Below are 288,358 nucleotides of genomic sequence, written 5' to 3'. Positions count from 1 at the left end.
TGAGAAGTGCTATGTTACATGTGTGATGAAACATCAAGTTAGGAAAGTTCTCTTTCCTCTAGAAGCCTGGATTTTTATTACCAGTCTGCAAAATTAACATAAACAGCTAATATTATTGTTGATACAATTTAAGCTGTACATAAGACTGGATTCAGTGATTCAAAGCATTACAATAGTTCCTTATACATTACAAAAGGAGAAAAGATTATGCATTAAATCTTTTCACATGATTCCAAGATAATCTTGGAATATCCTCACATATTCTTTTACACACACACACCACATAATTGCAGGTGCCATTGGGTGATTTTTCTGGAACATGTGTTTACACTCTGGTCCAATGAATTTTTTAAAAATATCTTTAAGACTGTATCTGAAAAAATAAAGAAATATACATTTATGAATTTTATACTATGCCCCAGATGCTATACTAGATGCTTTATTTCATTGAAATAATCCTGTGAAGTTGCTATTATATTCCTATTTAACAGACAAGGAATTTATTTATGGGTAAGGAAATCTTTATTCGTAACCTCTCAAGGATGGAAAATAGCTGGACTGGATGATGTCTAGAGCACAACTGTGCTCAATCCTGAAATGCAGCAGCACTCGAAGGTCTCTGGAGCAGATGAAATACATCAAAATACTGCCCCCACCCCACCGCCCCGCCCCAGGAATAACCTCATGTCACAGCATCCACAGTGATTCTCACAAAGTCTTTTAAATTAATTGAGATGGAACTAGGAGATTTGAAGCATGGTGGGTGAGGTTTCTGGTGGAGAATAGGTAAGTTTGTTATCTCTGAGACCACACTGCCCATTGAGGGCCATAGGAAAATGCTGGAGTGACCCCAGCTCCCCTCACCATTCCCACAGTCTCATCCTTTATCCCACCTAACCCTGCCCAGTCACCAGCTCATCAGCCTACTGTCATTTCATCACAGCACTTATCATTGTTTAGCATTACAGTTTGTCTACAAGTTCCACTGGAATACAATGTTATTGGAAAGAGACATTGCATATCTTGTTCTTCTCTGATGCCATCATACCGAGAACAGTATCTAGAATATAGAAAGTGCTTAATATTACATGTTGAGTGAATGAATATACATGGAGCATTTAGATCCTCTAAAATCTGCATACCCTTCCCAGACCTAACAACATTCCTGGGAGTTCTATCGTTAAAGGCATTGCTTCCAGCAAAGTTATTAACACTCAGGGGGATCTGATTATAAAGTAAATGTGCTATTCGGGCAAAGTTAACACTCGCCAAGGGGTACCACTGATACTTTAACAGGTACTACTTTGTCCAGATGAGCAGGTTTTTATCTAATCAAAAACAAAGCCCCGAGGGATGAGGACAAATTAGTTAGGTAAGACTGTGTGGCCCAGAGCAGTGACTGCAAAGGTGAAGGTCGTGAGGAGCTAGTTTCCTGGGCCCTGAATGTAATGTGAGGATGTAGGAAGAACTAAATGGCTGAATTTGATGGCTTTAAAGTTTTGCCTGGACTTAACTATGTCTGAGGGCTATTCTTCCTTCTTTCCCTTTCCTCTTTGTTTCTCAGCTCCTTTTCCTGGTCATCTCTACCATCCAAAAAAGGAGGGTCTCTCTGTGTTTTAGTTTCTTTTTCCAGAAGAAAAAAAGATAATACATTATTTGTATAATGCCATCTGAGATCTAAAACTTTTTTCTAATCTTCACCCATAATCTTCTGGCATTGAATTTGTAGAGTATCTCTTCCTATTTCCAGAGACCCTCGAATTCTGTAACAATAGGCCAGGGGAAGAATTTTAAAAAAAAGTTCAGCTTTATTTGCTTCAGTGCAGGGCATGGGGTGAGAAAGAGTTTATTGGAAGGATTTTAACCAGTGTTTATAAGCCAAATTTAGTCAAACCACTTTGTTTGGACACTTCACCTCAGTTTTCTCCGGTTAAAATATTCCAGAGCTTTAAACCTGTTCCTATGGGGCCTATTTCACAAACCTTTAATTAGCTTTGTGGTTCTTTCATAAAGTCATCTCAATTCTTTTTTTTCTCCCTAATAATATGAAAACTTTCATAACAGTAGATTTCTTTTCAGTTTCTGAATTCTAAACATGCAAATGTGTCCTTGCAGAAGAAAAGTATGTATCTTTACATAACTTACGATTTTGACCTGTAACTATTATGCCAATCAGCTTATGTCAGAATGTGTACCCTAGACCAAGATTGTTTAAAATTCAGTAAAAATAAGAAAAGTGAAGTGAGAGCACAAAGAAAGGTTTAAAGTGGATTGTAGGAATAACCATCTGTGGTTAATTAGGGATAAAGAATCTGAACCTTTAAACATAAACAACCCAATGGTTATCAAAAGCCTAGACTTGTACATTTGTATTAATCCTGTGTTAAAACTCAGTTTTTAAAAAATTATCTTTGGCCCTGGCCAGTGTGGCTCAGTGATTAGAGTGCTGGCCTATGCACCAAAGGGTCACTGGTTTGATTCCTAGTCAAGGGCACATACCTGGGTTGCAGGTTCCATCCCTGCCCTGGTCAGGGTGCATTGATGTGTCTCTCTCGCATCAATGTTTCTCTCTCTCTCTCCCTCCCCTTTCTTCCCTCCCTTCCACTCTCTCTAAAAATCGATGAATCAATGGAAAAAATATCTTCAGGTGAGGATTAACAAAAACAAATAAATAATTAAAAAATTATCTTTGAAGGTGGATTTCGTGTGTAGGGAAAAAAATGTATTCAGAACTTTTAAAATTAAACTTACAAATTCTAAACATTTCTGTATAAAGTAAAATTTTTGTTAAATTCCATTTACAAATGATATTCTAAGTTTAGTAAATATTTTCAATCATATTCAAGGGCCATCAATTAATGTTTTCTCTCATTTACAGTTAAATAAACTCCTTTGAACATCTTAAACTCTATAAATTTAAAATATTCGTTTTATTTTAATGCTATAATTGTCTCATTTAACAAACAAAACCCTCCTGGTACCAAATAGACCATAAATCTGATAAAAGAAACTTCTAAGTACAATGAAGTTTAAGATCTCTTAACTATTCTAATATGTATATCAACTCAATAAAATTTCAAATTAAATCATAAGTCTAAGTCCATTACATATTACATGTTTTAAATTGTAACTAAAAAAACTAATCTGTTAACTCTAATAGGCCAAATTCCAGACATTGAAAATACCCAAACTACTAGGTGTAGACAGATTTCCTAATACAAGATATATTAACACCATGAAAACTTTCTGAATCTTGGAATTGAAAGACGCTTAGCCTCTAACAAAGTAATTATGTCATCCTTCACAGTGTGGGGGATCGCCTCTCCGTGTGATTTTTACATTGTCTTTCAGCTTGCTGAAGCTTCTTAAGGACCAGATGGTGCAGGCTGAGACAACACTGGATCCTCGTTTGTGACACTGAAGGGCATTCGGGATTCTGAGCCCTATTTATAACCTCTATCAGAGTTCATCCTTGAAAACAAAAGGTGATCGCAATGCCAAAGACTTTAGAGGTGAGTCATTTTATTATCTAATTTTAAAATCGTATTAGGATCTGTACCACCTACTCTTGAAACTTCCTTTTATGACTGGACTTTGTATTGCTTTGGTTTTTGAGATATTTAATGTCTTTTTAAGCAAACTCTTGCATCCTTTTCATAATACTTTTAATGTTTTAGAACCACCGAACTCTTATAGATATTAAAATAATAATCCATTAATGTCTATCTGTGTCTCATGGATTTGTCTGGTTATTTTATCATCAAAGTGACACCTTACAAACCTCTTTCTAAAATATATCCCAAGGAAATATTTATAGATGTGCAAAAGAATTCAACCACAGGGATTTCATCACAGTATTAGTTTTAGTTGAAAGTGACCTAAATGTCAAACAAAGTCTTTTTTGTTATTTAAAAATTCCTTAAAGGCAGGGCCAAAGTTTGTTCATTTTGTGTCTCTCTTTTGAACTAGAAACTACCTTATAGCTGTGCACATTGAAGGTATTTAATGAATGCTTGTTAACGAAAGAGAGAACTAAATAGTCTCTTAAACACACTCCTGTGCAGTAATTGTACCACTGGGAGTGGGGTTTGGGAGGACTTTATATTCCAAAACATCTCCATGAGGCATTCTTTAAAATGAATAATTGATGTGTTCTAGGTGTATGTCAAGAGCTATACAAACTCACAACTTTACTCCTCTTTTTTTTTTTTTTGGTACGTGCCCCTAGCGGGCACCGAACCCGGGACTCTCTGGCTGGTCCGATGCTTCAACCGCTGAGCCAAACCAGCCAGGGCTTTACTCATCTTTTTATAACGATGTGACATAGCCCCTAAGACCCTCTTATAGAAAAGTCTAGATCTACCAGCCTTCTGTAAGATGCAGTTTTAAAAAGAGAAAAAGGAAAAGAAACTTTCTGATATTTTTGTCACATTTGTCCTTCAATGGGAGCAGAGGATGAGGGAAAGAGTGGGAACCGGCCAAGAGATGCCTCTGCTCCCTTACAAATCAATCACATCAAAATCTTTTCATTTTTCCAAAGATTGTGCAATACATATAGATTTCTTTTGTACAAAAAGTAAAATAGGCTTTAAATTATACTTAATACTGTAATCTGCTCTTAACTTTTTTTTACCAATCATCTAAAAGCACTTATTGGTCAGCGGTAGTGGCGTAGACACTATCGCTGTGGCTTTGGAGCGGGGCTCTGCTGGACGGCGTGCTGACATTCACTGTCATTGACGGCTTCACCTAAAGCACACTGAGTGCACGTGGCAACTTACAGAACAAAGGGGGAGTCCAGAAAGTATCCCAAATATTCAAAAGCAGGCTGGTCTGGCTCCTGGGAGCTCTGGTCCCTTAGTTGAAATAGAAATGCTCACACATTTGCAAATTTAGCATCTTTTTCAAGTCTTCAAGTAAATAGGAAGTTCTGCTTTCCAAGGTGAGGCAGACAGGTAACCAGATAACATGATGTGTATTATACAAGGGGTGTAGATAATGTTATTGTCAGCCTTGAATAAAAGGGTAAGATTTACTGCGAATAAAAGGCAGAAAATGTCAGCAGGCTGGAAGAGGAAGAGAGACAAGTGGGAGGAGTCAAGGACTTGACTACTTTCTACAGTGGGTGGCATTGCTGGGAGTCATTACATCCTGGGTGGTAGTCCTGGAAGGCTTGCTGGAGGACGTGGGGTGTCAGCAGCTGCTATCACAGAAATTGGTACAATAACAAATTATGTGTCCCCTCCCCCCAAAATGTGATAGTTGGTAAGTAAATGAGAAAACAGGAAATATGTTTCTGGGGTCTCACTGGGAACCTCAACATTGCTGAATTAACAGCACCTTGGTCAATTATCTTAGAATGTGGTTCTGTGATGGTCTCCTCCTGAGCCAGCTCCCATTCCAGTCTCGTGGTTTACATGTTACACTCCCATCCCCCTCCGAGGAGGTCCTACCTTCATATACCGTCTGTGTCTCTCCCTCATTTACCCATGTGAAACGTAAGAATAGCAGTAGACAAGGCAGATGACAGCCATGCTCTAACCCTGGCTCGCTGGGCTCTCTGAGCTGACTGCGTCATCATTAACAGGAAGGTAATGCACACGTCCTAACAGTGCTGTCCGAGTGAAATGAGATCCTGTCTGGGAAAGCACCAAGCCTACTGCTCAACTTAACGTGTGATTGAAAGATAAACCAGTATATTTTTCAAAACATATGGCCAATAGCAAATGAGTTTTGTTGTGGTTTGATAATTTTCATTCTTTAGTCTTGCAAAAGGTCTCCCTTCAGCTCGTTTTCCATCCTGGACAAGAGAATTTTAGTCATAATAACCATATGTAACTTAACATAGTGTTAAAAATAATGCACTATACTATTGACCCTGAAAATACAGAGATTTTAGATTTATAGTCCTCCTATGTGGCTTTAGCATGTAGGGGCTTCCGACATAAGAAATGTCCAAACCTGTAGAGAATTCTTGTGTTTATTTGAGCCAAACTAATTACATATTCCGGGAGGAAGATCTCAGATGCTCCAGAGAATAACAGTTTGCAGCTTCTTTTATGCATTCGAAAGTAAGGAGGGGATTTAGGAAGACTGGAGAAAGCAAGGCGGGAATTGGATTACAGGACAGCTAACAAGATTATGTGCTCTCTTAAGGGTTAACAACCCCTTTGAAGGGAATACTAGCATTTCAAAGGTGTGTTAACCTAGATGCACAAGAACAAGGGACAGGGCTTGCCTCAACCTCTCACTGAAGAACTTCTAGACCTGGGGAGTGATTCCTTACCCCATGACCTGCCTTGGTGTTAGGAATTTATGATAGATCAGCCTGGGCGGTTACTTTTCATAGAACCCCTACTCCCCGCCCCCCTCCCCCGCCCTGGGCTTTGGGTTTTAAATAAGATAAAGACAGTTTTCTTTCTAAACCAAGCATTTCCCCCTTTCACTCTTATCAATTGTCCACAATTTACGGCTGACTCGGGTCTCCCCCCTGCATGGACAAGGCCTTTCTTGGCTACTCTGGACACACAGACCCTTCCCTTGAGTCTACCATTGGCACTTACCAGCTGTGAGACTCTGACAGGGACTTGGCCGTGAAAACACTATTCATCATGCAGTCCCGTTTATTGAACACTTTGTAGTCATCGAATTCGTACAACAACCCTGCAAGGTAGCTATAATTACCCTGATGTCACAAACGAAGGCAGTAGGCTGAAGGAGATTAGGCAGCAATGGTAGGGCTTGGATTCAATGCCTGAAGTTTCCACTACCCCTACCTGTCTTCCAAATATGCCTGTTATTTATTCATTTGGGTTTTTTAATTTGTGGGTTAATTGACTTGTGTGTCCCCTTCCGTAAACTATTTATGGCCACACCTCTGAATGAAGGACTTGTGTTACAATGCTGTTTACTTGTATCTGTTTCCCCTTCACTTCTAAGTTATAGTTGGTCCCCTGTTAACAAAGTTAATGTTCTCCAGTTCTTTGATGCTGTCATTGTGTCCTTTCAGGACAAAGCTAGGAATGCCAGATACTCTCTGCATGTACTTATTAAACTAACTGAATTAATAAGAAAAAGGGTGACCATAATGAGAACCCTCAAATCACTACTGTCCCTCAAAAGGTGAATCCAAGAGCCTAAGTCAATATGCATTAATTGACTCAACAAGTCTAGCTCAGTGTCACCAATTTTCCAAACGAAGGACTTGAGTTATGTTTTTCACGGTGAGGCCAGTGCCGGGCTAACTCAGATCGTGCTTCTGAAATGTTTTTTAAAAAATAAATTTGAAAGTCGATATTTAGTTATAGCCAAACACATTTAAAAGGTGGCAACAACAACCAATGTTTTTTGTCACCCAGTTTTTAAAAATAGCTCACCTATGTGTTCCTTGTTTGGACACCCAGATATTACTAAATATATTCTCTTATTGAAACGCTAACTGCCAAGATTCAGCCCACAGGCATATTTTTATAGGCAAGTTACATATCCCTGAAAAATCATCGTAGAAATACACAATAACGCCCACGTCCCTGAGGCCAAAATCCACAAGCAACCTCCACAGACCTGTGTGCCATGGGAGGCAGCGTTTTTCCCAACTGAAAAGGACTCATAAAAATCTCAAAGGAAATGAAAACATCTTTTTAAAAACATGAAGCATCAAACCGTCAGTCTCATCAGAAGGGAAAACACAGGCTAAAAATATATCCCGTGTTCTCTCCAATTCTGTTTATTGTACTCATAAATTAAAATGTCCTGTATAATTTATTCATGCATAGACCATAAATATTTATTCCTATTTATTCAAAAGCAACAGGGCTAGAGTTTCCTGACAGTACGATGGCTTTGTCATTTGTGCTCATGTGATTCAGTCCCTCCAGACTTGGTTATTATCAACAAAAATCATGCCTGTGAATTACAGTTGGGGCTCGGAGAAATTGCATCATTCATCAAACATGAAACATTTAATGAGTGTTTAGAACATGCAAGACATTGTGCCAGGCATGGTGGCGTATAAAAAATAAAAGATATAATTATTCTGTTAAAAATGAGCTACATTGAATCCAGGTATTGGTACGAACAGATAACTGATTTCTATAGACCTTTAAAAAATTTTTTTTAAATCTGAGTTGAAAACAATTTTTTAGTCAATATTTTGAGATGATAGGTCTTTGAAATTATGAGTTTCTCTCTATCGCTTCTACCACCTCATGCACTGTTTAGAAGAGCAGTCACCAGAACGCATTCCAGTTTGAACTGAGTGAAGCAAAGTAAACAGGATTTCTCAGAGCCTTGAATAGGTAATGCTTTCCCAAACATATTCAACAATAGGGTTTGTGGGTTTTTGTTTTTTTTTTATAGCACATTTACTAACATCTAATGACACCTATGTTTATGTCTGGGTTTGTCTTCTCAGGAGTCTAGAAGTTCAAAAAGAAGTAAGTGTGTGTGTGTATGTGTGTGTGTGTGTGTTCTACTTATCTAAAACAATTAAAATAAGTATCTTTTGAATCATCAGAATGATTACCTTATATCTGAGTAATGTCATATGATTTCAGGCTCCTACTTTGCATTTCCATTTATGATTGTGTTAATAATAAGCCAAATTTCATTGTGCTAAACTGCACAAAGATTTCCCAGTAATTTAAATAAAGGAAAATTGTAGGACAATTGAATCATCATGTTAAGTTCAGTGAACTCAAGAGAAACTGCTCTAGTTGACAACTATGTTGTTTCTCTTTACATTCCAACTTACGACAGTTTAACATTAGCATAGTTGAAATTGTAAAACTTTACAAAATTTTATTTTTGTTTACATCCTCGCCCGTGGATATTTTTCTATTTATTTTCAGACAAAATGGGAGGGAGGGAGGGAGGGAGAGAGGGGGGAGGGGAGGAGAGAGAGAGAGAGAGAGGAACATCTATGAGAAACATCTATGTAAGAGAGACACATCGATTGGTTGCCTCCCACACAACCCCAACCAGGGCCAGGGAGCAAATTGCAACCAAGGTATGTGCCCTTAACCAGAATTGAACCTCAGACTCTTTAGTCTGTGGGCTGATGCTCTTAACTGCTTACCCAAACTGGCCAGGGCCAAAATTTTCTAAAGTTTATATATTGCAGGGCATTACTAAAATTATTGACAACCTAATAAATGATAACAAAACATTAAAAACAAAAACTAACTCTAGTGTTAGTCCATCAAAGGATTCGTCATGTGGGAAAGCAAAGTAATCATGTAGACAAGTAGAATAAAATCCACAGGTATCTTTCCACTATTTAATTCAACACTGAAAATTTAATTTTACCAAACCATCAACCATCACGTTAATGTATGGCCTTATATTTTTTGGTTTAATCTGGCTTTGATTTGTACATTGTTTTGGTTTTATTGTCATAGGAGAGTCACAATAATCAGGAGTTTTACCCCACTCTTATATTTGTATATATCTTAAAATAATGTTATAGTAAAAGTAATTTAAATCAACACTTGGGGCTTCTGGGATTCTCCCTCCCCCTGCACTCAATTTTGAAAAAACACAGATATAGTGCAAAGACCCTTAAAATGAAAATAAAATAGACTTGGGTTCAGACTCAACATTTTCATCTTCCTAAACCTCAATTTTCTCATCTGTGAAACTGAAATAACACTCCACGTTTTCCACAGAGCTGTTGGTTGAAGGGAGCTGCTTAGTGTGTGACACACAATAGTTCAATAAATAGTAGTTGATTTATCAGTAATAATCTGTCAAAATTTGTCATGATGCTGTTTATAGTCCAAATTTAAAAGTCATATTTTCTACTAAACTATTTAAGATATTTGAATTGGGCAGCAAAGGTAATCAACCCCATAACAAAAGAATAATTTATTAAGTATGCATATTATAATTCTGTTTATAAAATAATAATAATCTATTTATATAAGTTTATACTTATAGATCACCAAATATACATTTTGACCAAATGGCCAAGCGTTAAAATCAATATTTGGAGAGGCCAAAGCTTATCATTATAGAATCGATTTCTGGAATGCATAAATAAATCTCCACCCTGGGTAGTTTAGTTCAGTGGTTAGAGTGCCGGCCCACAAACTGAAGGGTAGCAGGTTTGATTTCAGTCAAGGGCATGTACTGGGTTGGAGGTTTGAAACCCCAGTCCCAGTTGGGGTTGTGCAGGAGGCAACCAATCGATGTGTCTCTCTCACATTGATGTCTCTTTCTCTCTCTCCGCCCCCCCGCCCCCTTTCACTCTCTGGAAAAAAAATCAATGGAAAATATTCTTGAGTGAGGACTAACAAAAAATAAATAAATCTAAAGTGTTACTTTAAAATTTTTTTATGATTACAATTTTATTGTTAAAAATTAGACACATTTTAAAAATTTTATATTATAGTTCAGGAACAATAACTTCTTAGCCCAGTCAGTTAATAGATTGTTCTAGAGCCTACATCTGTGCTGTCAGAGAGATTCTCCCTGTCAAGTGACACATATAATAACATCACTCACTTTTATGTGTGTGCAAAGCAGAAAGTGTTTTTTACAACATGTTTTCTAGAAGAAATTTTGTACCTAGGATTCATAGCTTGGGTTAAGTCTGAAAAATCTTTTATTTTTACATAATTGGGAAGCTATAGCAATCATTTTATTAAGCTTTTTGTTTTTATTTTTTGAACCTTTGGACTCAAAACCATAAGAAATTATCTTATTAAAGCATCTTGCAAAGTCTGTTGTTTTGAAATTTGAATAGTGAGTACAAGGTATGTTTTGAGTACTTTATCCTTCCCTAAGACTATCTTCTTTCCTTCATACACTTCATCATAAATGTTATGGTACCTATTTTATTTTTATTTTTTTATTAATTAATTAATTTTTGTTACAGATGTTTCTCCTTTTTCCCCCACTGATTCCACCCTCCCTTTCCCTTCCTGCCCTGTCCCCAGGTTTGTTGTCCATGTCCACTGTTCATGCATACATGCATATAAGTTCTGTGGTTAATCTCTCCCCCAACACCCCCTCTTCTGGGGATTGTCAGTCTGTACCCCACTTCCACGTCTCTGGGACTACCCCATTCCTCAGACTGTTATGTTCATTATATTCCACAAATAAGTGAGATCATATGATACTTGTCTTTCTCTGCTTGGCTTATTTTGCTTAGGATAATACTTTCCAGGTCCCTCCATGTCGTCTCAAAGGATAAGAGATCTTTCTTTCTTACAGCTGCATAGTACTCCATTGTGTATATGTACCACTGCTTTTTTATCCATTCGTCTACTGATGGACACTTGGGCTGTTTCCAGATCTTAGCTATTGTAAATAGTGCTGCTATGAAGATGGGGGTACATATATTCTTCCTGATCGGTGTTTCAGGCTTCTTAGTGTATATTCCTAGAAGCAAGATCACTGGGTCAAATGGAAGTACAATTTTTAATTTTTTGAGGTAACACCATAGTGTTTTCCATAGTGGCTGCACCAGTCTGCATTCCCACCAGCAGTGTATTAGAGTCCCATTTTCTCCACAGCCTCGCCAACATTTGTTGCTTGATGATTTGTTGATGGCGGCCATTCTGACAGGGGTGAAGTGATACCTCATTGTTCTTTTAATTTGCATCTCTCTGATGATTAGTGATGATGAGCATTTCTTCATATGTCTCTTGGCCATTTGTATGTCCTGTTTGGAGAGGTGTCTATTGAGTTCCTCTGCCCATTTTTAATTGTGTTCTTTGTCTTCCTTTTGTTGAGTTGTATGAGCACTCTATATATATTGAAAATTAACCCCTTATCTGATATATCATTGGCAATGATGCTCTCCCATACAGTGGGTAGCCTTTCTGTTTTGATGATTGTATCTTTCACTGTGCAGAAGCTTTTGAGTTTGATGTAGTCCCAAGTATTCATTTTCTCCATTGTTTCTGTTGTCTTAGGTGATGTATCAGTGAAAATTCTGCTCCGTATGATGTCTGAAATTTTGTTGCCTGCAGTTTCTTCTAGGACTTTTATGGATTCATGAGTCACATTTAGGTCTTTTATCCATTTTGAGTTTATTCTTGTGTAAGGTGTAAGTTGATGGTCTAGATTCATTTTTCTGCATGTAGCTGTGCAATTTTCCCAACACCATTTATTAAAGAGGCTGTCCTTACTCCACTGTATGCTCTTGCCACCTTTGTCAAATATTAATTGAGCATATTGCCTTGAGTCCATTTCTGGGTTCTCTGTTCTGTTCCACTGGTCTATATGCCTGTTCTTGTGCTAGTACCAGGCTGTTTTGATTACAGTGGCTTTGTAGTATAACCTGAAATCTGGTAATGTGGTCCCTCCAACTTTGTTCTTCTTTTTCAAGATTGCTGTGGCTATTCTAGGTCTTTTTTGGTTCCATATGAACTTTTGAAGTACTTGTTCTAATTCTGTGAAGTATGCCATTGGAATTTTGATGGGGATTGCATTGAATCTATAGATTGCTTTGGGTAGTATAGACATTTTAATGATGTTAGTTCTTCCAATCCATGAACAGGGTATATGCTTCCACTTTTTTATATCTTCCTCTATTTCTTTTTTCAATGACCTGTAGTTTTCTGCGAATAGGTCCTTTATTTCTTTGGTTAAGTTTATTCCTAGGTATCTTAATTTTTTTGCCACAATGGTAAATGGGATTGTTTTCTTAGTTTCTCTTTCTGTGAGTTCATCCTTGGTGTATAAGAATGCCATCGATTTCTTGACATTAATTTTGTATCCTGCTACTTTTCCAAATTCATTTATTAAGTCTAGTAGATTTTTTGATGGAGTCTTTGGGGTTTTCTACGTATAGTATCATGTCATCTGCAAATAATGACAGTTTCACTTCCTCCTTTCGAATTTGGATCCCTTTTATTTTTTCTTCCTGTCTGATTGCTATGGTTAAGACTTCCAGTACTATGTTAAATAAGAGTGGTGAAAGTGGGCTTCCTTGCCTTGTTCCTGTTCTTAAGGCAAATGCTTTTAGTTTTTGCCCATTGAGTATGATGTTGGCTGTAGGTCTTTCATATATGGCCTTTATTATGTCTAGATATGATCCCTCTATTCCCACCTGGCTGAACGTTTTTATCAGAAATGGATGCTGGATTTTGTCAAAGGCTTTTTCGGCATCTATTGATATGATTATGTGGTTTTTATTCTTCATTTTATTTATGTGGTGTATCACGTTTATTGATTTGTGAATATTATACCAGCCTTGCATCCCTGGGATGAATCCCACTTGGTCATGGTGGATAATTTTTTTGGTGTATTGCTGGATCCAATTTGCTAGTATTTTGTTCAGGATTTTTTTTTTTTTTTAAATCCTCACCTGAGGACATTTTTCCATTTTTTGTACAGATAGACTGGGAGGGAGAGAGAGGAAGAGAAAGAGAGAGGGAAAGATCGATGTGAAAGGGACACATCGAATGGCTGCCACCCGCACAACCAACCAGGGCCGGGGACAAACTGCAACTGAGGTACATGCCCTTAGCGGGAACCGAACCCGGGTCTCTCCGGACCGCAGGCGGACGCTCTAACCGCTGAGCCAAACCGGCCAGGGCATTGTTCAGGATTTTGACATCTATGTTCATCAGGGATATTGGCCTGTAGTTTTCTTTCTTTGTAGTGTCTTATTCTAGTTTTGGAATTAGAATTATGCTGGCTTCATAAAACGAGTTTGGAAGTCTCCCTTCTTCTTGAATTTTTTGAAATAGTTTGAGGAGAATGGGTGTTAGTTCTTCTTTGAATGTTTCGTAAAACCCCCTGTGAAGCCATCCTGGCCTGGGCTTTTGTTTGCTGGGAGAGTCTTGATTATATCTTCAATTTCTTCTGTTGTTATTGGTCTGTTCAAGTTTTCTATTTCTTCCCGGTCCAGTTTTGGGAGACTATGTGTTTCTAGACATTTGTCTATTTTGCTTAGATTGTCAAATTGGTCGCTATATAATTGTTCATAGTAGTTGTTAATAATCTTTTGTATTTCTGTGTTGTCAGTTGTTACTTCTCCTCTTTCATTTCTGATTTTGTGTATTTGGGTTCTCTCTCTTTGTTTCTTGGTGAGTCTAGCTAAGGGTCCATCAATCTTGTTTATCTTTTCGAAAAACCAGCTCTTTGTTTCATTGATCCTTTGAATTGTTTTTTTGGACTCTATGTCATTTATTTCTTTACTATTTCCTTCCTTCTACTTGCTCTGGGGTTTTCTTTTTGTTTGCTCTCTAGTTCTTTAAGTTGTGAGGTTAGATAGTCTATTAGAGATTTTTCTTCTTTTTTGAGGTAGGCCTGTAGTGCTATGAACTTCCCTCTCAGAACTGTTTTTGGTGCATTCCATAGATTTTGTGCTATTGTGTCTTCATTTTCATTGGTTTCCAGGAAGTTTTTAATTTCTTCCTTGATTTCCTTGGTTACCCATTCATTGTTTAATAACATGCTATTTAGCTTCCATGTGTTCAAATGTCTTTGCATGTTCTTGTTGCAATTGATTTCTAGTTTCATGCCATTGTGATCTGAGAAGATGCTTGATATGATTTCAGTCTTTTTGAACTGGTAGAGACTTAGTTTGTGCCCTAACATGTGGTCTGTCTTTGAGAATGTCCCATGTGCACTTGAGAAGAATGTGTATTCTGTAGTTTTGTGGTGTAATTCTCTGTAGATATCTATTAAATCCATTTGGTCTAGTGCTTCATTTAGAGTCTCTGTTTCCTTGCTAATTTTTTGTCTTGAGAATCTATCCAGTGATATCAGTGGGGTGTTGAAGTTCCCTGCTATGATTGTATTGCTATCAATTTCTCCTTTGAAGTCCTCCAGAAGATTTTTAATATATTTTGGTGCTCCTATATTGGGTTCATATATGTTTATCAAGGTTATATCTTCCTGTTGGATAGATTTTTTCAATATTATGTAGTGGCCTTCTTTGTCTCTAGTTATGGCCTTAATTTTGAAATCTATTTGATCAGATATGAGTATTACTACCTCAGCTTTTTTTTGCTTGGAAGATTTTTTTCCATCCCTTCACTTTCAACCTATATGAGGTTTTTGTTGTGAGGTGGGTCTCTTGTAAACAACATATAGATGAGTCATGCTTTCTTATCCAATCAGCTACTCTGTGTCTTTTTATGGGAGCATTTAATCCATTTACATTTAAGGTGATTATTGATATGTACTTATTTATTGCCATTTTTGTTTAGTGTGGTTATATTTTTCTTCCTATTTCTCCTGCTAATTACAGCGGTCCTTTTAACATTTTTTGCAGTGCTGGTTTGGTGCTAATGTATTCCCTTAGCCCTTTTTTTTGTCTGAGAAGCTCTTTATTTGACCTTCTATTTTGAATGATAGCCTTGCTGGGTAGAGTAGTCTTAGATTCAGGTTCTTGTTTTTCATGACCTTGATTACTTCATGCCATTCCCTTCTGGCCTGTAGTGTTTCTTGTGAGAAGTCAGCTGAGAGCCTTATGGGGTTTCTTTTGTAGGTAACCTGTTGCTTCTCTCTTGCTGCTTTTATGATTCTCTCTTTGTCTTGAATTTTTGGCACTTTGATTACTATGTGTCTTGGTGTGGGCCTGTTTGGGTTCTTCCTACTTGGGGCTCTCTGTGCTTCTTGAACTTGAATGCCTTTTTCCTTCACCAAATTAGGGAAGTTTTCTGTCACTAGTTCTTCAAATATATTCTCTAACCCTTGCTCATTTTCTTCTTCTTCGGGGTCTCCTATGGTGCAAATGTTATTATGTTTCCAGTTGTCCCACAGTTCTCTTAAGCTGTTTTTCTGTTTTTTAATTACTTATTTAGGTTTTCTGATTGGTTGACTTTTTCTACCCTATCTTCTAATTCACTGATCCGGTCCTCAGCTTCCTCTACTCTGCTATTTAGACTTTCCAATGTGTTTTTTTTATTTCTGATAATGTCATTCTTGGTGGTTTTTAATTTCCAACTGGTTGATTTTCAACATTTCTATGTCTTTACTCATGGTGCTCATGTCCTTATACATGCTGTTGAGCTTCCTCAACACCATGGCTCTGAATTCTAGTTCTGTTAACTTGCTTAACTGCACCTCATTTATCTCATCTTTGGTAGAGGTCTCTTGTTTTTTTATTTGGCTTGTGTTTCTGTTTTCACCATTTTGGCTATCACAGTGGGCTTTGGAGCCTGCCAAATTTTCCCTGTGGGTGTTGGTGTTCTGCTGTTTGTGGCTCCCTCTCCTGGGTTTCGATGAGGCAGGGAGGACCCACTTCAAAACCACTGTCAAGTGTTAACTTTCCTGGATAGAGTTGCTAGCCCAGGGTATGGTAGTTATCCTCTAGGATTTTGCCTGGAGGCTATTAGTAGTGGTCACCTGAAGAACATTGGTTTCTAAGTTGACTGAAAAACTCCCTCAGGTGCTCAGTGTAAGAGGATTTCCTGAGGGTGGGGCAGATGCTGGTTGTTAATGGGCCTCAATTAGCATTTCAATGACCACCAAGTAGGGTTGAATCTCCGAGGGAGGGGCCGCTGCCTAGCCCCAGGGCCCTGGGATGGAGTAAAATGACCAAAGTCCTGCATGGCTGCACTCAGCAAAAGCTCTGAGCACCCTCCAAATCCCGAGTGTCCCCACACAGTTCCAATCCAGTATGCCTTCCTTCTGCTGGAGCCCAAGGTGAGTGGCTGCTGCCAATTTAGCCTCTGTCTGGACTTTGTGTCGTGGAGCCGCCTGGGACTTTAACCCGAGGGCGCTGCTCCCAGCTAAGGGCGGCCAAGTCTGAGAGTTTGCAGAAGCTCCCAGTCGAGGCCGCAGCAGGTCCCAGCCAGGGCCACAGGTCCCAGTGGAGGCCGCTGGTCTCAGCCGAGGCCACAGCAGGTCCCAGCTGAGTCCCCTGGTCCCAGCCCAGGCCGCTGCAGACCGTGGGCTCCCGGCCCCCTCTCGCATCCTCGCAAGCCTACCAGGATTGAGTCAGTGACCCTGGTTATGTGGTCCTCCAGGCTGCCTTTTGGTTGCCCCTTCCTGATGATTTGTCTTTATTTTCGTTGTAAATCCAGTTTGGTCCTGGGAGATGGTCTGTGTAGCTTCCTTTCACTCCGCTGCCATTTTTTTCTCCGCTAAGTGCCTATGGTACCTATTTTAAAAGCTCTTACCCTTGTGGAATTGAGAGATGGTAACAATGAATTGTTTTAATTCATCCTTACAAGGTATAAAGAAACCCCAAATGAAAAGAAATCCCATTTCTTAAAAATTGGCCTATGTAGAATTAAAGAGCTAAAAATTAAATAGTCTTCTAAAAGGTTATTTTTGTTTAATATTGTGAATCCTAGTTCACAAAACGACTCTATTAAGATTAACATTATAGTGAGATGTTAACATCTGTCTCTATCTTTGTCTTATGTTGTTACTTTTATGTTTTTGAACATTTTTTCATAAAACATCTTATTCTTCTTAAAGTTACCTAGCTAATGTTTCCCTTTATCTGCAATTAAAGAAATCTAAAATTTCAGAGAAACAAAAATATTTTCATAACTCATTTAGCTACAAAATCTGATCTAACATGAGGTTTACTGGAAATATTCACACATTTCGCTATATAGTAATGTGTTCATTGTTTTTGTTTCTCAGCCCCACTCCCACACCTGGGAGGAGTTGACAAATATGGTGCATGTAATACATTACCTTCCTACAATCTGAATATTTCTGAATTCCAAATGACATATAAAACAAGGGATTATGGACCTATATTTATAGTAATTATCAATCTTTATTTAAAAGTTCTAAACCATTGAGAGGCATTTTTGGTACATAAAATTAGCGAGTCTGTAAATTAGTTATTGAAGCATTTTTCTCTCACAATCGTTAAAATGCATTTATGTTTCAACTGACAAAATTTGAACAAAGCACACAAGTGAACTTTGTTATAAGTACTTTCTAGAATGCTTATAAGCATTATAATAGTTATATTATGTATAATATAAGTAATATATAAATATATAATATATAAATATTATAATCACTTATATTTGAAAATGAAGGTTCAGATAGTAATCTCAGTAATGTCCTTTGTCTGTATTACTGATACTACATTCTGGAGGAGGCATTCAGCTATTTTGCCCTTCTAATGCCAAGGTTAAGTCTGAAACTGAAGGCCAAGGTTAAGTCTGAAACTGAAGCCAAATAGCAAATTTTGGCTGAACACTGAGGTGTAAATTAGAGTTGTCATATCTTATTTCACTTATTTATTTTTCAACTTGCTACGATTGTATCATAATTATATATCTAGGTGTATTTTCTAATTTTTCTCAAAGAGCATTATTACATATATATTTTGAAGTAGTTTGGATCTGTAAAAATTAACACAGAATGAGCATTTGTAACAGTAGTAATTACTTTTCCAAAAGCACACATTTATAGAAAAGCAAGATTTTTTTTTTTTTTTTAACCAAGGAAAAAGATAAGACTGTGTCAGGGAGAGGGATAGTATCCATGTGGGAGGGGATAGGAATCCATTGCTAAGTAGCTTCCTACCTGTAGAGACCACAGGCATTGCTACCATACGTCTATATTCAAATTTCAGTTTCACTTTTTTCTAGCCAGTGATCTTGGGAAAGTTATTTCCCAGACAGTTGATGTCTTCGTTTATAAAAGCGAGGCAATTACAACTACCTCTGAGGTTTATTGATAATATTAAACAAGTACATTTATGTAAATGCATAACAGAAAGCCTTTCACCTAGTAGATAGTCAAAAAATGCACCGCCCCTTGCTTCGGGGAAAATTTTTTGAAGAGGGAAAATGTAGGATGCGATTAAACCCCTGCCTTTACTAAAGCGAAATAAGCGAACAACCGGTGCGGCTTCTGCCGCGTGCGCGTTGCTCTGCCCGTCCACGTCCTGAATTCTCTGTGCACCCAAACCTCTGAGAGCCTTCGATGGAAATGTGACAGAGGACAGTGATCATCTCGTTAGTTCCTCCGTCACCTGGAAATGCGCCACACTGCAAGGCTCGCTTTCACCATCCCGCTTGCACTGTCCCGCTCTGTGCCAAACTAAGGTGGCTGTTGCATTCCTTCAGCTCTTTTCCTTAGCGCTGTGAGAATTCAACCAGAGCAGCTACCTACCAACTCTCTGCAACCAGGAAAATCCCCCAGCCCACTCGGATCTCAGGAATATGGGGCAGTGGGGAGTGCTTTGCCAGGGGGTGGGCTGGAACTCATCCCATTCCGCATAAATGTCAGTAGCTTCTCTTTCAAGTTCAGCCCCTGGCCTACAGTTTGAGAGAACTGGGCATGTTTCTATTATTATTATTATTATCATCATCATCATCATCAACAGCCATGCTATTGTTACTTACACTATACAGCAATGTTCTTTCTTTTCTTGAAATAGGGCAAATGAAGTGTGAGGAACAATCACTAAAAGTAAAAATATACACTTCATTTTTCTAGGATAATGCTTAGAAAATGTGTCAGTTATCTAAGACAAAGTGATTAAGTGATTTCAGTATCATTTTTAGAAATGTACCAAAACTCTCACTTTGGGTTGTTTATTTCAGGATTTTTATGGCAAGAGTTGTCATATCTTATTTTATTTATTTATTTATCATTTTGCTACAATTGTATCCTCTTTTGGAATTTTTACATTTTTCATGGAATGTTAAAGACATTTCATAACTGCCAGGAGACAATGAGAACACTTTAAAGAGCTGGAAACCTACTGTATCTCATGCACAATGCCAGCAAAAACAACCCACCACAAGCCAACGGAGGGAGACCAGGGAAACACAGGGTCTGCAATGAGTCCTTCAACAATAGAGCAGGGAAGAGTAAAGAGGAGGGTCTAGATTATCCACTCCTCGGTGCTCCCTTAGAGGCCCCCGGAGCCCTCCAACTCCAGTGGATCATTATTCAGTAGATCATTCATTCAGCACACACAGAACAGGTGACCTGGGCTTTCTTCACTGGGCTGCCGTTCTCCGTGAAGGTCCTGGGATCTCTAAAGAGAAAGGGACTTCTCGTCCAGATAAGACTCCTCATCGATGCATGATCTCGCCTCTTCCAATCTTCACTGTGGCCGTGTTCTCCATCCATCATCCTTCCACGAAGTTTCAATCACCCTTACTGGCTTGCCTTCTTTTCAACCTACAAACATGGTCTATTTTCTCCATCCTCGTCTTAATGTCCCATCTGTTTTTCTTTTTTTATTACCAAGCTGTCACTTTGAAATCCAGCTCTGCTCCTTCCACTCTCCTAAAATGGGTCTCCTGAAGGTCTCCAGTAGCCTTCCTACACACAACTCCATTGTCCTTTTCTCTGTTCCTATGCTCTTCGATATCGCTAGCATCTGATACTGTGGAGCCTCTACTGCCTGCTGAAATTCTCTTCCTTGAAGTCCTAGGGCTCTCCTCATCTGACCTCTGACCTCTGACCTCTGACCTCACTACCCTTCACAGACTTTTTTTTCCTCTTCTTCCCATGAAATGAGGTGTCACCAAGAGTCTTTCTAGATCCTCTTTTTACCTCACTCTCTCTGTGTGCTCCTTTTTGGAGAGCTTATCTCAACTCTTTCAACTTTTTTGCAAGTGATTCCAAAATCTATGTTTACAATTCTGACTTCTCTCCTAATTCGGCACCTGAATTTCAAATTGCCTGCTACATGCCTCCACATTCCAAAATTATTTAAAATGTAAAATCCAAGCAAAAGGAGTCACCTCGTCTCTAAAACTGTCTCCTCTGGATTACTGCATTTCCAGCCTCCTAAAGCTTTCAGGAGCACATTCAGCTTTTTCCTTTTTCTCATACCCTGCCTGAACTTAATCAGTGAAGACAGACCAGACTTTAGAAACAGACTGACTTGGGTTGAATTAGTGTTCTGCTGCTTTCTAGAACTGTGACCTCAGGTGCATTGCTTCACTCCCTGAGTTTCTTCATCTGAATTAATCAAGTACCCATATTTACCCAGCCTAGATACCATGCCAGTTAAATGAGATAATGTTTACAAAGCACCTTGTACACGCCTGACGTATTATAGACAGGCAAATAATTTTTCTGCATTTTACTTTCTTTAGTTTTGTTTCCAGATAGTCTCTACTGCCTTAGCATTTTCTCTCTCCATGTTGCAGATGTTGTTACCACCTTCATTTCATGGCTCATTGTCACTTGTCTAGATCATTGTAATTTTTGGAAAAAACAATTTCTTAACTGCACCATCCCCCAGCCTCCTGTCCATCCTACTACTAGAACTCTCTCTGTGCAGCCCTGGGATGTCACATGACATACAGAATAGATTATGAGCTTCCCATCTTGGTATTCAAGTGATTCTAAAACCTGGTCTTTTTTAATTGTTTAAAACCACTACTATCCATGTAGCCCCTGAGCCCAGTACTTTAGCCAGACTGCACTCTTAAAGAGATAGTCTTTACTTCCCCACCTTCTTTTGCTCACTCAATGCTCTTGGGCAGCTAGTGGTGCCCTAGGACTTGGTTAAGCCATATGGCCATTGGGCCTATTAGCTGTGGTTTAGCGAAATGGTACTGAGAGGAAACTACATGGAGGTACTGAACACAGAAATTATGTGCCAGGAACATGTCAAAGTATTTGGGAAGTATTAACTTAGTCTTTATACCAACCCTTTGGGTTTGGTACTATTATAATCCTAATTCAAAAGTTTAAGAAACTGAGACACACATACAAAAGTTACGTTGTATGCCCAAGATCACAATAAGGAACTAATAAATAGCAAAGTCAACTTCAAATGCAGGTGGCCTAAATATTTACGAGTCTGTGTTCTCCCTAAAGATTTGCTGGGGCAGTGCCAAGGTAAGCAGTTCTAAGGTCACCAGTCCAAGTCAAGCTAGACACCAATAGGCAGGACCAAGATATGAAGCCAAATGGGTCAGGAATGAGATGCATTGATGTGTGAGGAGTTTCAAGGTCCACATTGCAAGATGAGCAGACAGGAATTACATGAACAAAGTTCAGGGGCTCATGACCACTTCTAATGCAATGCCCATGACTTCTGTTCTGATCAAGTTAGGAGCGGTTCAGGGATCCAACACAGGCAAGTCTACCCTGTTAACAGTCATTTTTGTATCCCCATCCCCCATGATAGATGAGCCTCCATAGAGGAGGAATAACGTGTTGCTCACCTCTGTAGCCTCCATATCTAACACAGCACCTTTATTTAGTTCACAAGTATGTATCAAGTGCCCATATGTGATAGGGAGTGCAGGGTTTAGGGGCATTTTACAATCTCTTCCCTGGAGTTACTTTAGTGCTTCTCTGATTTGATCTGTAAGTTGTATTTCTACAAGACATCTGATTGCCAAGAGTTTCCTCCACAGTCTGCAGAAGCTATACAAATCTGCTGAAAACCACAGGGCTATCTGGAAATGAATTAGGGCCACGACTCAAAGAAATGACTCTAGAGAGTTTTAATTAGAACTGCAAATGCATCACAGAGATTCCTTGCCATCTGATGAATCAAACCCAAGCCCAGTGAAATTGCTACCCTTGGCTCAATTACAAATGTTGTGCCTTATCCTTCTTTGTATTCTCCGTGGTATCTTGCATAGACTCTAAATATAGTAGGTTTGCTGGGTACACTGGATGATAAGAAATGTTAGTGAAAATTTCATATCTGAACACTTTCTCTTTTTTGTTTTTGAAATTTAAAGTTGTTTTCCTCAGGGGGAATGTTGGCTGTTACAACACAGAAGAGTATGGGTTAAATGTCACAAGTCTCCTACTCTAGAATTAACAAGTAGAAGAAAAATTTTGAGATAAATGTCTCTATTTTTAAAATTCACACAAAGTAAAATTCACTCTGTTCATTATTGACCGTCAACCTGGACACTGAATGTTTTGCTTTCACTTGGGATAAAAAAAGAGGTTTTTATTGCTGTTTTTCCTAAATCATGTAATTATAGGGATTTTGAAATTACTGGATCTACTCTCTGACCTTCAGGCAGAACTGTGTTTAAAAACTTTCCTGAGCAGCTAAGAGTTTGTCTGGTTGTAGAGCAGATTGCACAACTACCACCAGTGAACCATTGTACGGGGCAGTGTTGAACAGCTTGAGTCTGATGTCGAATCTAAGATTCTCTATGATACTTCTTTCTCTTCCTCTCTTCAGTCGAGCTTGAGAATGACTGTGTAATTACTTCATGAGGTCATTTCCCTTTCTCAAAAAGAGACATTAAACTTTAAGGAAACGAATTACTGAATTTATACCCCTGCATGTGGGGCCTTCCTGGTTGTCGAAGATGCTTATTTAAATATGGAGAAAAATTAATTAGATATGTGGTGGAACAGAACTTGGAATACAAATATTTGAGACTGAGTTCGGATTCTAACTCTTAACTAGCTATATGGTTTTAAAGGAATATCATATCATCTTTATGAGATTAAATATCTTTATGTGTAAAATGGGATTATGATAACCCAACAGAGGGATATTTCACACACTGTGAAATACTGTGCATAAAGCATGACTGTTGGTGTCCCAGGTATAAATCCCCGAATCGTTTTCCATTTCTACTTTAGCCTTATGTGAAGATTATTGTTTTTCTTATATTAAAAAGGTCTAAAACCGTGTTTCTTCTGGGTTAGGAGCATGTCCATTTCGCCATAATTCAATATTACTCAATTATTACAGAAAAATAGGAAATGGTACCTTATCTGTGAGGCTGTGAGCTCTTCAGGGCCGGGATTCTGCCTGATTCATCTTCACAGCCTCCACTGCCTACATAATGCACAGCCAAGTTATTTAGCAACTGTTCATGGGATTCAAAAACTGCCTGACTGAATTATTTATATTTTAAATGTTAGCTGGCTACTGAAAGGGAGACTTGATGTACCATTAATTACTATTAACTCCTTCTCATCTTCAAGTGTATAGAAAGATGTTTTTCTTCCTGCCACCCACATAAACCAGCATAATTTAGCAACAAGTCAGATCCAAACTGAGTAATCTACCATATCCTAAATTCCGCAAACTGGTCTTTGCCCTAAAATGGTATATTTATTCTAAAAAAAGGAAAAAAAAATTGGTGATTTCATAAATCACTAAGGTTAATTATTAGACAAAAAAAAAAAGCAAGTATGATATTTAAAAAGAGACATGACTGAAAGAAGCAGAGAACATTTAAATGGCAGATATTTTACTCCAGGGACTTGGCTCAAGCATTTGAAAATCTTGGGGCCAATTATGTGAACTCTGGAGACTGTGGGGAGGGTAGCTTCAGCTATGTGGGTGCTGGAAAAGAATATGTCTTTTCTTTACACAAGCTTCTAGAACCAGTTCTCATGAATGCCTCAAATATTTGGTGTGGTGTTTTATAAAACCATGTCAGGAGGTTTCTCTCCTTACTTTAAGAGAAACTATTGTCCTCTTGAGCCCCTTTTCAAAAAAGATTTGTTTCATGTTAGTGTACATTGTTGGATATTTATAGCAACTTTATAAATTATTTTAAGTGTGATTTCTATCTTTTCCATTTAACATGCCAATTCACCAAAGGGGGTGTAAATGAGAACATTTTCATTTTTCCTGTTCTTTTTTTGTTGGCCTCCCATGGTCTGAAGGAAGAAATGCAAAAAAATTTTCTCTCCAATAGATCCTTGGAATTGGGCACCTTGCAAATGTGGCCTAGATGGGCTCATGGTCAAAGAACACGGGACAATATGAGAGCCCACCAACTAGACAATGTTTTTAGGGTGGCACAGCCTGTTCATGGCAATTGGGCTACACAAAACCATCCACACTCAACTGCAGAAATTTCTGGTCATAGGGACTCTTTCCTATTTATAATGAATGCAACCCTATCATTCCTCACAGTACAGTAAGTACTCCAGGCCCTTGATAGCAAAGCCTCTTTCTATCCCAGATGCAGAGAATATTGACACAGTTAAAGTATGTGATTTAAATGACAGGTATTGTGCAGAGGAAAGATACACTCCAAGGGACACTCTACAACAAGGGGAACCCTGTAATTGAAGCCTGTTCCCCAGGAATCTTCATCCTCTTTTGAAAGTTCTAGATGCTGTTGTTATACTTACTGCAAACCAGGGATGAAGTCAGTTAAACCATGTGACTGGAAATTAATTTGGAATCTATACCTCACTTTTTAAAGGATATCATATTAAATTTAACGCCTACTCTAGTAGGAGGAACAATATTAAAAAGCCTTCTGTCAAACTATTTGTTGTAACCATTTTATGATTTGCTCTGGGAATTATTGTCTCAGTATGGATTGAATGGAACTGAAGTGACATCAATAATTTTAAAAAATTGATTATGGTAGTAATTGTAAAAAAAAAAACAAAACAACTTTCAGTTTCTGCATCACTTACATGAATAACAGATTACTGTGCTTGTTGAAAAATGGTCATGAGGTTAAGGATGACAAGGGCAGAGGCATGATTTGGGTTTGGATGCAGTTTTCCCCCTAATAGATGGGGGATGTCTTTCCTATGCATTCATAAGAAGGGAAAAACTGAAGCAAAAAACTATAGGGGTGACCTCTAGGTAGATAAGAGAGAAAAGCTCTGTCTCCATTCTGTCTAAATGGTAAGAAATCTGCATGTCTGGGAAAGTGAGTCCTACTGGCCGGGGTTAACAAAAGCCTTTTTCCAGGTGGATACAGACAGGGAGCTAGGAAGGATGGACCCACACTTCAGAGTAGAGTATAGGATGAAAGTCTCTTAACTTCTTTGTTAGCTATATTCTCTAATTTTTTTCTCTTTGAGTTAGCTTTCTTTATAATTGTTCAGCCTTTTCGTAAAAGCTTGTTTGACAGTTACAGCTATGTTAGGCCTTAAAAATTATAAAAAAGAAAAAATAGGTGAGAGTTTTGGAGATAATGTCACAAAGCTCAAACACCAAAGGGATGGCAAGAAGCAATAATCAGCAAGACACTCCTAAGAAGGAAGAACTGCATGACCCACTGCCCTCATCCTCTGCACTGACCCTCAGAAGGTGCTGACTTTTACTACATTAAGAAAAGTGATTTTACCTTGCAGGTAGGATTGGAGCACCTGGATTAGCTGTGAATGAGATGTTTCTGTCAGCCAGTGAAGTTGCATAGACACAATGCAAGATCTGAGGACCAGCTTGGGGCATCCATGAGACTTTGTATTTGAGTAAATTTTAACTTAAGGCTAAATGAAGACATTTGGAAACAAATGGTAGAAAAATCTACCATAACACCAGAAAGTTAGTTGCCAGTGGGCAAGTATTTGCTGGTAAGGAAAAAACCATGTAATAGGGCAAAGAGAGATCTCAGGAAAATGCTGTAAACTGACCAGCACAAAGATCATGAGGTTAGAGGAGTTGGCCCTTTACAGCAAGGTATCCAAGAATGCTATGAATAGAGAAAGGTAGCTGATACATAGTAGGCAGCCTCTAAGATGTCTCCCAGTGACCCCCAACTTCCTAGTATTCCTACATTTGTATAGTGCCCTCTTGCATTGTACCAAGGTTGGGCTATGTGACCAATAGCACATGACAGAAAGTAATGGTATGTCTCTTCTGAGATTAGTTTATAAAAACGTTTCAAATTCCATCTTGGGAGATTATCTATCTACCCATCTACCTACTTCTCTCTTTATCTTCCTATCTATCTCATGGATCACTTTTTCTGGGGGAAATCATGTCATGAGCAGCCAATAGAAAGATCCATGTGGTAAGGAACTAAAGCTACTTGCCAAAAGTCACATGAATGAGCTTGAAAGCACATCTCTTAGCCCCAGTCAAGTCTTCAGAGACTGTGGCCCTTACCGATATTTTGACTGCAACCTCATGCAAGACTCTGAGCCAGAACCATCCAGCTAAGTCAGTCCATATAGCTCAGCAACTATGTGAGATAATAATGTTTGCTGTTTTAAGCTGTTACATTTTGGATGATTTGTTACACAGTGTTAAATAATGAAGGCATGGCAGGATAGAGCCAAGAAGCCCAGGAGGAATGTTAAATAGAGAAGAGAAACTCAGATCTTACCAACAACCTGGCTAATTCTCTGAACATCTGATAATGGGGCTTTTGGTTAGACTCTATAAGATGGGGATAAGATGGTGGATTAGCTTGTCCTCATCAAATTTTCTAACCAAGTGGGGGAAGAAAATGACTATTCTAGACAAAAGAAACTCAACTGTAGAGGACCAAGTGGAGTCAGGGTCCAAGATGAGAGATGCTTTGGGGAAGTACCTAGAAACACAAAGGAAGAATGAGTTAGTGGAGAGTTTCCCACAGAACTTCCACTTCAAAGGGGAGAGGAGAAAGACCATTTACGACAAGAAGGGGCTAAACTTGTTTTTTACCAGCAGAGTCAAAGATCATTTAGGAAGGAGGGACCTGAGAGCCAGGTATTTATGGTGACCCTCTCCAAACAATGTTGCTGCCTCCTGGGAAACAGAAGAGCATAGACATCACAAACAGCCTCATGCCAGAGTGGAGCACACCCAGGGAAGGGGACTTTAAAATCCCAACTCTAAGAATTCATTCTCTTATTCTGAAAATTTTATCTATTTCAACATTTCTCTATGTCAAATTTCCATATGGGTGAGATGAACAAAACAGCAAATTGGGTTACATATCTTGCTCTGGGAAGCCCACTCACCTAAAGAGATGATGCCATAAAAATACTGAAAATAATAGTTAACTTTAGAAGAAGTTCCCTGACCAACTCAATCCTGTAGAAGTATGTGCAATGCCCTGGAAAACTAACACAATTCTGATAAAATAGGAACTGGTTGAGGGCAGGTCAGCTAGTGATTGGGTCCTGAGAGGTCTAGTGGATCCTGAGGAAATAGGAGTGGTGGTCAAGATAGTAAGACTGTCTCTAAGATCTCAATGAATAGATCTAGTTTAGGAAAGTCTCCCATAGCGGAGTGTGAGGAGCAGAGTCTTTCTGAACCTTCCTTCTTGAGGATAGTGATAAAATAGTGAAAAGTAAATTAGAGGGAAGGGGAGAAAGATGTTAAAGATTAAACTATAGAGCAGATTATTCTGCCAGTTCTATCTCCAACCAAAAGCAATCCCAGCAGCTTCTGGTTGGAGATGGAATTGAGAAGTTGAGAAATGAGTCACAAAATAATCTGTAGGCTATTCCAAGAGGGAAAGCAATAATAGAAAAGTGTGGGGACAAGTGTCCTTCCAGCACCAACATGTGATTTCTAGATTTATTTTTATTAGGAAAATGGTATTATGTTATAAGTTTCTCATCAATTTTTCTTTTTTGCTAGCCAATAATTTACTTAGGCAAAGTAATTAGTTGATTGTATTATTATATTATAGAACACTATGAATGACACAATGTTAAGTGGAAAATAAAAAGTAGGTTACATTTTACACAGCAAAGGAAACCATCAACAAAATGAAAAGACATTCCACTAAATGGGAGAACATATTCGCCAATACATTTGTTAAGGAATTAATATCCAAAATGTATGAAAAACTTATAAAGCCCAACATAAAAAAACCATAAACAATCCAATTAAAAAATCGACAAGGGGCCTGGCCAGTGTGGCTCAGTGGGTGAGCATCGACCCATGCACCAAGAGGTCGCCAGTTCCATTACCGGTCAGGGCACATGGCCAGGTCCCCAGTGGGGGGCATGCAGGAGGCGGCCAATTGATGTTCTCTCTCATCGAGGTTACTATCTCTCTCTCCCTCTCTGTCTAAAATCAATAAAGGAAAAAAAAATTAAAACAAAAAATAGACAAGGGACCTGAATAGACACTCCTCCAAATAGGACGTACAGATAGCCAATAGACATATGAAAAGATGCTCAACATCACTCATCCTCAGGGAAATGCAAATTAAAACCGCAATGAGGTATCACCTCATACCTGTCAGAATGGCTATCATCAAACAACAAATGTTGACCCAGGAGGTAGAGAAAGAGGAACCCTTGTGCACTGTTGGTGGGAATGAAGATTGGTACAGCCACTGTGGAAAGCAGTATGGAGATATCTAAAGAAATAAAAAATGGAACTGCCTTATGGCCCAGCGATTCCACCTCTGGGAATTTCCCCAGAGAAACCTGAAAACAGTGATTCGAAAGAATATATGCACCCCTATGTTCATTGCAGTGTTATTTATAATAGCCAAGATTTGGGAGCAGCCCAAGTGTCCATCAGAAGATGAGTGAATAAAAAAACTGTGGTGCATTTACACAACAGAATACTACTGAGCTATAAAAAAGAAAAACTGTTACCGTTTGTGATAGCCTGGATGGACCTGGAGAACATTATGCTCAGTGAAATGAGCCGGTAAGAGACAGACAAGTACCATATGATTTCACTCATGTGTGGAGTCTAACGAACAAAGTAAACTAATAAGGAAAATAGAGACTGATGCATAGGTAGAGAGCAGGCTGACAGCTCGGAGGTAGAGGGATTGAGCAAAAAAAAAAAAAGAGAGAAAGAACTCATGAACACTGACAACGGTGTGGTGATTGGGGGGGAGGGGACTGGGGGAGGTGGAGGTGTGTATAGGGGAATGAATGGTGATGGAAAAAAATTAAATAAAGAGAAAAAAAGTAGGTAAACAGTATGTGCAATATAATTCTACTTCCATTTTGAAAAAGCATATATGCTATATGAAAAGATAATATCATTAGTAATTAAGGAAATAAATGCAAACTGAAATCACAAATGACAGACCACTCTACATCTATTAGAATATCTAATTTTTTTTTTTTTTGATGTAACAATACCAGGTAGAGCAATTAGAACTCTCATTCATTGCTGGTGGGCATGCAACAGAAAAACAGTTTGGCAATTTTACTTTATAAAGTATTTTCAACTGTATAAAGTTAATTTCTTATCCTTTATTTTGTATAATCTATAAAGTATAATGTTTTACTTTATGAAGTTAAACACACCATATAATCTAGTAATCTTACTTGTAGGTATTTATCCAGAGAAATGAAAAATATATGTTCATTTAAAAAAAAACTTGTCGTATATGTTTATAATGACTTTATTTATAATTGCTAAAACCCAGATGTTCTTCAGTTGGTGAATGAATAAACTAGTATATACAGTGAATTATTACTCAGCAATAAAAAGGAACAAACAACTAATACGTGGAATAACACAAAGGAAACTCAGTGCATAAGAGCAAGAAGGCTGATACTATATGACTTTGTTTCTAAGGCATTCTGGAAAAGACAGAATGACAGGACAGAAATGGTCAATGATTGTCAGGGACTGGAGTGGAAGGAGAGGTTGACATTAAGAGGACATAGGAAACGTACTATATCTTGATTGCTTGGAGTACACTTTACTAGTGGTCCGTAATTTATTTTTAAAACTTTTCTTTTTTCATATAATAATGATTACATATTTTGTGTTTACCAAGCAGTAGAAAAAAAAAAATTAATCCTTTTTTTTCAGTGTTCAGTTCTATAAGTTTTGACAAATGTATATGGTTGTATGACCACTACCTGGATCTAGCTTACTAAATACCATTCTCTACCAAACAGAACTAGAGATCCTTTATGGGAAGAGTTGATTCCAAAACTCAGTCAGAAAAAATACAAAATGGGTCTAGACTATCTCACTGCACCAGAAAGTCAGGATTTACTCAAGGAATAAAAGAGTGATGGGACTATATCAAAATGACGTAGCAGATAGCTTCAGAGGGTTTCCCACTAACCAAATCTTGGATAATTTAAACATCAATAATAATAGCAAGGGATTATAACCCACTGAGTAAAATAAAAATCCAGTAGCCCGTACTAACATACATGCATGCATGCATGCATACATACATACATACATACACACAGGAAAGCTCTACCTTACAGTAGAAAGCCAACTAATTCAATAGGAAATATGTATTTTCTATTTGATAATAGGAAATACACAATGAAGTATTTAGGAGGAAAGGGACATGATGTCTCCAATTTATACTTACATGTTTCAGAAAAAAAATCTATGCTAAATATGCTGCACAGACAGAATGATAAAGCAAATAGAGCAATATGTAAAAAATTGGTGAATCTGGTAAAGCGTATGTGGGAGATCCGTGTGCTTTTGCAAATTTTGCAACTTTAAAATTATGTCAAAATAAGAAGTTATAAAATACAATGTTTGGGATGTGCTGGAGTTGGTTTGTACCAGTCATCTGCTCCCAGTGAGCAAGCAGAGATAAAATGAGAGTTTTTAGAACTGTTTAGGGGAAATTGCCAGAGTATTTACAAGAACGCTGGATGCCTCTCAAATCTGGCGGAATCTTTATTCAGCACAAGTGGTATCATACGTAGCTGTTCATCCCTATGGAAACCTGGGGAGGCCCATATTCAGCTAGGAACATGTTGGGTTATTGCTTTATTTATATATCCTTCTCCATGACTTTCCATGTCCTTTGCTATGAAAAGAAAAGAAAAAAACTTAAAGGGTATTTATTGGCTCAGCATATTCACTCTCTAAAACTTAAATTCCTTATTGCATTGTATTTTGCCTGGTCTCGGGTATGTAGGACAGAAATGAGACCAGAGGAAGTGTGGAAATGTTAATCAGCTGAGAAAAAGCTGTATGGGTGTCAAAGTTGGAAATCTCTGCAAAATATCCCCCTACCCACCACTCCAACCCCTGGGCTGACAGCAGGAAGGGACAGTGAGAACTTTATGGACTTTTCTCATCCCTAACTACCATCACCTGCTCCTTCATACTCTTAAAGCTTTGTACCACCTTAAGCAATAGGAAAGATCAGTAACTAAAATAAATTAAAATAATTTTGCATTAAAAATTTGACATTTGCCTGGTGTAATGGAAATAACACAGAATTTGGTGTCGAATACTTGGACTCGTTTCCCGAGCCACCCCATCTCTCTATGAATCCATTTCTGCATTTACAGAAGCACAGAGCCTCATGTTTCTGAAGGTAGGCTAAGAGTTTTTCTACCAAACAAAACAGACAAAAAAATGTAAAGGAATAGATTGATAAATTAGACTATATTGAAATTAAGAACTGTTCATCAGAAGCACCCTAAAGTAGGTGAAAAAGCAAGCCTTAGGGCAGGAAAAAAATCTCTGTAATGTAAATAAATGGCAAAGGACTCACATCCAAAATATCTATTTAAAAACTCCTACCAATTGATGAGAAAAAGACAGATAATCCAATAGAAACATGGACAAGGAATTTCAACAGACGCTTCCAAAAAAAGATATCCAAACGGCCAGTTAACACTTGAAAAGGTGGTAATCAAGAAAATGCAATTTCACTTAGGATAAATTCCCAGAAGTGGAATTGTTGGGTCGTAGGGCTGTTCCACTTCCAGTTTTCTTGAGATAACTCCATACTGTTTTAAGTTCAATAAAAAGGAAAAAAGAAAATGCCAATTAAAGGGAGAGAGTAGTCCACACCCACCAGAAAGGAAAAATTAAAGACTAGCAAGAGCCATATGCCAGTGAGTGGCCAGAGCAAGAACTCTCACATGCTGTTGATGGGGGTGCAACCTGGTATAACTGAATGAGAACAATTTGGTATTATCTAGTCAGTGCACGTCTGTGACTCAGCAATTCCACTTCCAGGTGCATCTACCCTAACTTGTACACACGAGCACTCCAGGACACACGTGGAAGAGAGTTCACAAAAGCATTATTTTCATTAACAAAAACCTGGAAATAATCCAAATTTCCATCAATAATAAACGGGTAGATAAAATCTGGGATATTCATTCAATGCGAATACTCCATTGCAATGAAAATTAAGGAACTGTAGCTGGAAACAATATTGATAAGTCTCGAAAATACTATTTTGAGTGAAAGAATCCAGGCACAAAAGAATATACAGAGTACAATTATATTTATTTATTTTTCTTTTTAATCCTCACCCGAGGACACTTGCATTCGTCTTCAGATAGAGCGAGAGGGAGAGAGGGAGGAAGAAAGAGAGAGAATCATTGATGTGAGAGAGACACATCAACTGGCTGCCACCCACATGACTCCAATCAATGCTGGGGACAAACTGCAGCAGAGGGACACGCCCTTAGTGAGAACCAAACCCGGGTCTCTCTGGACCGCGGGCTGACGCTCTAATTGCTGAGCCAAATTGGCCAGGGGGAGTACAATTCTAATTAAATTAATTTAAACCAACAAACAAAAATTACAGTGTTTAGTGGTGCATATATTCATGGCAAAACTGTAAAGAAATACATGGAAGGTCATTTAAGTGGTTGCCCATGGAGTAGAGGTTGGGGTGATGGTTGAGGAGGGCTTTTGGGATCTGACAATGGTTCTTGACTTGGAGGAGGTTACACAGGTAACTACCTTAATTTCATGAGCTTTATATGTTTTGCATACTTTATTACATATGTGTTACATACAGAGTTTTATTATAAAGTATAAATAATAGTTTATAATAAATTTTAAGAACTTAATTCTATCAGTCCTATCTACATCAAATGTTTGTTATGAGTCAAATAAGAATTGTTAGGGCATTTAAAAACTATAATGTACTATATGTTTATACTATTGCTACCTCTATTAGTAACAATAGGCAAAAGAAGCAAAGAGCTGTTCTTAACAATGACAATTCTAGAGTAGTATATCCTCAACTGAGAAATCACATTTCTAAAGGCATAATGGCTACCAGCCGAAGCTCTGTTAAAATAAATTCATCCTGTCTAGACCAACTCAGCATCAAAAGTAAAAACAGATGACTTAGCTATTTCCTTTTCTTTTTAAATATAATGCTCATTGATATGAGTTTGGGGTTAAATATGTGAGGATTAAGTCAGAAAATTCAAGGTAAGAATTAAAAACCAAAAAGGAAAATTCTTATTGAAGACCTAGAAGTATAATCTAAATTAATGTTTCTTCTGGCTTCTTGTGCATAGCTGATGTTTATTTTAAAGAGTTGCTATTTATTATTAACAACATATCTAAGTTTAATAATAATAAATAGTAACTATAAATGCTGAATTTCAGAGAATGTTTTATTTAATATAATTCACTCTGTAAGCTTAGTAAGGATCTTTTCTTTCATTCTATGTACACTTACATGTCTAAAATCTGTTACCTATTACTATTAATAAGTTATTAAAAAGTTACTTCCATACTGCCCTTATCTCTTCAGCAATTTAGTGATATGCATAAATACAGGAGTTTTTAAAGAAAGAAATCAGGTGTATGTCTTCTTGGAGTTTTATACTACAACCCTAGGACGAATCCTCAATCTTCCCCTTTCTCCTCCTGATTGTACTTTTGTCACGTCTTTTAAAAATCTCTAGATTCTGTCTATTCTTCTTTCTCATTGGAAATGGTTTTAGTCCAGAATCACCAATCCCTCCTAACAATCTCTTCTTCTAATCTCTCTCCACTTAGTTGTTTACATGAAACACTTTCCAAAACACAGGACTTGATCAGGTCAGTCCTTCTTCTTGAAATGTTAATGGCATACTCTGGCTTCTAGCTCCTGCCACCAGCCCCCACCCCCATGTCCCTGTGGACCCCAGAGTACCTTATGCTACAAATACACTGAACCTTTGGGCATGCTCCCAACTCAGCCTCCCCATGTCTGTGAGGCTTCCCCTTTCTTTCCACTGGCACACAGTAGGCATACTCAATAAGTGTTCATTGAGAGTGAAACTGTGAGACCTTTATGGAGATGTATTTGCCCCCCCCCCCCCCCCCGCCCTCCACACACACACACACTTGATTACTTTCTGCTTTGGGCAACTTGTTCATATCTTGATTATTGTTTTGTAGCTCTTCATTCTTCAACAGCAGCAGCCCTATTTTATTGATCTTTGTATCTGAATGGTATCCACCACATAGTCAGTGCTCAATAACATGGAACTCTAGTATTTTTCTAATCTTTATGAACCATAAAAACAACTGTAGCAAGTGAATGGGGAAGCTCCTTTGAAGGACCGGGCAATGGCTGCTGCTGCTGCTGCTGCTGCTGCAGGAAAATTAACCCTTTCATTTCAGCCTTCCAACTGTGTAGATATTCAGTAAATAAACATTAGACGTTTTCTCTGTACCAGATACTGTGCGAGGTACTGGGACACAATGAATCATAATCCCATTTTTTCTATACCTGGTGAAATAATAGAGCTATGAGGACTGGGCCTGAGAAAAGTATTTTCCCATTTGCCTCACTCATAAGAGGTGCCTGGAATAGCCCATGTAGAAAGGATCTACTTTTCTTTCCTCTCCCTTTAAAAAAAAATTTTTTTTTATTATCTTAGCCTTTAAAATAGCCCCTTTCATCATAAATTGCTCATAAAAAGCACTTCTCAGCTTCTCTGTCACTTGACCTGAGCTTTTCAAAGTATCCCCTGAAGAATCTGATTTGAAAAAAGAAATCTTTAGTTGTGATGAGGTGAAATTGATCCTCAGTCACATGTTCTCGGTACTCAGACAGCAGTATTAACCACCATCCTATTAAGTGGCGCCAATTATGTTGGAGAGTCCATCATGTGACCATGGTACTAGCTAGCCCCATTTGAATGAAATCCTCCAGATTTACAGGCCTTGTAGAAAGTAAATAATCACAGTCATCAAGAAAACCTTATTCTTCGCAATTAGTCCTAAGGGTGGATTATATAAGATCTGATACAAAGGTATTTTTTCTGTTTAAAAATAATAATATTCTTTTCCTTTTTAATGTAAGCAATTTCATCTATGTTTAGCCCTCACAAAAAGACTTTAAGTAAAGGTTTCATGCTAATTATTAAAATATACCAATTAAATTCTCATCTCCCAGACCAGGTTGAAAATGAAAGTCAAACATTCTGGTTAATTATATTCCTATACATATCACTCGTACACGATCAGCTTTCTAAGACAGGGTTGATAAAAACAGAATAAATATGTTGATATAGTTTAGGCTACTTTCAGGTATTTTAATGAACAATGAGTTAAAAGAAGTGGTGGTGTAGAGGAAAGAGCACTGTAGAGAATAGATTGGATGGTTTCTAGTGAGGGGCTTTTGGGTACCAAAGGAAAACATGAGAACATCCAGAACTTATAGAAAAGGTTATTAGTTAGGTTGCTTTTAGCAGCAAGTAGCATAACATTTCAGTGAAAATGAGCTTACCCGGAAGTCAGGCAGGCTATGAGCATGTAGAGTTGAGCTCCACTTTTCAGTCATCTCTTGCCTTTGTCTTTCTCTGCATATCGGTTTCATCTCCAACCTAGTAGAAAGAAGACTAACAATTCCAGGGGCCAACTCCAGACATTACACAACAATACCCAGAGAAGATAGCACTGTCTCTTCCTGTGTGTCACTGTAGGATGGCTCAACGTTTCCCCAAAGCCCCCAGGTGAACTTCCCCATTATGGTGTATTGGTTGGAATTATGTCACAAACAAACATTAGGAGTAAATTAGTATCTGGCCAGGGAAGGAGAACACCATGATTGTCTCAGATCAATCAGAATTTAGCCCCTGGAGCTAGAGGTAGGGAAAATAGCCTTGAAGTACCTAGCCCCATAGAGGAGGATAGATACCTAAATAAAAGGGAAGTTGTGGGAGGACAGAAAAAAACAAGGAAATTGGGTACTGATTGTGCAAATAGTGTCGCTACAAGGGTTGAAGGACACACGATTCTATGAAGTGGAAGAGAAAGGGGGAAGATTCGGGGGGAAAGCTCCAAATCAAAACTCGTAGGCTGAAGCTCAAGTCTGGTTCTTTTGTTTGTTTTGTTGTTTTTAAATTATGTTTTTATTTATTTTTTAGAGAGAGAGGGAGGGAGAAAGAGATAGAAACATCAACATGAGAGAAAAACATCAATCAGCTGCCTCCTGCACACCCCCTACTGGGGATTGAGCTGGCAACCCAGGCATGTGCCCTGACCAGGAACTGAACCAAGACCTCTCAGTCCATGAGATGATGCTCAGTCCACTGAGCCACACTGGCTGGGCTCAAGTCTGTTTTTAAAATCTTCTCTAATTAGTATTCATTTTCATGGTATATCAGTCACAGAAATACCTGTCAATAGAGATTTTCTATTTACCGAGTCCTTGTTAATAGAAAGAGTCCATTAATAGAATCATCGAATGTACTGACTAGGGCATCTTACTTCCTTTTCCCCACTAAAACTAAAGGAAAACAATTTTTGTGATCATTGTTTCACAGACAAAATACATATGTCCTGTAGTTGAATGAAAAGTTAATTTGATATATGCATGGGTATCTAATGTTTTGTAATTTGATACTAAGAAGAGATTATAGGTTGTTTAATATTTAGATGCATAGTCATAGTTGCATTTTTTAGTATTCTGATATCATGGTTTCTATTTATTTATTTATTTACTCAAATAATATGTATTATCTACATATTTTATGCCAGGCACTAGGCAAAACTCTAAGAATACAAAGTTTGGCAAAAAACTGAAAGAGTTTTCATGAACAAATAGATGTTTCACTCATTAGGCTTAGAATATTTAAGCTGTTGAGGGATGTCTGTATTTTAAAAATTACCCAAATGAAAACAAATCTTGTAAAACTAACAAAGAAAGAAAAAGAAAAAATGAATAAGCCAAATTTTCTTCAGAGGGAGAAATGGTCTGGCACATAACTAATATTGCATTAAGAATTTTTTTTTAAAGCTTCTTGTGGAGGCAAGTTTGCATTTCGGAGGAAGCTGTTGGGAAATGTAAGGTTCACTCAGTCCCTGTTGCCTTATCTCCATAGATGGTAAACATTACATGTGCCCAAACGGATGATATCATCTACCATTACACCTTTGCAAATAGTGTTCTCATTATCAAATGTGTGTAGAAAAATCGAAGGAGGGAAACCCACAGAATCTAGCAAATATATGTCTGTCCAGCTAATAAAGCATACATTTAAAAAATTATATTTGTTTCAGGAAGTTTGACTGTCAAAACCTTGGAGGCAGGGAGTGTTTATTTATAATTACATAATTTATGCAACTCCCTAGTGTTCACAATATTTTATATTCAACCTTTGCTTGAATAGTTATACTGAGAAAAATAAAGAGAATTTATTTTTCATTGTCCATTTTTAAAACTTATGTATGAAATTTTCTCCATGCTTATTTGGGGGGAAATGCAAAGTAAGGCCCTAAAGGTACAAAAACACAACTTTGAAACTACTGTCCATTAGAAATGCATTCAAACAGCAATTTCTATTTATTCAACAAAAATCTCAGAGTTGCCTGGCATTAAAGCAGGAAAACTTATGTAAACTCAGAGGAAATATAAGTGCAGCCTTTATATCTGATTCAGTTCAATCCAATTTGTTTAAATAAATACATTGCGAAAGCCCAGATGAAAGTTAATGAGGGCATGACTAAAGACACTAGCAATGAAAATAGAAAGACAGTTGAGCAACATTGCTTCATAGGATAAAATACAAACATCTTCGCATGACATGAAAGTTTCTTCACGATCATGCTTCTGGTGGCCTCTTCTGCTTTATCTTTTGCCAAACGACCTCATGTTCCAGCCATTGAACACTGCCTGGGATTTCCCCACCTCCTTCACGTCTTGCTGCCTTTCCCCTCAACATTTCCTTTTGAATATATTTTTAACGTTTTAAAGACTTTTACAGTGAGCGCCCATATGTCCAATACCTGAATTTTATTATTAATGTTTTATTTTACTTATTTAATCATGTATCTACCCATCGCTCTATCCATCAAAGTAAATTCAAGCCACCAGTAATCTTTCCCCTAAGTACTTCATATGTATACTCCTTAACTGGAGATCAATACTTGTTTATTTGGCCTTTTATATCCCTGCTGTGGCACATAGAGTAAAATATGTAAATCTTAAGTGGATTTTGCCAAATGCTGTGTAATATAAATACCGATTGAGATATAGCACTTTACCATCGTTCCAGAAGTTTCCTTTGTGCCCTTTCCCAGCCAATCTCAACTCTGGCCTTTCAGAAGCAACCACCGCTCAAATTTGTTCTCCACCAGAGATGAGAGTTGTCTTTCCTGCCACTGAACTTTATGTAAATAGAATTACACAGTGTATACTCATCTCTCCCAGCATACTGTTTTGTAGTGTAGCTGAGTGTATCAATAGTTTATTTCTTTTTAATTGCTGAGTAGTACTTTTTTTTTGTATGGCTAGATCATAGTTTGATTATCCATTCTCCTGTCGACAGACACCTGGGCTAATTCCAGTGTTTGGCTATTATATATAAAGCTGCTATAGTCATTCTTACAGAAGTCTTTCTTTGATATATGTTTTATTTCTGTTGGGTAAATATTAGTGGAATTGCTGGGTCACAGGGTAGGTATATATTTTATAAGTAATAGCCAAACCTCTTTTCAAAGAAGTTGTGCTGTGTTATACTTTTCTGCTTGTTCCACATTCCAATCAACACTTGATGTTGTCAATTTTTAATTTTAACCCTCTGGTGGGGGTGTAGTGGCATCTTGTTGTAGTTTAATTTGCATTTACCTGGTCACTAATGGTGTTGGGCTTTTTCCGATGTGCTTATTGTGTATCTGTATTATTTTTATCAAAATCTTTGTCTTTTTACTACTGGGTTATAGGAGTGCTTTATATATCCTGGTTACCGGTCTTCTGTCAGATATATGTTTTTAAATGTTTTCTCTAGTCTGTGGCTTACCTATGTATTTTCTTAATAGTATCTTTTGAATATCAGAAGTTCTTAATTTTATAAAATCTAGTTTCTCAAATTTTTCTTTTATGGCTATTGCTTTCCATATCCGGTCTAAAATTTGCATATTCCCAAGTCACAAGATACTCTTCTACTTTTTCCCCTGAAAGCGTTATGGTTTTAGCTTTTATATTTAGATCTATAATCTAGCTAGATTTACTTTTTGTGTACAGTGTGAGGCTGAGATTTATTTTTCATATTGATATAGTTATTTCAGAACGATTTATTGAAAAGAATTTCTTTTTCCCATAGGATTGCTTTAGTGCTTTGTCAATAATCAAATTGTCCTTTAAGTGTGAACCATTATCTGAGGGCTCTCAGTTCTATTTTATTGATCTTTGTTAATGTTTATGCCAATGTCATAATTTATTGATTATTGTAACCTTATAACAAATCTTGAAACCATGTAGTATACATGCTCCAGTTTCCTCTGCATTCCAGATCCTTAGAATCAGCTTGTTGATTTCTACCAAAAAAAAAAAAAGTTCTTAGTTTAGGGCATTGATCGATAGATGAATTTGCATCATGTCATTAAAAAATTTTGTTTTTCTCTATGGTGTTTTGTATGTTAGACCCTTCCTTGCCTGAAATGTGCTTTTTCTTTTCTTTCTTTCTTCTTCTTCTTTTTTTTTTTTTAAGTGAAATGTGCTTTTCCTAAAATCACTAGAAGGCGACTCCTATTCATTTTTCAGGCCTCAGTGCAAATAGCACTTCTTTTGTCCTGCCAGTCAGCCCTCTCAGCTGGTAGAATTAATTGTTATTTCTTTTTCTGAGTCCACCACAAGGTATACATACTTCAGTAGAACTTATCATATTGTATTACAGTTGTTTTTGGTTACATATATATATTCATTTTTCAATATTTTATTCAGTGTTAGTCCCCATCACCTGGTATGGTAACTGGCACATAGTAAACCATCCTTGAATGTGTACCCATTAAACCCTTTATTGTGTGTCCACTATATACCAGAGGTTACTTCTTAGCTGGGGGACACAGTAAAAACTGTGTATACAGATAAGTGAATAAAATAATTGCAGATAATGCCAAGTGACATAAAGACAATAAAACCGCGAGAAGGGATAGAGGGGACTGGAGAGTGTGTGCAACTACCTCTCCTCGGGTGGTCAGAGAAGAACTCTGAGAAAGTGACATCTGAACCGAGACATAAATGACAGAAATGGAGCATCCATAAGGACTTCTTGGGAGGAGAGCATATGAGGCAGAAAAAAACAGGAAGTGCAAAAGCCCTGAGGTGATATCAGGCTTAGCCCAAGGAAGGGACAATTATCGAGCAGTTAAGTGTGTCTAGCAGAGGTGTCTGGGAAAGCTTCACAGAGCTGAGACTTGAGAAAATGAGTAGGTGTTATCTTCTCAGGGAAATCAGAGGGCACATATTCTAGGCAGAGGGAATTATATATGTCAAGGAGAAATAGACAGGCAAAGAGGAGAGTGGAAGGAGATGAGGTTACAGAGGTAGGAAGAAGGCAAATAATGTAGGTCTGTGGACCATACAAAGGAGTTTGGACTTACTGTGATTGCAAAGAAAGTTATTAAAGTCAGAAGTCAGTAAAGTATATGCTTTGTAAAGACCACTGTGGGTCCTAAGTGGCGAAAGACAGAGTAGATGGGGCAAGAGCGAAGGCCCTGAGGACAGTCGGGACTGTTGTGGTGGACTTGGGGGAGATAAAAGAGATTTGGACCAGCATTCCTCAGTGGACCTGATGAGAAGTGGTCCCCTCCGGGCTCTCCTGGAGGTGTCACAGACAGGTCTTGTCTATGATTGAATATGAGTCATGAGGAGAACAGGATAAGACTAAGTGCCACTTTTTCTGGTCTGGGTGTGTCGTGGAGCCATTTAGTGAGACGATGAGAAGCACATTTGGACAAGGAGTGGGAAGGGGGGGAGAGGCCAGGAAGCAGGAGTTCCATTGTGGAAATATTAAGTTTGAGATGCTGTTAATTATCTGAGAAGAGCTGTCCAGTCGGTCACTGGACATATGAGTCTGGAAATCAGAGGAAAGGTCAGAACTGGATGTACTCGGGCGTCATAAGCATATGGCAGGTATCCAAGACCATGGGCCTGGATCAGATCACTAGAGAGAAAAAAAGAGTCCTGAGGAACAAAGGACATTGGGAAAGAGGGACTGTTGTGACAGTATCAGGAGAACGCGGTGTCAGGAAAGCTTAGAGAAGGAAATGTTTCAACAAAGAATAAATAAGCAAAAAGGAGGACATCTGTATTACTTTCAACAATAAAAAAGAAAGAAAGAAAGAGAAAGTAAGCAAACAAATCAAATGATAGGTAAAAAGCTGACCCGTAGGAATTTTTCAAAATGAAAGTATTTGGTAACTTGAATAAATTCCATTTCAGAGGAGTAGTATTCACAAAACGCTGATGGTAGTGTATTGAGGGGTGATTACATGAGCAAAAAGGAGACAGGTAACATGGACAACTTCAAAATCTTGTCCTGAAGGTGATAAAAATATCTATAGTAGCTAAAGAGAACTTGAAGTCAAAGGATTTATTTTAATTATTTAGTTTTTATCATGTGTGACATTAATGCATGTTTGTATGAAGAAGGAAACAACCTAGGAATGAGGGAGAAAGTGAAAGAAAAAGGAGATTATTTGGGAACCAAAATCTTTGCTAAGTTCTCTCACACACACAAAAGCAGATACATATGTGAGGTGATGGATGTGCCAATTGACTGGATGGTAGGAATTCTTTCACATGTATACATACATATATCAAATTCTCTACAATGTACACTTTAAACATCCTACAATTTCATTTGTCAATTATACCTCAGTAAAACTGAAAACATTTTGTGAATTCAATAACTATTCCTTATCTTTCAAAGAAAAAGCTTTTTATAAAAAATAAGGCAGAAATTGAAAGACACTTAATTTACATAAGAAAATGGAAGGGAGACACCCATCAGATATGTATCCCCTAAACAAAATAATACAGATAATAATACAGGAGTGAAAAAATGATAAGAGACTCCTTAAGACTTGAAGATTGATTGAATGTTAGAAATGGAGTGAAAAGCACTTAAAATATTCCAGCATTATAGCCTGGCCAGTGTGGCTTAGTGGTTAAGCGTTGACCCATGCACCAAGACGTTGTCGGTTTGATTCACAGTCAGGGCACATGCCCAGGTTGTGGGCCCAGTCCCCAGTGGGGGACATGCAGGAGGCAGCCAATCGATGTTCTCTCTCACCAATGTTTCTATCTCTCTCCCTCTCCCTTCCTCTCTCTCTAAAAATAAATACATAAAAAATAAAATAAATAAATAAAATTAAATTCCCCTTAAAAAAATATTTCAGCATTGTAGATGAATGTGTATGTGTGGGGGGTGTTGGGGAGATGCTGCTGACAACACCATTAATCAGTCCATTCATTCATTCACTCACTCATTCAAGAGGGAGCATGAACAGGACAGACACCATCCCTGTCCTCAAGGAGCTTTCGGTTGAGTTTACAGTAATAGTTCATGAGGACTCCACTTTTTATGAGACATCATAAGTAAATGTATGACTAATGTTGTTCTGTGGTCATGAATAAGAACAAGGGTTATTTGTAGTTCTTGAGATGTGTTTTCCAGTTAAGATAGCTTGAGGTACTCTTCTTTAATGATAAGAATTGCTTTTTATGATGACTGCATCATTACATTTGAAGTTGGTCACAAATCTTTGTCCTTTTATGGTTGGTTATAGGGTGGTGTCAGTCTATTCTTTGAAAAGTTTTCTTCTGACCTGCTACCATTAATCTTACACATTCTCTCTTTAGATATGCTGATGTATATCTACATCAAGTTACTACAGTATTCTAGTTTGAGATACAGTACAGCTTAATTAATGATTAAGAGTGTGGACTCTGTAGTTAAATTGCCCAGATTTGAAGAACAACTTCACCATATATGAATCAAGTGGTCTTGGGAACATTACTTAGTCTTTCTAAGCCTCAATTTTCTCATCTGTGAAATGGAAATAATACACAGAACAAGATAACCACACACAAATGAGTACCTGGATAAGTGGTAAAATATGAATAAACTCTGTGGATTATCCAAATATCAGTTTCTTGGTTTTGATATTATATTATCATTGTGTAAGACGCTAACATTGGGGGAGGCTGGAAGAAATGTACATGGAACTTCTCTATACATTTCTTTGCAACTTTCCATGAATGTATAGATATTTCTAAATAAAAAGTTAGATAAATATGAATAGTAATAGTGCTTACTTCATAGGGTTTTTGGAGGATTAAATTATTTCATATGCATATGTGAAGGGCTTAGAATAGTGCATTATATAAATGTTAGCCATCATTTGAAGCTGATTTTCATTATATCTGCTTTGATTCATTTTTATATTTTAATTCCCTGGGGACAGCCATGTTTCTCTTATTTAATAGTTCTTGGGAGAACTATCTCTGATATGAATATTACATAGTAATATGTATGTATATATACTATATTTACATTTATAATTTAGTATAATGTTGAGCACTGTTAAAGAGAAAACCACAGACCCAAAATAAGAGTCATTTGTGCTAAAGCCCATAACAACGAACGTGGATTTGAAACCTAATTGCAGTTTCAAAGTTCTCCAGGAATATAATCTTAATCAGTCAGTCTGGAATATTCTGGTCAGTACCCAAGAGATTATCTGTTATGGTGGCCCTCTCTATCCACTCCCCAACCTGCACCCCCCTACACACACACTAACAACAAAGGAAGCTGAATTCATCTGCCTGATAAGACCCCCACCTAAGGGAAGGTAACCCTGCCTGAAACAATCTTTTTTTTTTGTTAGTAACTTTCTTGTTCCTCCCAGTTTCTGACTATAAACCCTTACGTATTGTATAGCTTCTCAGAGAACCTTTCTACTTGCTAAATGGGATGCTGCCCAATTCATGAACTGCTCAATAAAGCTAATTAGATCTTCAGATTTACTCAGATTAATTTTGGTTCTTTAACAGCTCTCAATAGGCTTCCTACAAATGTTCACTTAACATTCTTCTAATGTTAACATCTTATGTAATCATGGTACATTTGTCAAAACTAGTCACTAAACTACAGACTTTATTTGCTTTTACCAGTTTTGTTTTGTTTCTTCTCCCACTAATGTCTTTTCTCTGTTCCAGGATCCAGTCCAGGGTACCACATGACATTTCGTTGTCATGGCTTCTTGATCTCTTTCTGTGTGCTTCAGTCTTTCCTTGATTTCCTTTTTGTCCTTATCCGAGGACATTTTTCCATTTTTTGTTCAGATAGAGTGGGAGGGAAAGAGAGGAAGAGAGACAGAGAGAAACATCGACATGAAAGGGACACATCGAGTGGCTGCCTCCTCCACCACCCAACCAGGGCCGGGGACAAACTGCAACCGAGGTACGTGCCCTTAGCAGGAACTGAACCCAGGTCCCTCTGGATCGCAGGCCAACGCTCTAACCGCTGAGCCAAATCGGCCAGGGCTTTCCTTGATTTCTATGATCTTGATAATTTCGAATAGTACTTGTCAAGTATTTTGTAGAATGTTTCTCAACTTAGGTTTGATATTTTTCTCATGATTCGACTAGGATTGTGGATTTGGGGAAGAATTCCACAGAGGTGAAGTGCTATTGTCACATCAGAGCATACATGATACTCTCGTGACTTATCACTGAGGATATTAACCTTAATTGCTTGGTTATGGTAGGTTTCTGCACTGTAAACTCATGACTTTTTCTTTCCATTCTCCCTTTCTTTTCCATACTTTGAAAGCAAGTCACTAAGTCTAGCCCATACCCCTAGGACAGGGAATTATGCCCCACCTCCTGGAGCAAGAGTATCTAAATATATTATTTGCAATTTCTTGCCAAAAAAGATTTGTCCCTTGTCCACAATTTACTTAGTCATTCACTCATTTATTTACATCAATGTGGACTTGTGGATATTTTTTTGCTGTGAATTATAAACCTATATTATTATAATTTATTTTGTTGTTCAAATTGTTTTAGTCATTGTATGCCTCAGTCTTTGAGAGTTCCTTTCAGTTAACCCCTATGCCTTTTTGACATACTCCCATCCTTTTTTGGTTTTTAACTTTTTCTCTGGAATCATAATAAACGACAAGGTACACCAAAAAATGTGTTATGTACGAATTGAATACATTAGCATCCTCTAGAACCTTAATTTGTGTTGGCAGGTAACTTTAATTATGGCATTCTGCAATAAATGCTCCCTGATACCACTCTCTTCATTTGAAATTTTGTTAAAACATAGAGCTCCTTGAAAATGTTCACATATTGTTCCACTACAAAAATAGAACTTGAAAACAACTGATAGAACATTGAGTATTCCCTATGATTTTCACTCTCTGCTTCTCATTTAAGTGAGAAACCTATTAAAAGAATCCTTTTATGATTTTATTTTTCTATGACAAAAAAAAAAAATAGCACAGTAAATAGGTCTGCTTGGTTGAGAGGTGTGGCTTAGAACAAGGAAGGCCCTCATGATCTTGCTGTCTTGTTGCTCTACAAACTCTAGAATAGCATTGCCAAGTGTTCTAAGAATGCCTTTCTGAATATTTATCCAAGGGGTTCTCACAGAGGCTGTTCTGAGCCATCAAGGCGTATTCATGAACATGACTAGACTGGCAGTCAGATGATTTTCTGGAGAGAAATACAAATGCAGTGAAGAGCTCTGTATCATCTATAAGTAGTTAGAAAGAAGCCAGGAAGACGAGTTAGAAGACAAACAAATTGTTTTATTTAGAAACCTACAAAGTTTAGTGGATTTGTAATTTTAATATACTTTAAAAATATAACAGTATAAAGTGCCTGCTTTGTACTACGCATTAGAACACTTTCATCTTTAATTCTTAAAAACTTAGAGGGTCAATCTTTACCCAAGGTCATGTTTTGGAATTTTTTTTTTGCAAGTGACAGAAAATCTAAAACTGCAGTAGCATATAAAGAAATTTATTCCTCTCGCGTAAAAGTCTGTGAGGTGAGCTGTTATAGTACTTCAAGGTATGCATGGCCTTCACCTCCTGGTCCAAAAGGAAGCACATGTGTTCCAAATGGGAAGAAGGAAGAAGAGGTCAAAGAAGGCATACATGCTGCTCTTTTTTTATTCTTATTATTGATTTTAGAGAGAGAGGAAGGGAAAGGGAGAGAGAGATAGAAACATCGATGAGAGAGAACATCCATTGGCCGCCTCCTGCATGCCCCCAACTGGGGATCGGGCCCACAACCTGGGCATGTGTCCTAAATGGGAATCGAACCAGTGGCCTCTTGGTGCGTGGGTCAATGCTCAATCACTGAGCTACACTGGCCAGGCCATGCTGCTCTTTAGGAAGGTTCCAAGAAGCTTCCTCATGACACTTCTGTTTATATCCTATGTAATGTAATACTTCTTTTTCTCAGTGGCTTTGTACCCAGTTAAGTTTTCTATCACTATGTAAAGGGAAGGCAGAAATTAGGGATGAATGGAAGTCTCTGTTGCAGTCATAAGGATAAAGATGGTTTAACTCAGATATGTCTTACCCTCATGTTCTTTCTAAACCAGAACTTCTCGTGGAGAAAGGTACAGAAAATGTGTTGAATTGGTCCCACTTTTTGCATTACCAGGTTAACTGGAAGAAAGGAATGTGCATATGACAGGATAGAAAGAAGCTGAAGAATCATAAACTGGGCTTTCTAGCTCCCTTTACATGGGTAAAAAATAATCTTCATAAGTATTCTGGTCCTCCTGAAAAGGAAGGACAATACTTTGAGGACCACCTCTTCATAATCCTAGACCAGCTTATGTCCAACATAGCAGCCATTAGCTGGCTACCTGTGGCTACTAAGCACCTGAAACATGACTAATTAGATTCGAGATGTACCATACATTTAAAACACGTCCTGAATTTCAAAGGCTTAGTACAAACAATAAATGAAATCTATCTCAATAATTTTTATATTGATTACATGTTGATATAACAAAATATACTATTAAATTAATTTCACATATTTGTTTTTACTTTTTAAATGTAGCTACTAGATTTAAAATTGCATATGTGACTTGCATGGTGGATTATGTTATATTTCTATTGGAAGCCAATTTGTCTAGAAGACAAAAGATTGTCCTATAGCTGCCCTATCCTGAAAACAGTTTTTCAAAATGCTCATAAGATCTGTCATCTCCGAGGACTTTTACAAGAAGGATTTGGTAAATGTAGCTCAAATTAATGACCCCAGGTTCTTTGTGGGTCTCTCTCCCAGCTTCTCTGAAGTGTGAATGATATTGACTATTCCCTGGGTAACTTGGATGGTTTGACTCCAGTGCTCGGATTGTACTGAGCCTCACGAGCCCACACTTCTGAGGCATGTGACCAGTGTTCTTACTGGAAGGATGAGGTGATTTACTGAGATTACTTTTTGAAAGCACCTCTCTGGTTTATTCACATCCACAAGGGGAAATACTTCTGGGATGGACTCAGTAATAACAGCTAGTCAGCATAGCCTACTTGAAGAACCTCATGATTTCTCAAAGATTACTGAAATTGAGTCCTCAGGCATATTTGCAAGTTCCATAGTAACTTAGTAAGTCTTTGGCTGGTTCAGAGTATTGAATTCATTAAAGCAGTTAGGTGCTCTCTTGTTAGCCTCTTATCTATCTTTATCTTCAGCCTCAGGTTCCCTTTAGCAGTGATTGATCTACGCTTTCCTTTTGAAAATTCAGTGATCTCTATGTAGAAAAAGGAGGGAGGATTTAAGCAGTTCTGATTTTTTTTTTTTGGTCCATTAATATTTTATTACACACTGTTAGCAGCTAGTATATCTATCTCTTCTTTGTTCTTCTCTTCTGAATATATATATATATATATATATATATATACACACACACACACACATATATGCATGAATATACACATTTATATAAGTACATATATCTTACTCTGAATACTACATATATGTAGATGGATAGATAGAGAACCAATCTTGATATCCTTAGCATTTTCATCAAATTTCATTTCATTCCAGATTTCAAATACTCTATTTGTCTGTGCTACCATTTAAATTATCTTTTAACTTCACATTCAGTACCTGTGTTGTTTGCTTGAAGTATTTACAAATTACACTAACATAAATTAAAACAATACATGAACCATAGCTTTTAAAATAAATCTTTGAAGAAGGATTTTAAAATGCTTTCTTGTTTAACCAATACTGTCCTTGATGGAAAAAAATAAAAAAGTGTATTAATAAGGAAGGTGAGTAAAAGGAAATGGTGCAAGTAAGGAAAAGCAGTTGCCAAAGAAGTTTTTTTTTTTTTTTTTAATTTTCTTTAATTTTTTTAAATTAATTTATTTCTGTTACAGATTTTCTCCCTTTCCCCCCATTGACACCCTCCTCTCGAAAAGTAGTTATTTTTAGGTAACTTAAGATATTTGAGACCACTATTGTTTATTTTTCCCTTCTTCTGGGAACATTATTCTGGAAACTTGTCTGGTTCACACTTGAACCTGGTGGTTCTGATGGGAATAGCCAACCATAGAACCCAAACCAATGACCACATGATGCAAGTTAGGTCCAGAGCTTTTCTCATTGGAATTAAGGGAAGAGTCAGGTCTTCTTTGAAGAAGGCGCAGGTGAAAGGGGTATGCCTTCCCATGTGATAGGTTCGACAGCATATCACCGACTTGCAAGGAGGAACAGGTGCATAGAATGGACAGAGAGCTCTTAGAGTGTTTGTGCACCTGATTTCATTAAAATCCAAAGCACAGATACATTCCACCATTAATGGCAATTCAGTATGTAAACCAATATATTCCCCTGTGCCTAAATGAATGAGTTGTGTTTCTGTCACTTGAGAAACGCAAGTGTCCTGGCTAATACATTATCTGTTTGGTATCTAGCCTGTGAATTGGCCACCAATGATCCTTAACTCTGGTAGTAAGTTACACAAGGTGTAGTATCTTCACAGATTAAATAAAAATACAATCAATAACATGTAGTGGAGGTGATGGTGTGTGACTACTATAATAGGTCATAGAAAGTCTATCTTGGTCTCTTGGATTGCTTGCAGAGGAAGAAGCCAGCTCCCATGTTGTATGGACACTCAAGTCATCTCAAGATGAGGCCTGTATGGAGAGGAACTTAGCCCACTTGCCAACAGCCAGTGCCAACTTGTTACCATGTGAGTGAACCACCTTGGAAGCAGATCCTCCAGCCCCAGAAAAGCCTCCAGATGACTGCAACCCCATAAGACACCTGATTTAAAAGCATCTGCTAAGCTATCCCCAAATCCTGGGCTCATAGAAACTATAAGAGATAATAAATGTTTGTTGTTGTTTCAAGCCCTTGATTTGGGAATAATTTGTTACCCTAAGGAAGTATGTTATTTACATAACAACAGATAATTCATACAACCTTGAAGGAACATTGAAACGGAGGAAAGGGTGAGTGAGAAACCTAGTACAATAATATGGTGCTTTCCCAGAGAGATGGTCAGTGACTAAATTGGCAGCAATTGATACTCAGTATTCTTATCTCCTACCTGTCTTACATGCTTACCTGAGTTATATAGATTATCACTAACCATCACAGAAGCTAATATCTCAATATAGAAGCAAGACAACAAATCAATTCATTTGAATTTCATTTGATGACAAAGAATAATCTGTTAGTTTAAATTAGATTCTATATTGAAGCTTACTTAAACATACTAAATCTCAGACACTATTATTCATAGAAAAATAAATATTAACTTGTTGTAGACATTTAAACACATTTTTTTCTAGTAGTTAATATATTAAAAGTAAGACTTTCAGATAAGTGAATGATGGAGGGCTTCTGACATTATCATCAAAAGAGAACTCTATTCAATTTTCTAATTGACTTTTCTATTTGAATATTGGAGATTAAGCTTGATGTAGAGTAATACACAAGTACAATGCATATTTTTATCTTTTAGTGTGGTATTTTTAAGCTTGTTAAATAACATTAAATTTTACTACCTTTATTCTCCTAGTTTTTATAATTATTACATACTTTTTCTAATGGAATCTAGTTCAACTCCTCACTCAAATGATGACTCAGCAAATCACTGCAGGTGGTTCTTCCTTTGGTCTCTGTGAGGCAGAGGGCTGGCAATCAGCAGGTGCATGCTTGTCTGTGGCCCCAGCATTACCTGGTATGATTTCATGTACCTTCTCTGCACTTGATTTCCCTCACCTACCAAATAAATGCCTTGAACATGTACAATTCTAAAATACTATAAAATTGGGGAAAATTAATGGATATTGAGTCTTCAATTATTCATCTTGTAAACTCTGAAGTCAGAAAAATCACCTGCATTTGTATGTGTAAGGTAATAGACTTATAGTCACATTCGTGCTCTTGATACCTACAATATTGTTTTGTGTGATGATTTCACTGTGGGAAAGATTTGGAAAATGGATCATTATCCATAGGCAAAAATCAATGTTTTAAAATGCTGTTAATAAAATACATAGAAGTCAGGAATGAGTCATAATTATAAAAATGATAATATCTTATACTTGAAAAACTCTATATTTTGTTTGTTTGTTTGTTAATCCTCACTTGAGGATATTCGTCCATTGATTTTTAATGGAGTGGAAGGGAAGGAGGGAGGGAGGGAGAGAGAGAGAAAGAGAGAGAGAGAGAGAGAAAGAAAGAGAGAGAGAGAGAAAGAGAGAGAGAGAGAGAAAGAGAGAGAGAAACATTGATGTGAAAGAGACATATCTATTGGTTGCCTCCTGAATGACCCCAACCGGGCCAGGGATTGAACCTGCAACCCAGGTACATGCCCTTGACCAGAAATCAAACCCACGACCCTTTGGTCCATGGGCCAACACTCTAACTGCTGAACCAAACCAGTCAGGGCTGAAAACTCTGTTTTAAAGAAATTATTATCTAAATTACAACTGAGCTACATGTTAGATAATATGTGTGAATAATACAATGAAGTAATGTCTTTTCCTTATGTTCTTCTCAATTCTTTGATTATACAATGAAACATTTCTGGAATGCTAAATTTTTACAATGTAATAGTTCGATATCTATAGTATCATGGATATGTTTCTATAGTACATACTGCATATAACTCTCAGTTAGTCAACATTTTATTTATGAATATGCTGAAAAATCTTTATCTAAACCAGCAATGAAAGATGAAATCATGACCAGTAGAGCTTTACTATTCAGTACTTGATGTGGACAAGAACTAATACTTATCTAGTTATAAGTTGCCAGTGCATTGCATTATATGCTGTTATTTCATTAGATCACAACACTCATCAAAGAACTACCATTATCCCCATTGTCAAAACAAAGAAAGGCAAAAAAAAAAAAAAAAAAAAAGTAATCAATTTATGCATTTTGACATAGCAAGAGAGAGGAGGAAGTGGGAATGTAACATACATATCTAAAAATAGCTTTCAAACTTTTTGTTAAGCTATGGAATCTTTTCTTAAGGCAAAAGCTTCTGTACATGCGAAAAACATAAAACAGATAAATCCCTGGGTGCTCTGTTTGAGCAGCTGGTTTTGCTGTTTCCCTTCTCTTCTTGCCTGTGCCCCCCACTGCCCTGTTACATCCTCAGTTTGAAAACTACTGGGTTATGCTATTATGCCTTGTCATGCTATTTTTTTTTTTAAATCAACAATACTCATTTAGTGCACCAAACTATTCTCTACTAACAAGAGCATTTCACAAACCAGAGCAATACACTTATGTAAGATAATATTTGTAGAACTTTAGATATAATTATACAAGGCAGGTAAGATGATGATGATGTTAGGATTTACTTTGTATTAAAACTGTGCGTTCAGTTTCAAAGTTAAATAATAACATGTACAGGCCTTTTAAGACACCTAGCCAGTTTTATTGGTCTCCCCTGAAAAGCACCAGAGTAGTTCTTTGTGAGAAGTTCCTTATAGGTATGTGAACCTGTGTTTTTGCCATGTAACCCTGCTAATTCAACCGAGATTGGCGTGGCCTAAAAACTACGGCCTACGATGATGCCTGGCACAGGGGAGTGCTCCTTCTTCTCTCTTACAGAGTTCGAGTATGAAACACCCAGGGAGGGCCCGCATTGGGTAAATGCAGAAGTAGGGAGAAGGAAGACAGGAAACAGAAGCCATGAGTAAGCGAAGCCATGAGGCAGAGAGAAAGTGAGCAGTCAGTAGCAATAGTTGGAAAAATAAGCAGGTGGAGAGAAACAGAAACAGAAGAGCTGAGTCACGTGCATGGCAAGAAGCCAAAGGTTCCTATGAAGTCACCAAAGGGTAGCTTATACGACTAGGCTAGAGCTATTACTCAGTTGTTGCTGAGCAGATGTAATGAAAATTCAGTTTTCCACGAGCCTGCCGATGAGAGCTCTATCCATCTTTTCTAATTTCCCATATCATCTTTTTTAATCAACCTATGTTCATTGAGCCAAATGATCATTTCTCTGTTCTTTGCACCCTGAAAGAATCCAATTGACGCAATACTGACAACTTGCACAGGTCCTAGAACTTAAGAAGAGCACCTTAGACCATGGCTATTGTTGTTTTAAAAGACATCCTAGGAGCAAAAGCAAACACTGCAGACTCACACTCACATCTAAGAGTCACAGCTTGTTTGGAAGCTTTTTTCCTCTCCCGCTTCAAAGGGTTTTTTAGTTCTTGAGTTTAGTTTAGGAGAGGGCCCAAATTGGATAAGTTTAGGTGTGGAAATAAAACACATGTTCTAACAGTTTGGGAGAGATGGATGAATCTCTCGGGATATGAGGTTTCACAAAGTATTTCAAATTATTTTTCAAATATTGTAGGCTTGGCCAAAACAAAATGATTTTTTAAAAGAATCTCTCTTTTTAGCATTCAGATGGTCTTAAGGGAATTGTAATGTACATATTTCTAACCATCTTATATAACCCAGTATAATTTAATAGGAATTGATTGATATTTAAAAATTCAAAAAGTTTTGAACTAAATGGTATTTCTGGACAGTGAAACTGTCTCCTCAGAAAATAGTTGAATTGGCTGTTTTCTTAAAAGGGTTTCAGAGCTTGGCTTCAAACTTGACCAAATATTGTTCCTCTCTATATAACAAAAAAATAAGCAATCTCTAAAACGTCTCCTTTCCAGTTATGAACAATAAGAATAATTTGAATTCCAGAAAATTAATGGGCAACACAGAAGAAACCAACAATATTCTTAATCTAGGTATTAAAAAAGGCTCTGGGATTAAATTGTATCATTTTTAGTATCTATAGAGTGGATACAGAATGGTGCCCGCCTGAGTTGTCGTGAGGGTTATATGAAGAAATACAGTACAGCCCTTGGCGTAGTACCTGGTAGATTTTTAGGGTCCAAAAAATGTTCACTATAAAAATAGTCTTTAGTATTTCTCCCATAGCAATGAATCTAAGCATTTTTCTTCAAAAAGATGTTTTTAGAAAAGTCAAGTAAAAATAAAATTAAAAACAAAAACAAAAAAAACACCCATTTTTATTTAGTCATGCACATTTTATCAACACAGCCTGAAGTGTCACTGGTAACACTCTCTTGAAAAATCTGTTTTTCTCCAATTGGCTGGTTGGCCATTCTCACTATTAGTGAGTCATTTGATCTTATTCATTTCTAGCTGAAATCAGTTGGCTGTGGAGCAGGCATGCCAGAGACTAAAAAGGGTTGTAATTCTGCATTCTTTCAGTCTAATAAGTATGTCAATTGTCCAAAAGAATGGCCATGATTTCACGGTTACATAGTCAAGAATTCCTAGAATAAGATTTCTCTTTTTCCAACCCTGGCATGACTCTGACCCTGAACAGAGTACACTTGGGTCACTCTGGAGATATGGCCACTGCCCAGTATCCCTTGGACAGATGAAACAGAGACTGAAAAGTTCTAAATGACTGGCCTGTTAGTCAAGGGATGGCATTCGTCTTTATCAGAGCCTGGTGACATGGCTGGAGGACAATAATAAGAGCTAGAATTTATTGAACACCTACCAAGTGTGACATGTTTTATAAATATTATTCTAATTCTTACACAAACCTATGAAAGCCACCCTATGTTTCCCATTTTACAGATAAGCAAACTGGAACTCTCAAAAGTGCACAGATTTAAAATCACTTAGCTGTACCATCTTTACAGTTTTTATGTAGCGTGGAAACTGTTCTAAAATATAAAGTTTATTTTTAAACAAAAGAATTTTTTTTTTTTTTTGTGAATGGAAACCCTCAGAAGAAAATTAATTTAAAAAATAAAATTTTAAAACATGGAATCTAGGGGGAAAAAATCATGGGATCTGAGAATAAACCCAGTTCTGACTTTTTATTTATTTATTTTATTAAATTTACTGTGGTAACATTGGTTAATAACATTATATACATTTTAGGTGTACAACTTTATAATATGACATCTCTATTCTCTATTGTGCACTCACTACCCAAAACCTAGTTTCCTTTCATCACCATATATTTGACTCCCTTTGCCTTCTTCCTCCTCCCTCACCCCCTTCCCTTCTAGTAACCACCATTGTGTTGTCTGTATCTATGAATATGGATTTTTTGTTTTGTTTGTTCATTTGTTTTATATCCCACATATGAGTGAAATCATATGGTTCTTGTTCTTTTTCGTTTGACTTATTTCACTTAACATAGTACTCTCAAGATCCATCCATGTTGTCACAAATGGCAGTGGTTCATCTTTTTTATGGCTGTGTAGTATTCCATTGCACATATGTACCACTTTTTTTAATTAAAAAAGTTTTAATTTATTTTTAGAGAGAGAGAAAGGAGGAGATAGAGATATATAGAGAGACATCAATTTGTTATTTCACTTTTTAATGCATTCATTGTTGATTCTTTTATGTGCCCTGGACAGGGACCAAACCTGCAACCTTGGCATATAGGATTGATGCTCTTACCAACTGAGCTACCCTGCCAGGGCTATACCACATCTTCTTTATTCAATCATCTGTCAAAGTACACTTCAGTTGTGTCCATATCTTCCCTATTGTGAATAATGTTGCAATGAACACAAGGATGTGTGTGTGTGTGTGTGCGCATACCTTTACAGATGTTTTCAAATGTATCTTTAAAATAGACATTTACCCTTTATATTTTAAGAAAGCTTCATTATCCACTGTCCATCTCCACTTCCTTCCTCCCTTAACCTCCATTTCCAGCTAGAAAATGTAATCCTACCAGGATAGGGAATTTTCCACCACTTCAAGAAGAGAATTTGTATCTCTTGGGGTGACCTACCCAGTTACAACCAGCTCATTGGCTCCTGCCCAGCTCTTTGAAGCTAATCACACTCAGGTGGTGAAAGGGAGTTTCCCAGTACCTCTCAAATTACTCTCCTGTGTCTGTAACCGCCCCCACCTCTGCTGGGCCTGTCTCCGGGGCCATCTTGCGCAGCACAGGCCGTGCAGCAGTGCCCTAGCCACTTCTGCTGTGCTGCGTACCTGAGTCATCACCACACGTCATTCTCTCTTTCCAGGTTCCACACAACTTAGAATGGGCCCCACAAAAATGCACTGATGTTGTTCTAACTTTAGGAATGCCACAGACTGTCTTCATCAAACACAAAGAAGCAATTATTTAATTCAATAAATACTTATTGCATGCCAGACACTGAGCAAGACTAGGTTGGAACAAAGACAGGGAGTGAAGACATTCAGAGGATGAGACATCGAAACATGGACAACACATAGGCAGGTAGGTCTAAGAAAGTCAATGCTATAGAACACTGAACCTTTTAGACTATAACCTACATGAGGGCTGGAGTTTTGTTACGTTTTATTTTTACACTGATGTACCCTGAGTGCTTGAAAGAGTGACTGTATATAGTAGACATTTGATTAATATTCGTTGAATGAATGAATGAATGAATGAATGAGATACGACTCTTGTCCTGAAGAAGCTTACACTCTAGTACACAAGAAATAAAAGCTATGCAACAATAAGTGCTCCTATAGGAATAAGCAGTGGGAGCGAAGGCTCCAAATCTAGTCTTGAGGTGGTTTTAAACAGCTGAGGAATGCAGGATTTGATGTCCCCAGTTTGCTATAGGCTCCAGGAAGGTTGGGAGGATGATAAAACAGATACTTCTACCTCCTACCCAAATGGTTCTGCTCAAAAGACAAAATGTATTGAACTAAGTCAAACTTTTTGTCTAAGTCAGTTTCCTGCTAGAGTGGCTACAATTTTAATTTTTCTTTGTGGCTGGACATATTTTTAATATGTCTGTTTCCATTGTATTTGTCAGTAAAGTCCAAATATAAATCTCTGTAAATAATTTTATTATTTATTTATTTATTTATTTATATTTGTAGTAAATCCTCATATGAGGATATTTTTCCATTGATTTTTAGAGGGAGTGGATGGGAGGGAGAGGGAGAGAGAGAGAAACATTGATTTAAGAGAGACACATTGATTGATTGCCTATAGTACGAACCTGACCAGGGCCAGGGATCGAACCTGCAACCCAGGTATGTGCCCTTGACCGGGAATCAAAACCATAACCCTTCGGTCTGAGTTCTAACAGCTGAGCCAAACCAGCCAGGGCCATAAATAATTGTAATATAATCTTTTTTATCATTGGTGTAGGCATTTTCCTTTCTGATCCAATATTCACATGAAGAGAGAAGAGGGAAGACAGTATTCAGGAATGTCAAAACCAAAGTGGGGGTCTGTGGATTACTCAGTTACACAGGGGATCTCGTATCTGAAAATGGTTCTAAATACTTAAAGGAAGCTTTCCCATCAAAGAACAAACTGGAAATGAAAAGCAGTTGCCTAAACACGTGAATGAGAAAGTTAAGGATCAGGCTCCGTGGCTAGTTCTGCTTCTGTTTTTCACTGACATAAAATACTTTGTGTTCTATCTTAAAAATCCCTTGACTTGGGCATTAAAAAAAATATTTTTCCAGGAAAGAAAATTATCTCCTAAATGAAAGCAAATAATGCTGTTGAATTTCACATTATAGGTACCTTGTTCCCAAGTAAACACAGGAAAGGATTTTTTAGTAGAAATTTTCAACTACAAGAGTACCTCTGACTCTAACCATATTGTTGGTTCCCACAGACTCCTGCAAGAGCAATGCACAGATGGTATATTATATTGAGATTCTTAAAGGGCTCTCCATATGTTGATAATACTAGTTTAGGTACGTGAGTAACATAGCTTAATTTGCAAATAATAGACAAGAACATTTAGTGATAAAATAGAATGTCATTTGGACTATTATTGTTTTCATCATAGAAAACGCAGTGTGGTGTGTAAAGTTTTGGGTAAATATGTTTATCTTTGTTAATGGTATGGCTGCGTTGCAACAAAGACTTGCTGAATATAAATGGAGGCTGATGGTGGTCGTACGTTATGTATAATATTGAAGAGCTATGCCACAAAAGCCTGACTTTCCTGGGTAACAAAACATTTAATATAAAAACTACATATATAATTTCTCAAGTCAACTCAAGAAGTTAAAACTGATGGATCAAATACTGACATAGAGATATCTAATATAACTCAGCCTCATTTATTCTTCCAGTAGAAAGGCAAAATATTTATTTCTTTATTTTGTTAATGCTTTAGACTAGAATCATTCTCTAAAAAGGGTTGGTGCTGTTTCATATATCCATACAATTTTCTTACTGTGCATGCAACATTTATTTCTCTCATTCTTTCAGTTCAAGTAGCAATGTTTCTAATGAAAAAATTCCATACTAAACGTCTAACAAAATGATTTTGTGTTTCTCATTTCACACACTGATGTAATCATGCAGAAAAGGAAAAGAAATCATTCTCTTTTGGGGTGAAAGCATTCATATTTGCTAAGTGATTTGAAAGTAAAATGAGAATTTACATCAACATTTTACATTTTTTATGGACTTATTTTTATTGATATTCTTTTTAGAAAAGAGTTATTAATAAAAGAAAAATGCACATACCAAAAATACGTGTGACAAAGTATATGCATAGATCATTTGTGCTAGAGAAATGAAGAAATCTTGCAAAGTGAATATGAGGAAGAACTTAGTGATAAAAAGGTTCTGGGAGAGTATTATTAAAGACAAAAAAATCCAAAAGTGTTTTTGCTTTATGGGAGCATAGGGCCACAACTTATAAATGCTATCCAGAAGATATAAAGAAGAAGGGTAGCCCTGGCCAATTTGGCTCAGTGGTTAGAGAGTTGGCCCATGAACCAGAAAGACCTGGGTTCGGTTCCTGCTAAGGGCGCGTGCCTCGGTTGCAGTTTGTCCCCGCCCCTGTTGGGGTCCTGTGGGTGGCAGCCAGTCGATGTGTCTCTCTCACATGGATGTTCCTCTCTCTCTCTTCCTCCTGCTCTATCTGAAGATAAATGCAAAAATGTCCTTGGGTGAGGATTTAAAAAAAAAAGAAGAAGAAGAAGAAGAAGGGGACATGACAAATTACTCAGAGAGGAAAAACAATACAACAGAAAATGCATTAGTAAATTCCTGGTTTTAGAATGTCATCTATATCTTTATATGGCCCCTGTGGATGGCTGTCAAGTCAGAGCTGGACTAGAAATGTGGCTAAGGGATCTAAGATAAACTTTGTTTTACATTCTTACTCCACCCCTGAAATTCTTTTCTACTACATTTAAAACATTGGTTGGCAATTAGTTCAGCCGTTTTTTATGTATTTAGAGGCTCTAGGCTCTAGTGAAATCTTATAAAACTGTTCACAACGTATTCCACAGCGGAGAAAAATGCAAACGGACAAATATACCACGCCTTAACTCCCGCCTTTGGCTTTGCACCCTTCTGGCTAGAACTTTATACAAAAACAGTGAAACTCAAGTTCAGTGTTACTGCTGCTGAGAACAGAGGTAATACTTGACTACCTTAGAGAATAACCGATGGCAGATATACTTTATAGTATTTTGTTGGAAGGCATAGGACTTATATTCAGTTAATCTTGGCATATATCAACATATATTTATTGAGCTTCTACTGTGTGCCAGGTACTAAGCTACTCTCTGTTGAGGATGCAAAGATGAACAGAACACAGTTGTATCTTCATGAGCCTTACAATCATGTAGGGGATTTGAAACATTACAAATAACTATAATAAAGATAAATCTGCTAAGAAGCTTTGCCTGACATATTCATAGCCACCTTCAAAGAAAAATAGCTTAAGATAGTTTCTTTATGCAGACATTATGCATCCCAATGCTTTGAAGATTGAATCTGAGACCAACACCTAAACCCAGAAGTGGTCTGAGGCATACGCTCTTCTAGAGATGGGCGTTCAAAACCAGGGAGCCCTTCAGAGGCTCCCTTGATTGAGTTGACCTTCCGGAAGTTTGAATGTGAGACATGCAGAGAGAGTCTGTTTGTTGCTAACATGGCTGGAGTTGAAGAAGCAGAGATGGAAGGCCACAAAGTCGCTGTGGTAGCAGAAAAGTAGAATAAGGAGAAAACGGGTATGTCACTTGGGTTGAAAGAATGGGCATGGGCAGCTAAGCAGATGGCTAGAACTCTGGAGCCTGCAGGGTCCCGAGCACGGCTATGTCCTGGATTCAGGTTCTGTTCTCCAATAACTTGACTGTTGTGACTGTTCTTCTTTTCACTCCCCTGTGGAGCTTCCCAGTCCATTCCTATTAGTTAAGGGCTAACCCGGGTGTGCCTGTGCCTTTTACACTGAGATCTCTCCTAACACTACAACATAGTAGGAGAGGGCAAGGGTTAAATGCTTAGCAGCACGATCCTTCTTATCTTGAAGTTTCAACACCAGACACTTAGAAGACCCCACAGATGTTTGAATGAATACTGAATAAGGGAAATGGGTAAAGTATAATGAGAGTTAAGAAGGGTGGAAAGTATTACTAGCTGAGAGAATCAGAGGTAAGCTTTTATGAAGACACATCTGCGCAGGGCCTTGAAGTCAGAGGGTGCTTAGTTAGGAGTGAAGGAAGGGAATTCTCTCCCAGATATATGCTGTAAACATGGGACTTGTAAACTGTTTTTAAAGTATTATGTTGTTAAGGTTATGATGAAAATACACTGGAGAGAACATTATGAAAATAGTAGTTAAAGGGTTGCACCTTTGAAGATGTTCACTTCCCCATAAACCCAAGGAATAGGTCCTACACCTGGGTCTATCCCCCTCGCCCATCACAACCTGTCCTAGCAAATGCTCGAGGATGAGGGAAGATTCAGACATGGAAGCAAGAATTCCAGGCAGTGGACAAAGTCATAATAGTGGGACAAATAGGGAAGCAAATAAGTTTAGCTTTAAGTAAAGCATCTGAAGTGGAATATTAGTGAGACAAGAGGTTGGAAATGTAGATTCAGGTTTGAAATGTATCCTGTAGGTGTTTGTGCTCTAGGCATTTATGAATTCTAAACGAGAGAAATGCCAGCATAGTGCTTCAAGAGGGGTAATCTGAAAACAGTGTATGAAGTGGGTTTGAAGAGGGAAAAATCAAGTGGGGACCCAGTGCACAAGCCCAGGTGAGAGGTCATGTGGATTACTGTTACTGTCAACCTCCATGTGCTTTCCAGGGTTACTGTCTAGTGTTTGTGTTAGTGCCATGCCTTTATACACATCTTCATTGTTTGTTTATGTATTATAGCTCCTTATGAAAAGTTAGTAACACAGAAATACTACACATCTTTTATTTATAGCAATGAGATTTCATACAAGATGCAAAATTCCCTAACAGCTTGTTTCTTCAACAGCACATACGGAAAAATAATAGTCACTCCACACATTGTTTACTATTTTGGGTAGTGATGTCACTGAAACCTAACTAGTCCCAAATTCTTTTACAAAGGAATGCTTTTTTTTTCAGATGCTCTGAAAATTCTTAGATTTGAAAGAAAACCAAAATCAACCTACCTGTGGATGTTGAGTTTCCTATGTTAATGTCTCAGTGCATAACATTGCACCTTTTGGAATTTTCTAAATTCACATTTTACCCTGAGAACTCACAGGCATTGTAGCATCCTGTCTCTAACCACCTGAAACCAAACTCATGATGAATGGTTTCCAAGTGTTCCACTCTAGAAATATTTGAAAGAGATGGCCCAACTATTGATCATACCATCAAAACTTGTTTTCTACTTTTTCTTGATTTGGCAAGATTTCTGATTTTCCTTAGAAAGAGAACCTGTTCAGTGATTCTCAGTCTTTCCTCTGGAAGACACAAACAATTGAAGGTGATCACATTCATCATAGCCTCCCATGGGAACTAGCTGCAACTCCCACTCCAGAAAGCATGTGAGAATCCATGTCAGGCTGAGAAGCATGTGTTAGGGATAACTCTGAACATGAATTAAAAAATTTAAAGCCAACTTAAGTATGAAATACTTTAGTATTAGTCACAAATGTGTATCCTCACAGTTAAACGCATCACAGCACCTTGCTTGATTGAGAACTGCGAGACTGATGATGCCATCACCATCAAGCCTGACTCGCTGTCAGTGAAACACACACGACATCCCCCACACCCACTTACACACGTGCACATTCCCAGTCTCGACTACACATAGACTCTTCCATTTCTTCATTCTTACCTGTTTCCAAACTCTATCAACAATGACATAAAAGTGCATAAAATTTGTTCTTTGATTTTATTTTTTAAATTTATTGATTTTTAGAGAGAGAAAGGGAGAATGAGAGAGAAATATATATATTTGTTCCACTTATTTCTGCATTCATTGGTTGATTCTTGTATGTACGCTGACCAGAGATCGAATCTGCACCTTGATGTATCAAAATAATGCTCTAACCAACTGAGCTACCCTGCCAGGGCCATGCTCTTTGATTTTATGTGCAAGTACACTGAATTACAAAAAATTTTTGATTTAGAAAATTAGATTGGTTGTTGAGAACTTACTGTGTTTTGTTTATGTTCCTAAAGCTGATTTCAGGGTACTAGGTATTCTAACCCAGCGATTTTCAACCTTTTTCATCTCTCTTTCATGGCACCCATAAACTCATTACTAAAGTTCTGTGGCACACCAAAAAAAATTTTTTTTCCAGTCTGACAAGAAAATAGGTATACTTTTGATTCATTCACACCAGAGAGCTATTGTTGTGTTGGCTGTTGTCATTTTTTACATTTGACAGTCTAAGGGAAAAAGAGTCAGGTATATATTGCATGTTTTAAAAATTCTTGCAGCACACCAGTTGAAAATCACTGTTCTAAACCATAAAGAAAAAACAAGAAATATACAAAATATGTTCATGGGAGGTTAATTGTCTTCTCTCACATAAAATCACAAGAACTTGCACTCTGATCACATTTTTAGCTATTAACAGAACTCATTTGGGTAGTCCTACCATTAATTTTTGAAAGGCAGTACAAGCTGCATACCATTCTGAGGCCAGGGGAGACAACTGAGTGAGGAAAATAGCGTGTTTCAGGATCATTTTCTGGAAATGCATATTGATATTTTAACATATTTTTTTGATGGGCCACACTCTAATTTATTCAATTTATTATATGTCAAAGTGCATTTTAGGATTTCTTTATTTTTTCATTCAACAAATGTTTTTTGAGTATCTACTATGTATTCTACTGAAAGGAATTCAATAGTGACTAGAACAGAAATCCTAGCTCTTGTATAGTTTAGTTTCTAGTTGAGAAAGACAGATCGTGAGCAAATAAATAAGGGAACCGTATTGTGTGACAGATGGTGCTGAGTTCTCTGCAGATAGGAATGCAGATACAGGGAAACAAGAGTTCTGGAGTAAAAGTTACAGTTCAAATAAGGTGATCAGGAACCTCACTGAGAAGGTGGCATTTCAGCACAGACCTGAAGGAAGGGAGGGAGAGAATCATGTAGTCATCTGAAGGAAAGAGCCTTCCAAGCAGGGGAACAAGTTCAGAAACCCTGAGGTGTCTGCTGGTCTGTCTGAGGAGCAAGAAGAGGCCAGTGTGGCAACCCAAGAGCGGGGAGGGGCAGGGGGAGAACGTGATTTGGAAGCTGAGGGGTCCCTGTGAGTCCTTGTGGGGGTTTGCCTTAGAACAATGTGAGGACAAACCCCTCACAAGGACACACAGGGAAGCTATGGGAAGTTCTGGACAAAGGTGTGACAAGATTTCATTGTGATTGACTTGAATATCAGTACATGAAATACAATATGAATTTAAGGTCACTTAAATGATGACACCTAGAGAGACAAGGTGTTTTGTGGAGCTGGGCTAAGTGTCGCAGGAGTTTTATAGTTTGGGTATTTTTCCTGAAAAATGGTAAGAAAGCAAGGAGGGAGGGAGCAAGAGAGGGACAAAGAAAGGAAGGAAGAAAAATAAAAGAAATCAAGTATCATTGAGACAGTTAAGAGTAGTAACTTTCACTATGACATTACCCACGTTCCTGACAAACCTGGTAAATTAAAACAACCTGGAGAACATATTGTGTGTTTATAGTCACAATAAATACATGGTAATTCTTTGATTTTGCTCAGAGCTTTCCTTCAAGTCAGGACAAACTCTGCTATTCTGTCAGTTAAACTGTCTGCAAAATGCATAACATTTATATTTAAAAATGTTTCATTGGCATCCTGGAAAGTTCAATTAATTAATGTCTGTAAAGTACTTTGAGATCATTAAAAACACAAAACTGACCTAAAAACAAGGGTTTCCAGTTATTTCAAGGGTGTACATTATTTGGGGCATTTGTTCTACCTTTATGCGTTATCAGTAACAATTTCTCCAGATCACCATTATCAATTGATTTTGTGTTACAGAGACTCAGAGAGCTGGTCCTGAGAAATAAAATGATAAATTTGAAAAGCGAGTTATTGCAATGGCCTCTATTAAACTTGGCCTTGTTTTATTAGCCAAAATAAAAAAATGTTTTTTCAAATTTTTTTTGAACAGTAGTTCTCAAAGTATGGTCCGGGAACCCTTGGGAATTTCAAGACATTTTTACTTCACTTGATCTTAGCCAAAAGGCTGAGGAGCTATCAAGTCATTTTTAGAAGGTCTCTGAGGTCAAAACTGTCTTTACAGTAATACCAAGATGTTATATTCTTGTTTCACTTTCATTTATCTTATGAGTATACAGTGGCATTTTCTAGAGGCTATGTGTGATACCTAAACAGACAGAAAGCAGAGTCAGATATGAGACTCTTTTTTTAAGCCAGACATGAAAGATTTGCAAACATGTTACAACAATGCTGTTCTCCTCACTACTTTTTAGACTATAACTATTTTCATTAAGATATTGTTTGGGTTAACATGTAATGAGTTTATTTTTGTTATTTTAAATGAATTAAATAAGGAACTCAACACATATTAAGTGTATGAAAGAATCCTGAAATCAGAAAGTCTGAGAACCACTACTTTGGAATGTGAGCTCCAAGAGGCCAGAAATTTATGTGTTTTGTACATCAGTGCACCAACTATCCCCAAGCCTGCCTAGCATCTAGTAAGTGTGTAATAAATACTTGTTGAGTGAATGAATGAATTGTTATTAAGATGTTAGATAAACTAACATGGGCTTCTTAAGGGCCTAAGGCAAATGCTAATACTTGTGTTTGTTGAGGTTTGTGCATACATTAGGATAGAATTATTTTATGCAGGCATTAGAATTATTCATGAAGGGTATTCAGAATGAAGTGAAATAATAATTTATATTTCCATTTACAACTTCTCTACACATTCTTAGACCCCTGATATAAGAATTATGACTCTATCATAGAAAACAAAGACGTTCCTTTGAGTTTTCAGCATGTGAATGACTGGTCCTCTATTCTTTTTCGTACATTCACAAACTCCTGCATCTTGGCTTTCACTGGACATTTGACAAGGCAAACAATTTTCCACAGAGACTAGAAGAATTTAGCAAAAAAAGTGACTTGCTTCTTTCAACTGAGAACATATGGATGCTAAATTACATGCCTGGTCCCAAAGGGACCTAATGCCTCTATACTCTAGAATGTTAAACTGATGTGCACAAGTAAAGCTCTATTTGAAATAGATGCACCTTACACCATATTTAATAACTGTGATTAAGGAGAAGAGACAAAAATTAGGAAAACCAGGCTTATGATCAATAGATTGTCCAATGAGTACCTCCTTAGGGAATTAGAAGGAAGGAATTTTTAAAAATACTTCTGATTTCTAATATTTCTAAAAAGAAAACAAGCATTCCGTGAGGCACTATTGCACTGGGTAGATAGAAACAAAAGCAAGAGACTTTAATTAACTTGCAAAATCCTTCCTTATTAGTCCTGTTATCTTCTTTAAAGCAACACATCCACACATTTTTATTAAATGACTACTGTGTGCCTAGGACTCTCTGGATATTGAGGATTCAGGGTTCCCTGGCTCATGACATTTATATTTCAGGGAGGAAACAGACAAGCAAACACATAAACAATCAAGATAATTTTGGGCATGATAAGCACTATGAAACAAGCCTATGAGGAGTGATTTGTTGGAGAGTGGAAGTTAGAGATAGGCTGGGGAGTGCTGACTGGTGTTGGGGACTCTGTCACAGAAGGGGTGGTATTAATCTGACACCTGTAAGGCAAGAAGAGGCTCACTGGCAGGAGCACGCTCCATTGAGAAACTGCTAGTTCAAGGCTCTGAGGAAGGAATGAGCTTGGTATGTAAAGGGGGAAAAAAAAGGTGGCTAGTGTAGCTGGAGCCCAGTGAGGAAAGGGGTCATAGGTGAGGGGTTCAGAAGTAGGCAAAAATTGCAGTAGGAAATGACTTGAATGAATTTGAATTTTCTTCTGAGAGCAATGAAAGGCCTTTGGTGAGCTTGATCTTGTCAATTTGCATATTGAGAAGAATCAGTCTGGCTGCCCCATGAGAAATGGGTTGAAGGGAAGCCAGTACAGAAGCAAGGGATCCATTAAGAGGTAACTGTGCCCCTGGGAGAGGGACAATGAATGGTGGCTTGGAATGCAGTGTAGCAGTGCAGAAGAGAAGTGGACAGATATAGATTGATTTGTTGTTTAAAATAGTGTATGAAACTTGTTTGGCTCATTGGCGGAGTTTAACAAATGCTCCAGTTTTAAATACAAAGCTTGGAGAGACTCAAAGATTTGTGCTAACTCACACAACTAGTCAATTCAGCACGCGTACCATTCCCACTGCCACTGGGTACTGTAATACCATTCACAAAAACCCTTGCCTGAGGTCTTTCCCCTTCCAATCTTTTCTGCATTTGTTACCATTCTAATCGTCCTCAAGCATTGCTTTCATCATGTTTACCTTGCCGATAAGCACCTTATATGTACTCATGTAGTTATTGAGTAACTGCAATGGACTAGGCTTGTATGGGTGGGTGGGGTTCACACACTTAAGATATGGCTCTTGCCTCTAGGATTTTAGAATTTACTTGGGGAGATGTAAATAATCCATATGAAATAGTAGAGAGACAGATGAACACGATGGCATAACCAACAAAGCTTTCATAAAGGAGATCGAACTTGTTCTAGATCTTGAAAGAGAATTTTAACAAAGAGAGAGGCAGAAAAATGCTGGGTGAAAAAGGAGCAAAGACACAGTGTCCTAGTCTTGTGCCACAGAGAGGGTAACTGCTTGAGGAGAGGAGAGTGGGAGACAATCCCGGAGCAGGGTAGTGCCAGACAATGGATGCTCTCAAAAGCTGGGCACCAAGAATTTGGCCTTGATTCAGTTGGATATGAAGAGTTGTTAAATATTTGTAAGCAAGAATCACACTTAGTGAAGGCTTAGCTGAAACCAGGGATCATACCACACTTGAATTTCTAAGGTATTTATCCTCATCTTTAAGTACCTGTTAGTACTTAGCCGGTAACTCTTTGCACTTTTAAATATATAATCTGTATGCATAGAGCCTCTGTGGAGTAGGTACGGAGGAAATGTTTGATGATGATGCAAGTCGCATGTAGGAAAGATTAACTTGGCAACAGCGTGTGGCCTGAATTGAAAAGAAGAAAGCCAAGAGGTAGGAGAGTCTTGAGGAAGCTCTTCCAGAAGTGTAGGTGTGAAGAAGAGAATGTGGAAGAGGCAGATATGAGAAAGTGCTCAGGAACTATAATTAAAGGGGGCTGTAATCAATTTGAATGCAGAGTGGCTTAAAAATTAATTTATGTTTTCACCCTGGCTGGTTTGGCTCAGTAGTAGAGCGTCAGCCCAAGGACCAAAGAGTCGCAGGTTCGATTACAGTCAAGGGTACACACGTCGGTATCAGTTTGGTGCCTGGCACTGGTCAGGGTCATGTGTCTCTCTCACATTGATGTTTCTCTCTCTTTCTCTCCCTCCCTCCCACTCTGTCTGGAGATAAATGGAAAAATATCCTTGGGTGAGGATTAAAAAAATAAATAAATTGAAGTTTCGAATATAAAGTCTCAAAAGACTGAAATGCCCCTCAGGCAAGATGAAAAACTTGGGAGAGGGTATTAGTTTGGGAGGATTAGGAAGGGGGATTTGATTTTAGACAAGCATTTGAGAAGATAACAGGATATTCATTTAGAAATGATCTAGGAAATTGGCTAGATGAGAATGAAGTGACTATGTAGAGACTGGGCTGAAGCTTTGTTATGATTTCATTCACTTCAACAAATACTTATAGAGGCCCTACTCTGCGCTAAGAGCTATGAGATATAGAGTTAAAATCAGCATGGACTTTGAGAAATTAGCAGTCTACTAGGGAAAACAGATATGCAAGAAGAGAATACAAAGTGTAATGAAACAAGAGTACAGAGAAGATATGTGCTGGGTAAGTGAAATTAAGTAGCACCTATTTAGCAGTAAGAATTTCCCACCTGAGACTGTTGACAAAGAGTCCATGAAATTATCCAGAGGTGGCTCCTCTTGCTTAGCTCTCCCTGGCTGTGTCTTGCCACTTTGGCCACCACTGTCTGAACTCAGGATGGCACCTGTTGGGGGGAAACTCCGAAAGTCTAAATTCAGGATTGATTCTAAAGAACTGACATGTAGCCTTATTCAAGTACATAAAAGCTTTAATAGAAGAAACTTATGTGCATGGGCAAAGCAGCAGCTTGCTCCCAGTGGTGGTTGGCCCAGAAAAATCCACACCCCTATTGAGACAGGGTCTCTTTTTTTATAGGGATTAATAGTAAAAGCACATGGTGGGTAGTCATGTAGACCACCAGAAAGAACAATGCATTTCTGAGTTAACAGATAACATCACGCAGTTGTCCGCACTCTATACATTCATTAACCTCCTTCCTGGGGCCTGACATTTATCTTTGGGCAGCATTCCGGCTTTCTGGATAGTCAGCCAAACCTGAGGCTACAGAGAGTTAAACAGTCACAGAAAGTTAAACAGAGAGTCCAACATTTCCCAGATGCCTTTACTGCTGGAGCCACATGAAATCTCTGAAGTGAGTTCCCCTATAGAACCCAAAGGCAATGATCTCTAAACCAGGCATAAACCAGGCTGACCACCAAGTAGGTGGCCCATCAGGAAAACTGTGTCCTATAAAGGCCCTTCTTATTGAATAGTAAATGACAAATGCATTCAGATCCTCTCTCTGGGGAAGCTTTAAATGTAAGCCATAGAGAGCAGTCACTAGAAGCAGAGGTAGCAGAAGCTGAGACCAATATGAAAAAGAAGCAGACAGATGCTGATTCGGGACAATGGCAAAATTACTCTAGTATGGGCAATACCTATTGTTAATGAGGGGATGTGCAAGGCACACCAGCCTGTTGCTGGATCTGTTGTTGACTCTTGGAATGAGCAGTAGTTCTGGCTGATTGATAGGGCATTCTGAAGTTTCTTTATTTCCTTAAAAGAAACACTCAGAATTTGCAGTGCTGTGAACATGTCCTGACATTTGATATGTTGTAAGAGCCCAAATAACACAAGGGTATTCCTGTTGTTTGCTTTGATTATATCTGCAAAATAGGGCATTTTATGAAGGAAAGGGTATGATCTTCATAAAGCAAGATCAAAAGAATGTGGGCTTGTGCACCTGTGTATGTAGCTGCCTTCTCAGAAGAATGTAACAGTAGAGAGTAGAAGGACAGTTACATCTTAGAGCAAGCCTAGAATCCCCAGGTTCATACTTTTTGTGACCCCTCTCTCTCTTTTCCCATCATGATCACACTATAGGATTGTGTGCTTGTCCTTGGGGAGAACAAAGAAAGAGAAGACTGTTCAATGCAGCCACCAGGCTGGAGGGAAGAGAAACCCCCTAAAAGAAGAAAGTGTAGCTTCCGAGAGAGGAATTTAAGTATCTAGATAAAAGTTTTCCAATGTACAGACTGCTAACCACCAGTTTAAGATCACCCGATTTGATAAAAATGAAGATTTCTGGTTCACCTTAGACCAACTGAATGGGATATTTGGGCGAGGGGCCTAGGAATGTGCATTTCTGTAAGTAAGTCAAGTGCTTCATGAAGTGCTTACCTTTGAGATCCACTGCTCTAAGCCCTGGCTAAAGAAAGTGTTAGGGAGGCGGCTGGCTTCTGAGGAAGCCAGGACTGACCGGTGGAAAGGCTTGACATAGCATATGTGAACAGTGAAAGGAAGGAGAGATAAAGCGTGTGGGGTGAAGCTGGAGTAATATGGTGCCTAGAACAGATAGTGGAGTTCAGATTTGCTTTGGGAATCATGAGCCTAGATGATAACTGAGACCATATAAGTGGATTATGTTTCTGCTAACGCCAGAATCTTCATAATCAGCATAAAAGAGCAATAAAAAGCTTTCCCCTCTCTGTATTTGTCCTTTTAAGATTTCTGGAGCACCAACTACAGGGAGAACATTGTATTAACAGCTATCAGAGAAGACAAGAGCTCATCATGTACTTGAAGTTGGACAAAATCAGCGATTCATATTTAAGTGACTACAAAGCAACATACAAATAAGTGCAAATTCATTCACTTTACAAAAACTCATTGTGTTCGTTATGTGCAGACTCTTTTCTAGAGTCTGGTTTGTGGTTTATCAGGTGACCTGGGTGACTTTAAAAGCAGATTTTGTAAGAAGGTGAGAACAGAGATTACAGAGAGTTTAAGGCATTTAGTCGAAGTACAGATTTAGAGTCACAGATTTTAGAAGGACACATGACTTCATTCAACATTCCTTAAATGAGTATTGAGTTGCTGACAGTATTGTAGGCACTGGAAATACAGCAGTATGAAAAAGATGAAAGAAAGAAAGAAAGAAAGAAAGAAAGAAAGAAAGAAAGAAAGAAAGAGAGAGAGAGAGAGAGAGAGAAAGAAAGAAAGAGAGAGAGAGAGAAAGAAAGAGAGAGAGAAAGAAAAAGAAAGAAAGAAAGAAGAGAAAGAAGAAAGAGAGAAAAAGAAAGAAAGAAAAGAGAGAAAGAAAGAAAGAAAGAGAGAAAGAAAGAAAGAAAGAAAGAAAGAAAGAAAGAAAGAAAGAGAGAGAGAGAGAGAGAGAGAGAAAGAGCGAGCCTGCCCTCATGGAGCTTATTTCTGGTGGGAGAAACAAGAAAACAAAATAAGTTATATCGTATATTAATTAGAAGGTGATAACTGCTTCGGAGAAAAAGCAGGAAGAGAGAGAGAGAGAGAGATTTGGGGGGATGAGGGAGAGATCGAATATCATAGATGATCTTTTGGGAAGAACTCCTTAGACCACTTTTGAACAGAGATTTGTAAGCAGGTGTCCGGAGGAAGCTTTGGGGATTTATAGTGGACGTGCGTCCCACTTCCTCCCTTCCGCCTCTGCCACCTGGTACCAATTGCCGATTACAGCCCACGGGAGTGGAAAGAATGGGTGACACTTGGTATAAGGCCTAGATTAACAGTCCTAATAGTTGGGATTTAAAATAATTGTTTTATGATGTGGACCATTTACCTTTCTAGGTAGTTTACCGACGCAGATTCTGGGTATGTAGCAGGTTTAAGCGTCCCATTGTTCAACGTGTTAACTCCCTGAACGTTAACTGATTAATCTCAATCTTCTGATTAATGTTTGAATGATTCTCCTCAGGTCCAAACTATCAAGAGCATTTCTACTTAAAAATAATTTGCCTTCTGATTGTGCCGGCAGGGGCAATAGGTACAGCTGAGGTCCCGTTTAGAGTGACCTGTGATGGCTTCACAACAAGCAAGGAAACAACAAAACATCACAGCCCTCCCCCTAAGGTGGGCGACGAGCGCTTCCAGGCGCTCGGGCCTGGGGCTCGGTTCTCGGGAGTTGAGGCCGGTTCGGCCCAGCGGGATCAGCAGCCCGGGCGGGGGCGTCAGCCGCTCTGCTCCCACGTCCGGCGACTGCCTGCTCATTTACAGGCAACCGCCGGTAGTACGGAGTGTGAACAAGTGGAGGCAGATCCCGAGGGACGGCGGGATTTTCGCAGCTTCCCGGGAAGACCCGATAGGGGTGCGGCGGCTCGCTCGGCGCGCCTCGCTGCTGTGCGTGGGGCCGACCGCACGCCGGCCGGTAGAATCTGCGGCTGCGGGTTGGGCTCTGCGGCGAGAGCCGGGGGCGGGCCGCCGTTGCGTCCAGCAGAGACCCCCGCCCCGCCCCCCGCCGCCCGGCCCCCGCCTTCCCCCGCCCCGCTCACTCTTCCCTCTTCCCACACCGCCCTCAGCCGCTCCCTCCCGCACGCCCTCGGAGAGGAATCGAGCGCCGAGCGAGTCGCTAGCTCTGCCCTCTGCGGCCGCCCGCCCGAACCCATCGGTGCGCTCGGAGCTCGATTTCCCTAGGCGGCGGCCGCGGCGGCAGAGGCGCGGCGGCGCGGTGGCGGCGGCGGCGGCTGCTCGGCCAGTACTCCCGGCCCCCGCCATTTCAGACCGGGAGCGAGCGCGGTGCAGGCACTGAAGGCGGCGGCAGGGGCCAGAGGCTCGGCGGCTCCCAGGTGCGGGAGCGAGGTACCGAGCGGACCTCCCCTCCTGGGCCCCTGCGCTGGACCCGACCCTCCTGGCCGCGCCGGGCGGGGCCGGCGGCGAGTGAATGAATTAGGGGTCCCGGAGGGCGGGGAGGGGGCGCGGGCGCGGGCGCGGAGCCCGGGCGGGCGGGCGGGCGGGAGGTCGCTTTGGGGGGTCTGCAGCGGGGACGCGGGGCGCGGGGAGTGAGGACTAGGCGGTGCGGGGCTGAGGAGGGTGAGGCTAGAGGCGGTCGCCGCTGTGCTGCTTCCTGGACGGGGAACCCCTTCCTTCCTCCTCCCCGAGAGCCGCGGCTTGAGGCGGCCGGGCAGAAACTCGCGGCCGGCGGGCTGCCCCTCGGGCGGTCGGGTGCGGTGGAGGTTACTCCCGTAGCGCTCCCGTCTCCCCTCCCCCTCGTCGTCCTTCCTTCTCTCTGCCCGGCTCCCGCACCTCTTCCTCCCTTCCCAGCGCTCGGCTTGCCTCGGTGGCTGCCTTCTCTGCTGCATCTAGCATCTCTAGGACGGAGGAATAAACTTCTCCCTCGAGCGCAGACCGGGCGGGTAGTGGTCCTTATCAGGGTGTAAGGGGATGGATATATAAGTTGGGGAGGGGGTCGCGTTTTGGAAGAGCATAGGAAAGTGCTTAGAGACCACTGTTTGAGGTTATTGTGTTTGGGAAAAAATGCATCTGCAGCCGAGTTCCTGACTGCTTCCCCTCCCCCATGCACGGGCTGTGACATTGCTGTGGCCACAAAGGAGGAGGTAGAGATGGTGGTGGAAGAACAGGTGGCCAACACCCTACAATGTAAAGCCTGTGACATAGTGAAAAGGAAAAAGTTAATCCCAGAAGGTCTGTTTTGCTTTGCCAAGTTAAAACACAACGCAGAAAATCCGCAGAGCAGAAGCAGGGCTTTTCCCTTGCTAGTTGAGTGTAGACAGTAATAGGGAAAATCATCCTTGAAGTTTAATTTGCTAGTACTTGGCCTTTTCCTCATCTCTTCTATATTACCTCCATCCTTACAGATTTTACCCTCATCCCAAGAGTTATTACAGTACTCATAAACAGCACTCACAAAAAAATTTTAAACCGACTTACAGGAGGAGTTAATTGTAGCAATGTTCCAACCAACAGCTTGAAATACTCTTAGGCAGGTGCATGCTATAGCTGAAATCCTAAACTAACCTTAAATCTTGATACTCATCAAAACAAGGGGTCCAAAACAGAGAGGTAATTTCTAATTTTTACACCATATATATGTTACATTTGTAATGGAAAAAGTCATTTAAAAAAATTGTAAAGGGAAAAAGTCTGTTCATAGTAATTATCTCAGAATCAACCGTATGCGAGATCCAAAATGCTGGTCCAAAATGCTGACTCGAACATAGACATCAAATATGGTTGATACCAATACTGCTTGCTTTGAGACTGTAGCCATCCACAGGCATACTTGGTTTTAAGAGATAGATGAGATGATAATTCCGTTTTATGACAAAAATGATATTTTTTCCCCTTAACAAGATGTTGGGTTCTGGTCCCATTTCCACCCCTTGCTAGCTTTTGTAGCTTTGGGTGAGGGGTCTCCTTCTGGCATGTGATCTTCAGTAAGCATCCTTGGGAACCCGGTTCTCTCTAGTGGACTTAACGATTACTTGATTTTATAATCCAGTTAAGGTTTTTGTTTTGTTTTTTTCCCCCAGAAACAACCACTCATAAACAAGTAGACCAAAAGGTGTGTTTCTCTCAGAGTTTACACATGTATATAAAACTAAGCTCTAATCCAGTATCTGTCCACAGGATCTTCTAGGCTAGCAAACTTTTTGGTTGTAAGGATCCCTTTATACTCTTCAAAGTTATCGAAGATCCTAACGTAGGGTCCATCAATATTTACCACCACAGAAATAAAAACTGAGAATTTTAAACATTTACTAATTCATTTACACTGGAAACAAGAAGCCCATTATTTGGTAACATAAATAGCATTTTTAGGAAAAATAACTTTTTCAAAACAAATTAGTGAGAAGGATGGCATTGTCTAACTTTTTCTCAAATCTTAATTATATGACAGTAGACATCTGGATGCTTATATCTGCTTCTGCATTCAGTCTGTTGTGATCACACATCTGGAAAACTCTACTGTACACTTGTGAAAGAACAAGAGTAGAAAGGGTGATCAACATTGTAGAATTTTTTTGGAAAACAGCTTTTAACCTCTTGGACCCTCTTCCCCCTAAAGCTTTAGGAATCCTAACAGGTTCCTGGACCACATTTTGAGAGCTACTGTTCTAGGTATCTAAATTGTTTTTTGGGGTTTGGTGGACAAGGATGCATTTGGTATGATTCTCCTCATCTGTCCCATTTGCTATAGCCTGTATTTGGAATAAAAAGTGGGGGCAAACAGAATAAGGTATGTGTTTATAGTGGCTCCCAAGGTGGTGGCCCTGGACAACAACAAGTAAGGCTATATGGCATGGAGTAGGCTAGGGAGCTGTAATATTACTCTCTGATAACAGCAGTTGTCTAGCCTGTCTACCCTTTGTGAGAGGGCTCAGGAATAGGGTAAGGGGGTGGTTAGTATGTTATCATTTGGAAAACCATATTTATCTTTTATTTTTTTGTGCCTATTTGGATAATTCTTGATCTTCAGTAAATAGGATGCTACCTGTATGTAGTGTTTATATCTATCTGCACATTCATTAATTTGATTAATTTGGAACTACTTATAATAAATTGTGTGTTTACTGCCATTCTTTCTGCAGTTCCTTATTTGTAATAATGTGTAGTTGTTGAGTGAAAGGAGATAAAATTAAATGAATTCATTTTATTTTAAAAAGTTTGAAACAACTGACTGAAAAACATTTTCTCTCTTGTACTCTTAACCTTACAAGTTGTCAATATTGCTACTGTTGGGAGATGATGTATGAGATGCAAGAGTAAAAGTCACGTGTATTACTGAGAACTAGTCACTTACATCTTCTTAAATTTTTCTCATTAAAAGAAGTGATTAATTTTAAATATATAATTATATTTTTCTTGTGTGCAAAGTACTATTTTTCAGCATTAATATAGGATTATTTATTGTGATTGATGATTAAATCAACTATACTGAATATTTCGATGCTCTCAAAGTTCTCTTACCTTTTATACCATTATTTTCCCCAGCAGATATTTTCCAGATTAAAATGTTCATCAGATATTGTCCTTGTCTGTTTTGGTGTCTCAATTTTTATTTTCTCACTTCACAGTGAGCTTTATTTGACAGTCCTTCCAATCCCCCCCTCCCAAACACACCCCGTCTGATTCTTGCTAACTATTCGGGAGAACTAACTATGAAGATGCTTTTTAAAAGTTTTCTCTAGCATTTGGCTCCAACAAAGACACTCAGTGCATATCCACTTGTAACTTTTAGGGGCCATAACCATCCAGGAGAGAGAGCCCATCAACAGTTTTGTGTGGGTATATCCATAGGGTATAGAGCACTTGTACTGAGTAAAGTCATGGCTTGTTCCTTTGAGAGCCATTAACTGCTACAAAACAACAGACTTGCTGTTTAGATAGAACAACCTGAATATAAGAAAAGAATTTAGTAGTCTGAATGCATTTCTGAATGGGGGAGTTTGTAAATATAATGTGATTCATTACAATACACATCTGTAGTCAACTGGAGTTTTATCATTGAATTTTGTGAGGTATTTTGAAATAATTTTGCATATCAAGGTGAATTTGCATTAAAAGGTATTGATAGAGTGTTTAGCTTCTATTAATCTCGTGTGTGACACGTTCTAACTTAGTCACATTTTCGTTATTTTCATTGTAAGGCCTGCTGAAAATGACTGAATATAAACTTGTGGTAGTCGGAGCTGGTGGCGTAGGCAAGAGTGCCTTGACGATACAGCTAATTCAGAATCACTTTGTGGATGAATATGATCCTACAATAGAGGTAAATCTTGTTTTAATATTATGCCTATTGATTTGTACAGGCCCATCTTTTGGGTACAAAAAAAGTTTTATCATTTTTTTGTGACTACTCATTACAAGACAGTTATACTGAAAATAATTTTACTAAGTTATCAGAAATGTACTTAGGCTTTAAAGGCTTTACTCTGAAGTTATACATAATCATAGATATGGAGAGTCCTTCTCTCGGGAGAAGCCCAAGATTCATGGCATTCCTTCTGTGTCAGTGTATGTGCATTTTGATTGGAAGTGTATTTCAGAGTTTAGTGAGAGAGTGAAATGTGAATTTGCATCTTATCTGTACCTAATAGTAATTTTTAAAAACTGTGGCTATTATTTTTTATCTTAGAGTTGAATTATACTGGTGAAATGTAATCATTTGATGATTGATTAAAAAACTTAGTTGTAGTTCCCTGTTTTCTCTTCATATTGAAGTGGAGAACCTACAGCTATCTAATGTATTTTTTTTTTAAATATGTTTTTATTGATATTTTAGAGAGAGAGGAAGGCAGAGATAGAAACATAGAAGTGAGAGGGAAACATCATAGGCTGCCTCCTGCACGCCCCCTACTGGGGATGGAGCCCACAACCGGGGCATGCACCCTGATTGGGGATCTAACCAGGAACTCTCAGTCCATGGAACTAATGCTCAGTCCTCTGAGCCACACTGGCTGGCTCACCTGATATATTTTTATAAGCACATTCTTTGCGTGCACGCGTGTGTGTGTGTGTGTGTCAGATGATATATGAAGGTACTGCTACCAATCCTTACCTTTGTTTTGCAGCCCTTTTAAAATTTACTCAAGGAAATGTTAGAATTGTTTTTATTGCAAATTGATTAATAAATAATTTTCAGAGTAAAAGTCAACAGCAAAATGATAGAATAAAGACCTGAAAGAGACCTTGAGAGGTCAGGTAGTATCCAGCAGATAAGGATTAATTTAATCCCATAGACCTGCAGGAGGGATGCACAACTGTCCTTGTTAATTCATTTCTAGAATTCTCGTATTTTATGCATCATCTGAATTTTCATGTTAAGTTCAACATCAGTGGCGACGGAAATAAGTGTATCACCTCATCTTTGAAATAGACTTAGGGTGTTAGATTATTTCTTAGACTTCTTTATCCCTGGTTAAGCAGTCCTAGCCCTCTAGCTTTTATTCTAGGTCTGACATACCAGTTATTTAAATCAGCTCTGAAAAATTTCCCCGAACTTTCTCTGAGTCCCAAGCTGTGTAATATCTTGAAACACTTTGACTGCACTGAGGTAGATTCTGAGGCCTTTGGTGCCCTTAGGAAGATGTTCATGCAATTTAGAACTGAGGATTGATTAGATAAGTTTTATAAGGAAATGTCAAATATTTTTAGTATTGCAGGAAAAAATAAAGAAATAACGCTTATTTGCAAATGATTTAAACAGAGAAGCAACTTTTACTTGGCTTCCAAGTTTAAGAATTTGCAGTAAAGGGGAAGAGTCTAATTAAAGTGGACCACCCATATGATGGTCTCTATATTTTCTCTTGACAAGTCAGTTCTGTGCTGCATGATGATTTTGGTTTCTTTTCTTTTTGTCTTCCAGGAGGATTAAGTAGTTAACTCATATTTAAAGCCAAGGCTACTTGGCGTACTTCACCATTTTAATCAGAAGTAAAAGGAAGTTTTAAATAGAATTCAGGTTAAGCATAAAAGTGTTTCTGGGATTTTGAAAGATGGTTTTAGCAGAAGTACCCGCCATCTTCTTTAAAAATCTGAGGAATTCCATTATACTGTCTCCTACCAGAGGTCATGAGTGCTATACTATGTATGATCATGTGATAAAATAGGTTAAGAAACCTTTTGGTCACAATTGTTATAGTGCAATATAAATATTAGAGAATTAAAGCTAAAAGTCAATCCTTTATTTTGGGGGAAGGTAGAAAAAGTTTATAACCTCAAACCCATAATCTGATTATTATTTCTGTCAAACCAGAAGACTTGACTCCGGGTACATTGATTACCTGTGAACTTTGAAACTGATGTTCCCTCACCTGTGTAGCCACCTGGGAAAAGGTATCATACAGAGATTGTCTCTGAGGCAACTGACACATTAGATTCTTGGTGTGTAGTTCAACTACAAGAGAAATTATTAGTTTATTTTAATAAATAAGCAAAAATACTGACTTGATGTTTTTGTAAAAAGTTAAAAAGGAGGATGGGGATATCACTGCTGCTGTTAGGTTTTGATTGGTGAATAACGTAGATCAGAGAAAATGAGAGAGGACATAGACTTTGCACATTTGGAATTCTCATCAGTTTACCTGCATTAAAACAAATGGAAAGAAATTGAAAAAAAATTAAAAATCATGTAATACCATATTTTCTGGTGGTTTAGAATTTGCAAAGATTTGTGTACTATGAGATAGGTAAGGAAGGTGGTCATTGTTTCTTTCATTTTATAGATAAAAATGGTCTCTGAGAGGTGGTAACTTGCCTAAGGATACTTGGCTAGTAAGTGGTGGCATTTTAAGTTTTCTGAGACGAAGTTAAATGGAATTTCTACTGAATCCTTGTATAACTTTTTAAAAGTGAAAAATTACCTTCAAGCAAATAAATATTTAATATTGGAGGCTGATTCAGATTTATCTTACATAGTATCTAATGGCATTGATGTGATACAGAATTAGATAGGAATGGCACAATTTTGGAGCATGTTTATATTTGAGGCTGTGCACATGATAGTCACCTTTACTTCTATTCTCAAAGATTTTACCTTTATTTTTTATGAAGTTCATCAAAGAGTTCAGAGATAATGAAATACTCCATTAGTGGTGCAAGATTGTTAAAAACTCAATCTCCTAAATGTAATACCAGGCTAGAAATAAGATATGTTTTTATAGTTTAGAGATCTCTTGCTATTATGAAAACATGTTTTGTGAGATGTGTTTAGCAAGGGAAAATTTGATGGAAAAAGAAAAATCTTGTCTTAAAAAAATGCATGTTGTTACAGACATGGAAATCAGAATGATCAGTTGATCAGTTAGCAAATATATATTGTATGTATCTACTGGATATAATATACCAATAAAAATAGATAGAGAAAATAGTACTTTTTTCCAGGCTCTAATTCATTGACATCTGCATACTTCTGTTAATGTGACACTTAGAATTTACTCCAGTCTTTATGCCCTTCTTTGATGAAAAAGTTTTCCTACTCAGTATGGAAGAATAAGTTAATCATTGGATTGATTTGTTCTGTCTTTAATGCTCTGAGCTATTATCACCGAGATAATAACAGTTTATCAGTTTCTCTATTTTTTATTTTTTCATGTTAATTTATTAATTTTCCATGAAATTTATATTACTTGCTAAATAAGGTATTTGGATTATAGAGAGAAAATTTGTAATATTTAACAGTATTGAAGACTGGTGTTAAAAAAGCATTGTGTAAACTTGCAAGTTGTTATTTTTCTGGTTTTCTGTATATGTATCAGTAGTCATCAATGAGGAGTGGGTGGGTGACTTTGCCTTTAGGGAACATTTGGTAATATCTGGAGATATTTTTGTTGTCACATCTTGAGGAGGGTACTTCTGGCACCTGTGGTGGGTAGTGCAACGGACAGCCCCACAACAAATAATTGCCTGGCCCAAATGTCAGTAGTGCTGAGGTTGAGACCTTAATTTGTGTTACACATAGCTTTAAACAGCCTTAAATTTTTAAACTCAAGTCCCTGAATAAGGTTTATGTTAGATTTTCTAACATAGAATAGATTTAAACTTTACCTTTTCTAAACCAGTTATATATGATATATGTTAGCTTACTCTAGCATTCTATCAAAATGTTCTGTTTTTAAAATAAGGTGTCACAGCAGTTTTGTTAAGGAAGTTTTCTTTAAGGCTGTGACCAGCTCTTCCCCCCTTGCAAATGAGTGCCCTCTACTGGTCAACTTATTTGCTTTTATAATAAGTAACAATGAAATACCTGCTAAATTTGGATATTTTTCCTATTTTAATTGTGGAGGGTATAACCATTTTATAAATGTATAAATTTTATTTTAAAATGTGAGGGGGTATCTTTGACTAAGAAAGGAAATGTAGCCTATTAAGAAAATAGGGGACAGTGGCTCTGAATTTCTTTACATGCACACCATAGGTTCAAAGCCGAGTGATATGTAATGGGGTGTTAGGAGGGGCCTATTCAAAAGTGGCAAATTGTGAAAATTCACATTTTATAGATTTTTATAGGATTATAGAATAGTTGTGATCACCTGAATTTTAGAATAAAATAACATAAAGTTCAGGTACTGTATTTAGGTCAATTTAAGAATAAGTATTTACTTAATAATAACTATTTATTTAGACCTGAATGTTAAAAATTATTGGACATGTTTTATTCTAATTTGAGTTTTTATATATACAAAGCTTTAAAAACATACAATGAAAGTTGGTAATGGAAATAAGTGAAAATGAAAAAGTCTTTATGGTTTGGCATCTCTTAACATTCTGTTTTAACAATGCAACTAATTACTTAATTCCATAACTATTACTCAATGCCCACTTTGTACCACACAGTCTAGAGGCTGGAGACACAATGATGAGCAAAAGGGACCAAATCACTGCTTTCATGGGACTTACTAGTCTTAGATGTACTTTGAAGAGCAGTGTTTCTAGACAATGATTCCAGTTATATATAACTTAATTTAGAGGCTTTATGCTTTAGGAGGGCAATAGATTTTTTGCATCTCTTAACTATATTATCATAGTTTCTAGGTTTATGGAACAGTTATATTATTATGATCTTAAATTAGTAGAAATGGGTAGTAAAAATGAAGTATTTGAGAGGATTAAGTGAGGACATAATGCTTACCTTAAGTAATTTTTCAGCTTTTTATTTTTAAAACTTTCAAACCTATGGAAAAATAGTAAAAAATAGTACAATGAATACCTGTTACTCTTAAACTAGACACACTTGCTTTATATACGTACGTATGGCTGCTTTCACACTACAATGTGAGTTGAGTAGTTTCACCAGAGACCAATTACCATCTGGCCCTTTGCAGAAAAGGTTTTCCAACCCTGTTCTAACACCAAGAGTACTTCCCTGTGTAACCACATTGCAGTGGCGACATGTAGGAGATTCAACATTGATTCCAAAAACTATCTCATATATAGTCCATAATCAAACTTTGTCAGTTCCCAGAATGTTCTTTTTTTTTTTAGCTATTTTCTTTTTTCCTGATTCAGGATAAAAAAAATCAGTTGTCATGTGTCAAAGTCTCCTTTAATCTAGAACAGTTTCTCAGCTTTCGTTAGTCATTCATGACAGTGGTACTTTTGGAAGAATTCACATCACTTCTTTTATCTGATTATTTCCTCATGATCATTTCAGTTTAAACAGTTTGGTCTGGAATACTACATAAGTGATGGTATGTCCTCCTCTGTCCATAGGCACAGGTTTGTTCCATTATCGATGATGTTAAATTGATTATTAGGTTATAGTAATCTCTGTTTTCTTTGTGTAAAGCTATCTTTGCTTCCTTTGTAATTAATACAGACTCTGGGGAGATATTTTGAGAATATAAATATCCTGTTCTCCAACATATTTGCACCCAGTGGGATGTAGCACCCACTGATAATTCTCACCAGAATAAATTACTGTCATAGTGACTGCAAAATGATAGTTAATGTTCTAATTCTTATTACCTCTACATTTATTGGTTGACACCTACAATAAATAATGGCTTTCCATTTTCTCATCATTCTCCTTTTTAATTTGTTTGGTTTGCCATATTTGTATTAGTATGGGCTCATGCATTATTTTATTTATTTATTTATTTATTTATTTATTTATTTATTTATTTATTTATTTATTTTGTTAATCCTTACCCAAGGAGGGAAAAAAAGAGAGAGAGAAACATTGATGTGAGAAAGACACATCGATTGGTTGCCTCCTTCACACACTTGGACTGGGCGGAGTAATCAAACCTGCAATCCAGGTATGTGCCCTTGATCAAGAATTGAACCTATGGCCCTTCGGAGCAGGGCTGACACTGTAACGAATGAGCCACAACAACAGCCAGGGCTACTCATAAATTATTTTTTTACTCAGTGTGTTCAAGTCTAATACTGTATTGATATTGATTCTCAGACTTGTTTTTGATCCAGCCAGTGGAATCTGTTTCAAGCTGTTCTCTGTATCCTTTTGACATGTCTCCACCACATTTTGAGCTCTTCCTTCCGTCACAATGTGTTCCAGGTTCGCCTTGTTCTTTCCATGGCCAGCTCTGGATTCAGCCTTTTATCCAAAGAGCCCTAATACCGTTTAGTGGGGAATAATACTTAAAAATACCTGGGTGTTTGATATGTTTATTGAGATTGGGGTGCCACTGCTTTTAGACATTTTTCAATAGACAGAGCTAAGAAATATATTGTATTTAAAAATCATGAGTTTGTTCTTCCTCGCTTCCTTCCATACCTTTGTTCTACCTTGTATAAATTTTAATGTTAAACTTTAGGCATGTTGAAATAAAAATGGTAATGTCTGTCTTAAATCCTGGTTCTTGCAATATTATGTAAATAACACAGATTGCATGAATTTACGTTAGGTTAGCTTCTTTATTTGTGTAATTGATATTAAATATTTTTCTCCATTGAAAAAAGTAGGGATCCTTTCATTTTCAATATATTCTTAAACCATTTAGGAAAAGATTGAGCTATTTGTCTACATAAAAATTAAGACATCTTTAACAAAAATAAAAGACAAATGGAAGTCTAGGAAAACTATTCGCATCATATGTGAATCAGGAAGCTCCCTGTTATATAACTTTTAGAAAAAAGCAAACATTGAAAAGGAAAAGGAGAGGGTAAGTATATAAATAGCCAATCTATCCACCAAAAATAAATAAAACAAATGATATAACATAAAAAGATACTTCATTAATATAGAAATGCAAGTTCAAACAACATATTTTACTTTCATATTGGTTAAGATTAAAATGATAATAGTGCTGGGAAGGGTATGGAGAAATGTGTACTACTCTTTATGCTATAAGTGGGAGTATATTGTTTCACAACTTTCTGGAGGTCAGTTTGGCAATATGTATTAAAACGGAAGCTGCGTGTCTTTTGACCACTTCTGGGTCAATTTTACTTCTAGGAATTTATCCCAACTTATCAGTTGGATAAGTGCTTGAGATGAACCCACAGGAATGTTTATTGTGGTGGTGTTTATGAATTTTAAAATTGGAAATAATCTTTATGTCTACCAATAGGAAATGGGTGAAGTAATTTATGGTATATCTATATAAATTATATTATATAGTTGTCGAAAGGACTAGGTAGATCTATATGTACTGACATTGAAAAATGTCCATTAAGCTGTGTCATGGCACATTGTATAGAATATGATTCCATTTATCTAAAAACAGTGCGAATATGAATATAAAATATAGGACATATGTCAAACTTTCATTCTCTGTAGTATTTTGTTTTTTAAAAATGAGCACTTATTGTTTGAAAGGTAAAAGTAAATACTCTTTTTTTTTTTTAATCTTTACCCAAGGACATTTTTGCATTTATCTTCAGATAGAGCAGGAGGGAAAGAGGGAGGAAGGGAGAGAGAGAAACATTGATGTGAGAGAAACCTATCGACTGGTTGCCACCACACGACCCCAACAGGGGCTGGGGACAAACTGCAAATGAGGTACGTGCCCTTAGTGGGAACTGAACCTGGGACTCTTTGGTCTGTGGGCCGGATGCGCCAACTGCTGAGCCAAACCGGCCAGGCTAAATACTCTTTTTTTTTGCATTTATCTTCAGATAGAGTAGGAGGGAGAGAAGAAGGAAGAGAGAGAGAGAGAGAAACATCAGTGTGAGAGAGAGACAGTGAGTGGCCACCACCTACACGACCCCAACTCTAAATACTAATTTTTAAGGGAGAAAAGTTCCTTAGGTATTAGATATTATTAGATTATTTTATATTTACTTTCTTCCTCCCTTTTAAAGCCTCAACAAATTGGATAACGGAGATGTATCTTGGATAAAAAAATTAGTATCGGGCCAATTAGAGAATAACAGATATATAATACAGAACATGAAAAATATATTGGCATCTGTATTTATTAGGATTGGGTCTGTGATTGATTAGGCCTCACATTCTAACCTTGGCACCAGTGACACTTTATGGGAAAAGACCACGTGACTTCAACAGGTGACAGATGTATGCTTATAATATCTATATTTTAAAATCTATTGTGCAAATTTTTCTTGAGTTTAGATTTTTGAACCAGTTTTATCTCTTGGCAGTGATACAAATTTTATTCTCTCTAGTCTTAAGCTAAGATTCAATATTTTCATTATTTCAAGTATTTGTCATTGTAAAGATGTCTTTTTTTCCTTTATCTTTTTAATGAATGTCTTAATAAAAAATTCTGTCATGAGGACAAGCTTTTTTAATACCCTTGCACCCTAGTCAAAACAGAAACCTTCATAACCCTCATAGTTTTAGCTTTCCTTCCCTGGAGCTTGTCCTGCTCCATCATATTTATTTTGAAATACAGTGACTGGTTTTGCAAAAAGCAGTCCAAATGTAGACTACAGTGATTTTATAAGGTTAGGACAGTTGCTTGTACAATTAGTTCCTAGTAGCCAGTGGCCTGCCCCCTACCTTTTCGGCATATAAAAGCATGTGCAATGTAATATATAAAATAATAGTTACATTTTTATAATATTTTCATTTTATAAGGGGATTTTCATGGTATTTAATTCTAATCTGTATACAGAGTCCTGTATTTTATTTACCCAGTTTTATAGCTAAAGGAACAATGGCTTCAGGAAGATGAGAGGTTAAGTAGTTTGCCCATGCTCACACACCACAAGTGGAGTTCTGTGGCTGCCCATAGATTGAGGATTGAGGAGCGTATTTCTAGCCTAGACTTCTGTCCTGAGCAGCAGTCCTGCATATCAAGCTGCCTACTGGTCATAGCCACCAGAGCTACCCACAAACTAGAAATTCAACATGCCCCAAATTGAATTCATCTTTTTCTCTACCGTTACTTACCCTTTTGTTTTCACCCTTAACCAGTTAGCTCTATCACTTAAAAAAAAAAAAAAAATGGTGATATAATTCACATAGCATAAAATACATCCTTTTAAAGTATACAGTTCAGTGGTTTTAGTATTATTCACAAAGTAATGCAATCTTCACCACTATCTAATTCCATAACATTTTCATCACTCCATAACATTTCATCCGTAACATTTCTTTCAAAAAGAAGCCTTATAAACCCCAATCCTCCTGCCATCCCTTGGCAACCACTAATCTACTTTCTGTCTCTGTGGATTTGCCTATTCTGAATATTTCATATAATTGGAATGATACAATATGTGGTCTTTTTGTCTGGCTTCTTTTTACATAGAATAATGTTTTCATGGTTCACTCATGCTGTCACATTCTCAATACTTTATTCCATTTATGGCTGAATAATATTCTGTTGTGTGGATATACCATATTTTGTTTATCCATTCATCAGCTTACGGATATTTGAATTGTTTCCTCCTTTGGTCTATTTTGAATAATGCTGCTGCAAACATTTGTGTACAGGTTTTTTAGTGAATGTATATTTTCAGTTTTCTTGAGTATGCCTAGAAGTGGAATTGCTGGGTCATATGGTAGCTTTATTTTTAAATCTTTGAGGACATGTCAGACTGTTTTCTACAGAGGCTGTACCATTTACATTTTTACCAGCAATGTATGAAGGTAGTTCCACCAATTTTACCCATTAAATATTTCTCAAAACTATTTAATGTTCCCCACTTGTACTGCTTGTTGCTGCCTTAGCTCAGATTCTATAATTTCTTTTTCTTTTCTGTTGTTAATCTTCACCTGAGGATATTTTTCCATTGATTTTTAGATAGAGTGGAAGAGAGGGAGGGAGAGACACATAGATTGGTTGCCTCCCACATAACCCTGACTGGGGCTTGGGATCGAATCTGCAACCCTAGTAATGCCCTTGACCGGGAATCAAACCCAAGACCCTTTGGTCCATGGGCGGATATTCTGACTGCTGAGCCAAACCAGCCAGGGCCTATTACTTCTTGTAATAGTCCCCTAACTCATCTCTCAGCCTCCAATCTGGCCCCTTTCTATAATTTGCCATAATACTAATGCTAACAATGAACCTGGTGAATCTGATCATCCCTTCCTACTTAAAAACCTTTCATTGATTTGGTATAAAATGAAGTTCAAAACTCCTTAATACGGCATTCGAGACCCTCCATTAGTTGGCCTCTGCTTGATTGTCCAGTTTCACTTCTACTTAACCTATAATCCTTCCAAGCTATAACTGTATTGAACTTCTTGTAGCATGTATTCAACATACTGTTTCATGTTTTTGTGCATTCTCTTTGCTCCTTCCTGCCTGGAGTGGCCCTCCTCTCCCCTTTCTTAATTCATACAATCAAAGTTGATCTCTCCTTCCTGTGTGACACCATTGTACTTTGTCCTACACACGGTGTTGTAGTATTTCTTGTATTTTAATTATTTGTTTACATTCATATCTCTTCCACTAGACCTAGCTTCTTGAAGTCAGAAACTTTGTAATGCCTAGCACAGTATATGACACTTAGCAGACTTTTAGTAAGTGTTCTATGTTTAGCAAGGGAAAGTGGAGTATGTAGGTGGGGATGAACTAATAAACCTGTGTTTATATGTTTCAAATCCCTTGCTTCTTCCCTATTGGAATTCTAACCAGGCTATTGTATATGTTTCTGTCTGAGCAATCAGCTGTCTATGACAACCTTTGGTGGCTTATAATCAGTAGTGTGGAACATATTCTATATTCCATGATGGCTTCAAATCTTTTAGAAGTTACAAAATACTTGAGCATTAAGAGAGTCAAGGTTTCTCATTTTTTCCTATAAGTGTTATTTAAGAGTACATGAAAGTATTCTAATACTTAACACAAACCTTTTCTAAATTCAAGAATAAATTCTCAAATAATACATTAGCTGACATTTTCAGCAGTCCTGTTCATATTTACAAAAGCATCAGATGGAATCAGCAGCATGAAGACAGAGATTAAATCAGGTAATGCTTGTAATATGTTTATCACAGAATCTGACGTACCAGTAAAGGGCTTGGTAAATGTTGGCTATTATAATTACCGTTAATAATAATAGGGTTACCTTTAGTAAAAGGTATGTCTTTCGATTTTTTTGTTTAGTATGTCTTCCCATGTCAGGGTTACTGCCTGAGTTGGAAAACTAAGTTAAGCATGCTAAAAGATAACATACGGAGTAACTGGTTATTAATTATAATAGAAAAATGACAAAACTATGTCCTGGTCAGTGAATTTAATCTTATTTTGATTCATTTAGTCTTAACTTTCAAATTTCTCTAATGGTACTACAGATAAGTTTCTATACATAAAAAAATACTTAAAGGCATGTTAATAAACTGGAAAATACTTTTTAAAAAAATTGTCCAAGTCAGTGCAAAAAAGATGAAAATTCTAAGTGGGAAAAGGACATAGGTGATGGGAATAAATATTAAAATAAAACTATATAGTATTACTCATCCTCAAAGAAATGAATATTAAAATAATAAGAATTTTTAGCCTAACAAACTGACAGGAGTTTAAAGAAAAATAGAAATAAAATCCATTGTTAGGGAGTGGTGATAAAATGGGTACACTCTTAATGCTGTATGAAAAATATAATGAAAATGTATGCACCAACCAGCTTTTTCATATCTTAGTATTCTGCCACCTTTGGTTTAGATACTTTTTCAAGATGTAAAACTTAATACAATCGAAGGGGCCCCTGATTCTCTGCATTCTTATTGTCTTCCCTCTCATAAGTGTTTTTCAATCTCTGTATGTATTGTTTGGTTTATATTTTTACATTAAAGTTTTCATATTATATAAAACTTGGTTGACTACATTTACTAAATACTCTTACTACTATATTACTAAACATTTATTACTTAATTGTTTTAATATAATTTAAACTCTATTCAACTTATACTTATTTTGATAAGATAGTTTTATAGTGTCTGTATAGTTTCATTTATTTCTTGGACAGCACTGATTACCTGCTGTGTTCAAGACTTACACACAGGGTGTATAATGGTGAGCAAACCAGTTGTGAGCTCAACTGTCATGGAGTTTAAAGCCTGATAGGAGATATAGACTTAAACAATTATACATATAAGTACACAGTACAGATTATAATACATACCATGAAGGAAACATACAGGTTCTGAGTAAGGAGAGTGATAAATCCTTTGGATTTTACTTTTAAGAATGAAAGGATATTATTCAAGGACTGTAAGCAAGCAAGTGACATTTAAAGCGAGTGGCATTTAAAATTAATTAATTGCTATGTGAAGAATATATCATTGAAGAGTAACAACAGGGATCCTTGCTAGGAAGCAGTTGTGGGAGATTACATTAGTCAAAATGGTATTATGGACTAGGGTGACTGAGTGCAGTTGGGTGCTTGGATTTGCAGTATATTTTGAACATAGATCAATGGTGTAAGATTGTAGGTCAGTATTAAATACTTATGTAATTTTTCTTTGTAAGGCATTGTAGGATGCCTGCCATGTTCAGTGTATTTCTATTATAACTATCATTTAAAAGGAAATAAACCAGATTTCCTTAGCATCATTTACCAAAAATGGCATCACGGTGTCAAAGGCTATGGACATTTGAGTGGTTCTTGATAATACTGGAATTGCTTTCCAAAAGGTTTGTGCTATTTATTGTATCACTAGAAATATTTGAGTTCTGTCTATGATTAACTTCTGCCAGTATATTTCATTTAGAAAAGTTTTTTTTTACTACTTAAGTAAAACAATAGTACTTTAGCTGAGAGTGAAGGAAAATAAATGGAATAACTTTCTTGCATTTAGTATTTTATTACATAGAATTAAAGTGGCTTTATTTTATCCTAGTTTCTAAAGGATGTTAATAACCCATGTACCTGATCTAAAAGTTTATTTCTATTTGAAAGGCTGGAAATAATACTACTTAAGAATGTTAAGTCTTCATCCTTTTCTTGCTCTATTCTTAACTAGTTTCTTTTTGGAATCTGTTTTTAAAAACTGGTTGGGCTTTGATAACCTGTACTTTCTCAGAGTGAAGGTTTATATTTTTTAAGTATAAAAGTACTAAATAATATGTGTTGAGAATACTTCAGATTTGTGAAAAGGTATTTTATTAGCATAGAGCAGGATTGGCAAACTTTTCTATAAGGGGCCATATGGGTCTTTGTCACGTAATCTTTGTGTTGTTGTTGTTTTTTTTCCAACAACCATTTAAAAACTTAAAAACTATCCTTAGTTCATGAGCCAGACCAAATCAGGTGGCAGGATTTAGCCTGTGAGCAATAGTTTGCTGGACCCTTATTTAGACTCTAATCTTGGGAAAGACCTTACACTGATAACTGAATTTTTTCTACCTCCATATACTTCTAGCTAATGGCTAACCTGAAGTTGGAACAGAATCTTGAGTATTTATATACTGTTTTTGTTGTGCTTACTTTCTGCTTTGTTATCAAACCTTTCAGTTCTTTTTTTAGATCATGTTTTTCATTTAACATTTTTGTTCTTAAGTTTTTATATAGTTCAGTGACATTGTACTTCTAAGGATGACTCTAGTTAAAATTAACTTTGGAAATACTGAAATTTTAACCTAAATCTATTATTTCTAATCAGATTCTACTAATAATTTATAAGTAGGTTGTAGATTACTTTTTTAAATAACTGAATGTGGCACAGAACTTAGCTGTTAATACTTTCAGGATTTAGACGGGTAAAGATAATAGGAATGAGAGAGATTGGTGAATAGAAGGACTGCCTTCCCAGTTCCTCATTTCCTTTGGTGGAGTATTCATCATGGAAATGTGTTATGAAATACATGCAGAAACTACAGATATTCCACATTAAATACTTTTGAAACATAAAGTGTGTGAACATTTTGTAAATGGGAATTTATTAAGCTACATCTTAGAAGCATTATATATGTGGGCAGATGGTGAATAATCTCCCAGCCACACCTTAGGTATAGACTTGTGTGGCCCTAGAAACTATAGTCTTTAATTTTATTGTTGGAAAAACATTTTATATTTAAAGACTAAGGAAACTGTCAACCATAAGGTTAACTTAGGTTGGTATTGATAAGTGAAGAACGAGAGTTAACAGCAACAGGTTAAGGAAAAGTCTTTGGTCTGTAGCCACACCTGGGTAATAAAGGTTCGACTCCAAGACTACACTTGGCTCTCAATTCCTGTTCTTTTATTTTACCTCCACAACACTGGTTTTCAATTTACAATATGCAAGAGTTCTTTCAAGTAGCTAATTAAGGGAGTGGGCGAAAATAATAAAATGTCAACCAAATGTTCAAATTTTTAATAAAGAGCTTGCTTGGAAAATAAATATCTATCCTTTTTTTCCTGACTGGTGAGATAATTAACTTTTATTATAGATAGTATGGAAAATACAGTTTACTTTAAAAGATAAGTATGAGATCATAGTCTAATAAGGTAGTCTTTCACACTTTTAAAAATTAAAAGCCAAAAAAGAAATACATTTAACATAGCCTCTAGTACCAAAAAAAAAAGCAAGAAATAAATTTCTTAAATTATCTCCACCAAAGACAGCCTTTATTAACATTTTTATGTAATACCATCAGTTTTAAAATATATGTACAGATATATTTATACTGATATGAACATATATTTTATTGGGGTCATGCTACATATTAGGGGTGGGGAAAAAGTAGGTTTATAATGGTTCATATGGGAAATAGTCTGATAATAAATAAATAATGCAAGAATAAACCATTTCACATACTAATAATTGTAAACCTCCTTTTTGCCCATCCCTAGAGATAAATCTATCTTTGTATTCTACTGTAAACACTTAAATGTTTTATTAAAAACATGATTTTTAATGACCATCTTCTTTTCTAATAATGAAATGAATGATCTTTAATGTAATTCATCAAATAAAGACACTTTGGTATTAAGCCCACATGTGGAACAATAAGAAACAGTGCCCTTGTTTTATACTTCATACCCTTATTCAGCCCTCATTCCATGACTTCACATTGCACCCTTTTTTCTTATTTTTTTTGAGGCTATTTTGGCACAGAGGGTGTGAAATCTTTTAGACATGCAAATCAAAAGTTTTCATTTTAAGATTCTGTTAATGTTATCTGACCCCTTAACTTTACTCAATCTTAGAGTTGCATCATCTCTTTAAGATATCCACCTATTTTCCCCCACAGAATTTACAGATAAATAATCACATTCTTTGTAATTATCATAGTATCCATCTGGCAGTGAGATATTGTTTCCAGGATTTCAGAAATGGATAGGGCATTAAAATCCTCACTATTGACTATTCTCTTTGCGTTCCTTTGAATATAAGTAAAATGGATGCATGACATTTATTTGTAAGCTGATTTATTATTTTTTTTGCCATCTAAATCATCCTAAATAACAGAGTTCTTAGAGCTATTCCATTTTTGTAATAACTATTTTTATAGGAATTTGGGTCTTTTTATTACTAAAATGTGCGTTTACATTGTTGAATCTCTGTGTAACAGCTTTTTAAAAATTGTGTTACAATATATATACAATTTACTGTTGCAGCCTTTTTTTCGGTTAATCCTCACCTGATGCGATACACACACACACACGCGCGTATATACATACATATAATACGTATATGTATATACGTATATGTGTGTGTGTGTGTGTGTATAATTTTTTCCCCATTGATTTTAGATGGAGTGGAAGAAAGGGAGGAAGGAAGAGAGAGAGAGAGAGAGAGAGAGAGAGAGACATCGATGTAAGAGCGACACATCTACTGGTTGCTTCACACATGACCCCAACCAGGGCTGGGACTGAACCGCAACCGTGGCATGTGCCCTTGACCAGAATCAAACCAGCAACTCTCTGGTCCGCGGGCCAGCGCTCTAACTGCTGAGCCAAACCGGCCAGGGCTATTGCAGCCATTTTTAAGTGTACAATCTCATTGACATTAAGTAAATTTACAGTGTTGGACAACCATTTTAGCTCTATTTCCATAACTTTTCCATTAACCCAAACTAAAACTTTACATCCATTGAACAATAACTCTCCAACCCCTTCCGGCCCCAGCCCCAGGTAATCTCTATTCTACTTTTTGTCTGTTACTTTATTTATTTTAGGTACCTCGTATAAGTGGAATAATAGATACTTGTTTTTTTGTGTGTGTGTCTGGCTTATTTACACTTAGCATAATGTTTTCAAGGTTCATCCATTTTATTCCTTTCTATGACTGAATATTTCACTGTGTTTATATGCCACATTTTATTTATCTATTCATCTGTTAATAAACACTCCAGTTGTTTCTACATCTTGGCTATTGTTAATAATGCTGCTGTGAATGTTGGCATACAGATATCTGTTTGAGTCTTCTTTTGGTTATATACTAAGGATTGCAATTGCTGGCTCATGTGGTAATCCTGCGAAATTGTTTTTCACAATGGCTGTACCATTTTTCATTCCTACCAGCAGTGGACAGAGATCTAGTTTGTCCACATCCTTACTAACATTTGGTATTTTTCCCCCTTTTAAAAAAAATAATAGCCATCCTAATGGCTGTGAAGTGGTAGCTCATTAGAGTTTTGATTTGCATTTCCCTAATGATGTTGAACATATTTTCATGTGCATATTGGCCATTAGTCTGTCTTCTTTGGACAGATATCTATTCAAGTCATTTGCCGAGTTATGAATTGGGTTCTTTTTCTTGAGTTGTGTCTAATACCTTTTTAAAAGTAAAAGGTACACCTAATAATCTAGACTGTGTTTCTCCCTTCTCAGGATTCCTACAGGAAACAAGTAGTAATTGATGGAGAAACCTGTCTCTTGGATATTCTCGACACAGCAGGTCAAGAGGAGTACAGTGCAATGAGGGACCAGTACATGAGGACTGGGGAGGGCTTTCTTTGTGTATTTGCCATAAATAATACTAAATCATTTGAAGATATTCACCATTATAGGTGGGTTTAAATTGAGTATAATAAATTGACATCGAGGAATAATTGTATCTCCTATTTATTGAGTCTTTGCTAATCACCATGCATAAATGATCTAATTTAAATTTTAGAATAATTATGAGGTAGGTAATATCCCTATTTTGAAAATGAAGTTCTTGAGGATTAGAGAAGTTGAATACCGTAACTTGTTCTAGCTTGCATAGATGGTGGTAACTTGTTCTAGCTTGCATAGGACTGAAACCTAGGCCTGACTAAAACCTGTGCTTTTAATTACTCTACACCAGGGAAACAAGGCTTTAGCTAGAGCCATCATAAAAATGAAAACCATCAAAATACGAAAATGTAGTTGAGGCTGTGCCACTCAAATAGCCTTAAAAATAATCAGGTATACTTAGTATAGAGTTTCTTGGAATCGGTTATTAGATATTTAAGAAAGAAACAAAAACCCGCAACTCTGAAGTTGTAAAAGACTGAAGTATTAGAACAATTAGTTTTTTGTTTTTTCTTCATTAATTTTAGAGAGGAAGGGAGAGGGAGAAATAGAAATATCAATGAGAGACAACATCGATTGACCGCCTCCTGCATGCCCCCCACTGGGGATTGGGCCCACAACCTGGGCATGTGCCCTGACTGGGAATCCAACTGGAGACTCTTGGTGCATGGGTCGACGCTCAACCACTGAGCCACACCAGCTGGGCAGAACAATTATTTTTTAAAGAAACTGACAAATCAGCCTGAAACGAACTACTTTTATTAAAATAATCACTATTGTATTAAGTATAGCTTATATTGTTTCTTTGAGGGTTTACAGTTTTTTTAAAGTTGCCTATTAAGCAAATATCCCATTCATCTATGTTTTAACAGCCTAGTTAAGAGGTTTAATATTTTAGTTAACATTCCTTATAGCATGTTTTCTCTATAGTCATAGAGAAAAAGAAATTGGGATGGGTGGTAATATTTTTGTAAAATAACTGGCTTTTTATTTCATGCTGTATCTTTGAAATTCACTTAGTATTTTGAAGAAATTTAATTTTACTCCAAATTTAGAGTTTATGCACATCTTACTGAAAATGAAGGATGTTTACAGAATAAACAGTGTAGTAATATTAGTGTTGTCCACATAGAAATAAAAATCCACTTGGCGCTCTTTTGTGAGAAAGGAATGTGAAAATTATGTTAATATTATAATTCATGTTTTTATAAAAATATTTTTAATTCTATACATACACATTTAACATGTGTTTCTAAGATTATAATTTTAAAAATCAGCCCTGGCCGGTTTGGCTCAGCAGTTAGAGCGTTGGCCTGCGGTCTGAAGAGACCCAGGTTCGGTTCCCGCTAAGGGCGCGTACCTCAGTTGCAGTTTGTCCCTGGCCCTGGTTGGTTGTGCGGGTGGCAGCCACTCGATGTGTTCCTTTCACGTCGATGTTTCTCTCTCTCTCTGTTCCTCTCTCTCCCTCCCACTCTACCGGAACAAAAAATCGAAAAATGTCCTCGGGTGAGGGAAAAAAAAAATCAGCCAGAATACTTCTTTCATCTAGAATTTTCAATATTTTCTGTTTTATCATGTGACCTACCTGCATATGACCTAGACTGTAGTTTTAGGTATTTGACCTTTTAAGAGACATAGAAGTTCTCTGTTCAAGATGGAGAAAAACAATAATGAAAAGGAGAAACAAGGAAAATTTGGTGTGGTGGAAACCAAAAATTAAATTAAGTCTTCTTTCAGCCATATTTTATAAGAAATGGTATATACAGTTTTTGAAAGAGTTTTGTATTTCTAATCTCTCATGTAACTTTTTTTTTTCCTCCCTAGAGAACAAATAAAAAGAGTTAAAGACTCTGAAGATGTACCTATGGTCCTAGTAGGAAATAAATGTGATTTGCCTTCTAGAACAGTAGACACAAAACAGGCTCAGGACTTAGCAAGAAGTTACGGAATTCCTTTTATTGAAACATCAGCAAAGACAAGACAAGTAAGTAAAATTGTAATAAATACAAATCTATTCTCTGTAAACTGTATCAAGTGATTTTAATTATTCATAGTTTACTAATATAACTCCTAATGTCATTTTCAGGGCAGGAGGGCAAAACATTAATAAATGTACATACCTGAGAGCATAACTATTATATTGTTCAATGTAATTTATCAGTTTTTCCTTCTGTTATACTAAAATAGGAAGTGAAGCTAGTTATTTAGTAAACGTTCTCTTAAAGATGTGAGAGGGTAGTGCTTCTTAATCCAATCCTCATGGTATTACTTTTGACTTTGGTTTCCTTAAAACTGGTTTCTTTCCAGTTGAACATTCTCTTCAACTCAGCACATCTTACAATTAGGATTTAAGAAATGTGGGATTTTTTTCCGGTTATATTTATAAAGTGAAAGAACAGGGGAACAAATATTGAGTTTCCTATTTAAGAAGTGCTTTTAAGAGTCTGTGTCTTGTGTTTCTAGATTAAATTTTGTTGTATTTGAAGTATTTTACTCTGGTAGAATTTTTTAAAGGATATATTTATTTTTGGAGAAAGTTTTCATTAAAGCAAGAGAATATTTAGAAAATAAATAGAAATTCTCAGTTATTCTATTCATTTACTGGGTTGTTCTGACAAAAATTAATGCCAGGTTGATCTTGACTTTTATTTTTTAAATTACCAATATTTTAAAAGTAACTTTTCTCTAGGTAAAATAAAATAATTTTAGTTTATTATTTAGTTTATTATTACTTGAATGAAATAAAGAGTTTAAATGTGAAAAAAATTTCTAGAAAGGAATACATAAAGATACAATTTTCATATACTAAGAAATTGGTCACTTTATGTGCCATACAAGATGAACATTTGTTTTGGGCTTTGTCTGGTTATATGTACCTGTGAGTCCAGAAAACTGTAATGCTGGGGGTTAAGAAAATAGATGAACTGATACATAGTTAAAGTTATAAAAACAGTTATTCATTCTAGAACTTTCAATGAATTTTGTGGAGAGATAAAAATTTAAAAGTAAACCATTATTCAGCTAGTATACATGTCTATTTCCCCAGTAGAAAAGTACTGCTTTCTAAGTTGTACAAATTTGGTACACAGTGAAAAAACAGTGGATTCTATTTTAAAAATGTCATTGTTTTAGGATTAAAAGCTGAATTTCTATAGTTTGACCATAGTACCAGTATTTCATTCTAAAACCTGATTGATAGGTTAAAGAAAAGATTGATATACAGCACTTCACTTCACTTTAGAAGAATTAAGATTTTATTCACATCCATTTCCAGGTTCATAGGCTGGGAAGAAGTTTGGTTTTTGTCTTCTTTTTATTGGTTTTCTCTGACCAGATTCCTTGTTTTCAGTTAGAGAGGAGGTACTAAAAAAAAATGATTATAATATTTATAACTTCCCCCCCAGCATTTTATTACGAACAACTTACAAACATAAAATTAAAGGAATTTTATTGAAAATATTTGCAAACCTACTACCATTAACATTTTGTTAAACTTGCACTAACTTTTCAAAGATACTTTTTAAACTAGTTAACTTTTTAGTTTAAATTTTATAAAGGAAAAACCTAAGATATTTTGCCTATTGCAGATAGAGCTGTGCTTTTCTTGCTTGAATATGCGTATGAATGAACTGGGCTTCTTATTCAAATCTAGATTTTAATTCTATGGGTCTAGATTGGGACCTGTGATTCTGAGTGTCTCATAGGCTCTCAGGTAATGCTGATTTTTGGTACATGGACCATAGTTGGAGTAGAAAGGCAGTAGAGCACAATAAAAGGGCATCTGGTTATCCCCACAATGTTGCCCAGCACTTCTCATTTGATGAACCTAAAATAGCTGTCTTTTTTCTTTGTTCTATAGTTACTATTTCAGAAGTATTAGTTGATTCTCAGTATTTGATATTAATGCTTTAATATACCACAGCATTCATAATTAATTAGAAAACTACCTGGTTTCCTTTTAAAATAGATTTTTAGGTTTATACTGTTTTTGGGAGGGTGGGGGGGAGATGTATGTAGTATGTGTGATATAGAAGTGGGTTAATTTAAATTTGCTTTGTAGACATTTATGTGGATCCTCTAATTAAAATAAAGAGTGATATAAAGTAATACTTTATTTCTTAACCTTCTAGTGCTCACCTTTTCTTATATTTATGTCTTGTTTTATTGATATCTGTATGTAATTTATTTTACTAAACTGTAAATTAGTTTTTTATCTTTGATTTTTTTATTACATAGACTTGTTGATTTGCCTTTCAGAAGTTTATTCATCTTCTGTTGAAATTAACTTGATATTTGCATGCTTTTAAGACTTTATAAAGATCTATTCAAGTACTAATTGTGGAGATTATAAAATGAAACGTAAATTTTATACATTTTACATCTCGTTTTTTGTGAAAATTTGAAGCCCTATTTTCTGCAGAGTATTTTGTTACTTATTGCTATTATTTATTTGTTATTTGAACAAAATAAATATACATATCCTTGTTGTATTTTATCAATAGTTGCTTATTTCATGCTCACAGTTTTGGCTTTGAGCATGAACCTAAAACACAAACACCAAAAAGAAGTATATTCAAGCTAGTAGGAAAAGGACATTCATTTAGAGCTTCTCATAGATGGAAGTCAGGGGCTGGCACACTTTCTCTGTTAAGGTCCAGATACTAAATACTTTAAGCATTGTGAGCCACAAGCAGTAGCTGTTGCATTTTTTTTTTCTTATAACCCTTTAAACATGCAAAAATCATTCTTATCTTTTGGGAAGTACAAAAAATAGATTGTGGCTACATTTGGCCTCTGATTGTAGTTTACTGATTCTGGGAAACTGTTTTGTTTGATTAGACTCTAAATGTCAGGGCAGACATTTCAACTTAAAATTACTGTTAGCCTGTAAAATTTAAAGTAAAACGTATGCATTCTGTGAAAGGGAAGTAAAAAGGGGGAAAAAAGGGAAATTTTTTCTAGTCCTTTTTTGAGATAAGGGTTGCAGAATATACATTTTATTAACTTTAAAAAGCCCATTATATGGCTAAGATATTATGAAGTATATTTCTTTACAATCATTTTAGTCCACCTCTGAAAGGCTAAAGTGATTTTTATTTTCTGCTAGTATGCTGTCTGTGGTCCCTATGTTCTTACTGTACAAAGACTACTACCTAGTTTACATTTATCTGAGCAGTTAGGAATTACCAGATTGTCCTGGCTGCTTTGGGCAGTGCATGGCTGTATTATAGGCAAAGGCTATTGAAGCCAAAACATTGACACTGTGGTAATCAGCTGTATGTTTTCCAGCATGCTAAAATCAAAAGTGAGGAGGGGATGTTTAGTAAAGTGGATGACAGAAGCAGAATTCTCACCATCTTTGCTACTACTGATTCAGCCTTTTTTGCTTTCTAGAGGTCTCAATTTGAGCAGAATGTAAAAATTAGTTTTATGAACTTAAAAATGCTGAGTGATTAACTTCCTAGTTTTTGTTATTAATTTCTGGATACCTAAAATTAGTTGTTACAAGACCTCCATTAAAGAAAGCTTTTGATCAAATAGTTTTAAAAAAATAAACCAAACAAAAAAACCTTATGTGCCATATTTTTGTTTCATGGTAGTTTGTGTACATGATGAGATTAGCATTTTGAACTTTAGCTTCTTATGAGTTAAAAATAGAACAGTTACTGAGCACCTGCTGTGCATACTTACCCTCTCAATTAGTGGTATTGCTGCATTTCAGTAATACCTAAGATGGGCTACAGTTTGCAAGATTTCTTGAGAAATTTGGCAATGCAAAGTTGCTTTTTAGAGTACACCTTGTTCCTCCCATTCCTCTCCCTCAAGAAGGTTAGTATTCTTGCATCTGTCTGTCTATAATTAGGGTGTTTGAAGTGTTATTTCCTTGAAAGAGTTTGCGATAATTTTTGCAGGTAATAAGCCATTCAGTAGGAACTACTTGCTTAAAATGAAATCTTTTAGTAAAAGCATTATAGACAGTAGGATATGGAATGATGTAACAGTTCTTTCTCTAGTATGGAGTGCTCCATTACCTTAGTCTCACAAGTATGTTTTCAGATAATAGCTGATCTGAAAATATTGCCAAGTATCTTGATTTTTAAAAATTTACGTGTATAAACTTGTGCATTTCTGTTCATACATGTTTTCACTTGTTCTTAACGTTTAATAAGTGACATTTGAAAATGAGTATATATGGCAATAAGCCATTTTCTCAGGAATACATTATTAAGTGCCAGTTAATGCTTAGCAACTAGCCACAGTTGGGTAGTGCATGTTTCAGCTATACTTTATCTTTCAAAATTACCTACAAATTTTGGAATATGAAACCAGTGTTCTGTGCCAGTGCCAGTGGTTTAAGGGTGCACACAAGGATAAAAAATAATCTTTTGATGTCAGTATGACCTTAAAGCATATTACCAAGAAATAAGTATTTAAATCTGAGAAAATATGGTAAATAATTGATTCCTTAAAATCTAATTTAAATTTCCTATTAGTAAATATTAATGAAAAAGTCTCTTTAGAATACTTATTTCTCAATGTTAATTGTTTTAGCCACTAAGGTCCTAATATTGAATATTTCGGTGGTGGGTAGTAATCTTTTCTTTTTAATCATTGGCTTCCAATTCTCTCTCTGCATTGCTGGAAACAAAATCATATATTCTGGTATTGGTGATGGGATGTGCACAATTATAAAATACACTCTTTCAAACTGATTTTACAAATAAGTTACAATCAAACTTTGCTTCTGCTAAATTAGTAGAGGACCAAAACACTGTTTTTCTCCTCTTGTAGAATGTTTTAGTACTTCTTTATTGACCTTGTAACTTTTTAAAAACAGGAGTAAATCTGTATATTCTTAACAAATATGAGCTTTTACCTGGTTTGTTTTATTTATATATGTAAATATATATATTTAAATTTCTGGCATTAATTTTCAAATTGCAAGAGAATCATGTATGAAAATATCTTAAATGCTAGCTCATGCTTTACATTTTACATGCTTTACAAGTCATTTCAATGCCTTAAATTATTTATATTATTTAACAGAGAAGTTCTAATATATCATTATTTTTCAAGGGCTTGGGAGTAAGAGTAAGTCATTTCCTTGAGAATTAATGGTAACTATAAAATACTAAAAATTTTATACAGGTACAAGTAGTTATATAATTTAAAGTACCAAGATATTTAATGATTTCAGAAAATGGAAATTTTTATTTTGTAGTTAGCTACAAAATAAATCAACTTTAAATTGATTCCATTAAAAATAAGGTACACATTTTCTAGAGCTATATTGATTTTTATATGAGATAGCTGAATAGAAATATATCTCTTGGGTGGTATAAGTAACTTTTGAGATACACAATTTAATATATAATCAAAATATTATTTAGATGCCCACTTCTTAACTGAAACTTAATTTTATGAATTTTACGTTAAAGTTTTACTTTAATGGTAAATTACCAAACTGTACCGAAGGAAGCAGTTCTTGATATATTTTTGAAATTTATAAAAATTAATATACCCTAAAGATTTGAAGTGCCTTTTTTTCCTTTAATTATTATAAAGAATGGATGTGCGATGATATGTGCAAAAATTAAGTCTTAGCTCTCAGCTCACTTCATTTAATACTAAAATGACCAATTCTCTGTGCCTGATTTAATTTAAAACTACAAAGCATACATTTGATATGTATTAGCTTTTTAGGTGTTGAGTCTGTTTTGGTCACATTTGGTTCATTGAAAGACTGATGTTACTAATCTCAGAGAGTTAAAATATTCCAATCCCCATAGTGAGTAATTCATTCTCAAAATTAAAAAAACACACATTCACATTAAAGTTAAATGTGCAATAAAATAGACTGGCTTTTCTGAACACTTCATTCTTTGAGAAGAATGCACACAAATACTACCTCTTTTAAGTAAATTTGCACTATATGTGGATTAGTATTTGTGTGCGTTTCTCTTTTAGATATAAACTTCTGCTTTGATGGTATATTTTTCTGAGCAACCTAGCAGAACAGTTAACTAAACCCTTTGTCCACTTGGCTACTGCCTAATTTTCTGGACTGAAAAAGATTTTTAAAACTTAGTTGATCTCCATAAAGCCATATATGATTGTGTTTGTCATCATAACTTTCTTCCCATATTAAGCAGAAGTCCCTTTTGCCTGTTTAGAGTATTTGAATAAGAATATTAGAAAGTATAAGGCCAGTACAATTGGATACTGTTCTAAATACTATTTTTAAGTTTTCTAATAAGGATACAGAATGCACTGCTTCTGAATGCGTGCACGTTAAACAATTCATAACTTTTATAATTTTATGATAAACATTTCTCATTTAGCATTTTTATTTAAATAGTGTAGTTATCCATCCATAAAAGCCTCAATTTCAGCTCCACTTGTCCATCCTAGAAATTCACTGGACAGTGTTGTAATTGAAGGTAGAACGCAAGATTCCAGTCTCTTGACCTGACTGTTTTTGAGGTGTGTATCTGTAGGGGCTTTTGTTTTTTAAAAACAAAGGTTAAAATCATTTTTGTACCACTTTTCTCCTCACTCCACACACAGGGTTAGAGTGGGAAGGGTGGGGATCAGTGCTCATAAAGAATTTAATTTTACTTTAAATCTAACTTGGTTTTGATTGATTCTATGACTAGCAAACTAAAATGACTGCACATGCCTGTACGTAAGTTTTTCAGAATCTCTACAAATTGCTAATTTAAATTTTTGAAAAATTCTAATTCCATTACAAAACAAAACTGACTTTAAAGAACAAACCAGGAATTAAGCCATATTTTAAAACTGCATCCCCAGTTTTATTCAAGCAATCTGATGTCTTAAAAAGAAATTCTCAAGTAAAGCTCGTAATTTCAAACTTGCACATGGCTGTCCCAATAAATTACTATTACCAATGAAACAGACTTTTAAGAAGTTGTGTTTTACAATGCAGAGAGTGGAGGATGCTTTTTATACATTGGTGAGAGAGATCCGACAATACAGATTGAAAAAAATCAGCAAAGAAGAAAAGACTCCTGGCTGTGTGAAAATTAAAAAATGCATTATAATGTAACCTGGTAAGTTCAACATATTAATTTTGGCAGAAAGCAGATGTCTTTCAAAGGTAACAAAGTAAGCAACCATTTTAGAACTACCTAGGTGTGGGCTTTTTATTGGAAATGTTAAAAGAAACCTCAGAGGGGAGGAGGGTGGAGGGATGGATGAAAAAGGTGAAGGGAATAAGATTTAAAAAAAAAACAAAAACGAAAAAAATTTCCCGGAACAATTTAAAGTAAATAATAATAAAGTGACTTTCCTTAAAAACAAGAAACTTGTAGTTTGTTTCCATAATTAGTATATTTTAATTTTTAATCTAGTGAGTATTATAATTGAGGCCATTTTGATGGCTGTAGACTATTGTACATTTGTCACAGGGTTTAGAAAGAGAAAATATAAGAAACCATAATAGAGTAGTAAGAGTGAATGGCCTGGAAGGTGGAAAAGGGTTAACAATTATAGCTCAGTGGCATAAGCATCACTTTTTACCCAAGTTAGAAACCTGGAAGCCTTCTGGTGGCTTCTACATCCTTCTTTTTCATTCCTGTGTGGAGACAAGCACCAATTCCTATGATGTTACATTCTAACTTTTACTACATCATTAGTTCAGGCCCCTTTTGTTTCTTGCTGGGACTTTTATAACCTCTTATTTGGTTTACCTATTTGCTGTCTTCATTCACAGTGCAACCAGAGAGAGATACTTAAATATAATTCTCTTATTTTTAAATTCAGTCACCGACTTCCTATTAACTATGGAATAAAATCTCAAATTTCATAGTATGTTACATATGGCTCTTAACACCTTCCTAGCCCTCCAGTCTTTGGCCTTATGTCTAAAAACTCCTTGGAAATTTTTTTGTTTTTATGTAAATGAACACCATGTGTTTTTTTTACCTTCCCTGGAATCTTGGCTGTTGCTCCTTTGGAATACTAGTGTTCTTATCTCTTTTAATTAGCTAACACTTTTATAATTCTGTGATCTCCTATTCTCTAAGAATCTTTCTTTAAATCCTTAGACTGAGTATAATGCCCTTCCTATTACGAACTTACCATATGACTCTGAAATAGCCTCTTTTATATGTGATTCCTATACCATAGATTCTTAGAGAGCCAGGTCATATATTTTTAATTTTTGCATGACCAAGGCCTTATGAGGTTCCTGGTACTTAGTAGCTGCCCAATTGGATATTTCCTTTCTAAATCAACCCATATTAATTTTGGTCTTGCTCAGAAAACATCTCACTCAATAGGTGTCATAAATTTTATGCCAAAGCTTTAGATTTTGATGTATATTGTTTGTAATTATAATATTTTATGAGAACATGAATAAAATTATAGAATATCATTTATTGTGCTGATTAAACTAAAAGTAGGTAGTCTTTATTATGTGAATTTAAGGTCAGAAATAATTAAGGTAGCTCCCAAAAGTATGAAACATACATCTGAATACATAGTAAATTCTGCCCAAAAGATATTATGTGGTCTAGTAGTAATTTAACTCAGAAGGAGAAACCAAGCATGACTGGCATTTTTATTGAAATTTATGAACTCTTGATATTTTTTTTAGTATCATTATCTGAAGCAATATCTTAATTTAGAAGATGTCATAAAATTGAATATTGAAATGCAATTTGAAAAGTCAAAATTTCTTGAATTACAATAGCCATGAGCTGACTTAAGTGATTAAGTTTAATTTTCAATTTTAATTAAGTTTAATATAGTTTTACTTTATTATTTTCTCCTATTATCTTACTATTAGGTAATTTTTAAAGTAAAACTATTTAAAATAAGTTTTATGCTTTAAGTTTTACTTAAACAAAAGTGGAATCATACTTTTCTAAAATTTCTCATTTGTGTACACTATTTTCAGTGACTATATAGTGTGAATGTCAGATCATTGCTGGGCATACTGAGTTGAATTCTTGTCTTTTCAGTGGACATGGATAGCATTTATATAAAGAAAAAAGTGTACTTGGTAATACTTAACATTTTAAATAAGAATATTTTTACAAAATTAACTTGGCAATGATAGGTACAAATTAGTTTTTCTTAGTCCTAAAATGGATGAATTTAAACAAAATAATTACTGGAATACTACTTTGTCATACATGTGTATATGAGAATGACTAGTTCCCATATGAAAAAAGGCATTTACTGCTCTGTTTTGATTAATTGTAACATTTCCCTAATCATTAAAATCATATCATTTTAATAAGGTTGCATAGAAAGGAGAGTTCAGTGCAAATATGCAGAGATAGTTCTCAGAATCTTAGAACAAGGTGATGTTAACAGATTTGGTTTTCGTTGTCTCCTGAATACTTGTCTGTCGTTTTCAACTTAGAATGTGTTCTTCTCTATATCCAACTTGTGGTTTTTCATTTCATCTACTTTACCAATTTAGTGCCATTGACATTTCTCTTCATTATAAAAGCTGAAATGGAGTAGATTATGTACGGATATGTGATCAAAGAATTTGTAAATGTTAAGTGAGGTGGATTAGAACCTTTTTTAAATATTCCATTATAAGGGTTTTGATTATAAATTATAGTCAGGGGTTGGTGAGCTAGAAAATTATTCTTTAGCCCTGGCCGGTTTGGCTCCGCGGTTAGAGCGTCGGCCTGTGGACCAGAGAGTCCTGGGTTCGGTTCCCACTAAGGGCACGTACCTTGGTTGCAGTTTGTCCCCGTCCCCGGTTGGGGTTGTGCGGGAGGCAGCCACTCGATGTGTTCCTTTCACGTCGATGCCTCTCTCTCTATCTCTCTCTCTCTCTCCCCCCCTCTCCCTTTCCCCCTCTCTCCCCCTCTCCCTCTCCCTCTTCCTCTCCCTCTCTCTTTTCCTCTCTCTCCCTCCCACTCTGTCTAAGGAAAAATGTCCTTGGGTGAGGATAAAAATAAAATGAAATAAAAAAATTATTCTTTATTATATCATTGGAAGTTTTCTGCTTTTTATTTTTTTAAATTAGCATGAAGGTTTATATATATACTAAGCCTTTATTGTATTACTGATAAATTATATCTTACCATTTTTCCTTACTACTTTGGCTGAAACAAAAGCATATGTTGTGCCTGCCACTGAGCGTCATCCCATGGGCTTAGAGCTCCCAGTTCGATTCCTGGTCAGGGTACATGCCCAGGTTGCAGGCTCAATCCCCAGTATGGGGCATGCAGGGGGCAGCCAATTGATGTTTTTCTCTCACATTGATGTTTCTATCTCTCTCTCCCTTCCTCTCTTTAAAAATCAGTAAAAACATATTTTTAAAAAGAAGCATATGTTGTATCAGTAATGATTTCAGAAAGTGGGTAGCATGCAATGATTGTACAGCTTGGGCTTTATTGGGGAACTTTTTTATTCACTAGTATTCATATCAATAATACTGGTTTTTATCTTCCTATTTGTTTAAATGTAATCAAGGCTCCCATTACCACTCTGTGTCCACTTTAAAAATTACTGGTAATACTTTTCTGAATTTAAGATCTATTGTGAAAATTAGATAAATAAAACTTGAAAATGCCCTGACTTAATTTTACTATTATTTTGAAATATTAGTTTTGGAAGATCTTAGTAATAAAATAAAGGAGAAAATCATATCACTTAAATTTTAAATTATTTTCAAGATGACTTAACAAATATGTTTATATATGAATATTAATAGAGGTGGCTAAAATGAGTGAAAACCCAATCTTCATTGTTCTTAAGGTGACTTGATTTATACAACTTATTGGTTGGATATTTGTTCCTAGGATTCCTTCTAGTGTCTAGGGTTAAAAGCATCATTACATTAACAGGTTTTTAAAAATAGTTAACTCCTCAGTAGAACAGATTTTAAAATATATACAAGCTCATATTTTTTTCTTTAATTTAAAAATTTTGCTTTTATATTTAATTTGCTCTAATGGGGACATGACAAGAATTGACTTATGTACAGATCTTGTATACTTGCAGTACTGAACAATTAAAATCTGTCCTATCATATTCAGAGTGTCACTTTTCCCTTATGAATTACTAGATTGAAAGTTATTCTGACTTATAATCACTTTCAACCAGTACTATTTAGTTACATTGCTTTGATCACAAATAGATGTCGGCCAAAATGACCAAATGGATATTTCTTTGAAGATACAGCATTTGGCTTTATATGAAAAATTTTGGAATACTTAATATACCAAACAGAAACTAAAACAAGAATAAGTAAAATAGAACCTTTTCTAAATTGGTAAATTACACCGTGATTTAAATGATTTAGCTCCTTTTTCCACAAATTCAGAGTATTACATTTTTTAGATTAGTGTCTTGTGTATTGGGTCACTTTAAATTTTTTGCTTGTATAATTAAGTATAATTGAAACTAATGCCTTAATATAGTATATAATATTTTAAAACTGGAAGTGTATTTAAATACTGTTCACTTATTAGTAATTATCTAAATCTAATGGATTTAAATAAATATTGAACCAGAGTTCAGAAATTGTTACTGTGAATACTTATGAAAATGGTACATACTTACATGGCTTAATATCAAATGTCTAGAAATTCAGGGATAATTAAGTGTAAATACCTTTCTACCACACATAAACATTTGGATTTTGGTTACTAAAGTGTACCAATATGTAAAATGTAGTAGCACATAAAGTTTTGGGAAAAAGTCATTTGTGAAGCTTATGTAAGATTCTGTGCCAATGCTTTTGATTTTTTTTTTTTTCCGTAAAAATCAGTGTTTCTATTTATAACGTTGACAAAACATCCATGAAGACATTAAAAAATCTTAAATGTCTGATAAACATTCAGTTGCCTGTAGAGAAATGTGAAGTCTACTTACTCTTTCTCAGTATTAATTTTTGCATCAGTGATATATCTTTCCTGTTATCTGTCCACCTCAAACCATAATATATATTCACATTTTAATATTTGTTATATATTTCAGGGTGTTGACGATGCCTTCTATACATTAGTTCGAGAAATTCGAAAACATAAAGAAAAAATGAGCAAAGATGGTAAAAAGAAGAAAAAGAAGTCAAAGACAAAGTGTATAATTATGTAAATACAATTTGTACTTTTTTCTTAAGGTATACTTAAGTAAAAGTGGTGATTTTTGTACATTACACTAAATTATTAGCATTTGTTTTACTTTAGCATTACCTAATTTTTTTCTGCTCCATCCGAACTATTAGCTTTTATCTTGAATGCTTGTTTTAAAATGACAGTGGAAACTTGTTTTCCTCTAAGTGCCAGTATTCCCTGAGTTTTGGTTTTTGAACTAGCAATGCCTGTGAAAAAGAAACTGAATACCTGAGATTTCTTTCTTGGGGTTTTTGGTGCATGCAGTTGATTACTTCCTATTTTTCTTACCAATTGTGAACTTTGGTGTGAAACAAATTAATGAAGCTTTTGAATCCTCCTTATTCTGTGTTTTATCTAATCACATACATGGTTTAATTACTTTATAACTTCAGTTGAGAATTCATGATTGGTTTTACCAAAACATTGAGGGAACATGAATTTCTGAACTTCCTGTAGATTCATCTTGTAGGCATCATGTCCTCTAGTTTCAGTCACCCTTAATGAATGTAAATTTACACTGTTCCCAAAGGTTTTCTTCTTCTTTCCACTGCTATTTGTCATAGTCATGTTCCAAAAAATATTATATTTTTTCTATAAAAGGAAAAAAATAGAAAAAAAAGACAAGGCAATGGAAAATATTAAAAAGCTACTTACTTTCCACATTAGATAAATTCCTATAATACGCCGAATAGCTTTTCCTGTTAATGCAGACCCAGTGTGTAATGAGGATTATAGCAACCATTTGGGGGCTATATTTCCATGCTACTAAATTTTGTAATAATTGAAAAAACTTTTAACATGTATAAAAATTCCCATAGGAATGAATGTAGTCTCCCTGTGTCAGATTGCTCTTTCCTAACATAACTTCAAACCTTTCCTTAAACTTTGGTCTTTGAAAATAGATTTAATTCTGGTAGTGATATTAAAGATTATTTGAGTCAGTTAGGTTAGTAGGTGAAAGAGACCAAGTTGAAGGCCTAGCCTATGTGAACCTGAGCTTCATTGTGAGTTTCACAGTATGGAGTGCGTTCTTAGGTTCTTCCCATGTTGTCAAGCATTGGTTGGTCAAAAATGGGGACTGGGAGAGATTTGGCTAGCTCAGCAAGATTCATTCTCACTCTGTGGTGGTTCTGCTGACAGATTAGGAACATATCTTAAAAAAAAAAACAAAAAAAACTTTAAAAAATATTTTAAATGAGATTTTGGGATGGGAATGGGGCAGAACTTTAATTTTTTAAAATAATGAATGGAAAAGTTTTCACAGTCTCTAGTATTGGCTAGTTCTCTGAACACAGCTAAAGTAACATTTCATAAACTCTACAAGTCTGGTCCATTTTTAATATCTAATGCTTAAAAGTAGAAAAATTAACAAAATGATTCTTTCAATACATTTAAAATGTTGCTTATTTTAAGATATTTAAAGAGAGATGTATAATGAGATGAAAATATCACTGAACTAGGAGGAGGAAGGTCACTTAAATTTTGGTGTCTTACAACTTTGATTTTGGGCAAATCACTTTATTTCGTCATGTTAAAATAAGTCATCTCAAGACTGTAGCTAGCATTATGATTATGTGATTTACATTCAGTTTACATAAAAATATGCCTATTTGTCAATCTCAGCATAATCTGTAACTTTTCACCTGTGTTATCATCTTCACTGTAAGTCTTAGGCAAAATTGTGCAAGAGGTAAAGTTTATTTTTTAATATCCTTTCTCCATATTCAAGACCCTTCTCCCTTATTAGTGTCATCTTGCCTGCCTACCCTTCTATATGACCCATGACTTGATGCCTTTTCTTTTAATATGTCTAATTCCCCTAATCTCAAGATTTATTGCTGCTTTGGATATCTCCTTGAAGGCTTCCCATCAAGTCACATCAGAATGCCCTACTACACTGGGATTCGACCTAATGGCTAATTTGAGGTTGTGGCTATAGTAATTTAACCTTGGTCCTTTGAATATCATGTTTGCTGTCTAGCCCATTAGTGACTATGTAGGAATTTTCATACCTGCTGTGAGTAGACAGTCCAGTGGAAGAAGAATTTAATAAAGGTAGTGCTGAAAGAATTCCTTAGATAATCTGTAATTAGGACTAGCACTGGTAATGGACACATTGCATAGTTTTAATAACTAAAATCTTACAATGAAAAACACTTTAAAATTTAATTCATAAAGCTTAATTTTTTAGAACAGTTCATTTATTCAACGTATTTGAATGCCTATTAAATGCCAGGCACTACACAAAGGCACTGAGGATATTATAGTGAAAGGGACATAATCCCTATGCTAAAGTACTGTTTATACTTCTGGAATGGTCTGTAGGATCTTTGTGAGGCATTTGGCACATGACCCAGAGATAACATATAATGCATATCTTAGTTTTGTAAGGGAGTTGGTCTCTTAAGGTTTCTTCCATTTCTGGAGTTGTTTTGCTGTGATTCCACTGTAACTGTTTAATCAAGCTATTTTACATAAATCACTTTTAATTCATTGTTTTAAAGGAGTAAATGATTATATATTTTTTTATTTGGCATAATTTTGTGATTTGATTGGGACCTTTATAGTATACATTAAGTTGTATGACATATTAAAATTCCTAAGTGTCTAATGTTCTAGTTGGTCTTAATTAAAATAGACTTTTAAAATTAAATATTGAATTCTAAAATAGTTAATGTTTATCTAAGTACAATTAAACAGATGCCTGAACTAATTCACAGAAAAGGAAATTTCTGTGTAAAAATCATTATGATTTCTGAAATACTTTGTTAAACGACAGGTTTATGGAACATTATCTTGGTGGGGTATTAAGATATATAGAACCTACTCTTGTTTCTACCCAAGAGAAAGAAATGGCCACACTTCAAGAAGAGCAGTGCATAGTCCAGTGAGGGTATTTTTAGGACTCTTGAATTTTTTATGTATCTGGGCAATTTTTTTTTAATGCAGTGGTAAATTATCTTTGATTATGTGAGTTTTGAATGATTTAACAAAAGGTTTGTTGAGGAGAGATGATCCTAGAAGTAACATAAATGTTATCTAATTATTATAGCCTTAAAGATAAAAATTCTGTTGACATTGGAAAAAAATGCTAAATTACGTAGTCTTAGACATAAACATGTTTGTGAAAGAATGTATCAGAAGTATGTAGTAAAATTTGAGTGAATATTCCCAGTTAGGAATTCTAGGCTTTATTTTAACTGAGTCACACTGCATAGGAATTTAGAACCTAACTTTTATAGGTTATCAAAGCCTTTGCCACCATTGCACAATTTTGTCCTAATATATAAAATCTTGTGAGGCATGTTAAGTTGCAGTTTGCACAAGTTCATCTCGTTTGTATTCCAGTCATTTTTTTCTTCTAGACATTTTTCTTCTAAACGATATATACATATTTAGTTTTCTTGTGGGCAATAAAAACTGTCATTCACATTTGTCAAAAAGTAATACTTTCTTGCTAATTATGTATTACTGATTTTTAAAAACCTATCAGTTACTGTAAAACTGAATTTATATTTAATAACTAATTTGTTAATATTGGGTAGCATGAAATCTGCTTTGATAAATTGAACAGCATACAACTGATAGCTACAAATTCCTTCAGAAAATGAAATTATTTCTTTCTAATGATACATTCTCATCGATTCTTAAAACATAGTGCTAACTAGATTTTAATACTTATTTTAGTTTAATAGTTTTAAGTGCCTGTTTGGGATGATGCTAGGTAATTTAGATGAATTTAGGGAAAACAAAATTATTACCTGCAGAAATGTCTATTACTGAGGGTCCCCCTACCCCCATAGAGTTAAATGGGTTATGTAATGTTTTATCCAAAAGTTTCCAGTTCCACTGTCTTGTGTTTTCATGTTGAAAATACTTTTGCATTTTTCCTTTGAGTGCCAATTTCTTACTAGTACTATTTCTTAATGTAACATGTTTACCTGGAATGTATTTTAACTATTTTTGTATAGTGTAAACTGAAACATGCACATTTTGTACATTGTGCTTTTTTTTTGTGGGACATATGCAGTGTGATCCAGTTGTTTTCCATCATTTGGTTGCGCTGACCTAGGAATGTTGGTCATATCAAACATTACATTTAAAAATGACCACTCTTTTAATTAAAATTAACTTTTAAATGTTTATAGGAGTATGTGCTGTGAAGTGATCTGAAATTTGTAATATTTTTGTCATGAACTGTACTGCTCCTAATTATTGTAATGTAATAAAAATAGTTATGGTGACTATGATAGTGTGCATTTCTTGATAGAAATCTGAAACATTTGCCCAGCAATTGATATGGAATAGTTTATAAACCACAGACACAATATGTATTAGTAAATGTCTTTCTACAGCTTGTAAGTTAGAAATATTCTTTATTTATGAAAGGTGCTGTGAACACTATATAAAGGTTTAAGTGTTTGCTTAAGCTTAAGACCATCTTAGCTTTAAGTCCTTTGCCATGTTCACTCATTTAGAAGTAGGTGCAAAAGAGATCTACCTTTATGACAAAATACAACATTATTTATTACTTTTTAACAAAGAAGGTAATTGATACATAACAGGTGAATTGTTTTAAGGCCCAAAAGGGGCAAGCTGCAAAATAATGGAAATATTGAATAGGTATGTATGTAATGCCGATCACTGGCAGGCTATTGCAAGATCAGAAGTAATCTTCATATATATTATTTCTGTAACTGCACTAAAATCATGACCAGCAGGTGTTACTTGTTTTGTAGTGAACCTTGCTAATGTACCAAATGGGTTAAAAAATAAGATACACCTTTAAAAATTAAGAGAATAAATGTGAAATTATTTTGCCTAGTTACATGTGAATTATGTGGCACTGTCAAATGGACAAATGGGCTAAGAATAATTGGCAAAAACCTATTAAGTTAAAACTTTTAAATACATTATTTTTTTCATTTTCAGGTAAATGCTCATAAGTTTATAATTTGTAGTTGGCAACATCTACATTTCTATTTTAGTATAAAATTGTGCATAAAGGGTTGCTGATGCAGCTCTCAGAATGAAGTTGAAACCAGTTTTCAATAAGGCAGTTTAAGTATTTTTTACATGATATGTATATGTTGTAATTTAAGTTAGGATTAATTTTATATTATACACAAACAGCTGGCACTGGTTTTGAGTCAAATTATAGTAATGATTAGTTAGTTTCCTTAGTATCTGAATAATAGCGTTGTTTCATAGCTCTGTATTTCCTAAGGAAATATAAGGCTTCTAGCTCTTTCATTACAAATTCGCCCCGTCCAATAAGTTCTTTGATCTTCTCTGGGTCTTTCACATCTTTGTTTTTAAGGAAAACATTCTTCAGACGCCTTTTAAAATAGTCTGCTCCTTTCGGATAATCGCGTCCAAGGTACAGCAGCTTAAAAAAGAAAGATTATATATTTCTAAACAACGCATGTCATATAATAACATTTATAAAATTGGCAACATAATTACTTACATTTTTATAAAGATTCAGTACTTCTCTTCTTAAAGAATTGGCCATTTTCACTTATCATGGAAATATCCACTTTTATACATAGCATACCTAAAGAGAAGGATTTCTGAAATAACTATTGTAGAAAAAAGCAGCAGCAAAGAAAAAGATTTTACACAGTAGGAAAGCGGCAACCCCTTTAATCCATTAATTTTGAGCATTTTCATGTTCCTGGCACTGGGATACGGCTATGAACATTGGTCAGATAAGATACCTTCCCCCACAGAACTAACATCTCCTGAGGGAGATGACATGACAAACATGATAATGAATTGTGACAAGTCCTAGGAGGGAAATAGGAAAATGAAAGAGAAAATGGATCATCAGAGGTAGATCGATCTATCTATCTATCTATCTATCTATCTATCTATCTATCTATCTATCCCTCCTTTTAATACCAGAGTAGAATGAATTAGAACTAGATTTAAATGACAGCTGTATAATGTTATAAAAGGTTACTTAACCTTTATGAGCCTCAGTTTCCTTATCATCAGAAGGAAGATTCTATTTATTCTGCTCTCACAGTAAGGCCAGGTCTGTTTGGAGGACATTCAGAAGATGCCTGGGCAAATCTAGAAGGGTGGTATCCTAAGAAAGGCTCAAGAGGTGGAGAAACTTGCTGTGTGAGTCAGGCAAGCTCACAATTAATAGTAAATGGGCAATAAGATTGATGAAGAGGCCAAGTGAACACCCATAAGGGGTTACATGAGCAGACATCAAATGGGATAGATTATACTTCTTTATATATAATTAGTTAATGCTGCTAGGGAGACAGCTCCTTAAATACACCATGACATCCTTAGAAAATAATTCCCAGTACTTGCTGTAATTGTGGGGATTAAATCATAAAATTCCCATCATAATAAGCAGGCCCAAAGTAAATGTTAATGTCATTGACAACCTCCTTTAAAATTCTGTAATTCCCAGTGATCTATTGAAATGGTTTTATACCTGATGCCTCTCATTAACAATTTCTATTTTGAAATAATTTCAACCTTGCAGAAGAGTTGCAACATACTACTGTTTTCCTGAACTCAGACTGAATACTTTGCATAATCATCCAATAGAAATATGAGCCACTTACGTAATTTTACATTTTCTAGTAGTCCATATTAAAAAATTTAACATGAACTAATTTTAATAACATTTTTCATATTTAAAAGATTATTAAAATGTGTCACTATAGCTACATTTTAAGTGCTTATAGATATGCACTTAGTTGCTACTACAGTGGACAGCAGAGTATGTTTTCTGTTAACAAGGATATTTCCTACAGAGCAATACAGCCATCAACATCAGGAAGTTAACTGACATTGCTATATTACTCCAGTATGACCCACAGCCCCTTCATGTTCTAGCACTTGTCCTAAAGATGCTCTTTATATTTTATAGCACAAGGATCCAATCCAAGATTACACATTGCCCATTTATTTTGTAGAATGTGTCTCATTTTGATGTTAACACATGGCTAGGTTCAGGTTGTGTAGTTTGAGCAAAAAGATTACAGACATGATGGTTTTGTTCATTTTTTTGCTTCCTATCAGGTGGACACAATTCCAAATTGTTCCATTTTCGTTGATGTTCATTTTGATCACTTGATTATGGTGGTGTTTAGATTCTCCACTGTAAATAAAGTTACTCATTTTCCCTTTGAAGTTGGTAAGCATCTTGTGGGAAAAGAAATACTTTGAGACTACATATATGTATCCCTGAAAAACCTTTCAGCTTGCCAAAACATAAAAATAACAGGGCTTATGGGGGAAATAAGTTTGGGGTAGATCACTTAAATCCTATACAACTAAACAACTAGTAAACAGAAGTTGGTACTTGGAGAGCTATTTTGGATTTCTTGAATTCACTTGAATTTCTCTGAGCCTAGATGGAGACTCACAGAGATGTTTAAAATGCTCAAAAGTAAGAAAGAGTCAGGGGCTGGAGACTAGGAGGAGATCAAAAGAGGCAGGAGGAAATCTTTGGGGATGATGAATGTTTATCTAATTGTGGTGATGGTTTCATAGGTGTTTGCATATGTCAGATTTGTCAAATTATAATTAAAAATTTTTTTCTGTATTGATTTTTAGAGAGGAAAGGCGAGGGAGAGATAGAAACATTGATGAGAGAGAACATCGATTAGTCGCCTCCAGCATGCCCCCTGACTGGGGATTTGGCCCACCACCTGGGTTGCCCTGACAAGGAACTGAACCAGTGACCTCTTAGTGCATGGGTCAGTGCTCAACCACTGAGCCACACAGGCCGGGCTATATTTATAATTTAAATAAGTGTAGTTTATTCTATGTCAATTATATCTCAGTAAAACTTTTAAAATGCTAAGGGTAGGGTTGGGAGACACCGAGGTACATATGGAAGTAGAGATCTATCTAAACCACAAGTCTGCGACTTAGTGGTTAGGGTAGGTGGTTCAATCTGCCACCAATCAACAAAATGGGGTATGCCTCTCTGGGTTTAAATTTTTAAAAAATACACCTGAAAGACACCAGCTGGCAGTATAGCAACTAAGTGAAGACATTTTCATTTATTGCTGACGTTTATAAATCACATAATAACCAACATTACTTCCATACCAAGTGGCTTCAGAAGTATATGAAGCTGACATTTACATGTCTATCTTACTACCAAGGAATTTGGAGGTGGGATATCATTATTACACAATGGGGATAATAACACTAACCCACAAAGACTAGCTTAGTAATATTTATTAATAATACATTTAATCAATGACATCGGGATAGAGCACAATAAAATGAGAATTCAGAGATAAGAAATGATGCCAATAATTTAAAAGTACTTCATGTCATGTTATGCTAAAACAGGGTTTTGGGTCCTAATACGGAGAATTCAGTTGGGCTTTGGAAAGAGCATAATTCGTTAAATCACTTAATTTTTTCTAGTTTTCTGTTGGTTTAAGTTGCCAGTGTTTCTTCATTTGGGGAGGAGTCAAATTCTGAAAGTTGTGCCAGTGGTTATCACAATTTTTGACCTTGGACAAATAACTTAATGACCCTTGCTGGGCCTCAGCGACCTTCATCTGTAAGAAAAAAACTTCACCCAGGACTTGCTTCAAATCCTTCCCAGTTCTTGTTTACAGCGGCTCTCAGGAAAAAACGGCATACACCTCGCTCAGGAAACAAACAGAACCGCGTGCAGGGAGAAGACTCCGAAGGTCATTCATTTAAAAATACCCAACCACTCGCGGCCAGTTTCCTCTGATCCAAATGGCCAGTCGAGCCCAGTCACCCCGCCGGCCTAAGCGGTGGCGACCCAGGCAGCCGACCGGTCGGTCACTTGACCCAAACGCCGAGCTGGGTGGCCCCTTTCCTTCTGGAAACCCTCACGAAGATTCGCCCCACACACCCCAGGGGAATAATGAGGGGAGAGACTCAACGTCAGAAGACGCTCAGCAATCCCTTCCCGCACCCGGAGGATATCCTGGCCCAGAGACACCGCCCCCAGACCGCGGGGTCCGGAAAACAACAATACACCCGGGGAGCTGCACTCACGCACCTTCCGGCACGCCGCAGCCGGGGGATCTTCAGACCGCTTCCGCCCCTCGGGCGGTCAACCTCCACGCTCCGCGGGGTCGGGGCAGCCTGTCCGGGAGGGGGCGGGGCGCCGTCCGGAAAAGCCCGGCGCGACTGCGCGGACCCGGACGGGATGGTTGCGCTGTTTTCCTGGGGCGTGAGTGGGCGGGGCTTGTCGTCAAGACAACCCGAGAGCGTTTGTCCACATACCTCAGCTTCAACTTTTGTAGACCGACCACTGAAGTCGTGCTTCGCTCAGCATGGTGAGCAGGGAAAGTGGGGGAACCAGGTGAAGGGGCGAGCATTGCTTCTCCTTCACCGGTGTCAAATGATGTCATAAGAGTCTGTCTTATTTTGGAGGGGAGCAGATCGGTTTAGGATAGAACCCATACCCCGTTGGGGGGAAGTCCTTCTCTTGATCCGTGGTCTTCCCGTCCAGTATCCGGAGGACACGTCAGATGATGTCCTAATTTCACACGGTTGCTAGGTTTAAACATTGGTCGCAACCTAGTGGAAATAATTGTTCTTTGATCCAAGGTACTCAGCCTGCCTTGCATTTACTTAGTATGATACAGCTGCAAGTTTTTTTTTCTTCTACATTCCTCAGCTGTCTTCTCCAAGAATGCAGGCCAACATGTAGGCTAAGAGATAATCTCATGCCCCATTTTTCTTAAATGTAATTTTCATCTTCTATGATTAAAACCAGAGGAAGTGGAAATGTAATTAATTATTTAATTCATTAATTACTGAATATACAGAGTTCATTCTTTGTGCTTATGCCCTCTGAACTTTGACCACTACTCAACTACCTGATGCTCTTCTTATGATTTTCAGGGGACTGAGGATATGTACATATCCCAAACCTGCTTCACATTAAATGCATTAGTGAAAGATGGCAATTTGTCCATCTTTAAAATATAGCTCCTTGAGAGCAGGAGCAATGCTGTTTATACAGTCTGCTGTATAATATTTATTTCAAAATGGAAGTATGTTAACTATTAATTGATAGCAAATATGATCATAAAAATGGAACCCATTTGTAAAAATTATGTGACAGTGAAGTCTCTTCTGTTCCTCTTTATATCGTCTCCAGTATCTAGAGTGCCTTGGTGTAAATCATTAATAAATATTTGCTCCTCCCACTTTATCTGAACAAAATATTGAAAATTGTCCTTGGGTGAGGATAAAATAAATAAATAAATAAATAAATAAATAAATATTTGCTGAATTAACTAAATATATGTACTTTTCAAGAATGTATAATCTGCTTTGTGTCAGTTTTTTTTAAATTTCTTTTTCTTTATTGATTTTAGAGAGAGAAGAAGGGAGGGGGGAGAGAGAAATAGAAACATTGATGAGAGAGAACATCGATTGGCTGCCTCCTGCATGCACACCACTGGGGATTGGGCCCAAAACTTGGGCAGGTGCCCTGACTGGGAATCGAACTAGCGACCTCTTGGTGCATTAGTCGACGCTCAACCACTGAGCCATACGGGCCGGGCTTGTGTCAGTTTTAACATATTTTATACAATGAGAATCTTATGGCTTGAACCAGTAATTTGCCCTGTGGAAGTCTTCAAATGTGGAAAGTTTATAATCTTATAGTCACATGATCTCCTACAGATTCCTTACCAGAGATCTAATGGACACATGGGCCTAATCAGGACACTACAAATAGCGTAACTGAAAAATACTGGTTATTATTTATGGAAATACTGTGCTTTCCAAAATAATTTCCACACATTGTTGAATAGTATCATTTAATCATATTTGTTTGCTTTAAATAAATGATTTTCTTTCTATAAAATAAGCAATCTAATTTCACAGAAAGATCATTTTTTTAATGAAATCATTCCCACACTTTCAGACTTGCCATTAGTACCAGTACTCAATGACTTACTGTTCTTTGGAACGCTTTAAACTAGTGCCTTTCTGACTGGTACCCTGTTTAGTGATAGGGCATTTCATTAAACATGAACCATTGAATGATTGTCATAAGAAATAGTGTAAAATTTACTTATAAAAGATGCTTCAGTGCGTGAACTATTTATTTTAGTTTTTCCTAGACTTGCATCTAGTTCTGTCTGAATTCCCTTTTAAAAAACTTTTTTTATTTTAAGATAATTTTAGACTTGCAAAAAAGTTGCAAAGATGGTACAGAGACTTCCCTTATATTCTGTACCCAGCTTCTCCTAATTTTAACATCTTACATAATCAGGTACTTTTGTTAAAAATATATGAATTTTCAAAAATGTTTATCAATTCTTTTGTTTTTCCAAATTTTAGGATGGCAAAGCAAAGAAGGTAGGTAGAAATTATTTTTTCAAAATAGTTTTATAAGTACTGACATTGTACAAACAGAATTTTAAAACATTTAGTTTATTGTAGTTTATAGAGTTTACAAAGTTTACTTTGTAGACATTAATGCTATTTAAATCATGGAATTATCTTTGTGATGAATTTATATACATATGTATTATGAAATGATTACGAAAATAAGGTTAGTTAATACATCAATCACTTTACATAATTACCATTGAGTATGTATGTGTATGTGTGTGGTGAGAACATCTAAGATCTACTGTCTTAACAGCTTTCAAGTATGCAGTCGTATTGTTAACTGTAGTCACCATGCTACACATTAGATTCCCAGAACTTAATTCATCTCATAACTGAAATTTATGCCTATTGACCAGCATCTGTCCATTTCCTCCACCCCACCCACCCCTGGCAATCACCAATTAACTCTATTTCTATAAGTTCAGCTTTTTTAGATTCTATATCTACTAAGTAATATCATACAGTATTTGTCTTTCTCTTGACTTATTTCACATAACATAATGCCCTCAAGGTTTATCCATGTTGTTGCAAATAGCAAGATTTTCTTCTTTTTTATGGCGGAATAATATTCTATTGTATATTTTCTTTTTCTTTATCCATTCATCTGTGGTTGTTTCCATGTCTTGGCTATTTAGAATAATGTTGCAGTACACATAGGAGTGCAGATATCTCTTCGAGATAGTTATTTCATTTCACAAAGTTTACATTCTATCTAGGGAGGGGAAGTGATGAAATAATACAACATTAGATATCTTTGAATATGCAGAAAACCAAGGAAGGTTTCAGTGAGAAATGTGTAGTATAGGATAGTGCTGTTTCATACAGGGCAATTAAGGAAGTCAAGTTTGAGAAGAGACCTGGATGAAGCATGGCAATAAGTCAATGTTATCTAGAGGATGACCATTTAGGTGGAAGAAACAGTTGTTTCCAAGTCCCATAGTTGGCAGTGACCTTGTGAGAATTCCAGAGTGGTTACAAAGAGTGAAGGAGGTAGAAAGTAAAAGATAAAACCTGGGGTGTGGGTGGGGGAGATAAGCAGGAGCCAGTTCATGGCCAAGTAGACCGAGGTGAAATGTTTGAGTTTTTATTCTGAGGGTAATGGGGTCTGGGAAGGTTGTAAGCAGAAGAGTGACATGAGAGGATTTCCATTTTTAAAGGGTCAGTGGAAAATTCACTCTAGGGAAGCAGTAGTAGAAATAGGAGGACCAGTTCGGAAGCTGTTCCAGCAGTGTAGATTAAAGTCTTCACACTGAAATAAATCAACTTCTAGAAATGAAGAGACTCTCAGAGATACACAAAGGTTTTCTGGGGATACAAGGACACAAGTAGGTTTATGGAAATCAATTTCCAGACCATCAGCTTCCATATCGACCGTTTCCTAGGAAACATCCACGGCCTAGAAGGCCTACCTTTGCCATTCCATTCTCCCCTTCCACAGTTACCCTTTAGCTTCACAACACTCAGGCCTATCTTTCAACCATTCTAAATCTCGCCGTGGCTTATGACCTTCAGGCCGGGGCGATGAAACTAAGGGACAATTCAAAACATTTATCGTGGCAAACCTTTCTTCAATCACAGCACCAAGGACTTCTTGTTTTGTCTTCTTGTAAGTGGTGAAATATGGCACTAGAAGTTTTGAAATATTCTGCATTTCATATACATTGTAGTGTGGAATGGTGGGACTGGTAATAATTATTTTTTAGTGACCCATGAGATTATTGTCAAACGATGATACAAAACAATATATATCACCATGTAATTTATTGATGAAACATCCAGACTAGAAAAATAAAAATATTTAATGAAGAAGAATTAAGAGTATCAGTAAAATGTAAATGAGCTTAATATTTTTACATAGACCTTAAAGTCATCTTTGAAACTTAATGTAACTTAAATTAGTATTATTCATTGCATAAGTTAGGAACATGTACAGAACTATAGAAAATGTTAGAACACCCAGGTACACTGTTGTAAGATCCATCACTGCATTTACATCAATATATTTTTTTCAGAAACCACTGCACTTCATAGAATACATGAAATAGCAGAAGACATTAATTAGATGGTAGGGAAAACTGCCTTACAGATTGATTAATATATAGAAGATTCTAGTTATTCCCAGTGTGTGAGTGGTGGTATTATTAAAGAAATTTTGATATTTGAGTTCTTTTAGGAATATAACTTGTGAAGAGATTGTAAAGAACTTGGTATATTTTTATTTGAGTGGATTTTATTTGAATAGATTGAGAGTGGTAACCAAGTACCTCCAAGCATGGAACTGTAAGAATGGGCAAAAAGGGGGCCTGTTGCTCTCATCTGTACTTTAAATCCTAATTTAGAAATACTATATTCACAAACAGGGTTTGCTTGCCTAAAATTTGAGTCCTGCTTTCTATAGAACATTTAGTGTTGACCCTAAAATATAAAAGGTGTTACGTTCAGGCCATTAAAATGCATCTTTTTAAAACAATGTGTAAGGAAATGGAATCAAATTTTACCTGGCTCATAATAAAAACTGAGGTAGCTGGTCACGAGGATGCATATTAACACATTCATTTGTACTAAAATGTGAAGTCAGACTGTCTTCTGTGATATGGCCAGTTGGTGTAATTGTGATATGACCAACTGGTTTAACTTTGAAAGCTGGACTTTGCTATTTAGTTAAATAGTAGACATTTTTCATACTTTGAATGGGCAAAATCTTCAGCTTTAAAGTTTTGATCAACTTAAAATTAAAGCAAGTGGTAAGATAAAATAATTTTATCAAAAACATTTTTATTTTTTCTATTTCCAATAATATTGGGCTTAAAAGATTTTTTGGATTAACTTTTATGCTGAAAACAAATAATGCTGACTAAAATATACATATAGATCAAAACTGTCATCTTAAAAGCATTTAAGAGCTAATAAGATAGTGAGAAATTAACAGGAGAAATCCTGTATGAGGGCAGGAACCAAAGAAATAACAGAGCACTGTTTTTATATGACTCATTTACAGAACTGGGCAAAACTTGAACTTTGGTCTTAACAGCAACAGCAGAAGCCAAATACAGTGGAATGATGTCTTCAGTGTACTGAAAGTAAATAATTGCCAATTTAGAATTCTGTATCAACTCAAATGGTTTTCGAAAATAAAAGTGAAATAATATTTTCTCAGGTAAAAATTGAGTTTTCCACTTGTAAAACAGATTACATATACAAAGTATAAAACAATAATAATAATAATATGTGAATTTAAAATATAAACTAAGATACGTGACAACAAACAACCCAAAATGTTCATCAGTTGATTAATAAAGAAAATGTGGTATATCCATGCAATGGAAGTATCGGTACATACTATATATAGCATGGATAAACCTTGAGAACATATGCTCAGACTCGATAAAAAATGAAATCCAACAATAATCTCCTTACAAACACTATCCAAATAAAGATACAGAAAAGTTGAAAATAAGGCAATGGAAAAAGACGTGCTATGCAAATACCAGAAAAACGAAAACTGATTTATCTATATTAATATTACATACAACAGACTTTAAGACAAAAAGCGCTTCTAGAAATAAAGATCATTTTATAATGACAAAAATTTGACTAACCAAGAAAATATTTTAAGTGTGTATGTTCCTAAATACGAAGACTTGTAATATACACTGTACAGATTCAGAACTAGCAGTAGAAGTAAGCCATCATAGTGGGAGATTTCCTCTTTCAGTGACTAGAAGGTTGGAATAACATGATAAACAAACCTAATGAATTAGACTTATTTAGAACACTGCACCTAACAACTAGAGAATTTTAATCACACATAGTTTTCCCCATATCGACAGTATACTGTGACATAAACCTATTCTCAAATTTCAAAGGACTGAAACAATTTACAGCATGTATGAATATAAGCCTAAAAAAAAAAAAAAAATCAAGGAGGTACTTCCACTTTGAGGCATGTGCAGCTGAAGCTAAGATGGTGACCAAAGGACTGTAAAGTCCTATCTGTCCAGCCCGGGAAAAGGATCGTATGTACTGGTTTGGGGTAGGATCCAGCACCAGCCTGAGAAAGCTTGGGAAGTTGATTGGTTAGTTTAAGAATCACCTGATCCTTCCCCAGTGGGAGATAATATAATCCAAGTATAACAAAGCACTCTTGCCCAGCCTGAGGGCTCAGTTGGTTGAGTGTCCTCTTGTGCATGTAGGTTTGCTGGTTTCAATTCCCTGCCAGGGCACATGCTTGGGTTGTGGGTTCCCTCAATGGTTGGGCGAATACAGAAGGTAACGCATGGATGCCCCCCCCCATTACCCCTCCCTAAGCATGTCCTCTGGAGAGGATTAAGAACACAAAGCACTCTCTCTGATCTTGGAACAGGTGCTTGCCCATGTGCTCACATGTCCTCTCCTCATAGCAGCCATGTGACTCTAGCAGCCACCAGGGGCCTGGGGCAGACAGCGAGGTCCTGGGCACAGGCCAGCCACAGTGCAGCCGGAAGAGCAGCCTAAGCTATCCGGACAAACACTGGACTAGATTAAGCTGTAATATGGACTGAACCAATGGTGCAAAATGTCTGGACACTGGCCCTATTTCTGGGTCTGACAAAAATGATGCTCAACTTTTTTCACAGCAGGATAGAAGGAGATGAGACTTTGGGAACCTGGGGGCATCCTTCTATTTCCACCCAAATAAATCTTACCATGAAACTCAAAAAAGAAAAAAAAATTCAAAGATTTCAGTTATAAAGTGGAAGATACAATATGCTGATAATTTTAAACATTCTAAAGTGGGTCAGTAAGTAATATAAAGAAATTCAGAAAGTATTTATAACAACGATAAGGAAATACTTCAAAATTTTTGTAATATGTCTAAAATCGGTACTTAGAGGGAAATGTGTAGTCCTAAAGACTAATGCTAGAAGAAGAAAAAAGACTAAAAAAGGTTAATGAACTGAGCATCCTTCTTAAGAACTAAAAAGAATAATAAAAGTAAGGAGAAGAAAGGAAAAATAAAGACAAATACAAAAATAAATCAAATATAAAACATAAAATAGGGAGGATCAATAACCTCCTATCCTTCAAGTCTTTATTCAAATGTTACCCACTCAACGAGGCCCACTCTATCCATTCTATTTAAAATTGTAATTAATTCCTTCCCCAACTACCCCTGGGGTCCCCTCGCTTTTCTCCATAGCACTTTTCACCCTTTAAAATATTTTATCATTTATTTCTAAATTTTCCTTATTGTTTTTATCTTTCTTTTCCCATTTGTATATAACTCATAAGTGCAAAGATTTTTGTTTGTCTGTTTACTGATATGTCTCAAATGCCTGTTACATGTTAGGCCTGACAAAAGTTCCTGCCAGAGAAGCAAAAGTGCTGAGATCAACAAATATTGATTTGGATAATCATTGGGGTATAAATTGGAATAATTACTTTGGAAAGTTCAATTTCAACATGTTAAAAATACACGTGTACCACATTAACTCTGAGATATTCACTGTAGAGAAACTCTCTCAAATGGACACCAGGATACATATACTTTATAGCAATGTTATTCATGATGGTAACTAGAAACCATCCAATGTCTTTCAGTAGGAGGGTGGATAAATAAACTGAGTTACTATTCAGCAGTGAAAATATATATCTATAACTATATGTATTAACATGGATAAACCTTAAAACCATAATGTGTATCTAAAAAGTAAATATTACACAAGGATAAGTATTGTATTATTCTACTTTTATGAAATATCTGGAGTAGTCAAATTCAGAGAAAATAGAATGGTGGTTGAAAGGGGATGGGTTTGCCGGGTTAATGTTCAATGCAGACAGAGTTTCAGCTTGGGATGATGAAAAAGTTCTGGAGATGGGCGATGGTGATGATTATACAACAACATGAATGTACTTGATGTCACTGACCGGCACACTTATAAATGGTTAAAATGGTAAATTTTGTTAGACTTTACTACAGTAAGAAAAGTAAATTACCATCATATACATAAAGTATAGATAAATGGACTTATGTAAAGTTCAAAAATAAAGCAAACTATATTGTTTAGAAACACATATGTAATAAAACTTTTTTTTTAAAAATTAATTCATTTATTTTTGTTACAGATGTTTCTCCTTTTCCCCCCACTGATTCCCCTCCCCCCCATCCCCAGCTTTGTTGTCCATGTCCATTGTTCATGCATTCATGCATATAAGTTCTGTGGTTTATCTCTCTCCCCCACGCCCTCAAACTTTAGTGATCATCTCTAGGGGTAATTATTTTAGTAGAGTAATGTGATTTTTGGCATGTGATGTAGAAAGAATTCAAAGAACTAACTATATAGCTCTAAGAAACCTATTCCCATCTCCATTGGCTTTTAAATATAAACCAGATTTTTAATTTCTTATATTCGTAAAAATTAAAATTAAACTTGTCTGAATCCTTTTTTCAGGAAAAAGAAAACACCCAACCATCTCATCAAGAGATATATATCCAGTAAAATTTTACTTCTCATGTTATTATTTATCAAAATTTGTAATAAAATATGTTAATTTGTTCAGTTGTATACTGAAAAAAATTATTATTAACTCAGTCCAGAGCAACATTTTTATTACTTAGAGACCAGGGAATAAATTTTTAAAATTTTCATACCCATTTTTGTAATAGATACATATGATAGGAAGATCAACAAAAGTTTTTCAAGTATGTTCCATTAGGATAAGATTCTGTGGGGGCAGTAGAATGGAAATATCAGTTTAAGGAGAAAAATGATTAAAATTTATATTAAAGAAAAGCTTGTTCATATTTTTAAAAAATTAATAATATTGGCCATTAAATCACCATGGTATGTAGATTCCACTGGATATAGTTTAAGTAGTGATAGACATATTTGAAAGAGTGATGTAAAAGTTTTATTTTATGTCACATATTGGAAACATTTGCAGCTATTTAAGCTTGTAGTGAAAAGTTTTCAATACCAACTTAAAAATATGTGAAGAGGCATGTGGTTTTTACAAATTATTTTAGGAAATATATGAACAAATAATTTTGAAAGTTACTGATCAACTACAGCTGAGGAAGAGAAATCACACACCAAAAAAAAAAAGTCTGAGAAGGAGGGACCCGTGAGAGAAGAAGCAAAATCAGTAGTAACCTAAAGGCCAAAAGAAGAAAATACTTCTAGAAGGAGGAGGAAAACTTTGTAAAATAATGATGACAGATGAGTACAATGAAGGCTGAAAATTGACGACCAGCCTCGGAAACATGGCCGTCTTTAAGGGTCCTTGACAAGAGATTTTAAGGGAGTGGGCCATGCAGAAAATGGGGAAATGAAAGCAGGGGACAACTCCCTACAGGCGGTCTGATATAAAGAATAACAGAATTAGAGCCGATGATGGAGAGGGATGTGAAATCTAGGAAGGGAGAAATGTATGAATAACCAAAGGTGTTATAGCAGTCCGGTCTTAAATAGGAAATAAGGGATAAGGCGTGTTCAGCCTTAAATAGTGGAAAGTACAAACAACTAGTTCATCCACTGTAATGGGAAGGAAGGCGACAGAGATATCGGTGGTTTCTAAGATTTGCTGTATACAGAGATTGTTTTCTTCTCAAAGTTTCCAGTAATATAAGAGGAAAGGTCAACAACTGAGAGTAGGAAAGAGCAGAGGATATCGGAAGTTTGAAGAATGAGGACAATGAAATAGCAGTAAGAATACTGGATAGTGCTTAGAACCTATTTAAAATGTTTGCTCATAAATTTGAGCCCATGTATTTTTTTCTCTGGCAAGGTTCAGCTGCTCACGTTGCTAGCAAAGAATAAATGGGGAGCTGAATTTTACTAGAGCTAGGAATTTGCCAGCCGAGTTTCTAAGAGGGAGAGGAAAATAGGGAAGGTGAAGATACATGTTAGTAGTTACAGTGATGAACTAACTGTGAATCTAACCTGGGTAAGAAAGAAATGTTGGTATGAGGGGGGTTGACAGACAGTGAAGGAAGTAGAAAGGCTAAAGGATTGGCGATTCCAATGGACCTTCCTGCAGTAAGTGAGCCAAAAGTTGAAGATGGTCATCCAAGAGCAAATATCCCAAGGATCAATCACTCTTGATTCTTAAATTTGGATGATGGTTTCTCTTTATATACTCTTCCCTTAGGGAAATTGGAGAGTGGGTGGTTATCACCAAGATAGTTTTCAGATCTGTACTCTGTGGCCCTGATCTCTTTGCCAAAACTCATTTTTCCAATCTTAATGCCTACAGCATTTCCTGGATGCCCCACCAGCACTTCATCCTAATTATATTTAAACTCCTTTAAACAGTTTCTCTTACAGATGTACTTCTTCTGGACTACCATTCTTCTTTTTTAACTCTTCTCTGACTCCTTCCTCTCCTTGCCTCTAATTTAATCTTATCAAATAAGTTAGTTTATAAAATATGTATTGGATCTATGCTTCTATCTGCATTTCGGGTCATGACTGTAGTTAACTCTTGTTAATAGTAACCCAAATGGTATCCTCTTTATAATCATTTTCCCCCCTAATACCAAGTTAGTTTTCAAACTTATATTCTTAATAGCCATAGCTCCTTTCAAAACTTTGAAGGGTCTTCCATTTCTTTTAGGATAATGTCCACATTCTGTAGCATAGGCTCTTGTCGTCGTTTTCATTCTCATTTCCCCATCACCTCTTCTTGGGGTCTTCCAGGGCCCACTGAACTTCACATCTGATGCCTGCATTTCACTCTTCTTGGGATATCTTCCCCTAATATCTGAATGTTAAAATTTGGGGGGCACAAACTTAAATACTATCTGCTCTATAAAATTTCCCTTAATCCCAGCTCTTGAGAATAATCTCTCCTTCCTTCAAACTTGCAAAATAATTCTCTGGATGTCATATTGCAGTATTAACATTGTTTTTACATATATTTTCTTTTAATGATGAAATGAAGTTCTATTTAGTACCATTTTAAAGATGTGAAAACTGAGAATGAGAGTTACTTAAATTGTGCATACTTGTCACTATTACTTTTGCTGTTGAATGATTTATATGCTTATTTTTCTTTTTTGTTTTCTATACTTTGTCCATAAGGCCCTGAGTCAAGGTTTGGCACATAATAGTCAGTCTTCTTTGAGTGAGTGAAAGACTGGATTCGTGGGAGCAAAATGTTTTTTATAATTACTGTGTAAAGGATATGTATTTTTAAGCTATTTAGGTGTATGTTAATAGCCTTTTCTTAAAAAAATGTTGTGGTCTTTGTTAAGTCTGCCAATAAGAAGAAGAAAATCAGCAAAGCTGAACGATTGAAGCAGCTACAAGAGGAGGAGGAGAGACGACAAAAAGAGGAAGGTACAAAATACACAGTGATGCTATTTTCATATGTAGGTTATACCAACCATATGTTGTTATTTCTATAATCCAGTCAATATATTTTAAGAGCATTTTTAAAATTCTTTAATTTTTCAAATTTAATTTTTTATAATAGATACCTGCTATTTAAAGAATACCCAGAAATTTGATAGTACACATAAGTCACTTTCAGATATATCTTAAAGTAGTTACCAGATAAAATGCAGGATGCCCAGTTAAATTTGAATTTTAGGTAAACAATGAATAACTTGCTATACTTTGCCCCATACAATATTAGGGACATACCTAAACAAACAAACAAAAAAAGTTTATTATCTGGAATTCAAATTCAACTGAGCATCCTTTATTTTTATTTGCTAATTCTGGCGACTCTACTTGAAGTATTTATATTTACTGTTGAAATAGGCGCACTGGTGCTGACTGTGAGTGAGAATTCTGAAACTCATATTATTCATTAAATATGGGAAATACATACTAGCAAGTAATACACATAGTTGCCTAGATTCTTATTGTTTAATAATATTTATTTGCCATATTTAAAGAGGGCTTTCATTTGTTAAACATGTCTATTAAAATTAATAAAAACATTGGTCATTTAGAAGCACCAAAAATTACTTTAAAAATCTGAATATTTCAAGAGGTTTTAGCTTTTAACATTAAGAACGTCTATGGATTAAGATTCAGGTTTTAAAAGTCTGTCTTCAGGTTCCATGTTGATTATTTATGTATAATTGTATAAATCCTTTTCAGGTGACCCATGATAAGAATAGAACCTCAGGATCTAGATCTTGGAGAATGTTTTATTATATTGGGTTAAACTCATATTCTTTAACATATGTATCATATTTTCCTTTTAATAGTTAAAGCAAGAGAAGATTAAGTTTATTGCTTTGATGATGTAGATATCACAAGATTATAGAAATCTTCTGAAGATGTTACTTCTCCTTAATTACCCATGATTGAGCTTTCCTTTTTTTTATTGGCTATAATCATTATTGGTTGTTATAAACTTTTTAGAGAAGAGAAATATCATTATGGGCCTATTTTGGGGGGCCAGAAAATTTCATCATGTTACTTCTATGAAAGAAATCTAGCATTTGTCTTATTTCTACCACATAATAAAGATGTGACTTCTATATCACTACCATTACATCTTGCAAATATTTGAAGTAACTTTAAGGGCTTAAAAATAGATTGTTTATCATGGAGGGAAAAATATATGTGTGGTTTTTTTTTTTTTTTTTTGGTTCTTTAGAGGAAGCCCGTCTGAAATATGAAAAAGAAGAAATGGAAAGGCTTGAAATAGAACGGATTGAGAAAGAAAAGTGGCTGCAACTTGAAGCAAAAGTAAATAAACATTAATGATGTTATTAGTGGAGACAAGCTATGTGGCTATCAGATCTGTTGGGCCATTTAATGTCATTCTCCTCCAGAAGGTACCAGTAATATTTAGGCCTGTATGAACGGGCTTAACTCATTTGATCCTACCATGAAGTTAATGATATGATCATTTATATTTCACAGCTAAGGAAATTGAGGAACAGAGAAATCACGCTAGGTCAGAGCCAGGACCTGGACATAAGTACTCTTGCATTTGAGCCCGTGCTTGTAAACATTAAGTTATTAGTCTCGATCTGTTTTATAGATCATTAAACAAGGTCCAAAAGAGGAAAAAGAATTCAAATTCTACCTCTGCGTTTTTAGTTTCACTTCTCTTTTTCACCAGAATTTTTCTGATCAGTGGTTCTGAAATATTTTGATCTCAGGAAGAAAACCTCATTACTCTTAAAAATTAAAGACCTCCCCCCAAGAAATTGTTGTTTATGTGGGCTATATCTATCAATATTTACCATTGTAGAAATTAAAACCGAGAAATTTAAAAACATTATATTAATAGACTTAAATGTTGTTAAAAATAAACATTAATAAAAATAAGTATATACAGCCCTGGCCGGTGTGGCTCAGTTGATTGAGCTTGTCCTGTGCACCAAAAGGTTGCTGGTTTGATTCCCTGTCAGTGTACATGCCCAAGTTGTGGGTTTGGTCCCTGGTTGGGTGTGTACCGGAGGCAATCAATCGATGTCTCTCTCTCTCTCTCTTTCTCCCCCCCTTCCTTTCTCTAAAGTCAATGAAAACATTAAAAATAAGTAAATACACATTAACATATTTTAATAAAACAGCTATATATTATTACATATATACATTATTTATTATTTATCTATAGTTGAGATCAGTTTCAGGTGTATAACATAATGACTTAATATTTGTATATATTGTGAATTAATCATCACATTAAGTCTAGTTAACATCTATTACCACACATTATATATTTTTTTAACTAGGGAAATGAGGGGTATTGCTTATATTTTTAAATCTGTTTAATGTATGACTTAAAGAAGACATATCTACAGGATTCTCATATCTACTTCAGTGTTCTGTTACAATGTGTATTTTTGATTGAAATATATGAAAAAAATCTGGTCTCACACAGATATATAGTTGAAAAAAGGAGGAATATTGTATTAGCCTTTCAGATAATTGTGCATATTTTTTATCACTGTATGAAAAAAATCAGTAAGTGGTAGTATCTTAATGTGAAATCTGACCATATTAATGAACTTTTCATACTCTATTACACTAAAATATTGATCTATCTTACACTGTGAATACATTTTGTATGCATGCATGATTCTGTTGTATCATATATTGGTTGCTTGGGAAAATTAGGTTCACTGAATTATTTGCTTCCAAAGTTTGACATTTATTTATTTATTTATTTATTTATTTATTTATTTATTATTTTAATCCTCACCCAAGGATATGTTTATCGATTTGAGAGAGAGAGTGAAACATCAATGTGAAAAAGAAACATAGATCAACTGTCTCCATACATGCCCTGACCAGGAATGAACCTGCGACCTAGGTGTATGCCCAGACTGGGAATCTGGTGTACAGGACAACTCTCCAACTAACTGAACCACCCAGCCAGGGCAAATGTTGACACATCTCTTATTCATTATATATATATAAAAAAATCACAAACATTAATATCATCTCCAATCAAATCAGAAAAAGTTTTTAAGGATTGCAAAATTCTCAAGCTCATAGTGGTAGATACAAGTTTTCTAAAATTTGAAATTTATTTGAAATATTGAATTTTATCATTGCAAGAAATACTTTAAATTGTCTTTTGGAAGTGACATGTTCAGTTCATTCATTTTTGAAAGAATGTCTGCCAAGATACTCAAATAACTCCACAAGCGTTTATTTCTCAAGACACATTGTCTGTTAATATGCAGCAGACATCCTTCATGCATATTTCCCATTTTATTGCATAATATATTAAAAACACATATACTTAAAGGTTGACATTTAATAAAATTAATCATTTTTACTTCTTCATCAGGTCATTCTTACGTTTACTGCCCTCCACCTTGAAGAATATAACCACTAGTACAGTTTGTGCCTTGATTTACACTGAGTTGCCTGACATGTTACACCATCTTGCACCATCAGTGCAAATGTGTACGTTGTGAGAAAGGCAAATAAAGTCTTAGTATTATTGTGAAAATATATTTGACTTCACAGATCCCAAAAGAGCCTTGGGATACACCAGCAGTCTGCAAAGCACACTTTGCAAACCACTGTTTTAGGTGAAATCTGTTAGAAATATCAGTTACATGTAAAACAAATTTTAATATTCATTCTGAAAGGAAATACTTTGCCAAGTAAATTTTTAATGCTACTTGTGAAACACAAAGCTGAGATTAAAGAACAAGTCATTGTATCCCCATGCAACAGGATCTGGAAAGGAAAAATGAAGAACTTGAAGAACTTTATTTATTAGAGGCGTGTTTTCCTGAAGCAGAGAAATTGAAACGAGATCAGAGATTGCTTACTCAGGTAAAATCTTTTTTTTTCAGCTAGTACTGTTGTACCACAAGAGGGAGTTGTAGTCCGAAATCCTTTTTCAGTTCCAAGAAACTTTAAATTTGTCTATTAAAAAATCTCTAATCTGACAGATTGCTTGTAGCGAAGTAAATTCATGTAGCTTTGCAAAAAACTATTTGTCAATAGTAAGATTCTTAAAACATTTATAACCTTTAGCATTTAACTTTGGGAATCTTTACTGAGGAAATTATCCTAAATTAAAAAATGGAAACTTTGGATTTAAGACAATCTAGTGTTACCCAAAACAGCGTAACTTTAGAAACATTATAGGTAGTTATCAAGAGAAAAAGGAAAAACTTTAATAATATGACAAAAGATGATTATGATACAATTTAAAGCAAAATGTTTTAAGTACAATATGATTGCAAATGTAGAATTTGCATAGACTACAAAATGAATGAAAAGGCTAGTACTAAAATGCTAATGGTTATTAACGATTAGTGATAATCTGAGAAGTAGAAATTAGCCCAAGTCTTGGCTTTTGTAATAGGAACTATATGACTAGAGAGGAAAGCAAAACAAAACCAACTCTCATACTATTTTCAAAATTAAAATATGGCAATAAATATGTATTTATTTGAATTATTGAGGCTTACAAATTATTTTGCTGAAGAGGAATTTGGTTATGTAGAGGTAACTCTCAAATAACTGCTGAAAGTCATTATATGTGTTTAGCCTAACTTGGGTAAAATAGGTTATGGGAACTTAAACAAGAAGTAATTTAATCTCTGGTTGAATTTCATCAGTGCGAACCTTCAAACATTTTTATTCTACAGTGGGAACATTACATTCGGTGTGATGGGAGTCCTGATCCTTCAATAGCTCAAGAAATTAATACTTTCATTAGCTTGTGGAAAGAGGAAACAGATGAGACTTTCGAGGAAGTAATTGCAAAGAGTAAACTAGTGCTACATGTAAGTACTTGGGTATTATTTCCTAATTTAAAATGATTTATATTACAAATTGATTCCAAAAATAGTGATACATTAAATAAATATGATAGTTGACAATTCATAACACTACTGCTTCCTTGGCTGTGGAGAAAAACATATACTAATGATTTTTTTTTACCTCTTAAAAACCTCTTGACACCTTAGATGAGGTCAACAAAACATAAATGTGAAATATTAACTGTATGTGTGTCCAATTCCAGTGAAAAAATTAAGTCGTGTCCATTTATGTAAATAACTTAGGGAGAAAGTGTATAGTTTATTTTCAGCTGGCTTTAGTCACTGTCTCAGTGACGCAGTGCACATCTTTACTGCTGACTATGTGCCAGGCACCTGCTCTTCATCTCTGGATGTGAAAGTACAGTGATACCTCGGTTCTCGAACATAATTCGTTCCAGGAGGACGGTCGAGAACCAAATTGTTCGAGAACCGAAGCAATGAAACCCAATAGGAAATAATGGAAACTGGATTAATTCGTTCCAAGCCCCAGAAAATGCCTATTTACTGGCCTAATTTGTATATAATATATAGAAAAACATAAGTCTCAACAAGAAATAAAAGTGTACAGTATGTCTAAGGGTTAAATTCAGTGTAAAGCGTGACTCCACAAAGCGTGACTCTCTCCACAAAGCGTGACTCTCTCTCTGCACTCACGCTGATGACGCGAGCAAGGCGCGCTGGGCCGAATGAACGCCGTTCGGCTCAACTTGGCTCATCTCGGAAGTTCGAGTTCCAAATATTTGTTCGGATTCCAAGACAAAAGGTTCTCGAATCTCCTGGTCGAATACCGATTTGGTCGAAATCCGAGGCGTTCGAGAACCGAGGTATCACTGTACAAAGTGAAAGTACAAAGAATATCTTAGAACCAAAAAATGGCGGCGGAGTGAACGGAGCTACACAGACCGTCTCCCAGAACCAAACTGGAATTACAACTATAACACAGACAAATCGACGGGAAAAACCAACAGAAAAGCAGCTTGCGAGGACCATACAACGAGGGACACCGACTCAATCCCGGTAGGCTTGCGAAGGCGCGAGACGGGGTTGGGAGCCCACAGTCGGCAGCTTGGCAGCGGCCTCAGCTGGGAGCGGCGCCCTCGGGTCACACTCCCAGGCGGCCCCACAGCGCAGAGCCGGGACAGAGGCTGAAACAGCCACAGCCACTCACCTTGGGCTCCGGCGGAGGGAGGGCGGACTGGACTGGAACTGTGTCGGGACACTCGGGGTTTGGAGGGCACTCAGAGCTTTGGCTGAGTGCAGCCACTCAGGACGGTGGCCACATTGCTCCTTCCCAGGGCTCTGAGGAGAGGCAGCAGCCCCTCCCTCGGAGATCCAACCCCACCCTGTGGGCCATTGAAGTGCTAATTGAGGCTCACTAACAACCAGCATCTGCCCCGCCCTCGTGAAAGCCCCTTGGCTGAGCACCAGAGGGAGTTTTTCAATCAATGGACAACCCAAAACTCATCAATTAACCTAGACTGCTAGCCTCCAGGCAAAAAACTAGAGGATAACAGTACGTTTCCTGGGCTGGCAACTTTAAACAGGAAAGTAAGACTTGACAGTGGTGTTCAACGTGGGTCTTCCCTCGCTCATCTAAACACAGGAGAGGGAGCCACAAACAGCAGAACACCAACACCCACAGGGAGAACTTGACAGGCTCCAAAGCCCACAGTGATAGCCAAAATGGTGAAACACAGAAACAGAAGCCAAATGAAAGAACAAGAGACCTCAAACGAAGATGAGATCAATGCAGAGCAATTAGGCATGTTAACAGAGCTAGAATTCAGAGCCATGATCATGAGGAAGCTGAACAGCATGAGTAAGGACATAGAGACACTGAAAATAAGCCAATTGGAAATTAAAAACCAACAAGAAGAGATAAAAAATGACATATCAGAAATGAAAAACACATTGGAAGGTTTAAAAAGCAGAGTAGGGGAAGCTGAGGACCGGATCAGTGAATTAGAAGACAGGGTAGAAAAAATCAACCAATCAAAAAAACAAAAGGAAAAAACTATTAAAAAACAGGAAGATAGCTTAAGAGAACTATGGGACAACTGGAAACGTAATAATATTCGCATCATAGGAGTCCCCGAAGAAGAAGAAAATGAGCAAGGGATAGAGAATATATTCAAAAACATAGTGAGAGAAAACTTCCCTAATTTGGTGAAGGAAGAAGGCATTCAAGTTCAAGAAGCACAGAGAGTCCCAAGTAAGAAGAACCCAAACAGGCCCACACCAAGACACATAGTAATTAAAATGCCACAAATTAAAGACAAAGAGAGAATCCTAAAAGCAGCAAGAGATAAGCAACAGGTTACCTACAAAGGGAACCCCATAAGGCTCTCAGCTGACTTCTCACAAGAAACACTACAGGCCAGAAGAGAATGGCATGAAGTAATCAAAGTCATGAAAAACAAGAATCTGAATCCAAGACTACTCTACCCAGCAAGGCTATCATTCAAAATAGAAGATCAAATAAAGAGCTTCCCAGACAAAAAAAGGCTAAGGGAATACATTAGCACCAAACCAGCACTGCAAGAAATGTTAAAAGGACTGCTGTAATTAGCAGTAGAAATGGGAAGAAAAATAGAACCACACTAAACAAAAATGGCAATAAATAAGTACATATCAATAATCACCTTAAACGTTAATGGATTGAATGCTCCCATAAAGAGACACAGAGTAGCTGATTGGATAAGAAAGCATGACTCATCTATATGTTGTCTACAAGAGACCCACCTCTCAACAAAAGACTCACATAGGTTGAAAGTGAAGGGATGGGAAAAAATTTTTCCAAGCAAATGGAAAGCAAAAAAAAGCTGGGGTAGCAATTCTCATATCTGATAAAATAGATTTCAAAATGAAGACCATAACTAGAGACAAAGACGGCCACTACATAATATTGAAAGGATCTATCCAACAGGAAGATATAACCTTGATAAACATATATGCACCCAATATAGGAGCACCAAAATATATTAAAAATCTTCTGGAGGACTTCCAAGGAGAAATCGACAACAATACAATCATAGCAGGGGACTTCAACACCCCGTTGACAGCACTGGATAGATCCTCTAGGCAAAAAATTAGCAAGGAAACAGAGACTCTAAATGAAGCACTAGACCAAATGGATTTAATAGATATCTACAGAGAATTACACCCCAAAACTACAGAATACACATTCTTCTCAAGTGCACATGGGACATTCTCAAAGATAGACCACATGATAGGACACAAACTAAATCTCTACAAGTTCAAGAAGATTGAAATCATATCAAGCATCTTCTCAGATCACAATGGCATGAAACTAGAAATCAATTGCAACATGAACATGCAAAGACATTTCAACACATGGAGGTTGAATAGCATGTTATTAAACAATGATTGGGTCACTGACGGGGTCAAGGAAGAAATTAAAAACTTCCTGGAAACCAATGAAAATGAACACACAACAACACAAAATCTATGGGATGCAGTGAAAGCAGTTCTGAGAGGGAAGTTCATAGCACTACAGGCCTACCTCAAAAAACAAGAAAAATTTCTAATTGACTGTCTAACCTCACAACTTAAAGAATTAGAAAGCAAACAAAAAGAAAACCCCAGAGCAAGTAGAAGGAAGGAAATAGTAAAGATCAGAGCAGAAATAAATGACATAGAGACCAAAAAAACAATTCAAAGGATCAATGAAACAAAGAGCTGGTTTTTCGAAAAGATAAACAAGATTGACGGACCCTTAGCTAGACTCACCAAGAAACAAAGAGAGAGAACCCAAATACACAAAATCAGAAATGAAAGAGGAGAAGTAACAACCAACACCATGGAAATACAAAAGATCGTTAACAACTACTATGAACAACTATATGGCAACAAATTCGAAAATCTAAGCGAAATGGACAAATTTCTAGAAACACACAGTCTCCCAAAACTATTCCCGGAAGAGATAGAAAACTTGAACAGACCAATAACAACCAAGGAAATTGAAGAGGTAATCAAGACTCTCCCAGCAAACAAAAGCCCAGGCCCAGATGGTTTCACAGGGGAGTTTTACCGAACATTCAAAAAAGAACTAACACCCATTCTCCTCAAACTATTTCAAAAAATTCAAGAAGAAGGAAGACTTCCAAACACGTTCTATGAGGCCAGCATAATTCTAATTCCAAAACCAGAAAAAGACACTACGAAGAAAGAAAACTACAGGCCAATATCCCTGATGAACATAGACGCCAAAATCCTGAACAAAATATTAGCAAATCGAATCCAGAAGTACATCAAAAAAATTATTCACCATGACCAAGTGGGATTCATTCCAGGGATGCAAGGCTGGTACAATATTCGCAAATCAATAAACGTGATACACCACATCAACAAAATGAAGAATAAAAACCACATGATCATATCAATAGATGCTGAAAAAGCATTCGACAAAATCCAGCATCCATTTCTGATAAAAACGCTCAGCAATGTAGGAATAGAGGGATCATATCTCGACATAATAAAGGCCATATATGAAAGACCTACAGCCAACATCATACTCAATGGACAGAAACTAAAAACATTTCCATTAAGAACAGGAACAAGACAGGGATGTCCACTTTCGCCACTCTTATTTAACATTGTACTGGAAGTGTTAGCCACAGCAATCAGACAGGAAGAAAAAATAAAAGGGATCCAAATTGGGAAGGAAGAAGTGAAACTGTCATTATTTGCAGATGACATGATATTGTACATAGAAAACCCTAAGGACTCCATCAAAAATCTATTAGACTTAATAAATGAATTTGGCAGAGTAGCAGGATACAAAATTAACGTCAAGAAATCGACGGCATTCTTGTACATCAATGATGAACTCACAGAAAGAGAAACTGAAAAAACAATCCCATTTACCATTGCGCCAAAAAAATTACGATACCTAGGAATAAACTTAACCAAAGAAGTAAAGGACCTATTTGCAGAAAACTACAGGTCATTGAAAAAAGAAATAGAGGAAGATATAAAAAAGTGGAAGCACATACCCTGCTCATGGATTGGAAGAATTAACATAATTAAAATGTCCATACTACCCAAAGCAATCTATAGATTCAATGCAATCCCCATCAAAATACCAACGACATATTTCATAGAACTAGAACAAATACTTCAAAAGTTCATATGGAACCAACAAAGACCCCGAATAGCCACAGCAATCTTGAAAAAGAAGAACAAAGTAGGTGGGATCACAATACCAGATATCAGGTTATACTACAAAGCGACTGTAACCAAAACAGCCTGGTACTGGCACAAGAACAGGCATATAGACCAGTGGAACAGAACTGAAAACCCAGAAATGGACCCAAGGCAATACGCTCAATTAATATTTGACAAAGGTGGCAAGAGCATACAGTGGAGTAAAGACAGCCTCTTTAATAAATGGTGTTGGGAAAATTGGACAGCTACATGCAAAAAAATGAAACTAGACCATCAACTTACACCATACACAAAAATAAACTCAAAATGGATAAAAAGACTTAAATGTGACCCGTGAATCCATAAAAATTCTAGAAGAAAATGTAGGCAACAAAATTTCGGACATCATATGGAGCAGAATTTTCACTGATACATCACCTAAGGCAACAGAAATAAAGGAGAAAATGAACACATGGGACTACATCAAACTAAAAAGCTTCTGCACAGCAAAGGAAACAATCATCAAAATGGAAAGGGAACCCACTGTATGGGAGAACATCATTGCCAATGATGTATCAGATAAGGGGTTAATTTCCAATATATATAGAGTGCTCATACAACTCCACAAAAGGAAGACAAAGAATCCAATTAAAAAATGGGCAGAGGAGCTGAATAGACACCTCTCCAAACAGGACATACAAATGGCCAAGAGACATATGAAGAAATGCTCAACATCACTAATCATCAGAGAGATGCAAATTAAAACAACAATGAGGTATCACCTCACACCTGTCAGAATGGCCGCCATCAACAAATCATCAAACAACAAGTGTTGACGAGGGTGTGGAGAAAAGGGGACTCTAATACACTGCTGGTGGGAATGCAGACTGGTGCAACCGCTATGGAAAACAATATGGTGCTACCTCAAAAAATTAAAAATTGAACTTCCATTTGACCCAGTGATCCCACTGCTGGGAATATACCCTAAGAAGCCTGAAACACCAATCAGGAAGAATATATGTACCCCCATGTTCATAGCAGCACTATTTACAATAGCTAAGATCTGGAAACAGCCCAAGTGTCCACCAGTAGACGAATGGATAAAAAAGCTGTGGTACATATACACAATGGAGTACTATGCAGCGGTAAGAAAGAAAGATCTCTTATCCTTTGAGACGACATGGAGAGACCTGGAAAGTATTATCCTAAGTGAAAGAAGCCAAGCAGAAAAAGACAAATACCACATGATCTCACTTATATACGGAATATAATGAACATAACAGTCTGAGGAATACAGTAGACCCAGACACATGGAAGTAGGGCACAGACTGATATCCCTCAGAAGAGGGGATGGGGGGTGGGGGGGTGGGAAGAGATAAACCACAGAACTTGTATGCATGTATGCATGACCAATGGACGTGGACAACTAAGCCGGGGACAGGGTGGAGGGGGGTTAGGGTGGGGGGTGCCAATGGGGTAAAAAGGTAAAATATCTGTAACAAAATAAATAAATAAATAAAATATTATTCATAAAAAAAAAAAAAAAAAAAGAATATCTTACATTCTATTTCTGCAAATAGGATGGACAGACTAGCCGGAAGAACTACCGCTTTACAATGCACTTAGAAATGCTAGAAAAAAATATTTCAATGACATTTCAGTCCATTGCCTAATTCAAAAAAATGTAAGGGAAAATCTGGGAGGTCATAAAGCAATTTAGACATGTGGGCAAGTACAGAAGTCTTCCTAGACTTCCTAGAAAGTATCTGTCAACCCTGGTGGTTTAGCGTTGGTTTAAAGGGCCATCAGAGGCAAAGCCTAGGTTAAATGCAAGGTGGCAAATGGATCAGAGGCCCCCTATATTGCTGGGAGCCTCCAAAAGGTATTGTGGATAATAGGGAAAAAAACCTCTTCTGCGAAGGAGATGATAGGAACTTGTTTGGCTCATCTTTAGATTAATGAAGGGAAAATGAAAATGTCTCTAGTGAGAATTCTCAATCCGGAGTGAGTCGGAAGTTGGATTGGACAAATTTACCAGAATACAGCACAGAGATATAAAGAGATGGAGAATATGAAAGAACAGTTGACGTGTATGTGTGATAGAGCAAGGAGGACTAAAAATGAGTGCCAGAAGAATGAGGGAGAGACAGTAGTCAAAGAGATATGCTGACAATTTTCCAGAACTGATGAGAGATATGAATCCTCCGATTCAAGAAATACAATAGATGCCAAGTTAGGATAAATAGAAAGAAATCCACACTGAGACACACCTACATAATAGTAAAGCTAAAAGGAATTCACCTCTCTTGGACCCGTTGTCCTTTATGCCTTTTGTTCTAATTGCTCATTGTATTTTTGTGCTTCTGGTCACTGGTTTACCCCTCCCTCGTGCTGCTATAAAACGGAGTAACTTCAGACTGGGCAGCACGTAACAAACATTGCCTATTTAATCTGCACAGCGAGTGAGCTTCATTCCACATGTCCCCTGTGAGAACTTAGACTGGTCTCACTCTGACTTTCCAAAGGCTCCAAAGAGCCTCCCACACACTGTGAGGTGTTGCACACCAGTGGATTCATCATCCAGCGTTGTTGCCTTGGCACATGCTGTCTGCGGGGGAGGCTGCCGTGCCTGATGTGCGGGGAGCCTGTGCCCCGCCATCAGCAGGGAGGCAGTGGGCGGTAACGCCGGAGCTCTCCAGTGCTGAGCGAGAGCTGGTGATGTCCTGTGATGAATGTGGGCTACGGAAGTACAAGTAACAAATAGAAGGGAAGATGAGAAAAGGATAAGTAAAACAAAACAAGAGGCAGAAGAGGAGAGGAATCATAGCCGTTGGAAACGAAAGTGGGAAGCCACAAGAGGAACGGGGAAGAATTGGATGGCAGCGGCCCCGTGGTAAACATCAAGTTCCAAATAACCAAATTCATTTGTTTGACAAACTCTTACATAACGCTCACTGTGCCAGGCTTTAGAAATGGTAAGCTGCTGGATTTTCCTAATAACCCTGTGAAGTAGGCACTGTTATTCCCATTTTACAGGCGAAGAAGTCGAGGCATAGAGAGGTTACCTGACTTGCCCAGGATAGCACTGATAGTGAGAGGTGGCCAGAACTGAAGCCCAGCGTCTGTGTCCGTACCGTGCTCCGCTGCTATGTTGCCTCTGGACTGAGAAATTTTCCATTTGTGTGTCAGTGTTCAAAGCTAAATTCTGCCACTTACTAGTTCTCTGATCGTGTGTTTTTCCTCTGGCTTCTGGCAGGATTTTAACATTTATCTTTGATTTTTCTAAAGTTCGAAAATGATATGCCTAAGTGTAGTTTTTTTTGGGGGGGGGGGGCATTTATCCTGCTTGGTGTTGTCTGAGCTCTGTGGATCTGTGGTTTGATCTCTGACATTAATTTGGGGAAATTCTTAGTCATTATTATTTCAAATCATTCTTCTGGTCCTTTCTCTCTCTTTTCTCCTTCCAGTATTTCCATTATGTGGGAACTACCCCTGGTGATTGTCCCACAGCCTCTGGGTATTCTGTTCTGTTTTTGTTTCTGTCTATGCTCTCTTGGCTTCTTAGTTTTCCAGGATTCTATTGATATGTCCTCCCGCTCAGAGATTCTTTCCTCAGCTCCGTGCAGACTAGTCTGCACCCACCAAAGGCACTCTTCACATTGTTGCTGTGATTTTGATCTCCAGGATTTCTCTTTAGTTCTTTCTTAGGATTTCCATCTCTCTGTTTATATTATCAGTGTGTTCTTGCATGCTGTCTACTTTATCAGCAGTTGTTTTAAATTCCCAGTCTGATCATTCAAACATCCCTGCCATGTCTGGTTCTCGTGCTTGCTCTGTCTCATCAAGCTGGGTTCCCTGCCTTTTGGTGTGCCTAGTAATCTCTTGATGGCCGGATGTGCTGCACAGGGTAAAAAGAACCGCTGTGAATAGGCCTTTAGGGCCATGGTGGTGAGTAGGCAGGGGCAGAGGAAGGTTCTCTAGTCCTGTGACTAGGGCTCAGTGTTTTAGGGAACCTGTGCCCTGGGACGTGAACTTCATAAGTGTCTTTAATTTTTTCTTTCCCTCTTCAGTGCCAGGGGCTGACTTAAGCCAGCTGGAGTTGGAGTTTTCCTTTCCCCCAGGGGAGTTCGGTTCTGATAAAACTCCAGCAGGTTAGGCTCTGGTTAATTAGTTTCCCGCAATCAGGCCTCATTAAGAAGAACAGAATATTCTAGCATATTTCAAATGGTTCCCTTTCCTCTTCCACTGTCAGGAGCATGAGAGGATTTTTCTTCTGCATTTATTGTGGGAACCCGGCTGAACTCCTGCAGGTAAATGTCACAATCCAGTGAGCCTTCCTGCTCCCATGGCTGTGTCCTCCTGGAGTTTTTTTTTGTTTGTTTTTTTTAATTCTCAGAGTTGCCCACACTGGGCCTCCAGCAATCTGTCATTTACAACCAGGTTTTCCCAGGCACTGGCTCCTGCGGTAGTCTCTGCTCCGGAGTCTCTGTGCTGTTAGGCTATGGCTCCCTGCCTTCACCTGTGGGTCCCTCCAATCTTGGGGGGGAGGGGGGGCAGGGACATGTCCACACCTCATTTATGGATCAAAGAAGAGTTGTGATTTTTCAGTCTGTTCAGCTTTTTATTTGTTAGGACAGAGTGACATCTTCCAAGCTTCTTACAGGTGGAACCAAGTGTTCCTAAGCTTTCTCATCTATAAAATAGGCACAATAATAGTATCTACATCATAGAGTTATGATGAGGATGGAGTGAACTAAAACATATAAAGCATTTAGAGAGTTCTCAGTACACAGTAAGTATTCAGTAAATACTAGTAATTTTTCTCTCCTCATACTGTTGTGGTTCTTATGTTCCACAGTCTTAGGTAGTGATATTTCTTTGGGAAGAAATAATGTATTTTTCCATGCTCTTAAATAATATAAAAATTCTTTCCTGTATTTATTTTACGGACAATAAGATATGTTCTTTGATTCAGAAATGTTAGAATATCCCCCTTTTCACTTTTTCTTTGACTGTTTGTCAGATTTGATGTACTTTTATAGTAAATTTTTACTTTATACTTTTGCTTTTTAGTTAATTGATAAATTGAAATTAATTTTATTGGAAACCCCCCCATATGATCTGCAAGAGAAAAACATCGTGCAGTACCAAGGATCGATTCTAGAGCTGCGGGAGCTCCTTCATCTCAAGTTTAACACGGCCACAGAAATTCTACTCAGGGTGAGTGGCCGCGTGCTTGTGAGTGGCCGCGTGCTTGTGAAAGTTATAGCTAACTTTCATAAGGGTTACATTTTATGCCATATCATAAAACATTCAGCATCTTTTTCTTCAAAAATTAAAGGTTATGAAAAAGTCCGTGGAATCATTTCAGGCACACATGTTTACCCATATTTAACAACTGGAAATATTTTATTTTTGAATAAATAAAACATCAGTGTAGCTAAAATCTATTTTTCTTTATTATACTTGCTAAGACTTACAAGGATCATTATGAAAATAAGCTCATAACATTATGTATTAGATATGTACTCTAGATAAATCAGTGGATACAGTATTGCAATTATTATAGTCACTCTATTTTTCTGAATATCTTAGCACTAAAGATAATACTCGAATAACCACAAAACCATTATTATACCTAAGAAAATTAATAAAAATTTTATAATATATTCCAATATCCAGTTCATATTTAAAATCTCCCTCATATCCCATAAATATCTTCTATAGCTGTTTCTGTTTTATTTATTTTTTTAATCAGAAAACAATCTAAGGTCACACTTTGCTTTCAGCTATTTTGTCTCTTGTTTTCTTTTGGTCAAGAAAACAATCCCAGCCCTGGTAGAATATGTTCTAATTACTAAAAGAACTACAAAGAAGGCTTAACCTTCACTAAGTTTATTGTTAGCAATAATATTTGTATTTCAATTTTGCAACTATTTTATTTATAGTGTAAGAAAAAACAAGGAAATATAATTATTAATCAAGATTTCTAGTGTAAGAGAAAAAAGATAAAGTATATAAAAGAAAAATATTAGAAAAAATACTTAAATGTTATATTTAAAATAGAAATATCAGTATGAACTCATTCCATCAAAAGGAGCCAGGTCTAATTAAGGTAATGGCTGATTCCGGGTCTGCAGCAGGGAAAGTAAAAGATAAGGTCATTATTTAAAGATGAGGTTGAGTTTTCTTGTGCTAGAAAGCAAATAAATGCTCAAAGTCTAATGGATTCATATCCAAAGGACATGACTAGCTTAAAGAGTCTCCCACTAGTCAAATTTGGGACAATGTGAATATCAGAAAGAATAATGACTATAATTGATTATAATACATTGAATACATTAAAAAAATCCATAAATCTATAGTCGTATTCCAAAAAGGAAGGAGGACAGTGAGGGAGAACAGTCTGATAAATGTAGGAGGAATGGTCAGTTAGAAGAATCATCATTTTTCAATCCTTAATGTAATAGTTGACAAGGATCATCAATGGCTATCTAACTATTTAGGTGAAAAGTTGAGTTGTTCAGGAACACATTATCCTCATAGTGCCAAAGTATTAGACCATAGATTACTTACTGATTAGGAAAAATACTTTGCAATATGGAGTTATGGGTAGTTTCCACCCGAACCAAGCGACGAAATCCACATAAATAATAGTGGGACATAATATACCTCCTGAAGGGCTGTAATATGAAGAACACAACGAAACCTATGATGCCTTCTTGATAAAAATAATTTATCTGAATCTAATTAAACCTACCTAGACCTGACTTCCAGTACACAAACAATAAGGAGATAGAGGAACAAGTTAAACAATACTGTGAGGAAACAGATAAATCGACAATGTGGAACAAGTCTACAAGGCAACTCTCCTGGACACTTAAAAAGTTAATTTCACAGAAAAAATAAGTGGAGGCAGAGGACAGTCACTTAAAAACAAAGCAATAAATCAACCTCCAATACTTTTAAGTTTTTAAATTACAGCAACCGGTTACATATTAATTTATTTAAGCCCTTTAAGGGAGCTAATTTTTTGAGCAATAGTCATCAAGCTATGTTAGTCCTTATTTAAAAATTTTTAAGAAAACCTTAAAGTGTATGTTTAATGTTGGGTATCAAGTATTGGACTAGTAAAATACACAACTCATCTGGATTTTATAAACTGAATATTTCGTTTTCTAACTTTGATATGTTCAGAAATAGGCAGATACTTGCATAATTTACATTTTGATAAGGTACAGTTAAGGTATCATGTGTATAGTTAAAATGAAAATTATGATAATGTTAAAATTGAAAAGGGTAACAAAACAGTAATCGACACTTGGGTATATAGGAGCAACTTTAATCCTTAGGCACTTGAAGAGGAACTGTGTGGAAAGTAGAAAGCACATTCAATTAAGTTAAAATATGTTTGTATCATTTTTGAGAATTTTTAAGCAATTTTTTGCCATTTTGATTGAACCTTAGTTTTACCCAAATAACTCTTTTAAGTAGTGAAGGAATCCAACACCTAAATGATGAGATAACTTATCTAAGTCGATAATTTATGAGGCCTCTGATCTTTTATGTTTTTCTTTTTCTCTTACAGCAAGCTAGTACTTTAGCAGATCTGGACACTGGAAATATGGAAAAAGTCATTCAAGATGAAAATGTTACTCTATATGTGTGGGCAAACCTCAAGAAGAACCCAAGGTATTCCCATGGGTGATGCTGTAGTTTGAAAGACATCAGAGTCACATCATGATGACCAGACATATGCCTGTTGAATCACCGCATGGCATCCTTGGAAGAACCTATGCTAATTAAGAAGTCAGTCAAATGGGGTTTTGAATCATAGACCTGCCATTTACCTTCAGCATGTTACATAGCCTTGTTGAGCTTCAGTATATCAACAGTACAATGATGATTATATTACTTAATAGGATTGGGTTGAAGATTAAATATTAATGCATAGAAAGGTCATAGTATAAATACATGCCAAATAAATATCAGGTCTTCCTCTTCTCTTCAGTGCTTAACTTTCCTTTCCCCCAAAATTAGAAGTGGTAGGTGCTTTCTACAAGGCAATGTCAAATTAAAACAACAACACACATTATCTTTGTGAACTGTTAAAAATAATACTTTTCAAAAAATAACACTTTCATGTTTATTATTTTTTTAGATATTTAAGTGATGTTTCTCCAGTTATTTTTAACAAAATAACAGCTTTCTGAGGAATGATAGTGGTGATGATAAATTCATGATCACTCAGTTGCTGCCTGATCTCAAATATTTCAAATTCATTGAATTAGTATGGCAATAAGTTTTAAGAAAAAATTACTAGACTAAAAGTTAGGAGGTTCTGGTCTCAGCTCTGAAAAGACTACTTATATTACAGGGGGAGAAACTGGACTTAATTTTTGATATTGAGTAGAAGGAAGGAAATATTTTTCACATTGCATTTGCTACAGAATACTCTGGTTTCCATCTAAATTAGAGACAATATAGTAATATAACCTTTTTATTATGAAATATGTTACACACATAAGAGTGATTTTATGAAATATGTTTCATAGAAGAGAATTGATCTGTATAATTTTTAAAGAATAAAAGGAAAACAAATAGCCTTGTATTAACCACCCAGGTGTAAGAAGAGAACTAGGTGGTTCTTTTACTGAGATAATGAGTAGTGGAGGCAGAAACAAGTGTGCTTTATCTTTATGGTGATGGTGAGGGGGGTGCAGGGATGGACTTGTTGAGTTTGAAGTACCTGTGAAATATCACAGTGCAACTGTCTGAAGGACTTCAGAGAGATTTGAGTTGGAGATATATTTTTGGGAGTCATTAGCATGTAAACCAGTAGTTCTTAACTTTTTGGGAATCATAGACACTAATGAACTTTAAATAATTCTATATGCTCACACACACACACACACACACACATACACGTAAGGGCATTTTTTGGACCTTTTAAAGTTTATCCAGATGGTTCTTTCCCCTACCCAACCCCAGGAAACATAGAACTCATGTCAAACACTCCTGATGCTTTTAATGATAATTGAAGCCATAGAAATAATATCCAAGGAGATTATGTAGAGGGAGAAGAGAAGTGCCTGGGATGGAGAGCTGAGCAATATCAACATTCAGGTGACGGTTAGGAAGAAGGCCATACAGAGGACACAGAGAAGGAGCTGCCCGTAACGAGAAGAGTACTGGGTTATGGATCCCAAGAGTGTTTTTTGAGCTGTAGAACTTTAGAAACTGGGTCCAAATCCTGCAAGGAATGCAAGTCATGGTCGGGATTCAAAACTGTGGCGACATTGAAGCAGAGAGAAATCCTGCTTAGGTATAAATTCGCAACAGTTCTTGTGTTTCCCGGGGCCTCATCTTTTTTGTTAAAATCTATTACTAACAGGCACAGAAGTGTCAGATGCTCTGAAATGCAAATTGGATTTGAAATTCCAAGGATATTAGCCACAAGTGACATTGCCCTGCGGCTCCTGCACACTCGCTACGACCATGTCACGCCACTGCACCCTGTCCCCACATTATTACAGGCACGGGCTTCCAGGGTGCCTCTCTCTGTCAACGACGAAGTCAAGAGTGTACAGGCAGCAGTCAGCAACGAGCTACAGGAGGAGTATAAACAACAGGAAGACGAGTCCCACTCAGTCCAGGAGGAAGAAATGAAAGTCAAAGAACTAGGTGACAGTGTAGTACAAATGGTAAGACACATTTCAATGTGTACATTTTTTCTTTATGTAACAAGTGTTATTAGAGTCCCCTGAAACATTCTCAAGATTTTTCCCCCAAAACAACTGGCAGTTGTCTGAAAGCCACTTTCTTGCCAATGTCCTAATTTTGAATGTGTATTTTTTTTTTCTTGCCTTCTGTTACTAGGCACTCTTCATAGTTGAGTCTGTTGCTTCAACATCCTAAAGCTCAGCATAGGAGTTTCTCATTTTTATTTTAGGAGCACTCTTGAAAAGCTTTGAAGTCATTTAATTTTTGTGTGTTTATTATATTTCAAATTCACTTTTTTTGTGTATTTGTTATATTTCAAACTCATTTAAGGGAATTTACCATTAAATGGAAACTTGCAGTAAATACTTTTATAAACTGAGAGGTTATCTTACATTACTATTACTTCCTCAGTGTTTGGTTTTGTAAGAACAAATTTTATAAGTAAAAATTAGTTTTTGAAACTATTCTACTCCTCTCTTAAGATGTCTGATAATATATTGACTAATTTAGTAATATTCCTTTAAATTTCTGCTCTTTTTTCTATTCTTAGGATCCTTAAGCTACTTACTTATTATGTTAGAATAAATTACCTCTTTAGAATTTAGTATTTTCTCAGAACTAAGCAGCTTTTTTTTGTTTGGCCATAAACAATTTGAAAAAAGTTCAAGACAAAGAGAGAATCTTAAAAGCAGCAAGAGAAAAGCAGTTAGTTACCTACAAGGAAGTTCTCATAAGGCTGTCAGCTGATTTCTCAAAAGAAACTTTGCAGGCCACAAGGGAGTGGCAAGAACTATTCAGAGTGATGAAAAGCAAGAACCTACAACCAAAATTACTCTATCCTGCAAAGCTGACATTTAGAATCCATGGCCATATAAAGAGTTTCCCAGACAAGGAAAAGCTAAAGGAGTTCATCACCACCAAACCATTATTATATGAAATGTTGAAGGGTCTTCTTGAAGAAAAAGATTGAGCATGGGGAAGCAGGCATTCGGGCCTACTGCTGTTAGAAATGTAAATTTGTCCAGTCTTTCTGAAGAGCACTTTGGCACTATGCACATGTATTAGTCATTTCATTGTAGTAATTTATTACTATGGGACAGTAGGCCAAGAACTGGTATACCTCGTTTTATTGTGCTCCACTTCTTTGGACTTCACAGATGTTATGCTTTTTACAAATTTAAGGCAAAACCCTCCACCAGCAAAAAAAATTACAACCCACTTTATGGTGGTGGTCTGGAACCCAACCCATAATATCTCTGAGGTATGCCTACAAATAAAAATAATGTGCTACAGTGTTCATTGAAGTGCTCATAGTAGCAAATATAGTTCACAGATTGTTATAAAATATTCAAGTCAAATATTAACAGCCATTCAATGTAATTTTGCTTTTTAAATTACATTGATTTTTTAGAGAGAGAGGAAGGGAGAGGGGGAGAGAGAGAGAGAGAGAGAGGGAGAGAGAGAGAAACATCAATGAGAGAGAAACATCGATCATCAGTTGGCTGCCTACCAGGGATCGAACCTGCAACCCGGGAATGTGCCCTGACCAGGAATCAAACCGGCATCTTTTCGCTGTACAGGAAAATGCCCAACCACCTGAGCCACACTGGCCAGGGCTAATTTTGAAATTTTATTATGATACAATTGATGATTAATATTAGTCTCAGGTGTATGACATGATGATTCAATATTTGTATATACTGTGAAGTGGTTACCACAGTAAGCCTAGTTAACATCCATCACCACACAGTTACATTTTGTGTGTGTGGGTGTGTGAGTGTGTGATGAGAACTTTTAAATTCTTTCAGCAACTTTCAAATATGTAATACAGTTCTATTAACTATAGTAACCATGCTGTACATACATTCCCAGGACTTATTTTATACCTGGAGGTTTGTGCTTTTGACCACCTTTACCCATTTCACACCCCCACCCCCACCTCTGTCAGCCACCAATTTGTTTTCTGTATCTGTGGGTTTGGTTATTTACTGACTTACTTGTTTCCACATATAAGTGAGATCATACAGTATTTGTCGTTTTCTGACTTATTTCACTTAGCATATGCCCTCAAGTCATATTGGCACAAATTGCAAGATTTCCTTTCTTTTATGGTTGGATAATATTCTGTGTGTGTGTGTATGTGTGTGTGTGTGTGTGTGTGTGTGTGTGTGTGTCCCTTGGCTATTGTAAATAATGCCGCAGTGAACATGGAGGTGTATATATCTATTTGAGTTAATGTTTTTGTTTCTTTCAAATAAATACCCCCAAAGTGGCATTACTGGACCATATGGTAGTTCTATTTTTAACTTTGGAGGGGAAACTTCACTGATTTCTTAGAGTCCGCACCAATATACGTTCTCCTTAACAGTGTACAAAGTTTCCCTTTGCTCCACATTCTTGCCACCTCTTGCTATTGCTTGTATTTTTGATCATAGCTATTCTAACAGGTGAGAGGTGATGTCTCATTACAGTTTTGAATTGTATTTTCCTAATATTTAGTGATGTTGAGCCCCATTTCGTTGGCCTGTTTTCTATTTGTATATCTTCTCTGGAAAAAGGTCTATTCAGATCCTCTGCCCATTTTTTAATCAGATTGTTTTTGTTTTGTTTTTGCTACTGAGTTGTATGAGTTCTTTATGTATTTTGGATATTAACTCCTTATCAGAACCTGTATACTTTTTAAATTTTGTTTTGTTAACCCTCGTCCGAGGACATTTTTTTAATTGAATTTTTAAAAAGAGTGGAAAGGGAAGGGGTGGGGGGAGAGGAAGAAACATCAGTGTGAAAGAGACACATCGACTGGTTGCCTCCTGCACAACCCTGACCGGGACCAGGACTGAACCTGCGACCCAGGTACATGCCCTTGACTGGGAATCGAACCCGAGACCCTTCAGTCCACAAGTCGACACTTTAACCACTTAGCCCCACTGGCCATGCAGAACCGATACAGTTTTATAAGAAAGATACCTAAAATATAGTTTTAAGATATTAATTCTAAGTTATAAAACTGTATTTGTAATAGGAGTCTGCTTTTGTGAAGGGAAAAATACTTGTGAACGCACAGAAGAAAACCTGGTCACCTCATCATCAAACAGTGGCTCTCTGGGTGGTGGGGGAGGGAGTGTGAGAAAGGTAGAGGGTGGCATTTTATCAGTGATTTTAAAATTCTCTTTACACTTGTGTATTGTTTTAATTTTCAGTCAATAATTTCTGAACACACCTTACTTTCCTAATAGAAAATAAAGCGTGTCTTGTCCCTTTCGGTTTACAGGGGGAATGTCACTAGCTACACTGTCACTGTGCAAGCCCCTTCCTGCAGTCACCCCCAGCCGCCCCATCTCACTGGTCCCTGTCTTTCAAGACTTACACTTCATATCCACAAAGGTCACCCCTTATCTTCAGACTAAACCAGATAACTCGCTACTATGCTCTTGCCACTCTGTTTAATTCTTTCTTACCTTAAACACTAAATTATAATCTCGAGGACAAGAATATGTTGATAGACTTCATGTTTACAGTAAGCACAGGACCTGGTCCATGGTAGGGGCTCAATAAATGTTTGTAGAATGAGTGAAGGGATAAGTGAATGAATGGATGGGTAAGTGATTAAAAGGAGGCCCTGACTTGAGTCTGACTTGTGAATAACATACATAAGAACTAACTGTTCTGAAAAATGAAAAAAAAATACATTTTTAAAAAGGAAAGAAGTTATTATACAGCAACAGCAACAAAAAGAACAGTCACCCATATCAAGAAATTCAACCACTACCCACATTAAAATTATTCTGTGTTTTGGAGACACTTAAGGCCCTTTCCATTATAGCTGAGTGTGCTGGGAACTTTCTGCTATGTTTACGGAATCTACAAACTGGTCACAAGAGATTCTTGGGACCCTCTCCTCAGCAGTTCTGCACCCTGTGGTGACCTGGCACAGTAGGAGTGGTGAAGGAGGTCTTCCGCCACCCTGCAGTGGTCGCAGGAAAAGTGTGCTCCTTACCGTCCATGTGGAACTCAGCGAATTTGAAGCAGTATTTGTGGATGGTGGTTAGGTTTGGATTCTGGTGGTTAGGTTTGGATTCCTTTATAATCAGCAATATAGGGACTATTACAACCCTAAATGTCATTCATAACCCTGTTTACTTTGTGTGGCAAATGTATTCTAATTTTTGAAACTGGCATATCAGTTCATGACATTGAACGTGTGTGTGTATGCACATGTGTTTCTGAGAGTCGGCGTGAACTAGGGGACCACCTGAAAGATCAGTAGTCTAGCTTACGAAGTTTTGGTTTTAGAGGAAGAGATTTCTCTGCTTTTACAACTTTATTTAAGGGTAAAATGCTTAGGTTGGCATATTTAAATATTACATTTCTTGTATATTTTTAATGAATTTGGAGGCTAGTAGCAAGAACATTATTAGTATAATAATGTCATAATTTATGATCAAACATACCCGAGTTGTGCTTCATGTTTAATATGATCACAGAGAGTAAGTATCTAGTACTTTGTTAGTTTTTTAAAAAAAACCTCTTAGATTTAGAAGATGGTCCAGATTCTTTCCTTTTTCATGGGTCTGTTAAGAACTTTGCCACTAGAGGGCTCTTAATACCATATTTTAGTTAATTTAAATGTATAATAATAATAATAATAAAATAACACTGTAGGTATTGGATAACACTGTCTTCCCAATAAATATATATTTAAAATTTTTTAGAAAAGCCTAATTTAAGCATATATTTGTGATAAATATTTTTGTTTTTTAAAAATATCAATCAACTTCAGAAATATTTTAGTGATTCTAAAGTTCAACTTAAAAATAGTCTTTGTCTTTAAGATACTGTCAGATACAAGACTTACCGTAAATATGAGTATATGTTATGTATTAAATAAATATGTATATATACTCATATATGAATATATACATAAGGTTCTCATATATGAAAACATTTGCCAAGTACCTTCTATAAGGAATTCAACGTGATCATTGTTTTTAATGAGCAAACAGTCTTGCAGAGGAGTAACAGTTATACAATCTGATACGTGCAATGAGAGAGATTATGTGTGGGAGTTGAGATTAAGCCCAAAAAAATCCAAAAGAAAAAATAAGTGAACAGATGGGAAGTCTTCACTGATGAGGTAACATTTGAGCTAAATCTTTTCATAGGCATGGAGGAGCTTACATGTGAAGAAAAGGAATTATTCTGGTCAGAGGGAAAAGTGTATTGACATGAAGTAGCCTTTGAGATTTGAGGCTAGCCCATGTGAAAAACCTAGCATTAACGTTCAACAGCTTTCAACTTCCCCCAAATGTACTCCAGCAATTCATTTCCCTGGACCTTGTTCTTATTCCTTGACTTGTTCTACAAATAGTTATCGAATGTCTACCTATATATACTAGGTACTGTTCTGGCCCCCCAGGGACAGTGGTGAGAAACAAATGAGATTCCTGCTCTCGTGGTTTACAGACAAGTCAAGAAAAACCAACGGCTAGTAAGAAAAACTGGGAAATAGCAGATGGTCATGAATGCCGTGCACAGAGTTAAACAGGGTTATGCCGTAGGGAGTAACTAGATTGGGTTAGGGGGGACTGTATGATGAATTAGTATTTAAGCTGACACCTGGATGACCAGAAAGAACAAAGTGTATGATAATTAGGTACAAATATCATAGTCTGAGGGTACAATTACTGTAAAGGGCATGAGGCAGAAATGAGGACCAGGAAGGCCAGTGGATGGGTGTATGGTGGGCAAGGAAAGAAGTGGTATGTGATGATGTCAGAGAGGAAGCAGAAACCAAATGAAACAGGAAATGCAGGTCAGAGTAGCGAGTTAAGATTTTATTGTAAATGCAATGGGAAACCATTAGAGGGTTGTGCACAGAAGAATGGCATGATCTGATTTATGGCTTTGAAAGGATATTCTGGATGCTCTGCAGATCATGAATTGTGAGGGGCCAGAGGAGAAGCAGTGTCCAGTAGGTGGGAGGCAGGAAAGGTCTAGGTGGCTTGGACAAAGGTGGAAGTAAGACGTGGAAAGGTGAATATGTTTGGGGTACATTTTGGAGGTAAAGAGAAAAATTCTGCTGAGTTTTTATTTTGGGAAAAAAAGCAGATGGTGGTTTAATTTACTGAGATGGATAGGAATGGGCTGAATTGGTTGCATGTTACAATGTAACAAGACTTTTGTTTTGGTCATGGTAAGTTTGGGACACACAGATGGAAATGTCAAGTAAGCAAATGTGAGCCGGGAGATCTGAGGGAAGTCGAACACAGCTGCCATGTCCCTGGGCAGATTCTGCACTTCTCGAGTTAAGCATTACAGGGTGTGTGTGGCCTAAACAAAGAACGTCACTCACGAGCATAGATTTGAGAACCACTGGCCTATCGATGGTATTAAAGCTACAGGAATGAATGAGATTTCAGCAAACTCAGGATAACAATTCTTAACTGATACTCCAAATGAAGCAATGATGCTAAATTTTCAAAATTCATCCTTCATTCCTTATCAACAGCCAGTTCAAACAATTTATTCTGAAGCTCGAGTTCAATGTAAATTCTCTTTGGATGAAAAAAATTGGGTTTCAGATCAGCGAATTCCTTTTTTAAATTAATTAATTAATTTTTTTTATCCTCACCCGAGGACATTTTTCCATTTTTTGTTCAGATAGAGCGGGAGGGAGAGAGAGGAAGAGAGAGAGAGAGAGAAACATTGATGTGAAAGGGACACATCGAGTGGCTGCCACCCACACAACCAATCAGGGCCGGGGACAAACTACAACCGAGGTACGTGCTCTTAGCGGGAACTGAACCCAGGTCTCTCTGTACCGCAGGCCGACCGCTCCAACCGCTGAGCCAAACCAGCCAGGGCAGATCAGCGAATTCCTTTGTACAGATCTTCTTTTGATGGGCAATAACATTTAAGACATTCTATTCAATCTGTAAAGTGTTCACTGCTGGCATTTTGCAACATCAAGATCACCTCCATCATTCATCATCGTTCACATCAGTCTCCCACTGTCTCTTCAAATCCTTTCATGATTTTTGTCGCTTTTTGATTAGTTCAGTTATGTTTTTACATTTAAGTCTTTTATCCATCTGGGATTTTATTTTAGTGTAAATGGGAATAAAGAATCTAAATTTATTTAATTTCAAATCTTAACCAGCCATATAAAAGCACTTACCTTATAAACCTAGGCTTTTCCTACTGATCTAAATGCCGTATGCTAAGCTCCCAAGTGGATCCTAAGATCTGTTTCTGTAATTTCTATTACGTTTCCAGTGATCTTATTCATGATTCAGGTCACGTTTTTATGTCAAATGCAAATTGCATATAGATTAAAAGAATTTCCATTTCACAATATCTGTGCATTTATCAAGGTGCAGTGAAAAATACTTTGCCAGTGTTCCATGAAGTTCTTGCATATCATAAGCCAATTCCTGCCTCTCTCGAGACTCGTGTCATTGAAAATTATACTTTAACTACTCTTTCTGCTTCATATTCTATCAGCATTTTGAGGCAAATATTTTTAGAAAATGTTATTTTTTAAATGAATTTATTATAAACCTAAAAGGTTTATAAAATATTTATTATAAAACACTATTAAAATACACTATGAATTTATCTAGAAGAAAACTACATGGGAAATAGCCAACTTTTATAACAGTTATGGAATGAGGACTTTTCATTACAAAATATAAAACATGATAATATGAAGAAAAAAACATTTTTCTTTCAGCTCCATTGCCAAAAAACACAAGGATCTTTATAACATATGAAACTATGAATAACTATATTGTCAACAAGTGTGGTCTGGAGTTGAGGCTCGGTCACGGAGAAGTTCTGATGATACGGCTGCAATGACAGCAAGGCACGCTGGAGCAGCTCAAGATGAATAGGCTGCACCGGAACGTGAACTGGCACATTGCCTCCTTCATGGAAGTCCAACTTCCAAAAAGTCAGTTGAACTAAAGAGTGATGTAAGAGAGTAAACATTTTAACTGCCTGAAGGCAGTGTGCTAAATACAAGATCATTCTCTCTCTTACGTGACACTGTCGAGGCTGTTTCATTCCTGTTGCGTGCTGAAGAACTGTGGTTATCAAGGGGACAGTTCTGTTAAGAAAGTCTTAATTCTTAGGCTTCCTACAAAGCAAGAAATCAGTTTGTTGTAAACTCTGAAGAATTGTCAACTCTTTGAAGATGCGAATTGGAAAGCCTGACTCGCTTATTGGTCAGATATCTCTGGTTCTTTTAATGACGATAATCCCTGTTAGAAAGAAACACAACTGGCTTTTAATGGTAGATCATCTCAAAGGCCACCTACGTGTCCACAGACACAAATTCAACCTATCTACAATAGAATTCACTACTTTTCCCCCAAAGCTGCCCTTCCTCCTTTTCTTTTCTTGATAATTGTACCACCTCCACCTTATAACCGAAGACACTTGAAAACCAGGCTCCGCCTGTCCCTGCCTTACTTCCACAGCCGATCGCAGCCAAGTTGTGTTGACGGCACTTACTCATCATCTCATATACGCTCCTTCTAATGGCCCTGATCCTCGTACCTCGGACTCCTTTCTCCTCACTGAGCAACCCATTCATCAGCGGGCCACCAGGGTATCTTTCTGAATGCAGATCCTTCCTGTCACTTTTCTATCGAAAGCCTTTTGCAGGCTTTCCTTTACTCACAAGAGAAATTCTGGTCTTCAGAGTAGCACCCAAAGATCTCCATAATCTGGCTCCTGCTTGCTTCTAGGTTCCGACCTTTGCACCCTCCTGGCGTGCCTCACGCCGACCTACCGACTGCTTGGAGTCCTCTGTTTTGCTTCCGGCCTTTCTGCCTTCAGTCACACTTGGAGTTCCCTCCCACCATTTTTGTTTTGTTTTGTTTTGAGTGACCTAATTATCTTTCAAGATTTAGTTCAAACTTCATCATCTTTGGGTAGCATTGTTTTTGTTTGTTTGTTTGTTTGTTTGTTTGTTTGTTTATATATTCACCTACATACAGAATTGACTATTCTTCCTTTGTATTTCTGTTGTGGACCCCCTTACTCTTACTACACCCACAAAACTGTTCTGTTTGTTCATCTGCTTCCCTAATAGACTGGAAGCTCCTTAAGTCAGATACATATATATATCTTTCTTTTATTCCTAGTATCTAGCAATGCCTGCACAATTTTAGGTACTCTAAAAATTCTGTGAATGAATGAGTTAGTGAGAAGTTTCAGAGGCACAATGGAAAGTGTTGTCAGAGAATACAACAGTGTTAAAACTGGTGAAGAGGAAGACAGGGTGATACGGCGATGAGAGTAAGGAAAAGGACAGTTTACGAGGGGACTTGGCTTTGAATGGTCATTGAAGATGAAAGGCTGGTGGTTGAGGATGGGAGGCATGCTGTAATTAACGGGCTTTAAGCTTCTGACTAGAATTCTGGTATAAGGTTAATCCATTGCTATAGAAGTTTCAGGTGGTATTTGAGATCAAATGAAGTTTGCTGATATCATTCAGTTTGCAAATATTAGCACACACACTATATTTTTACAATAATGCTTCATTTACCTAGTGCTTTACAGTATACAAATTTCTTTACTTCACCATTATTTGACCCTTAGAACAGTTATCTTCCTAAGGAACAGTTAGTTTTCTTTTTGGTAAAATGAAGATAATAGCTATCTCTTAGGATTATTTGCAAGATGTATTATGTTTGGCACACATCTGAGTGTCAAATATATTGTTAGATCAGAAATTTGAGGGCCCTAATGGTTAAATGATTTGCTCAAGGTCACAAAGGTAACTTAGTGTCAGATTTAGATATAATTCTAATTGTATTGTACTCCTATTGTGGTATTCTTTTTACTACACTAAAGCACAATGAGACATCTTGTATTAATTTGGTACATAGCATCTTTCATTTCCTTGAGGGGCTTACCCAATCATAGGCTTTGGAATAACTCTATTGGAGAACTGATTGCCAAAATGAAGCAAAATCTAAAACTTGGCAAAAACCAAAATGCAAATATAAACAATATTTTTATAGTTTGCATTGCTTCCTAATTTCTCTGTTTTACACCTGACGGTTTCCAACAGAGCATCTGAGCAGGCTGGCTCCTGCCTCCTCGAAGCTCTGCAGAGATGTGCTCTCATTTTAACTGACTTTTAAAATACAGTTTTTGGATGAGGGGTGGGAGGGATGGGAGGAGATAAACCAAATAACTTATATGCATATATGCACAACCAATGGACACAGACAAAGAAGGAGAGGGGTGGGAGTGGGAAGGAGGGGGGTCAATGGGGATAAAAAGAAGGACATCTGTAATACAACAATTAAAAAAATAAAGTGCATACTTAAAAAATGAATGAAATATAGTTTTTTAAGTCCAGTTTTATTCCAGAGCAAGTGTCAGCTGGGGCCTTAGAATGAAGGGAACAGACACCTGCAGAAGGAAAGTGCATCTGGGCTGAAGCAGACACGTTCACCCACCTGTCCTTGTGTTCTCTGTAGACTTTTGTCGAGGAAGAATTTCAAGACACAAGCTATGAACTGGAGATGAAATTATTAAGTGAAACAGTTTCAGCAGGTACTCTTCTAACTTATAGTTTGAGCATTTAACTTTATTGGGATTTTTCTGCTTACAAAAGAAATGCAGGGTCATTGTAAAAAAAGCAATTCAGATGTTGTAGGAATATATTTAAAGTAAAAGTTCTTCATAATCCCTCTTCTGAGGTAACCAGTGTTACAAATTTCTTTTATTTGTACTCATTTCCTTTTCTCTTTCTCTCTTTCGATTTTTAATAAAATTGTGGGATCATATCACACAAATATTTTTGTTGAAAATTACTTTTTTCCAACCCAAAAGTATTTGTTATGCTACATAACATTCTACACATACATAAAAGACAATAGATGTGCTACTTAAATGAATAATATTTGACATTATTCTAAGTCAGAACCCATTGATAACCCTCTCTTTTTTACTAACTCTATAATTCTATCCAAAAATGGAACATTTTTAAAGTCTTTATTGATAGACAGTAAGGTTATTTCTAATTTTTTATCATTACAAACAGTGTTGCAATGAACATGCACAAGCACACACATACAGTCAGGAATTTCTCAATACCCCTGTATTCTATCTTATCCTGGAAAATAGTAATTGGATATAGTTATAAATGTCAAAATGATAGTGGTGTAGCATTTGCAATCTTTTAGTTTGAGATTTATGTACCTCTTTGCCATTAATTTATTATTATGTTGCTTTCCCAGTAACTTCTAAGGAATCTATTTTCTATATATTTCATTTTCATAACAGTCTTTTTGTCCACTTCTTTACTTTTTCTAACATACTTTTGTTTCTGCAATCAACTAGGTTTGTAGCTTTGTAATTTTCTATAACCCTGGCTTATGAGGTAATTTTCCTGTTAAAAATATAATACTATAGTCAATTCATAACCTTTGTCAATAAAACCAAAGTTTTCTATATGGTGATCCCTAAATAACATGTCATAAATTTGGACACAGTATTCTTTCTTAGGTTATTTTCAGGTAAAGGAATTAGACACATTGGAAAATGAATTAAAGTCTGCATTTTATTAAATGTACACAAGGAAAAAAGTGAAATTGCTAAACTGGAATTTCCTTTGGATATTTCCATTAATTTTCAGTGCCTGATCCCCATGGGTTCAATTCAGTGCCATCTCATTGAGCTTCCTTTTATGAGCGAGGACACTCGTAATAAGGCTAACAGTTTCTGAGTTTTTACCATGTCTGGCACCAGCTCTGAGCTCTTTACATGCATGAACTCACAACACTCCCAAATTCTATAAGATAGAAACTATTATCATATCCATTTTGTAGAGTAAGGAACTGAGATGTCAGTTAGCATGTATTGCATAGGGCGGGACTTGTAAGTGGTCTGATTTCCCTTTTTACCTGTTACACTGTATTGAAAAAATTTTAGTGAAAGACGGGAATGGTCCCAGTGACGTGTGACTTCAGATATTCCCGATTGTGCATTGAGAATTATGAAACCATTGAATTTCCCCATAAAACTTCTGAACACAAGAGATTATCTAAACTGTTTCTTCACTTTCAAGCCTCCATCCCTGTTTTTCTATGAGCTGGGCCTATTTTTTTTGTTGTTGTTGAAAAAAAAATTAGCTTTAATTTTATATATGGACCAAAATGTATGTATTTATTTTACCATTTTACTTTTGTTTTTCATGTTTAGCCCCATAAGGTCCAATTTTAAGAAATTAATTTGGCAGTTACCAAATTTTGTGTTAAACCATTTTTTTTTAACCTTTTAGAATAAAGGGCAGCAGAATATGCTGCCCCCAAATATGCCACTTTGGCACAAGGATTATTTAGAGCTGAAAGCAACTAAAAGACAGATGCAAGAAAAGCTTCCTACCGTTCTCCTATTTGCCTAAAAGCAGGATATAAATTTTCAAAGGTGTCCCTCCTGTCCTTGCTATTTGGAAGGACAAAGCCTAATCATCAAAGACAACTTCAGACCCCGGGAGCCTGGGGAGGCCACCAGAGGAATCTACTTAACAAACTACTCACCAGCCTTGATCTCCACCCTCGGAAACCTAAAACCACTTTCCCCTGTCCTGTCGGTTTCCCACAAATTTACTGTTCTTTGTTGAAAATGCTCCGTAAGCTGGAGTTCTAAGCCACCTCTTTGAATTACTCATTTTCCCCTGGGGATATCCCATGTGTACATGAGGCATACATGTTAAAAACTTCTGTTTTTCTCTTATTAATCTTTTACTATGGAGGTCTCAGCCAAGAACTCACAAGGATAGAGGGAAAATTACCTTCCCTCCCCTATAATAATATATTGTTAAAGTTTTTCTTTTAATAACATGTGCTTACTGAGTAAAATAATTTCTCAGACGTGAGTATACAATATGAACGTAGCCGCCCCCTGCACCGACCATTACACATGCCTGTTCCCACTCCAGTGGTCAGCTTCGTGAATGGTTGTGAACTAAGCACTTTCTGGAAAGTTTTAGTCACTAAATAAAAACTTCCCTTACCAGTACTAGATGTTTTTCCGTTCCCTCCTAAAAAAAAACAAAAACACAAAAATGGTGTGATCTGCTTAGACACTGAACGATCCGATTCACTCCAGCACAGCTGCTGCTGCTGGAGAACACTCCTGAAAGGCTGGATTTCTTCGAAGACGATGAGGTGGACATACACCAGTTCACAACTCTGGGCGGAGTGTATCACTTGGATGCTTTGGAACTGCCCCCACAATGTAAACCAATGAAGGGCTGGATCATTATGGAAGTAGGTTGATTCCGAAAATTTATGCGTAAAATAATTTCTCACACTTTTACTTTATATCAAATGCTCTAACACCCAATGAACTTGAACTCTGTTAGGCACGCACTACAGAAAAAAACCCGTCATTTTAAACCACCTTGAATTCGTAAAATTTGAATCAGTACTGAACGGAAGGAATCTAAAATAATGTGGCTTTTGAAAGTAGAAATCATGCGTGTTCACTGTGACCCTGTGGCGCTTTGTTCCCATTGTGCCCATTTGGCCTTAACAATGATAGTCCGTTTCAGAGGCTGAGGCTGGAAACCGTTTTTCTGTAAAGCTTGGTGGCCATACCAGCTCTGTTGCAACTTTTTGTAACACCAAAGCAGCCAAGCACAGCTGAATGGGCATGGCTGTGTTCCAGTTAAATCTTATTCACAAACACTGGTGGTGGGCCAGATTTTCCAAGGATCATACTCTGTGGGCTCTGGTCTAGATTAGCAGTTCTCTACGTGTGGTCCCTCAACTGGAAGCATCAGCATCATCTGGGAATTTGCTAGAAATGCATATTTCTTGTTGAACCAGAAATTCTGGAGGTGAGCGACTCAGCAGTCCATATTTTAGCAAAACACAACTAAAGAACCAGTGGTCTGGATCTTTGATATAAAAAATGTGGTCCATCAATCAGTGGCAGCAACATCTCCTGGGAACTTGTTATAAATGCATGGTTTGGGGCTTCACCTTAGATCTACTGAAGCTGCATTTTAACAAGACCTCCAGGTGATTCGCGTGCACATTAGATGGAGAAGCCCTGATCCAGGTGATGCTGCTGCTCCCCATGCAGGGACCACACATGGAGTAGTAAGGATACTGACCACAGCGGTTGTTAGATGGTCTGTCCAGGAGTTGCTCACTCCTGTTTTAAGAAGTATCATTTGCCCTACTATTGACTTGGTTTCATTTTACTTCACTGGCTTGTGTCCCAAATACACCCAGTCCTGTCGTAGCCCATCCTCCTTCCTGCTCCTCCCTTCTTTTCTCTCCCTCTCCTCTAACTCAGCATGTACATAGATTGCCAGGTGCTTCTCACCTGTATTCTTCGTAGCACCTCTCTTTCTAGTCATCCCCCACCATGAAATTTTAATCCCACAGATAGACTGTATGTGTATCTGTGCTCTATACATAAAAGAGTGTGACTTTTTCACGCTCCCTCCTAACAAATTTCCACTCTATTGGGGATGATATTGTCATTCCTTTCCCCTTCTCCAGACAAATGAGAATGCATTTATTAGAGCAAGGCTGGAGGAGATAATCTGGACTATAGTCACTTTAAAGAATCTATTTGAATCAACCTTCCCTACCTTGGGGATACTTGAAGGATAGTGGGGAGACCAAGAAAGACATCCCTTTGGTGAAGGTAGACCTTGAAAACTTTATCTATAGGCAGGTCTCAGCCTGATCTGGGATTTTTAAGGATTCATCCAAAGATCTTTGTGGGAATGCCCTGAGACCACCACTCTGCTCTCCATTTGAGCCCAGAGTATCCTTCCTCACACCCGTTTTTCTCTCCTGCAACAAAGAGGCGTTCCTATATTTTTCAAGTATCTTTTCAACAATCTTGCCCCCTCTTCTAGAATTTTTTCGCATTCACTGTTGCCCCCCTGTTTTGTAACATTTTTAATCGTCCCCCTTCCCTACATCTTTCTAGACATTTAGATACATGTTACATTTAGATAATGGACAAATCTCCCTTATCCCAGAGAAGTCTGCTGCTGGTTTACTTTATTTTTTGCTCCCAGCTTTATTGAGATATAATTGACATGTAAGTTTATAATGTACAGTGTGATGATTTTTACTTTCCTCCATTCATTTCTACAGTGTTAACCTGGCTTATGCTTTTCTTTCTCTTTAACTACACACCCTAGCCAAGGAACATGGGAACTGGAGTCCCATTGCTCTGTTTTTCAGTTTTGATGCCTCTTTGAAGTCATTTTGTAATCATTGGCACATTACTTAATTTATGTAAGTCCCAATTACCTTTTTTAATTAAAAACTTTTTTACGGTTTACATTCAATATTATCTTTCAGCCCTGGCCGATTTGGCTCAGTGGTTAGAGCATTGGCCAACGGTGCGGAGAGACCCAGGTTTGGTTCCTGCTAAAGGCATGTACCTCAGTTGCAGTTTGTCCCCGGCCCTGGTTGGGTCGTGTGGGTGGCAACCACTCAATGTGTCCCTTTCATGTCGATGTTTCTCTCTCTCTCTCTCTCTCCCCCTCCCACTCTATCTGAACAAAATATTGAAAAATGTCCTCGGGTGAGGATAAAAAAAAAATGTATTATCTTGCATTAGTTTTAGGTATGCAGCGTAGTGGTTAGAAAATCATATACTTTATTTATTTATTAGATTTTTTGAACTCATCTTTATTGTTAAATGTATTACTGATGTTTCCTCTTTTTCCCCATTGACCCTCTCCTCCCCAATCCTTTTCCCCCTCTGCTTCCCGTCCTTGCTATTGTCGGTGTCCATTGGTTATGCATATATGCATAGAAATTATTTGGTTTATCTCATCCCGCCCTCCCTCCCCCCTTCCCTTTGAGGTTCATCAGTCTAACAACCAATTTGTCCTTCTTAATTCCTTCATCTTTTTCACCCACCCCCTCAGCCCCCATACATCTGGCAAGCAATAAAAAGTTCTCTGTATCAATGAGTCTGTTCCTGTTCTGCTTGCTCATTTTGTTTGTAGATTCAGTTGTTGATAGATATGTATTAATTGCCATTTTATTGTTCATATTTTTGTTCTTCTTCAGGAAGACCCTTCAACATTTCATATAATACTGGTTTGGTGGTGATGAACTCCTTTAGCTTTTCCTTGTCTGGGAAACTCTTGATACGTCCATTGATTCTAAATGATAGCTTTGCAGGATAGAATAATCTTGGTTGTAGGTCATTGCTTTTCATCACCTTGAATATCTCTTGCCATTCCTTTCTGGCCTGCAAGGTTTCTTTTGAGAAATCAGTTGACAGTTTTATGGGAGCTCCTTTGTAGGTAACAGACTGCTTTTCTATTGCTGCTTTTAAGATTCTCTCTTTGTATTTAATCTTTAGCACGTTGATGATGATGTGTCTTGGTGTGGACTCTTTGGGTTCAACTTCTTTGGAACTCTCTGTGCTTCCTAGACTTATATGTCTGTTTCCTTCAGCAAGTTAGGGAAGTTTCCTGTCATTATTTTTTTAAACAGGTTTTCAATTTTTTGCTCTTTCTCTTCTCCTTCTGGCACCCCTATGATGAGAACGTTGGCACACCTAAAATTGTCCCAGAGGTTCCTTACACTGTCCTCATCTTTTTGGATTCTTTTTTCTTTTTGCTGTTCTGATTGGGTGTTTTCTTCTTCTTTATATTCCAAATCGATAGTTTGCTTCTTGGCTTTACCTACTCTACTATTGATTTCCTTTAAATTATTCTTTATTTCAGCTAGTGCATCCTTCATTTCTGACTGGTTCTTTTTTATGTTGTTGATGTTCTCACTAAGTTCTTTGGAGGTCTCCTTAAGTTCCTTGAAGGTCTCACCAAGTTCCTTGAGCAATCTTATAACCAGTGTTTTGAACTCTGCATCTGATTGATTGCTTATCTTCATTTTGTTCAGTTCTTTTCCTGGAGTTTGTTTTTTTTTCTTTCATTTGAGACATGTTTCTTTGTCTCCTCATTTTGGCTGCTTCCCTGTGATTGTTTCTATGTATTAGGTAAAGTTGCTATGTCTCGTAGGTTTCCTAAGGTGGCCTATTATTGTAGGTGTCCTGTAGGATCCAGTGGTACAGTCTCCCTGATCACCCCAGCTGAGCCCTCGAGGTGCACCTCTAGTGTGGACTGTATACCCTTCTGTTGTAATTGAGTCTTTTTTTTATATATATTTTTCCATTTTTTGTACAGATAGAGTGGGAGGGAGAGAGAGAGAGAAACATCAACATGAAGGGACACATCGAGTGGCTGCCACCCGCACGACCAACCAGGACCGGGGACAAACTGCAACCGAAGTACATGCCCTTAGCGGGAACCGAACCCGGGTCTCTCCGGACCGCAGGCCGACGCTCTAACCGCTGAGCCAAACTGGCCAGGGCATAATTGAGTCTTGATTGCTGTTGGCACATCAATGGGAGGGATTTACTCAGGCTGATCAGCTGCAGGGACTAGCTGTGCCCACTAGCCACTGACTTCTGACTACCTTGGAGGATCAGCAGTGTAGGGGCCCAACACACTGAGCAAGACTTACTTCATCAGGGCTCTGGTACCCACAGAGTCCACTCATTGAGTGTGTCACTTGTGGAAGTGGTTGGGTGGTGGTGTTTTGATGTGTTCGGAAGCTGTCCACTGGGTGTGCTGGCTCTGGGACAAGGTCAGCCACTGCCTGTGTTCTATCCAGGGCCACCCAGCATAAGCTACAAAGTGATCTACAGATGGCTGCTTCTTGTGCTGGGCTTGAAGGTGCCCAGGAAAAGCCAAGTTGTAAACTAAGGCTGGCTGTTTCTAGTGCCAGGCCTGGATCCACTTAATGAGAGTTATGGGGCTTGCTGAGACCAGATGCTGCTTGTTAGAGAGATTTTAGGAAACTCTGAAGCAGGATCCAAGACAGGCCAATCCTATAGTAAAGCCTTTGGAAACAGCTTGGGTGGGCCTGAAAGATGGGTGTCACGGGACCTCAGGGAATCACCAGGGTGGGGCAAACATTGTGAGCCAAGTTGCTGGAGTCCCAGATATGGTGGTGTCTGCCGGCCTGGGGAAGGGCTCACCAAAGGAACAGCAGCCTCCGCCAGCACCTCCATCCAGGAGAAAGCTGCTCCTCCAGCCCTCGTCCCGAGGCCAAACAGTTCATTTCTTCCTTTTCTCTGGTGCCCCTCAAGCTGGGGCTCAAAGGGAGCAAGTCTGAGTAAGTTCGTGCGCAGGCCCTTTAAGAGGAGCTGCCTGGGGCTCAGGCAGCCGCAGCCTCCCTCAGCCTCAGTTCCCGCTGGTTTTCCAGCCAGAAGTGATGGGGATTCTTTTCTTTTCCTGGCACTGGGACCCTGAGCTGGGAGCCTAGTGTGGGACAGGAACCCCCTCACTCCTCAGGGAGGACCTTCCTAGCTGAGGTGTCTCTCCTGATTTTATCTGCCATATATGGGTGTGGGACCAGCCTATCTGCCTCTACCCCTCCTACCAGTCTCGATGTGGCTGCTGCTTTAATTTTGTAGTTGTAGGACTTCCATTCAGCTTGATTTCAGGTGGTTCTGAATGATGGTTGTGTTGTAGTCCGCTTGTAATTTTTTTATCCTCACCTGAGGACATTTTTTTTTTTTTTTGCATTTATCTTCAAGTAGAGCAGGAGGGAGAGAGGGAGGAAGAGAGAGAGAGAAACATCGAAGTGAAAGAGACACATCGAGCGGTTACCACCCACACGGTCCTAACCAGGGCCGGGGACAAACTGCAACCGAGGTACGTGCCCTTAGCGGGAACTGAACCTGGGCCTCTCTGGTTCTTGGGCCAACGCTCTAATCACTGAGCAAAACCGAGCAGGGCTCTGGTTGTAATTTTGATGTGGTTGTGGGAAGAGGCGATACTGTGTTTACCTACTCTGCCATCTTGACTGGAAGTCCGACAATTATATATTTTAGAAAGCGTTCCCCCTGATATTTTCAGTACCCACCAGGCACCATACATGATCATTACTGCTTTGTTAACTATATGCCTGTAGGAGTGCTTGGAATAAAATGCTGAGTAAGTCCCAGTCTGGAACCAGGCCCATGAAAGTGTTCTTTAATTACATTCAAATTGAGTGATTCTTTTCCCACCTTAATCATTATCTTTTAATTTTGTTATGACATTTTATTAGTCAGTCTATAGTTAAATGGGACTAAACTGTAGTGCTTATTAAAAATAACTGTATAGTTTATTCAGTAATATTTACATCTTTAACTATTACCAGTCAGCTTCTAACTTGGTATTGTTTTGGTCATTTTTAAAAGATACCCAAAGATGGATTACAAAAATATATATATCCTCCAACAACTACAGAAGACTTTGAAACAGAAAACACTTTCCCACCCATAGAGGTCATGCTTGAGGTTAATGAGAACGTGATCTTTTTTGAGCAGCCTATGGTCGCCAGGTGGGATGCTGAAGGTACAGCAATGCCTTTAACCAGCTTTGATAATTATGTAATGAAAAGATGTATGCTAATACAAATCCTTAAATCAATACAGGAAATGCAGTGTGTAAACTAATCTTACATAATCTATGCCAATTTTAGGGTCTCTGTTTCATATGGTCTCAATGGAAATGAATAGGGATTAGAGCTGAAACATTTATTGAACTTGATCACTCTTAGGTACTAAAGTGTTTATATCTGCCACAACCCCTGAAGAATTACAGTTGAGATTGGGGTTAAAATTTGATTGTTTTAATGTTAATGATTTATAAGTTATAAATCTTATTACAACCAAGTCTTGAAGTATTGGACAAATGGGAAACCTGAGAAAGAAGAACACTTGCTATTGTTATGACTTTTGATTGTTGAACCATAGGAAATTATAGCTTATTTAAATGTTAAATAAATATCACTATATCAGAAGTACTAATAGAGCTACAAGTGAAAGATTTGCTAATCATTAACATATATTATTTGGGTTGACTGGCTAAACCTTGCAAGGTCTTGGTCTTGTGAAGTCACTTGTGCAGGCTGGAGGCTCCTAGATGACAGCTGCAGAGCTTCGTTTGTAAGGTGAATCCTTTCATATTCATCTATTTATTGGTGAAAAGATTTACCTACTTGGTGAGAGGTTGGGAACAGGTTAGATCACTAAATCAAAGAGCTGTCTAATCTAGATTTTTAGTTATGTGGGTAGAGAATTTGGGAAATTCTCTACCAAGAAGGGTAAATATTTTGGAGTTGAACCGTTTTTATGATTGCTATAATATTCCATGTTTTTGCTTGTGTAGACATAGCTACAAGATTTTATTGATATCCTAGAAATAGTTTATGTATTATAAACAGCTGGTTTCTATCAATACATCACAATATAAAATATATAAAAATGAACAATTAAGTAATGGCTTCCTTTTGTGTTGCTTTAGAAATTTCACTTTTCCTTTCCTTTAATGATAATATTCATAAATATTTATCACATTAAAAATTATTCACACTAAATTAGAATTAGACAAGGTAAATTATTCACATGACTTAGGAAAATATGACTTGTAAAACTTTACCTGCAGTGATTTACAGCATACAACTCCAGTATTTCTAAACCACGAGGAAACTTTTTGCCTAGAAGTATTAGAAACTCGTAAAATCTATTTATAGGTGAAAATCTGTTTAATTTTTACCTTTACAAATTAAAATAATTTTGTTACTGTAAAAACAAAAAGGGGAAATTGGCCGGCTGGTGTGGCTCAGTGGTTGAGCGTCGACCCACGCACCAAGAGGTCACCTGTTCGATTCCTGGTCAGGGCACATGCCCAGGGTGTGGGCCAAATCTCCAGTGGGGGGCATGCAGGAGGCGGCCAATCGATGTTCTTTCTCATCAGTGTTTCTCTCTTTCTCTCTCTCCCTTTCTCTCTGTCTAAAATCAATAAAGAAAAAAATAATTTAAAAAAAGGGGGAAATTGAAATAACTTAGTTTATCAGTATAATTGCATTTGTTTCATTAAAGAGTCAAAAATAGTTAGCAGAACCATACATGTAAAAGGAGGAGAAAGCCAAGTGGAAATGGAGAGAGCATTCTAAGAAGAGAATGATTCATTCATTTGTTTCACAGCTATATTAAACTGTAAGAAATGTAGAGACAGACGAGTTCTTTCCTCTGAGAGTTCTCAGTTGCCAGAGAGGCACATAGGGAAAAGCGGAACCCAGGCGGTGCTGTCTCAGAGGTGCTGGAGGCTGGGCAGCTAAGGGTGCCGTGTGAACCGGGCCTGGAGAGACTGAGAACTTGCTCCCACGGACTTCCCCTGGGCATATGTCTTCATTTCCTGGGGGTATATTCCTAGGAGTGGAATTGCTGAATTGAACGGTAAATTTCTGTTCACTTTTTAAGAAACCGCCAGATTGTTTTTTAAAGGGCCTGTACCATTTTACATGCCTGCGAGCAATATGAGTTTTCCCATTTCTCCACATCCTTGCCAACACTTGAGGTTATCTGTCTTTTTTATTAGAACCATTGTAGTGGGTATGAAATGGTACCTTGTTTTAATTTGTATTTCCCTAATGACTGATAATGTTGAGCATCTTTTTATATGTATTTATTATCCTTACATATATGTTCTTTGGTGAAATGTTTATTCGCATCTTTTACCCATTTTTAAACTGGGTTGTGTTTTATTTTTGAGTTGTAAGAGTCACAAAGACCACTTATTGTATGATTGCATTTATAGGGAAGGTCCAGGAAAGGCAACTCTTCAGAGACAAGAAGTACGTGAACGGTTGCCTGGGGCTGGGGATGGGCATTAACTATAAATGTACATAGGGAATTTATCAGGAGGATAACAACATTCTAAAAAGTAGATTGTGGTGATAATCGCACAACTGGGTAAATGTACTAAAATAATTTAATTGTATACTTAAGAAGGTAAATTTTGAAGCTGTTTGAAAAGAAGATGAAAAGGGGTTCTCTAACATGTTACGGAAGAGGAAGTCCTCGAGGAAGAAAGTGTGCAGAGGCACACAGCTGCATGAGGCTGCTGGGGAGGCAAAGACGGTGGGGCTGCAGTCAGGCGTGAGCCCCGCGAAGGGACGAAGCTGGAAATGTGAGTCAGAGCTTCATCTGAAGGTCTTACAGGCCATGCTGAGGAGTTTGGACTTCATCCCGTAGACAGGAAGAAACTCCCAGCAAAGTTGGCTTATTGCTGAGATTCTATTCTAAGTGTAAAAGATAAATTTATACATATTGCGATTATTTGGGTGGTTTCATTCAACTTATTTTTGTATAGAAAAAAAATGAAATTAATGTCATTTTCTTTACTTTTATAAAGGTAAACATTGGAAAACTGATGGCATCAGTAATGTAGTTTACAAATCAGAAGAGAGACTTATAACGTTCAGCCTGGAGACTTTTGGCCCCATTACCTTGATTCAAGATACTCATATCAACATGCCATATCAGTCATGGGAGCTAAGACCACTTGGCATGAATAACATACTTTTGACTGTGATTACAATATTTACTGAGATTCAAATACAAATTAAGGTAAATCACTGTTATAGCAAGTCATAGCCAAGAGGTAAACCTCAATGATGACTGTAAGAGTGTGAGTCAAAGCAATCAATCACTGGTAATTTACATACTGAAATGTTTTTTGGTTTTTTTTTTTAGAAACTATTTTCCATCAACTTATTTCCATTTTCTGTTTAAACGTATGTGGAAGAACAGCTAAGACCACTCATTCAGTGGCCTGAGCCACGGGGGTTGCAGACCAGTCTTCAGGAGGGCACTGCTGTTGAAATATCTTTTATAAATATATTTAACATACACCTTGAACTCTAATTTCTAAAAGAAACCTTAGTTGATTAGATAGGACATGTGTAAAGAGTGAGGCACAAATTCATTCCCTAAATTTACCAGGTATAGACAGACCAATTAATGAAGCTACAAGCCTGATTGTAGTATGACTGTCCGGGTTTCTGACCCACTCCTGAGAGGCCTCCTGATCTTTATCACCAAGCATTTGAAACCCCCTTTGAGGCATCTCCCTGAAGCAGCCTCTATTGTGTGTCAGTCATACATGACATAGCCTGAACTTGAGAGACAAACAGTGGTTGCCTGAGGCTGCAGGTGGGGATGGGAATGAACTGTGAATTGATATGAGGAATTCATGGGGATGGGGGAGGATGAAAGTATCTTAAAACTGATTTATGGTGATAGTTACTAAAAAAATAAATAAATCATTTATTATGCATTTGAAATGGCACATTTATAATATGTAAAATATCCCTTACTAAAACTGTTTTAAGAGAGATGGCCTGAAATTCCTTATGAATGTGGCAGGAAGACAAGATATCATGAGACTTTGCTTTTAAAAGCAGATGAGAGCCCTGGCCGGTTTGGCTCAGCGGTTGGAGCGTCGGCCTGCGGTCCTGAGAGACCCGGGTTCAGTTACCGCTAAGGGCGCGTACCTCGGTTGCAGTTTGTCCCCGGCCCTGGTCGGTTGTGTGGGTGGCAGCCACTCGATGTGTTCCTTTCACATCGATGTTTTTCTCTCTCTCTCTGTTCCTCTCTCTCCCTCCCACTCTACCTGAACAAAAAATGGAAAAATGTCCTCGGGTGAGGATAAAAAAAAATAATAATATAAATAAATAAATAAATAAATAAATAAATAAATAAATGCAGATGAGAGGTGTGAATTCTGTAGACCTTCAGATTGCCAGTTTAAACTTTGCAAACTTTAAAACTGTGCAATATTTTTGCATTATGTTACATCTTACATGTGTAAAAAGATTATCCTTAACAGTTGTAGCACGATTGCTATCAAATAGCTATTATAGTTCAGTGGGAACATATGCAGTATTCTTAGATCATAACTTATAAAACAGGAGGTCTGAAGGAGCCTTTAGTCTGTCCCTTGATTGTTCGGAGAAAACCCCCAAAGAACCGACAAACTGCTCATGGTAACATGGAGACTTGGTGGCGGAGCTTTTAGATTGGCCCCAAAACATTATCGGTCCTGCGTTCTTTTTAATATAAAATGAGATAGGGTTTTTAAAAAATGGTATAAAGAACCCAAAGGCTAGAACCAGAATCATGAAATAATTTCTTTAGCTTAATAAAAACTTCCTTTTGTTTTTCTCGTGGAAACTAGGAAGACCTCTGCATGTTAACTTCAATCAAACTAAAGAACAAAACACATCCCTCTGTTTTGGAAGGAAAATGGATGACTCCTATTTCTTTCAGTATTGCTTTGAAAGCAGCTGGAGTGAATATCTTCCCGACTGAACACTCTCATTTTTATGTCGCTACAAACTATAAGGTAAGAATAAATCTTTTCAAACTTAGTGTAATGGACATTTAGGGATGCTAGCAAGTATTACATTTTATATAAATCTTAAGGTACATCGTAGGTTTTCTAGATTCACGTATATAAGACTATGTAGTTAGAAAGGAATGAACAAACGGCAAGACCAGAAATTCAGAGTTCTCTCAAGTTTAATAGTCTTTCCCAAGACAGGAAGCCTGTCGTCTAAACGTCATCTTGACAGATGGAGGACATCCAAAGCTGGTCAGTTTCTGTGCAAAGGTAGTTAGAGTAAGTTCACATTTTGTATATTTTCTTGCTTCTTCCAGACTGGACATATGTAAGATTTCTTAAGAGAGTAAATGACTGAGCAGTTTCCCACACATGATGAGTCAGGTGACATTAAACACACATACTGACGGACTACTGGTACACAAAACCCACTTCTTCCTCTTGGCAGAGCCCCCCCTGCAGACAAATACAAAACACATACTGCTTTGTGTTACTTATAAGGCTTTCGTTAATGAGATCCTTCCATGTTGAACTGTGAGCTCTTTGAGGATGGGAGCTGTGTTTTAATCAACTTTGATCGATTCTTCTAGCACCTAGCATAGTCCTAGAATCCAGTAGATGTTTAGTAAATATTTATGCCACATGAATGAAGATAAAGTTGCTGCTAATCATGTTTTGGGCAGACAAGGTCAATACTCAAGAACAAGTATATATTATACCAGAAAAGGACAATTATCAGTAGACTAACGTAACATCTGAAAATGTATGGATAAGAGAATGTACATGTGTAGGGGAAAAAACCACCTTGGTTTTAGTAGCTCACATTGCTAGTTACTTTGCAAATGCTGACTGTATGTAGAGTGGTATTAATTTATTCAGAATATTCAAGAATTTCTTTTTCTGAATACCTGTATTCTAGGCATTGCTTTATATACTTAGGATACATTAGTGAATTTTTTTAAAAAGCAGGCCCCTGCCCTTCTGGAGCTTACATTCTAGTAGAGGGAGATGAAAATAAGCAATAAACATAAAAAATAAAATTATTTCATGTCAAAGGTGGATAAAGTGCTATGGGAAAAAGAAAAGGTAGATGAGGAATACCAGGGTTAGGGCAGTGTACAATATCAAATATGTACTGGGGGCTCAAAGGGAAGGCAAGATTCAAACAGAATGTCTAGGTGGGAATTTAACCGAGTGGCTATCTCAGGAAGCAGCTTCCAGGCTGAGCGGCCTGTGTGTTTGAAGACTGAGGAACAGCAAGGAGGCTCCTGGAGCCAGAGAGCAAAGGGAGAAGAAAGATGAGGTCGGATAGGTGCTGGAGTGTGTGGGCGGGGAATGTCAGACCCTCACAGACCACCGTTCGGACATTGGCTTCTCTTCTGAGAGAAAGGGAAGGCCACTGCCCTGTTTTGAGAGGAGTCATAAAATCCGATGTATATTTTAATAGATTTTTCTGTGTTGAGAATAGACTGTAGGAGGCCAAGGACAGAAGGGAGACCAGTTGAGAAGGCTCTATGATCAATTCTACTTTGTTTTTATATCACCAGGTTCCTTTGGTAGAAATGAAAGTTTATCGAGAAATGGCCCTGCTAAGTTCTGCTTTTGCATTTGCCTGGAGCAAGTGGAACACACAGTGTGGTTCTAAGAAAGTTGTATTTAAGGTGGAGTATGCAAACACCCATGACCCTGCTTTGTCCTCCAAAAGCTATGCGAACGTAGACCACGGTTTCTCCTCTTAAAAGAGAAAACGATTAACATTCAAAATGCAGTTTTAAGACCATTTTTTAAAATTTTGTCAAAAATATAAAACTAAACTAGATAAAGGTTGTGCTTTCATTGTCCGTAATGAAATCAGATGCTCTTGATTTCAGACTAGAGTCCTCATATCTCTTTACAGTGACTCAAGAACAAACGGAAGCCTTCCGCGTGAGTATACATCTACTATCTGCCATTCACAAACTCTCCGGCACATTTACTATTTGCCTGAAAAATTCTAAAAGCTGATTGATGAATGTTTTAGCCTAAAGTAGCCGTCATGTTTATCTTGTTTCTCCCACTACAAAATTAGCTCCTCGAGGACAGTCACTAGTTACTGATTAATGTCGGGTGGATTTTCCTTTGTTGTTGTTACTACATCCCCAGCAACTAGAATAGTATCTGGCAAGTGACAGCCACTCAATAAATATCTGTTGAATGAATTAATATATGTTGATACTCTCCATTAACGCCAACAGTTTAGGGACTGTGTTGAGCCCTTCAAATAATACTCTGCTGCCAAAATACCTAATAAAAGAAGAACGATAGCCCTGGCCGGTTTGGCTCAGTGGTTGGAGTGTCGGCCTGAGGACCAGAGAGTCCTGGGTTCGGTTCCCGCTAGGGGCCAAATAAATAAAGAAAAGAAAAGAACTATGAACACATTTCTCTAATTTTTCTTTAGGTGAGCGAACACCTTACTAAAGAAGAGGAACCTATTGAGAATTCTAATTGGACTCTCTTAATGTTTAGTGGTGACAGAGCACAAATGCTCAAGATTGAAGAAGACAGCGAGAAGTTCTCTGAAACCCTGAAAGAGGACACTGAGTTTCACTCTACTCTCTATCACATGGTTAAGGATTTTGCTTCAAAAGAAGCAATGGAGAAAGTTAGGAGCTCCAACTGCCTGTTTCTTAACTGTGTGTGCCAGATGCTACTCTTAACTAGATTATTCAGCTATTCTTAATCTCTACTGATACATTTTATTCAGTATGAAGAATCAAGCAACTTGGAGAAGAATCAGGTATTTCCTCAATAAAATGTAACAAGTGAATATATTTTAAATAGGTTACTAAAATGATCTAATCAGTATTTTATACTCAAATTTTATTTTATTTTTTGAATGTGGGGTTCTTTTCCTAGGAATACTGGCCCACTGAGATTTAACTTTCACTCTATGAAGTTTTAATGATTCTTTATTTCAATACATTTTTAACAAACAATATATAATATATCTCCTCCTCAAAAAGCTCCTTCAAAGCTCAGGGGGAGGTCATCACAAAAAGAGGGAATTTAAAAATCTTGCAGTCATTCTGAGAACCTCTGGTTTCAGGCTGCCCTTTCCCAGCTAAAAGTTACTAATTCACAAAATTCAGATACTGGAAGTTTAAAAGTCAAGATACACACATTAGGACGTTCGACAGTCACACTGGCGGTGGCCCGTTGTGTCGCAGTCTGGTAAATGGCCACAAGATATGTTCTAGAGACATCCAGGAGTCTCCATCCTGGGTGGGAGCGGCATCCACAGACTTTTGGAAAAATTGGCCTGTGAGGAAGCTTATCAAAGCTGCAAACAGTACAATTAATGCCACAGAAAGCCAGAGTGCCTTATTAGCCTTCCCAACGGAGGTCTTCAGATCTGTTGCCCAGGAAGCTATTGTGTCATAACTATAAGGAAAACACAAATTCAGAGTTTGGTCATCACAGTGATCCGTTACTAGAAGCAGTCCCTTCGCCAACAGTACCAGTCCAGGCTCCGGCCAGCAGTATGCCCAGCACCGCGTCGTGCTGAACTGCATAATGGGATCTGCTGTCTTGGTTTGGGCCACAACCTGCCCCCACCCCCTTATAATTGCTAGAATTAAAGAAATAACGTGTTATGGTGAGAATCTGAAAATTCTGCAATTTAGACATCATTTAACTCCTAACAAATACATATAAGTATTTATCTCATTCTCTCTATCAGGTAAGGCAACATATTCGTACAGTGGAAACAAAAACATTACTTCTTGAATAGAGTAGAATATACGAACATGTCACTTATTTCTCACCATACCTTAGATTCTTGGTGTACTGAAATATAAGCTCGTTTCTTTTAGAAACACCCACCGGAAAAGCTTATTATACTATCATTTAAGTCTTTGAAAATAGTTAACTCTAGGGTAAACACCACACTGAGCATTTGACACATGCTAGTTCATTTAATCACGACAACCCAGCAATAGCAGAGGTTCCAGTATCACCCCTGCTCTATAGATGAAGTAGGTGCTCAAAGCAGAGGAACGCGCCCAGCTCAGAGCTGGGAGTGGAGCCCAGGCCATCTGGCTTCAGGGCCAGGTTCCTAGCACCGAATTCTCCATCCTGTTGTAACTCATAGGTTCAGAAACAACCCTTGTAGACCATACAAAATTTGTTCTTCATCTTCAATTGAACAGTTCCACAGGTCTTTTAGTAAAGTAATTTCATCAAGAGTAACAGTAATTTAGCACTGTTAGCCCTGCCTTGCCTTTCCCCATTCCAGCAAAGGGAGAGAACTTACACTGAGGAGACATCCCATTTAGATGGAGTGTTTCTCTTTTCCGAAAGACTCAGCTTTCTTGTCCTTTCTACCGTTTCTTCTCCAGGTGCTTCGGAGTCATCTTTAGGTCTGTAAAGTATTTTTTTTTAATATTTAAAACTAAGGATAATGTGCTATAATTATAAAATATTTCAACATTTCACCGTATTAATAAAGATGCTCACGAATATTTGTTTTGCTATAGAAAGATACCCAATTCTAAAAGTCAAATCACCAAATTTATATATTGAACCATTTTGTTTTCATGAAGTGGTCTACCACATGGGCTTTATTTTTTTATTTTTATTTTTTTAAAAACATGCATCTGTGGTTTTATTTATTTATTTATTTTTTATCCTCACCTGAGGATATTTTTCCATTTTTTGTACAGATAGAGTGGGAGGGAGAGAGAGGAAGGAGAGAGAGAGAAACATCTACGTGAAGGGACACATCGAGTGGCTGCCACCCGCACGACCAACCAGAGCCGGGGACAAACTGCAACTGAAGTACGTGCCCTTAGCGGGAACCGAACCTGGGTCTCTCCGGACCGCAGGCCGACACTCTAACCGCTGAGCCAAACTGGCCAGGGCTCTACCACATGGGCTTTAATAACCTATCTTAGTTGATTTTACTCTTTTCTCTGTGGGTTTTTCAATCAGTGCTAAATTGGAGTAACAATATCAAAGTGTTATTTCTTCTCTTTCTCTAAAAATCTGAATTTTAAAACTGCTTATGAAAATATTCTCAGTGTAAAACTAGTTAAAATATGCTTTCAGTGATCTGGAAAATAGCTATTGAATTGACTTTATTTTCAATAAAATATTATCTAAAGAGGGATGCCCTTATGTGAGCAAAACTTGTTTCATTATTATGTTCCCTGATGAGTTCAAGCTTATAATACCCTCACAATTGCCAAAGGGAACTGAGCCTCAAAGCTGTTGTTTTAGTAAAAAATTATAGAGAATATATGTGGTGAATTTTAGTTTAGTCTTTAAAGGACACAAGGCCCAAAAGCTAGAATCAATTGCATTCTTGTAAGATTCTCAAGTTTTCAGTCTTTTCTTTACAAAGACTCCTCAGTAAAAATAATACCATGCCAAAAAAAAACACAAATAATATATTGTCATTCTTTAAAGGAAACAATTTGTTCCCACCCCAGATCAGAAAATACCCATTATGGGAACTCTAAAAGAGTTTTCAGTGCAGGCAACAGGCTCCCAGGGTCACTAAACACATACCTAAAGCACAAACAACTTGAAAGGTAGGCACTATGTCTTCCTCCTCTTTCTATCCCTTAGGATTGAGTGTAGTGCCTATTACATAGTAGGCACCCAGTGAACATGTATAACATGAACACAAAATCATTTCATTAAGATCTCCACAGATGAGGAAACTGAGACCAAGTAAGTAAGGTTAGAGCAGTTTGTCCAGTGTCACCCAAGGACTTACAGGCATTTATTCATGCCCCTCCTTCCTGCCGCTTCCTTGTGCTATAGAAGTAGATTGTATTTAACTTGCTAGATATGAAATAGTAGTTTTATGTTTCCCCTAGTCTTCATTTATGTAAAGGGAAAGTATATATAATACACTTATATTACATATGTGCCTGTTTTATATATACATACATGAATGTGCGTGCGTGTGTGTGTGTGTGTGTGTGTGTTTATGTATTTCATGTACTTTTTAAAAGATACACATTTTACTTCTCTGGCTCTTTATTCACCTCCCTCCCTGCTGGCCAAATGTCTGTACAGGAAAAAAAATTATTTTCGCGCCCTGGCCAGTTTGGCTCAGCGGTTGAGTGTCAGCCTGCGGACCAGACAGTCCCGTGTTCAGTTCCCGTTAGGGGCACCTACCACAAAAAAAAAAAAGGAAAAATGTCCTCAGGTGAGGATAAAAAAAAAAAATCCACTTTTGAGGGGGTCAATGGGGGAAAAACGAGGAACATCTGTAATGCATTCAACAATAAAGATTAAAAAAAAATTATTTTCGCAAATCTGGAAAATTCCAAGGTCTTTTCTAACTTAAGACCCCAAACCATGCAGTTCTTAGCACTTCAAGGGTGAATGTATTCACAAATCACTTTTATTTAGTGCTTTTCAGTTTATAAGTCTTCAACCGTGAATTCGCGTTTTGATGATGCAGCATTGATGTCATCGCCAGAGTAACAGTGACCCCCACTGTTCGCCCCGCCCGCATCAGGTCAGCGCACACCCCGCGCTTCACCTACTTCAGCTCACGTTTTTCTTCTTCACCAGCTTCCCAGGAATAGGTGCTGATAAACCGATGTAGTGAGGGACGGTGTTCACTCTGCTTTGACCCCAAAATACGCCTATGTAAAGATGATTATTATATCCACTTGTCAAATCAAATACATCCATCGCCATTTTTAATTTATTTCCCACTACCTAAATCAATATAAAACTCATATGTTCTAATGATTTTCCTTGGCACTCACATAACACTTATTTTATAATAAAGCAATTTCACGATATGTCAATTTTTATAATTATTCTCCTTATATCACTTTTTCAAACATTTGCTTTAGCACAGTTAAAAACAGTTAAGTTCCCCAAGAGCAACCATAGAATTACACTTACCAACTGCTTGACCTCCTACTGAATCGGTCATTGTTTTCCATTCCAGTCACCTTTAAAATTCAGATGTTAAAGAAAGGATAAAATATAAATTTAGTGAAGTTTATATTTTTATTATATGAAAATAAATTTGCTTTTGACTGAGAGCACCTAGAAATGTGCTTACCATGGCTGCATTCCCAATATTTCTGGGTAAAGAAGCAATCGTCACTCTTCGAAGAGATGATGGCTACTCACAGGGGGAAACACATTTAGAAAAGTCTTACTATGTTATCCTTGTATGCTGCACTGATGACATCTTTGTACACACACACCATGCCCTTGACTGCTGCTGAGTTAAACTGTAGACATTTAAAAAAACTTTTTTTCTTTATTGATTTTAGAGAGAGAGGAAGGGAGAGGGAGAAAGAGAGAAACATCTATGAGAGAAAACATCGGTTGGCTGCCTCCTGCATGCCCCCCACTGGGGATCTGGCCCACAACCTGAGCATGTGCCCTGATTGGGAATCGGACCGGCGACCTCTTGGTGCATGGGTCGATGCTCAACCACTGGGCCAAACTGGCAGGGCCTGTAGACATTTTTAAAAGGATTTTCTTAATGACCAACTTGCCTTCCAGAAATATTCTACTCATTTACATTTCACCCTCTCCAACATTGGGTATGATTTTTGCCAGTCAAATAAAGAGTATAAGCTTCCTTGTTTAGGTTTGCATTTATTTGACTTGCAGAACATTCAATACTTTTTCTATGTTGAATAACATCTGTATCTGCTCTGAGAACCACCTGTTTTTTTTTTTATTATTATTATTTTAGAGTGGGAGGGAGAGAGAAACATTGATGTGAAAGGGACACATCGAGTGGCTGCCTCCCGCATGCAAAACCCAACCAGGGCCGGGGACAAACTGAAACTGAGGCCTGTGCCCTTAGCGGGAACCGAACCCAGGTCTCTCTGGACCGCAGGCCGACGCTCTAACCACTGAACCAAACCAGCCAGGGCAATTATTTTTACCCATATTAATTTTGTTCATGATATTTGGGGCCGAAAATTGTTTCATTTTTAATACAGCCAAAGCTGTTCATCTCTTCCCTTCTTTTGCTAGCATTTCTGTTATGCTTAGAAAGGTTTTGCCCTCCTCAAGAGGAGATAAATATATATCTATATTTATAGCTTTTTAAAATTCATTTTTCCATTTAATACATTTAAGGATAAACATATTATTTTAATAAATGGGTGTGTATATATATTGTCCTTGATATTTGCACAGAAAAAATGTTATGTAATTCTTAAAGTTTGAGTAAGTACAACTTCAGGAAATAATAATATTTTAAATGTAGAAAATAAGCTCAAGTTTTATGTGACTCCTTTTTTCATTGTTGTTAATCCTCACCCAAATATATTTTTTCCATTAATTTTTTAGAAAGAGTGAAAGGGAGGGAGAGGAAGAGAGAGAGGGAGGGAGTGAAAGAGAGAGAAACGTCAATGTAGGTGAGAGACATTGATTGGCTGCCTCCCACACACACCCCAACCAGGGCTGGGGATTGAACCTACAACCCAGGTATGTGCCTTGACTGTGAATTGAACCCACAACCCTTTAGTGCAAGGGCCAACACTCTAACCTCTGAGCCACACTGACCAGAGCTGTGAATCCTTTCCTTAAACCATCATCCTAAAATTAATTTCATAGGTTAATTGAGCATCAAAAATATCAAACTGTGGTTCATGAAACCTAGGTTGAAATCATGGTTCTACCACTACATATATCATAACTAATTACTTAACTTCTGTCCTCTCTTTCCTAATGAGTGAAAAAGAGATTTGGGTGGAATGATTTCAGAGTCACTTGCTCAAAAGTACTATTACAAAATTCTGTGCAATCCCGATTTTCAAACTCCCTGATTTTCAGTTAGGCATACCACATCCTGAATTAAAAACTATTTCCAGTCTTATTTGCATTTAAGAGTGAAGAGAGAAATCTGGGACTGCTTTGAAGTTGTCTTTAAAGGGCGAGGGAATGCCTGTCTTTGCCTTTTCCTCTTCCTTGGAATGTGACTCCGTGGAATGGCCAGGACTCGGTGCCTGGGACCAGAGAGGCCATCTTCGACCACAGGTTGGAAGCAAAGGGCTGAGGGGGATGAAGCAGCTGGAGAGGAAAAGGTCCTGGGGGTTTTGTGAAGCTGCTCTACTACTGTTGGATTGCCTGTTTCCAACTCCCATTTACACAAGACACACTGATTTCTACAGCGTCCTTCTCACCACCAGGCAAACTTCATTCATACACCAATACAGCAGGAAATATAAAAGCATACCTGTAAACAAATATACGTACACATATATGCATACATATATACATATATATGAATTAAAATTGTTTTATAAGCTATGTTGCTTCAAATATTTAAAAACCATCTTACCTATAATAGTTGACAGACATTTTTAAGGGAAATCAGTAAGTGAATTATCAATTACCTTGGAATTTAGAGAAGCTGAGCGTTTTTTAACTTGGCAGTCATCTGAAGGAAAAACATTTGCATAATTTAGAAAGTACACTTGTAATTTTTGTCGCTACAATGGTCTTAATTCTTTACAAAGAAAAACAATGGTCAGAAGACTACTGAATATCTGGTTATTGTTTATTTGGTGATTTATAACAATTACCACCTTAACCAATGGAAGAGAGTCCTCTATGTTATTGCATTTGTCTAGAATGCTGACCTAGCACATAGTAGATGCTAAGTGAGTATCTACTGAATAAAAGAACCCAAAATTACAGATAGAAGATTATCAAGTATGGTTATTTTTCTAGACGACGGTACAACAGATCATTAAGAATTCCCAGAAGTTCATAATGCTTATTTTTTTAAAGAAAACTATTATAAGATTTATATAAACTATATTATGATATTTTCTATGGCCTTATATGTGTCCCTACTTTTTGATTCATCAGTCAGCTTTGCTATGCCAGGGTTATTCCTTTCATAAGGAATATAAAACCATTGTTGATGAGAATGGCTCATTAAAATTCATCTGCCTTGCTTTTTGTGTGGAGAAAGAGCCAATTCGAATGTATCCTAAGTAGAACATTAGTGTCAACTCAATGGGATGGATTAAATACATTCTCTGATCTCAGCAATTTAAATTTATTTAATTAATTTCTGATGTGATTATCAAAGAATCTTTGTCTCCCCACCTGTTATCTAACTGACATCCTACTTCTGGCTATATAGATGACAGGAACGAGTTATTGTTTTAATATAACCTTCACCCAAGCATCTTATATTAAAGACATAATGAGAATTAGTAAGAGAGAGAATGAAAGAGGTGAATGTTAGAAAAACACAACTGGTACTATTATCCTAAACTTTGATTACCTTCATCTTCCAGAGGGTTAAAAGACCTTTCATTTTGCAAAAGAACCTGCTTCAGTTCTTCTAACTCAGCGTGCTCTTTGGCATACATTCTCTTCAGGTTTTCTACATGCTGAATCATCACTTCAACAGCTTTACTAACCCGGCTTTCCTAGTAGGAAAAAACCCACAAGTTTATATTGAAAACAGTATTGTTGTACCCAATTAAAAGATGGCCATTAGAAACATGCATTTATCTTCACTCCATCCCCAAATCCCACTAAAATGATAACAAAGGCATTTCTATTAAAAAGAAGAAGAAAAAAGACTGGTATCTATAAGGGCGAATAGGACAGAAGATATAATAGCAATGCGATTGTGGAGGCCTGCTAGAAGGGCTAGTGGTGAATGTCTAAGACATGAAAAGGCCAAACCCTAAAGTGAGCAGTAAGAAAACCCTCGAAGCAACATGGGAAAGCCCTAAAGGATCAGGGTTTAATAGCACCTCTGAAATTAAGCTTCAGGATTGATATGTGAACAGTAGCAAAGGTTGACAATCTATGTAACAAGTGATTAGATCCACAGATGCTCTCTCTTCCTCAAGCCCGCTGAGCAACTGCCCCTCCACCACTCCGGTGAAAACTACAAAGGCTGAATATCTAGAGAGTGAAACAAGAGGGCCTGTGGATTGGGTAGTAACATAACTGATGGTGGTTTATACTGAAATGAAGAGATTTAAGCAAAAGTCTGTATACATACTGAATAATGAGATACATAGCCTTATTCTTCCTTCCAGCTCCCCAACACTGGTAACCAGGCTCATACCCTCAAGGCAAGCAGCTAGATTTTTCTCCGGGGAATCTGACATTCCAAGATTAAAGTCCGAAAACTGCTGACATTGAGAGTACTCCACTGAAACATCCTAGCTTGTGTGATGCTCATGGCCAATAAGAACCCTCCCCACTCAACATACACAGAGCCCTGATCAGCCGCACAGCGGATCATTAGATGTAGAAGGAAAGCCTCTAGCACAAAAGAAAACCAGGAAAATGAAAACTTCAAGGAAAATCACCTGTATCTTCAGAGGGTTACAAATTAGTATTGCATCCATGAAATAAGAATAAGGTATCAGTTCAAAAACATTCTGAGAACAACAACAAACAAGTCTGGAAAATTCAAACATGACAATTTGACAGAGAAGATGGGAGATCATGATGGTGGGTTAAGGAGAAAGTGTGAAACTGATGTTTAACAGAGAGGGAGGGTGAATGATGGGAGGCCCTATGGATCCACATGTGGTTTGTGACAATGAATTTCAAGAGAGCTAGTCAGCACATGGGTGTGATGTTTCCCAGCTATGCAGGTATGAGCAGGTGGAGAGGTAGATTTAAACAGGGTGGTAGATTTTCCAAATGAGTAAAATAAAACAAGAAGGGAATAGTGTGGAGGGGTTCATGCAAGGTAGTGAATATTGTTTTTGACCATGGAATTTAAGCTTGGTCAGGAAAAAGGAGAGGTCAGCAGATGAGAATCAGTGATAAGGGGTAAGGGAACAGAGATCGTTAAAAGAACTAAATATTCATCTTCACAGTGGGATATCAACCGCTATCTAAAACTGAAAATAAATCACGAAGTGAGAGTATATGTATGTTATCTAGAGATAAAGGTGTCAATACAAACCAAATCAAAAGAGTTGAAAGTTATTTTTCTTGAACATGGAAAATAGGATAATAAGCCTTGTAGCACTACTGAACATTTTTAAACGATACGCATATATAACTTTAATAAAAATAAGACAAAGAATAGACAGTGAGAAGATAAAAAAGAAAAAGGATACTAAAAATGTATAACAAATGATCAAACTAAAACTATCACCACAATTGAATTTCTCCTTCTTAGGAAAATATATTTTAACAAGTTTGTTTAGGTGTCGATTTTAAAAATTACAGTCTTCCCACATTTGCCCACAAGAATATTTTGAAATTCTACCTAAGAATAAGTGTGCAAAGATGCATAAACAAGGATATTTATTGTAGTATTGTTTATAATAGCAAAATATCAAGAACATTCCAAAATGATCAAATATAGGGGATTGGTTAAATAATTTATGATCTATTAAGCCAATACCACAAAATAATGACTTGTATGAATTTATATCACATAGAAAGCTATCTATGCTATATATTGAAAGAAAACAAGTCACAAAATCTTTATAATGACTGTCACTGGCTAATGCTATTATGAGAGATTTTCCATTATATTTTTATTTACATATTTTATATTCCATTCTTTGGTATCAAAGAGAGAGGAAGGAAGAGGGAGAGAGAAGTATTGATGTGAGAGAGAAACATCTATCGGCTGCCTCCTGCACACTCCTCCACGGGAGATCGAGCCTACAACCCGGGCATGTGCCCTGACTAGGAATCGAACCAGCAGCCTTTCAGTGCACAGGACAACACCCAACTAACTGAGCCACACTGTACGTTGGCCAGGACTAAACATATGTTTTGTATAATAAAGAAGTGTTTTTTTAAAACTTTTTTCTAGAAATATAATCTATAATCTCAGGAAAAATAATCCTTTTAGTAATTTTGCTGTAGCTAGAGAAATAGAGACAGATTACCTGATTAATGGCTCCCAACATCTCAGCTCTACTGGCCACTCGTGCTGTGCACTGGCTGAGGAACATTATACTGTTCTCCAGCTTCTTCATGGTTTCCTGGGCCTGGTTGTCATCTTCACAGAGAGGTGTTAAAGACTGCGCAGAAAGCAATGTATTAAAAAGTATCCAACTCAAAAGTTCAGCAAGTGATTCTAATACTATGTTGTTAAGTGCAGATGACAGTAAAATTTAAATTTTCTTGATGGAGAATGGAAAGCAGCTGCTAAGACCAATAATGAATGATAATGAACTATTAATACCTTTGTTGACTATCAAGTAAACTTATGCAGGGGCCCACAAAGCCTTTATATCTACTTTTGATCCCTTTCTTCTTCCTTCTCAAATTTGCACCAACCTTATATGTATTTATATTTTTCTTCTACAATACAATGGGATAATTGGTCATGGTAAAGAAATATGCTTATACTAAACAAACTGATGAACAAAATTGACCCAGAGACATAGAGATGGGGTACAGACTGACAAACCTCAGAGGAAGGGGTGTTGTGGGAGGAAGAGATAAACCACAGAATTTATATGCATGTATGCATGACCAATGGGCATAGACAACAAAGCTGGGGATAGGGCGGGGGGATGGGGAGGAGGGTGTCAATGGAGGAAAAAGGAGAAACATTTGTAACAAAAAACAAATTAATAAAAAAATAATTTAAGAAAAACAAATATGCTTATAAATGAGTTGAATATATTATATGAGGGGCATAATTTGGACTTTTAAGAAAAGTAAGGAAAATAGACTGAAATGAGATATGGCTCTGACTACTATACTTGCTCTTCCATTGACAATAAAGTGGGATTGGGCTGATTATGTGGTCTGCCTTCACCTCCTTAGGAATAGTTCTCTCAAATCTGTGCCCTTCATTCAAGATGATGGCCTTCCTTTTGGAGGACCATCCTTCTCTCGGGGGTGGAGACAGAATTAAGGGAACAGCAAGTTTGCAAACAAACAAGCTACTGCTTGTTAGCTGTGTGATCATGAGTAAATTTTAAAGATTTGCCCCAATCTAAAACACCATAAATTTTGTACAGCATTAAGAAAGGAAAAGTTCTACCAATAAAATTGCATCCTAATTCTAGAAAGGTTATAGTGTCATCCTTTCTGATTTACTATTTCCTCGTCTGTCAGAAAAAGACAGTGATATCTCCTTTCCAGGACTACTATAACATGAGAGGAAACAGATGCCAGTTGCTTGCTTGACACACAGTAGGTGTCCAATGAATGGCAGACACTTCTGAAATAGACAGGTATGTAAGTGTAGATAATCAGTTGGAATGACCATTATCAGACACACAGTTTCCTATGGTATTTTAAAAAACCACCTTTATTGGGAAGGAAAGAGCAGATATTAGTTGTTAGCCAATGGAATATGGTTTAACAAAACTGAATCATGAAGAAATAGAAAATGTGAATAAATCAATAACTAGCAAGGAGATTGAAATAGTTATCAAAATCTCCCAACCAAGAAAAGTCCAGTGCCAGGCTTTGCTGGAGAATTCTACCAAACATCTAAAGAATTAACACCAATCCTTCTGAAACTCTTCCAATAAAATTAAAGAGGAGGGAACACTTGCAAGGTAATTCTTTGTAGTCAGTATAACACTGATACCAAAGCCAGACAAAGACACTACAAGAAAATTACAGACCATTATTCTTTATGAATATTTATGAAAAAATTCTCAACAAAATATGAGCAAACTGAATTGAACAGCACATTAAAAGGATTACATACCATGACCAAGTGAGATTTATTCCTGGAATGCAATGTTGTTTCACATATAAAAATCCATTGATGCAGTAAACCACATTAAGAGATTAAAAGATAAAAACTACATTATCATCTAAATTATTGCAGAAAAAAATTTAATAAGATTTAACACCCCTTCATAATAAAAATTATTTAACAAACTAGAAATGGAAGCTATCTTCCTCAATACAATAAAGGCCATAGATAAAAAGCCAACAGCCAACATAATATTCACAGATGAAAGACAAAGTTCTTCCTCTAAGATCAGGAACAAGGCAAAATGCCCACTTTCACTAGTTCTATGTAACTTAGTACTAGAAATCCTTGCCAGAGCAATGAGGCAAGTGAGAGAAAATGCCACACTGGAAAGGAAGAAGTAAAATTATCTCTGACCACAAACAACATTATATATACATGACCCTAAAGATTCCACAAAAGACTTTTAGAACTAATAAATGAATTTAGCAAAATTTCAGGATATAAAATCAACATACAAAAATTTGTTGCATTTCTATACACTAGCAATAGACAATAAAAAAAATGAAATTAAGAAAACAATTCCATTTACAATAGCACAACAGATAATAAAATTCCTAGGAATAAACCTTCCCAAGGAAGTGAAAGATTTGTACACTGAAAACTAAAAAACACTGCTGAAAGAAATTAGAGAATACACAAAAAAAGGGAAAGACATCCTGTGACATGAATTAGAAGACTTTAATTTCTTAAGATGTCCATACTACCCAAATCAATCTACAGATTTAATGAATCCCTATTAAACTCTCAATGGAATGTTTTACCAAAATGGAGAAATTCATCCATAAATTCATATAAAATCTCAAAGGACCCCAAATAGCCAAAACAACTTTTTGTTGTTAATCTTCACCCAAGGATATTTTACGATTGATTTTTAGACAGAATGAAAGGGAGGGAGGGAGAGAGAGAAAAGAGAAAGAGAAACATCGATGTGAGAGAGGTACAGTGACTGGTTGCCTTCTGTACGACTCCAACGGGGGCCAGGGATTGAACCTGCAACCCACATACATGCCCTTGACCAGCAATCAAACCTGTGACGCTTCAGTTCATGGGCTGACACTTTAACCACTGAGCCAAACTGGCCAGGGCACCAATACAACTTTTAAAAAGAAAAACAAAGTTGGAGGATTCACACTTCCTAATTTCAAAACATATTACAAAGCTACAGTAATCAAAACAGTATTGTACTAGCATAAAGACAGATATATAAACCAATGAAACAGAATAGAGTGGCCAGAAATAAATCTATGCATATACCTCCAAATGATCTTTGACAAGAGTACACAATGGGGAACAGATTATCTCTTCAACAAATGATGTTGGAAAAACTGAATATCCACATGCAAAAGAGTGGAGGTGGACTCTCATCTTACATCATATACAAAAATCAACTCAAAATGGAGAAAGGCCTAAATGTAAGACCCTAAACTATGTAACTCCAGAAGAAAACATAGAAGAAAGCTTCATGATGTTGGATTTGGCAGTGATTTCTTGGATATGACACCAAAAGCACAGGCAACAAAAGCAAAAATAGACCAATAGCACTACCTCAAACTTAACAACTTTTTTTGCATCAAAGGACAAGTGAAAAGGCAACCTATGAAACAGGAGAAAGTATTTGCAAGGTACACATCTTATTAAAAATTTGACAAAGGACCTGAATAGACATTTTTTCCCCCAAAGATGATATACAAATGGTCAACAACAAGCACATGAAAAAATGGTCAGCAATTATAATCATCAGGGAAATGCAATTCAAAACCACAGTGAGATACTACCGTATACCCATTAGAATGGCTACTATGAAAAATAAATAAATAACCTGTTGACCAGGATGTGAAGAAACTGGAAACTCTGTGTATTGTTGGTAGGATTATACAATGGTGCAACCACTATGCAGAACGATATGGCTGCTCCTCAGAAGACTTAAAATGAAAACTCTGTAGGATCCAGCAATCCCACTTCTAGATATATTTCCAGAAGAACTGAAAGCAGGGTTCTCAAAGACATTTGTACACCTATGTTCATAGCAGCAATGTTCACAACAACCAAGAGGTAGAAGCAACTCAAATGTTCATCAATAAACAAAATGCGATGTATAAACAGAATATTTTATTCAATCCTAAGAAGGAAGGAAACCCTGTCACATGCTACAGCATGCATAAACTTTGAAGATATTATGCTAAGTGAAATAAGCCAGTTACAAAACGACAGATACTGTATGATTCTGCTTCTATAGGGTAACTAAATTAGTCAAATTCATAGAAATAGAAAGTAGAATGGTGGTTACCAGGGGCTGAGAGGAGGGGAAGGGGGAGTTGTTTAATGGATAGAGTTTCAGTATGCAAAAGTAAAAGGTTCTGAAGACCTGTTTCACAACAATGTAAATATATGTAACACTACTGAACTGTACACTTACAATGGTTAACATGGTCAGTTTTATGTTTTTACCACAATAAAAAATACAGAATATAATTTCTAAATTTTTATTTTCCTTTCCTTAAATTAGCTCTGTTAATTTTCCAACCCATCTCTATATTCACAAAATGGAAGAATAGTAGATGTTATACTGCTATGTACCTTTTTTTTTTTTCAGTTAATTAAATGAAAATAGACTTGATTCTCTTCTTTGAAGCTTAAAATTGGTATTATCTCCGATTGCTCAGTTTTCTGCCTGATTACTTCTCTGTCTGAAATCTATTTGAAGATCCAGGGAGAAGGCAGAGAACTCATATAACTACTTTAAAGGGCATTTATTGTTTTATTGCTTATACTCTCCTATGAGTGAATCGTTTTTATTTTACCCTGATCCTGAATTCTTACCTCCTGTTAATTCACATTGGGGTCAGGCAGGGCTTGATACCTGGTGTTAGTTTCAGTCTTATAAGTAAAGTCATGTGTAATTTGAAAACATTGTTAACAGTATGACCAAATGTACAGTCCCCAAATGTTATAACTCTTACCTCCAACAGCTTCAAACAGTTAGTGATTTCTTTCTTCAAATTTTCTTCTGCCAAGTCACGGGTTCTTTCTTCAAGCTTCACTCTTTTCTCCAAGGTGAACCAATCACATTTAAATGCCAATGATAATCTAAGAAATTCAGCCTGTTGTCAAATTAACATGAGAATGAAGAGAGAAAACTGGATGTAGTCAAGTATCCCAGTTTAATACTGAACTATACTGAGGCATTTCTCTCTCTTTCCAGCAACATAATGTTGACACGCAGAGAGACTTTACCTGCACTTCATCGGTGCCAAGCCAGACAGACACCAACTGTATGACAGCTTGTGCAAAAGCATGAAGTGACTGCAGGCCAGTGAGTCTGCAACACCTTTTTAAAATTAAAGTAAAAAATAAGTACTTTAAACTCACCTCTACCTCCTTCTCATTAGCAGAAGTGCTGTAGGATAAGACAAAGAATTTATTCAAACACAATTCAACAGAAAAGCAAAAAATGTTAGCATGCTATGTGAAGAAGAGCTTACTTGTCACTTTGTTTAAAGTTAACCGTTTTCACAGTGGTTACAGGAAGAGAGGAAACAGCAGCATCTATTGAAAGACAATAAAATATGATTTGGTTAAAGAGACTTAATAGCAACAGCGAAAGGCACATTCAATCAAATTTTATGTCCTCTCTTCACTAAACAAAGGTATTTCATTGAAATATGTCTGAGATGATACCTAGCTAGTAATGCATTTGCTGAAATATAAGATAATGTTATGCTAGGCTACTGGGATCATAATGACCTTAAAATCTTTAGCTCACACTTCAGCATGTGAATGACTAATGTTTGAAACCTTAGGAGGTCTGAGTCAAGGGACAGCCCAATTTTTCTCTTTGCATTTGAATGTTTGCTTGACTTGATCCTGTGGCTAAACATACCTTCCTTTGGTACCCTGGTCCTCCTTCGTAGCAATGTTATAATAGCAGCAACAGCAAGAATAATAGTGATTATAGTAGTAGTAGTATGAATAACAATAGTATAACAATAATAACAACTACAATACTGGTAACAATAACAGCAACCATTTAATCACAGGTTTACTATATGCTAGTCCCACAACGAGGTTCTTTACACACACTAATCAGACTCTTAATGACAACTTTACAAAGAGGAAAAGTAACAACTTCATCAAACCATTTACTAAATAAGAATGATATTAGTTTTCCATACTAGCTAACTTTTACGGGAACTTCTCTGCCAAACACATTTCTAAGTGCTTCAAGCATAACTGAGTCAATCCTCACAGCAAACCTTCTGTGCTGGATACTGTTATTATCTACAGATCACAGACTAGAAAATTGAATCACAGTTTACCTATCACACATAGATATTTGGGGGAACTAAATAAAACTATGTACATAAAGAATTTACCCAAGTATTTAGCATGTAATATATTCTCAATAGAGAGTAGCATTTTTTTTTTTTTTTACTCATCTTTTCCATTTTGCAGAGGAGGAAATTGAGACTCAAGTTAAATAACTTTCCAAAGTCAAAGTTAGAGACTGCTGACTCAGTATAGAGTCTGTGTGACCCCAAAGCCTGAATTTTGCCCACTATTTTCTCCTATTAAAAATGAAATGGGGAAGAAAGCTATTAGCACTCATTCTTTAAATACTGGCTTATTTACTTTTAGATGGAATAATGAAAAAGATCTCAAAGTAGAGCAGAGAATTTACTACCAACATCATCGGTATGGTTCTTAGCTCATAATAGGGCAGTAGTCCTCTGGGGCTTAACAATCAACAGTAACATAAATGTGGCTTTTTGAAAACAATACAAATGGGATCGAGAACCAGTTCTGTTGGCTAATTTTATCTAGAAATGCAGAATTTGTAGATGCCATATCTTTACTCAGAAAGACTTCACCTATAAAAACACCAACAAGGAACAAAAGTTCACGTGGGGTTGGGAGAGAGCCTTCCTTACCTCCTGCAGCACATTCTTTTCTAGGCTCATCTATTGTTTTTGTTTCCTCTTTGGCTTCCTAAAATCATAAAGAGATTTTATTGTTGTACATAGAGTGGATATCCTTTATAACCAATCATTTCCCAGCTTCCTGTTCTCCCCTAACCCTACGTGGTCAAAACCACTGTATAGTATTTGAAGAACTGTACTCAGGGGTTAGAGAAGAAACAGCACTGGCTCCAGGGGGGTTTCCAATCCAGGTGCAATGTGAAGGACAGAAATCTTTGGAAAGCTGCAAAGGTGATAGGATTAGCTGTCAAATAAATGGGATCTAGATAAGCGCTCAGCAGAGGAAGGAGAGAGATACCATGGCCTGAGTAGCATGAAAAATCTCTGCTTGACAAGGAACATGCTGAAGTTTGATGGAGAGGCTCAATAGGCTGGATGAAGAGGTCAGGTGGGGGTGATCTAGGACCATCCCATGCAGTGGGTTGTTGGGGAAGCTGGCAAAATAGCTAAGATTATGCTGTTAGGCTTTTACTTCATATCAATGATCAGCTGTCTTACAAATGTATCTACACAACAAGAATCTCCATAATCAGAGGGCTCTACTGTACTGCCTGGGCAATCTAATGAGGAAGCTGTAGGTATATAATCATTTTATGATAATAATTATTCAACATCCTTAGAAACTTTCCATACAACGTAAGTCTAAGACAAGTTTCCTTGGTAGAGCTATTGATAACCACGTTATGTAATTTTTACAGTTGAAACTAAGACAATAATACAGGTAAAGCACTGGATCATTCTCATCAGCATTTGAATATTCTTAAGTTTTTTGAAGCCTCCCTCAGCCTCATGACCTCTTCCAGCTACAGCATATTCTCCCTCTCCTGCCCTTCATGGCCTTGCTCCTGGGAGGAGTTGTCCATGGTTGCATTTCCAATTCTTTGTCTCCCATTTGTCAACAACAAAACACTCTGCTCCTGTGCCTAACATTCCAAGAAAACTACTTTCTCCAGTCGTCAGTGAACTCCCTACTGGCAAATCCAATGGGTAATTTTCAGCTTTTATTTTACTTGACCTCACTGTAGCATCTGCATCTAAAGCAATCTATTAGCCCCTCTTTGTTGAAGATGTTTCTTGCCTTGGTTTTGCTTTTCCAAAATCTCCCCATCACTGCAGTACTTCCCCCTCAGCCTGCTCTGCTTTGCCTTCAAATATTAGAAAATGGAATCATCAAGAGTTTATCATCAGTGTTCTCTTTCTGACTGCTGAGTCCTTGGGAAATTTCATCCACATACTTGGTTCTTTGCTGATAACTCACAAGTGTGTATCTTCTCCTAAAAGTCCCATTGGTGAGTTTAAGAAAATGGGTATATAGCTATATATAAAAGCTCTTTACAGACTATTGATCTTTCACATCAACCTGAAACTTGATCTTTTTTTTTATTTATTTTTATTTTTTTATCCTCACCCGAGGACATTTTTCCATTTTTTGCACAGATAGAGTGGGAGGGAGGGGGAGAGAGAGAGAGAGAGAGAAACATCGATGTGAAAGGGACACATCGAGTGGCTGCCACCCGCACGACCAACCAGGGCCTGGGACAAATTGCAACCGAGGTACATGCCCTTAGCGGGAACCGAACCTGGGTCTCTCTGGACCGCAGGCGGACGCTCTAACCGCTGAGCCAAACCGGCCAGGGCTGAAACTTGATCTCTTAACTGATCTTATTTTACTCCATAAATTCTACTCTTCTTACTCCTTCCCCCATCTTGTGGTATTCTATTCATACCTCCTCCATGACGTCTTTTGGCCTCTCATCCCAAGCATTTTTCTTTCACATCACTAATCACACTATTTATGGAGTAAATTTATGTTTCTTCCCAAAATTAGAACATTTTAAGATATATATCACTGTTTTATTCAACCTTATTTATTAGTGCTTTCACTTATTTAAGAGTCCTCTATTGATTGATCTTCAGCTTGTTTTCAGTAGACCTTTGATGAATAGATGAGTGAATTAATGACTCTACTGTGTGACCTTGGACAAGTCACAAGGACGTTTTGACATCAATTTCTTTATAAAATATTAGTATAATTAAATAATTTTGACCTCATAATATTTTGAAAGGATAAAATAAGATGGTGCTTTTAAGAGTATTTTGCAAATTTAAAGGGACAGTTCTACCACTGTAATATATCATTACTTTTACTGTTAACAATTGTATATTTTCTTACCAGATTTAACATGGTTTTGTCTTCATTCACAGAGCCTTGGAGTGCAATATTCTCATGGGCTGGACTTGCGTCTATGAGAAGAAAACAAAAACAAAAACAGTGAACAATTGGGGAGCTATAACAAGTAAAGGAGGAAGAAATCGTGAGGGTGGTAATATGGGCAGAATAGTAAGTAGCACAAGCCTTAACTTGTGGGATAAATTACATACTACAAAACTTTAAATGTGTCCATTGATTCAGAATCAAGACTAGAGAAGCCAAGGTTTCCAAGGAAGCTAGCCATGTAAGTTTATTTTAGTAGAAACAAACATCTGTATAAATGGCCTTCAAACAGTCGGGTTTTTAATGTATTTTTAAAGGCTGCTGCTGACTTTTAATCAAACACATTACTAGTATAATTATAGAAACTAGATGAAGAAAGGATGAACAATTAGTAGCTTAGTAGCTTTTTCACAGCCTAACAAACAGGTTTTTTTAAGGCAGATAACAAAAGATATCCTTCTAAAATGTATCTTTTTATAAAATGTCATCAAACTAAGAAGAAATGACTTTTAAATGACGCCATTCCTTTTTGTAATTTCCCTTTATTTTTGGGCACTTTATTTGTATTATAATTTACTTGATAATCATTTTCTTCTTCACATGATCCATTGTGCTGAATTTAGCTCAGTGCAGGCACAAAAGTTAGCAGCTATAGGTAGGTTTTGTTTCTTTCTTTTTAACAAAAAAAATAGTTAAAGAATGTATTATATTTTTTAAACTATTAGGGAAACAAGAACAAAATGGTAACCACTTTCTTCAGAGATACTATAATTTTTTTTACCCTATGGAATTTTATTTTTGTTTTTAAGATACATAATAGATTCATATGGTCCATAAATCTAAAAATGTAAGGTGTTTCAGAGTGAACAATTTCCTTCCGAACATGCCATTCAGACACCAACTTTTCCTCTCCATAGACAATTTTGTTTTTTCTAGCCTTCCAGAGACAATTATGCATACATAAAATCTTTTTCCCCCCACAAATATTTACATGCAAATACATAGTATTTTGTACTTTGGTGTTTTGGGTTTTTTTTTTTTCAAGAAACAATAGTTCTTTGACATCATCCTTCCAAGAAAAAAAGATTCCTTATATATGTTTTATGGATGCATATAAGTATCTCATTACATGGATATGCCAAAAGACATTAACTAGTCTTCTATTAATAGTAAACTTGTTAATGGTATTTTACCACTCAGATAAAAATACAGTAAATAAATTTACACATATTATATTGTATGTGTGTACTTAGATTTATAGAATAAATTTCCCCATTTCAAATTGTTTTATCACTAGATATGTCCATTTAACATTTTGATATATATTGGCAAATTCCCATCCGTAGTATTTATAATCAGTGATGTCTCACTGGGAGTGGTTGAAATTAACTATTTTATTTTCAGAGTCAAGTGGCAGAAAGGATCTAATATGTCGTCTAGTTAATCCTTTTGCCTCCTGAATGGACCATCACTAACTGGTTTATCTTCTAACCTAATAGATTCTAATTAAGGTTCTGGAATTTCCTAAGCAGGTGATTCCACATCTGAGCCATTGTTGAGAGCCCGTTGTGTCCAAGCAATCTTTGCCATAAAGCAACTTTTAAGACCCATTAAAATATATTGTAATTTTGGTTCTATATACAGAATTGAAAAAAGATTGGTCACATCATCATATATAAAGGCAATAGTCATCTCTTGGACTTCTTTTTTCCAGGCTAAGTCTCCAAATTACTTTATAAAATAATGCTACTGAAGACAGTTACTCTACTAGCTTATAGGTCTGCTTAGTGTTTCAGAATGGAAACTATACTCGATCCCTTCAGAGCTTACCTTTGACTTTTATCAGAGCAGAATATGATCTTCTGTCCTTCTCTTTCTCACAGAGTGATTTACAGTCAAGGTCACCAGAAGCCATATTCAAAGTTTCTGATCCAGAATCTATCAACAGGAAGAAAGTAAGAGTATGAATATTATGCAAAAGTATTTGCCTATGTCCTTTTCATTTGCTTACACGTCAGCAGGTCACAGAACATCAAGCTCATGGTTTTAATGCTAACAACACTCTACATTGATATCTTTTCCGAGTCCACTCACCACTTGAAGTTACAGTACTCTCAGTGGATGACGTGTGTCCAGGAGATGAGAGTGTGGAATATTCTCTGCCAAGAGTGGAAGAAATATTTTGGGGAGTCAGGTTCAAAGAAATCTCTTTAAAATTAACTGAATATGCATACAAATTCACACACACATACAACACACAGGCAAACCTGGACTGTGGCAGGCTCTCAGAATACAAGCGTTCAATACCATTTTCCTTAAGAAAAAAAAAAGAAATAAGTTCAACAATTTGACATTTTCCATTCCAGAACGGAGGTTTTAAGCAAACATTTTTATATAATTTTAAGGGAACCTATATTTACTTTGCTCTTTTGGAGAGGATATGGAGATGGGATTGTGCAGAGTACATTGATATGCCTACTTCCTTAAAGCTGTACTTGCAAAAAAAATTCAATTTTAGGTATACTTCCAAGTCTAATATTTAAAGAAAACCTGATAAATTCTTGGGCAAAACAAATTCTAAACTTAAAGGGCAGACAGAGTTTATTTCATAAACTTAAGTCAAGTTTTCTTTAAACAGAACATTCTATGTGGGCATAAAACATTTCTATTTATGGAAATATTACTCAACCTAAAACTTTTGACCTGGTGATTTTAAAAGGGTTCTCAACTTTCTAGCTTAACAAATCATACATTTTAAACTTAATCAAATTCTAAAGATCTGAGGGATTAACTCTAAATCAGCACCTATTATTTGGTGTTCAAAAGAGCTTAACAGGTCCAGCCTGTTTGGCAGGGTTTGAAAATCTCATTTGAACTCCTTAGTGTCCATCACGAGTGCCTAATTTGGGGGTAACTTTGGGATTTTAGGGTTAATTAGTTCACTTATTACATTTAAAAAATTACAATAGAACATAGGTTTTTCTGTAATAAGATTTTCTAATAAGCACATTTTCATTATTATTTGATCTATTTAGGAAAATAAATTATAACTTAATAAAACTCAAACCATTTGCACATATCAGAAACCTGCACACAGATATTACAAAATGAAGACATTTAAGTGTTCCACAATCAAACATAAAACTTATTAACTGCCACAACCAGCGACAGGTTTCAGTGGCGGGATGCTGGGTGTCACGCACAGTACTTAGAATCCATCCACGGTAACACTGACTATAGCCCCCGAAAAGTGAAGGCTTAGCCAGAGTTTGCTGAATATGTAGTTACCCAGTGCAACAGCAGCAGCTTACATCTATCTGTTCAGCACATTCAAATTTCAAAAAGGCCTTTTATGTATCATCTCATTTAATTTCCCAATACCTTATGCAGCAGGTTTTTTTTTTGTTTTTTTGTTTGTATCCTCATCCGAGGACATTTTTCCATTTTTTGTACAGACAGAGTGGGAGGGAAAGAGAGAGAGAGAGAGGGAAACATCGATGTGAAAGGGACACATCGAGTGGCTGCCACCCACACGACCAACCAGGGCCGGGGACAAACTGCAACCAAGGTACATGCCCTTAGCAGGAACCGAACCCGGGTCTCTCCGGACCGCAGGTGGACGCTCTAACCGCTGAGCCAAACCGGCCAGGGCATGCAGCAGGTTTTAACAAGAAAACATTTACCTATTTCAGGTAAGAAAAGGAAAGCCAATGAATAAACTAATTTCCCAGAAATATTCAGAATGGTGGTGTCAGCCTGTAAACCCAGATAGAACTAAATACAGTGTTTTCTTCCCTGTAAACTGTCTCTGAGATACCCTAACCCAGGCTCTTGGAGAGGCAAAGATGTCCCAGTCATTGTCTTAGACGAGCAGATTATTTAAATATAAACTTTTTAAATGTTCACCTCAAATGTTTAGAAAAATGCACAAATTTTGCAAAGCAAGAATGTATACCGAATCCTCTTACACATCAACATTGGGCAGTCCTCTCCCTTTTATTTCATCTCATCTCTGCTTTAAATATCTTTGGGTCAGATTGTAAGTGACGGAAGCCCCTCATGATGTCGGCTGAATTCAATTCAACAACTGTCATCAGAGACCCACTTTGTGCGAGGAACAGTGACAAAGGCTGTAGACACACGAAAACACAGTCCTTGTCCCAGGAGAGCTCGTGGGCCAGTCAGGAAGACAAACACATAAAACAAACACTTCATAAATTACAGGCAGCATTCCACAGAGCAAAGTAACAGAATGGGGTGATATTTGAATTGAATTTTGTAGAGAAATTGTACCTTATACCTTGCAGGTAGTTGAATAATGGTCCTACCCTTAAAATATTTTAATAAGTTATATTTGTATTATATGCTTATTTAACTATATTCCAATATATAATTGAAATAAAGCTATAAAGATACAAAGTAAATATCCTTCAGTTTTACTGAGTATTGTACTTCATAAAAATCAACAAAGATGGATTCCTTCATAAGAAAAAAATTAGGCCTTTTTCACACTCCATAACATATAAAAATCTGTTATTATGTGCAGCTTGAAATAACACTTATTACTGTGCTATAATTAATGTATATTATGTGTAATAACAATTATATTGCACTAGCTAAAAAATTATAATTTTGTCAGAAAGAGACTTCTTCTTATACCTAGCAGGGTCATGGATACTTGTGTTTGAATGTAAGAAGTATGAGAAAGAATGTAGTTTTTTCCTATTTAATTAAACTAGTTTCCAATATGGGAGAAAAGGGACTTGCCATTTCTGTACACTTTGTTTTTTAAAAAGGTCTAATTATTTAGTGTCAAAATAATGAATACAGCAAAAATAGCTTGCCTCCATTATATTACAAATGTCTCATTTGTCATAAGCTCTGTATAAGCCTTTCTTTTGTCCTAAACTTCATATGTGAAACATTTTAGTGAGGAGCCTTTTGATAAACATACAGTATACATTGATTAAATAAGCAATAATGCTGCGGTTTGGGAGAAATGCTATATCTCAGGTAGTCACACATCACTGCATTGTTCTGGAACAGTAAGGGAAGCAACTGGATATTGTTCCGGTTTATTAATCTGTATAAATCTTGCTGGTCGGAGAACAACCCGATGTACAACATACTCAAACCCAGATTTTCATAAATTTGGTCTAACAACATTTTTCCCTTCATACAAGAATAACCAGACAAAAGAAGATTTTTTTTTTTTTCAAGTTCAGAGTTATAGTTAACGAAAACTGGAGATACAACCCCTCAGGGTATCTGTGCATGGGGTAGGGAAGGTAACTCAGCCAAACTTTCCCACAATTATGCTCTTTTCTTTCAGCTTTAAAAGTCACCCTTATTCAAACCAGCACCCTCAACCTATAGGAGAACCTGACCCACACACAACACCTGAGAGACCTGGGCAGTTATGAAAAAGATAGTCTACTGGATATATTTTAAAACCAAGGAAAATAAATTAACTAAGAGCAAGACAAGGAAAGTTTAGAGGAGAGACTTACTTATATAGAAGGCTGGCTCAAGTTAGTAGTCGAACGCATGCTGCCAGCAGAGAGCAGGAACAATGTTCTTCCTGTGCCGGCCATTCAAATACCAGCCTGCGTGACATTTACATGGAAACCCATGGTTCGGCCCATTTGCCTTTGACAGTAAGAGTCTAATACAGGGTGGGGTAGCCAAGGTACTCATGGAACAAAATGAGACCGATTCTCCCATGGGCTGAGTCAGCAAATGCAGGACACAGACACACACACACACACACACACACACACATGCATACAATGGTATTATATGTCAATGTAAAGAACAACAAAAAATAACTTTTAAAATATTAGTAAGGGCACTGAACAGATCTAGATAATCCCCTTTCAAGTTATTTTACTTGTGCTCTTCTAGATGAAATGTTACTTTATCTATAGATTTTATGACCAGAAACCCTCCCACTAATAAACTTTCAGGTGACCAATTTTCACTATTAGATCTATTTTGAACACTTGATGCCACTCAAATAAGTTATGATTTTCTGAGAAAAACAAAAATTGAACAAGGGGCATCTACATACTTATTTCATTCAAACTTAAAATATATACCTTGACTTGATTCAGTACTAGTTGTAACATTCTAAAAAAAGAATGTAAAATTGAATGTCAAAAGATTACAACTGCTGCAACCTAAACAAAACTAAATTGCCTCACCATTTTTTTACTTTCCAATTTCTAACTAAAAGGACCACACCCTCAGATCTACAGGATACACCCACCACGTTGAGGTTCTTTATAATACAGTTATCAGTCAACTTCAATGTGCCCCAGTTTTGCAACTGGCAATGTTATTTATTCTCCAAGGTTATTAATGCTGCACCCACGCACAGTGCGAGAGAACAGGACAGACAATAGACAGAACATCTTCTGAGACATATTGAAATTGATTCTGCTCTTTGACTCACAAATCACCTCCTCCTAGTGATAGCACGTCTTAGGCAAAAGCATGTCATAACACGAAGGAGACCTTCAAGGGATGGCAAGACACAATATTTGCTGAATGTGATTTTTCTCAACAGCTAAAGGAAAAACAAAAATTCATCTTCATATCCCTGGCCTGTGACAAGATATCTTCTGAGCTTCACACTGCTGAAAATTCTGATTCTGGGTGATAATTGCGCTCTTCTCTGAGTGTTTACTATGTACCATGTCGTTTACACACGTGAGAGTGTCTTGGTAGGATTCTGAGACTGGAGTTGATAGAGGAGAGAATCAGTTTCTTCTCACAAAAATTTTCATGGAACTTCTTAGTTCTTGGAGTGTTTGAGGACACACACAGGTACCTAATCACAAGTCCAGCTTTGCAAAGGTCTCGAAACCATTGCTATTCAGACTCAATGGTATGAACAGTGAAGAAGGGAAGAAAGACAGACTCTAGGGGGAGACAATGGGCCCCAGAGAGAAACTGCCGGGAGTGAGGAAGGACTGAGGAAGTGGGCACTGCGCACAGCTGGGTCTAGCTGCTGAGGGAGCAGAGTACTTGATTCAGTGTATTGCTGCTCTGACCACTGTGTCTCCCAGCCCTGTTGCATGATTGGTATGCCTTGAGCAGTAGAGATTAATTTTAAAAGCTGTATCACAAGGAGTCTACCCAACCAACACCACAATGGGACCCTGCTCTGAAAGTGCTAGACCAGAAAGGAGAGTCGTCTAATGACCAGGGAGAGATCACCAAAGACCCCAACACAGACTTTTGAGGAGGTGAGCAGTGGAGCAGGCAGGGCTCGTGAGCAGTGGGGACAATGCATAGAAAAAAACGCAGAGGTGTCGCCCTGGCTGGTTTGGCTCAGCGGTTAGAGCATCGGTCTGTGGACCAGAGAGTCCCGGGTTCGGTTCCTGCTAAGGGCACGTACCTCAGTTGCATTTTGTCCCTGGCCCTGGTTGGGGTCGTGTGGGTGGCGGCCACTCGATGTGTCTCTCTCACATCGATGTTTCTGTCTCTCTTCCCCCTTCTCTCCCTTCTGCTCTATCTGAAGATAAATGCAAAAATGTCCTCAGGTGAGGATTAAAAAAAAAAAAATGCAGAGATGTGAATGGTGACACCAATTACCTCTGTCCCAGTCCCTCAGGAGGTGAAGTGTCCTTCCCTGGGGCCCACTAGTTGGTGAGGCCTGAAAGACATTGGTATACACTCCTAGAGATTCTTGAAAATGTTGAGAAGGGACCCAGTGAAACAAAAAAGGCTTCCTCTTCATCAGCAAGGGGAGAACAGCATGGAGAGTTCTCTTTCCTCTAAATATGACCTATCTGGTTTGTTTTCATGAATTGGCTAGGCCAGAACTTAGTCATCGCAGATATGTATGTGTGTATGTACATATGTAATATATGTATCAGTGTATGTGTCTATTTGAATTTTCAAAAGAACCCTGCACAGTAATAGCTCTGTTTCACAGGGGATACACCCGGACTGCGAGAGGTTACGCCGCTTGCCCCGGTTTGCACAGCTGAAATGCAGCAGAGCCAGTCTTAAATCCAGACCTGCTTGATTCCAAAGCTTTTGCTAAGTGGCTAAAAATTTTAAGTCCTTACTGGGGAAAAAAAAATCTCAAATAAATACAAAGTAGACAGAATAGATTAACCTTTGTGTGTAATTATTTAGATTCAACAATATTCAACCTATGCCCGATCTTGTTTCGCCCATTCTGTCACCCACCAAACCCACCCCCTGCATTGTTTTGAAGCAAATACCAGATATCACAAACCTTTCTTCCATAAATATTTCAGGTTGAATATCTAAAAGAGAAGGACTGGAAATAATTAACTTCCTTATTTCCTCTTACACTAAAATATCCAAAATAAGTTAATTTTCCTGTGTCAGTAAAGTTCCTCTATTCTCCCCAAGAATGTCCCAAACTGGGCCCCAAATGATGGGACACTCTTTTTGAGATATTAATCTTGTTAGAGTCCTTTGCTCACCCAAAGATCCTCTTATGAAGACTGATGTTCACTTTTATCTCACACTCTGCTTCCTGCATAAGAGGCTAAAATACAGCTTCCTCTTTGAATATTGGAGAGCAATGAAAAATAAACCTCAAGGTCTCAGGGACACAAGTGCAAAGATAGGCGTCAGCCATCAATAGAGCAAGGTTATCAATTCAACAAATTCATTGAGTGTTCACTTTCAATGCCTTCAGTGGACCCTAAAGGGAGTATAAAAATATGTAAGTAAATGGGCATTCAACAACTATTAATGGGGAAGCTACTGCCCACCAAATTCATGCAGGGAGCTAAGATGCACATGGTTTAATGGCCCAACAAGGGCACTCTCCACCAAGCTGACGACCTACAACAGGAATAAATACAGGAAAACAAAAAATTACCGGAATATAGGTGACAATGAGGAGAGAACAAAGAGTTCCTGGGGTCTAAAAGAACTTATATTTTCCTGAGTGGGACAGTTGGGAAATGAGGAAACTGAGGCCTGAAAGACATGGCTTTTTCATAGTTACACAGAAACAGAACCAGGGAAAAACCTGGTCTCTTAACTTCTAATGCATTATGATTTCCCCCGCAAGAAGGACTAGAGGTGCTTGGCTGTGAAGATTTCTTGCTACCACAAGGGAGGATTTGTGATACCATTGGTTTATGAAATGGGCCTTCTTGACAGTCAAATAGAATTTGAGAAATGGAGACATGGTCAGTGTTTCTGGGTAAAGAGCATAAACAGGTGTGTGTGATATATTCTGACAATGCCCACGGCCTGGTTTGCCTGACATGTAGGGACAAACATAAGGCAATGATGAGGACGGGATGGAACGGTAGGTTGCGACCAGATAAGAGAGGGGCTCAAAACCAGGTTGAATTTTTTGTTAGGAAGGCTCTCAAGAATAACAAAAATTCTATAGTTTGCAGCTAAAGAGTTACGAAAACACCATGATTTATGGGTCAGTGAGATGAACACAGATTATGACTTTTATCATTTTTATCGATTTGATTCTAATTTCTTATACTTCTTAATGAGAATGCTTAGACAAGCATTTTCTAAGGAGCGCTTGCTATTTAAGAGATGGGCGTGGGGACATGCAGGGGTGAGAGGTGGGGATTTATTCAAGGGACAGGCGTGAGGAAGTGAAATGTGCAGTGAGCAGCTGCGTGGGTCAGAAACCTGGAAAAGGAATGGTGAGACCTGGTGACAAAAGCCACAAGGTGCAGCCTAGTCCCTGGGACTGTAGAAGAAATGTCCCAGAAGACAACATGAAAACCTTCAGGGAAGCTATACCCCCCCCACCACCAGGAACATTTTTGTTGTTGTTGTTAATCCTCATGTGAGGATATTTTTTCATTGATTTTTTTTAGGCAGAGTGGAGGGAGGGGTGGGTGAGGAGAGAGAGAGAATAACATCAATGTGAAAGAGACACATCAATTGGTTACCTCGATTGGTCGCCTCCTGCAAGAGCCCAGTGGGGGCTGGGGATCTAACTTGCAACCCAGGTATGTGCCCTTGACCAGGAATTAAACCCAAGACCCTTTGGTCCATGGGCCAATGCACTAACTGCTGAGCCAAACTAGCAAGGGTCCCCCAGGAGCATTTGCACCAGTTTCTATTATGATCTCTGTTAGCGTCTATTTCTTAATGGGTGTTGATATCATAGACAAAACAACTCAGTCACATATTCTAATGAGAGTGGATTAGGAGGCCTTTTAGATACATAAACCAGAATATTTCTTAACCAAGAAAACTACTTTCAAGGTTACTCTGGGTAATTATAATGCCTAAATTCGGCATTCTAAGAGGGGCAGTGAGAAAGCCTTATCCTTTGAAACTAGACAAACTTGAATTTGAATCCCATGTTTTCAATTTACTAGTAGAATAATCTCAGATAAGTTATTTAACCTCTCTGAACTTCACTGTGTCATCTGTAAAAGTGAAGAATACCTACCATCAGCACTGGGCAGAGGATCAAAAACATGGCACCTGGAGATGCTTCCTACAAAGTACCTGGTACACAACTGATGTTTGTTTCTTCCTCCTCCTTGGTGAAACCAGTACCAGATGAAGGAGAAATTACTAATAAACAAACATCCTGTAAGCTTCCCAAATATCTCGTAAGCTTTCAAGTTCAACTTCCTTTATTAAAACTTTACAGGGACTGCTAAGTAATAGCAAAGTAGATTCGTTTCCTTTTTCTTTCCTTTTTTTAGCTACTCAATAGGACAGTACTAAGGAAAAGAATAATGTCAGATACATACACTTAAAAGGGAAGAATGAGAACAACTTAGATAACTTAGTAGTAAAAAGAAAAATAACCCCCTTTTTTAAATGAGCAAAAGATCTGGGTAGCCATATCTCTAAAGAAGCACACAGATGCCCAAAAAGTACATAAAAAGATGATCAACGTCACTTGTCATTAGAGAAATGGCTATAAAAACCACAATGAGATACCACTTCACACCCACTAAGATGGCTATAATAAAAAGAAACACAGACAAGTGTTGACAAGGATGTGGAGAAAATTAGAATCCTTATACGTTACTGTTGGGAATGTAAAATGGTGTAGCCACGTTTTGCAGTTCCTCAAAATGTTAAACAGAGTTATCATATGATGCAGCAATTCCACTCCCTGATATATACTCCTAAACAACTGAAAACATGTTTACACAAAAACATATACACTAATGTTCATAGCAGCATTATTCACAATAGCCAAAACAGTAGAAACAATCCAAATGTCCATCAACTGATGAATGAGTAACAAAAAGTGCTCTATCCATACAATGAACTATTATTCAATTAAAGAAAAATAACAAAATACTTATAGATGAACCATGAAAACATTATGCTAAATGAAGGAAGCCAGGCACAAAGGTCACATTGCATGATTCCTTTAAAATGAGATCTCCAGAACAGGCAAATCTAGAGAGACAAAGTAGATGAGAGGTTGCCTAAGGATAGGGGTTGGGGGGTTGGGAGTGGGAGGAATAGAGATAGACTGGGTATAAGGTTTCTTTTGGGGATAGTCAATATTTTAAAATTGATTGTGGTGATGGTTACACAACGCTGTGAATATATTTAAAAGTATTTAATTGAATAATTTAAATTGATGAATTGTTGGGTATATAAAAAGAAAGAATGATGGATTATCAGATCCTGAAACGGAACTGTCTGCTCCATTCCACCGAGAAGCCCCTGAGGCTCAGGCTCAGACTGTAGACCAAGGAATGAGCTCAAGATACATCCTCACGAGCTGAGGTGTTTGCCTAAGTGACCTCGGTGCTTCAGTGCTGTTTTCCTCTGGGGTGGAGAAGCACCATTAGGACTTCACTGCAGCAAATATGATATTCTCTGGGAATTGCCCTATTTGATGACATTTCACAAGTTACCAGCACCTCAGAAACCTAGCCTTGAGCTCAGCTCTTAGAGAGCCAGTCAATGGGATCTGAGACTTCTTACGGTCATTAGCAAATTTAAGTCGCAAACCGGCCTGCCTCACGAACACAAAGTTCAGCCCACTTCATCAAATCTTCCTTGGATTACATATTCTTGAGTTTATACTACAGAGAGCGCAGAAAAACCCCAAATGACTGAAATTTAATTTCCTGCCATCCAAGGTTGACCATTTCTTATGCATTTGAGTTTTGTGGTACGACTCATACTTGCTACAAGAGTATCCATAGGCCCTGGCCGGTTTGGCTCAGCGGTTAGAGCGTCGGCCTGCGGTCCAGAGAGACCCGGGTTCGGTTCCCGCTAAGGGCACGTACCTCGGTTGCAGTTTGTCCCCGGCCCTGGTTGGGTCGTGCGGGTGGCAACCACTCGATGTGTCCCTTTCACGTCGATGTTTCTCTCTCTCTCTCTCTCTCTCTCCCTCCCACTCTATCTGAACAACAAAAAAAAGAGTATCCATAGTACACTTGATCCTTGAACAACGTGGGGACTAGGAGCACATGCCCCACACACAGATGGAGATACTCATATAACTTGAGTCACCAGTATTTACACACACAAAAAAAGAATAGCTATAGAAAAGGACCAGGATATGGTAGTCCTAAAAATGAAGTTAAAACATCGTCCAATACTCACTTCCATACTTAGGTCATCATTCAACCCGATGCAACCGGGAAGCTCTGTTCCTGCAGGGGGGCCAATTGCAGGGCCTGGGAACCTGGCAATAGAAGGTACAGTTCCGTACTACATGTGGGAAAATTGCAAATTTCAGCAGATACCAAACTATAATATGGTTCCCCTCCCCTGCCCATTTTACCAAATTCCTAATTAAGTTCTGTGGGTTCACGGATTAAATAAGGCATAATGAAGGAGGGCTGTAACTGTGGTTAGAGAGAGGCTACAAACCACAGAGAATCTAGCCAAAAGGAAAATGAAGAATTTGCAATTCAAAGTCTTGCTTCCTCACACTCATACAGAACCGGAATGTCATACAGGTGGACCGTGTTCATAAACTCCTCTGACATTTCTGAGCTTTTCTTAGGGAACATGAGTCTGTTTGCCGAGAAAGGGGAGTGCAGGTGAGCTTCAGGGGAGGGGGGGGGGGAGGACGGGGTGGGCTCCCAGAGGCTCGAGAACCCTGAGTGGGAAGGAATCAATATATGGTCAAAACCGATCTGAATCAGTTAACTTAGCAATATATAGTATATTTTTAAAAACTGGGAAACATGTTAGGCAGCCTAATTTGTCTCTCAAACATTTCCAAATGGATACTATGAAATTCAAAAAAGCAGGAAAACCGCACTTCAAGAAAACTCAAGAGACATTTTTATTTTAAAACTGTCAAAGTTCACAATGGAGTACTACGCAGCTGTAAGAAAGAAAGATCTCTTATCCTTTGAGACTACATGGAGGGACCTGGAAAGTATCATCCTAAGTGAAACAAGCCAAACAGAGAAAGACAAGTATCATATGATCTCACTTATTTGTGGAATATGAGGAACATAACAGTCTGAGGAATGGGGTAGTCCCAGAGATGTGGAAGTGGGGTACAGACTGACAATCCCCAGAAGAGGGAGTAGTGGGGAGAGATAAACCACAGAAATTATATGCATGTATACATGAACAATGGACATGGACAACAAAGCTGGGGACGGGAATAAAGGGGGGGGGGGGAGAAACATCTGTAACAAAATTGATAATAAAAAAAAAAAAACTGTCAAAGTTCAAAAAGTTGGAGAATTTATACAATCAAAGTCCCACAATAAAGAAGTTATGATCTCAGGATATGAAAATCGAACTGATCAGAAGTTTCGGCAATAGGAACAGGCCACCCAGGAAGAGGCGGGTACCTACCTATTTGGTATATTTTGCTCTTTGAACTTACTTGTGTATTCTAGTCACATCCAAAGCACCATCCTCTATTTTCCCATCTTCGGGCCTTCCGCCGGAAGCATGGACTTGGTTAGCTATACATGACAAAGGTGCCAATGACAGCTTTGGAATCAGTGAAAGACTATCCAGATGCAAGGCATCTGTAGATAAACAGAAAAGAATAAAAAAAAATTTATTTTTGTTTAAATGAATATGCCTATTTTCTTTCTCTCTCAAGAGATTGAACCATGTCTGAAAAAGCAGAAGTCAAATCAATTCTATTAACATTTTAACATAATCCCCCACCCCTTGATGCCTGGTTATGAATGGAAATGCCAAATGGTTTTGCTTTCTTTTTTAAAGCAGGGGGAAAGGGGTAGGGTGGGGACAGAAAACCCTTGTCTACTAAGCAACCAAAGGGGTCAACAATCTGTAGCCAGAGGGCAAAATCCAGCCAGCTGTCTGTTTTTGTAAATAAAGCTTTATTGAAACACGGCCACACCCATTCTTCGTGTTGTCCGCAGCTGCTTGTGTGCTACAACAGCAAGGTTGAGTAGTTGCTGCAGAAACCTTATGGCCCGTGAGAACTAAAATGTTTACTCTCTGGCCATTTACCATCCCTGAAAACAGACATTGTGATGGGAACCTGTCAGAGTAACAGGCCATTTTGTTTGTTTGTTTGTTTGCTTGCTTTAATGACTCTAAGAAGCAGGAAAAACAAAACCAAGGCTTTGGAGTCTATCATAGATTTTTAGTTCAAATTCTGGCTCGGTCACATACCAGTTGTGTGATCTTGGATAAACAACTAAACCACTCTGAGCTTCAGTTTACTCATATGCAAGAGACATATAAGCTGAGACTAATTACTGACTCATGTTCCTTGTCTTTAAAATGGGCATTAAGGTAACCTCGACCCCTTAGGAATGTGGTGAGGATTGAGTTAACAAGCACGTGAAGAGCAGAGACCTGTGCCTGGCCCATAGCAGTGCTGTCACAGCTGTTGTGTCGCTGTTTCCACTGAGTTAGTGTGAGTAACATCATCGCCACAGGGCACCAGTCCCTGTCAGACACGAAACGGCCTCTCCATTGGTGGCGGCAGTAGCTTCTCTTCTGTAGGTGAAATGGTCCACAAACCACACTTCCTTTTCATGCCTTGTTAAATTTATTTTTATAATCATACCAATTCTTTTCTCATTTCCGAACCAGCCACTTAACTTTTGCTTTTAAACACATCCGGGTTGTGATGAGACATGTCACTGCTTTGAGTATATCCAAAGTAAAGCTCATCTTCTCTAGCCTGGCATCGAGTTGTCGTCCACGGTCTGACCCACAACCCGCTCCACGCTTAGGTTCTATTGTGTCCCAACACAACCCCTCTTTTTCCAAAGTGACTTGTCCAGCTTTGACTGTTCTTCAAACACTAGGGCTTTTGCACTGTTCTGGGTTTGGTTATTTTCCTCCTCATTTCATTGTCCCCAGTTGCAATAGTTCTTCCATGAGTTTTACTTTTTCCAAATGTGATTCATCATCTTTCAAGGCCAGGTTCAGCTCCCATGTCTTCGATGGGGCCTTCTCCGAGCCCAGGTCTCCTCTCATCAATGATCTGTGAGCTATTTTAGGACTCATTCTCTATTATAGATAATACAGTGCCTTGTACAGAGGGGTGCTCAAACGTAAGTTGACCGAATTCAAGGATAAATAGCCAAGTATTCAACAACTCTTTCTATAAAAATATAATTGTGATTAATTATTTTCCCTGTCAAAAAGAACCCCACCCCACCTATGTCTGATAAGGTGTAGGAGAAGGGCTAGCCAAGCTTACCCAGCAGAGGTGTGTACCAGCATGTATGTTTGAAGATCAGGGGTGTCTTATGTATTCTTGCTTCTTGATCACTATATCGTTTATGGCAACACTGTTTCTGAAAAGAAAGTCAAGTAGTATTAACTGTTTAAAGGAGTGTAACATAACATATTTTATAATCTCTTCTTTTCATCTCCAAAGGTAGAAAAAATATCACTGCAATAGAAGTCGGGAAGAAAATAAATGATGCCAAGTAACAAAGCTTTCATGCCTTTGATCAAGTATAATTTTTATTAAAAATCACAGTTTAATAATTTAACAGAATGATAATATCATTAATTCACAGTAATCAACACTTTTCATATAAACAAAGGCTTTGAGGAAAGAGGTATGGGTAAAGGGCCAGCTTAGTTACATAATAATTCTTCACAATACTGCAACAAAAATGTTTACATATTATCATCTCTTAGGATCTACCAGGATTGTGTTCATGGGTATGATAGAGAAAATAAATAGGTATCCACTTGCTTGCTTCATGTGATAATTTCTCAAAGAAAATCAGTGTAGAGTTCTAAGACTACCAGTACATACTGGACTTAACTTTCTACTTTGGCATAGTAGTTGATTCACAATGGCATTTACACGTTTCAAAAAGCTAAACTTACCAGTTGTTCTTGAAGATGTTGTTGAACCGTATCTGTGCAGGACGAGGGATCATAACTAGGAAATTTCTCATCTAAACAGCTCTGTCATGAGAAAAATTTGGAGCATAGTCAAAGACAGAATGATGAAAGAATCAAAGATACAAAACATATAGACTTAAGAGAAGAAATGATGCTACCTGAGGAGGGTAAAAACCACCAGTCCTTTATCTTGTGATCTACTTTAAGAGAACACATTTGCAATTATTAACCTCTCATTGCCATTGTCCCCATTACTAGAGGAATAAAATCCAAAGACCAGGAACGGGAAGCTGAACGGTCATTGAAATCTTTAGGCAGAGGCCAAAGAATCTTGTTGGAGATATAACTCGGAGTAGTAAAAATGTTGCCTGTGAAAATTTTATAGCAAATAAATTGTGGCCTTAGTACAAGAGGTGGCTACATGTCTCTCACAGTTATATTATAACAAAATTTTACCGATGTTCTTCAAATGATTAAAGCATATTTAGATATGGAAGTTTTTCCAGTTCAGTTTACTGCAGGGGGCTTTTTAGGAACTCTCCCTAGCTTAATCTGCCACATGAGCAATTTTTTTTCCTGCTTAACCAGATGTGCCTGCATCATGTCCTTGGAACAGATACTTGTGAATATCACCCTTCTCTCTTCCCCCTCCAGTGCCAACCATGCTGTTCCTTATGTTCTTCGTTTATGAACAAAAAGAAAAAATTCACCAAGTAGCATAAGGAAAAGAAATACATTAAACTCTCCCATGGACATCTGGAGATATCCAGACAGGAGTCGAAAGGTTAATTCAAATAGGAGAAAAAAGAGGCAATAACCACCAAAGCCCATTCAAAAGTACACATATAAGAGCATCAGAAAAGGAGGTGCCCGAGACTGAAAACTGGCCCTTTTCCAATGGGTACAGTAAATTATGAAATGCTTCTGATACCATTGTAATTAGCTAGTGATTAACAACAGGAGAGGAGTAAAAGGGGAAACCAGATATTATAGGCATGTTATTTGGGCAGTTTCACCAGGAAGCTACAACTTTACACTCCCCAGGGGTCCAACAAAGGAAAGACAATTGCCCAGTTAAGTTGGGGTGACATAGGGAAGGTGCTTGCTTGTCAATCACTCCTAGGGAGAGAGGTGATTGGCCAGAATGGGCATGGCCACTGCAAGTGAGCAAAATTTGGAATATTTAATCCCCTGAACAAAGGAGTTCACTCTCTTGGTTCCTTCTGACATACTTGGCTCACGGTTCACGCTTGGCTTCCTGGTAGTCTCCTGTGTGGCCCACGGCCATGTGGACCCACACACAATGGACCAATGGTCTGTAGCCCTGATGCTGGACTGGACCCGGCTCCACCATGAAATGGAAACTCAGGACACTGGCTCTGCTTCTAGCTTTTCTGAAACCCAAGCTACACTTCTTCTATGACTGGACTAAGAAATGGAACTTTGGAAACCCAGGGATGTAATTCCATGGACATACAAATCACTCATTCTCCCATGCAAGTTTCAGAAAATTCTCTTTCTTGAAGTATCGTAAGAACTCCACCCTCAGCAGCACCCAGTGGGGAAGGGGACACCTCAGTTCGCCAGATAATACTTCCTCTCTTAAAGATATAATGTCTCCAACAAGCCATTTATTAATGCGAGCTCTTCCCTCTTGTTTTGCTATTTTCAGTGCATAAGAGAACAAAATCCAGCCCTGGCTGGTGTGTCTCAATTGGTTGGAACATCGCCCCGTATACCAAAAGGTTGAGGGTTCAATTCCTGGTCAGGGCATGTGCTTATGTTGTGGGTTTGATCCCCCATCAGGGCAGGTACAGAGGCAACCTATCGAAGTTCTTCACGTCTCTCTCTCTCTTTCTTCCCCACCCCCTTCCCTCTCTCTGAAAATCAATATCAATAAGCATATCCTCAGGTGAGGGTTTAAAAAAGAGAGAGAACAAAATCCACCAGGGCATTTTCTCTTAAGTTGGTTATTTAATTTTATTATTAAAATTATTATTCATTATAAATGAGTTCCAAAACCTTACACAGTTAGAACATCATCCCCACACTAAACACATGTCACAGAGGTTTATTTTCCCACCTGAACTAGCAGGCCGTGGAGTCGTCCTTTAATTAACTTCTTTCTTAGTGACTTGATTGTTGCTGTAAAGAGAATTTATAACCAGCTTAATATTACAAGTCCTTTTCCCTTAATTCATTTCCTAAACTTTTAACAGCTTTAAATTGGGGGGAAAGGAGAGAGAAAACAATGACTTCTGAAACTGGCATTCTCAACTCCTGACGTGTGACAACAAAGCAGCAGGAGAACAGAGCAGGCCCGGGCAGCAAAACCACGCCGCCCTTGGTTATTTAACCTTGACCTTGAGAGATGCAAGTGCATTGTCTTCTAGAAGTGAGTCTCAGAATTATTCAATCTTAAAATGGGAATACACCTTAGAGGTCATTCAGTCCAACCCTACCAATGTGGAAATCCTCTCTCCAATAAGCCTGTGCTTGAGCTGCAAGGAAGAAGTCCAAGAAGCCGAGGCCTGGAGTCCCAGGCTTCCACAAGCAGGTCTGAGATCATGACAGCAGGATGCCAAGCGGACTTAAATGACAACTGGTTATTCGTGGCGCTCAGATCAGACTCACAGGATAGTTCTTGATTCACTATACTCTTTGGTGAGATTAAAAATATGTGCCTTTCTACTTTACAGTCTGCTTCCCATAACTTCCAGATTCTCGTCTCTGGAATAATGGAAATGGGGGGGGGGGGGCACCTATTTAACTCTGAACTACATAGTAACATATTACTTATTTGACAACCCATACTCTTTGGAAATAGAGCCAAGATCCGAAAAGCAGGCCTAAAGCTTTTGAACAACCCAAATAGATGTTGCTATCCATGCCCTTTCTTCATGTGGAAAAGCCTCACACTTCCACTCAGAAAGTGGGCTCTGAATTTATACATAATTCTCGCAAGCTGACTGTTTTCTCAGCCCACAGATGATTAAAAACAAAAATGAGGGTAGGAAGCTTTGCTAGATGGAAGCATATTAATAGTTGCCACTTTTTTTTTTTTTTTTGTAAATCACTAACAGCCAAGAAAAATTAACAGCAGGTACGCTGGTGTCCAAAACACATAGAAATCTGGTCCTTCTTAAATTAAATATAACAAGTTTGATACCTCAATAGCCTAAAAAAATTCTGAGCCATGGAAAACAATGCTAGTATATGTAAAAATAAATATATAATCTAATTCCCCCACCCCCCCACCCCGGGAAAAAAGGCTTAAAAAGCTTTACTTGTGTGGAAAGTTACCCATGTAAAATTCTATTTTGTAAGAATATTTTTAAAAATTAGTCATTTCTCAACTAAGCTTGAGATAGTGTTACTAGCCCCACTAAGAGGGAAGTATATATTTTAACTATTTCTAACATATCAAAGGAATTTACATTAAAAATTGTTAATACTTAGAACTCTATCTAAAGATTCAGTTCTTTAAAATTCTCTGCATTAACTGCATGAAGAAATGAGGTCCTGTCCTCCTCCTGACCTACATCTAAGCAACAGCAACCAAAGCTTTCAAAAGTGGCCAGAAACATGTTTCTGAAGGTTGTATATCTCCAAAACACCGTCTTTGAATTTCCAAATTAAGCATGTGTTTCAGAAGAAATAACAAGTGAGTATAAGACTGTCTAAATTGCCCATCTGCTTTTCTATGAGGCAATCTTGGGTTTTAGAAATAGTCCACCTCAAAACATTCAAACTGTAAACCTTGTTTCAACAGATGTTTTGTGCAACGTGTAGCAACTATTTGCATATGTTTCATAAGGCAAAACAAGCTGGCTTGTGACCTTAATTTGCATTCACCTTTGCATTCTTCTTTATGTGTTTGGAGCTGGACCTGCATTGTCTCTAAGACATTTAGGTTTCATGTGGAAGCAAAAAAAAAAAAAAAAATGGCCAATGTATCCCCTGCTGTTGCCATCTGTGATGTGGGATGGGACCAGGTGTCTTGGATACACTGCCTTTGAAACTAGCTCAGATAAAACTGTTTTCTACATGACTGTACAATAAGGCTTTCAGGCAAATCCCCACAATAAATTGACTGATGAAAATCAAAACCATAATATCAGAGCTGAAATAATTTTAGCTCTCCATGATGGTTGCTTTTTAGGGAGTATGGACTTTTATAACACAATATGTGTTACCTACTTTTCTATAGAATTATGCATTAAAAAATATCAGGGTTCATTGAAAACCACAGACTAGAAGAAAATAATTCATAAGACATATATCTCTCAAAGGACTTGTATACAAATTATGTAAAAAATCCTGCAACATAATAACAAAAGGACAAATGTCCTCATTTGAAAACGGGCAACAGACTTAGATACTTCATAAGGAAGATATAGCCAATCAGCATAACAAATAAAAATCACAATCAGATCCTCAGAAGAGTGGTGAAAATGTCACTCTTTTGATTGACACCACCAAATGGAGCTGCGGAGCACCTGGAACTCCCACACGTTGCTGGTGGGCACGTGAAATGCTACAAACATTACAGAAAACTGCTTGGTAGTTTCTTAAAAAGTTAGAGTTACAACTACACTATGACCCAGCAACTCTGCTCCTAGATATTTATACTAGGTCAAATAAAAACATATGTCCACACAAAGACCCATACATGGACATTCATAGCAGCTTTCTCTATAGCAGCCTCAAACTGAATATGATTTAGATGTCCAATAGGAAAAAAGATAACCAAATTATGGAATGTTCAAAGAAATACAACGCAACCACGAAAAGGGTTTGCCACTGATAAATACTACACAAATAAATACTACACTGATAAATACTACACAGATAAATACAACACAGATAAATACTACACTGAGGGAAAGAGGACAGACACATACAAAGTACATCCCGTATAACTCAATGCTAGAATAGGTTAAACTAACCCATCAGTGATAGAGATCAGATTGGTAGTTGCTCCTTGTGGAGGTGGAGGTGGAGGTGAGAAGGGGGAGTGACTGGGAAAGAGCATGGGGAACTTCCTGGGGTTACAGAAGTTCTATGTCTCTGTATGCCTTCTGTCAAACTGGTTGAACAGTATAGTTAAGATCTGAACTTTTTATGGTATGTTAATTATTCACCAATACAAAATAATTTAAAAGCTATAACAAGAACAAAAATAACAGGGTTTGTGAGGTTCACTAGAATTAGGTAGAAACCAGAGCATTAACAAACACAGTTATTAAATAATTCGGACCTAGGCAGGTAACTTGGATCACTGAGACATGCATGTTAAGACGGCTAAAGGCTGCCCCACAGGCACTCGATACTGTTGACACCTGAAATGGCACAGTGCTGGTGGGTGCTAAGAAATGCAGATGGCAGTGACACTCTGAGGCAGCGACACCGCTAAAGTGAACGCAAGAGGTAGTACAGTCTGCCAGGAGCCAGAGCCTTGCAAGGCTGGGGCACAGCTTCTCTGGGGAGCAAGGCCCAGGTGCAGACACTTGTTTTTCATTTTCTTAAAACACAGCTGAAAGGGCTCCTGCTACCTGTCAACAGCCAGCGACGGTTATAGTTCTATGCCTTCCAACCAGGAATATGTTCCTTTCTATTCCGAGGAAAATCATGAATAAAACTACACAACTTCCATAACGAATTAACATGTCATTACCCATTAGCCAATCATGAATGAGGCCATTCGTGTGACCGAAACATGCCTTAGAGTAGACTGTACCAAGTATGGCCAAGCACTAGTTACTGTTTTGCATTTCTGTTATTTATAAATTAATAACTACTGCATTTTCTGGAAGAGGATACTGAGGCTCAGAGAGGTAAAGTGATTTGCCCAACTCAATCTGGTTTCTCTTTTGCAGACTTAGAATCAGAATATAGGTTTAACCTCAAATCCCATGCCCTTAATCATTAAGCTATACTGCCTTTTAGATGATTTTGCCCACACCTACATCCTTCCTTTGGGAAAATTTAGGCCCCCATCCCATCAGATCTGTTGACGTTGGTTTTCTCTCCGGCCTCACTTCAGCACTTATCTTAAAGTGTCTCAATCAACTGAGTCCCCCTTCCTTGTCTCATTTCCCTCTTGTGTGTTGACTGTTGAGGACATGTGCCTCTCGCCTTGCATCTATCCTCAAAGCTGTAAGGCTGTTGTCTGCCCCATATCTTATGACCTGCATGCTAAAAATAGCATGCTAGAAGAGTTTCCAGTGAGATCATCTAGATGAACGCTTTCTTCAAACTATCAAGTTCACACATACACGCTATGTTTAAACAAGCAGTTATGATAAACAGAACCTTCTCAGGTTCTCTCCCCAAGGATACAGTTATGGTTTCTAAAGATAATTTCCTCACTGTCTATTAAATGAGTGACTCAGTGATAATTTCATGTCAGCTAGGCCAAAGAAACAAAACAAAAAAAGATGAATGCTAAAAGTTTTATAATTTGGATTAGATCAATTAGTGTATATTTCATGTATATTAGAGTCACCCTAATATGTTGAATGTACACCATAGAGCTAAGAAGATTTTGTTCCCTTTTTAAAGTAAACATCAATTGATATATCCAGTATTGCCTTTGTTAACAAGATACTTAGATACATACGAAGATAAAAAGTAGAAGGAAGAAAAATATAAGTAACCATTCAAGAACTTTAGCAGTTCTAATGGCACATTTTGTGGAGGCAAGCACATATGCCAATTATGTCATAAATAAGTCCAGTTCTGGTGGCAACTGAAAACGTGAACAATGTTATTCATTCAGCATTAAGTTCTGAGTTTCTAATCAAATGTCATAAACAACTTCCTTGTTCCTGTTTGTGACCACTGTCACTGACCTGAACATTTGAACAAAACAACTGCACCCACCCCCCCATACACAATTAGCCTTTCTTAGACGTAGCAGAAAGCAATGAGCTTAAATCCTTAATGAATTTATAAAGCTAACCAAAAGTTTCAGAAGAACTGAATGGATTTCAATATTTTTATTTTCTGACTCAGAATTCAAAGGTCTGACTCAGAACTCAAACAGCGTGTGGTGGCCACGGTCACGGTAGAACGTGTGAGGCTGCTTGTGTGATGACTGTCCTACCTCAGTGACATTTGCTCACAGTCTATCTGCAAAGCCTTCTCTATAGAACATGTCAAAGATATCTGCTACCTAAATTTTCCTCTTCTTGCAAAGGTTGATTTTTAAGAGAATTATGAGAATTATTCAGAAGCAAGGGGTCGTAAGAGTACAATCTTGTTATGTTTGCCTTTTTTTATGTAGCAAAAGGTACAGTTGATCAGGAGTTCATAAAGCCAGGCTGGCTGTGAGCACGTAGGGGTAGAAAGGAGGCATCCATTCTACTTTATTCAGCCAGGAAAAAAAAAAAATACATGCATTTAACCCGGGGCTGCTGAGTTGAATATTTTAATAATTTTAATAATATTTGGACCAATTATCTCCTGAGGATAAACTGGGAAGACAGTAGCAAGTTTGTAGTATCAGGAATGAACATTTTGGGAAAAATTGTGAAAGTTGATTCTCAAAAGAAGAGAAATCATGGGTGGGGGGTTGAGAAGAGACATAAATTCGTAGTTTTATAGAACTATGGAGGGATATAATATTGATTTAATCAAAAGATAAATATAACTGCACCAAAAGAGTAGTCCTCTTAGCACAGTGTCCAAAGCAAACACACCATAAACCAAATTTGGTTATTAATCATGTCTCAACATTAACACTTCTAATCATAAGGGGACCTTTTCTAAGGCCCTCTGGCCAATACTAAAACAACACATAGATTATGTGTTTAAAGCATTCCTTACATTGTGAGATGGAGTGAAACAAAGTAATCCAATGCTTAGAGTTATTAAAAGCTAGCAAGTTCTATGAGGTTTGGAAAAAAAGAATAATAAAATGTTGAATAACCACTGCCACTTTAGAACGTGCCAGCTCCTTTCAACTCTTAAACAGCTTTCTCAGACAACAGTAGAAAGAGTAATATAAATCCAAAACAAACACATGTCTGAAAAGTTCCATCTCTAGCTCGCCTTAAGCTTATATTTAGTTATTTATTATCCAAGCCAACAGCTTTCTATAAAAAGAACATTTACACTGCTGGAACAAGAAGCTGGCTGAACAAAAGCAATTGTTTGATAAGTGGTCAAATAAACAAGCTTTATTTTTTTTTATGTTTCTAGAATAAAATAAGCTTATAAATAACCCAACATCTGCAACCTGACAGCTGTCTTTTCACCTAAATCCTTAGTGAACACTTACCCACTTTTAGGTAATACGGAAAAATGAAAAATATTCTAACTTGTAAAGCAATGTATATATGTAAAGAATACATTTAAAAAGAATTCTCATGCACAGTTAATATTTTTATATGCAGTAAATTCAGAAGTATTTTGCCCAATCCTAAAATTATGACTTAAAAGAAAATAGAGAATAGTCTTTTCTACCATATGATGGGTACAAACTAGCTAATAAAATCAGGGTAGAATATGTAAATAACTTGCAGGCTCAAATATCCCATGCAAACAGGCTTGTTTCCCTTGTTTACTTTTACAGATATTGAGATGTTTTATTTAATTTTTAAAGAAATAACAGCCATGGACAAATCTAGCTGGTAATTAACAACCGAAAGGAACGTCAGTGGTTAAGTCAAGCTACTTAGCTGCCAGGCAAAGGTCTCTAAAGCCCACAATACCATCTCCTGGAACATAAATGTTTTCATAATAGCAGCTGTCATCGAGAAAAACGGTGTCGTCTGCCCCACCTCAGAGTGGACGAAATTGGGACAGAATAAATATTTGCTACTCACTTTTCAATTTTCGTGTCTTCTGCTCCAGCGCCTGGCAAGTGTTCACTAACTCAGTATTTATAGTCTGGAGACTCAGTTGTTCCGAGATTGCTTCCTCTAATTTATGCAGCAAAGACCTCGCTTTTTCACTGGCTGAGCGGGCTGTGCCATCTCGGTCCTCAACCTGGAGACGGACAGTGGAGACTGGATTTGCACAGTGGGGCCGGGGAAGAAAGCAGTGTGAGCGCTCGCCCTTATGCACAGGAAACTGAAAATGTGCTTTTGTTCTCAGGGAAGTGATAAGCCTTCACTGAACTTCTGCAATTCCGTGTTTGCATGGGCTGCGTGCGCCTGGGCTGCTTCTACAGCCCTACCAGCTCTGAGATGTCAAGTTGCCTCTCTGCAGAGTCGCCTCCTCTGGCAGCAGACTGTTGACACCGCCTCTCTCACAACGCCCCCTTTACTTCCTCCGCTCGCTGCTGGTCTCGGGACCGAACTGCACAGTTCCTCTCTGGGTTTTTTTGGTTGTTGTTCTCCTTCCTTCTCCATTTTTACTTTATGGTTTTTAGGGACATCTGCGGAGGCTTCCCTTAAATGTAATGTAGTCAAAGGCCGCCCTACCTGCTCCTCAGCTTCCTCTTGCCCGGGGCTGGCGTCTTGGACCTTCTTCCTGAGGATGGCTTCCTGGGGGACAGCATCTTCTGGCAGCTGTTTGATGGCTTCTAGTTGTTTCTGACTGGAGTTTAAAAAAAAAAAAAAGTCCCAACCACAAGCTGTCAGTGACATTTGAACGAAGAGTCACCCCTGGGAAATTGTGACAAATTCAGACTTTATACATTTCCTCCGAGATCAGAGAAAAGAAGTAAAAGTTGTTAACATACATATAAATGCTTTTCCGATATAGAATTTTAATGAAAGCAATCACCTCGATCCCCTAGCCTGATACCCCCACTTCACAGACAAGGACATTTAGTTTCCCATTTTATTGGAATATTCAGTTCCCCATACGCTGCATTCACCACTTTGCATCTGTGGCCAATTGCTTAGAGGTTGGAGCTACAGTGAGGTCGCTGTGACAGGTGCAGTATTTATACAGCTAGCTTTTGCAGAAAAAGAAAGGAAAAATGAAGGAGGGGAGAAAAAAAGAAATAGGAGCTTTGTTTCCTGACCTTAGCCTTTCTCCTTAAAAGTTGTCAATCAGGGTAGAAATGAGTGCCCCGAGACCAGGAAGGGCTGGCCCAAGCACAGATGAAAGCGAGCTGTGAGGGTTTCCCCTGCATTCCCCTCTTTCTGGAGACCTTCCCCTCCTTCTTCCTCACGCCAAATCCCTTAGTGCTATTATGTTACCTCTCTTTTGGATTTGACCTTCATTCTCAAAATACATAAAAATGCATCTACTTTCTGTGAGCAGATGAAATTATTTGAAATATGTTCTGTATCAATATAGCAATGACTATCTGGAAACAACTTGACCTGAATAAGGACCTTAGCTCAAAGGGATGATAAACATTGGGAGTTTTAGGCCTTTGTGTGCCTCTCAAACGTTAACACACAGTCAGAATTGCACTGTGCATTGCCATAAATCCTGCCCTGATTGCAAAAGGACCACGTAAGGACAAGGATGGGCTTATCGAATGCTTTACCATTATAGTAAACCAGCAACAGAGCCCTAAACAAAATTAAAACCATCTGAACACATATTCTACTAAGATTGTTCAATAGCTTAGAGTCATATTTTTCTTTTCTTAAATTGTGGTGAGCCTGGCCAGTTTGGCTCAGTGGTTGAGCATCGGCCTGCAGACCAGAGAGTCCCGGGTTCGGTTCCTGCTAAGGGCACATACCACAAAAAAAATTGTGGTGAGAACCTTTAACATGAGATCTACCCTCTTAACACATTTTTAAGGGTACAGTATAGTGTTAACTTTACTCACAATGTTGTATAGCAAATCTCTAGAACTTTCTTATCCTGTGTAGCTAAAACTTTATACCTGCTGAAGAACTGCAACTCCCCATTTCTTCCTCCCCTAGTCCCTGGAAACCACCACTCTACTCTCTGCTTCTATGAGTCTGATGATTTTTAACACCTCATGTAAGTGTAGTGCAGTATTCGTCCTTCTGTAACTGGTTCATTTCACTTACCGCAATGTCCTCGAGATTCAACCATGTTGTTCCATGTGGCAAAAGGTCCTTCTTTTTTAAGGCTGATTATTATTCTGTTGTATATATACCACATTTCCTTATTCATTCATTCACTGATGAACATTTAGGCTGTTTCCACATCTTAGCTATTCTGGATAGTGATGTGATGAACATGAGTGTGCAAATCTCTCTTTGAGATTCTGTGTTGAGTTCTTTTGGATATATACCCAGAAGTGTGATTGCTGGATCATATGGTAGTTCTATTTTTAATTTTTTAGGAACCGCTATACCGTTTTCCATAGCATTTGCACCATTTTATATTCCCTTGAACAGTATACAAGAGTTTCAATTTCTCTACATCCTTGTCAACACTTAGTAGCCTAACAGGTGGGATTCATTCATCATTGTGAATGACTCACTGTGGTTTTTATTTGCGTTTCCCTGATGATTAGTGATTTTGAGCATTTTTTTTTCATATACCTATTGGGCAATTATGTATCGTCTTTGGAAAAATACCTATTTAAGTACTTGCCATTTATTTTGACTAAGCATTTTTTTTATTCCTATCCACCTTCCGCCACCCAATCTTGGCAATGATCAGCTTGTTCTCTATATCTATGGATCTGTTTGTATTTTGTTTTGTTTATTCATTTGTTTTATTTAGATTCCAAGTGAAATCATATAGTATTTTTTGTCTTTGTCTGACTTATTTCACTTTGCATAATACCCTCTATGTCTGTCCATCTTGTCACAAATGGCAAGAATATTCATATATAAAGTAACATTCCTATATATATTCATATATGTAATTGAAATATATACATTTCACCTCTTCTTTATCCACTCGTCTATTGATGGACATCTATATCACTTCCATATCTTAGCTATTAATAGCAATGCTTCAATAAATATAGGGTAAATATATCTTTGAATTAGTGTTTTGGGGTTGTTTTTTTTTTGGATAAATAACCAGAAGTAAAATTGCTGGATCATAAGGCAGCTCCACCTTTAATTTTTTGAGGCATCCCCATACTGTTTTCCAAAGTGGCTGCACTAATTTACAATCCCACCAAAGGGTTCCCTTTTTTCCACATCCTCTCCAGCACTTGTTATTTGTTAATTTATTGATGATAGCCAATCTGACAGGTATGAAGTGATATTTATTTTAGTTTTAATTTGCATTTCTCTGATAATTAGTAACATTGAGCACCTTTTCATATGTCTATTGGCCATCTGTACATCATCTTTGAAGAAGGTCCTCTGCCAAATTTCAAACTGAATTGTACTTCCTTATATATTTTGAATATTAAACTCTTGTCAAATATATGGTTTACAATATTTTCTCTTTCTCTTATTTCATACCTTTTCACTCTGTGAATTCCTTTGCTGTACAAAAGCTTTATATTCTGATCTAGACCCACTTGTCTATTTTTTTCTGTTGTTGCCTGTGCTCTGTGGTGTCACATCCAAGAAATCATTGCCAAGACCAATGTCATGAAGCTTTTCTCCCAAGTTTCTCTTCTAGGAGTTTCACAGTTTTAGGTTTTATGTTTAAGTCTTCACTGTATTTTAAGTTGATTTTTGTATATGGTATATAATAAGTTATCTGCAGACATTCCTAGCCAGTGAAACACCGTGATGGGCGTGTGCTATACGATACCAGCATCTGAACAGCAGCTGAACATTCCACCCCCTTTTGCTCAAGCTCTCTCGGTAACAGAGCATTTCTCGGTCCATCATCATGTCCAGAGGTGACAGGCTGATTAAGCTGCACTGCCACTCAGTTTCAGTGTTCTGAAATAATTACCTAGGTAAACTTGGGAAGTTATTGAACCTCTCTGGAGTTAAATGTATGTCAAATTCTTAGCACTACATCCAACATAGTAAGCTCTCAACAAATTGCACCTACTATTATCTAACTGGGTTTCTTGTGTGTCTATAGAGAATACAGAAGATTCACTTATTGAGAGATGGCGCTAGTGCAGGCCTCTCTCCAAATAGTTCTTTGCTGCTAAACAAGAATCTCAATGCTCCCTTTTGTGGACATGGTGTCTGTGTGAGGAAGCTGCATGTCCACGTAACCCACAACCTCACCACGAAGGGGAAGTCTGGGCTCCTGCTCTTTGGGAAAGCAGAAGATCGCTTTCTTGAGTGGCCCTTATAGTGTTAGCTTATCTCTGGCATCTCGTTTCCTTGTTAGGGGAGATAAGGTCATTTTTTTTTCTGGCTATATTTTTTAAGCAACCTTGGTCTCTGATGACATTTTTTAATTTTATAAAAATTCAGGATACACCCATGTTCATTCATTCCTTCAGAAAGCATTCCTTCAGGAAATGCAGCTATATAAACAGAGGTCAGCAAAAAAGATAAACACTGCCCTTGTTTATAGCAAATGTGGTTTACAAAGTGTACCAATTTCAAGAATTTCCCCATAATCACAAGAATTAAGGTGAGAGGAGGGGTAAGATGGTAAATTATTTTATATAGAGAGTCCTCTATTCTCTATAACTCTTTTTACTTGAAGTTTAATCAGCTAGTGCCCAATGTGGTGCATTGTATCCTGAGGTGGAGCATGAAGCCCGATGGGATAGGAGTCTACAGACCCAGCCTCGAGTTCTTCCATCAGATCTTCCATCAAGATCGATCTGTGGGTTTTCTGTGAACTTCAGGTCCTGGTCAATTAACTTTATATCCTTATGTCTTGGTCTTGTGTAAAACAACGAGTTTTTACTAAATGATCTCTAAAGCCCCTATGGTTAAAAGAATTTTATATCCTGTAAGTCCAAATTCCTTCTTTAGAGAAAATAAGTCATTACACTGGTTTCCAGAGATTTTAAAGTTCACTATATGCAATTTTCAATATACAAGTCAATTTCAGACTATTTCACAATTCAGGATTGTCAGACAAAATGTCTTCCCTGAAAAAGTGTCAGCTGAAGTAAAGATATACAACTTGAAAAATGAATTGAAGGCTATGGCACAATCACAAACGTGTCATGTTTATGCAGCATGGGTTTCTTATATATAAATGATCGTTACCTGGAAAGATATTCTTTTCTGAAATGAAAATATTCCAGCCTGAATCTCTTCAAAATCTCTATCAATTTGACAAACTCTTTGTCAAGAGACTCTTTGTGGTTTCCCAAGCTCTTCAACATTAATATGCAAAGATTTAGTTTCTCTTCCATGGCATATTTGAATTCCTACAAGGAAAATCACAAAACAAACTCTACTATTTCAGTGTTAAATATAAACATGACAGAGGCAATATGAAATGCTGTGCCATTCCCCTTTCAATAGAATCATTGTTATTGGGCCCTAAAATGCTAATTGAACACATACTAATTCTCAATTGCCCAAAGACTGATTATCCTTGAGGTTGATTATCTCAATTTAACAAGTACATATTGGATATTTATCATGTGTCTGAAATTGAATTTCATTTCTTTTTCTTAAGATTGTGGGTCCCTGCCCATCTCACCAATTATCATTCTTTTTTTTCCTTTATTGATTTTTAGAGAGAGAAAAAGGGAGAGGGAGAGAGAAATAGAAACATTGATGAGAGAGACCATCGATTGGCTGCCTCCTGCACGCCCTGCACTGGGGATTTGGCCCACAACCTGGGCATGTGTCCTGACCGGGAATCGAACCGCAACCTCTTGGTGCATGGGTCAAGGCTCAACCGCTGAGCCACACCAGCTGGGCTCACCAATATATGCTAGTCAACAAATACTGAGTTTATTGCATTTCCTTGTCCCGCCCTATTCTAAAGGAATCATCAACTATTACAGGGCGGGACAAGAAAATGCAATAAAATCAGTATTTATTGATTAGCATATTCAAAAATAACTTTTACAAAAAGGTTTGTTTGGCAAAGGGGTTGAAATGACCATTCCAGAGTTTTCAGAGTTTCCCTCTTGCATTAGCTTAATTTAGGGGCTGATGAACATTAATAGTCGTCTGGCAATCAAGAAGTAGAGATGATAAGTGATGGATAAATTAAGTAGATGTATACGGTTCTTTCCTAACCAAACTGGAAATAGCTACCTAAGAAGTTCATGTTTTTCCAATGTTCTGTAATTTCTTGGATAATAAAACTGTCAGAGTCTCAGGAATAACATTCTTTTGCACAATAACCATTCTACCAAACAGTGAGTTTCAACAAGCCAGTGTTAACTGCCTTAGACTAGCCAATTCACACAAGGATTCAAATAAAATACACTAAGTCATCTTATTTATTCTTTGTTTCTCCAATTCATAATACACATCCTCTCACTCCCTCACTCTCTTTTTCCACACTCTGACACTCAAAAACTTATCCTAACCCTCACTCACTCTCACCCACATAGGCACATGCATACACACCCCAAGCACACACTGTACACACACCGTCAGACTGAGAGAGCAGAAGGCTACAGGAATGCCTCAGAAATGATACTGTACATAATAAATATCACCTGGGTTTGAAGAGTAGAAGAAAAATCACAAAATACAGAGCACTTACCATAAGCTTGTCCTCCCACTTTTCTCTCACAGTAATTTCTGGATTAGTTACCCACTGTAGCGAGCTGTCAGTGAAGGTTTCCACTTCAGAAACTGCTTCATGCTGAAAAAGGGTTTTACATCTTCAACTAGGAGTTCAGGTGAAAGACATATGCTATTATATAAGAAGTAATTTAGACCACAGTTGTATTATATAAGCAATCCAGGAAGACAAGACAGAAAATTTCTTCTCATCTAATGCCACCCATCAACTTGCCTTTATCCCAGGACGTTGTCATGTGTAGATGCTAACTCTCATTGGGTTCTCTAAACATGCTGAATATGCACAGATAGAATCATTTTCCAGAACAAAACTGACCCATTTCCATCCTCCTCTTGAATGAAAGGAAACAAGCATTTTCATGAAGTTTTTTCATTTGTCAAACTAAATAGTACCTACTAGGCATGCTAGGCACTGTGAAAGAGACTTGAAATACCAGTGAAGAGTCTCTGCTTTCTCTGACCAGCTAGAGTTTCCAGTCATGCATCAAAATGAAGAAAGAGGTACTAGCCATTACCTAGAAGGAAACTGTGCAATAGATACCATGTCTTCAGCCCTTCGATACTAAAGATTAACCTGTAGGAACACTATGCTCAAGCAATCCATATCTAATGGTCAACCTGTTCATCCTGATGGACTCAGAACTAGAAGATCAACTTCAGGAATGTTTGAGAAAAATCTTTTCTTTCATAGTAGGATGAATTTGGGGCTCAACAACACACACATACGCTTGTGCTCAGCAAACAGGTTGGGGTGAGTTATGTGCAGACATTCCTAGCCAGTGAAACACCGTGATGGGCGTGTGCTATACAATACCAGCATCCGAACAGCAGCTGTACATTCCACCCCCTTTTGCTCAAGCTCTCTCGGTAACAGCAGCATTTCTCGGTCCATCATCATGTCCAGAGGTGACAAGCTGATTAAGCTGCACTGCCACTCAGTTTCAGTGTTCTGAAATAATTACCAAAATGTTTATGTCTCTTGTCTTTCCAATAATGAACATTCATTATTTTTACTTCATGAAAATAATGTCCAGGGGTCAATATAACGGTTCCCATTAAATAGTTCTAAATAGTCTTATGGAATCTTCCCATATTCTCAAAAAACTGTTTACATTTTCTCTCTAGTATGGCTTTAACTTATCAATTACATGTTCTTAATAAAATCCCATTATCCCGTAGATAACATGTACATGTCGGTGATACAAACTGCTATGACTCTAGTGTTATGAAAATAAGGAACGGTAAAGAAATTCACAGGAAAAAAATGTTGGGGTGGGGTGCTCAATAAATCACATTGAAAACAAACGGGTTTCTTCTATCTCCCTTCCATTTACAGCAGACAGTCTCAGATAAGGTTTCACAAAGCATATACCTTATACTTCTCTTGAAGTCTCTTGTCATATTTTAGATATATGACAGTACATTTAACTTTCTCTTGCTGTCTGATGGGAAAAAGTCAGAGGGCCTTTATTTCCAGATTCCAATTAAAAGGCAAACTTCTTTACCCATCAGTGAGGTAAACCTCAGAGCCAGAACTCTGCCAGCTGTTTAGCCCTGTTTAGAAGTGTAGAACTTCACAGCCCGGCATCTTGACATCATCGTTATCCCAGCGGACTGAGGAGGAAAACACACTGCCCTGGCAGATTTGCCCTCATTCATTCAGTCGGGCAGTTCGGTTCGGTTTCAACAACACTGTAAAATGATGAGTATCTGAAACCATGTCAGGAAAGCACAGCCCTTGGCAGAATGTCCAAAGCTGCCTGAGACGGCGTCAGATGAAGGCAGCATACGCTGCCCCTCCATCCTTGGCAGAAGAAATTCAAACAGCTTTGCCCCAAAGACATTCTTCCTCTCCTTTCAAGGTCATACCACAGCTGTCAACCGGAGGACACACTGACATATCCATTGTCCACAGACATGGAGAGACCATCAAAGTGGTGAAAAGAAAGCAATTTGCTGATAAAGCATTTCCTAAAATAACAAGCACGAAACTGGAAATTATAAAAGAGTGGAAATATAGTACTATTGGGGAGGGTCCCCAACATTTCATCCCCAAGAAGGCTTTTGATTGTTTCCTGCCACATTGTAAAGAATTGAGTCTAAAACTTCTATGCATATATGCATAACCAATGGACACTGACAATAGTGTAGGGAAGGCAGGAGGGGGCGGGATTAGGGAGGAGGGGTTCAGTGGGGGAAAAAGGGGAAACATCTGTAATATATTCAACAATAAAGATGAGTTAAAAAAAATAAAATAGCCCTGGCCGGTTTGGCTCAGCAGTTAGAGCGTTGGCCTGCGGTCCAGAGAGACCCGGGTTCGGTTCCTGCTAAGGGCATGTACCTCGGTTGCAGTTTGTCCCCAGCCCTGGTTGGTCATGCGGGTGGCAGCCACTCGATGTGTCCCTTTCACGTCGATGTCTCTCTCTCTCTCTCTCTCTCGCTCTCCCTCCCTCCCACTCTATCTGAACAAAAAATGGAAGGATGTCCTCTGGTGAGGATTAAAAAATAAATAAATAAATAAAATAAAATAAAATAAAATAAAATAAAATAAAAGGCAAATACTAGGGTAAATAATTGAATCTATCCAAGAAACTGAGATTTAAAAAAATATATTTTTATTGATTTTTAGAGAGAGATGAAGGGAGAGGGAGAGAGAAATAAACATTGGTGTGAGAGCAGAACATCAATCAGCTGCTTCCTACACACCCCCTATTAGGCATCAAGCTTACAACCCAGGCATGTGCCCTTACCAGCATCAAACTGGCAACCTTTCATTCAGTGCACAGGACAATAAAGACTAACCAACTGAGCCACACTGGCCAGGGCAAACTGAGACATTTTTAAAGTAATAATTCATTTTGCCATTTTAAAATTAACCAAAAACATTAAAAAGTACTCATTTCTGTTCTGAATAATCATCATCATTAAATTGGATTAGTACAATTACATCCTAAAGCAAAGAAATTGCATGTTTTTTCTGAGCATCTTTATTCATGGTAGATACATTTACTGTGGGGGACATAGGTAACACTAAAAAATGGTTCATGGATCTTGACTGCAACCTTTAGGACCCCAGGCTAGGGAATATGCAGGTACTTTGTCCTAAAAATACAAGAATATAAAGATTTCTGAAATCCAGTTTCACTGAATGCACAGGTGCACAACCCAAGCTTGATCTTCACTATAGTTTTCAGCCATAACTTAGAAAAGGTCTGTTCTTTCAGGCTGAGACTTTAGACTTGGATTCTGAAAACTATCAGACTTTAGACTTGGATTCTAAAAACTATCAAAATGTCACGAACCTTCACTTAATAATAAGTCATCGCACGTGGTGATTAATTTTTAAAGCTTTTCATTTGATGACAATTACCTACCTCTGCTGACTGAGCAAGAATGAGTTCACAATGTAAAGATTTTTCTCCTTTGGAGATGATACTCTTATGTTCTCCACTGGAATTCAACTGGATCCCATTCCTTGAAAAAAAACCAACAACAGTAATCCCATCTTGTTAGGTGTGCCTTCAATACTATTTTTTTTCTTTTTAAAATATGTTTTTATTGATTTTAGAGAGAAAAAAAGGGAGAGGGAGAAACATCAATGTGAGAGAGAAACATCAATCAGCTGCCTCCCACACGCACCTGGACTGGGGATGGAGCCCACAACCTGGGCATGAGCCTCAACCGGGAATCCAATTGATGACCTTTTAGTGCACCGGATGATACTCAACCAACTGAACCACATTTACTGGCCAGGGCTCTAACATTATGTTTTGAGTCACCAGAATAGGTTTTGTGTATGACCAAACAATCAGTAAGCCCTCACGTGTACCAAGGATTGCGTAAGATACGTAGGAATACAGAGACAAGGGAAAGTCCCTGTCCTCCAGGAGCTGCACAGACTAGTGACATAGATGGTCACAATTAGGCCCACTTTTTTTTTTTTTTTATGATTTGGAGCCAATACTTAAAAATTAGAAAATTTCACTTAAAAATCTAGGTTTCTGGCCCTATCTAGTGTGGTTCAGTCAGTTGGGCATCATCCCATGCATCACAAGGTCACCAGTTCGATTCCCAGTCAGAGCACATGCCCAGGTTGTGGGCTCGATTCCCAGTAGAAAACATGCAGGAGGCAGCCAATCAATGTTTCTCTCTCACATCAATGTTTCTCTGTCTCTCTAAAATCAATAAAAACATATTCGAAAATAAATCTAGATTTCTGGTTTTTCTTAAAAAAAGACAGAAGACATGGCCACACACTGGGTACATATATTCTTGATGTAACAATTAGCTGGAGCTAAGCAGAGTGCCCCTCTGCCTTTACTAGGGTAATGCCTTTTTCTCATGGGTAACTTGGGTAACTTGCATAATGTAAGTGTGTGCAATCACCCCTTTGGCTTTACTCTCATTCTCTGAGTAGCTCCTATAAACTCTTGGACTAGTATATTACACATGTTCAGAAACAAATTATTATAATATAAGATGATGTATGTTGCAAAAGAAGTAAGAACAGTGTGCCGTGCATGCACTCAAAAAGGTGACTTTAATCTCAAGGTAAGAGAAAAGGAAGGGAAGGCCATAAGCAGTTCTGTTGGAGAAGATACCACTTACAACAGTACAGAGGAAAAGAATGTGGTACAGCCCTGGCCAGTTTTGCTCAGTGGTTAGAGCATCGGCCCATGGGCCAGAGAGACCTGGGTTTGGTTCCTGCTAAGGGCATGCACCTTGGTTGTGATTTGTCCCCGGCCCTGGTTGGGTCATGTGGGTGGCAGCCACTCGAGGTGTCCCTTTCACATCGATGTTTCTCTCTCTTCCTCTCTCTCCCTCCCACTCTAGCTGAACAAAAAACAAAAAAGGAAAAATGTCCTCAGGTGAGGATAAAAAAATATAATAATGTGGTATATCCAAGAACTGCAGATAGCTCAATAGGCCAGTGACGTAGGGTGGAGGCACGAGAGAGAAGGTTGCTGAAGCTTGCTGTGTACTTACATGATGAGTTCCTGTTGCAGGTGCTGTAACTCATGAGCCAGTTTGTTTTTTTCTCCTCGTACATTCTAGAATCACATACATTAGGCTGTACATGTTACTACAGTGGGGTATTTACATTTACATTTAACAACCCCACCTTGCAATTTCTAAGATTATTATGCAATACCTCTATAATGCTGCCATATTCTATGATGGTTGCCTTAAGTTCTTCTATACTTAAATCCTTCTGAAAATTAGAAAAGAAAATTAATAGCTAATAAATGCATGAGTCTACCAAATCATGTTTATTATAGTAAATATCAATCTGAACTACAGAAAAATTATAAATGCCCAATGAAATGAGACCTTCTATCAGTCATAGTATTTGAAAACGGAACCAGTCGGCGTTTGTGATTAAAACCACACAGAAAGTGTGGGACAGCAAGGCAGCTATATCTAACTGGTGACAGTATGCTTGTGTTCGCCTGGTCCAATGGAATCAAACCCTGGAAGGTAATTCTTAAGTTCAAGTCAAAATTATATTTATTATCATTATACATTTAAGAAAAAAATAAGTCTTTAATTGCAAATGACTAATGAATTATTAAGGCATCCAATTTTATTTAGCTCTGTTAAAAGTGATATCTCTGTTAAAAATCACAGTCTTGTACTATAAGACCAGAGAGTTCAGGCTGTGTCTGACCTATAATTTTGTCCCATGACTAGCATGGTGCCTGGAATATGGAAAGTGCCTAATCAATACCTTGTGAATACTGGAAAGAGTGCAAAGTGGGAGAAAGACCTAAGGGATGGAGGAAGTTAGCCACCACCACTACCACAATGCCACTCTGTGGAGACAGAGAACACCTGCAATGAAGAGATAAGTTTTTACAATATTCAGTATCTGGGTCAATGTCTACAAGCCATTAATGACTTCTTTGAAACATCATAACATGAAGGGAAAGGAAGATAAATATTGCTTTCTTTACTGTCCTATCTTGAAATGTGCAAGTTCATTAACTTAGGGCTGTATCTTTCCTGTGTCTCTTAAAGCTACCATAAACAGAATCTCTGTTTCTTTGTTACCAAATAGGCTATGATCACAGGATAGAAGGGTAAATAGAATATCTATCTATCTAATCAATCAATCAAACTAGGGAGAAAATAATTTGAGGACATATTTTTCTTCTTCCTCAAAATAAATGACTACACACTCATTTGTGTTGTTATGAATTAAGACTGCACACTAATATTTGTTGCATAGAGTAATGAATACCACCATAGTTTAGAGAGAATATGATGAAATGCATATCAGATGGAGAAGTTAGTATTCTTCATTCAAAATAATATTTTTTGTGACATTTATAAAGAAAGTCTAATATTCTTAACAGAATATTAGAATCAGGTATTTTAATAGAGGTGAAGCTACACAAATGACCATCTCCTTTATGATTTGGAGAGAGCTAGTTAATCCCACAGGACTTCATGGGAAGGGATAGAACCAACCTTCTGCAAACTTGCATCTTTATTGAGCAAAGTGATCTCATACATGCGTAACTGCATCTGAAAAGAAACAAAGTTAGCAAAGGCCACTGGGACAAGTGAACTCAGTACCAACGCAACCAGTGGTGGGCTTCAGACCACACCAGAGCTCAACCCAACTAGCCACACATGTGGAATACCCAAAGGGGGATTCTGGCAGGCATCAGACCCTGTTGGGAACAACTCTACCATGGTGGGGAGCCCCTGCACAGTGACTTGTACATGGTGATTGAGATCTATCCTTATAGTCAGCCAGCCTGAGGGTTAACACCTCCCACAAATGGGCTAACAGTATTCAAAACTCAACTACAACAAGAGGGTGCACATAGCCCACACAAAAGACATTCCTGGACCACCTAGCTCAGGTGAGCTAGAAGATTACACCACCGAGTCCCACAAGACACCTACATCATAAAGCCATCAAAACAAGTTTGAGAGTCATAGCAGATATAACAAATGCACAGAGACAAACACAAAAAGGCAGAAAAATGGGGAGACAAATAAACATGTACCAAATGAAATAACAGGAAAAATCCCCAAAAAAGGAATTTAAAAAATGGGATTAAGCAAGATACAAGGTTCAGAGTTTAAAATCACGCTTATAAGGATGCTCAGTGACCTTAGGGGAAGAATGGATGATCTCAGTGAGAACTTAAATAGATAGTAAGCATTAAAAGGACATAAACACCACCCTGGCTGGTTTGGCTTCATGGTTAGAATGTCGGTCAGCAGACCAAAGAGATCCCGGTTCGGTTCCCGCTAAGGGCATGTACCTCATTTGCAGTTTGTCCCCAGCCCCGGTTGGGGTTGTGTGGATGGCAGCCAGTAGTCCATATGTCTCTCTCTCATCGATATTTCTCTCTCTCTTCTTTCCTCCCCCTCTTCCTCCCACTCTATCTGAAGACAAATGCAAAAATGTCCTCAAGTGAGGATAAAAAAATATAAATAAATAAATAAACAGACATAGAAATCATAAAAAAGAACCAATCATAAATAAAGAAAACAATATCTGAAATAGAAGGAATCAATAGCAGGTTAGATGAAGCAGAGAACTGAATCAGCAATTGTGAAGACAAGATACCAGAAAACACCCAAGCAGAGCAACAAAAAGAAAAGGGAATTAAAAAGAAAAGAAAAGAAAAGTCTAAGGAACCTCTGGGACAACATCAAGCATAACAACATTCACATGATAGGGGTACCAGAAGGAGAAGAGAGTGAGCAAGGGATCAAGAATCTGTTTGAAGAAATAATGGCTGAAAATTTTCCTAACCTGGTGAAGAAAAAGGCATACAAGTCCAGAAAGCACAGAGAATACCAAACAAGCTGAACCCGAAGAAGCCAACACCAAGACAAATCATAATTAAAATGGCAAAATTTAAACATAAAGAGAGAAGCTTGCCTAGCCCAAGTGGCTCAGTATATTGAGTGTTGCTCCATGGACTGAGAGGTCCCAGTTTGATTTCTAGTCAGGGCACAGCCTGAGTTGCAGGCTTGATCCCCAATAGGGGATGTGCAGGAGGCAGCCAATTGACATCTCTCCCCCTTCTCTCTCTCTAAAAAATCAATAAAAACATATTTTAAAAAAGAGAGAGAGAATCTTAAGAGCAGCAAGAAAAAGAGTTACCCACAAGGAGCTCCTATAAGGCTGTCAATTGATTTCTCAACAGAAACATTACAGGCCAGAAGGGACTGGAATGAAATTTTCAAAATGATGAAAAGCAAGGACCTACAACCAAGACTGTACCCCACAAGGTTATCATTTAAAAGCAATGGTGAAATGAAGAGCTTCCCAGACAAAAATAGCTACAGGAATTCATTACTCCCAACCCAATATTGCAAGAAATGTTAAAGGGCCTTCTTTAAGAAGAATAAAAAAGTGAGGGGAGGAGAAAGAAAAAGAAATAGAGAAAGAGAAAAGAACATAGGTATAAAGAATGAAATGGCAATAAGTAAGTACCTATCAATAATTTTAAATGTAAATGAATTAAATGCTCTAATCAAAAGACATAGGGTAGTTAAATAGATTAAAAAAAAAAAAAAAACCATATATATAATGTCTACAAGAGACCCACCTCAAAACAAAAAATACATAAAGACTTAGAGTAGATAGATGGAAAAAGATATTCCAGGCAGGTGGAAGCCTATATATATGTATACTGGGATTGCAATTAGACTTCAAAACAAAGGCTGTAATAAGAGACACAGAGGATATTATATAATACTTAAGGGATCAATCCAATAAGATGATATAAACCTTGTACACATATATGCACCCAACACAGGAGCACCTAAATATATAAAGAAAGTCTTGGTAGACATAAAGGAAGAGATTGACTCTAATGCAGTCATAGTAGGGGATTTTAACATCCCATTGACATCAGTGGATAAATCTTCCAGAAAAAAAATGAGCAAGACAACAGAGACCTTAAACAGCACACTGGACCAGATGGAATTAATTGATATTTTTAGAATGTTTCATCCAAAAGCAGCAGAATATATATTCTTTTCTAGTGCACATGGAATATTCTCTAGGATAGATCACATGTTGGGACACAAAAAAAAGTCTTAATAACTTTAATAGGATTGAAATCATATCAAGCAACTTATCTGAACACAATGTTATGAAGCTAGAAATCAATTACAATAAAAAAAAAAAACTGACTAACAAACCTCAAGGGATGCAGGGGGAGGTGTGGGAGGGGTGGAAAGAGATAAACCAAATAACTTATATGCATATACACACAACCAATGGACACAGACATTAGGTTGAAGAAAGCAGCGGGGGGGTAGGAGTAGGAGGAGGGGGGTCAATGGGGAAAAGGGGGCGACATCTTTAATACTTTCAACAATAATAAAAAAAAATAACACTCAAACACATGGAAGCTAAATAACATGTTACTAAACAATGTATGAGTCAACAATGAATTTCAAAAAGAAATTAAAAAAGACCTTGAAACAAACAAAAATGAGAACAACCCAAAATCTATGGGACATGGCAAAAGCAGTCCTAATACAGAAATTCATAGTGTTACAGGCCTACCTGAAGAAGCAAGAAAAACCTTAAATAATCATTCTAACCTTACATATAAAAGAACTAGAAAAAGAACAACTAACAAAGTCCAGAATAAGTAGAAGGAAGGAAATAATAAGGATTAGAGCACAAATAAATGACATGAAGACGGAAACATCAACACAAAAGATCAGTGAAACCAAGAACTGGTTATTTTAAAAGATAAACAGGATTGACAAACCTTTAACCAGACTCGTCAAGAAAAAAAGAGAGAGGGCTCAAATAAATAAAATCAGAAATGAAAGAGGAGTAACAACTGACACCATAGAAATATAAATGGTTGTAAGAAAATATTATGAACAAGAGTGTACCAATAAATTGGACAGTATGGATGAAATGGATAAATTCCTAGAAACATACAACCAAAAACTGAATCAGGAACACTCAGAAAATCTGAACAGCTCAATTATAACTAATGAAATCAAAGCAGTAATAATAATAATTATTAAAAAAAAAACTTTCAGTAAACAAAAGTCCTGGACTAGATGGCTTCACAGGCAAATTTTACTGATCACTTAAAGAATTAATACCTATTTTTTTCAAACTATTCAAAAAAATTCAAGAGGAGGTAAGACTCCCAAACTCACTATACAAGGTCAGAATTATCCAAATTTCAAAACCAGATAAAGACACTACAAGGAAAGAAAATTATAGATCAACATCCCTGATGAACATAGATGCTAAAATCCTCAACAAAATTAGCAAACCAGATCCATCAATACATTAAAAAGACCATACACCACGATTAAGTGGGACTTATTCTGGGGATGTAAGGTTGGGATAATATCCACAAATCAATAAATGTCATACACCACATAAACAAAACGAAGGTTAAAAACACATGATTATATCAATAGATGCAAAAAAAAAAAAAAAAAAGCATTGGACAATATCCAACACCCATTTATGATAAAAGCTGTCAGCAAAGTGGGATCAGAGAGAACATTCCTCAACATAAAAAGCCATATATGACAAACCCACAGCCAATATCATACTGAATGGGCAAAAACTAAAAGCAGTTTTCTTAAGATCAGGAAAAAGACAGGGATGTCCACTTTCACCACTGTTATTTCACACAGTACTGGAAATCCTAACCATAGCAATCAGATAAGAAGAAATAAAAGGCATCCAAATTGGAAAGGAAGAAGAAAAACTGTCATTGTTTGCAGATGACATGACACTGTATATAGGAAATCCTAAAGACTCCACCAAGAAACTGATGGAACTGATAAATGAATTCAGTAAAGTAGCAAAATACAAAATTAATATTGAGAAATGGGTGGCATTTTTATACACCAATAATGAACTATCTGAAAGAGAAACTAAAAACACAATCCTACTTACAGCTGCAACAACAACAACAACAAAAAAGGTACCTAGGAATACATTTAAACAAGGAGGTAAAAGACCTGTACTCAGAAAACTACAGGACATTGAGAAAAAAAAAATAGAGGAAGATCCAAACAAGGAGAAGCATATACCATGTTCACGGATTGGAAATATTAATATCATTAAAATGTCCATACTACTCAAAGTAATCTATAGATTCAACACAATTTCTATTAAAATACCAATGGCATATCTCACAGAACTAGAATAACTATTTCAAAGATGTGTATAGAGGCACAAAAGACCCTGAATAGCCTCAGCAATCTTGAGAAAAAAGAACAAAGTTGGAGGTATCATGCTACCTGATATCAAACTGTACTACAAGACCACAGTAATCAAAACAGCATGGGACTGACATAAAAATAGACATGATGATCAGTGGAACAGAATAGAGAGCCCCAGAATAAACCCTCACCTTTATGGTCAATTAATGTTTGACAAAGAAGGCAAGTACATACAATGCAGTAAAGACAGTATATTCAAAAAATGGTGTAGGGAAAATTGGATAGGTACATATATAAAATTGAAACTAAATCACCTCCTTACAACATACACAATAATAAACTGAAAGTGGATTAAAGACTTAAATGTAAGTCATGGAACCATAAAAATTCTATTAGAAAGCAGGCAGTAAAATCTCAGACATTTCTAGCAGCAATATATATATTTTTTCTGATATACTTTCTGGAGAAAGAGAACAAAATAAAAAAGAAAGCAAATGGGACTACATCAAACTGAAAAGCTTTTGCACAGCAAAGGAAACCAAAAAAATGAAAAGACAACCCACTGAAACCCTAGCACACTGCTGGTGAGAATGCAGACTGATGCAGCCACTATGGAAAACAGTATGGAGTTTCCTCAAAAAATTAAAAATGGAACTGCCATTTGACCCAGTGATTCCACTTCTAGGAATGTATCCTAAGAATCATGAAACACCAATCAGAAAGAACATATGCACCCCTATGTTCATAGCAGCATTATTTAAGGGCTATTGTAAATACATTTACACAATAATACATTTACACAATGGAATACTATGCAGCTGTAAAAAAGGAAGGATCTCTTACCCTTTGAGACAGCATGAAGGAACCTAGAGAGTATTATGCTAAGGGAAATAAGCCAGTCAGAGAAAGACAAGTATTACACAATCTCATTTATATGTGGAATCTACTGAACAAAATAAACTGACAAACAAAATAGATCCAGAGACATGGAAGCATGGAACAGACTGACAGACCTTGGGGGAGGAGGGGAGATGCAGGAAGAGATTAACCAAAGAACTTATATGCATGTATGCATAACCCATGGACACAGACAATAGTGTAGTGAAGGCTGGAGGGGAGGTACAGGAGCAGGGTAGAGGGGGTCAATGGGGGCAGGGAGAGGGGACATCTGCAATGCTTAAAAAAATCAAGATAAATTACAAAAAATACAACCCACTGAATGGGAGAACATATCTGTCAATGATACATCTGATAAGAGATTAATACAGAACTTTTTTAAAGAACTTATACAATTCAACACCAAAAAAACAAACAATTAAACAAAGGGCAAGGACATGAGTAGACACTTCTTCAAAGAGGACATACAGATGGCTAGTAGATATAAAAAGATGTTCAACATAACTAATCATCAGAGAAATGCAAATTAAAACCACAATGAGATATCATCTCACACCTGTCAGAATGGCCGCCATCAATAAACTAACAAACAAGGGTTGGCGAGGATATGGAGAAAAGGAACCCTTGTGCACTGTTGGTGGGAATGCAGATGGGTGCAGCCACTGTGGAAAACAGTATGGACTTTCTTCAAAAATTAAAAATGAATTGCCTTATGGCCCAGTGATTCCACTACCGGGAATATATCTGAAGAAACATGAAACACTAATTTAAAAGAATACATGCACCCCTATGTTCGTTGCAGCTTTACTTATAATAACCAAGGTACAGAAGCAACCCAAGTGTCCATCAGTAGATCAGTGAATTAAAAATCCACTGGCTGGTGTGGCTCAGTGATTGAGCGTCATCCCATGCACCAAGAGGTCGCTGGTTTAATTCCCAGTCAGGGCACATGCCCAGGTTGTGGGCCAAATCCCCAGTTGGGGGATGGGGCATGCAGGAGGTGCTCAATCAATGTTCTCTCTCATTGGTGTTTCTCTCTCTCCCTCTCCCTTCCTCTCTCTCAAATATCAATAAAGAAAAACATTTTTAAAAATCCATGGTACAATGGAATATTACCCAGACAGCATGGATGGACCTGGAGAGTATTATGCTAAGTGAAATAAGCCAGTACCATATGATTTCACATATATGTAGAATCGAATGAACAAAAATAAAGTAAAAAACAAAATAGAAACAGACTTATAGAGGCAGAGAACAGACTGACACTATCAGAGGGAAGGGGTTGCGGGTTGGCTAAAAAAGAGAAGGGATTAAGCAAAAAATGAAGACACAAAACACAGTGTGTCGAACACAGATTACCAGAGGGCAAGAGGGGGGGGGGAGGAAGAGGGCAAGGGGGAGATAAATGGGGCTGAAAGAGACTTACCTTGGGTGGTGATAGCATGATGCACGTGCTGATGATGTGTTATAGACCTGTACGCTTGGAATCAGTATGACTTTGTTAACCGATGTCACCCCAATAAACTCAATAAAAAATAAAAATATAGCCCAGCTGGTGTGGCTCAGTGGCTGAGTGTCGACCCATGCACCAAGAAGACACCGGTTAGATTCCCGGTCAGGGTACATGTCCAGGTTGTGGGCCTGATCCCCACTGGGGGGCGTGCAGGAAGTGGCCAGTCAATGTTCTCTCTCATCGATGTCTCTACCTCTCTCCCTCTCCCTTCCTCTCTCTCTAGAATCAATAAAGAAAAATTATTAAAAAATAAATAAATAATAAAATTGGTTTTGATGATGGTGAACATACTAAAAAAAACACTGACTTGTACATTTTAAATGGGTGAATTTAATGGCATGTGTAATATTTATCAGTAAATCTGTTATATTAAAAAACAGAAATTGCCCTATATACGACTCAAATATCTTGAGAAGTACAAATTTTAAAATTTATAGCAAAACATGATTATATCAATGAGCCATATACACCATTATAGAGTAATAACAACTCAGTGGAAGAAAATGTTTTACCAGTATTTGGGAAGTGCTTACTTGGTGCTCTGCCTCAGTTTTAGACAATTCCTCAATATTTTTTTCCAATGCATATATATCCATAATATTCTTGGTATTCTAATGCAAAAAAAAAAAAAAAAAAAAAAAAAGACAGTATTCTTAGATTTAGTCCAAAAATAAAATAAGAGAACAGCACAAAGTCTTTTTTAGGAAATAGTATTTTCATCATTATCATCATAATCTATTTTAAACTAAGGGACAAAACTTTAGATTTTGTCCAAAAATAACCTGAGCCTTTGAACTTGACCATCTAGGAAGTCCCTCATTGTCTTACATTCCACCACAGCCATTCAGCCCTAGTCACACCCTTTACACTTGTCATTACCAGCAACTGTGGCCCTTTTATTATATTGACTGCAAGCGCCTCCCTCTTCATCCACTACTACTTGTCCTTCCAGATTACTTCTTTGAGCACCAACAAACCTTCAATCCACACTGAGACCCACAACCCACTGATCTGACCACCTTCTCATTATTTTTCCACTTTTCTTGTGACCTCAGTCTCCTCTTCACTCAGCTTAAATTTTTCTGTGGTCAATTATTATAGTCACACTCTTCCACGTCCTCTCAATTCCCTTTCCACTCCCCTACTTCTTAGTATTTGCTTAATTTCAGCTTGCCGTTCACTCTGTGCCAGCACCCTTTCAGATAAACATTGCTAAAGAAAAACTCAATTGAACCAATAGCTCACATGTTAAATCTATAACCTTTAACTTCAGTGTTGACTGGTGATATCATATAATCCTACTCTGTTCATCTGGCCATTTGCCCAAAACAGAGATTTGCAAACTACACTAACTTCCCCACCCCAACCACACAAACCAGCTCTAGCGGGCCCCCTGGTTTTGTAAATAACGTTTTATAAGAACACTGCTGAGTCCATTTGTTTTCATATTATCTCAAGTTGCTTTCACACTACGATGGCAGACGTGAGTGATTGGGACAAACACTTTTTAGCCAGGCAATCCTTAAAATATTTACTATCAGATCTTCTACAAAACATTCGCCAACTCCTCACTTATTTTACCCCTGTTCCCTCCTTCAACTTCCAAGACCTCTTCCAACATCCTCACTCTCAGTAGATAACTTTGCTTTGTATTTCACTGAGACATTAGAAACAATAAAAGAAAACTTCCACGTTACTGGAATATATATTAAACACCTTTGGATATATTATAAGGCGTTTGCTGATCTGTATCCTGCCCTCCACCACCACTGTTCATTGCTTCAATCTAAGCCTCCACCAGCTTTTGCCTGGATTATTACAAGGGCTTCCTAACCGGTCTCCAGCTTCCACCACACTCAGTGTAAACTGGAGTCCATACAATGCTCATATGAGACCCTGTGTGTCTGGCTCCCGGCAGCTCTCTGCCAAACCTCCTGCTACTTGTTCCGTCTGCTCTGGCCACACTGTCCATGCCGTCCCTCACGAACAGCAAGCAGGCTACCGCCAGAGGTCTTCGAGCTTGCGGTGTCCTTTGCTTAGAATGCTCTTCCACAGATAAACCTCCTTTCCCACTTTTAACCAAATGATTAATTTCACAGTGCACTTCTATCCTAACCACCTTCATTTACATTGCACTCCCCAACAATTCTGTTTTCACTTTTCTTTTCTCCATAGTACCAGTCACCATCTAACGTGCTAGCTCCACATGGGCTATTTTGCTGAAGTTTGTCTCTCAGCATCTAGCAAAGTGCTTTGCACATAGAGGTCTCCCAATGAATATGTGTTGAATGAACGGATGAAAGAATGAATATGAATAACCACCCAAACCACTGTGCTGTTACTCTTCACAGTGCTTCAGATTTTTGCCTCCTGAAAGAATCTTAGCTAGCAGTGACATGCACGTGCCTTTTCTAATGTAAATCAGTAACTGCAATGCTGTGTCAGGACGAAGGGTTCTAAATCTCCGTCCTTCCATCTTCAATCTGAACTGCTTTGGTGATGCTTTGATGCTAGTCAGTCATCTTACAGATGAGGAGAAAAACATCTTACATTGAGAGCTTAATTGTAAAGCACTAGTTTCTATAGCTATAAAATGTCTGAATCTATTGTAGGGTTTCTTGTCAACCTTTAATTGTTCCTTTCCAACCCACTATAGAATGTTTTACATGTCCACTTGGCCTATATTTTGGTTAACTCTCCAGATTGTGCATCACAGCTTACTAAACACCTCTGATAAAAAGGCCAAATTTTAAAATGTACATAACACTCAACACTCAAAAGGTACCTACACAGAATTTCTCTCCAAAATAGTAACTTACTAGTACCTTTGTCACCTATTCTTTCAATACTTTAGTTCTGTTGCTTAAAAATATACATTGCACAGAATTATCCATTTTTTAGAGATTTTACTTATATTTACTAATATATATGAGGTACATTATAATTAAACAAATGGGTTCACATGCATTCTCTTAATCTCTAAAATAACTGAGGGAATAGGTATTATTAACTCAAAAATGATAAATAGCTTTTCTGTGGTCAGACTTTCAGTGAATTTAAGATCTGGGTCTTGGACACAAGACTTCTGCCACCTATTTCAATAGAATAATAACAGGAAGTTATTAGATGATACCTACACTTTCTTGATATTTATAGTTTTTAGATGTGTTAACTTGACTAACATCTCAAATCTGAATTCTTCGAATCCCATTTCTTCCATGGTTGTATACAAAGATAATAACCTTCTTCTGTCCAGACATGAACACCCCATCCACTCTCCCTCATTTATCTTTGACAAGTCAACCTCGATTTTCGCCAATAGGAGTCTGAATACTTTCTATTTAGGCCAGGGGTCTCCCAATGAACATGTGTTGAATGAACGGATGAAAGAATGAATATGAATAACCACCCAAACCACTGTGCTGTTACTCTTCACAGTGCTTCAGATTTTTGCACTGGACCCACGATTGTATGATTCCATATGTTCATCTGTGACATGTTTAATGCTTGCAACATACCTCCTCCTGGAGAATCCGAATCTTTAGAATCAGAGCCCGGTTTTCTGTCTCCTGATTCATTAAAGAAAAAGTAATTTTAAAATATTTGAGAAGTTTATGAAAATACCACATGGTCACCTCTAAGACTATCAACATTCTTTCCCTTTATTAACGTCTAACTATGGCATTGACATGTCACAAATGAGCCTAGTCTGAAAATATTTTCAGTACGGGGTTAAGTCTTTGGCTTCCAGTTTCTTGGGATCTATGAGAAGTCACTCTACTCCTTGACTCAGAGAGGAAAGAGGAAAAACAAAGAAGGAAGAGCCTGGCTTCTTTCCCTGCAGTATACTTACCACCACCCACTTATGACAGGTAGTAGGAATTCATCTATTTAAACAGCACTTTGAAATCACAAAGCAATCTAGCTTCCTACTTGAAGCTGTTGTTGATATTCCCAGATTCAACATTACCAGAACATATGATTATTAAAAACTATTTTATAATTAAGAGCTCCAAATTCAGAAACTTCAGAAGAAAAAAAAAAATTCCAGGATAAAATATATGCCAAAATGTCAACAATAAATCTTGTGGATACAGTAGGAGAAGAATTTTGTGGGATTTTTTTGTTGATATGTATTTTCTTATTTTTATAGAGTAAAGAGGTATTACCTTTATGATATAAAAATAAAAGGGAGCCCTGGCTGGTTTGGCTCAGCAGTTAGAGCGGTGGCCTGCGGTCCGGAGAGACCCGGGTTCGGTTCCCGCTAAGGGCGTGTACCTCGGTTGCAGTTTGTCCCTGGCCCTGGTTGGTCGTGCGGGTGGCAACCACTCGATGTGTCCCTTTCACGTCGATGTTTCTCTTTCTCTCTCTCTTTCTCTCTCTCTCTCTCTCTTCCCTTCTCTCCCTCCCACTCTACCTGAACAAAAAGTGGAAAAATGTCCTTGGGTAAGGATAAAAAATAAAAATAAAATAAATAAAAATAAAAGGGAAAACGTGTCAGGCTGGAATGTCATTGGTACAAGAACGAAGGAACACATACCCCACTTAATTGGAATCAGAAGACCTGAGTTCAATTCTAGCTTTATCATTTATTAGACAATTGACTTTGAATAATCAAAACATCTCTGAACTCTACCTATAATTCTATTAATTTTTAATGAAAAATGGCTATTTCTGTTTCTGCCTCACAGAATTTCTATGGTAACCAATGAAATAAAATATTCTAAATTCTTTTAAAATTGAAAACATTATAAAATGCAAAGGATTAGGATTGTTTATCTATGACTCTGCATGTTTAATAACAGCTAACATCCAGCCCAAGGAGGATAGAGGACATTGACCACTTTACGTGTATTTACTCATAACCCTCCCAGCCCTAGGATCTCAGGACACTAAGGCTAAACGAGGTTATGTGGTTTGCCTCAAGTTCCACAGCACCGGGAGTCAGGACTTGACTGCTGGCCACCTGACTTTCAAGGATGGGCTCTTGATAATTTCTCTCCATTGCCTTCATGTAAAAGCTGCTCATGGGCCCCAAATTTCCTATAGTGCATTCATAGAGACACCTGACACTCACCGAGTCTAGTCCCCACATTTTACTGTTGAGGTAAGAGCTAAGCTATGTTGGTTGTGGGAGGTCACAAGTAACTGACAAAGGCCTGGAGTCCAAGTCCTCTGATGAATTACAGACCTAAAAGAAATTAGTCAGAATGACTTCCAGCTGACCCCTACCATCATTAGCGATGCTAGAATTCTGCTGCTGGAATATATTAGGATTTTGAAGATTATTACTAAAGCTCTAGATAACAGGTCTAATTTCTCAATAAGAATGATTATGTACTTTGTCAGTTGAGTTAAAGCTTAGTCTTAATGGCAATTTACTCTAAAAATTACAAGCCTGTGCTTATTTAGTATAAGGACTATTTATGGAGCTTCTTAGTAATCTAGAAGTGTTGAGAAAACAAATTTTTTTTAATTGAGAAAAAGTTGAAAGTTGGAGAGAGAATTCCTTTTTTTTAGAAAATGCAAGTGGTTTTTAGTATCAGGTATTTATGAATTCACCTGTCAACTTCAAGAGGCATTCCAGAAACCTTCTAGATTTTCACAAACCATTGTGAATGTGACCAAGCGATTTGTAAACGATTTTAATCTTCATTGAAAAGGAAAACATAGGTTTTTATTCTATCTACCTTAACTTTTCTAAGATGTTACTATTATTCATTTATCAGCCTCTTGACTGACTTTTACCTCCAAGTAAACCCTCTTGGGGTTTCAAGATACTTGGATGACTTACTAATTGTTTGTTCTGGGCTACCACTGTGGTCTTCTGCTCTTCTGAAGCACTCATACTAGTTTTCAGTTCCTCTAGTTCTTCTTGTAACAGACTTGTTCTCATAATAGCCTGGTGGGCACTGTGAAGGTGGGGGTGGGGGAGAAGGCCATGAGCAAAACCTCAAATATAACTGTTAAACATACTAAAAAAAGCCAAGGACTATTTTTGGAGCCAAGTTGCAAACCACTGAAAATAGAAACCAGATGCCAACAATAGTAAAAATATACCCACTATCTTTCATAGTTCTTGAAAAAGGAAGAGTTTTGGGGGCGGTGTTGAGGTGGTGGTGGGGGGAATGAAAGAAGAAAAAAAAACCTGTTTCTGAAGATAAAGATTTGGAGACTCCCTTTGAAAGCCTCATTAGCAGAATCTCACAGTTCTTTCCTTCTACTAATAAGATGCAATAGTAGTTAATGCAATTCCATAAATATTTATTGAATAATACCATGTTCTAGGTGTTGTACCCCGTAAGGGGGCCTGTGATGGTAGGCAAAAGAGACATGATCCTTGCCCTTATAGAGGTCAGTACTAGTGAAGGAGATGACAACTGAATGAATGGTTTCTACAAGATATACTTTATTTTATAAGTTTATTGTAGCATTGTTTACAGTAACAAAGCATTGGAAACAATCCAAATGTCCAACAAAGAAAACCTCTTAAATGTACTATGGTAATCCACATCATAGAATTACCTGGTTGTACTCCCACTAGATTATAAACTGGTTTCTGAGCAGGGTCTCAATGAAGGTACAATTTTTACCTTATTAAAGAATTACATTGGTCATTCAACAAATGTTTATTGAGCTCCAACTCTGTGCCAGGCATTCTGCTTGATACTGGAGATGAAAAAAATAAACCCTATCCTCCTGAAGTTTATGGTCTAGTAGAATAAATAGACAATTATAATTACAATACTGTGCGATAAGAACCAAGGTTGGAGTGAACCCAAGTTCTGCAGACACTGTGTAAAAGGCAGGCAGTTAAGATCGCGAGAAGGAAGAAGAGGAAGGGAGAGAGAGCAGAAGCTCAATGAGGGGCTATAAGCAGTTAGATATTGTTGCAGCCTAGAGTGGAAAACGGGAACTGGAAATAAAGTAACAGAAGTCCCATCATAACAGACTAGATGAAGGAACTTGGATTTTATCCTGAATACTGTAGGGCTCCACTGACGTGTTTCAAGCAGAGGCGTGAAGTAGTCTGACTGGCCTTTAGAAAGAGCATTCCCGTGGACACGTTTTGGGAAATCAGCAGGTTGCTCTTGTGATCCAGGTGACTTGAACTACGTGGCAGATATAGGAATGAAAAGAAGTAATCTATTGGAGAGATATAAAGTAGGCAAATTGAACAAGACTTGCTATTTGATTTAGAAGTGAAGGCTCAGGGAAGAAAAAGAAGACACAGATTTCTGGCGTGCAGGCAATCAGAAGTACGGGAGAGCTATTCTGTGGAAGACATTCTACTAGGCACTAGGGTAACCAGGATGGGTAAGATCAAGTTCCTGCCATCAACAAGGGCGCGGCTAATATAGAAGGCAAATTATGCTATGGCAAATCAGTTGCACAGTATCAAAAATAGGCTGTGAGCACCGAAAGGAAACAGAGGCCCTTTCAGAAGGATGAGAGGAAGGAGAAAAGAGGACAAAAGGCTTATTTTATAGACATTCTGGCTGCTCACCTAGATTCTCTAGCCTTTCTGTCCTGTGAGTAACTCAATTCCCGTCTAACACATTTCTTGACTGCTTCGGTTAACCAGAGTCAGTTCGCGGTGCTTGTAACCAAAAGCCCTGACTGGTACATTCATCCAAGGCATAGTTTTTAAAAAGAAACTTTGAATTCTTATATTTCACATAAGTAATAAATAAGCTGATTGTGGAATGGCGAGAGCTTGAGGTAAGCACATTTTTAAATTTTATACATTGGTTAGGAAGTTGGACTGCCTGGTCCAAAAATGATAAGCATCTATGGTCAGGATGCTTTACCATCTTTTCAAGTGAACTTAAAACTTTTCTGTTCAGAATATTAGCAGCTACATCTTAAACACGACTTTGTGAGAACCTGTTGTTTTTTCCCTGATGCTCAAGCATCTCCTTGGAACCCACTGTACCAATTTTTGACACTTCATCTGGTACATCTCTTAGGTCCTTTGGTCCCTTCCATTTTAAGCTAAAGGTCAGGAACTTTCTTATCACCCTTCTAGAGTATAAGTACCCTGAAGGCACATTTTATATCTGACTCACCAATAAATCTCTCATAATACTTAGAATGGGACTTAGCATAGAGTAAGAGCTCAACCAAACCACAGAACTGCTTTGAATAGGTTCACACCTGGCCCCCACGTAAAATAGTCATATGTGGAGGACACTGCCTTGAATGACATAGAGAACATTATGGTTAAAAAAGAACAAATAAACACTGTTCATGTTAATATAAAATGGTTCAGCTGCTCAGCCGGTGTTGCTCAGTGGTTGAGCGTCAACCCATGCACCAAGAGGTCACCAGTTCAATTCCTGGTCAGGGCACATGCCCAGGTTGTGGGCCAATCCCCAATGGGGGGCATGCGGGAGGCGGCCAATCAGTGTTCTTTCTCATCAATGTTTCTGTCTCTCTCCCTTCCTCTCTCTCTAAAATCAATAAAGAAAAAATATTAAAAAATAAAAAATAAATAAATAAAATGGTGCAGCTGCTTTGGAGAATGGTTTGGCAGCTTCTTAAAATGCTAAGTATAGATTACTACCCAGCAATTCCACTCCTAGGAATAAACCCAAAAGAACTGAAAACATGTCTACACAAAGTCCAGTACACAAATGTTCATAGTAGCAATAGTCATAAGAGCCAAAAGTAGAAATAACCCAAAAATCCATCCTCTGAAGAATGAATAAACAAAATGGCCTATATCCATACAATGGATTGTTCTTTAGCCATAGAAGGGAATAAAGTGGTGATACGTGCTATAACATGGGTGAGCCTTTAAAACATTGCTAAGTGAAAGAAGTTACTCACAAAGGGCATGTACTGTATGATTCCAGTTATATGAAGTGACTAGAATAGGCAAATCCATAGAGACAGAAAATTCATTAGTGGTTGCAAGGTACTGAGGCAGAGGGAAATGGGGAGTGACTGCTAACTGGTGCAGGATTTCTTTTTGGAGGAATAAAAATGTTCTAGCCCGGCCAGTGTGGCTCAGTGGTTGAGCGTCAACCCATGCACCAAGAGGTCGCCAGTTTGATTCCTGGTCAGGGCATGTGCCCAGGTTCTGGGCCCAATCCCCAGTGGGGGGCATGCAGGAGGCAGCCAGTCAATGTTATCTCTCATCAATGTTTCTATCTCTCTCTTTCTCTTCCTTCCTCTCTCTCTAAAATCAATAAGAAAAAAAAAATGTTCTGGAATTAGATCATGATGATGGCTGCACAACCTTGTGAATACACCAAAAAATTATGAGTGCTACACTTTAAAATGTAAATTTCAGGCTATATAAATTATATTTTAATAATATAAGTAAGAAAACAAAAAACAACTGAAAGCTCCCAGCACACAGTACCCCACAATGGCTCACCTTTTTATCTGAAGGCGCAATTCAGTACAGTCCTCTGATAACTGGCTGTTAGCTTCTTCCAAGGTTTCCAATGCCAAGCTAAGCTTATTATTTTCCTCCTCCAATTTCTGCTTGTTGAAATGCAGATCTGCTACATAGGTAATCAAGTCAGGCATCTCTCTGCAGATGAAATAAAGAAGAAAAAATATTTTTCAACACGTCTAATCCCTTTTAATCAAAATAAGACATATGGTTAAGCCCAAGCAGGCTTAAATAGTCCTGCAAGATTTTCTACTTTAGCCCTGGCTGATTTGGCTCAGCGGTTAGAGCATCGGCCTGCGGTCCGGAGAGACCCGGGTTCCTTTCCCGCTAAGGGCATGTACCTCGGTTGCAGTTTGTCCCCGGCCCTGGTTGGTCGTGCGGGTGGCAGCCACTCGATGTGCCTCTTTCACGTGGATGTTTCTCTCTCTCTCTCTCTCTTCCTCTCTCTCCCTCCCACTCTATCTGTGCAAAAAAATGGAAAATGTCCTCGGGTGAGGATAAAAATAAAAAAAAAGATTTTCTACTTTATTCTCTTCCAAGCCTCACAAATGGAGTTTATTTAACAACAAACATTTATTTACTCAAGCATTTGTTATAACAGCATCAAAGATTGGCCCAAGATTGCTAGGTCTTCATCATCTGCCAGTTGTCAAGTCAACTTGCACAGCATTTGTTTATTCCTTTCCATTTCACTCCCAACATTTCTCTCCATCCCCCTGAAGGGTTATGGGAGATCCTGAAATAAGTTGACACATTACTCTCTCAGTCAAGGGACCCTGGCAGATATTAATAGGCCTTTAATAGGAAACAGTTCTTAGAGTCTCACATTTGTAGCCTGTACCTCTCAACTTAGTAGTATTCATGTTTCCTGATATTTTCTACAGCTTATTAATGTTTGAGTCACTCTTGCCACTGACATTACATCATAAACTGTGTTTCATGAGCCCCAGGCATCCTCTTCCTCTTTGCCATCTTATCCCAGTTCTTAGCAAAGATTGAGTTCATGGTTTTTAAACCAGGTTTCTGCATGAGGAAACCGGAAGTGGCAAAGATAAACTAATATCTGAAACATACACATTTAGGAAAAACAAACAACAAACAAAACCATCTCTTCTTTTTTTTTTTTCTTTATCCTCACCCGAGGACATTTTTGCATTTATCTTCAGATAGAGCAGGAGGGCACACGAGAGAAAAACATCAATGTGAGAGACACATTGACTGGTTGCTACCCACACGACCCCAACTGGAGCCGGGGACAAACTGCAACCAAGGTACGTGCCCTTAGCGGGAACCGAACCCGGGACTCTCTGGTCCGCCGGCCGATGCTCTAACTGCTGAGTCAAACCAGCCAGGGCCATCTCTTCTTTGTTAAAGAAGTACTTTTAAAATAATTCCTCAAACAGTTTAAGGTCAGTGTTTTAACTCTACTTCAAATGGAATTTGTTTTCCATGCAAACACTTGATACCATGAAGGAGAAGGGTTTCATAACTGAGAAAATGTCAATTATGTAATACTAGTCTTAAATAATTTGTGTTCCTAGTGGAACTAGTTCTAATGCAATTCAGATAAAGTAGTTAAGAGTTAAAAGTAAACGATATTAGACCTGGCCAGTGTGACTCAGTTGGCTGAGTACTGTCCAGTGCACTGAAAGGTCGCTGGTTTGATGTTTCACTTTCTCTCTCTCTTTCTCCCTCTCCCTTCCTATCTCTCTAAAATCAATCTATCTATCTATCTATCTATCTATCTATCTATCTATCTATCTATCTATCTCTTTCTTTTTAAGTAAATGATGTTAGCTCTGCCATAAAAAAAGGGCTAAGTGACTTCATCATAAGTAAAATACATAAATTTATAAAATAAATAATAAAACTTGGGGCACTTGAGAAAGCATGACAACTAAGGATGCTTACAAGACTCCGTTAGACATGTCTCTGCCCAAAGCCTCGAAGCTCCCTGATGCAGACTCCGTTACATCTGTGGTCAGCTGAACTGAAACACATACAACAGACTTTTATGAAAAATCCACTTCTCCAAACCACAAGTAGCAGAACAATCGCAAGGAAACCCATACATACTTGCTCTCCCTGATTTTATGCTGTCCTGTTCAAGAGCAGAATCATCACTGCTGCTGCCTGGTCCGCTATTCACTCCTTCCCTGTAGTCAAAAAACAAAACCTGTGAACTAGGATTCTTTGCCGGACCAGAGCTCAGCTAACTTCTCGAATGTGCTCTGTACTTTCCTATTCAGGTGTTTGTTTCTGGATTTTAAAACTGTCTATTTATTCAGCAACTATTTGAGCCCATCACTGTGCTTAGATAGGGTAATAAAAAAGAAATGTAAGGCAGTAATTCCTTCCACCTTCTGTAACCTATTTTTTTTTTAATTATTAATGTATTTTTTGTTAATCCTCACTCAAGGATATTTTTTCCACTGATTTTCGTTTGTTTGTTTAGAGAGAGTGCAGGGAGCGGGAGAGAGAGAAAAGAAAACATCGATGTGAGAGATTCACATCGATCAGTTTCTTCCTGCAGGACCCTGACCCAGGCTGGGGATTGAACCTGCAACCTAGGTATGTGCCCTTGACTGGGAATCAAGCCCAAGACTCTTTGGTATGTGGGCTGATGCTCTAACCACTGACCCATGCCAGCCAAGGCACCTTCCATAACCTTTTAATCTAACATGAAAAAGAAAATGTGCATGCATAAATAGGTAGGTGATAGCATGCAGCAGTTAGGATTAGGGGACAGGAGATCTCATAGATTAGGAAGCTGAAATCGTTTGGCATGATAAGTGGACATTTGTAGAGGTAGTAAGCCCATGAGCCTTAAAAGATTGGGAAGAAAAAGGCATAAACAACTTCTATTTTGAGATACATTGATGGTGTTATCATTTTCCCTTTCTCATGAAAAATCAAGTTGAAGTAGACTAATTGCACTGTGAGCATTTTACCCTTGAAATTCAGGGACGCCTTTGTCTGGTATACAAACTCAAATAAACAAATTAAAATTTCGATTATTTTTCCAAGTCTCTATACTATGATTTCAGTTTTGTTACTTAATCTTTCTAAATGCCAAATCCTTTCACCATCTCTCTGGAGCAGCCACGGAATTCTCTAAAGTTGTACTTACATCTCATTGTAGTTCACCGTGAGATGTCTATCCAAAGGCGGCTGAGCAGAGTAATTCAGTCAGCGTTCTTACCATGCCTAACTATGCACCCATCACCATCTCTGAGTTTTTGTTCTTACAATTTGTATTTATACCTCCCATGTTGTTTCTTTTTCTATACATGTTATAAAAAGTAGAGTTTTTCTTTTGCCCTTATGCTATTTTATAGATTATTGATGTTTTTATTATATAGTCAAATTTAACTATTTTAGAAAAATGACAAAATTTATGAGAAAAGAGAAAATTTAAAATCATCACACAAAAGACAATAATTTTGGAATATATTCTTTCTAATGTTTTCCTATGCATTTTTTTTTTTACAAATATGGAATTATACATATATGAATTAATGGCCTGTTATTTGAAATACATACATATTACTATTTATCTTGTAAAATATTTACCTAATTATAATTTTGAGTGACTATTTAGGATTCTAATGTATGAAAGTATTATAATTTATTTGTCCAACCCTCTATCTTTAAATATTTAGGTTGCTCCTATTTTTCACTATCATTAACAGCATTGCTGACAAATATTAGAGTACATAATTGGTTATTTTCCTTAAAGTTGCATTATTAGCTCAGACACATTGCTTATTTTTAAGGGTTTAGTACACATGCCTAAATTGCTCATGAAAACAACTGTACCAACCTACACTACACCAAAAATGTATGAGAGTGGGCGTCATTCTCTACCTGCCCTGATGACATGGGATAGAGGGATTTTTTAAAAACTTTGCTAAACTAATGGGCAAAAATGGTACATTGTCTTTATGTGCATTTTTTGATTACTAGTAAGATGAGATATTTTTATATATTTATCTTGCTTTCACAGTGAACTCATGTATGTCAAACACCATTTCAGTTATTTTTTCTTAAGTCCTATATCCTAACCGTATGTGAAATATAGCAAGTTTTGCCACTCTTTGGGCTTGAAGTTTTCTTTAAGCAAACCCCTAATACCGATGAATCGATAGCTAGATTAGTGGCTGAGTAAGAGCCTCAGGAATCTGGCTTCCTGTGAAGAAGGTGACCCTTCTCCAGTATCTACCAGGGCACCTGAGATCATGGTGCCTTTCTCCATCATAATTTTTTCTATTCCACTGTGTTTTTCCTTTCCCCCTTCGCCTCCCTATACTGTATTTGAAGCTTCTAAATTACACTCACTACCTAAACACCCCTACTAACCTCAAAAGGGTGTTCACTCTGAGTTTAATTTGGAGATTTGGTGGTCAGTATCACTAATTCGCTTGACTTCAATGCCAGCTCAATTCTTTGTGAGAACATAATATGCGCTGCCCCCTAGTCACAATAAATGAATGTTAACAGAATTAATGTAGTTAACATAATAGAGTCTCAAAGTGTGCACATCATCAGCATCACCGTTAGAAACGCAGATTATTAGGCTTCACCTCAGACAGACTGAACCATGGTGGTGATAGGGTAAGGGCACTGGCCAACAATCAGGCAGATAGTGTTCAGGTGATTGCAATGCATGCTAAAAGTGTGAGAAGCACCAGATTACATCCTTTCCACCAACAAAGAAAATAGTGATTAGCATTCCTTGCAGTCAGTTGTTGAAACAGCCTGAAAATGCTTCCTGCTGGTTACCGTTTGTTTCCACAGCAAGCCACCCATTCTCGCACGACGGCATGGAATGTCTCCAGATCCACCTGCAGGTCTCTCTTCTCAGGATCAACCATGTTCCATAGCTCCTCGAAGACTCCATCTTTAGAATCTTGACTAGCTGTTTGTCCTAGGTAATCTATTATTTTGGCAATTCTTACTGAGCCTTAGGAAGAAAAAAGGCAAATGAGTTTTGAAAGATGGGTTAAGAGTATTTCTTATAAGGGAGATGCTTAACTCTCTCAGGTTCCTTAGTCCCGGAAACGTGCCATGGAACCCCGGGGCCTGCTAAGGTGACGTGAATGGCAAGAGCTCTGCCTTGGATTGGAGCTGGAGTCAAATTCTGGCTCTGGAATGTAGCAGCTGAGAGGATTGGGGAAATTTACTTAGTCTCTTTGAGCCTGTTTTCTTATCTGTGAGATGGAGATGATAGATGTAGCTATGATAGATTATAGCTACATCTATCATCTCCATCTCATAGTTGTGAAGTTTACATTTGGATGATATAAGTAATTAATAATCAGTTGTATGTGGTGATCAAAATGCCACATTAGTTTTGTCTCTCATTCTTTCTTTAAAAAGCATTCAGTGAAGCAAGTTTTTTCTCTGTCCAGATGAAATTTCAGTCTTAAGTACTCTGATTTTTAGGGGGAGAGGGAATCAGGGTAGAGAGGTCATTCTTAGATACAGTCAGTCCTACTGTCGCATTCACAGATTAAAATCATCCAGACTAAGTTACTAATTGAGACCAATGTTCTTTAAGCATAAGACATCTCTTTTATTTCTAAGGCCTGCCTTGGGCTCTCCGCTTTGGGGGAGGGAGTGTGGGGGAGGGGAGGAAATAGGTAGAAGATTGATGAGGTGGAGAGTCGTCCCTCAAGTAGGTAAATATAGAACATTGTATAAGAAAAGTCTTGTAATTAGGAGAAGGGGATTGTTGAAAAGAAAACTGAATAACTTTAAATAGAGTATTAATTGAATGGCAAATGTCATTTGGCAGTGATAGAAAATATTGGGAAGAAAAAAATATTAATACAATTATTTAAAGAGATGACTTTTATTCCTTATTTGTAGTAGAATTCAAAAGAGAGTTAGACAGCCAACAAGAATGCCTATATCTCATTTTCCTTCACTAACACTCTAAACTTTCACATACCTCAACCTGGAAAGGCCTCCTATGATGGTTTTTTACTGGTATCTATCCAACTAAGCCATGGAGGCCTGGTTATTTGGTCAAGTATTATTCTGGCTGTTTCTGTGACAGTGTTTTGAATGAGATTAATATTGAAATTGGTAGACTAAGTAACACAGATTGTTGTCCTGAATAGAATAAAAAGAGATAATTCTTCCTGCCTGACTGCCTTTGGTTGGGTTGGGACATCAACTTTCCTCCTGCCTTTGGACTTGAACAGAAACAGCAACTCTTCCTGGTTCTGGAGCCTGTTGGCCTTTGGACAGGCATCAGCTCTCCTGGCTGTCATCTGGGAGACCTTGGACTTGGACTGGAGCTACACCAATGGCTCTCCAACTTGCTGACTCACCATGCAGATCTTGGGACTTGCCTGCCTCTATAATCATGTGAGTAAATTCCTTATCACAAATCTCTTTATAACACACACACACACACACACACACACACACTATGGGTTCTGTTTCTCTAGAGAACCCTGATTAACATAATTCCCATCTCCCTTCAGTGGAGCTTCCTTATTCTCTTCAGGGAAATAGTTCCTTAAAACCTGCCCAAACAGAGAGGTCTTCTAGGAATAAATAAGCTTACTCACCCTAGCAATATAATTAAATGTTCATGCAAATATTTTACTACAAGAATGTTCATTATGCTATTTATAATAGGGAAAAATATAATATTCAATTGAGACAGATTGGTTAACTATAATACTTTACCAATAACCATCCAAAAATGTATAGCATGCAAAGAAAATTTGTTGACACAGAGAAGTCTTCAAAATTATTAAGTGAGAAAAAGCAATTATAAAATAAGTCTGGAAACATGCTTATACATACTTAAGAAGTATGTTGTACATAGCTTAAGAAAAAGAAAAAAAAGACCCCAAAATATCTTAAATCATTTTCTGCAATCACATTGTGGTGGTGAGGTGAAGAGGCTCTAGGGTGTCCCTTTCATTCTGTCTCCTGATGTTTACACCCTTGTGTCGTCTCCCCCCCTAGAGTGTGGGCATGACCTGTGAGTTTCTTCTAACCAGCAGAACATGGCGAAGGAGATGGCACATACGTGGATGTGATTGCATGATTAAGTTACGTAAGACTGCAGTGCCTTGCTGGAGTCCCTCCCTCGCTGGCTTTGAAGAAGCAAACTGCTAGTTACGAGCTACTTAGGTTGAGAGGCCCAACTGGCAAGAAACTGAGGGAGGCCCCCAGCTGACAGCAGCAAGAATCTGGAGCCCTCAGTTCTGTACTACAAGGAACAAAATCCTGCCACCACATGTAGGTCATTCTCCACTGAGCCACGAATGAGACAGGCACCCTGGCAAACACCCTGATGGTAGCCTTGTGAGTTCCTTCACAGAGGACTCTGTGCCTAGGCTCCTGATCCACAGAAGCTGTGAGGGAATAAATGTGTGTTGTTTTAAGCCATCTAGTTTGTGGTAATTCAGCAACAGAGAAATAATACAAGTGGTTTGGGCATTGTTATTCGGAAACTATTGGGCTTGTGTTGTAGAATAAAGCAAAAAAGCACTTATATAGGTGTAATCGAGAACCAGAATTTTCTCTGGGTAAGAAAGGAGACACAGATGTAGAAGGACTAAGTAAAACTCCGATAGTGTTGATTTTGCGCTGGAAGAAATGTGACAAACTCATTTTATCTTCAAAAAAATGAAGTACTTCTTAGGTCCGACCACTGAAAAGGCCTATAGACAACAATCATCCCTTTTCACCAGCTTATTGTCCCTGTGTTATTTCTCATGAGAAGTAGTCATGGATCCTTGAAGAAATAGCTGATTCCAAAGTTGGCATAGGACCTGTACAAGATAATCCTAGAGGCTTTTATACCTGGGAAAGCAATGATGGGAACACGCCAAAGTATTAGTACATGCCAAAGTATTAGTACCTGGGGCATCTGTTTATACGAAGAAGGAATGAAATGCTCCTAAAAAGATGGAAACATACCAAACAGACATAAGAGCCAGCTTAAAGACTATCCTATTGGCCAACTCTGGAACAATTTGAACACCAAAATAAATAAAGATTGCAACAGATTATAATCCGTTGAATAATAGAAGAATCCAGAAATTCATAGTGATATTAATCCAATAATTAGGGAGAAGATAAAACCTTTTTGGGAGATTGACAAGTAATACATCTAAAAAGAATAGTGGAGATAGAAAAATTTCTATTTGGCAACTATCATAGTAGTACTTGAATTAGGCAAGAAATATCAATGGATGTTATGTTTCTGATCACCAATTCCAATGTGTGGGCTTTTCCCTCACACATTCAAGCAATTCTTGGATACCAACTGGGTGTCCTACAATTTAACTCAATTCTGACACTACCTACCGGGTGATAGTATCAAATCCCACAAGTGAATGGCTCAGTTCTTCAGGACTAACCCCCCACCTTTAGATGTCAATTGCAAGTCCAGGTTGTCACCTGTGTTTCTGACCAACCAGATACAGATTGGAGGTTCTAACCTCCTCCCCCTTGGGTTTAGTTAATTAATTTGTTAGAGTGGCTCACATAGCTCAGAGAAACATTTTACTTACTAGATCACCTGTTATTATAAAAGGATATAATTAAGGAACAGTCAGATGGAAGGTTATGGGGAAAGGGCCCAGAATGTCTATGCTCTCCCTGGCTTGCCATTCTCTCCAAATCTCTCTGTTTGTTTACCAACCTGCAAACTCTTCAAAGCCTCTCCTTTTGGCTTTCTACAGAGGTTTAATTACACAGGCATGACTGATTAAATTATTGACCATTGGTGACCGAACTCAATGTCCACTCCCTCTTCCCTCCCGCAGAGAGTAAGGGGGTGAGACAGAAATGTCAACCCTCTAATCATCTTGTTGGTTCCTCTGGCAATCAGCCCCCATCCTTAGGTGGGTCTAAAGTCACCTCATTAACACAACAAAAGAAAGCTTTATTGCTCTCATAACTTAGGAAATTCCAATGGTTTCAGGAGCTGTGTGCCAGAAATGAGACAAAAACAAATATATATTTATTATTATAAATCAAAACATCATAGATGCTAAAACTAGTGAGTGAAAGCGATGCTGTATAAGCAGCTAGTTATTAATAATAGGAAAGGAGCAAAGGGAAGGCCTGGCATAGGCAAGTCATTTGGGCAGCTTCACCAGGAAGTTGCAATTTCACACTCCCCAGCCCTTTCCCTGCAGATCAATGGGGGAGGGGTCCAACAAAGGATAGACCCACCCACAGTGACATTAGTGTAACTAGGGAAGGTGCTGGTCAGTCAAACCTGGAGACAGAGAGTGTTGGCCAGGATGGGCATGGCCATTGCAAACCCGGGAAAATTTGGGAATACATAATCCCCAAAACAAAGGAATTCTTTCTCTTGTTACTTTTGTGGCTCATGACTCTTGGCTCATGGGATTCTCTCATTCCTGCTTCCTTGCATTTGCCTGTATGGCCCACAGACGTGCAGACCCCACATGCAGTGGACTAATGGACTACAGTGGGAACACACAAACTAAACCAGCCTTGTTGCTGGATTGGACATGGCTCCAATATGGAACAGAAACTCTGGACACTGACTCTGATTCTAGCCCTATGAAACCACAGCTACCCTTCTTTTGTGGCAGGATTGAGGGAGAGGGGACCTTGGAAACTCAGGAACACAACTCCACAGGGAAAAAAAGCTTTCTACAATACTGCATCCTCCCGTGGGGGCCTCCAGAAATTCTTATTTCAGCAGTACCCCCAAGAACCCCATTTCCATCGGTAACAAAACTTTGATGAGAAACAGGATAACTACATCAACAAAGTATCTTCCCATCAATTACATATTAATTACAAAGTAAAAATAGTAATTTTACAATGGGACAACCGCAGACACCACACTAACCAAGGAATCACAGTTTAAAATCCTGATCTATCGGACTGAGAAGAACACATCACTCTGCAGTGTCTGCAGAAATGTGTGACCTGGATAATCAAGAGGAAATATCAGACCTTCTACAACGTAACTGGCCTACACTCTTCAAAACACTCAAGGTCACAAAAGACAAGGAATCCGAGGAACTGCCAGATGAAGGAGACTAAAGAGATGAGACAATTAAATACAAAAGTGATTCTGAATTAGATCCTGGACCAGGACACAAAAAAAACTCTAAAGTACTTTATTGGGATAAGTAACAAAACTTGAATATACAATTTTGAATTAGATCATGGCATTGTATCATTGGCAAATATCCTGATTTTGATCATTGTTCTGTGGTCATGCAAGCAAATGTCCTTTTGTGTAGAAAATATATACCGATGTACTTAGAGGTAAAAAAAAAAAAAGCCACAATTTATTCTCAAGTGATCAGAAACAATCAAGCTTTTATCCTACCTCTCCTTTGATTAAGGAGACTCAGGACAGCCCAGCAGTCGATGAAGCAGGGGAGAGTTTCTCTTATAGACTATTCCAGCTGACAAATTAGGAAGGATGATATAATGTCATCGTTTGCAACACCCAATACAAGAAGAGATTTGAGCCTCCATCATCAATAGTTTTGCCTTCTGATAAAAATATGTAATCTATGTAGAATTCTTGCCAAAAATAAATAAACAAACCAAAGTTTTATCTGATCAGACTCTAAATATAAGGGACAGAGAAACAGGCTAAGACTGTTTCCACAGTCACACAATCACCAAAATTCAGATTAGGGAACTCTGAGACAAAAGAACCAGGTTCATTAACAAATAACTTAAACACAATAAAAATGAGAGATGGAAAGGGAGCACTGATATAAGCCACATAACTAACTACTATGAACAAACCTTTCTTGGATATTGATTTGAACAATTAAACTGTTACAGAAAAATTAAATTTCTCGCCAGGCCAGTGTGGCTCATTGGATTGAGCATCCTCCCATGGACTGAGAGGTCCCAGTTCAATTCCTGGTCAGAGCACATGCCTGGTTGTAGACTTGATCCCCAGAAGGGGGCATGCAGGAGGCAGCTGATCGATATTTCTATCTCTCTCTACCTTTCTCTCTCTCAAAAAAAATCAAGAAAAACATATAAAAAATAAATTTCTCACACAAGTGAGAACTTTCAAATACTGACAAGATATTCAATATTAAGAAATTATGTTATAGTTTTAGTCATAATAACATGGTAGTTGTGTTTGAAATCATTCTATTTCAGAAATATGTATTGAAATATTTGCAGATGAAATATTGTAATGTTTTGGATTTGTCTCAAAATAATCTAGAATGGAGAGGAAAATGGGGCGGGGGGAATATATATATATATATATTCCAAATAAAACAAAACATATTGACAGAGGAAATTGTGGAAGGTTATAAAGCAAATCACTAGGAAGAAAGATCATGTCTTCTTTTAGACTTCTCTTTCCCTTATTCACTTTCATTTATATATACATCAAATGACAAAGAGTATTCTTTAAGAAATGAATGGATATTTGGACATTGCACAAGATGATTTAAATTAATTTTAGTGTGAATGTAGACCAACCCAGTTGAGACCAGATGCTATATTAGGCTCTAACTTTTTGAAATATTTAATTATAAATTGGGATAATTAAATTGCTATCCCACTGATTAATGATCACAATCTGTGAGCACTGGCAATGTTGTAGGTTTCAAAAGGATCCTTTAATATCATTTGTTTAACTAGAAATATGAGTCCAATATATATGCCTCTGGGCATTTCCACTTATAACCTACTACTTAATATGGCCTCTTTTTATCAACATGCTTTTAAATAACTTTAATTAAGATCTAAGCATAGGTTTGCTGGTGGCTCAGTGGACTGAGCATCACCCCATGGGCTGAGAGGTCCTGGTTTGATTCTTGGTCAGGGCACAAGCCTGGGTTTTGGGCTTGGTCCCCAATGGGGGGATGTGCAGGAGGCAGCTGATCAATGTTTCTCACATCAATGTTTCTTTCTCTCTCTGCCTTCTTCTCTTGCTCTAAAAAAATCAATAAAACCATAATTTTTTTAAAATCCAAGCATGAAACCAAAACCAAAAAACCAAACAACAAATCACTAACAATGGCCACTCCAGATAATTGGATTACTGCCGGTTTTCTCCTTTCTTTTTATCTATATACGATTCACTGTACTACAGTGAGTATGAATTATTTACGTACTAAAAATTACTTGTGGGCATTTTTAAAAGAACACATCTCTTTTAAAAAAGCAGAAGTGAAACTCTGAAATGAAAACTTTTGAGCTAAACAAGTATGTGGTTTTATACATTTTGAAGTATACATTTCTTCTGTGGCAACACCATTTCCCTCTCAAGTGCAAGGACCTGCTGAACACCACAACCATGTGAGCAGATACTGTCCAACATACCTCTGTGCTGTGTGTCACACGCCTGAAAAACACTCGTGAAGAACTCCTCACAGGTCCTGCCAATGCTGTGCGTGACGTCTCCCCCGCTGCCTTCAGCTCCCAACTTCCATCCTGTTAGAAGGAAAGGCTTGCAAATCCAAAAATGCTTTTCTGGGCCACAATGATTAACTAATTCTTTTGTTTTAATTTTAACAAAGAAAACATCTGAGTACCCAGCCTACAATACTGGTTACTTAACTTAAACAGACCAAGCAAAACAGTGGTCTTGAAGGTCTACTATTTGTTTTTTTCTTTAATTTATACGTTTTATAAAAGTAGGAAAAAACACTCGGCCAGTGTGGCTCAGTGGTTGAGCATCGACCCCTGCACCAGGAGGTTGCTGGTTTGATTCCCGGTCAGGGCACATGCCCAGGTTGTGGGCCAAATCCCCAGTGGGGGCCATGCAGGAGGTGGCCAGTCAATGTTCTCTCTCATCCATGTTTCTATCTCTCTCTTCCTCCCCCTTCCTCTCTCTCTAAAAATCAATCAAGAAAAAAAATAAATTAAAAAATAGGAAAAAAGGAGAGGCAATGACAGGGAAATGAGCTTTTCTTGCCCTGTAATAGTAAAAGCACTCTGTAAGAAAACAAGTAGTATAACAGAGAGAAACACAGAGGGAAAGAAGACAGCTATAGAGTGTGTCATTTTACACGGTTTTGTTTTGCAGTGCCTAGCATGTATGCCACTCTGTCAGCAATCCCCGGGAGTTCCCAAAACTTCCACTGAAATTGGCCTGTGAAATTTACATTCTCCCCTGGCCTGATTTATTGGCTGTACTTGGAATCCACACTTTCTCCTTACATGTTTTACTCACTCACACAAAAAAATTGCTAAAATGGTCATTTTCAGCAAAGCACCTGAGAACCATATGAATTTTAATTCCCCTGTATCTATATATTCTTATCATGACATTCTAATTTTTCCTGAAGAATGTTTTTCAGGTCATTAGAGAAATGCCAATGATTATGATTGTAAATATAATCTAGAATTTCTATCAGGTTTTTCATTGACATCATAGAAAATACTTTAATTTACATATAAACTTTTCTTTTAAGATCTAAACAACAACAACAAAACTTAAAAAGGGAAAGATGGGTGTTTCCAACCAAGCTTTAACCATGTAAATCGTTTTGTTTGTTTTAGTTCAGGTATTCTGAAAGTGACATGCTTATTGCTTTATTGAAAGAACATTAAAAGGTGAATATTTACCATCTTCATTCAGAGACCCCTTTTTCACCACTGAATCCGGAGGAGTAAAAATGTCAGAACTTTGATCAGAGGTGGAATCAAAGTCAGGTTTTAAGATACTAAAATGATTTCCACTATGATAAGTAGCCAAGTCCTTGGTGGAGAAGGGGTCCCCCTTTCCGATCTGTGATACCAGCGATGTGTGATTCTGGGAGCCCTGCCATCTCAGCCTTGAGATCTTTTCAGAGCTTGTGAGGGTAGAGCATGCTGCATCCTCGGGGGGGCCGAGATGAGAGCCGGACGGGGTGCGTGAAGACACTGTTTGAGGAGATGGAATGAAGGCGGCGTCCTTCTCAGAACCTGAGAAGTGAGTGCAGGGTGTGGGGACGTAAGCGGCAGTCATTTTCTTCAGTACCTCTTCAAGATCCTTCCTGGTGTTAGTCTGCGGACTCTCAAAACTGCTGGATTGGTATTTGATGATCTGTTGGCTCGGATTTGAAAGCTCTTCTCTCTTTCGGATGGCTCTGATTTTTCTGCAGATGCTTTCCACCGGGTTATGCCTCTTCTCAGTCACCTTCCTTGCAAAGGCCATTGTTGACGGTCCTCCACTTTTATAGGTGAAATGGCTAAAGTACAGGCAAAATTAGACATGCGTTTTAGAATTAGCATTGCCCTAACAACTTAGCCATAGGCTACTTATTCCTAACTCAACTTTGGAGATATCAAGGTATCTTTATTATTATTATTTTTTTTATCCTCACCCGAGGACATTTTTCCATTTTTTGTTCAGGTAGAGTGGGAGGGGGAGAGAGGAACAGAGAGAGAGAGAGAGAAACATCGATGTGAAAGGAACACATCAAGTGGCTGCCACCCGCACAACCAACCAGGGCCGGGGACAAACTGCAACCGAGGTACGCGCCCTTAGCGGGAACCGAACCCGGGTCTCTCAGGACCGCAGGCCGACGCTCTAACCGCTGAGCCAAACTGGCCAGGGCTATCAAGGTATCTTTAAATAACTGTCCTTAAACAATTGCTTTAAACAGCCTCCCATGTATTTAACTTTGGCACTCAAATTTCTAGAAAATATTAAGTCAACATGCGTAAAATACTTACCACATCAGGCATGGTACTAAGTTCTTTATACATATCAACTCATTTCATCCTCAACTCTAGGAGGTAAGCATTACTATCATCTCCATATTCAGGCAGAGAGAGAAAAAGGGACACACCCAAAGTCACCCAGTTAAATGCCAGGGTCCAGTTTGAAACCAGGCAGTCCTGCTGTAGAAGCTGGACTCCTAACCATACTGCTTTCCATTAATAATTACATGGCGAAGATGATGATGGTGAGGATGCTAACAGCCTCTATTGAGCACCTGCTCAGGTTCTCATCCACTGAGAACTTCCTAAACATGCCCTATATCAGGTTTTACACATGTTATGTCTAAACTTGATACACACCCTGTCAGATATGTGAAAATATCCTTTTTGTTTGTTTGTTTTTATAGTTTATTAATTTTTAGGAGAGAGGAAGGGAAACGAGAGAGATGTAAGACGGTAACACTGATTGGCTGCCTCCAGCATGCCCCTGACTGGGAATAGAGCCCACAACCTGAGCATATGTGCCCTGACCAGGAATCGAACTGGTGATCTTTAGGTTCATGGGACAGTGCCCAACCAACTGAGCCACACCAGCCAGGGCAATATCCTCTTTTTAAAGATAATAAAACTGAGGCTCTAAAAGATCAAGTCACTTGCTAATGGTCACATCTCTAAGATTCGAGCCAAAGGGTGTCTGACTCTAGCATAATTTTATTAAATGGCAGGAGATATGACCTTAAACAGATGACTGCTCAAACCCAGAAGCACAAATATGGAGAAGGGGGGAGAAGGCCGGAGGGGTTAAACAGGGGCAGGGGATTAAGAGGTACAAATTTCCAGTTATAAAAGAAAGAAGTCATGGGAATGTAATGTGCAGCATAGGGAACAGAGTAAATAACATCGTGTTAACTTTGCAAAGTGACGGCACTAAACATACGGTGGTGACCGCTTTGCAATGTATACATGTCAAATCACTATGTTGTATACTCAAAACTATCAATATTGTATGTCAATTATATCTTAACAAAAAAAAGAACTTCTTATGAGACAGTAATTAAGGAATTTGGAAGTAAGCCCCAATTTTTTTCTAAACAGATAAAATTTTAATTATGCTAGGCAAAGAGTTACAATAGTTGGAATAGTTACAAAGAGTTCAAAAGTTATGATTTTTAGGAACTTAACAAAAATTTGCACTCATAGAAATTTAAGGGAAAAAATTTCCTAATAGAAAATTAGCAAAAGCTACAAAATTTTTAGAAGAGCTATAACTGCAGGAGGTATTTAGAAAGACTGAGAAGAAGAAGGTATTCGAAGTCCTCTTAATCTGTACTTCAACACGATGGCCATCAGCACTAGCCTGTAACATTTCCACCAACAGAATCCTTTACTATCTGAAGTAATAACCACTTTGAATGTTTTTGTTATCACTTGACTACACCCTTCTTTCTGTGTATTCAAGGTTGTCTTTCAGTGCCAAGTCTAAAACACCTTCCTCTGTTCAGATCCTGGACTCGACTCTTTCTGTTCTCTCCTAGGGTGTGTAGACACTATTTTGTCATTCAAATGTTGTCTTCTATTATTAGATTGTTTCATATGTGTATGCATGTTGTCTTCTCAAAAACACTTAATTTTTGTATTCAAAAGTCATGATGTCATTCTTTTCTAGACGCTCAGTGACTTATTATTATTGGTATAATGAATAGTCCACAATTGTATAACATGTAATGACCAGGCTGGTGGACTTGTCCCCCAGCTGCAGTGAGTGTTGGCTCTCAACGAAGCAGCTGCCCCTTTACTGGAGAAGGCCCCTGGCCATCAGGACCTGCTCCTTGCTCAGCTGGGAGGTTGGACGGGAAGTATGGCAACAACAGAAGAGATTTCGCCTGTGAACACAACGCATTCCAACTCTACGGCTGACCAGGGCGGTGATACAGCTGGAGCCATCTGACTGCCCCAGGTCAAGTGAAGAGCCCTGTAAAAGACTGGCGAGGTGTCTGTCGGGGTTCTCAATGTGATGTGGCTGTGTTTCCCTTCGAGAGCTGGAGAACTGAGGCACAGGCTAGCAGGGGGCTAACTGAAGCCTTGGAATAGGAACCTCAGACTCCCAGATGCTGTCTGCTCTCCGTGTTGGACATTGATGTGATGTCCAAGCCACAGTGAAAGACCCCACTTTGTGGGCCTCTGTGACTGATCCAAATTAGTGTTACTAGCATATAGCACATGCTTTTCTATTTGCTTTTCCAAGGCATTTTTCTCTTACCATCTGTTTTCTGAAATTCCGTAACTCACCTAAGTGAGCCTGCTCCACAGTTTATAAACTAAACCTTATAAAGAGTACACTTGATACACTAACTGTGAGCTAACAAAACTTCACAAGATGAGCTTGTTTTTCTTTTTTCTAATACAGAGCAGAACATTTGTGGGAGTGCAATAAATGCAATGTGATAAGAATTTCAGATTTAAGAAAATTTTTTTTCTTTATTGACTTTAGAGAGGAAGGGAGAGGGAGAAATAGAATCACGGATGAGAGAAAACATGGATTGGCTGCCCCACTGAGGACCAGGCCCACAACCTGGGCATGTGCCCTGGCCAGGAATCAAACTGGAGAACTCTCGGTGCATGGGTCAATGCTCATGCACTTTGGCTACACCACTGAGCCACACCAATCAGGCAAGGATTTCAGATTTTGTGTTGCCTTCTCATATATGGCCTGGAAACATCTCCTGTCTGTCCTGTCCAAACCTCTTTTCAGTCATAGATCCTCACAGAAAAATTAGATGCAATCTATCGAACACTGAAAAATATCAGTCTGCCTTGATTTATGCAATAACTGTCTTTGAAAAAGTATGAACTGGAAATTAAAAACTGAAAGTTAATTGTACCAGCAGAATCAGTTGCTTGGAGTCTCTCTTTTAAAGGAATTTCCTCTCTATTTATCCTTTAGTTTATTGAATACGTACTATATAAAGATGGTACACTAGCAGAAACCCCAATGGCAAGGCTCTTGTTTTTAAATTCTTTGACTCTTCGTGCCCCTCCAGTGATTCATCCCCTTAGGCACTCAGCCAATACTTAGTATCTAACGTGTGTGAAACCCTGTGCAGATACTGGAGGTACAGTCATGAGCAAAATAGAGTATCTGCTCTCCTAACACTTGTGGTCTATGAAGATACAGATATGAACAAGTATGCTGGCAGGATTACCAGATTAAATCCAAGATGCCCAACGAAATTTGAATTTCAAATAAACAGTGGCTAATTTTTTTTTATTATGTCATAAAAGTTACACAGGAAAAACTTATATGGAAAATTATTTGTTGTTTATCTGATACTCAAATTTCACTGGGCATCTTGTTATTTTGTCAGCTAAATCTAGCAACCCTAAAGCCTACAGACAAATAAATAATTACATACTGGGAAAGAAAGTGCCAGGGGTTATGAGAACATATAATAGGGAGTTATTCTAGTTTGGCAGCAAAGACAGAGAAAAATTGGGGAGCGTCTATTATGTGTCATGCACTGCATAATGCTATACATATTGTTAGCTAAATTCATGGTTATAAACAGAAAATTAAAAAGTGGAACCATAAATCTGCTATAGGAATTCCCATTAACTAAATGTAATATAAAATAATGTTAGATATTATCTGAACCAATTATTTCACTAATCTTATTTCTCCTATTGATTGAACTATGCCCCAATGTTTTTATTTCTAGAATCTGAGTCCTGTCATTATTATTGCCTGAATTGCCTTGTTGTATGTAGTAAAAGCTCTTGAATCAACAATTGTCAACCATCTTCTTGATATAAAACTATAAAGCAATAATTAAAAGCCTCTGACGCATGGCAGCATAAAAGAAGTGTGATTTGTTTCTTATCTTACTTAAACTTTGGCCACTTGTAACATATCCAGTTTTTACCTGGATGTAACTGCAGCATTCAACATTAACCTCTAAGAGCCCTGGTTCAGTGGTTGAGCATTGACCCATGCACTATGAGGTTGCTGGTTCAATTTCCAGTCAGGGCATATGTCCATGTTGTGGGCCCGATCCCCAGTGGGGGGGCACGCAGGAGGCAGCCAATCCATGTTCTCTTAATTGTTGTTTCTATATCTCTCCCTCTCCCTTCCTCTCTCTCTAAAAAAATAAAGAAAACAAAAACAAAAACAAAACATTAACCTTTAAGAGTTGTGCACTCTTTGAGACTTACAGAAATCTACAATTGTTTTGACTTCCTAAAGGGGTAGTCAGTAGGTTAGAATAAATATACCATGTGTGTACAATGTAGACAATATTTCATATTGTTAGGCACATACGAAGAACATAAGAGCATTATTTGTGTTTTTCAATATCAATATTCTTCAATCACTACGAAAACTGTTGCATTTCTTTGCAAAGAAAGACACAAGATTTATACAGAGACACAAAAGTAGCATCCTTGAAAAAGTTAGCCGATTTCAGGGTGGTTCAAAAAGATCTTTAGAGAGCCGGAATCAAACTTGGGCTGAAAGGAGTTATGTTGACAATATTATCATCTTTCTTTTGTCAACCGTTTACATGTCTTTCCCTTTACTAATTGTTGTTTTTTAAACACTGAACTTACAAACTTTAGGTGGCTTGCTTCAACAATCATTCAATAGTTAATTATGCAAACCTTTCACCTAAGTGAGTCCCACTTGGTGGTTAATTAAGGCAAAGCCCTTAATTAATGTATATCGAAAATTAAATACATATCTGCACACAGGCATGCCTTGGAGAGAGCATGGGTTTGGTTGCAGATCACTGCAATAACGCGAGTTGTCATCTTTTTGCTGGTGGAGAGTTTTGCCTTTAATTTGTTAAAAACGCCACATCTGTGAAGTGCAATGAGGCCAGGGCAATAAAACCAGATCTGCCCGTGTATGTACATAGGTGAACAAAAGATTCCTTTTGCCCTGGCCGGTTTGACTCAGCGGTTAGAGCGTCGGCCTGCGGTCCGGAGAGACCCGGGTTCGGTTCCGCTAAGGGCACGTACCTCGGTTGCAGTTTGTCCCCGGCCCTGGTCGGTCGTGCGGGTGACAGCCGCTCGATGTGTTCCTTTCACATCGATGTTTCTCTCTCTCTCTCTTCCTCTCTCTCCCTCCCACTCTACCTGAATAAAAAATGGAAAAATGTCCTCGGGTGAGGATAAAAAAAAAAAAAGAGAGATTCCTTTTGCCGAAAGGGCACATTGCTAACAATGAAACACCAGTCAACTCTCCATCAAGACATAAGAAGAAATATCTGTTCCCTGAGACGTTCCCAGGAAACTCGTCTTTAGCCAGCCCAGTGGGAGAGCAGAGCATAGTTTTCTACTTAACCAGTAAATTCTATATTTGCCCGATTACACCATTTTCAGTCTCTGTGACTTATATTTAACATGATAAAATAATAACACTCACTTCTTTTCTGCCCTCCCGAGGAGAGATGATAGCATCTGTTAGAATGATTTGCAAACCACAAGTTCCAAATTTAGCAATGTCCAGTGAGGCTGCCATCTGCAAACCTTTTGCTTGCTGATAAATGCAAGCTGGTATAGAGTGAAACCCTCTCCTCCCACCATTCCCTTAACCTTGTTATATTAAGCTCGTTGGCCTGGGTCACAACAAATTTACATCTCACACTGGAACAATGCCTGAAATAGCATAGTCACACATATGCTTCTGAAAACTGTGTTCTGTTTCAGTTCTTATTCTATGAAGTCTGCTTTTCTTCTCAGAAGCAGGAGAAAAAACCTGTGATAAATCTCTAACTCCAAGCACTCAGGAGCTCCCATACTCTTCCCGTCTACAAAACCGCAGTTCCCACTAACGCACATGCCAAATGATCAGGACTGAAAGTGACAGTCAAGACTTCAGGTATCCAAAAGCCCATTTTCCAAACAATCTTGAGATTTTCCGGTGGTGAAAGCAACATTTCTGGGGAACCTAGCATTACCCCTTCCAGCTTCCCATCTTTTCCCCCCAAGTTTTCCAGTGTTGTGGTTTTATTCCTAGATTTGTTTTAAGTTTCCAGTGGACTCCGTTGAACCCCCGGTATAGACCGATACGGGTGGTTTGTCTTGTTTGCCACAAGCGTGCTGAGTTTGGGTTTGGGGTGAGGAGACAACAGAGAGGCTACATCTGGGGTTGCTTTTCCCTGTTCAGGGCAGGATTTGTTCCACTATAGATGGCTAACGGTTCTAGCATGCACCAAAATCTATTAACGTGGGGGAAAAACTCACCACCTTATATTCACTTCACCAGCACTCCAAGAACCACCTTCGGAAAACTGGGACCCAGGACTGGAGGCCTGCAGACTCAGGTGGCGTGGGCGGGGCTCCCTGCTACCTGGTGCTGGGAGTGAGGTGCAAGAGGCTGGAGAAGAGGGAAGCCACTGACGAGCTACACCTGCCTCTTTGGCTCAGCCAAGATCATGAAAAGGCGGGTGTGAAGAAAGACACGTGGGAGGAACAAGGATGACTGCTTTGGCTGCATCCATGCCATTCCGGGGCACTCCTACTACAGTGATCACAAAGATATAAAGATCACTGAGGATATACTCTCTTTAGGGAGGAAGGAAAAGTTACTTTTTAAGTTAAACTTTATACATTTCTATTGGGCCAAGTGCTGGTTTCTAAAACATTTTTGTTATTAATCATCGTCTTTTATGGGATTGTATCTGGTTTGGGAGACAAGATGTATAAATTATGCAAAGTGCAACAATTAAGCAAACAGGTACAGGAGTAGTACATTAATCTCCACGGGAGGTCACGATAGGATGAGGTCGGTGTGGGTTGAGAAGCCTTTATAAAATCGATGGGACATAAGTTGGGCTTTAAGTAATAAAATATTTTGGAAAGCTAGAGACTTGGACAAACTGGGAGGCGGGGAGAGACAGCTTGTTTTGGCAGCACTAGGTGAACAGTAATGAAACCTTGAGATAGGTCGGAGGTAGTGGAGTAGTTAAAATATATATATGTTTAGATGGGTAGCAATTAGGCAGATTCAGAAATGAATGGAATCTTCTATCATGCTTTTTCCCATTCAAGGAAATCATGTTCAGCTGGGACAAACATCTTAGAGCAAAATAAAACCTACCACAAAAGAAACAAAAACTCCAACCAGGACCAGGGTTGTGAACACACAGCCCGAAGCATCATCACCGGAACTGAAATTTTGTTCTCCAGCTGGTAGTTTTGCTCACTACCCAAGAGGCTTCTCTAGCCCGATCACTCGGTCCCTAATTACACTCTTCACAGACCTTAGCTTCGGTGATTTCCTACTTCTCCCCTATGTTCTGTCTGCCCTGCTCGTTCTAGGGTGCTCTGAAGATCTCTGTTTTGAATTGTTATATATGCTCCTATTCCGGTGGGTCATCATTTCTGTCACCAGGTGAGAGGGAGGCTGTAGTCAAGAGTTGGGGTTCTGAATTGAAATAACCTGAGTTCAAATCCCAGCTCTGCCCTCACTAGTTCTGTGACCTTAGACAAGTTACTTAACTCTCCGTGTTCAGTTTCTTCACCTGAAAAAATTGCATCAATATCACGAATGACCTCTTGGGTTTGCTGTAGGAATGAAATATCACACATGCATGATGCACTTTCTGAAACACCCTCAATTTATTCAGATATTTAATGTCCTCCTGAAGTCCAAAATAGCGTCTAGCAAGATATGACCAGTTAACCCATTCCTCTCATTAGTCTCGCTGTTTCATTCCCCATCAAATGAACTATTATAACATCCATGCTTGTGATCTTCTTATCAATCCACAGATACCGAAACTAGCAACAACCCAGAGAGATTTCCCTCCTCGTCATAAAGGAAGCCAGCGGTGAAGCCAGAAATAACATTCAACTTCTGAAGTCACCAGACCATATCGCCTGTCTGGTAAATTATACTCTTATTTCCTGCTCCAATTAAGTGCGTCACACCTGATGTTTCTCAGCGCAGTGAGAGGAATAATCGGAATAAATTCCAACGGCTCTGCAGTGAATTGAACGAAGATGTTATTTCATTATTTACTAATTTGTGGCTTTGTGCTTATTCTAACACAGTGATTTTCAACCAGTGTGCTGTAAGAATTCCTAATCCATGCCATACCTGACTATTTAGTCAGGGGCACTGACCTCTTTCCCCTTACATTGCCAAATAAAGAAATGACAACAGCCAACACAACAATAGCTGTCTGGTGTGAATGAATCAAAATTATACCTTTTTTTTTTTTGGTCAGATCGACAAAAAACATACTTTTTGGTGTACAGCAGAATTTCAGTAACTAGTTTATGTGTGCCATGGCATGAAGAAGGTTGGAATTTGCTGTTTTAAGAGAATACCTTCACTCCAGGCTCTCTGCCCCTGAGCAGCGCTGGCAGGCGACTCCGGACCTGCCCTGGGCAGGCGGCCAGAAAGTTCAGTCTCCCCTGAAGCAGCTTCTCCACTGGGACACAGGTTTCGTTAATGTGGGAGAGGGAAAGGGGTAAAATGAAGACTTGACAAATAGATGGGCGTTGGGTTTGGGATATTCTGTAGGTAGAGTCAATAGCAACATATTTAGTTGGCAAGTCATTTCCCTTTAAGGCACATTGACCAGAAGGGGCCCCTGATATGCCAGAGCTGAAAACAGCCTGTTTGTCTTGTTATCATCAGAGACCCTCTAAGAGGTTCCCTCCAGTCTCCAAAATAACCTCTCAAGGAAATTAAATCTTGTCATGTAAATAACTATATATATATTACATGACAAATATATTATATATATATATATATATATATGACACATCTCCTTCTCTCTAATGCAAGCTGTGATGCTGTTAGATATTAGCCAGTAGCTGGATCTCTGGGATTAATCTCTGGTGGATCCAAGGGGCTCCTTTTGTCTAACCAGAGTAGATTGGAGGGGAGGGGGCACTATTAGAAGGAAACCAGACAGCAGAAGCCTCCTTTAGTGTAGGCATGGCCAAACAAAATACACATTTTTTTGTTTTTTTTCAAACCCACTTTGCATAAGATGCACTATTTTTATAATATATGCTATAGTGCCCTTATATTCTAGGAATCATTGTCTTTAAATTGCTTTCTGTTAATCAAACCTTAATAAGTAAATGCAGAGAGACAATGAGGATTCCAAAATAGCAGTGGAGTGAATGGAAGCTACACAGACCATCTCCCAGCACCAAACTGGAATTACAACTAAAATAAAGACAAATCTTCAAGGTAAAGCAATAGAAAAGCAGCTGGAGAGGACCCATATGACCAGGCACAGGAAAAAAGGACATTGAATCAAGCCTGGTAGGTCTGCAAAGGAGCAAGAGAGCAAGCTGGGAACCCATGAACAGCAGCTGTTTTAGCTGTGAGCAGCAACCGTGGGGATAAAATCCAAAGCCGGCTCCACAGCACAGAGGGCTGGGACAGAGCACTAAATTAGCTACAGTCACTCACCTTGGGCTCTGGCAGAGGGAAGGTGGACTGGACTGGAACTGTGAGGGGAGACTCGGGATCTAGAGGGTACTGAGAGTTTTTGCTGAGTCTTACCCTCCCAGGACAGTGGCCATCTTGCTCAGGGAGCCCCTCCCTTGGAGGTTTAACAATACCCAGCTGGGCCAAAGAAATGCAAATTGAGGCTCATAACAGCCAGCATCTACCCCACCCTCTGGAAATTCTCTTACCCTGAACACCTGAGGAAGTTTTTCATTCAGTTGAGGGCTACAACCCAAGAATCATCAAGTAACTGAGACTAAAAGCTTCCAGGCAAAAAGCTAGAGGATAACTGAACTGTTCCTGGGCTTGCAAATCTACCCAGGAAAGTAAGACTTGACTGTGGTTTTTAATGTGGGTCCTCGCACACTCATCCAAACCTAGTAGAGGGAGCCACAAACAGCAGAACACCAACACCCACAGGGAAAATTTGGCAGGCTCCAAAACCCACAGAGATAGCCAAAATGGCGAAACAAAGAAACAAATCCCAGATAAAAGAACAAGAGAACTCTAGAGAAGATGAGATAAATGAAATGCAGTTAAGCAAGTTCTCAGAGGTAGAGTTCAGAGTGATGATATTGAGGAAGCTCAACAGCATGAGTAAGGAGCTCAACACCATGAGTAAAGATATTGAAACATTGAAAATCAACCAAGTGGAAATGAAGAATTACATAGCAGAAATAAAGAACACATTGGAAGAAATAACCAGCAGAGTACAGGAAGCTGAGGTCCAGATCAGTGAATTAGAAGACAGGGTAGAAAAAAATAAACCAATCAGAAAAACCAAAAAGAAAAAATGATTAAAAAATAGGAAGACAGATTAAGAGAACTGTGGGACAACTAGAAACATAACAACATTTGTATTATAGGAGTTCCAGAAGAAGAAGAAAATGAGCAACGGTTAGAGAATATATTTGAAAAAATAGTCACAGAAACATTTCCTAATTTGGTGAAGGAAAAAAGCATTCAAGTTCAAGAAGCACAGAGAGCCCCATGTAAGAAGAACCCAAACAGGCACACACCAAGACACATAATAATTAAAATGCCCAAAATTAAAGACAAAGAGAGAATCCTAAAGGCAGCAAGAGATAAGCAACAGATTACCTACAAAACCCAAAAACCCAAAAGGCTATCAGCTAACTTCTCAACAGAAACACTACAGGCCAGAGGGAATGTGAAGAAGTAATCAAGGTAATGAAAAACAAGGATCTGAATCCAAGACTACTCTACCCAGCAAGGCTATCATTCAAAATAGAAGGTGAAATAAAGAGCTTCCCAGACAAAAAAAAAAAAAGACTAAAGGAATATATTAGCACCAAACCAGCACTGCAAGAAATGTTAAAAGGACTGCTGTAATTAGTAGAAGAAATAGGAAAAAAATATAACCACAATAAAGAAAAATGGCAATAAAAACATATATCAATAATAACCTTAAATGTAAATGGATTGAATGCTCAGATCAAAAGACACAGTGTAGCTGATTGGATAAGAAAGCATGACTCATATATATGTTGTTTACAAGAGACCCACCTCACAACAAAAGACTCACATAGGTTGAAAGTGTAGGGATTAAAAAAAAAATCTTCCAAACAAATGGAAGGGAAAGAAAAGCTGGGGTATTTGACAAAATAGATTTCAAATGCAGGCCACTACATAATATTGAAAGGATCTACCCAACAGGAAGATATAACCTTGGTAAACATATATGCACCAAATATAGGATCACCAAAATATATTAAAATTTTTCTCGAGGACTTCAAAGGAGAAATCGACAGCAATACAGTCACAGCAAGGGATTTCAATACCCCGCTGACATCACTGGATAGATCCTCTAGACAAAAAATTAACAAGGAAACAGAGACTCTAAATGATGCACTAGATCAAATGGATATAATAGATATCTACAGGGAATTACACCTCAAAACTGCAGAATTCACATTCTTCTCAAGTGCACATGGGACATTCTCAAAGATAGACCACATCTTAGGACACAAAGTAAGTCTCTAAGTTCAAGAAGATTGAAATCATATCAAATATCTTCACAGATCACAATGGCATGAAACTAGAAATCAATTACGACAAAAACACACAAAGACATTTGCACACATGGAGACTAAATAGCATGTTCTTAAACAATAAATGGGTTACCAAGGAGATCAAGGAGGAAATTTCAAAATTTCTGGAAACCAATGAAAATGAACACACAACAACACAAAATCCATGAGATGCAGCGAAAGCAGTCCTGAGAGCGAAGTTCATAGCATTACACGCCTACCTCAAGAAACAAGAAAAATTTCTAACTGACTATCTAACCTCACAACTTAAAGAACTAGAAAGCAAACAAAAAGAAAACCCCAGAGCAAGTAGAAGGAAAGAATAGTAAAGATCAGAGCAGAATTAAATGACATAGAGACCAAAAAACAATACAAAAGATCAATGAAACAAAGAGCTGGTTCTTTGAAAAGATAAACAAGATTGATGGACCCTTAGCTAGACTCACCAAGAAACAAAGAGAGAGAACCCAAATAAATATAATCAGAAATGAAAGAGAAGAAGTAACAACTGACACCACAGAAATACAAAGAATTGTTAACAAATACTATGAACAATTATACAGCAACAAATTGGACAATCTAAGCGAAATGGACAAATTTCTAGAAACACAGTCTCCCAAAACTGAACTGGAAAAAGAGAGAAAACTTGAACAGACCAATAACAACTAAGGAAATTGAAGAGGTAATCAAAACTCTTCCAGCAAACAAAAGCCAGGCCTGGATGGCTTCATGGGGGAGTATTACCGAACATTCAAAGAAGAACTAACACCCATTATCCTCAAACTATTCCAAAATAATTCAAGAAGAAGGAAGGCTTCCAAATTTTTTTTATGAGGCCAGCATATTTCTAATTCCAAAACCAGATAAAGATACCACACACACACACACACAAAACTACAGGCCAGTATCCCTGATGAACATAGATGCCAAAATCCTGAACAAAATATTAGCATATTGGATCCAGCAATACATCAAAAAAATCATTCACCATGACCAAGTGGGATTCATCCCAGGGATGCAAGGCTGGTACAGTATTCACAAATCAATAAATGTGATACACCACATAAACAAAATGAAAGATAAAAACCATATGATCATATCAATGACACTGAAAAAAGCATTCGACAAAATCCAGCACCCATTTCTGATAAAAATGCTCAGCAATGTGAGAATAGAGGGATCATATCTCGATATAATAAAGGCCATATATGAAAGACTTACAGCCAACATCATACTCAATGGGCAAAAACTAAAGGCATTTCCCTTAAGAACAAGAACAAGACAGGGATGCCCACTTTTGCCATTCTTATTTAACATAATACTGGACATCTTAGCCACAGCAATCAGACATGAAGAAAAAATAAAGAGGATCCAAATTAGAAAGGAGGAAGTGGAACTGTTATTATTCAAAGATGATATGATATTGTACATAGAAAACCCTAAAACTCCATCAAAAATACACTAGACTTTGGCAAGGTAACGAGATACAAAATTAACATCAATAAATTGATGGCATTCTTATACATCAATAATAAACTCACAGAAAGAGAAACTAAAAAACAATCCCATTTAACCATTGCAGCAAAAAAAATTAAGATACCTAGAAATAAACTTAACTAAAGAAGTAAAGGACCTATTTGCAGAAAACTACAGGACATTGAAAAATGAAATAGCGAAAGATGTAAAAAAAGTGGAAGCACATACCTCGTTCATGGATTGGAAGAATTAGCATCATTAAAATGTCCATACTACCCAAAGTAATTTATAGATTCAGTGCAATCCCAATCAAAATACCAATGACATATATCACAGAACTAGAACAAATACTTCAAAAGTTCATATGGAACCAAAAAAAGACCCTGAATAGCCACAGCAATCTTAAAAAAGAAGGGCAAAATAGGTGGGATCACAATACCGTCTATCAGGTTATACTACAAAGCCACTGTAATCAAAACAGCCTGGTACTGGCACAAGAATAGGCATATAGATCAATGGAACAGAACAGAGAACCTGGAAATTGACCCAAGACATTATGCTCAATTAGTATTTGCAAAGGTGCAAGAGCATACAGTAAAGACGGCCTCTTTAATAAATGGTGTTGGGAAAATTTGACAGCTACATGAAAAAAAATGAAACTAGACCACCAACTTACACCATACACAAGAATAAACTCAAAATGGATAAAAGACTTAAATGTGACTCATGAATCCATAAAAATCCTAGAAGAAAACGTAGGCAACAAAATTTCAGACATCACACGCAGCAGAATTTTTACTGATACAGCACCTAAGGCAACAGAAACAAAGGAAAAAATGAACACATGGGACTACATAAACTAAAAAGCTTCTGCACAGTGAAAGAAACAACCATCAAAATGAAAAGGGAACCCACTATATGGGAGAGCATAATTGCCAATGATATATCAGATAAGAGATTAATTTCTAAAATACATAGAGTGCTCATACAACTCAGCTAAAGGAAGAAAAAGAACCTAATTAAAAAATGGGCAGAGGACCTCAATAGACACCTCTCCAAAGAGGACATACAAACGGCCATGAGACATAGGAAGAAATGCTCAACGTCACTAATCATCAGTGTGATGCAAATTAAAACAACTATGAGGTATCACCTCACACCTACCAGAATGGCTGCCATCAACAAATCATCAAACAACAAGTGCTGGCGAGGGTGTGGAGAAAAGGGGACTTTAGTACAGGGAAATGCAGACTGGTGTAGCCACTATGGAAAACAATATGGTGTTTCCTCAAAAACTTAAAAATTGATCTGCCATTTGACCCAGTGATCCCACTTCTAGGAATATATCCTAAGAAGCTTGAAACACCAATCAAAAAGAATATATGTTCATAGCAGCACTATTTACAATCACTAAGATCTGGAAACAGCCCAAGTGTCTATCAATAGATGAGTGGATAAAAAAGCTGTGGTACATATACACAATGGAGTACTACGCAGCTGTAAGAAAGAAAGATCTCTTATCCTTTGAGACCACATGGAGGGACCTCGAGAGTATTATGCTAAGCAAAATAAGCCAATCAGAGAAAGACAAATACTACATGATCTCACTTATTTGTGGAATATAATGAACAAAATAAGCTGATGAACAAAATAGACTCAGAGACATAGAAAGGAGTACAGTTCAGACTGACAGACCTCAGAGGAGGGGGGCGGGAGGATGGATTAGATAAATCAAAGAACTTATATGCATGTATGCATAGCCAGTGGACATAGACAACAATGCTGGGGGCAGGAGACAGGATGGGGTAGAGGGTGTTCAGGGGGAAAAAAGGTGAAACATCCATAACAAACATAAGTTAATAAAAATTAAGGAAAAAAATAAGCAAATGCAGTGTCTTCAGGAAGCTAATTTCATAAAGATACTGTCCCAGGAAGAAAGGGAGTGGGAATTTTAATGATCCATAGGTTTCATTCCGAAAAGGAAGAGCACAGAAGTGAATCTTGTGAAAGAAAAATTGGTGACATAATTTTAGAGAGAGTTTAAAATAAAGCAAGGTTCTGAAGATATCTCCAAGGTATGTATCCGCTGATGAAAATCATCTCTCTGTTGCCCTTCCAGATCTACCCTCTGGAAATAAAGCAAGATCTAGGGCCCTTGCTCAGGGCCCCAGGAGACTGACCCCTATTGACAGCCTCAATCTGCCTCCTCTGCCCTTTGATTTCCCATTGAATTTGGCCAGTAAGAAGCACCAACAGAGAACAGATTGGCCAGAGGAGACGGAGCCTGAGATATCCATCCTTCTGGCTCCCAACCAGCCAGGCCTGCCGGACAGCAGTTCATGCTTTGCCTCAGCTCCTGTCACGTGACCCTCTCCCAAAATGACAGCCCTCACTTGATTCTCCATTTCTTCCTTCCTTCTACCAGCCCTTGCTGAGCTGGTAATTTCTCCAAAAAGCCATGAGGCCAGCAGCATAGGGTGCTCCCATTTTTTGTTGTTTCCTATAACCCTGACCACACCTTCATGCAGACTCCCCTTTTAAAAAAATGTGCTGTCTGTTTCCTAAGGGACCCTGACTGGTATGCAGAGTTTTTTCATGTAGATTTTTTTTGAAAAGTACAGTCTAATTTCAAATTTCTCCCTGTGACCTCTGAGTTTGTAGAAATAAAAGGCCTCCCTGCAAAACACTTTTTATATATAGGTGTGAAAATGTGGATCAGTAGCACCCTCTGCTGGTAACCAGTTGAAATTTAATGATCCAGAAATCATTAATAAACATGATTTGTCTTATGCTCTGGCTTGTAATTATCATGTACTCAAATAGTACATCATGAGTAATATTTTATATCACAATTTTTAAAAATCACTGGGAAGTTTCTAAAGTAAAAAAAATCACACGTTTTTGTAGAAGCCCGCAGTTCTAGTGTTTCAACTGTGGTCTCTGTACAGAACTCTACTTTTGATGATATGGGAATATTGAGGACAAAATGAAAACTATTTTAACAATAGTTATCACCAAGTTGTGTAAAAGTAAGCAATACTGTATATGTGTGTCCTGTCAGTCTATATTTTTCATGTTCATTATTATTACAATTCACTCATTCAACAAATATTGAGTATTTGGTGTGTGTCGGGTACGTCCTAGTGCTGGGAATACACTGTGAACAAACTAGATAAAATTTCTGCTCTCATAGAGCTTAATTCCTACCAAGGGGGATATAAATTTGCATAACTGACCAAAAATATAGTATGGTACAGTCTTATAAGTGCTTAAGAAAAAAAAAGAAAAAGAATGTAAACAATGAGTTTGGAGGGAGGGTTGCAATTGTAGAGGAGGTAGCCAAGGAAGGGATCACCAGGAGGTAAATTTGAATACAGACCTGAAGAAAGGGGAAGAGCGAGCCAGAGGATACTTGTGAAAATGCATCAAGGTAGGAGAGCAAGTGCAAAGGTCCTGAGATACAAGTTTGCCTGACATATTTGAGAAACAGTAAGGAAGCTAGTGTGGCTGGAGTGAACAGAAAGAATTGGGCAAGTAGTGGGAAACAAAGACAGAGCATTAATGAGGGAGAAATAATAATGTAGGATCTTAGGGTTATAGTAGGACATTGGCTTTTACTCTAAGTGAGACGGGAAGCCATTGGATGATTTAAGGAGAGCAGATATGAGCTCTGCATAAATGAATAATACACTGAAAGGAGTCAAAGATAGAAACAATGAGATTATTTAGATGTTTTTAGCAATAATCCAGGAGAAGAAATAATGACAAGAAGTTATAAATAGATAGGCGACAGATAATAGATAGATCAATAACAGATAGATAGATAGATAGATAGATAGATAGATACTGTTAGATGAGACAGGATATGCTGGCAGACCAACTCTGGGGCATGAGAGTTACAGAAGAATCAAGAATGACTTCAAGATTTTGGCCTGAGCAACTGGAGGAAGGTAGCTGCCACTGATTGAGATTGTTTAGAGGAAGGAAAGAGTATCAGGAGCTGAATTTTAGAATGCCAAGTTTGTGATATCATTAAATGTTCAAGTAGGGATTTCAGATAGGCAGTTGGATAAAAGGTCTGGATTCAGCAGAGTGGATTGGCTTGGAGACATACACCTGGGAGTCTTCAGCATGAAGGTGGCGTGTAAGGCTGTGAAACCACCCAGGCAATGAAGGTGGATAGGCATGAGAAGTGCAAGGCCTGCGCCCTTTGGCATGTCAACAATTATCAGCCTGGGCGATGAGATGACGAGCAACCAGCAGAAGAGATGGCAAAGGATCAGCAGAAAGGTCAAAGGTAGAGCAAGGTAGAAAATCCGGTGAATGAGGCATCATGGAAATCAAGTTTCAAGGAAAACAAAGTGATCAATTGCTGACAGTAAAGTAAAATGAGGACTAGGAAATGACCTTGGATTAGTAAGGAAACAGCTAGTCAGTGATCTTGAGGAGGACAATTTCATTACACGGTGTTGAAAACGGAATGAGAAGAGAGAAGTTAGAGACTGTGAGAATGGACGCTGCTTTTTAAGAGTTTTCTGTGTTGCTGTAAATACTGTGCTTAGAGTTAAGAAAACAGTGGTGTGCACTAAAAGGGTTAAGAGGGTCGATTTCACGTTAAGTATTGTGACCACACACACACAAGCAAAAGGACATCAGGAAACTTCTGGAGGTAATGGATATATTCATTACCTTAATTATGTTGATGGTTTCACTTGTGTATACATATGTCAAAGCTCATCAATTGTGCAGTTTTTGTATGTTACCTTAACAAAACTGTAAAAAAGGAAGAAAAGAAATGGACAAAAGCAGATGGAAATAGAGCCAAGAGTGTTTAGTGTGTTTGTTTTTGAGTTTTTCTTAGTTGGAAGAAATCACGTTTGCATGTTTATGGAAATGAGCTGATTTGAAAGGAAAAAATGAGGCTGCAAGAGAGAGCAATTGGAGGTGGACCTTGTCATTGAGCACGTGTCAGAGGAGGAAGCCGAGTTCCAGGTGATGGCTCAGGCTTTGCTAGCATCACCACAGCCCATCCAAGGGCGGGGAAGGCACCGAGTGTGGGCACAGGTGCAGCTAGGTAGGCACTGGGGAGGGATGGTGAACGCTTTCTTCTGATTGCTTCAATGACCTCAACAAAGCCAAAAGGAAGTAGTGTTGGAGGTGTCAGGAGCGAGGAGAAAGTATAAAATAATCTAGGAGGGAGGACGAGAAGGACTGAATTAGAAAAGCCTGGCATTGTTGCCAGACAGCACAAAGATCCATAGACCGAAATTTCACGTGAGACAAGCTAGTACGAGTGCATGATTGTTTAGCTGCATGGGTGCAGACACAGTGCAGTTGGAGGATTGGAGGTAGCTAGGGTTGTGAGTTACCCAAGCAGGTTCTAGGGAGACATGAAAGCAGTTAGTAGAGTTGAGGGTATATGCAAAGCAATGACTCCACTGGTGGATGTGGGAATTAAGCCAGGCAGGGAGAAAACGCAGGACACAGTGTGGATGAGGAACAGCACAACAGTAGTAGGATCAATAGATGGAAGATCATGGTAGAGTCGAGAACAGTGACAATGGAATAGAAGATGGCAGTCAGAGAGCAATCCAGAATTTGAGATATGACAGGGCTGCAGCTATTGAGGATGACAAGATCAAGGGTATGGCCATGGCGGTGACTGGCTATGGTAGTGTTCTAGTCACTACGGAAGCCCAAAGTTTATGTTCTTTCTCCTAGAGGAGGCCTCAAAGGGCATCTAGCAACTGAGCTATTTGACTCAGGTGCTCTGTTTATATATCTGCCTTGGGTGTACTTGTGGGGAAAAAACACAGACACACACAAAAAAACCTTGAGTGGTTTACGTTTCTGTGTTACACACTAGAATGACAAATAGACTGCATACTATTGATTTTTAAATAGAAGAAGTATTTCATTCTTCCCAAATGTGCAGTCGTAAATACTTTGAAATACCGCCCTATTTAGTTTGCAAGATGAACATGTTTTTATTATTCCTTTCTGGCAGATAAGAATCGGTGCTAAGATTGTGTTACACACGTACTGCATGCTCTTTCTTGTTCTTATGATATACAAAATGGAATCACTTATTCACCAGGACTTTTCCGCTATACAACTACTCACAAAGTAACTAGCACTGAGAGTTGAATAATAAACCAAACACTATGTAAAACCTAGGCATTCTCTATACACCCAGATCAACAGACTGAGTTTTGTCATGTTATGGGAGACAGGAAGTTTCTCAGACAAGAACTTCCACTGAACATCAGCAGCCAGGCTTGAAACGGTGACAGGGGCAGAACGACCCTGACGACTGTGACACATAGCAGCACCGTGTAGGTCATCCGACGGAGACATCACTGCATGTATCTTCAGGAACATTTTTTCCAACAATGTGCTTATCCATTGCCTACAATATCTTGCTGGGACAACTAAGCCGGGATTAATTTCTTGACACTCGACAAAGCATTTTTATCAGCAACAACCAAAGGGTGCTGGGGATTTATTGTTTTCACTAATCGGGTCGGCAGACACCAGGGATTTCTTTTTTCTTTTCTTTCTGTCTTTTTCTTCTTCTAATGTTCAGTGATCTCTGACCTTTTTATTGGCCTCCTGGCCCCTCAAGGGTGCCCCACTTCTGCTGCCCTTAACGCCCCAGAACTTCGGCGTCGTTGACCCCAGACACTGCGTTGCCGTCCACAGTCAGGCGGGTGGCGGTCTGTAGGATGGATCGCGCGGAGTGGCTGCTGTCCAGGGCGTCCCCAAGACTGAAGTCCTCCCCTTCTTCCAGCAGGCGGCGGTAGGCGGCGATCTCGGCCTCCACTTGACGTTGATGTCCAGCAGGGTCTCGCACTCCTGGGAATGGTGCTGCTTGGGTCTGAGCCAGCTCTGACTCCGGGGGCAGCAGGATCCCGGTGAGCCGTCCCATCTGCATGGCGTAGCGCGTGTCCACCTCCCTCAGACTGTTCTCCAAACTGGCCCTCGGATTTCTCCTGGAGTCCAGGTCGCTCTCCAAGGACTGGACCATGTGTCTCAGCTCCCTAAGTGTCATCCCAGCAGCTCCGATCTCAGCGGTCTTGAGGTGACCACTGTGGTGCTCTCCTCAGTCTGATGGGACCAGTACTTGTCCAGCTCCTCTCGGTTCTTCCAAGCCAGCTCGTCATACTGGGCTCGGGTGTCCGCCATGGTCTTGCTGAGGTCCTGAGATTTGGGGGCATCTAACTCCACGGTCAACCCAGGGTTGGCAATCTGGTGTTGTGGACCACCCCCTTCCTCCTCCTGGTTCTTCATCAAGAGCAGCTCCTCCTCAAGAGCCTCGATCTTTGTCTCCAGCTGTCTCCAGCTGCAGCCCAGTGATATTGGTGTCATCAGTGACCTTTCAGAGCCCGTTCATGTCACTCTACAGACTGGCGCATGGCCAGCTCTGTCTCACACTTAACTCTGACTGAAGCCATTAACAGAAACATAGGCATTGTCAGTCTGCAGAACGATGCGGGCATTGTCCACAGGTCCTCGATGGTCTTGAAATAATGCCGCCACTCTCTGACCTGGAGTCCCTTCTTCTCCAGGTGTTCCCAGATTTTGATTTCCAGTCTCCGATTATCAGCCTCCAGCCTTCTTACTCTCTCCAGGTAGGAGGCCAGGCAGTCATTCAGGCATTGCTGTCTCCTCACACTGGATGCCCCCCTGTGCCCGCCAGACTCCCGGCCACCCCCGCAGCCAGGCCCCCGGGTCCCCGGCCACCCCGCACTCTGGCGGAGTGGGACACAGAGATCCGTGAACCGGAGCCCGGGCGCCTGCATAGACGCTCGCTGGTTGCGCTGCTGGCCGGCGGGCCTGGTAGCTGGGCGATTGCACGAAGCCCAGGGTCCGGTAGTTTGTGGAGCAGCTGGAGCGGGTGCTGAAGCTTATGTTATCCAGGGAGGAAGGCGAGAAGCCGAGACTCAGGTGCAAGCAGCAGTTCAGGGATTTCCTGATGTCCTCTGCAAGGACAGGATCAGTGTGAAGTGGACCTGAGGCTCTGCTGAGACCTCCAGGGGCCTGCTCCCTTCACACTGTTCTAAATGCCAGATACAAGCACAGGGGGGTCACCATGGAAAGGAAGAGAAATCAAAATAGCCTATGCCTTTTGTTATTTGTGAAGAGTCACAATACTGTTTTGTTTTATCTTGGGGAAAGGCTAGAGCGTCAATCTGTTGATAGTTTATCTCTTCTGAGTGAATCAGGTGGGAGAGAAATGTTAATTTATTCGAGCAGACAGATCACAACCAGATGGCCATAGCTATCCCGTTTATTACTTGGACGTTCTGCCTCCCTTGAAAAAATGCTCCTCCTGCCAAAATAGAAGGATTTCCTCATAGCCTGCTAGTTGCTGTTACTCAGAAGAAGGGGTGGGTAATTTTTTTCATGTAGATTATGCTTAATAAACTCAAACTTAGCCTTTGGTGAGCATTCCCAACTTCTCCGGGCTCAGTCCCTCTGCCTCCAAGGGCCCTCTGACAGAATGGAGTCGCTCTTCTGCTATAATTAACCACAAAAGGAGCAGGAACACTGCACGGGGCTAAGAGCATGCATTCGAGATGCCTGGGTTTTCCTCTCACTCTGCCCCTTCGACAACTAACGAAACCTCTCTATGGAAATTTTCTTATCTGCAAAATGGTGATGAAAACAGCATCAAAGTGAGGACTACATGAATTGTCAGATGTCACCCACATAGAACCCTGCTTAGCATCTCTCAGCACTCTGAGTGTTAGCTCTGTCATCGCCAAGAGTAGTTTCTCGCAGCTTCTTTGAGTCCTGCCTGTCTCTATTAATTTTGTATTGCTGGAAGGCAAATCACCCCAAGAGTTAGAGGCCCGGATCAATAAACATTTAGGATCTCAGAGTTTCTGTGGGTTGGGAATCTGGGACTGTTTCACTAGATGGTCCTACTTCCAAGCTCACTCGGGTGATTACTGGCAGGCCTCAGTTCCTCCCCACGTGGGCTGCTCCGCAGGGTTGCCTCACAACTTGGTGTTGGCTTCCCTCAGGGTGAGCAATCCAAGAGAGAGCGAACAGAGAGAAGAATTTCACACACACACACACACACACATGCGCGCACGCGCGGGGTGCAAATAGCAAGTCTTCTTAAACCTAATTCTGGAAATGACACCCCCTTACTTCTGCCATATTCTATTCATTACAGTCAAGTCACTCAATCTAGCCCATTTTAGGGTAAGAGATTACACAAGGTAGAGATCATGGGGAAGGCCTACCATACCAACAACTGTGAACTGATTTAGAGAGTGTGCCTAACTTATTTTGCATAGATAGATGATAGATAGATACACACACACACAGAATATTATTTTCACTGATGAGAACCAGTTTCTAACATCTACCCTGTTAATAAACATACAGACACTAGTTTTGCCAGTAGAAACCTATATTGAACGTCCTACGTGCTAATTCGAAAGGCCTGACCGATGGGGGAGCGAGGCTGGCAGAGAGCCTGCCTTTTCTGCACAGTGCTGGATGCCACCCTGTGACACACGCTGGAGAGCAGGTCTTCTGAAACGAATTGCCATGGACATAGTATTCTGCCAACTACACGGAAGTGTTTACATTATAGATTTTATCACAGCTTCCCCTAAGATTTTCCGTAAGTTCTACCAAAGTTCTACATCTACGAAAACCTCTTATTTAAAAAACAATAACAAAAAAAAGGCTATAAATAAAAGCATAAATAAAGGAAATAATAAAATGATAGAACTTACATATTTTTCTAGCTTACATGCATCTCCAAATGGAAAATCCAGACAAGTGGAATGTCTGAGCCGAACCTCACTGCACAGCAGTTGTGAGCTGAGGACGTTTCTGTTGACTAGAGCTCTCCGGAGGCTCAGAAAGCGCGGGTGGCATTTCTGCCTCAAGAGTTCTGAGGAGCTGATCCTCCGTCCACTCTCAAATGCAGCTGGAAAATGGGGGCATCCAAAACCAATAAAATAGGAATAGTACAAAAATTGTCTCTAAAATAAAAAACGAAGGTTTTAAGTAATTAAAAACAAATTTTATATAAAATATATATGATCTCAATTATAAAGAAAAGGAAAAAAGAGCCTAAAGTAATATCTGAATTATTAAGAATGAAAGTTTTGAAGAGTGAAATTTTACTTTTCTTTCACTTCCATTATTTTCAAAATAAAGTCGTGTGTGTGTGTGTGTGTGTGTGTGCGCGCTTTAAATATAGAGTGTCCCAAAACTATGTATGCACACTTCAACAGCTGATAACTCGCTTAATTTTTACTCCTTTTCAGATTTAACGAATTTGCAATAATGGATGAAGCCAGACTAAGCTTTCAACAAAGAACATTTACCTACTTGACATTTTTATGAGGATACATAAAAGATAAAGTTTACAGTACAAAATGGGCAACAGGTGACGATTTGAGAGCAGCTATTGAAAGAGAATGTGCACAACTACCGAACAAAATGCTATTCCATTGCTTCACATTATCAACAGTGCCTGGACCAGAACCGTCATCAGTTTGAAAACAGGCATTGACAAGAATAATTATTCATTTCTGTAGATTCTTTTAAAATTTAAAAGTGATCTGTATGTTAATAAACACTGACTTTATCATCATTCAAATTGTGTATACATTTTGGGGGGATGCCCTAAATATGAGAGTTTAACCATAGTAGACTTTGAATGTCAATGGTCAGTTAAAATTCATTTAGAAAACTAAGAAGTTGCCCTGGCCGGTTTGACTCAGTGGTTAGAGCATCGGCCTGCGGTCCAGAGAGACCCGGGTTCAGTTCCCGCTAAGGGCACATACCTCGGTTGCAGTTTGTCCCCTGGTTGGTCGTGTGGGTGGCAGCCACTCGATATGTCCCTTTCATGTCGATGTTTCTCTTCTCTCTCTCCCTCCCACTCTATCTGAACAAAAAATGGAAAAATGTCCTCGGGTGAGGATTGAAAAAAGAAAACTAAAAAGCTGAAATTCAGCTACCCTTGAATTATCTAAGAGAATAACATTCAAACCTAGAAACTTCCTCACAATATTTACGATGTGGCCTTTTCTGTTCCAGAATAAACACCATAGCGATCTAATCTCTCTCAGAATCCAGGCCAAGATCCCTAAGAAGCTATTTTTTCCAGGTGTGGGATTGGTTTCTAACTCTCCCGGGGATCCATAATGCCTGAAATGTTACCTATCTAAAAAAATGTTTCCCCAGGTGGTAATGATTAAATGTGAGTTTAAATATGATCACAAATATATCACCCCACTTTTCTACTTCCTAAACTGGAGGAAAACGCCATGCAAGCCAGTCTGAACGCATCCTGCCTGCTCTACATGGGCCCACGAAGTTGTGGTCATTGAGACCTCGATTGACCAGTCTATACATCACCCATTTTCTGGAGCCACACCAGCGGTTTTGTAAGAATTCGAACTCATGTAACTATCTATGCTGCCCACCTGTGCCCATTTAAATGTAAATCGAAGTGAAACAAAATAAAATATTGTTCATGGAATACTATGCAACTGTAAGAAAGAAAGATCTCTTATCCTTTGAGACAACATGGAGGGACTTAGAGAGTATAATGCTAAGTGAAATAAGCCAATCAGAGAAAGACAAGTACCACATGATCTCACTTATTTGTGGAATATAATGAACAAGGTGGGTTGATGAATGAAATAGACCTAGAGACATAGAAAGGAGTAGGTTCAGACTAACAAACCAAGGGGTGGGGGGGAGGACAAATGGATGAGATGAACCAAGGAACTTGTATGCATGTATGCATAACCAATGGACATTGACAACAATGCAGGATGGAGGGGGGTGTCTAGAGGGGAAAAAG

General features: G+C 37.7%; 5 protein-coding genes and 1 pseudogene across 11 annotated transcripts; 2 read left to right on the top strand and 4 right to left on the bottom strand.

The window, feature by feature from the left end:
* The first annotated feature begins 72,177 nt into the window (after positions 1 to 72,177).
* Positions 72,178 to 107,998, top strand: KRAS (KRAS proto-oncogene, GTPase). 4 transcript variants are annotated; one of them, XM_036253017.1, is made up of 6 exons: positions 72,231 to 72,311; positions 76,134 to 76,255; positions 93,121 to 93,299; positions 95,113 to 95,272; positions 102,239 to 102,362; positions 107,263 to 107,366. In XM_036253017.1, the coding sequence occupies exons 2-5, from the start codon at positions 76,145 to 76,147 to the stop codon at positions 102,356 to 102,358; spliced, it is 570 nt and encodes a 189-aa protein (XP_036108910.1). In that variant the 5' UTR covers positions 72,231 to 72,311; positions 76,134 to 76,144; the 3' UTR covers positions 102,359 to 102,362; positions 107,263 to 107,366. The 4 variants fall into 4 exon arrangements, with proteins under 4 accessions (XP_036108911.1, XP_036108910.1, XP_036108912.1 ...); XM_036253019.1 differs by having other exon boundaries at positions 72,269 to 72,324; XM_036253020.1 differs by lacking the exon at positions 72,231 to 72,311 and adding an exon at position 102,494 and having other exon boundaries at positions 102,239 to 102,354; positions 107,263 to 107,503.
* Positions 77,737 to 116,586, bottom strand: ETFRF1 (electron transfer flavoprotein regulatory factor 1). Of its 4 annotated transcripts, none has more exons than XR_004958399.1 (3): positions 112,870 to 112,946; positions 81,116 to 81,157; positions 77,737 to 78,569 (listed from the first exon to the last, which is right to left on the bottom strand). XR_004958399.1 is itself a non-coding variant. In XM_036253021.1 (2 exons), the coding sequence occupies exons 1-2, from the start codon at positions 112,912 to 112,914 to the stop codon at positions 112,567 to 112,569; spliced, it is 267 nt and encodes an 88-aa protein (XP_036108914.1). In that variant the 3' UTR covers positions 111,781 to 112,566. The 4 variants fall into 4 exon arrangements, 1 of the variants encoding a protein (XP_036108914.1); XR_004958401.1 differs by lacking the exons at positions 77,737 to 78,569; positions 81,116 to 81,157 and adding exons at positions 107,878 to 107,990; positions 116,428 to 116,446 and having other exon boundaries at positions 112,870 to 112,956; XM_036253021.1 differs by lacking the exons at positions 77,737 to 78,569; positions 81,116 to 81,157 and adding an exon at positions 111,781 to 112,788 and having other exon boundaries at positions 112,870 to 112,914.
* Positions 116,587 to 128,007: 11,421 nt separating this feature from the next.
* On the top strand, positions 128,008 to 174,887 carry CFAP94 (cilia and flagella associated protein 94). The gene is made up of 14 exons (XM_036250748.1): positions 128,008 to 128,104; positions 129,381 to 129,472; positions 131,927 to 132,028; positions 132,853 to 132,990; positions 143,266 to 143,412; positions 145,781 to 145,884; positions 147,587 to 147,896; positions 158,412 to 158,487; positions 161,047 to 161,207; positions 167,179 to 167,335; positions 170,180 to 170,394; positions 172,004 to 172,171; positions 173,716 to 173,829; positions 174,606 to 174,887. The coding sequence occupies exons 2-14, from the start codon at positions 129,413 to 129,415 to the stop codon at positions 174,885 to 174,887; spliced, it is 2,034 nt and encodes a 677-aa protein (XP_036106641.1). The 5' UTR covers positions 128,008 to 128,104; positions 129,381 to 129,412.
* A 187-nt stretch (positions 174,888 to 175,074) lies between these two features.
* On the bottom strand, positions 175,075 to 210,425 carry IRAG2 (inositol 1,4,5-triphosphate receptor associated 2). Its single transcript, XM_036250747.1, has 20 exons — positions 210,345 to 210,425; positions 209,701 to 209,797; positions 207,892 to 208,039; positions 206,643 to 206,724; positions 196,343 to 196,389; positions 196,170 to 196,234; positions 195,906 to 196,013; positions 194,034 to 194,104; positions 191,813 to 191,870; positions 190,367 to 190,430; positions 190,254 to 190,281; positions 189,845 to 189,985; positions 185,044 to 185,178; positions 182,445 to 182,592; positions 181,543 to 181,586; positions 179,241 to 179,303; positions 179,078 to 179,127; positions 178,708 to 178,809; positions 176,460 to 176,567; positions 175,075 to 175,588 (listed from the first exon to the last, which is right to left on the bottom strand). The coding sequence occupies exons 4-20, from the start codon at positions 206,646 to 206,648 to the stop codon at positions 175,345 to 175,347; spliced, it is 1,482 nt and encodes a 493-aa protein (XP_036106640.1). The 5' UTR covers positions 206,649 to 206,724; positions 207,892 to 208,039; positions 209,701 to 209,797; positions 210,345 to 210,425; the 3' UTR covers positions 175,075 to 175,344.
* Positions 206,954 to 263,008, bottom strand: LOC118623386 (inositol 1,4,5-triphosphate receptor associated 2). Its single transcript, XM_036250881.1, has 23 exons — positions 262,438 to 263,008; positions 261,190 to 261,300; positions 253,645 to 253,825; positions 250,939 to 251,018; positions 250,774 to 250,852; positions 248,842 to 249,000; positions 245,251 to 245,368; positions 242,975 to 243,025; positions 239,990 to 240,067; positions 232,328 to 232,384; positions 231,009 to 231,068; positions 230,843 to 230,907; positions 229,231 to 229,330; positions 226,671 to 226,805; positions 225,816 to 225,917; positions 224,351 to 224,514; positions 219,794 to 219,908; positions 219,194 to 219,356; positions 212,446 to 212,507; positions 210,345 to 210,425; positions 209,701 to 209,797; positions 207,892 to 208,039; positions 206,954 to 207,059 (listed from the first exon to the last, which is right to left on the bottom strand). Exons 1-23 carry the CDS (start codon positions 263,006 to 263,008, stop codon positions 206,954 to 206,956), a joined length of 2,883 nt encoding a protein of 960 aa, XP_036106774.1.
* A 20,154-nt stretch (positions 263,009 to 283,162) lies between these two features.
* Positions 283,163 to 286,416, bottom strand: LOC118623385 (annotated as a pseudogene).
* Between the last annotated feature and the right edge of the window lie 1,942 nt (positions 286,417 to 288,358).

The sequence above is a fragment of the Molossus molossus genome, unplaced genomic scaffold (assembly GCF_014108415.1).
Source record: "Molossus molossus isolate mMolMol1 unplaced genomic scaffold, mMolMol1.p scaffold_m16_p_10, whole genome shotgun sequence".
In the NCBI taxonomy this organism is placed as follows: domain Eukaryota; kingdom Metazoa; phylum Chordata; class Mammalia; order Chiroptera; family Molossidae; genus Molossus; species Molossus molossus.
The sequence above is the reverse complement of the archived record's forward strand: the minus strand, read 5'-3'. Positions and strand labels throughout refer to the sequence as shown.

Bases quoted from the DNA above. Each gene is read 5' to 3' on its own strand.
- KRAS (XM_036253020.1), top strand. From the start codon at position 76,145: ATGACTGAATATAAACTTGTGGTAGTCGGAGCTGGTGGCGTAGGCAAG. The intron at 76,256-93,120 runs GTAAATCTTGTT...CTCCCTTCTCAG, and splicing joins AATATGATCCTACAATAGAG to GATTCCTACAGGAAACAAGT. The intron at 95,273-102,238 runs GTAAGTAAAATT...TTTACAATGCAG, and splicing joins CATCAGCAAAGACAAGACAA to AGAGTGGAGGATGCTTTTTA.
- ETFRF1 (XM_036253021.1), bottom strand. From the start codon at position 112,914: ATGGCCAATTCTTTAAGAAGAGAAGTACTGAATCTTTATAAAAAT. The intron at 112,789-112,869 runs GTAAGTAATTAT...TTCTTTTTTAAG, and splicing joins TACTGAATCTTTATAAAAAT to CTGCTGTACCTTGGACGCGA.
- CFAP94 (XM_036250748.1), top strand. From the start codon at position 129,413: ATGGAAAGGCTTGAAATAGAACGGATTGAGAAAGAAAAGTGGCTGCAA. The intron at 132,029-132,852 runs GTAAAATCTTTT...TTTATTCTACAG, and splicing joins ATCAGAGATTGCTTACTCAG to TGGGAACATTACATTCGGTG. The intron at 172,172-173,715 runs GTAAGAATAAAT...TTATATCACCAG, and splicing joins ATGTCGCTACAAACTATAAG to GTTCCTTTGGTAGAAATGAA.
- IRAG2 (XM_036250747.1), bottom strand. The intron at 190,431-191,812 runs GTAAGGAAGGCT...GTCTTTCAATAG, and splicing joins AAAAGAATGTGCTGCAGGAG to ATGCTGCTGTTTCCTCTCTT. The intron at 175,589-176,459 runs GTAAGTTCTCTC...TTTTCCTTATAG, and splicing joins AAATGGGATGTCTCCTCAGT to TTATGACACAATAGCTTCCT.
- LOC118623386 (XM_036250881.1), bottom strand. From the start codon at position 263,008: ATGGCCTTTGCAAGGAAGGTGACTGAGAAGAGGCATAACCCGGTGGAA. The intron at 219,909-224,350 runs GTAACGATCATT...TTTAAACTCCAG, and splicing joins AGAAAAGAATATCTTTCCAG to TCAGAAACAACTAGAAGCCA. The intron at 208,040-209,700 runs GTAAGCTTGGCT...GTTTATCTACAG, and splicing joins CTGGTACACACCTCTGCTGG to ATGCCTTGCATCTGGATAGT.